Source organism: Heloderma suspectum, chromosome 6 (genome assembly GCF_057233095.1).
Source record: "Heloderma suspectum isolate Gila_16-S chromosome 6, 16-S_ref, whole genome shotgun sequence".
Classification (NCBI taxonomy): Eukaryota; Metazoa; Chordata; class Lepidosauria; order Squamata; family Helodermatidae; genus Heloderma; species Heloderma suspectum.
The window spans coordinates 104,042,798-104,331,155 of record NC_139463.1 but is presented as its reverse complement, the minus strand read 5'-3'; the positions used below and the strand labels follow the sequence as shown (position 1 = coordinate 104,331,155).

At 45.9% G+C, this 288,358-nt stretch overlaps 5 protein-coding genes, 1 long non-coding RNA gene and 1 pseudogene across 8 annotated transcripts; 3 read left to right on the top strand and 4 right to left on the bottom strand.

Moving 5' to 3' along the window:
* Positions 1–11,137: 11,137 nt before the first annotated feature.
* On the bottom strand, positions 11,138–12,826 carry LOC146342237 (uncharacterized; annotated as a pseudogene).
* A 14,939-nt stretch (positions 12,827–27,765) lies between these two features.
* On the bottom strand, positions 27,766–91,854 carry LOC146342236 (uncharacterized). The gene is made up of 16 exons (XM_084807781.1): positions 91,751–91,854; positions 82,490–82,762; positions 79,930–80,202; positions 73,235–73,510; positions 65,104–65,352; positions 62,137–62,178; positions 60,626–60,871; positions 58,309–58,551; positions 52,792–53,019; positions 43,922–44,170; positions 42,671–42,747; positions 40,602–40,663; positions 34,283–34,506; positions 28,960–29,016; positions 28,053–28,334; positions 27,766–27,851 (listed from the first exon to the last, which is right to left on the bottom strand). The coding sequence occupies exons 1-16, from the start codon at positions 91,773–91,775 to the stop codon at positions 27,766–27,768; spliced, it is 2,892 nt and encodes a 963-aa protein (XP_084663907.1). The 5' UTR covers positions 91,776–91,854.
* Positions 91,855–150,635: 58,781 nt separating this feature from the next.
* Positions 150,636–178,574, top strand: LOC146342235 (apoptosis-associated speck-like protein containing a CARD). Its single transcript, XM_084808482.1, has 5 exons — positions 150,636–150,917; positions 162,067–162,150; positions 170,048–170,290; positions 172,001–172,208; positions 178,185–178,574. Exons 1-4 carry the CDS (start codon positions 150,686–150,688, stop codon positions 172,018–172,020), a joined length of 579 nt encoding a protein of 192 aa, XP_084664608.1. The 5' UTR covers positions 150,636–150,685; the 3' UTR covers positions 172,021–172,208; positions 178,185–178,574.
* A 3,043-nt stretch (positions 178,575–181,617) lies between these two features.
* On the bottom strand, positions 181,618–212,189 carry LOC146342233 (uncharacterized). The gene is made up of 5 exons (XR_014783929.1): positions 211,734–212,189; positions 194,339–194,460; positions 187,857–188,020; positions 185,893–186,165; positions 181,618–183,429 (listed from the first exon to the last, which is right to left on the bottom strand). It is a non-coding gene; the product is annotated as an uncharacterized LOC146342233 (long non-coding RNA).
* Positions 192,915–206,414, top strand: TRIM72 (tripartite motif containing 72). The gene is made up of 7 exons (XM_084805970.1): positions 192,915–193,108; positions 198,698–199,115; positions 200,291–200,386; positions 201,306–201,536; positions 202,343–202,365; positions 202,567–202,685; positions 203,910–206,414. Exons 2-7 carry the CDS (start codon positions 198,717–198,719, stop codon positions 204,479–204,481), a joined length of 1,440 nt encoding a protein of 479 aa, XP_084662096.1. The 5' UTR covers positions 192,915–193,108; positions 198,698–198,716; the 3' UTR covers positions 204,482–206,414.
* A 5,248-nt stretch (positions 212,190–217,437) lies between the features above and the next one.
* LOC146342232 (integrin alpha-M-like) lies at positions 217,438–279,558 on the top strand. Of its 3 annotated transcripts, none has more exons than XM_084805968.1 (30): positions 217,438–217,644; positions 232,030–232,144; positions 232,279–232,391; positions 235,370–235,434; positions 238,183–238,297; positions 240,663–240,793; positions 244,672–244,817; positions 245,705–245,858; positions 248,427–248,577; positions 252,490–252,563; positions 253,143–253,272; positions 254,155–254,297; positions 256,037–256,180; positions 258,391–258,597; positions 258,727–258,857; positions 259,675–259,832; positions 260,614–260,774; positions 260,905–261,036; positions 270,035–270,108; positions 271,413–271,554; positions 271,661–271,774; positions 273,000–273,079; positions 273,628–273,711; positions 276,158–276,236; positions 276,841–276,948; positions 277,478–277,564; positions 277,734–277,847; positions 278,254–278,346; positions 278,576–278,686; positions 279,000–279,558. In XM_084805968.1, exons 1-30 carry the CDS (start codon positions 217,605–217,607, stop codon positions 279,120–279,122), a joined length of 3,519 nt encoding a protein of 1,172 aa, XP_084662094.1. In that variant the 5' UTR covers positions 217,438–217,604; the 3' UTR covers positions 279,123–279,558. The 3 variants fall into 3 exon arrangements, 2 of the variants coding, with proteins under 2 accessions (XP_084662094.1, XP_084662093.1); XR_014783928.1 differs by having other exon boundaries at positions 217,505–217,644; positions 277,478–277,547; XM_084805967.1 differs by lacking the exon at positions 256,037–256,180 and having other exon boundaries at positions 217,514–217,644.
* A 1,003-nt stretch (positions 279,559–280,561) lies between these two features.
* On the bottom strand, positions 280,562–283,006 carry COX6A2 (cytochrome c oxidase subunit 6A2). Its single transcript, XM_084805969.1, has 3 exons — positions 282,800–283,006; positions 281,651–281,793; positions 280,562–280,812 (listed from the first exon to the last, which is right to left on the bottom strand). Exons 1-3 carry the CDS (start codon positions 282,882–282,884, stop codon positions 280,717–280,719), a joined length of 324 nt encoding a protein of 107 aa, XP_084662095.1. The 5' UTR covers positions 282,885–283,006; the 3' UTR covers positions 280,562–280,716.
* Positions 283,007–288,358: the final 5,352 nt, after the last annotated feature.

Genomic DNA, 288,358 nt, shown 5'->3' with positions numbered 1-288,358 from the left:
CTGTGGAGCCCGCAAGAATCATAGTCCAACAGTCACAATGTAGTTGAGAGGTGCATGCAAAATGCACCTGACTAACAGAAGCTTCCAGGTGCCTCTTTCTTTGGGAACATTAATCTGCTTTTGCTTTTATTTATTGAAATGAAAGCAATTTTACCCTGCCTGTTAGCCAAAACGGCATCCAGAGTGGCCTAAAAGATAAAGAGAATGACAGTACATGTCCAGAGGCTTATAATCTCATAGACATGACACACAAAGAAAAAGTGAGGAGGAAAAAATCAAGGTCTCGTCTGGCCCCAGCTCCATTACTCAGGCACTATGCAGGAGAAGATGCAGACAATAATTGCTAGAAAAAGTGCCTGAAGTATGATCTTACAAAAATGGAATTCCCAGGTGTTGTATCTAGAAATTTGACTAGATTTGTGTTTGCAGCACTATTACACTTTGGGTTGTTGTTGCTATACACAATAAAAACTTACTTATACATGAGTAGACATGTATAAGATCGCACTGTCAATCACTTTTCCTGGCATTAAGTAGAAAACATCTTCACTAACAAAATTCAACTATTCCTCTCCATCCTTGCTTTCCCAGAACTATGCACCACTCCATCTCTCCCTGCCTATCACTTGCTTTGGAAAAGATATTCTCTGCCATACTCCTATAAAAGGTGTAGAAGCAGCACAGCACAGCCAGCCCAGGCCGGCCCTATCATATGGCAGAGTGTGGGGAACACCGTACGCAGCAGATGCTGAAGGATGAGGAGCAATGCTGGTGAAAGCTGGAGGACAGAGGGGTGTGTGCAGCACGGCCTGCCCTGCAGTCCTCCTGGGAAAAGAGATCCATTCCCACTCCATCTGACTAGCTTGTTTCTCTTCTTTGACCACGTATGCCTGTGACTCACCTGACCAAGAGAAAACAGCAGGCTGTATGGACAGACCCCACCCAGCTACACATCTGTGAATCCCAGCTGAGTGTTCGGGGTTTCAAGAATTAAGTGATATGGGCTGTGGTCCCTGAAACACCCCTCAAGCCAAACAGTACAAAGTGGTACCACAAAATATACATTTATTGCTCAAGCAGTTTAAAAGAATAACAAAAAATTGAAATGATAAAACAATCAAAACACAACACTACATACAACACAGTTAGAATGATTAGAAGCATCATAAAATCGTGGCTACCACATTTTGTAGTAAAAATAAAGTACTAATCTCTCTACCAACAAAGCACTCATCATTACAATCTTGTAGCTACCTGTCTCGAAGGGATCTTTGGCAGAGGTAATCATGTTCAGTTGGCGTCTCATTCTTCCAGGATCTCTCTGGTCAATCAGATCAAACTCTTGCTTTTTATAACCCCTAATGACCTCATCTGAGGTTTTGGACATGGTCATCCCACTACTACTATTTCAACTATCTCATCTGAATAGGACTGCCTCCTAATTTAGATAGTGAGCAGAGGCAGAGTCCCTGGAAGTCTTCAGCTGACCAGCCAAGGCAGTATCCTGAGTCCATATCTGGAGGCCGCAGACAAGCTGGAGCAAAGGAGTGAAAATGTATAATTACATATGAGTAGGAATGAAAGACCAAAACTAACACAATGTAAACCATACTAGCTACGATATCCATAGAGGGGCCTTATTTTTACTTTTCCCTCAAACTGAAGCTGTATTACAATAGGTTCTCTTTGCTCATTTGTTTTTCAGGACAGGTGGGGGTAGGGAGTGGGGGTCAGTGTGCCCAGTCTACTCTTTGGCCTGCCTGGCAAAGGTAGAGTCTTGCAGAGAGGGAGAAGAGCTCCATAGATGTTATCTACTCAGCAAAGGATTGGGGAAGATTGCGAGCTTATACAGACTCCCATCAGCAGTTATGTAAGCACAGGATGAGTCCAGCCCCATAATACTCACATTTGGTTCTTCCTCCTCACAAGTAGACCCTTCACAGCACCATGACATCCTTGATGCTCTGTAGCACCAAAACAGCAAGAAAAAAAAACACCCGTTCAGATTTCCAATAGGACTAGTTATTCCTCCCCATGTGTATTCTCTACCTTCTGGGTATCCCCTGAAGACAAGGCATCACTGGCAGTTATTAAAGTCAGGTCTCAGCCAAGACATAACCAAGAAGGGGACACTCCTCAGGCACGTGTGAACAAAGCTGTAACCGGAGCCATACAAATCAAGGGGAGACTTCGCTGGCACGTGTTAAAAGCAGGTTGAGCTGAGGCATCCTCGTGAATAGGAAGCTTGCCAGGCATGAGAAAATGCAAGGAATAAGGTAAGCCACCCCGAGAAAGGCAAGACTTCCCAGGCGTGTATGAATCCCACCTAAGCTTCCCAATGAAGAGGCTGCTACCAGTGTAGTAGCAATGTAGAGGATCAGACTAAGTAGCCTCATGCCTCATGTTCTTGCTGAGCTCTTGCTCTCTGAAATATATGTTTGTAAGCTGACGAGACACAGGAATTTCTTATCTTGTCAACAAGGCTAAGGTCAGCATAGAGTTGTATATCACGTTCTCTGCTAATCATGGCTACCCTATAACCCATTTCTTGTGTTATAAACAATTGTGCTAGGAGAGGAAATGTTGAGGACTGCAACCCCACACGGGAGGGAGAGGAGGAGCCATTTCCTATGTGTCACAATATCTATAAAAACAATCTGCTGATGTAAATCGGGGCTTTTGGCTCTTGGGAAGTGATTCCAGCCATAAAGCCTGCGCATTAATAAAGAAAAACTCTTTTTCCTTCACTCCGTGGTCTCTCTGACTCTGATTTCTGCAACACCAGGAATGTATGAATCCCAGCTCAAAGCTGAGCCTTCCCCATTAAGAAGCAGCCAGCAAGGAATGTTTGAATCCCAGCACTCACCTCAGCCTTCCCCATAAAGGGCCAGCCAGTGAGAAATGCTCACAGAAGTTCGCAACGTTGTTCAGGAGGCGGCAACAAAAAACGTCCCAAAGAAAAAGAAAACCAAGAAGGCAAGATGGCTGTCTGCTGAGGCACTGGAAGCAGCCCAAGAAAGAGGGTAAGCAAAAGGCAACAGTGATAGGGGGAGATATGCCCAATTAAATGCAAAATTCCAGAGGTTAGCCAGAAGAGATCAGGAATTATTTTTAAACAAGCAATGCGCGGAAGCGGAAGAAGATAATAGAATAGGAAGGACAAGAGACCTCTTCCAGAAAATTAGAAACACTGGAGGTAAATTCCAGGCAAAAATGGGTATGATCAAAGACAAAGATGGCAAGGACCTAACAGAAGCAGAAGAGATCAAGAAAAGGTGGCAAGAATATACGGAAGATCTGCATAGGAAGGATAACAACATCGGGGATAGATTTGACGGTGTGGTCAGTGAGCTAGAGCCAGACATCCTGAAGAGTGAGGTTGAATGGGCCTTAAGAAGCATTGCTAATAAGGCAGCAGATGACGGTATCCCAGCTGAACTGTTTAAAATCTTGCAAGATGATGCTGTCAAGTGATGCATGCCATATGCCAGCAAATTTGGAAAACACAAGAATGGCCAACAGATTGGAAAAGATCACCTTATATCCCCATACCAAAAAAGGGAAGCACCAAAGAATGTTCAAACTATCGAACTGTGGCACTTATTTCACATGCCAGTAAGGTAATGCTCAAGATCTTGCAAGGTAGACCCCAGCAATTCATGGAACGAGAATTGCCAGATGTACAAGCTGGGTTTAGAAAAGGCAGAGGAACTAGAGACCAAATTGCCAATATCCTCTGGATAATGGAGAAAGCCAGGGAGTTTCAGAAAAACATGTATTTCTGTTTTATTGACTTTTCTAAAGCCTTTGACTGTGTGGATCATAACAAATTGTGGCAAGTTCTTGGTGGTATGGGGATACCAAGTCATCTTGTCTGCCTCCTGAGGAATCTGTATACTGACCAAGTAGCAACGGTAAGAACAGACCATGGATCAACAGACTGGTTTAAGATTGGGAAAAGAGTATGGCAGGGTTGTATACTCTCACCCTACCTATTCAACCTGTATGCAGAACACATCATGCGACGTGCTGGACTTGATGAAGCCAAGGCTGGAGTTAAAATCGCTGGAAGAAACATTAACAATCTCCGATATGCAGATAATACCACTTTGACAGCTGAAAGCGAGGAGGAGCTGAGGAACCTTATGACGAAGGTGAAAGAAGAAAGTGCAAAAGCTGGGTTGCAGTTAAACCTCAAAAAAACTAAGATTATGGCAACCAGCTTGATTGATAACTGACAAATAGAGGGAGAAAACGTGGAGGCAGTGACAGACTTTGTCTTTCTAGGCGCAAAGATTACTGCAGATGCTGACTGCAGCCAGGAAATCAGAAGATGTTTACTTCTTGGGAGGACAGCAATGACAAATCTTGATATAATAGTGAAGAGTGGAGACATCACACTGACAACAAAGGTCTGCGTAGTTAAAGCAATGGTATTCCCCGTAGTAACCTATGGCTGGGAGAGCTGGACCATAAGGAAGGCTGAGCGAAGGAAGATAGATGCTTTTAAACTGTGGTGCTGGAGGAAAATTCTAAGAGTGCCTTGAACTGCAAGAAGATCAAACCAGTCCATACTCCAGGAAATAAAGCCAGACTGCTCACTTGAGGGAAGAATATTAAAGGCAAAACTGAAGTACTTTGGCCACATCATGAGAAGACAGGATACCCTGGAGAAGATGCTGCTGCTAGGGAAAGTGGAAGGCAAAAGGAAGAGGGTCCGACCAAGGGCAAGATGGATGGATTATATTCTGGAGGTGACGGACTCGACCTTGGGGGAGCTGGGGGTGGCGGCGGCCAACAGGAAGCTCTGGCGTGGGCTGGTCCATGAAGTCACGAAGAGTCGGAAGCGACTGAACGAATAAACAACAAAGTGAGAAATGCGTGAATCCCAGCCCTTGTGTTAGCCTTCCCCATAATGAGGTGGCCCGCAAAGAATGTGTGAATCCCAGCCCTCACATCAGCCTTCCCCATAAATAGTGGGCCAGCGAAGAATGTGTGAATCCTAGCCTACATCTCAGTCTTCCCCATAAAGAGGTGGCCAGTGAGGAATGCGTGAATTCCTGCCCTCACCACAGCCATCCCTATGAAAGGGACTCTTGCCAGGCAAGAGTCTTAACAGCAAAGTTTCCAGACATCTCTTCAAAAGAAACCACATTTCACTTTTTGTTCAAGCTGTCCAGGAGGAAGCAAGCACAGGCAGAATCCACGGAGGGCTTTGGCTGCCCAGCCAAGACAGTATCTGGAGTCCATATCCCAAGGCCACAGATAAGCTGCAGCAAAGGAGTGAACATGTAGAACTAACTATATATGAAAAGGAATAAAACACCAAAACTAATACCATGTCAACCTTACTAGCTGCGTTATGCAGAGAGGCACCTTACTTTTCAGACCTCCCTCAGATTAAAGCTGAAGCTCAGTTGGGTTTGTTTGCTCATTTGTTTTTCAGGACGCCCGGGGGTGGATGGAGTGGGGGGCAAAGGAAGTGCCCAGTCTACTCTTTGACCTTCCTGGCCACGGTAGTGTCTTGCGGAGGGGGAGAAGGGCTCCCCAGCAATGGTTTGCGAGCTTATGTAGACTCCCATCAGTGGTTATGAAGGCACAGGATGAGTCAGGCAGCTTAATACTCACAGTTGGTTCTTCCTCCTCACTAGACCTTCCCAGCCTTGACCCCAATGACTCCTTGCAGCACTGTGACTTCTTTGGTGATCCATTAATGCCGAAAGAAGAAAAAAAACACAGTCAGAGTTGCAATGGGACTGGTTATTCCTCCCCATGCGTACACCTCAGCCTTTCCCATAAAGAAGCGGCCAGCGAGGAATGTGTGAATCCCACCCCTCAGGTCAGGCTTCCACATGAAGAGGTGGCCAGAGAGCAACATGTGAATAATAGACTACACATCAGCCTTCCCCATAAAGAGGTAGCCAGAAAAGAATGTGTGAATCCCAGCCCTCCTGTCAGCCTTCTCCAAAAAGAGGGGGCCAGCAAGAAATGTGTGAATCGTAGCCTACACGTCAGCCTTCTCCATAAAGAGGTGGCCAGCGAGGAATCGAAGCTTGGGGCTTGGCGGTGTCAGTGCAGCGGCGGCGGAAGGTGTGGCGGCGGGGGCGGGGGTGGAGGCGGGGGCAGGGTCGGCTGGTCTCCTGGCTGGGCGCAGCGTACGCAAATGGCAGCGGCTACGGCGGCTGCCATTTGCGTTCGCTATTTTTAGCCGTTCTAGCCTACGTAAATATTTACGTAGGCTAGAACAGCAAAAAATAGCAAATGCAAATGGCGGCAGCCGTAGCCGCCGCCATTTGCATACGCTTTTTTTTTTTTTACTTTGCCATGATAGGCTACGTAAATATTTACATAGCCTATCACAGTTAAGTACAGGGACACAAACGGCGGCGGCTATGGCCGCTGCCATTTGCATCCCTGCTGCCCAGTGGCCAGATGTCCGGCTGTGGGCGGAGCCGGCCGGCAGCTCCACGGAATCCCCACGGAGCAGAGCCGGCCGGGCAGGATTCCAGGGGGAAGGACGGAGCGCCTCCCCCCTGTCGAGGACTCCGAAGGGAGGGATGGAGCACCTCCCCCTCACCACGAAGTAGATCCGTGAAATGGTAAGTGACTTCCGTACATCCCTAGTGGGGTGGCCCCTGCACGGAAGGTGCTCCAAATCGGGGCCATGACATGCAGCTACCCTGTGATACCCACCATGGACTGTGACAGCTAGGTGGGCCAGCCCCCGCCCTGATATTTACTTCCGTGTGTTCCATTCTTAGGCTCTCACTGTGCAGGCCGCTGGGTGACCCTCGACGGCAGGGAGATCCCACTGCTGCCGCTTGAAATCCTGACCAGTACAGTTCTCAGAAAGATCTATTGCATCTGGCCCCCCTTCTTTCCACCATCCGCGTCAACAGAGGATTGTGTCCGCTAACAAGGGAAGAGGGGTGTCCTGGAGGCGTGCAGAGATAGTGGACTTGCTGGACATTTGGGGGGAGCAGAAGATCCAGGAGCAGCTTCATAGCAGCCACAGGAACCTCAGCTTCTTCGAAGAGATCTCCAGGCAGATGACTGAGCGGGGCCACAGTCATAGCGCCATTGAGTGCAGGGGGAAGACAAAGTCCATGTGCCAGGAGTACAGGAGGGTGGTTAACCATAACTCCAGGTCAGGGAACAATGCGGCCACCTGCCCGTATTACGGGAGCTCCACAGCATTCTCCAGGGGGATGCCACCATTTGCCCCAAGCGCGTGGTTGGAAGCCTGCAGATTGGTCATGGCACCGCGCATGCGGAGACCCCGGAGATGGACCCCCTGGAAGGGGAAACATTGGAGACGCCAGAGGAATCGCAGGAGGAGGAGGATCGCCTTCCCTTTGAGGTGCATGACGTGGGTAGGTGCTATTGCCCGGGTCGGTGTCTGGGAGTGGTGTCCGTGGAGCATTGGCTGTCCTCCGGGGGCATGGCCACATACTTCGCTCCGCATGGTCCCGGTGTAGCCCCACGCATGTAGTCCTGCCACCTACAACCTCAGGCTGCCCCATCGTCCAACCAGGCCCGGGCCCACCCGCATACTTGACATTACTCCCTGGTTGCGGGTTGGGGAGATGTCGGGGGGCATGTGTGGAGCAGTCCGGGAATGAGAATGACGGGGGTCTCAGGTTCCTTAAAAAAGGACATGCCCAAGGACACAGCAGCCAACCGGAGGCTAGGGATGTACGAAAGTCACTTACCTTTTGACGAAATGTGATTCGAGGTGGGGGGGAGGCGCCCCATCCCTCCCGCTGCAAATCCTGGCCGGCCGGGTCTGCAAATGGCGGCGGCCGTAGCCGCCGCCATTTGCATCCCTGCACTCAGCCATGATAGGCTACATAAATGTTTACGTAGCCTATCACGGCTGAGTAAAAAACAAACAAACCACGTGTACGCAAATGGTGGCGCCCATGGGCGCCGCCATTCGCGTACGCGCGGTTTTTTGTGGTTTTTTTGTTTACTCAGCCGTGATAGGCTACGTAAACATTTATGTAGCCTATCATGGTATTTTTTAAAAATCTAGCCGTGATAGGCTACGTACATCTTTACGTAGCCTATCACATGTTTTTTTTTACTGGAAATGGTGGCGGCGGCAGCCGGTCGGAAGACCGGCCGCTGCAGCCGCTACAGCTGCTGCTGCCGAACCACCGCCAGAGCCGCCGCCACCAGGGAGATTTGCCCAAGGTAAGTCCTGTCCCGGGGGGGCGGGGGGGGTGGCAGACCGTTTCGCCACCGATTTCAGGGGGTCGAATGCGCTGGCATTCGGCCTACCCAAGATTCGTGGCGAAATTCTCTGATATCCCTACCGGAGACACACTTTTCACAGGTCTTCTCAGCCAGGAGCAGATTGGAGAAGGACCCTCCCAGGAAGAGTTCTCCGGGCAACCTGGGTGGAGCGGTGAGTTGGGGGGCGCAACAAAGCCTTTCCGTGCACCAGCTGGTCAGTGTGGGGGGATGGGGGGTGTCCACGCTCCGCTTCCCTAGCGCCTCGAGCGGTTCCCGCAGAATTATCAGTGACCCCCCACACTATGGCAAATGGTGCTAAGTCAAAGCACCTTGCCGCGTGCTGTGCCTAGCCAGCTCGGCTACCTTGTTTTAATGACGGGTTGCTATGGTGTCCCCATCTAGGTGGCTCGAAGCCCCACCTCGAAGCCACACCACGCCCGGGGGGGAAATTCCTGGGCGGATCTTGGTTGAGAGGCGGCCGGCGTGGGTTTCAAGAAAGTGGGTTTTCCTTTTGCTTGGCTGAGATCCGCCTCGCTTTTCCAGGTGCGGGACAGAGTGCACGTGCTCAACGGGGAAGCGGGAGCGCTACAGATGAGCTTGAGGACACAGGTAGGCAAGGAGAGTAGCGTACTCCCATGCATTGGGTCCCCATGAGGGTGATCTGAGAGCATGCGTGCAACATGTGCGCTGCCTGGACCCTCAGACTGGCCATCCAGGGCAATTCCCCCCCTGAACAACAAGCCCATTCTCCCACTGGGCTGAGCCCTGGCCAAGGTCTACCGCTGGTGGTCACAAATCAGCGTCGGCCAGCCCTCCACATCCAGACTTCCCCGACACGCCCGCGGGGACAACGCTGGGGCCTGACTGCGGTGTCCCCTCCCCACCATGTAGGGAGGGAAGCTCGCAGTTGCCATGGTATTGTTAAGGATCTACACCTGCCCTGGGTCCTAAGCATGGGTATTATTCCACCCCGGTCTCCGCCCAGAAATTACAGCGCAGCAACGCCTGCCACACCTCCCACATACCCGGGCTTCACCTGGGGTGGTGATGGCCATTAGTGGGGGACAACCGTTGGTCCCGGCGATGGCCGTTTCATACGCAGGTCCTGTGCACGGCTATTGCTCTATGCCAGCCACCAGAGGCTGTACCGCACTGCATGCTTAAACCCTCTCAACTCTCTCTAACAGAGCATCTAGTAATGAACAGGCAGGCCACATTATCCCCCACTACGCGCCTGTCACAAATAAGAAATAGAAGGAGCCGTAGAGTGGCCAATGACATCGCTGAACGCATCATGCGTCACACCACTAAGGAGAATGACCGTGTCCTCGCAGTCATGGAAGGAGATGCGGTGGTGTTTATGGAGTATGTAAGAAGATCCGCTCTGGATGAGGAGGCTGCGAACAGGGATAGGAGGGCACTCATCGCCTCCGTAGATGCCCATGCGGACATTCTCCGGGCAATGCTTGAAAAGATGCCTGATCAGCGCTCAGGGCAGGAAGTTTCGTCCCCGGGGGAGGAGGGGGCGTGGTGTAGGCATACCCCGGAACATCAGGGGCCAGCCCCACGATTGCACACTCGGGAACACCACGACTCCCAAGAACGTGATAGAAGCCAATGAGGCCAGGGTTGGACACCGCGGGGACCCCCTCCCAGGGTCAAGAGGAGGTTCCTTCCCCCTGGACATCCACACTGAGGCATGTTGAGGATGCTTGGATGAGGTCTGCGCGGTTGCACAAGCGCCCCAGGCAATTCTCACCATGAGGGACTCCCCGTGAAAGTGCCCTGCTTCCCCCCTCTGTTCTGGGCACTCCTCAAGTTCCACACGTGAACGCCACAGCTGGTGAGCTGTGGTACTGTCACCAAACGATGTTTGCCCCATGCTATGTTTTGCCCCCATGTTGTTATTATGTTCTCTTTGCAGTTCAGGGGGATGCTGTGACAGAACCTGTCTGGAGCTGGCTAGAGTTGCTTCCTAGATGGCAGGAAAGGCTGTGCGCCAGAAAGAGGCCCCAGCAAGACTTGAGCGCCCAAAGAGAAGTCCCCCGCAGTGCTGCACAGGACCACGCTCAAGTATCTCCCCTGTGTGTTCCCTGTCATCCCAGTAGTAAAGTTCTTTAGAAACAAAGCTAGTCTCTCCCACAAATTGTGTTACGTTATGAGAGCAGTGTGGCACCACAAAGGTGGGCTTATGTTAAAAATGTATTGAAGTGCTTTTGTTATTTATAAGTGCTATTTACAGAACAGTGCCCACCCCACCCCCCGGTGCAATAGACCCCAGCTTAACGCTTCCCCCCCCCGAGCCTCCTCCCGACAAGTCTTCTTCTTTTCCTGAGCCTCCCACTCAAGGCGTGACAGCCGCTTCTCCATCTTTCCCACTGAAAAAAAGGGAAAGATTCTGATCAGAGCCCCCACGAAAAACAGCCTGCGTGTTTCCCAAACACGGAAGCCACCAGCCTTAGATACTCACTGGTCTTCTTCATGGAGCCCTCCAGGCGGATGACGGCTCCAAGGACAGTGGCGGTTGTCCCCCCCTGCCCCGAAGACGCTCTGCTGGGACCTGCGACAGCAGCCCCCGCCGAGCCTTGGGCGGGCTGCCCCAATGTCCCAACGTGGCCACACCTGCACTAATGGAAGGGGGAGTGGTGTCAGCGCGACTCCAGTGATGGGACACCCGTGGAGGGGGTGATACCACGCCGGTGGGCCGCTCTAGGAGTAATTTGGCGTGTAAGTGGAATGGGGTTCTGGCACTGAGGTGAAATCTGGCAATGAGGTGAGGAGTGCTGTGCCCCTGTCCAGAGGGGCCCTTGAGAGGGGCAATTCCGGGTATTGTCCTCACGTGCCCTGGCCACGCCCCATCGCCCACCCACCGCTTTCCCGGGCGGCCCAGGGCAAAGCATCACCCCCCAGTGGGGACAGCGCAGTTGGGGGTCCCATTTGGGCTGTTGCATATTGGGGTGTGCTGCAAGTTCAGCGTGGGAAAGGGGGCACCACTGTGGCAAATGTGGGCAAGGGGGGGCCTACCAACACCAGGCCCGGCCAGAGTTGCCAGTGGGGCATAACTCCAGGCATCATTGCCCTGCTTGGGCCCCTCACCAGCCCTCCCCTTGGGAGGGCCACCTCCCGCCCCTTCCCAGACACCAACATGCAACACACTCCACAGGCACAGAACCCAAGACACAGTGGTGGAGACACCCCATGGCTGACCTGCACTGCGCCTATCGGTGGGGCTTGGCTGCCTGGTGCGCACCCACAGCACATGCATCTTCCTGTAGTGGGGAGGCTGCGCCGCAGGGGCAGGTGTCCTCGAATGCTGCTCCAGGGCCTCGAAGAAGTGGGCCTTCAAGGCCTTGAACTTAGTGCGGGCCTGCAGGGCAGACTGAAGGAACCCCGCCTGCGAGAGCCCCCTCGCTACTGCCCTGTAGACCGCCTCGTTCCCCCTGATGGAGCTCCGCATCACCATCTCCGCAAGGCGGCTCTGGAGCAGCATCTGGAGCATCAGCTCCACCTCCCTCTCCTGCCAATATGCGAGCCGCCTAGGTGCCATTTCTCTGGCAGGAGAATGACAGTGGGAGAATGACACTGTTGACGAATCTCCGAATCTACAGTTCTTTGAAGAAGCTGTTCAAGAAGTGGGGGTGTGGCCGCTGTCTCTTGCGCGTGTGAAGAAGAGAGGGGCGGGAGCCAATTACGGTTGTTTGAACACTTTTAATCAGAGATGAAAAGGCATGAACAAAAACGGGGAAGCAATCAGGGGTGAACTAAAAACAAGGCAGACATAGAATCAACAACCCAACCCACCACCACCACACGACCAGCCCCAACGGGCTTCCCAGAACATGTCCCCTCAACACAACCCCCCCCCCCCGTTCTCCCACATGAAGTAGCACAGCACCCTACGGACCTTGTTCCCCTGCTCATTATGCACCTGGTCATCATTCACATAGGGAAGCCCCAGGGTGTCCAACACAACACAGTTACTGTCCCCAGATGCCTCTGTCAAAGCGGCCCCATTAGCCTCGCAGATGTTGTGGAGAATGACACAGGCAGAAATCACCAATGGGACGTTTTCCTCCACTACCTCCAGTCGTCCCACAAGACATCTCCACCTTTTCTTCAGCCTGCTGAAAGCGCGCTCCACCACGTTTCTAGCTCTGCTGAGGCACTGGTTGAAGTGAGCCTCCTCTAGTGAGAGGTGTGCCCCGAAAGGCTTCATCAGCCAATGTCGCACGGGGTAAGCTCCGTCGGCCAGGATCAGCGGTGGGATAAGCACACCGCCCGCTCTCCACATTGGGTTCCCAGGCACAAAGTTCCCTGCATCCATCGCTTCGCACAGCGCGGCGTTCCGAAAGATGTAGGTGTCGTGGTTTCAGCCACTCCACCCGATCTCGACATTAATGAATCGTTCCACGTCATCTGTCGTGCCTTGCAGAAGCATTGAGTAGTAGTGCTTCCAACTGATAAACTCGCTGCCCTGTCTAACCGGGGATACGATCGAGATATGCGTCCCGTCGCAAGCCGCGAACGCCCCAGGAAAGCCAAGGGCAGAGAAGCCGAGCATCGCCTGGAGAGAGAGGAGAGACCACATTTGGTGGGAGGCAGCCAAAGCATGACTGGCCGTTGCCAAGCAACAGATGCAACCCGCTTGTGCCCCCATCTCCCCACACACTTGCCCGAACAATCCCCGTCAAGCACAAAGTACACAGCACCCACCGCGAGGGTTGTGTGACGTGCTCACGACACACACACACACACACGTCCAGGAGGACGGCGATCACCATGAACGGGGGAGTACCTCTCAAAAACCGCACAGACAAGATCCTACCCCTCGACGTGAACCTCACCTATACCGTGCTGCAGTGAGCACAGCTTCGATTCTTCGAAGATGCAAACCCAACCCCAAAACCAATGCATTAGTTGGGTCTTCGATTCTTCAAAGATTCAAAGAATCGAAGATGTTCCCTCCCCCCCCAAAGCCGTGCCCCCCCCAACCACCCCCGAGCCACACTTACCACATCCATGTTGCCAAGGGTCACCGTTCTCTGCAGTAGAGTATGCTCCAGAGCAAGGCACACCTCCACAAAGATTCCCGTGACCGTGGATTTCCCCACCCTGAACTGCTCCACCGCACTCTTGTACAAGGCATGATTGGCGAGCTTCCAAATGGCGATGGCCATCCTCTTCTCCACAGGGATTGCTCTGCGCAGTTGTGTCGAGCATTTGGCCAAGAGCAGGGCCACCTTGCCCACCACCTGAAAGAAGGTGCGACGAGGCATCCTGAAGTGCTCGATCCAGCGCTTGTCATTCCGCACCTGCAGAACAAGCCTCTCCCACCAGTCCTGGCTGCTCAGGCACACCCAATACCTCCGCAAAACCCAAGGCATGGGGAGAAGAGCCACGTTGTGCACCACGGTCAACGTGTTTCGAAGCATCCTCAAACACAAGTTCTGACGGCGATGGAGATACCAACGCAGTACCCAGAGACGAGATCTCCACCGCTGGGACAACTGCCTCTCCAGAGCGATCAGTGCCTGTAGAGTACATATCAGGGCATTTGCAGAGAGAAACAGCATCCTGTAGAACATTGCCAGTTTTGAACCCATGGCTCCAGCCGGGATTCGGACACCAAAGAAGATAGAATGTGTCCAGAAAGAGCTAACATTGGATCAATGGGGCGAGGTGACGCAGGCACGGTGAGGTTTCCAGCGAACGGCTGAGGAAGGACACAGGGGAGAGGAGGGGAGTTGATGGGAGGGTGGGCGGTTTATCGGCGGAGGTGGGAGGAGTTGCCGCTCCTCCAATCAGGGCAGCCCTGCTTGGGAGCTGAGGAACTGCGAGGCGCCGGTGCATGAACAAAGCTCCCATGTTCAAGAAGGGAGTGGAGTGGAGTGGAGAAAATGGGTGAGCGAGGATAATCACGTAAAAATGCGAGAGCGTTTAACCCGACGGGACACCGAATTCAGTGTGGTGGCGGGCGCAATGTAGATCGGCCCTACTACTCTGTGTAGGCTTCTACAGTAAATGTCACAGAATGGGATGCTAAGCAACAAAAGAGCACAGGTGTGTTGTAGCTGTGTGTGCTATGCGCACCAGTTATAACCACAAACATCTGTGCAGCTTCCCCCACCCCCCCTAGAAAAATCCCAGCCGATGCCTGTATGTGGTAGAAACTTGCAGGCAACTTTGCTCACTTCATTTTTTCCTGCAAAACTCTAGAGAGCAGGTTAGGGTTAAAATGGCATGTTTCCCATAAAACAATATGATAAAGCTGTATTGAATAGCAACCCCTAGAGGAGGGCACCATTTTCTTGCCTTTGACTTTCAAGTGTGAACACTTCTGGACCCAGAAAAGGAGGGTTGCATAGGGACAAGCAAATTCATACACATTTTCTTCCCAGTTTCTGGGCATACAGTAGATGGCTGGTACTGGTTCTATGAGAATGCCAGTTTATTGAAGAGTTTTGCCTCTGTCACTCCATTCTTTCAAGCACTCCTTCAAAGCATGCTACAACAATCCTTTAATTGTCAATACGAATGACTTAGTGTGAGTTTAAGAATGCATATTAAATACACCAGAAACTCCTGCTGAGACCTTCTAGTTGCAACATGCTGAGAAATCCTACACTATGGTTGTAAGCCTATGCACAAACATCTGACAGTTAGGCTGCAATCCTATATATACTATTAAGTGTTTGGGTCAGTCTATATTACCTCCAGAGATCCCTTACCATTCAGTGCTGCCAATTACAAAGAGACTGAGGATTTCCCCCAATGCAGTCTTTTGGGCAAGTTACCCCAAAGGTTATCTTGAACTGGTAACCTTTGTTCTACAAGGCCTGAGGGGGTGGGAGGAAATGGATCTGACAGAAGGAGAGCAGCTTTTGTCTTGCAGAAGAAGATAGCAGGGCAGCGGAGAGGAAGCAGGGATTGCTTGGAGTTGTGGTGTCGCAGGCCTTCATCCTGAGCACAGTGTAAATAAACCTTTATAAAAGAAACATCACATGTCTCCAGCGCCCTCCTTCCAGACAGCTTCGGCTACTGGGCAGTATAGAAATAAATGGTGCAAACTGATTCTGTTATGTGGCGTGCCTGGGACAAGGAGGCTGTAGGCACAGCAAAAACTACTCCTTAATAATGTATTTAGGGCCAAACTAGATGTTCCTTTAATAGTGGGTTGGTATCTCAGGGATGGAACCCCCGCCCAGCCCTCACACCTTTTTCTTTTACGAAAAAAGCAGCCATAGGGAAACCTGTGGGAAAGAGGGTTTAACCCTTCTCCCCCCAGGGGGTTCCCTTCTGAAAACTCCCCCACCCCGCCCCCAGCTGATGCTTGCCCTCATCAGAATTATCTTGCAGTGCAATTGCTTCCTACTTTGATGCGATCAGTATCCAGGAAATGGTTGCGAGTGTGTGTTTGGCAGGGCTACAGGGAGAGAAGAACCACACAATATTTTGTGAGAGAGTAGCCTTTATATGGGATTTATTTTCAGCCATTATATAAGTACAACAAGCAGCCTTGTGGCACAGTAACTACCAGATTTATTGTGGCATAAGCTTTCATGGAAGTGTTATCATCTGTTGGCAACTACACACACACACACACACACGTACGTATAAAGAAGAAAAGCAATTCTAACTAGAGGAACCCCAAAGCCAGGAAAAGCACTCCCCTGCCGTACTTCCCTGTGCTCCACGGCTTTAAGATGTTTTCTCCATGCTGACTCACTTCTGGTATCGGAGCTGAGCTGAGGGGAAACGTCTTGCAGCAGCAGAGCAGTAAAACAAATGTTGCTTCCATCACATTTATACCCCTTTTAATGTTTCAGCTTTACACTGAGCTTGACGCTGAGCTGGCAAGTGCATGTTTAATAAACGTGCTCAGGTCTGTTTTGTCCTTTTTGTGTATCTTAGCATGCTTCCATGGAGTGAACAAGGAAATGTCCTTGATCGATAAACCTGACCACCATTTGGCTATTTAGGACAGTAATGGGGAGGTTTGGTTTTTCCCTGTTTTGATGGATTGGCCCATTGTTCTCTCCCACTGGCTTCGTAAGTAAATCTAAGGTAAAATTAAACATTTGGATATACTCACTGGATGCTAAGATATGGAAAGCATCCAACAAAGAGGATTTTGTAGACATCTGTCTACAAAACAGGTGGACATCACTGTCACAACCAGCAGCCACTCCAGGAGGCTGAGTGGAGGGGGAGAGCAGGGCCATTTCACCAGCTCTGCTGAAAGAATTATTTTTCCCCTCTTCCCTCCCCATTCCGTTTTCCCTTGTGTGTCGTGTCTTATTAGATTCATGTGCTCAGTTTATGGATTTTTGTTCTCAGTTCTAAATATTGTCTTCTTTTAAAATTTCATTAGTATCATACAGAATATAATACCTGTGAATGTTGTTTTGGTTCTTTTTGCATTCTGTATCGTTTCTATAGGGTTCTTTGATGCCGTATAAATATTTTATATTTTCTACATTTTATTGAAAAACTCACCAAGCTAAATCTGTCCCCTTCCTCTTTCTCTCCCCCATTTAAAATCTGCCATGAAATTGCTGGGTAACATTATCTGAAGATGTCCCCTCCCAAGGCTTTTCTTCAGAGTTCTGCTTCTCTAAAGGCGTAATCCTGTGCACATTTAGACAGGAAATAGTCCTACAACTCCCAGCATTCCATAGCCAGCGTTGCTAGCTCTTTCTTCTTGTTCATATACCCTTGATTTGCCCCCTTTCTTCAGGTATCCTGCTGCTGGGCTCTTTGCCCCTGAAACCTCCCACCTCTCAGAAGGGGGCGGGGGGCAGAAGCGTAAGAAAGATTTTGAACATGCAACAGTGGGAGCGATCCTTTTGCGGTTAAGGCCTCCCCCAACCCCAGCAGTCTGGATCTGTGTGTGTGTGTGTGTGTGAGAGAGAGAGAGAGAGAGAGAAAGAGAAAGAGAGAGAGAGAGAGAGGTGGGAGAGTGTGTGTGTTTGTGTGTGCATGCAAATGTGTGTGACCCTTGGCTCCCCACCCAACACCACATGCAGCCCTCAAGGCAGTACAAGTTGCCCACCTCTGCTTTAGACGGTCAGATTTGGGGGGGCGGGAAGGAGTAGAGGCTTATATAATTCTGATTTTTTTAAAAAAATTATTTACAAACGTACAGGTTGAGTAGAAATAATATGGATGCAGCAGAAAACATAAGGAAGGTAAAAGAAGTGCAGACCCCTCGATCTGAGAATTTATTTATTTAAATTTATAACCCGCCTATATACTTAAGCTCCAAAATGCCAAGAAATTATAGCTGTAAAGGGCCGTATCCTTAATGGACAGATTATTTAGGCAATATGCATATGACATGGTATCCTATGCTGTGGTTAGTTCCAGCTTCACCACTACCTTGGAGGTGGATGGCTGTCAGTAGCAGACTGATGGACCCAAGTCCCAGATTTGTCTGTTCACTGGAATAGACATGTGGAGTCCATGCAGCTGAAGCTATCATGCGACTGAAGCCACCATTCCATGTTACAAGTACCCAAGCGGCAACCAACATCACCCACATAAAATTAGGGCTGTGCACTGCTTTGGAGCTGAATCCAAATCCTGAAGCGAATCGGAATGCTTCGGGGGCACTTCTTTGAGCTCCGAAGTGGGTCAGAATAGCTCCAAGGTGGTCTGAAGCGAAGCGGGTCATCCTTGAAGCACCTTGGTGTGCCTCAGAGATTCGGACCTATTCTGAAGCTATTCTGAAGCCCAGACAGCCTGTCTCTAAAATCTATCAACTTGCGAAAGATCAGGGAGGGGGGCGAGGAGATGGAGGGAAATGGTGAGCCTTGGCGAATGGCAACTCTAGTTGCCAGATTAGGCCTGAACTTAACCCAGCAGTCTCCAGCCAGTGACGGGGGTGGGTGGGGTGGGGGAGGAAATGCTGTATATAACAGGAGATCTGTCTGCTTTCATTTCACTGTGAGGAAAAGTTGGTTAGAGAAAGTTGGCTAGCTAGATCTGTGTGTTGTGTTGTTCTACTGAAGCCACACTTGCCGTTCTTCTTCCTTCCCACCCAGCCCTTCTCAATTCAGTTATTCCTATTCGTCGTCCCTTTCTTTCTTTTCTAGATTCTTTATTTAAAAAACCCAAAAAAGTACTTTCCTTGCCTTCTTCTTTGACTCCCCACCCCACCCCTTCTCAATTCCTGTATTCCTTCCCTTCCTATTTAAACTCTTATCTTTATACATGCGCACGCGCGCGCACACACACACACACACACACCCCTACCCCCACACACACCTTTTCTCTTACACACACACACACACACACACACACCTACCTACACCTTTTCTGTTCTGTTAGGCTTTGTAATGCACTCCCCTCTCCCCCGCCAGCTTGGAGGTAGTTTTTCTTTCTGTATCTCCTTCCCTTTTGCTCTGGTTTGTGTGCTGTGTGTGTGTGCGCAAAGTACTACATACGTGCCCATAAAATATAGTGGGCAAAGCACTACACATTTGGACACTGTGGTGCAAAGCAAGCCCAATATGAGGCATCTAAGGAGTCTTGGCGGGGAAGAGGTGGGCGAGGTGCTGGTGGAACCAGCAGCACCAGTAGCCATGCTGGCTCACCCCCAGTCCAGATAGTACATCCTGGTGTAGGGCAGCAGTGTGTGGAGGCTAGTAAGAGCAGTGCCTGGACGTCACTGTTTGAGGAGGCTGGTGCAGGCAGCAGCAGAAGCCGCAGTCTGGTGAAAAGAGCAGAAAAGGAGAAAAGGTCTCCTTCTTATGTGGTTGAAGAAGGGAGCCCATGGTCCTTTTGCATATTTGCACCTTGCCCATCGCTGCCTGTTCTCTGCCATCCCCTGCCTGCTGGCCTTGTACCATAGCCACCTCTCCTCCTCCTCTGCCATTACTGTTTCCCAGGTAATGCGTATTCCATTCAGCCAAAGAGAGCCGGAGGTCATCCAGTGTGAAGCTGAATAGGAAAATACTAGGGGAGAGGGGTTATTTGCACTTCAAAAAACCTACACCAGTGATTAGGGATAGTGACCTCCCCCTAATCACCTCTTAAACACCTAACTTCTCTGATTATCCCTTTATTACCTTTGGTTTGAGTTTCTGGGAAGAGCACATTTTACCGTGCCTAGCACAAAAACAACTGGGCCAAACTGTCTGAAATTTGGCAGGTTCAGCCACCTGCACTGGGGCTGCCAGGTGCCCAGATTTCATGCACTTCTGTGGAACCAGTGAAAAGTTATAACTCTTTGCTTCGAGAGTTTTTGTTGAAAAAAGCAAATTTCACCTGTGCCTAGCACAAAAACTACTGGGCCAAACTGTCTGAAATTTGGCAGGTTGAATCAACTCCATGGGGGCTGCCAGGTCCCCATATTGCATGAATGTATCATAAAAACTGGAGAAGTCACGGCCATTTCTGTTTTCCAATGCAAGTCAATGGGAAAACGTAAAATCCGAATAATCTGGATATCCGAATCTTGCTTCGGATCAGGTCCTAATCGGTCCAAAGCGAAGTGGGGCCAATTCAGAAGGTCCGAATTGGCATCCAAAATGAATCAGGGGGTCCATGCACAGCCCTACATAAAACGATAGTGTAGTCTAATGACACTAAACATGCACGCCCTCATCCATTTTCAAAAATTCTGGTGGCAGCATCTCCTATCTTTTCTCATGCAGATCTTGCAGAAGAGTATTCTAAGAGTATTCTATGAGAGCTCCAACTGAATTGGAGGGGTGTGGCCTGAGTACTCCCAGCAGCTGACTGGGCGGGAAGCTTCAGTCTGTTTCCCGCCTCCCAGCTGAGCAGAGCAGAGCAGAGCAGAGCAGAGCAAGCTGCTCCAGCTGGTCCAGGGACTACAGAAGCAGGCAAGCTCCCAGAGAGCGAGCGAACAGAGCGAGCGGACAGGGGGAGCAAACAGGAGGTGGCCAGGGGAGTTTGGCAGGGGAGGTCAAGGGGGAGGCCCCTAACATTTTTTTTAATTATTATTATTTTAACTAACTTTTTTCCATTTATTTGTCTTGTAACACACACTTCCACACCAGTGGGACTCTGCTTTTAACCTCTACTGAGTAGAGGAGCAGGCACAGGCTAGTCTAGAACAATCACAAAGCTAGACACAAAAAGGGAAAAGAGGCTATGGAAGGACAAGACTCTCCAGTGGTGGTGACCTGCAAGGTGTGTGCAATGTTTGTTTTCTTGCCGAGAACAACATGGCCTACACCTGCAACAAGTGCAAGTTGATCACGCTGCTGGAAGAAAAAGTAAGTGGACTGGAGCGGCGACTGTCGACCCTCCGGGGAATAAGAGAACACGAAGAGTTCTTGGACAGAATGGGGGAACTACAGCAGCAAAGGAAAGACCAGAAGCTTGAAGAGCAACAGCAAGATGAGGCAGTGGGAAATGCTGAGGTGAAGAAAAATGGAGTAGAGGATACTCCTTGGAAAAGGGTGACCATTAGGAGAAGAAGAACTAGACGCCACTCTGTACCAGTGGAAGCAGTGGAGCTATGGAACCGATTCCAGCTACTTGCGGATGAGACTGGAGGACAGCCTGCAGAGGATGAATCACAGGGGAACCTGCATGAGAGTGAGCAAGAGGCTGAAGGTCAGTCAAACAGAGGCGATGAAAGCCAGGCCTACAAGAAGAAGAAGAGAAGAGTGGTAGTAGTGGGAGACTCCTTGCTGTGTGGGATTGAGACCCAAGTATGTCGCGAAGACCCGTGGACTCGCCAGGTATGTTGTCTCCCAGGAGGACAGATTAGAGATGTGACTGAAAGTTGCCTGCACTCATAAAGCCCACTGACAGGTATCCCTTTCTTCTCATCCATGTGGGAACAAATGATACCGCCAAGCGGAGCTACGAAGAGATCACGTCAGACTTTGAAGCTTTGGGAAGGAAACTCAAGAACTTTGGGGCCCAGATAGTTTTCTCATCCATCCTTCCAGTAGTTAGAAGAGGGATAGAAAGGGAACGAAAAATACTCTGGGTGAATGACTGGCTACGAAGGTGGTGCCGACGAGAGAGATTTGGATTCTGGGACCACGGGCTATACTTCCTGGAAGATGGGCTGTTGGCTAGGGATGGGTTGCACCTCACAAAGGATGGGAAGAATGTGTTTGGCCACAGCATGAAGAACTTCATCAGGAGGGCTTTAAACTGAATCCTACGGGGAAGGGAGATGTAATGTTGGGGGTAACAATGGACGTAGGCGCATGCACTGCAATGGAGAGAACAGCTCTGATAGCGCCCAATAATAGTCTTCAGACACATGTAGGAAGAAAGCCAGACTATGAAGCACATGGCCTTCGATGTCTATATACTAATGCCTAGAGTATGGGAAACAAACAGAACAAACTTGAACTCTTAATACAAGAGGGAAATTATGACCTGATAGGTATAACTGAGACTTGGTGGGATGACTCTCATGACTGGAATACAGCAATTGAAGGATATAACTTGTTCAAAAAGAACAGGAGGAACAGAAAGGGAGGTGGGGTTGCACTGTATGTGAAAAATACATACCTCTGCACAGAAATACAGGAGGAGGAGCTTGGTAGCCCCATCGAGAGCATCTGGGTTGAAATAAATGGAGCAAAGAATAACAGGAACCTGGTGGTTGGAGTCTACTACCGGCCACCCAATCAAGGAGAAGACAAGGATGAAACTTTCGAAAAGCAAATAGCCAATGTTTTAAGGAAGCATGATGTAGCAGTAATGGGGGACTTCAATTTCCCCAATATTTGTTGGGAGACAAATTCTGCAAAACATGGCCCCTCCAGGAAATTCCTGACTTGTGTGGCAGATAACTTCCTCCTACAGAAAGTAGAGGAAGGAACTAGAGGATCGGCTATCCTTGACTTGATCCTAACCAACAGAGATGACTTAGTGGATAAAGTAGCAGTTACAGGAACTCTGGGGGAAAGCAACCATGTTGTACTTGAGTTCTTGGTTCTAAGGGAAGCAAAAGCCGAGTGTAGTCAAACGCGTACCCTGGATTTTAGGAAAGCTGGTTTTAATAAACTCAGAACAATGATCAGTAAGGTGCCATGGCAAGCGACGCTAACGAGAAAAGGAGTCCAAGATGGGTGGGAGCTTTTAAAAAAGGAAATTCTCAAGGCACAATCACAAACAATTCCAACAAGAAGAAAAGCTGGAAGACAACAGAAGAAGCCAATGTGGCTTCACAAAAAGCTTAGGGATGACCTGAAAACACAAAAGGACACATATAGGAAGTGGAAAGAAGGCCAAGTAACAAAGCAAGAGTACAGGCAGATAGCACAGAATTGCAGGGATGGTGTCAGGAAGGCTAAAGCTGAGAATGAGATGAGGTTAGCGAGGGATGCTAAAAACAACAAAAAGGCTTTCTTCAGCTATGTGCATAGTAAAAGGCAGAGGAAAGAAATGGTGGTTCAGCTATTAAATAAGGATGGCAAAACGATAACAGATGACAAAGAAAAGGCAGAGGTGCTCAATTCTTACTTTGGCTCAGTCTTCTCCCAAAAGAGGGTCTATGACCCCCCTGGCAAAGGCGAAGTACAGGCTGAAGGGGCAGGATTACAGCTTGAGATCGATAGGCATATGGTCAAGGAACACCTAATTACTTTGAATGAGTTCAAATCTGCAGGGCCAGATGAACTGCATCCTAGAGTAATAAAGGAACTGGCAGAAGAACTCTCAGAACTGCTGTCTATTCTCTTTGAGAAATCATGGAGGACGGGGGAAGTGCCAGATGACTGGAGGAGGGCTAACGTTGTCCCTATCTTCAAAAAGGGTAAAAAAAGGAGGAACCTGGGAACTACAGACCAGTCAGTCTGACATCAATCTCTGGGAAAATTCTGGAGCCGATGATAAAGGAATCCATCTGGAAGCACCTGGACGACAATGCTGTGATTACTCGAAGCCAACATGGATTTGTCAAAAACAAGTCCTGCCAGACAAATCTGATCTCATTTTTTGATCAAGTAACCTCCCTTGTAGACCGTGGGAATGCTGTAGACATCATATACCTCGACTTCAGCAAAGCTTTCAACAAAGTGCGCCATGATATCCTGATGAGCAAACTAGCTCAAAGTGGGCTAGATGAAACAACGATCCGGTGGATCCACAGTTGGCTACAGAATTGGACTCAAAGAGTGCTTATCAATGGGACCTTCTCAAACTGGGGAGAGGTAATGAGTGGGGTACCGCAGGGCTCAGTCCTGGGCCCAGTGCTCTTCAACATTTTTATTAATGACTTGGAGGAGGAGGTACAGGGAATACTGATCAAATTTGCAGATGACACAAAATTGGGCGGGATAGCTAATACTTTGGAAGACAGAAACAAAATTCAAAGTGATCTGGATAGACTGGAGTGCTGGGCAGAAAACAACAGAATGACATTTAATAGGGATAAATGCCAAGTTCTGCACCTAGGAAAAAGAAACCAAATGCACAGTTACAAGATGGGGGATACGTGGCTCAACCACACTACAAGCGAGAAGGATCTTGGAATTGTTGTCGATCACAAGCTGAATATGAGCCAACAATGTGATGTGGCTGCAAAAAAAGCCAATGCTCTTTTGGGCTGCATTCATAGACGCATCGCTTCCAAATCCCGGAAAGTACTAGTTCCCCTCTACTCAGCACTGGTTAGGCCTCATCTGGAGTACTGTGTCCAGTTCTGGGCACCACACTTTAAGAAGGATGCAGACAAACTGGAGAGGGTTCAGAGGAGGGCAACAAAGATGATCAGGGGACTGGAAACAAAGCCCTATGAAGAGAGACTGAAAGAACTGGGCATGTTTAGCCTGGAGAAGAGAAGACTGAGGGGAGATATGATAGCACTCTTCAAGTACTTGAAAGGTTGTCACAGAGAAGAAGGCCAGGATCTCTTCTTGATCATCCCAGAGGGCAGGACACGGAATAATGGGCTCAAGTTACAGGAAGCCAGATTCCGGCTGAACATCAGGAAAAACTTCCTGACTGTAAGAGCAATATGACAATGGAACCATTGTCATTGGATACGACAATACGACAATGGAACCACTGACATTGTTACCTGGGGAGGTGGTGGGCTCTCCCACACTGGAGGCCTTCAATATGAGGCTGGACAGCCATCTGTCAGGGATGCTCTGACTTGGATTCCTGCATTGAGCAGGGGGTTGGACTCGATGGCCTTGTAGGCTCCTTCCAACCCTACTATTCTATGATTCTATAAGCTACATGGTTCAATGGAAGGTGGCAAAAGAGGGCAGATGTAGCATTCCTGCCCTCTCCTAGTGAGAATTCCCCTTCTCTAAGGCCTTTCTCGCCCCCAACAGGAACCATCTTCTCTCACACACATCGGGTTTTGCTGCCACCAGGACATTTAAGGCTTAAGTCCAACCCTTTACTCAGCCCTCTATCTGCGAGGGCATATAGCTTTTACTTATAACCTTGGACTGTTCCTTTTATACCTTCCCCTTACATAGCTAAAAGCAGAAGACATAGGATTTATAAACAAAGAAAGCATTATTGATTACAGTAATAAGTTGCTGAATAATAAACAAGTAACTCTTAATGGCTTTATCAGTATATGTTCTCTCATAAACCGTTCTCTCTTGATCACAGTCTCAGTTTCTTCGCAAATCCCCACAGACCTCTCTCTCTGTTCGCAAACCTAAAATCCTCACCCTATCTCAAATCATATCCCTGCCTCTATCCTGTCTGACTCACACAGCCCAGCACACAGTTTATATAGCACACACACTTCAGCCCCCTTCACTCCTTCAGCCAGTCATCACACATGCAAATCGACCATTCTTCCTGTCACTCATCCCCCTCTCACCCCAGAGATACCCACCATAGAACACTGAGATATAGCAGGAATACATAACCATAACCATAGACTTATAACAGGAATACATGACTATATTTACAGATTCCATATATGCAGACGTGTAATGTCACAGCATACATATCCTTTAGATTACTCTTCACAGTGTTTAGTTTCAAATGCAAAATTGGTAATCTGAGGTATCCAAAATATAGTTTCCAGAAATTTGAGGTATTGTTCAAAAATCACAAGCTATTGGGTGTCCTTTTATCATTCCAGTTTTTAATACCCATGCTCTAAATTCTGTCTTTTCACTAATTCTATTAAACATTATTTACTATATGTACATCTACCCAGGCGTCCAGAATTCATCCATTCCCCTCACTATTGTCACTTCTCCCGGGATACTTAGGAGTTTGTTTTGCCATGTTTGAAGATCTGTGCAGAACTCATGGGTGTAGCTTAAGTGTCCCAACGGGGTCTTCAGCCCGTTCCATTCCCCACAAACTACATTCTTGTTGTAGTTGTTCCACAGCCACCCTACTCACAATCAACAGAATAATATTACAGCCAATCATTTTTAGTATTTAGGGATGTGAATCAATACATAAACAAATAAGATAAGGCAGATAAGAGCAGCAAAACACCAGTTGTTGTCTCCAAGTCCCAATTTCAAGCATTCCTGGTCATTCTGTTATTGCTCACCATCTGTAACAAAAACAAACACTATTACTATTATTTTCCTATAATAGCTTCTACAGTTACCCTTAAGCATGGATTACATTGCTGCTTTTTTATATACATATCATGAGGCTTTCACTTCTTCTGGTCTGTGTAAACAGGATGATTTTCCCATTACTCTGGTCATTGATACTTAGATTGTTTTAACTGATGTAGATACAGATCTTGCACCATTTTTATAGCTCACTGAGAAGGATGCTAGGAGAAAGCACTGAGAATACTTCCATTTGTGCAGGCCCATTGATCTGAATAACCACAATATATCCATGGTTTCCAAGTCATGGTAGAGTGCCTTTGGCTATGCCCTTCCTTAATGTCCTTTTTTGTAGTCCACCTTATCCCTATACAAGCATCCTCGGGGGGAAAAAACTCTTTTAGATCCTGAAACATATTACTAGAATAAGTAGCTTGTTCCCAAACCATAATGGAAGACCATATTTGAGGTCTATGATCAAATTTGCATTGTTGATCAGAGTCAATAATCCTGACGCTATGGGGAACCTGGCTCCTCCTTTGCTCTCATCCCTTATGTTTTTATTAAACATTACACAACAGAAAAAGAAACAAAATATTCCATGGGATATCTAAAATAATAAATAGATATAATGCAGAGATTAAATATGTCTTATCCTTCCTAATTAGGATCTTGTTTTTTATATATATAAAACTTTGTTTTAAGAATCCTCCCTTCCATTTTGCCAAGGCACCCCAAGATTTCTGATGCACCTGAACCCAGAAAAGACAGCTCTCTTCCACCAAGTCCCACCCCCATGATAAGACAGTAGGTGGGGGGGGGGATCTTCACAACAAAAGAATGAGAAGCATGTTGGAGTATTATCAGATTTTCACAGAATCAGCTTTTGTCTGTCAGGGACACATGAAGCAAGAAAACCTGAGTGTACCATACCTTTAAAATCCAGTTTTCATGGGTCACACAGTGCTTAAAAGGAACATACTTCTGGGTGGGGGGAGTAGAACTGAACATCATCAAACTGGTAGGAGCTGCTCAACCAATGAGAGAGGCTTGTTTCTCGCCCCTGTCCAGGCTCCCCCTGCTACCACATTATGATGAATGGCGAGTAACTAATTCACAGTTACATTCCAGCAAACTGTCACAGAGTTAGAGCTCCCCCCCCCCATTTCCCCAATGTGCACACTTTTTCATGAAGAAGCCAAAATCCCGGATTCTCCAGTGCAGCACCTGAAGGCTCCCCCTGAGAGCAGCCCCCCAGTTTTACCCCATTCCAGCAAACTCTGGCAGAGTTAAAGCTTCCACCACCCCACTTTCTCCTCCTCTGGGCACTTTCTCCCTGCTTGCAATGAAAGGGTTCTCCACTCCCATGATCTCAATACCTTGGCAGATCGCTTCTGTGATAAAGCCCTAATGTACATTTGTTTAATGTCAAAGGAAAGAGTATAAGCTCACTGTTCCCTCACTTTTCCAAAAAGAAGCCAAAATCTCAGATTATCCAGGGCAGAACACCCCACCACCCCAATTTCACCCCATTCCAGCAAACTGTCACAGAGTTGTAGCTTCCAATCCATTTTTACTGCAAGCATCAGGGAAGCAAAGCAAGGCAAAGAGAAGCAGGGAAGCGAAGCAATGCGCAAGGATCAGACAAGCCCAGAAGTAAAGTAAACATCAAAAATGTGAAGTAACGCAAACATCAGAGAAGCAGCTAAGTAATGCAAGGATCAGACAAGTGCCCAGAGAAGCAAAGTAATGCAGCATTGGAGAGGCGAATTAACACAACATCAGGCAAACATCAGAGCAGCTCATAATGACAGCTCTCAGTGGGGAAAGGGAGACTAGTTATTCCCACTGGCGAAAAAGACATACAGCGTGATTCTTAAGGCTTGACAGAGCACAACAGCACTTTGATGAGTCAGAAAGGCAGGCTTGTTACTGTAGTTTCTCTAATTACTCTCCCTGGGGATAGTAGTGCCAATGGGGAAAATGAGTGAATGGTGGGGAGGGGCAGCCCCCACCCCTTGACTACGTCACTGCCAGGTCACAGCCACGTCACAAAGGCATGCCCAGGAGTTACTACAGAAGAACATGGCACACTGTAGCGCAACCGCATGGGAGACACTTTCACTGAAAAAAACAGAGTAAAAGGACTTTCAGATAATGCAGCTTCTCAAGACGGAAGCTGCTGGTTGGCAGCACACTGGCCACAATGTCATGTGCCGCAAACGACCTCAAAATCCTCCTAATCCACAGGACATGCCCTGTGAAGACAGCCCCCAGTGTATCCTGCCTGTCCCTCTCCAAGTGCTGGTTCTCCCCTTTTCTTACCGATTGCAGTGGTAGCACGGCGGAGATCGTTTGCCTGTTGATTGAGATTGATGGCTTTCAGCACCCCAATGGTCACCTCCACAGCGTAGTCCTTACTGTAGTAGCTGATCAGCTGTTCACTGAGGCCTAATGCGCTTTTGTCCTCCAGCAGCCCTTTAGGGATATTTTTGAAGCCCTCCTTCATGGGGAACTCGTTGAGCTTGCCCTTGAACTTCTTCAATTCGTCCTTTGCCAAGTTCTCCAAGGTGCGCAACAGGCAGTCACCGATGGTCTCTTGCTCAGCTAGAAGGTGGCAGGAGGGAAAGGCATGTCTTGAGATCAGCTTGAAATGATCCTAGATACCTCCCCACTAGCTTCTGCATTGTTATAAGGTTACACAGCACAAGGGCTCTATATGATAACTCTCTGCAGTATTCTTTTCAAACAAGATTACGGAACAGAAAATATTTTATTTTTGGATTTGTGGAATATTGTCATCAGTCAAGCTGCTCAACAGCACAACAACAAGATGTAGGGGCACCATAGATCTGACTGTGGCTTTAATGAATTGTCATAGCTTTGCGTAATATCCTGTACTTGAAGGTCAACACGGCACAGAATACACTGTGGTTCCTGGTTGTGGTGTGTCAGTGTGAGTGAGTGAATCGCACCTATTTACAGTCATACTGAAAATGAGGTATCAACTGTTCCCATAGTGAGAAGGGCCATTCAGGAAAGCGCCAAGAAATTTTTACTCGTAGAGTCTGTAATTTTGTTAAGCCTGCTTAGAACATCCATATCTTCCGTTGTTAATTTGCTGGGGCTCTGAATAACACTGATTTCCAGTTAACGACATTTAGAAAATACTCAAATGGATTGTATTATCCCCACTCTATATTCTAAAGGCCCAGGGATGCCTTTACAGTACCTTTTCCTTCTTCTCTGCGAGAACCTGTTAGGCCCTCTTCTTGAAACTCTACTTCTTCTAGGATGGAAAGAGAAAAAAAATGAATTGAGCCTTTTATTCCAGGATGCCTCTATTTGTGCTGGTGTTTCTCCCTTTCAGGGAAGACCAGTTCTGCACCTCTGTTGCCAGAAAATGGTAGACATACCTCCAATTGATGCTAGCTTGACACTACCTCATTTAGGCACCATGGAGGGAGAGCCCTGTGTTTCAGACTACATGCAGTTTACTCCTAAGGAGCACCTGTATCTTTTGAAGTTTTAAGAATGTAACCACAACAACTGATCTTAAAATGCAAGGCTTTATTTGCAAATTGACCTCCTTGAATATATCTAAGAGAAAGTGCTTGAACCTTGCATGAATCTTGCCTCCCCCAAACCTTCAGCCCCTTCTGGGAGGACAAATCCAGAAGGTGGCGCTGGGGGGCTTCTGTTCCACCCAGTAGCCTTTGACTTTGGGGCACCTCAGGTTCCCATCCTGTCCCCCATGCTTTTTAACATATACATGAAATTGCTGCAAGCGGTCATCTGGAAGTTTGGGCTGAGGTGTTATAACTATGCATACGACACACAGCTCTACCTCTTGTTTTCCTCCACTCATTCCAGAGAGGCAGTGGAAACCCTGAACAGGTGTTTAGAGGCAATTCTGGGATAGATGAGGGCAAACAAATTGAAACTTAATCCAGATAAAATGGAAGTACTTTTGGTTAGGTTATGCACAAGAATTGTTTTCATTTCATTTTTGGTCAGGATTTACCCAGTTTGCACCTTCCAGACCAAACAGACTCAAGACACAATCTGTGGTCAAAGTCTGTACATTTCTGAGCTTGCTATGTGATTCAAGAACCCCCAAAATGCATTCAACAGCATATGTACGTTTGAAAAATGCACATGAAAAATGCATTCCTTTGAAAAATGCACACAAGCATGCTTCAGTCAATGGGAGAAGAATGCATACATTTCAAAGATGTGCACACTGATGCATACATCTGGAAAAATATGCATGAAAATATGCATGAATTTTCATGTGAAAAGAAAAAATCAAGGTCACACTCTGATATGGACACAAGACGAAACAAGCTTCGAGGTGGCATTTGGAGGACTTAGATGAACTCAAGCTTTGCTTGTACATACATCCCTCCTTTACTTTTGGTTGGAAAGGCTGTGTATCTGGACAGAGGTTTGCAACAAGTTTTAGATGGGATTCCACTTCCCTTCAAGAGTTGGGTACAGCCCGGCCCTAGGCATGTTGCCGCCTCAAGTGAGCCGCCACCGCCGCCCTGCTTCTTCTTTCTGGTGGCGGCAGCTGTGCTCCCCAAACTGCTGCCTGCCCACCCACTCCTTCTGGCATGCATACACCTAGCTGCTAGTCCTGCCCAGCAGCTGCTTCCACTTTGTGCCGCAGCTGCATGGTCCCTGGGAGAGGCTGGGAATTCTCAGCTGACCTCTCCCAGGCACCGCATGGCTTGGGCACAAGCTGGGAGCATCAGCTTGGCAGGCAGGTGGGCAGGTGGGCAGGTGGGCAGATGTGAGCAGCCAGCTGGCAGGACCAAGAAGTAGCGGGACCAAGAAGCGGCAGGACCAAGAAGTGGCAGGACCTTTGGAGGAGGAGGCTGCTTTATGGTAGGGCCGGCTCTGGTCAGGTATACAGTCTGGGGGTTTCACCTAGTGCTGTCTATGGAGGTGCAGGTGGCCTTCGAGGCCAAGAGTGCCTTTTACCAGCTTATGGTGGTTCATCAGCTGCAATCTATCTGAGAAAGTAGACCTGGCTTCAGTTACATACAGCCTAGTTACATCCAGACTAGACTACTGCAAAGCCCTCTACATACAGATGCCTTTAAGAGCATTTTGACATTTCAGGTTGGTAAAGAACACAGCCATCAGGGGGCTTGTGGGGCCCAGGCATTCCGATTATATTACTCTAATTCTGTGCTAGTAGCATTGGCTGCGTATTCATTTCCAGGCTCAATCTAAAGTACCTGTTTTTACCACTAAAGTCTTAAACGAATTGGGACCAAGTTATCTGAAGCACTGTCGGCACCCATGTGAACCCCTGTTCTCTGGCCCACTATTAAGAACCATCAGATCGATGGGTAACAGAGAAAGGGCCTTTTCAGTTATGACCCCACGTCTTCAGAATGTTCTTCCCCTGTGAAATAAGTATGGCTCTTTCACTGATGGTTTTAAGTGGACCCTCTTTTCTGTGTCACTCAACTTTTTATTGAACTCTGTTAATTTTATGTTGGCGTGACATTTTAGCTGCTGCTTTTTTTATTTGCTTTTGGTGGTACTGACCTATTTTAATTATCCTGTTTATCTGACATATTGTTTTACTTATTTGTTTGTTTTATAAGCAAATATACATTAAATAAAGATATAGGCAAGCCCTAAAGGCCACTTCATTGTGCCTTACAAGGAGATAATCTCCGTGTATGGATACGCCTATCAACTGAAATGTGCATAGTGCTTTTAATGCTGGATTTGGGCAGTTTTTACCATGATTTTTACCAGTGCACCAGTCAGAAACCATCAGGGCTTGAACCAGGAACCCTTGGCTCTTTGAGCAGTTGCCCTGTTGAGTGACCCAGCAAAGCAGCCGTTTGGAGTGTCTTCCTGGTAGTGAAGTGTTTTCAGGCTCCAGACTGAGCTGGCTCTTCCCATCTAGGCTGGCCATTGGGCATCCCAAACAGGAAGGGCTATAAAAGACTTCCTGTTCAAGCTGGGACTTTGCCCTTTGTCTTTCTGGCTCAGGTGTACTTTGCCATGGTTTTCCACTCTGACTGCCTGGTACAGCTCCTGCCTCCCCTCTGACCACTGCTAATGATTCAGCCTAGTCAGCACCTCAGGCTGGAGTGTCCCTTTCTTTGCTACTATAATGGTCTGGAAAGTAGCACAGCCTGCTGTCTTGTAAAGGAAAGATGTGCTTGCTGAGCAAAGCTTTATCCCCAAACTTGCAAACAGCCTCTCCCCTGGTGGTCTATGGTGAGTAAGACTCACACTCATGTGAGCAGGCAGGAAAACAATGTGACATGGATGAGAGTTGATTTCTCAGTTGTCCCCTACTTTCAAATAGTCAACATGCAACAAATCGTTAACGTATGGATGAATAAGCAAGTAGGCTAGTAAAAAAAAAAAACTGTGCTAACTTTAGTGATTTTATTTATAAGGCTTGACTGAAAGGTGGTATAGAAATACTTTTAATAAATACATATATTACTTCTACCCATAAAAAATACACCATCCCACAAAACACATACCTGGTTCCAGCCAGGTTTCCCAGACAGGACGATTTTCCTTATTTTTCAGGAAGAGTTCCACACTCTCTTTTTCCCGGAGGTAAATCTCTGTAAATGACTGCAGCTGTGTGGGGCTCTTATACAAAAACATGAGTTCCTGATGAAGAGGTAGGATACCATGTTACAGAGTATGAATCTGAACCAATGGAGCACAAAGGAACAATACAAGTAACTGTCCATCTGGAGGTCATCCTTGGAGAGCACACTGGAGAGTTTTCCTTTTTCAACAAACCATGTGCAGGGTATACTGAGGCTGAGTATACACTGTGCATAAAAAACAATTGGGCAAAGATACCCTAAAGAATAGCTGAATTCTGCAACCTAAACTAATTAACCTCTACAAACGCAAAGGTATTTCTTCCTGTTTACACCAGGCATGGAGAACCTTTCAGGACCCAGGGGCCCAAGTCCACGTACCCCGCTGGACCAATCTGGCAGATGACTTCAGGGTGTGGGGCCCCATCCCCAAAGCCCCATCCCTCCACTGATGTCACCAAGCCCTGCCCTGCCCCACACCCATTTTACCTTTCTCTGTGCAAAGTTAGGCATGGGGCTCTGTGTCTCTTGCTGCATGGGAAAAGGGGCTCAGCCAGTGGTTGGAGGAGTGGCTCCACCAAACGCCAGCCAAGTTGTGCACCAAGTTCACATCCCAAATGGGATGGTGTGCAAAGGAACTCAGCCAGTTCTTGGCAGAGCTGCTCCTCCAAGCACTGCCCAAATTGAGTGCCTGCTTCATGCACTGTGCACCATCCCAGTTCAAATGGTGAGTGATGTGCAAAGGAACTCAGCTAGCGTTTGGCAGAACCATGCCTCCAAGCGCCAATTGAGTTACACCTGGGAATCCCCAATTTAATTGCAAGCAAGCTCCCAACAGTGGGTTTGTAAGAGCAGAAAAGTAAGGGGAGAGAGAAAAACAAGGAGCAGACTGTGGAAGGAAAGGTGGCAGTCTCCCCGTCTAGTTTAAAAGGCTGGTGCATTCACACTAGAGTCCCTATTCATCTGCCAAGGGAGCGAGTCCTAAGGCCACCTAGTAGCAGGAAGCCTACTGAGCTCAGAGGGAAGAGGCAGGCCTGTATTAAGTAGGGTTGTGGACCGCTTCGGATCCGGATCTGAATTCTGAACTGAAGCAGGATGATTGTTCAGTATAACAAATGAAGCTGAATAGCGGCAGATTCAGGACAGTCAAAATAAAAGTACTATTTGCATTTCAAAAAAAACCCTACACCAGAGATTAGAGATAGTGACCTCCTAATGGTAACCTTAAACACCTTCTGATTAGGATCTCTAATCCCTTGACAATTTTTACCTTTTGTTCTAGTCTATGAGAAAAGGAAACTTTATGCATTGCTAGCACAAAAGCCACTGGACCTAATTCTCTGAATTTGGCAGGTTCACTCATCTCTATAGGAGCTGCCAGGTCCCCAAATTCCATTCACCTATGTGGAAGCACAACAAAATTATAGCTCTTTGCTTTGACAGATTTTCTTTAAAAAACCAAATTTTACCTGTGACTAGCACAAAAGCCACTGGACCTAACTGTCTGAAATGTGGCAGGTTCAGTCACCTCCATGGGGGCTACCAGGTCTCCAAATGTCATGTATTTATCATACAAACTAAAAAGTTATGGCCGTTTCTCTTTTCTAGTGCAAGTCAATGGGAAAATGTTAAAGAAATTGGCAAGTAGAACCGCTCAAAAGATCCAAGGCACAGCTTTAAGATCCTGGGCCCATGCCCAGGTGGGTGCTTATGACAATGCCCATGGCCCCTACAAAATGACTGCTGGAAGGAAGAGTGGTCTGGAGAAGACAGGCAGAGGGAGAAGCAAGAGGGAAAGGTGAACCGAGAGAGTTGTTGGGCAAAGAACAGGGGAGCATGTGGCCATTCACTGTGGAGTTGAGAAACCTAAACTCTTCAAGAGGATATTATTGAGAACATTAGGATCCCACCTTATGGCCTATTCCCCACCACCACCACCCCCGGCAACTGCCTTACCTTTGAGGCATAGAAAATGGGGGAGGTGAACAGCTGCGACCTCTTCTGCTGGATCTGCCTGAACATCAAACAGTGGACCAGCCACCAGCCATTTCTGCATCTCAGCCTTGCTCAGGTGCTGATCCCAGGAGCCATATTTATATTTCAAAGTCACTGCTCCCCTCACATCAAACTTGAGTTCTGTTACAGAGCAAATGTAGGTGCCTGCCTCCGGGCAATGGACTCTGCAAGCCATAGAGAAAGAAAAGGGAGGAAATGCCACCATTACTATCTCTGAACGTCAAATTCTGATCTTCACTAATATGAAATAATAATAAGTGGCTTTCTGCAGATTAAATGTGCTCGTAGTAATCAAAACCTAATTAGGCCAGACGAAGTTTCTTTAATGGTACCTGAGTAATGTGTATTTGGCTGAGTTGAGGAGAGATGTGTTAATACTATCTAGCCATCCACTGCCCACAGAAACAACGGCTCACCACTCACCGGGAACATCTAAATGGACCTCGGCAGCAGTAATCAGCCATATGAAGATGAGCTGCAACTTGGATACTCCCTACAGTCCATTATAACATAATCAGGGGAAGGCCAGAGTAAACAAGTAGGTTTTCAGGGTCTTCCTAAAAGCCTGCAATGATACAGCCCGATGGAGCCCCGATGGCAACCCATTCCAGAGGTGTGGGGCCACTGTGGAGAAGGTCCTCTCTCATGTACTTGCCAACCTAACTGCTCTTAAAGGGAGGCAAGTGAGGAAGGCCTTTGTTGCTGTTCTGAAAGTGTGGGCAGCCTGGCAAGGGTGAAAGTGGTCTTCAAATACTTTGGTCCCAAACCTGTTAAGGCTTTAAGTTGGGCTTGGAAATGCACTAGGAACCAGTGCAGCTGGCATAGTATAGGCATTATATGATCTGATCACCTCACCCCCACCAGCACTCGGGAGGCTGCATTCTGCACCATCTGAAGTTTTTGGACCATCTTCAAAAGCAGCCTCATGTACAGCACATGACAGTAGCCCAGCCTGGACGTCACTACTGCGTGGATAACTGAGGCAAGGGAAAATGCACTCCTGGATGCCGCAGATTAGAATAGGTAAGATCAGGGTATGGAGACACACAGTGTGTGAGATCTTGATCTCATGCTTGTGACCATCTTTTATTATTGCAGCCATCGAAGGGAGGGAGGGGTGTTGAGTAGGAGAAATCCACCACGGATTCAAATGAGTTCAGATTTCTGTGGATCCAACCTGCAGATTCCCCAGTGGACTGATGTTTTCTGAGTCAGGCAGATTCTGAGGACTTGCAGACCAGTTTTTCATTTGGGGGAGGGGGATTTGCGTGAAGAGTGTGATTAGGAGGTTGTACAGTGCTATATAATGCCATATGGCCTTAGAGGTGGGTCGGTAAGTTGTCTGTAAATTATTTTTATGCCATTAGGTTTTCTCCATCGGCCAGATGTTCATTTGTGGCAAATGCCTGACTGTGGATTAATAGTGTAATATACAGAGTTGGGGCGTACTGCCGGGTTGTTGTGGAAGAATGTTAAGGATGTGTCGGGGAGCAGTTAGTGCAGAGGGAACTGGGGTGCTATTTCATCTCAGTGACCACAGTCAGGTGGAGGTATCGCTTTATGGGGAAGAGGTTTCATAGTCAAAGTTGGGGAGCCTGGTGCTTGTGTGAGCATCCCCTCTCTGGCCCTTCCGCCCTAGTCTCTACCTCCTGGTTGTTCTTCCACTGAGCCCTCCAGTTTCATAGTGCTGCTGTTTAATGCTAGGTTGGCTCACAATAAGGCCTCTCTCACCCATGATTTGATTGTGGATGAGGGAGATGGCCTGCCATGTGTTACTGAGAGTTGGGTGAGCGAATAAGGAGGGGAGGATCCAACTCAACTCTGTTCACCCGGATGCTCAGTGCAGCACCACACAGGCTGGAAGATCAGGGTGGGGAATATAGCTGTGGTCCTAGGGCTTCCATCTCCCTCACCAGGAGGTCTTGAGAATGGTGTTGGAGAACCCTAGGACTGTGGTCCTAAGGGACTTCAAAACTTTCATGCCAAGGCTCCCTCTTGGGAGTCCAATTTAGGACTTCATGGGCTCCATGGCAACCACAGGATTGGCCCAATGCACAGAGCAGGACATAGCCTCAAATTAGTCTTTGCCCCAAGAAGAAAGATGGTGGTCTGGAAGTAGTGGAGTGTTAGTAACCCCACTGTCATGGTCAGACCACCCCCTGGTGAAGTTTGGACTTATGGCTTTAGTTTTCCCTTGCAAGGGGACTAATGGAATCTGATGGATTCCTGAATACTTTGGGGATTTTCTGGTGGATAGAACTGGCGATCTTGCTGAGGCCCTGAACTCGCTTTCGAATGGCAAGATGAAATGGGCCATCGATATGATCGCTCTGTAATGTCCTCACCAGCTCCATGGAGCCCATTCAACTTCCTGGTACTCCAGGCAGCCGAGGATGAGGAACAGGCTGGTTGATGGCTAGAGCGCAGGTGGTAAAGTTGGGCAGTGAAGTTGACCAAACAAGAGCAAGAACAGACAATCATTCATATTATATTCTCTGATAGTGAGGGCCATGGAAAGGGCAGCCAGTTAAGGGGTCAGGAAATCTCTTCTTTTGTTTTGGGCTTTGTAAACAAGTTCTAAAACCTTAAACATGACCCAAGAGCACATAGGCAGTCAGTGCAGTTCCTTCAGCAAAGGTCTTTATCTCCTGTTTGCTCAAGACTGTCCAGTCATTTGTCCCCTACCTGAAGAACTTCATAGCTGATCGCCTCTTTGAGAAGAGATGGGTGACTATGAGACCCAAATCTCAAGTGAACAAGAAGGAGGTGCAAAAGGGATCTCAGCTGTAATGCTTTCCACAAACAAATCAGGGAAAGATGCACTCAAGGCTGAGGCCCTGACCAAATCAGTTAAAGAAACAATTAACACAGACACTTGATATGAAAGAAAGGTGGAGGCTACATTTGTAGAAAGTCTTCCAAAGATAGTTGAAGACTTTGAAGATACCTTTCCCTGGGCTGATGGCTGTTCCTGAAGATGAATGATCAGGGCTCATTGAAACTCCTCATCCGAGTGGCAACCAAAAAAAAAACCATGTCCTTTTAAAAACGAGTCTTATAGAATCATAGAATAGTAGGGTTGGAAGGGGCCTATAAGACCGTTGAGTCCAACCCCCTGCTCAATGCAGGAATCCAAGTCAAAGCATCCCTGACAGATGGCTGACCAGCTTCATTTTGAATGCCTCCAGTGTGGGAGAGCCCACTACCTCCCTAGGTAATTGGTTCCATTGTTGTACTGCTCTAACAGTCAGGAAGTTTTTCCTGATGTTCAGTCGGAATCTGGCTTCCTGTAAGTTGAGCCCATTATTCTATGTCCTGCACTCTGGGATGATGGGGAGGAGATCCTTCCTCTCTGTGACAGCCTTTCAAGTACTTGAAGAGCGCTATCATATCTCCCCTCAGTCTTCTCTTCTCAAGGCTAAATATGCCCAGTTTTTTCAGTCTCTCTTCATAGGGCGTTGTTTCCAGTCTCCTGATCATCTTTGTTGCCCTCCTCTGAACCCTCTCCAGCTTGTCTGCATCTTTCTTAAAGTGTGGTGCCAGAACTGGACACAGTACTCCAGATGAGGCCTAACCAGTGCTGAGGAGAGGGGAACTAGTACTTCACGGGATTTGGAAGCTATACTTCTATTAATGCAGCCCCAAATAGTATTTGCCTTTTTTGTAGCCACATCACACCATTGGCTCATATTCAGCTTGTGATCTACAACAATTCCAAGATCCTTCTCAATTGTAGTATTTTTGAGCCAAGTATTCCCCATCTTGTATCTGTGTATTTGGTTTCTTTTTCCTAGGTGCAGAACTTCGCATTTATCCCTATTAAATGTCGTTCTGTTGTCTTCTGCCCAGCTCTCCAGCCTATCAAGATCACTTTGAATTTTGTTTCTGTCTTCCAAGGTATTAACTATCCCGCCCAATTTTGTGTCATCTGCAAATCCGATCAGCATTCCCTGCACCTCCTCCTCCAAGTCATTAATAAAAATGTTGAAGAGCACTGGGCCCAGGACTGAGCCCTGCGGTACCCCACTCATTACCTCTCCCCAGTTTGAGAAGATCCCATTGATAAGCACTCTTTCAGTATGATTCTGTAGCCATCTGTGGATCCACCTGATCATTGTTTCATCTAGCCCACGATGAGCTAGTTTGCTCATCAGGATATCATGGGGCACTTTGTCGAAAGCTTTGCTGAAGTCAAGGTATATTATATCCACAGCATTCCCACGGTTCACAAGGGAGGTTACCTGATCAAAAAATCAGATCAGATTCATCTGGCAGGATTTGTTCTTGACAAATCCATGTTGGCTTCGAGTAATCACTGCATTGTTTTCAAGGTGCTTACAGATGGATTGCTTTATCATCTGCTCCAGAATTTTCCCAGGGATTGATGTCAGATCGACTGGTCTGTAGTTCCCAGGTTCCTCCTTTTTGCCCTTTTTGAAGATAGGGACAGCATTAGCTCTCCTCCAGTCATCTGTCATTTCACCTGTCCTCCATGATTTCTCAAAGATAATAGACAGTGAGAGCTCTTCTGCCAGTTCCTTTATTACTCTAGGATGCAGCTCATCTGAGCCTGGAGATTTGAACTCATTCAAAGTAATTAGGTGTTCCTTGACCATATGCCTATCAATCTCAAGCTGCAATCCTGCCCCTACAGCCTGAGAATTTCCTTTTTTAAAAACTCCCAACCATGTTGGACTCCTTTTCTCGTTAGAGTTGCTTGCCATGGGACTTTACTTATCATTGTTCTGAGTTTATTAAAATTGGCTTTCCTAAAATCCAGGGTATGCATTTGGCTACACTCAGGTTTTGCTTCCTTTAGAACCAAGAACTCAAGTATAACATGGTCGCTTTCCCCCAGAGTTCCTGTAACTGCTACTTGATCCACTAAGTCATCTCTGTTGGTTAGGATCAAGTCAAGGATCGCCAAACCTCTAGTTCTTTCCTCTACTTTCTGTAGGACAAAATTATCAGCAACACAAGTCAGGAATCTCTTGGAGGGGCCATGTTTTGCAGAATTTGTCTCCCAACAAATATCGGGGAAATTGAAGTCCCCCATTACTACTACATCATGCTTCCTTGAAACCTTGGCAATTTGCTTTTCAAAAGTTTCATCCTCGTCCTCTCCTTGATTGGGTGGCCGGTAGTAGACTCCAACCACCATGTTCCTTTTATTCTTTGCTCCATTTATTTTAACCCAGATGCTCTCGATGGGTCTTAAGATGGACCAGTGCAATGGAAGGGCACAGACTGAAACAGCCAGGCTAACATTAACGCAGGGAAAGAGTCAGAACCTCAGTATTCTGTCCCTCTGTGGGAGCTCTGTCCTCCTGCGAGGGTGAGTGCGATGCTGGACTTAGCCTTCTGGGGGGAGATCGGCTGAAACTTGGGCAGCAGAACCCTGAAGAACTAACTGCCCAAGTGTGCTGTGCTGAGAGTGGATAGATTCTGCTCATCAAACCATGGCAAGAACAGTTTGAGAAAACTGACACAATTTGCTGCACAAAACCCTGAGTTTTTATGCAGTTTAAACAAAAGATTTGAGGTCACGCTTGCATGGCCGAACCACAATGGATGCAGAGAAACTCCTAAATGTTGGGAATGGCAGCTCCTGCCTATAAACAAAAAACTGAAGTATGATACTTACTCAAGGCATTCCAGTTACAAAAGGAAATACTATGCATGGGTACTGCATCCAGTGGATGGTTTCATGGTGTGAAACCTCCTTTCTGCCTATTCAGTTTCTTCACTGACACCCCAAGGGTACCTCCTGGCTATTGTGTGGGAGAAACTTCAGAACTTGGTATTTGCATATATTATTAATTTCACATCCTGCCTTGCTCGAGGCTTCTGAATTTCATGTGGTTCCAGTGTTAGGATAATGTCAAGTCTCTCCCTTCCTTACCTGACCAAGGGCTGATTACTTGTCTCCCTTGCCCATTATCTGGCTCTACTGAAATTAACTACAGCACTACTTCTATAGGCCTCAAGCCCATGACTGCCAGTGTGGGGAAGGGGGTGCAAGGCCTTCACTCCACCCAAGCTCTCTGCTAAGAGGGGCACCAGAAGCAGAAATATCTGAGCAGCGGACAAATGCATTTTATAATTTATACAGCACTGAGAAAGCCCTTAACACATGAGCAGTATGAAATGGGCCTGAAGCCAATGTAATTGGAAGAGGACAGATGGGAGTTCAGGTTCACCGTGATTATGCTTTGGAGATCAAAGATGACAGAATGGCCTGCTGCTCCATGACCCTCACCTGTATATCTTCAGCTTCCCATTCGCATCTAGAACAAGATCTGGTTGCACCTCTGGACAACCCTAGAAAACAAGATTGCATCAAGGTTGAAGCTTATACAGTTAGGTTTTGTGATCTGGGACCTCTGCAGGTTTGAGGCAGAGTGGAATTCAATAATATTTCCACCACCCATGAATATAACACCTGCTGAACTCCACACCTGCCATCAGAGATCCCTCCAGTTGGAGTTTGTAGCTACTGCTATAACAAAGGGGATAAAACCGAGGGATGAGAATGGAATGGTATAGGGGAGGGAGAGGGGGAGAACGAAGCACTGATAGGCTAATCTTCATTGCTTGAAAGTACAGGATTATCTCTCCAAAGGTAAGGAGTAACTCCCTAAGAACCCTGGTTCTGAGTTTCCATCTCACTTCTGATTGTAAATGTAATGAACAAAAATGAAATAATTGGCCCCATAGATGCCACTCCCCTTTTATAGAGGAGGTAGGGATGGCAGAGAAATCTGCCACGGACTCCAATGAGGCTGGATTCTTTAGAATCCGACCCCCTGGAGTCTGTGGAAGAACGGACTACTCCCCCCCGCCACCCCACGAAGCCTGGTCAGGATGGACCCTTCCTGGCACCGGCCGGTCTGGGTCCGTCCTCTTCGTTCCGCAGCCGGCTGCTGCTGGGCTGCGGCCGCAAATGGCATCCGGCGTAGTGGATGCCATTTGTGTCCCTGCCCTTTGCCGTGATTTACGTAAATATTTACGTAGCCAATCACAAAAAGAGCAGGGACACAAATGGCATCCCCTACACCGAACGCCATTTGTGGCTGCAGCCCGGTAGCGGACAGAAGTCTGGCTGCGAGCAGCCCCAGCCAGCAGCTCCGCAGACTCACCGCAGAGCGGAACCAGCCAGGCAGGATTCCAAGGGGAGGGACGGATTGCCTCCCCCCCCAGCGGACCCTGGAGGGGAACGGTAAGTGGGGTTCGTACACCCCTAAGAGGAGGTTAAAAAAACAAGGATATTTTGCTACAACTAGGGATGTACGAAACCCCCTTACCTGACATCCTCAGGGGTCCGCAGCGGGGGGAGGCAATCTGTCCCTCCCCCCTGGAATCCTTGCCACCCGGCTCCGCGGCAAGTCTGTGGAGCCGCCGCCCAGCTCTGAAGTGCCAGCAATATGGCTGCCATTGCCGTATCGCTGGCTGGGCGGATTGATCACAGCTGCAAATGGCTTCTGGGACGCCATTTGCAGCCATAAAGGCCTTAGTTTAAGGTAAATCCAGCCATTTACAGCTGCATTTACCTTAAACTAAGGCCTTTACAGCTGCAAATGGCGTTCCGGATGCCATTTGCGGCCGCAGTCAATTCACCCAGCCAGCAATACGGCAGTGGTGGCTGTATCGCTGGCACTCCAGAGCTGGCCAGCAGGGAGGATCCGGCCGGTGAGGATTTCTCCAGGAGGCGGAGGTAAGTCTTCCAATCCTCCACGGACTCCAGGGGTCCATGGAGGATTTCTCCCCCATCCCTAGCTACAACCTCTTCCTGATTTAATATATTGCACTCTTGGGTCGGTAAGATGTAAAAATGGAGTGGGAGACATGATCTAGGTGTGCTTCCTCTCCATTAAGCACAGACTTGTTCTTACAACGAGTAGAACTGAACATTTCCCAATTTGCTTGTCCCATCAGTGTAGACGACCTCTACATGAGCCTCCTGTTTCAGGTGAGATTCCAAATGGGGTGGGTGGTATTTGGACACTTTCTCCAGTTTGTGGATGTTCAAGAACATAAGAACAAGGATTGGTAGAAAATAGAGAATCTCCATGTCAGAGGTTCCACTGGGGTGGGAGGCTGCTTTCCTTGGATCTAAAATAGGGTGGTAAGCAGTTTCACCACAGTAGGGTTAATCAATCTTGGGTTAATTAATCTTTACATCTGGGATACGCACTGAAGCATTTCTTGATTTTGCCGCTTATTTGGGTTTCTTTAGCCAGGCTCTACTTTCTGCATAGCAAGCCAATATGTGCCAAAACTGTATCCCAGGAGGTGCCCCACCCTCTGCCCAGGAACAGAGGCCCTTACCTTCTCTGTCTCACACAGGTAGCATTTCTCCTCTGCAAGGGGGTGAGGGATCAAGCCCTGTTTTCTGCTTTTCCTTCCTGCTTCACAAAGAGAAATAAGGTAAGAGCGACATTTTCCTCTTCATAGTCAAACAGTGAATGAATTATCCCTCAGAAAGCCTGACTGCTGAGTCTTAGGTAGATCTTCCCAGGATGCACCAGCCTCCACATACTTTTCCTTAAGGGGGGGGGGAGAGATACTTGTCTAGCCATCAGTGATGTGACAGTCACATGATTACGGTAAGAACAGGCGTTTGATAGCAATGATGGTGCTAGCAAGAAGGTCAGATCACATGTATCTAGCAATACTCAATTGTGGTCTGAGTGCAAGCTTTCTTGCCACGGAACTATGACCTGGAGAGAATACAGCTGTTCCTCCAAATTAAAGAGTTCCACATTTAAAAAAGCAAACATCTGCACTTCATCTGAAGGCTAACCAATGGGAACCCTAGGGCTAAGCAACATATGGCTGCCATCGCTCAGTACGTAGAACTAGGACACGTGCAGACATCACAGCACATAATTGTTGATGTGGTGGGGAACACAGAGCATCAAACTGTCAGAACATGGGTACCACTAAATATCACAGAGGGAGAGTGGAGAGATGGATGCTACCCTGTATTAGTCCTACATAGAGTAAACCCACTGAAATTAATGGGGCTTAAATTACTTGTGACTAACTTAAGTCTCATTCATTTCAGTGGGTCTACTGTGGGTAGGAGTAACATTGGATATTACCCAATGCTGCTATTTTTGTTCATCACAAAATTAGAGTCATCTCAGAAGCAGCCGTATACCGGAAGCAGCCGTGTACTGAGTCAAACCATTGGTCCATCTCGCCTAGCATTGTCGTCACTGATTGGCAGCAGCTCTCCAAGGTTTCAGGCAGGATTCCTTCCTAGCCCTGCCTGGAAATGCCAGGGACTGAACCTGGGAACTTCTGCCTGCAAAGCAGCTGCTCTACCACTGAGCTATAGTCCCTCCCCTGTCATGAATACTTAGGGGTTTGCTCTTTCATGTGGCCTGGTGAATCAAGATGACTTTTTCTGTATGACACTGAGACTTTGGCATTCTGTTCATAATGGAGGTCGCTCTAAGCAGCTGAGCAAGCAAAGTAGAATCCTAAACCCACACTTTATGAGGTTATTGTGTAAGTGAGCCAATAATTCAAGTACTTCAAAAATAGCTATGAGTTGAGGTCCACTGATTTTACCCTCAAGCTCCTTGATCAGGTCTTCATTTGTATCTCTTAGCACATGGTAGAGATGGTCCTTCCAGTCTCTCTTCCAGCCAGGCACCACCTTGTAGAGGGCCTCCATTTTTTCCTTGTCTGTGGCTTTCCGCAAGATACGACGACGCAAATGGTTGCAGATTGTAAAGTGGAGCTGTAATTCCACAACCATGTTTGCCCCAGTGACTTTTTCAATCAATTCTTCCTTGTGCCTCTCAACGAAATGACCCTCTGAGAAAAGAGAGAAAAGGAAGGGCCAAACTAAATTTTGAGTGTCTCTACACAAGGCTCATGATTGCTCACCCACGGAAGTTCACAGGTCCTTTTCACAACATCATCAACCTCCAGTGCCTCTCCTACCATTTTCAAGTGGGAATCTGCCATTTTATAATACTGAAAATGCTGTAATAAATCAAAATCGCACAATAAAACAGCACCATCTGTTGTCATTATAAATGAAACATATGGGAAGGAAAGAGGCAAAAACAAGGGTGGGGGAGCACGTGTATTGTGCCAAAATGCTGTGGGAGTTTTGCTAATGTGGAGAAGCCCTTTCTGTTAATCACGCATTGTGTAGCTATACATGATAGTTTTGTTTACTCTTGTGTAAACACACCTGGGCTTGATTTGGATCAGGACCACAGTGTTCGGGGGGGGGGGGACATCCGCCCAACCCATTTCCTCTCTGAAATTCCATTCCCCTGCATCAGAGTTAAGAACAGAAGAAGAGCCCTGCTGGATCAGACCAAGGTCCATATAGTCCAGCATTCTGTTCACACAGTGGCCAACCAGCTGCCCACAGGAAACCCATAAGCAGAACATGAGTGCAACAACACCTTCCTGCCCATGTTCCCCAGCAACTGGTATACATAGACATGCTGCCTCTGATAATGGAAGTAGCATATTGCAGTCAGGATGAGTAGCCATTGATAGCTTTATCCTCCATAAATTTGTCCAATCCCCTCTTAAAGCCATCCAAATTGGTGGCCATCACTACATCTCATGATGCGGGGGGGGGGGGGGCAGAATTTCAAGGGGAATGGGTGAGGAGAAGGTTTTTTTAAAAAAACTTTGCTGGAGCACCATGGTCCTGATCTGAATTGGGACTGAGTATGGTTATGCAACAGTAAGCAAAGCTATCATGCATAGGTACACTACGCATGATGAACAGAATGTTTAGTTTAGCCCAGAGATGTGAGGACCAAAAAAAGGAGACCTTCTGAGAAAAGAGAGTTGTGATTTAATGCTCTCACAAGAACGGAGATGGTTTCTTGTGAAGCATAGCAAGCATAGTTCTGGGAAGGATTTCAAGGCAAGTCATATCTTTCAGACATCCCCAATGTGTAGGGCAGCCCAACTTCTTCTTTGATCCTTTCTGCCTTCCTGGTGAACACAGGTTAGCACCCAGGGCCGGGCTCAGTGTCTAGGAGTTATTCTTCCTTTATTTTTAGTTCTGGCTCAAGCCCCCACTCAGGAAACCTGGGACTCCAATTTGGATGTCTGAGTATCAACCTTCCCTCAACACACACTCCAGAGATGTGCACAAGTAATGGCATTTATTCAAGTCAACAGTCAATCAACAAGAGATTAGCCACATAAGCAAAAATATATTGTAGTCCAACACATCCCACTTTCTCCCAACATCTAGATATGCCAATGGAAGTCTGTGTCCAGGGATGCGGCCAATGAGTAGGGATCCTCTAAGCTCAGGATTTGAGAGCTTTGCAACGTCTTGCACCATGCCAGCAGAGGAACTTACGCTGCAGCTCCAAGCCAATGGGGATTGCTAAACCAATCTCCACAGTACTAGTGAAGCCTTAAGCCTCCCAACCTAGCAGTGATTTCAGCCAAGGAGGAAGAGCCCGCCTGTTTGTACTTTCCAGCCAATAATGATTCAGCTGAGGACCACTACAGCAAAGTTTAGCGATTCCCTATTTTCGGTATTCAGTATGGGAATAGTTTAGCTCTTCAGTCTTCTCTTCACAAACAGGAAACAGTTTCCAGCCTGATAGTAGTTCAGCTCCACTCAGCTCTTTACTTCACACAAAGAAAAACTGCAGTTCCCAATATCTACACCTCTTCCTGACCAGGCATGCGACCCCTGCTCTCCAAGGGCCAGCGAGCCAGCACCCAGTCAGCACCCCTGCTGTGGGTGGGTGGCTGACAAGAAGGCACAAGTATCCCCACATCCTTTTTGTTCCCTAGCTCATTTCAACAGTTACAGCAAAACATGAACCACTCCATCCAGCATGCAAGTGAGCTCCTTCATGGCTTGGCACGCTGGGCTCGGCTGGTTGGTTTTCTCTGCACCATCTGCTTCCACCACCCGGCGGAATCTGTTCTCTTCTCCACAGCTTTACACCCAGATGTGTTAGACATCCCAGTATCTCACCCCAGAGAGATTGTTTAATTCATTGGGCTTCCAATGATAGTGATGCTGACACTGCTGCAACCCCTTTTTTGTTTAAGTTTTTTTTAAGTCTAGGAAAAGGGTCAGATGGAGGAAGAAAAGGACATGGGGAGAAGAGAAAGATGTAGGAGATGATAGAAAAAGCCAGGTTAGAGAGAGGACACACACACACACACACACACACACACACACATATATATATATATATATATATATATATATATATTAAATGGAAGTGGGTCCTAGGTTTGCGGTTTGCGTTTGAAAGCATTCTGTGTCCTAAGACTCAATAAGTGAAGGTGGGTGGTCTGGAGAAGTACAGTCAGGGCCAGAAATATTGGAACAAGGATAACTGTTTTGGCACTTGGCCTCTGTACACCACCACATTGAAGTTGAAAGGAAACACACCCAGATGGGAGCGAAGTCAGGACTTTCAGCTGTAATTCAAGGGGTTTGATAAAAGCCATTCAGGAAGGACAGCCCGTGGCATAAACACACCCCCATCGTTGGTGGCTCATAAGTAATGGAATGAATGGCTGACAAGCAAGCTGCATGGCCAGGTGTGGCCTGTTTCCTGGGTACCCCATGACCAATCAAGCAGATAAAAGTCCTGGAGGTGGTTCTAAGTGTTACATTTGCATTTGGTAGCTGTTCACTGGAACTCCCAACATGAGGTCCAAAGAGGTGTCCATGCGAGTGAAGGAGGCCATCATTAGACTGAGGAAAAAACATAAACCCATCAGAGAGATAGCAAAAATATTGGGAGTGGCCAACACAACAGTTTGGAACATCCTGAAAAAGAAGGAATTAACTGGCAAGCTCAGCAACAGCAAAAGGCCTGGAAGACCACGGAAGACAACTAAAGTAGATGACCGCAGAATTCTGCTCATGGTGAAGAGGAAACCTTTCACAACATCTAGCCAGGTCAAGAACGCTCTTGAGGAGGTAGGCATGTGATTGTCAACATCTACAGTCAAGAGACGGCTTTATGAATGTAAATACAGAGGCTTCACAACAAGGTGCAAACCACTGGTAACGCTCAAGAACAGACAGGCCAGATTAGCCTTTGCCAGCAAACACCTAAAAAAGCTTGCCCAGTTCTGGAATAAGATTCTTTGGACTGATGAAACCAAGATTAACTTGTACCCAAACGATGGGAAGAGAAATGTATGGAGAAGGAAAGGAACAGCTCATGATCCAAAGCATACCACATCATCTGTCAAACTTAGTGGAGGCAGTGTTATGGCATGGGCATGTATGGCTGCCAATGGAACCAGGTCACTGGTGTTTATTGATGACCTGACTGCTGATAAAAGCAACAGGATGAATTCTGAAGGGCTATACTTTCTGCTCAGATTCAGCCGAATGCTGCCAAACTGATAGGACGCCGCTTCATATTGCAGATGGATAATGATCCAAAACATACAGCAAAAGCCACCCAAGAGTTTCTGAAGGCAAAGAAGTGGGATGTTCTTCAATGGCCAAGTTAGTCACCTGATCTCCGCCCAATAGAGCATGCTTTTCACTTCCTGAAGACAAGTCTGAAGGCAGAAAGATCCACAAACAAGCAGCAGCTGAAGGCAGCTGCCTGCCATAAAGGCCTGGCAAAGCATCTCAAGGGAGGAAACTCAGCATTTGGTCATGTCCATGGGTTCCAGACCTCAGGCAGTCATTGCCTGCAAAGGATTTTCATCCAGATATTAAAGGCGATCCTTAAGTTTGAAATGATGTTGGTTTGTTCCATTACTTATGAGCCACCAACAATGGGTGTGTGTGTATGGCACTGGTTGTCCTTCCTGAATGGCTAGCGTCCCATTTCTGTCACACCCCTTGAATTACAGGTGAAAGTCCTGACTTCGCTCCCATCTGGGTGTGTTTCCTTTCAACTTCAATGTGGTGGTGTACAGAGGCCAACTGCCAAAACAGTTATCCTTGTTCCAAAACTTCTGGCTCTGACTGTACATGCTGCATGAGATGCAGCTGGTTTCCCCAGCTACTGAAATGCAGCTGGCACTTGCCATGTGATGGCCTCAACTCATGTACAGGGTTCTACTAGCCAGTATGATCAGGGCTCGGTGCGTCGGTCCCCATGGCAAATGTATCATCTAGCTCAGCTCCATGGAAGCAAGTCCATGCCTCCAGTTCCACTGGGCCTTATTCACAGGAAAGTGGGCAAAGGATTGCAACTTTAATTGGCTAAAAGGTGTTCCTGATTTAAAAAGCTGCAGGCAGAAGGCATATTTTAAAAACAGGAATTCCCCTTTCTTTCTCACATAATGAGGAAATGCCTATTTATTTATTTACTTATTTATTTATTTATTTATTTATTTATTTAGTAGCTTTATTAGCCGCGCACCTGGCCAGCTACCCGGCCACTCTAGGTGGCATACAATACAAATAACAACACAAAATACAACAAATTTACATAATCAACTGAACAAAACAACATTGCTCTAAAAAACCCTAACCCACTCCAAATGCTTGCCTGAACAGCCAGGTTTTCAAAGTCTGGTGGAAGCTCATCAAAGAGGGGGCATGGCAGAGGTCACTAGGGAGGGAAATTCCACAGAGTGGGGGCCACCACAGAAAAGGCCCTCTCCCTAGTCCTCACCAGCCTAGCTGTCCTGGCTGATGGGACAGACAGAAGGCCTTCTGAGGCCAATCTCCTTGAGCAGTGTCCCTGGTGTTGTTGGAGGCGCTCCTTAAGATAGACTGGGCCAGAACCATATAGGGTTTTGAAAGTCAATGCCAACACCCTGAATTAGGCCCGGAAAACAACTGGTAACCAGTGCAACTCCTTCAGCACTGGAGTGATCTTTAATCAGGCGGGCCGCCACGTTCTGCACCAGCTGCAACTTCTGAACCATCTTCAAGGATAACCCCACATAGAGCACATTATAGTAGTCTAGGCGAGAGGAGACCAGGGCATGAACTACTGATGGGAGCAGATGGCTGGGAAGGAAGGGGCACAGCTGCTGTATCAGATGGAGCTGATACAGCGCTGTCCGGCTCACAGCTGACACCTGAGCCTCCATGGACAGCTGGGAGTCCAAAATGACCCCCAGACTGCAGACCTGGTCCTTCACGGGCAGCCGCACCCCACTGAACACCAGGTCAACATCTCCCAACCTCCCCTTGTCTCCCACCAAAAGTACTTTGGTTTTGTCGAAGTACTGGCCGCCCCTTGTTCACTAACTGTATCCACAGCGCACGGAGTAGCATTCCTGATCCGGTCAGTTTTATCTGCAAAGTACTTTGCAAACTCATCACAGGAGACCTTAGAATGTTCCATTGGTTCCGGAACAACTGGACCAACCAGGTTCCAAACCACTTGGAACAGCCTCCTAGGACAGCACTCTGTGGACGTGATAGAGGCAGCATAAAAATTCTTTTTTGCTGCTCTTATCGCCATGCAGATGTGGTAGGCTGAAGCTACAGCTCTAACCCATGTCCAATTGTCTTTGGAGTGAGATTTCTGCCACTGGCGCTCTAGCCGTCTCACCTCCTGCTTCAGAGCTCACAACCATAGGGTATACCATGGTTCTGAATCAGTCTGTTCAGGGGGAGAGGGCGTTTCGGAGCCACCCAGTCTAATGCCCCGGTGATTGCAGCATTCCAGCCATCCACCAGGGTCTTGACTAAGCGGCCATTTGCGTGCTCCAAAGAATCTGCAAGCGCAGTCAGGAATCCATTTGGAGGATGATGCCAGGGGAGGACCATCTTAATGGGGGGAAGGTCGGTTCTCCAGGAACCAACCTCAGAGCACAGGCTCCAAGGTTGGTTCCCGGAAAACCAGATATCCTATGGCCGTCTAGCCATTGACTAGCAGGCATACAAAAAGTGCTACAACTGGCTGAGGAATGCTCAGAGTTGTAGGATTTTTTTCTATCTAAACATGCATAGGATTGTGCCCTTACCTGATTAACTTTTAAGCTAGACAATATCTATCATGATGCTTCTAGCTTCTAGTAATTGAGGGATGGCAAGAGAAAATTGGAAAAGTCGGCCCTCAAGGACACAGAGAGACAGAGATTTCCTTCCGCTGGCCAGGGCATTTAACCCCCAGGTTTGCCTGCTTGACTAGAAGTAGCATATCCCAAGAGGTTGGCTGGTGGCAGTGCAATGTCCCAGAATCGGATTCAGACGTGGTTTCCCTACTCGATTCCTCTTGTAAATAACTCATGACCCTCCAGTCTGAGTCGAGGGATCTCCTGTTGGCTGCCAGTGGTAGCAGCCAGGCTGGGCACTCCACAGACAGACTGGCACCCTGCCAACCAGGGAGTACTGCTGGTACAACCCTGGAGTACTGTTGGTGAGTCACTTTTTCTTCTCCCTAAAGTGAAGCAGCTGCTGCATTTTAAACAGAAAAAAAGAAGTGGCAGCTGCCTCTGGGCCAGGCACTCCAAGGCCACCGGCATCTAGCTAGGCCCACTGCAGCTGGAACCCTAGACCAGGCAACACTGAGCATCTCTACACCAGCCCAAAATCCCACATTTAAAATGGGGCTTTCTGCTTCTGTTTTAAATGCAGGACCACAACGGACTTCCTTTACACGTGCTTCCTTCCCCACCCCCACTTTCCCCCTCCTTTTCGCCCTTATCTGAGTCTTCCATATGTTTCATAATACAGCCACTAGATGGCGCTGTGGTCCAGCTCCTCTTATTGTGGCTTTTCCTTTTTCATGAGGGAAGTCAAGCAGAACTCAAATGCTCATTATCTCCAAACTTTTAAAAAATGGAATAAAGTTCATTTAGTGTGGGAGGTGCCCTGGAGGTTGACGACATCATCTAAAGGACCCGCAAACTTCCATGAGTAACCAATCTCAATAGCAGGATAAAAGCTCCATGTGAAGAAGCCCATCCACATACAGTCTGAGACCTTACAGGGTTTCCCCCAAGTCTTGCCTGGCCAAGGCTCATGAGAGATAGCAAAAGTCTCGCAAAAGACAGGCACGGATTTGTTGAAGCTTCATGACATGTTGTGCAGCATCTCTGTGCCAGCTGCGTTAAGTAGTGGCTGAAGGTGGCATGGAGCACTGCAGTGGCAGAGGCAGGATCCTGCATTCTATCTCAGATGGCAAGATGGCTTAAGGCAGAACTGGGTCTCAAGATTAGCCCTTGCTCCATCACACTGTTTATGTTGCATTCTAAGATAGAACTACTAAGGGCTGATCTACATTGCGCCCGCCATCGCAACAAATTTGGTGTCCTGTCGGGTTAAATGCTCTCGCATTAAAACGTGATTATCCACACTCAGCCATTTTCCCTGTTGCAGTGCTTCATCGAATGTGCAAGCTCAGTTCACACTCGAGCGCTGTGCTGTTTTCCTGCTCTTAAAGATGGCAGCTCTCCTTGGAGGATCAGAAACTCTTCCTGTTTCTGCTGATTCCACGCCCACCGCGCGGCAGTGGCATGGGAGAGGCTTGTCATTTTCCGCATGTTTTCCTGGCCTTGGGGGAAACAACCAGCTTGTCCCTTGCTGCTGCCGCTGTAGCAGGTGGGGATGGAGGGAAGAAGGAGGCACCTATCCTCCCCCCTCACCTGCTGGAGGCCAGGGCGAGTGGCTGGGGGGTGTCTGCCAATGCTCTTTTCCCCATGCCAGCCCTTGACAGCTGGCATGAGGAAGAGAGGCAGTGGTGGCAGCACCCAGTGCTCCCATTTGGGGGAGGCTGCTGGCATCTTCGAAGATTGGAAGCTTCACATCAGCCCGGTCAGTAGTTGGATAGGCGACCGCCTGGGAATCAGGCTTCCTGCATTGAGCAGGGGGTTTTTCTATCCCTTCAAATGAAACTAAGTTTTACCCCCTTTGGCTTTCTTTTTTAATTAAGGCGTTATCTTCAAAGAATCGTGGCTTCTCCATGATTTTTTTTTTCTAATTCAGGCATGATCTTTGAAGATTCGAAGATTCGAGATGTGAAGCTCATCCAACTACTGACTGGGGCCGACCCTGCTTAGCTTCTGAGATCAGACAAATGCACACACATCCAGCCCTTTGCTTGTTGCTGAGGAAACATTGAGTGCTGAGGAAGCTATGCGATCAGTAGCCGGAAAACGACATGGGGCCATTGAGAGCTGTGATTGGACAGGAGGGAAATACAAACATTGCCATATATGGACAGGCAGGGGAGGGGACTATGACCAGATACAGTAGCGAAGGCAGAAAATCAGAGCACATTAAGGGGAAATACTGGGATATCAGGGTACAGAAAGCAGGAGCACAGAAGTAGGAAATTCTGGTTTCAATTTGAGGTGGGTACTGCGTAGTGTGAAAGACAGGCGGTGAAACCTCCTCATTGGAAGCAAAAAAACCCCTTAAGTGTAGATCGGCCCTTAAAGTGCAACCAGGCAGAAAAATCAGGCCTGCATCCTTTGGTTTAGCTGGGAGTTCTCAAGTCAAAGCTCTAAATCAAGGTCCAGTTATTTTTCTGATGCCATCAACTCACCCTCAAGTTCTGCAATAAGGGATCCATTCGTTTTCTTCAGGATGCCGTAGAGAAGATCCTTCTGCTTCCTGTCCCACTTTGGCACCACAGTGAACAACTGTTTCATTTTCTGCTGGTCTGAGCCCTCCATTATCTGGGAATGCTCAACTTGAAGGCGTTGTAAGACATTGTCAACCCTGGAGACTCGATGAATCAGTTCCTCCTGGTGCTTTTCAATAAAATGCTCCTCTGACAAGAAACACATTACAACCTCAGTAAATGTATTCTGAGAGCATTTCTACACCAACCTAAAATCCCGCAACTTTACCAGTGCTCTCTGCTTCCATTTTAAATGCAGGTTCAAGACAGGCTCCCTTTACACACGCTTCCCTTCACCCCCCTTTTCCCCTTATTTGTGTGTTCTATATGTTTTATTATACAGTCACTAGATGGCATTGTGGACTAGCTCCTCTTCTTGCATGACTTCCTCTTTTCAGGAGGAAACTCAACACGCTATAATTTGATAGCTCATTGTTTCCAATCTTTTAAAAAATGTGACAAAGGTCATTTAATGTGGGAGATGCCCTGGAGGTTGATGACGTCATGTAAAGGACCCACAAGCTGGGGGTGTGTAACCAATCTCAATAGCAGGATAAAAACTCTGTGTGGAGAAGCCCTTAAGCTTCAGAATTCATGGGATTTTGGTATATACCTGTCTGGTTTTTAGTCTAACACAACCTACCCCACCCTTCCTCCAGCCAGTTCCTGTGAGCACACAGTTTACCCACTCCATCAGGGCTGGCTCTGCCATGCAGCAGAGTGAAGCAGACTGCTTCAGGCAGCACTACAAGGAATTTGTAGTGCATGTACTAGAGGTTGGGCCTGAAGGGCAGTCTGGGGATTCTGCTCATGTACCACCCACCCCGCTGCATGACTGTCTCCCTGGCCAAGGTGCTTGAGGTGGTCTCTGATGTGTATGTACAGTCCCCTAACTTACTGGTGTTGGGGGACTTCAATGTACATTCAGAGGCTGTCCTCACGGGGGCACCTCAGGACTTCATGGAGACCATGGCTTCCTGGGAGCTGTACCCTATTCCAACTGGGCCCACCCATGTAGCCGGTCATGCGCTAGACCTTGTGTTTGTTACTGGAGAAGCGGGGAGTGATCTGGAAGTCAGGGTATATCCACCACCCCCTTGTCATGGTCAGATCACTATCTGGTGACATTGGATGTCTCGGTTCCACGACCCCTCCGCAGGGGTGGATGATCCATTAAAATGGTCCACCCCAAGCGTCTTATGGATCCGAATGGAATACACTTGGGGATTCTCTGGAGCATGCGAACAGCCACTCGGTCGAGACCCTGGCGGGTGGGTGGAATGCTGCAATCACTGGGGCGTTAGATCAGGTGGCTCTGAAACGCCCTGTCCCCCTGAACAGGGTTCAAACTGCACCATGGTTCAATCCATGGTTACAAGCTCTGAAACAGGAGGTGAGACGGCTAGAGCACCGATGGCGGAAGTTTTGCTCCAAAGACGATCAGACACGAGCTAGAGCTGTATCTTCAGCCTAATCACATGGCGGTGAAGGTAGTAAAAAAAGAATATTATGCTGCCTCTATCGTGTCCGCAAAGTGCTGTCCCACCAGGAGGCTGTTCCAAGTGGTCTGGAGCCTGGTCAGTCCAGTTGCTCCGGAACTGCTGCAGCATTCGAAGGCCTCCTGTGAGGTCTTGGCAAGGCACTTTGCAGATAAAATTGATCGGATCAGGAGTGTTATTCCGTGTGCCATGGATAGAGTTAGCAAGCAAGAGGCAGCCTGTGGCAAACTGGTTTTGTGGGATCGGTTCCAGCTTCTTCCTTCTGATGAAGTGGACAAGGTGCTTTCATCTGTAAAGCCCATCACCTGCTTACTTGATCCCTGCCCATCTTGGCTCATTATGAGCTTCAGAGAGAGGCTGGGTGAGGGGATCAGGGTGGTGGTGAACGCCTCCCTTGAGGAGGGAGTGATGCCATCAGCCCTCAAGGAGGCAGGGATAAGACCGCTCATAAAAAAAGCCTTCCTTGGATCCCCATGTCTTGAACGACTTTCGCCCAGTTTCGAATCTGCCATTTTTGGGCAAGGTAATTGAGCGGGCGGTGGCGATGCAGTTGAAGGTACACTTGGAAGAAGCCGATTATTTAGATCCATTTCAATTGGGCTTCAGGCCTGGGTATGGGACAGAAATGGCCTTGATTGCCTTGGTGGATGACATGAGGTGGGCTTTGGATAGGGGTGAATGCTCCTTCCTTGTTCTCCTTGACCTCTCAGCGGCTTTTGATACCTTTGACCATGGTATCCTCCTGGACCACCTGGAGGGGCTGGGCATTGGAGACACCATATTACGGTGGGTCCAGTCCTTCCTCTCCAGCAGGTACCAGAGGGTAGCACTGGGAGAGGAGGTTTCGGACCTGTGGCCGCTCACTTGTGGGGTGCCACAGGGTTCCATCCTCTCCCCGATGCTATTTAACATTTATGTGAAGCTGCTGGGAGCTATCATCAGGAGGTTTGGGGTGCAGTGTCATCAATATGCGGATGACACACAGCTCTACCTCTCGTTCAAATCTTCACCAAGGTCGGCCGTAGAATCCCTGTCCAAATGTCTGGAGACGGTGAGTGGCTGGATGGGGAGGAATAAGCTGAACCTGCACCCTGACAAGACCGAGGTACTTTTGGTGGGAGACAAGAGGAGGTTGGGGGATGATGACCTGGGGTTGAATGGGGTATGGCTACCCTTGAAAGACCAAGTCCACAGCCTGGGGATCATTTTAGACTCTCAACTGTCCATGGAGGCTCAGGTGTCAGCTGTGAGCCAGACAGCACTGTACCAACTCCATCTGATACGGCGGCTGCACCTCTACCTTCCCGACCATCTGCTCCCATCAGTAATGCATGCCCTGGTCTCCTCTCGTTTTGACTACTGTAATACACTCTACGTGGGGTTACCCTTGAAGATGGTTCAGAAGCTGCAGCTGGTGCAGAACGCAGCGGCTCACCTGATTAAAGGCAGCCACCGGTGTGACCACATCACTCCAGTGCTGAAGGAGTTGCACTGGCTACCAGTTGTTTTCTGGGCCAAATTCAAGGTGTTGGTTTTGACCTTTAAAACCCTATGCAGTTCTGGACTCAAGGAGAGCCTCCAACAACACCAGACAGGCTGCTCAACAAGATCAGCCTCGGATGGCCTTCTCTCTGTCCTATCAGCTAGGACAGCTAGGCTGGTGAGGACGAGGGAGGGGGCTTTCTCTGTGGTGGCCCCCACTCTGTGGAACTCCCTCCCTAGGGAACTCCGCCATGCCCCCTCCTGGGCTTCTGTGACACAGAAGCGTACTTCTGCCACGCATTAAAAATGTGGTTGTTCAGGCAGGCATTTGGGGTGGGTTAGGGTATTTTTAGAAATACAATGTTTTAATGTGGAATTTTATTGTTTTAAACTGTTGTATTATTGTACATTGCCTAGAGTGGCCGGGTGACCGGCCAGATGGGCGATCAAGGAAATAAATAAATAAATAAATAAATAAATAAATAAATAAATAAGGAATTGATTCAGGCAGCAAAATATCCTGGGACAGCACTGGCCCAAGATACTTTACTTTCATAGCACAGAAACAGCCTTGGTCGCCCTGTATGATGACCTCTGTTGGGAGAATGACAGTGGGAGTGTGACCTTGTTAATTCTTCTTGATCTCTCAGCGGCTTTTGATACCATCAGCCATGGTATCCTTCTGGGAAGATTGTCTGCACTGGGAGTGGGAGGCCCTGAATTGCAGTAGTCTCACTTCTACTTAGATGGTCAGCTCCAGAAGGTGGTGCTTGGGGAACATTACTTGGCCCCGTGGATTCTCCAATATGGGGTTCCACAGGGGTCCATTTTGCCCCACATGCTGTTCAACATCTATATGAAACCACTGAATGCAGTCATCCAGACTTTTGGAGTGTGTTGTCATCAGTATGCTGTTGACATGCAGCTGTATTTCTCCTTTTCATCTTCTTCAGGTGAGGCTGTGGATGTGCTAAATAAATTCCTGGCTGCGATAATGGACTAGATGAGGGCTAATAAACTGAAGTTCAATCCAGACAAGACTGAGATGCTGTTGGTGGGTGGTTCTGTTGACTGGATGGGGCTCAACCTGTTCTGGATGGGGTTGCACTCCCCCTGAAGGAGCAAGTCCATAGCTTGGGGGTCCTCCTGGACCCATCCTTGTCACTTGAAGCACAGTTGGCCTCAGTGGTATGCAGTGCCTTCTACCAACTTTGGTTGGTGGCCCAGCTATGCCCATATCTGGACATATCTATCTCTCTTCCCAGGCATTTGGCAGCACATGATGAGCCTTAATCAATCCTGGATGTGTCTTTAGTTATGACTGACTGTTCAAAGTTGTTTTTAGTTATATGTTTGTATATTTTGTCTGTGTGCTTTTATGTAAATGGCTTTTAAACTTTGTATAACATATTTTAATGTTTTAACTTCTGTAAACTGCCCAGAGAGCTTCGGCTATGGGGTGGTATAGAAATATAATAAATAAAATAACAACAACAACAACAACAGTAGTAGCAGCAGCAGCAGCAATCCTCTAAAAGATCCCTGCTCAACCAGGAAGTTCACTGGGCAACCATAGACCAGTCCTGTTGGGACTTCAACCCATGTCTCCTTATTCCAAACACAACACTCTAACCACTTCACCATACTGACTCACTGTTGATATACCCCTTCTGTTATGTGAGTCCTACCAGGAAAAGAGGAAGCTCAGTGACAACAACGTAATATCCAGTCCATGTGCAAACCAGGGAGCAGGAAAAGTTGAGCACTAGCATTTGCCATTTTGTTACCAAGTAGGAGTAGAAAAATGCTCTTCTATGATGGAGTTTTACCACATATGTGTACAGCCTCCAAAGAGTTACAAAATAATAGCAACAAGCATATTGGAAAATCACAAAATACTGCATAGCTAGGGGAGACGTATGTAGGGATTTTGTTGCTCATCCTTAGTGACTACACAGTTTCTCAGTAGAGGCCCTGGCCTTCATCTTCAGTGACATCTCTGCAAAAATCACAACAGGAATGATTGCTCTTTTCTCCCAGGGGCAACAGGAATGGTTGTTTTGTTCTCCCAGGGGCAAAATATTGCAATCAATACTGGATCAATGTGATAACTTCAAAACAAAGGCACAGCCTTGGGGGCAAATGTGTGGAGTATGTGCAAAAAGACAAAGAACGAAATCTGCCTTGAGTGCTATAGCAGATACGCAGGACACCAGTTTTCATATGAAGAAAATAAATAATGTGCATTTACTGCAAAATAAACTATGCATAAGGGCAGTGTGCTTGCAAAGGCATCTTATTTACCATTCCTGGGATGTGAGCAGACAAAGTCTTATTTTCTATAACATCTAATTAAACAGCAATGGGGACTGTATTTAATTCAGGAAATGCCCCTTAGACTTTTGTGTTAAGAAAAGCTCACAAAAGTCTCAACATTTCTCGTTGCTTTTAGATTTACCTTCAATCATTTCAATGACATGCCTATTGGTTTGTGCTAACACTCGGTACAAATGGTCTTTCTGCGGCGTTTTCCAGTCCTGCTCTATTTGGAACAGCTCTTCCATTTTCATCTTTTCTGTGGCACAATTAAGGAGAGTCTCATATTGCTTCTTATCCAGTGCGAAATCACGAAGCTCATTCAGGGGAACCTCTGTCACTCTTTCGATTAGCTCCTTCTTATGCCTGTCCACAAAATGCCCCTCTGGGTTAAGAGATACATGGAAAACACATTCACAGGCTTTTGTATACGCAAGGTTTCTGTTTTTTGGTATACTTAAACTTTGTTTTTTTATTTGAAAGATTTACATACTGCCCATTAGCAAAGCTTTCTGATAAAACAAGATAAAATAAAGTACTAAAATGCCAAAGCTAGCAGCACAATCATGATAAACAGTAATATTAAAAAGCCTGGGAGAATAAAAATGTCTTTGCCTGACACTGAAACAATAACAATGTCCCAGGGAGGGAATCCCACAAACGGGGCACCACCCCTTACAAGGCACTCTCTAATCACCACCCACCTTACCTCGCTTGTAACTAATCGCAGTTTCTGAATTGTCTACCAAAGCAGCCCCACACACAGCACATTACAGTCACAAATCCCAGGTGTTATCAGAGCACAGGTAACTGTGGCTGGGCTATCTCTGTCCAGGAGAGGCCACAAGTGGCACTCCGACGAAAGCTGAGGAAAGCAGCCTGTCCCCCACTGCAGTGTGGATACACACACCACTATACGCTTTGAATCCTTCTCTTCCCTTCTTGAAATTGGTAGAAAAATCAATTAGTATCGATGTGTGATTTATGGCAGAGAGATGTCATGATATCCGATCAAGAAATAAAAGAGAACACAAGGACAGAAAGATATGCAGTATTTCAGGTTCTTTCAAATAAGAAATATACTGTAGACTTTAATTCAAAAGTATGGAACTGTGCAGGAAAAAACAGAAGCTGAGGCTTTATTAACACCTTTCCATACAAGAGGCCTCATGTAAACTTCTGTTAAAAAGAAATGACTAGATTTCGTTTTCAGTTGAAATGGGAAAGCAATTTGTAGCAGTCCATTTTGGAAGGGGCTTTGGGAAAGTGTGAATACAAATATGATCTGGATGATCATGGAAGTATCATAGAAAAGTAGGGGTGGAAGGGGCCTATAAGGCCATTGAGTCCAACAAGAAAATTATGTTGCCATTCCAGTAGCATCACTCTCACTCCAATAAGACTTACACTCCTATAATCTTGATTCTGACCAATGTGGGAGAAGTCAGAGGGTGGGAGTTTATATTTTCACTGTGTCCTAGCAATATCCAGTTATTGTGAATCTCTAGATAAAATAAAAAAATGACTAGGTACAAGATTCTGTATTGTCTCCAAAATGTTCTACTGTGATATTTTAGGGACTGTTCTAAAGGGACATTTAGAGTCAGTCACATGTTTAATATCAGAATGTCTATAACTGTAGGATCAACATCAACAACTGCTCCATCTCTCTTAGAATGGGACAGATGGATCTGGATTACTGCCTTACTGATTAAATTGACTTGCTATGAAGAGAGAAACAGATTACACTGTCAGCTGAACTTAGTTCCCATTGAAATCAAACGGGGTAAAATCATGACTAACTTGTCCCATTGATTTCAGCGGGACATACTTTCAACTAACTTAGTCTGGATCCAACATGATAGCTATATCTATCACTCTGCATAAGGATATGGCAATCTAAGTACCTTAACTGGCTGAATAAGATGTGAATTAATATTTGGATTCAACTATCTACCCTGATTTTCCTGATGTTACTTTTCCATTGAGTCGTCACAGTCAAGGGGGAGATGCCTGCATCCACCGACTTAAGCATGACAACTATTCTATAAACGCATGCAGCAGATTATTATTTATATGCTACATTTTTATCTTGCAATTCTTTAAGAAGTACATCCTTCTCCTCACCTCACCCATTTCATTGTCACAACAACCCTATCAGGTAGGTTGGGGTGAGAACTTGTGACTGGCCCAGCATCACTCAGTGACCTTCATGGCCAATCGGGTTCAAACCCCCAATCTGCCTCCTAATTAATACACTGTTCCATGTGCTCCCTGTTTGTTAGCTGATGTAGAGGTTCCATGAAACATCCCTTGTCCAGCCCTAACTCCAGAGTGGCAGGACTGAGATGAAGTGATGCCAACACTGATCCAGTGCTTGTCTCCCTTCTGGATGGGCTGAGGATGCAACTGCCTAGCACTGAAGCCACACCTTAAACGGTCCACTTCATCATATTTACCTTCAAGCTGAACAAAAAGCCACTTGTTTGTTTCCTTTAGGATTCGATGCATTGTGTCCTTTTGTTCCGTCTTCCAGCTTGGTACCAGCTGATACAGTTTCTGCATTTTGTGCTGACTGGTCCCTTTGATTTCAGAAATTTGTTCAACTGTTATGAGGTGATGCATTTCCAGAGAGCCCAATATAACATCCAGTCCAATGACACGTCGAGTAAGCTCCTCCTGGTGCTTCTCAATAAAATGTTCCTCTGAGAAGAAATGGTAACGAGACAACCACTAGGTCATACCGCAAAGCCCCAAGATAGAAAAGACCACCAGGACATTTTTCTAAGCTTTATCATGTCACCAAATCCCATGCTTCCATTTCTGCAAATCAGGGCTGATCAAGGATGGGAACCCAGGTCGTGCCAGCCACAGTCCAACCCTTTGCCAGCTCACTATTCTATTACTGTCATCCGCTCCTAATAAACTGGGTGTTACGCTGTGTACAGCTGCATTTTGGGGAGGCTGTGCATGTGCGTGTGTGTTATATATCGTGGATCAATACAACTGCCTATATTTTTGCACTCTCCTTGTGGGCAAAGCTATGAGGGCTCTCACGATGAGCTCCTGCACTCCAAAATATACTGCTGCTTATAATGAGAAAATAAACAATAATTGCAGACATGCAATGGGAGTGTGATTAAAATGAATTAGAACTGCCTGGCACTGGAGAATAGGAAAGACAGCCAAGCATTAACCCGCCACTCTTAGCAACAACTAGCTTCCGGATTCTTTGTGGGATTCAGATTGGCTCCTTTACACATGTTTTTTTTCCCAGGGGTGTGTGTGTCTTTCTCTGCCTTTCTATATATTTCATAGAACAACCACTAGGTGGTGCTGTGGTATGGTGGAATTGCGCAAATACACAAGGTTTCATGTGGCCATTCAGAGATATACCAGACTTTCTTTGTTAGGGGAAAAAAAACAGTGAAAATGGTTGCAAAGCATGGGAGAGGCCCTGGACGATGACGATGTCATGTAAAGGACTCGCAAACTACCATAACTGAAGAAGCGCAAGCCTACAGTAAAAGCCTCATGTAGAAAGGCTCTAGAACTAAGCCAACATGGCTGCCCCAAGTCACCACCTGCATTCACACTTATTGTCAGGGGGTGGAGAAACAAACTGGTTTTTCCGTGGGGAGAGGGTGTCATACTGGCAGCTGTACCTCAAAGAAAAATCTTCTAACAAAAATGTAAGATGTTGCTGCCTGTGAGAGTGGCACATTTAGATGGGGGAGCCACAGCTATAGTAAGCATGCAAGCATGTCCATGCCTAGACAAAGCATAGGCCTGTTTTCTTCCCTCTTCAACTGCAAAATGGGTGAACAGAAGTGCTTTCTGTGCAGAAGATCCATCTCGTATGAAGTAGCTCAAAAGAGACTTCAGAGCCTCCTGAATATTCTGTGATACTCTGTGAACTAATATGTTCAGTTCCTCAGGGCAGCCAAAGGGCACTTTATTGACCACTCACCATGACTAGGAGAGGTCTCAAGGTTTCCCAGTCCACTTGCACCTGCAGGAAATAGAGTGGAGATTCAGAGAGGGCATAGCTTGGATACTGAAATGGAACACATGATTCTACTCTTGAATTCTCCGTAGGGTATTGTCTTAGATTTTTCCCATCTACACCATACAAAAGTGCTGGTATCCAGCTGCAGACAAACCTGGAATCCAAGATCTATGTAATCCAGAAGTTTAGAAAGGCTGTGTTCATTTCTTTTGCACATGCACACAGACATCCTTCCCTAAAATGTCTCCCTTGTTGTGCTGAAAATAATCTTTTCCTAAATACAGTATTTCTTTGGCAGGATTATCATTTTTCTTTCTAGTACATTTTTCAAACTGCATTTTTTATCATGAGAAACATGACATCTCTCCCACCACCATTTAACACCTTCATAGCAATTTTATGATGTGGATTGCAATTGTGCAGGGCTGTGTTTCCACCAGCGATTTACTCCAACCTGGCTGCGCGGTGAGATCTCTGTGTTTCCATGACGTTGTGGCCATTTAGCACCAGCCCCAGATATTATTGCTGAAAAAACACTTCTCCTGAGACTGCTTATAGCCCAACTTTTCCAGCTTACTGCAACTCCATTACTGACCTGTTTCCACAATTGCACTGGGTCCAGTATCATAGTCTCACCCATGGGGCATATAGTCCAGCCTTTGTGGGTGTGTCGCTCTGACCTCAGTGTCGCAACCCTTTCCCTCCCTGTTTTCCAGAAGTTTCATTGCCATTTTGGAACAGGATGCCGAGGGACCAACTTTTAAAACATCACTGATAATAAGCACTAGAACACAGCCAATGACCCCAGTCAAGGGATGTTTTCTCCTGTTGTGCAGAATGAGGCTTGCCCTCTCAATGACCACAGAAATAACAGAGAAGCCCCTCAATTGACACAGCACGTATCAAAGCCTTAAATGCAATTAAGCACAATCTCGAGGCTTCGGTCCACTGCCTTAGACGCAACTCCTTCACAGCTTCCATATAGAGATCCTGTGCGTTAAAATGGGGGCTGGTTTCAGTCTCTTTCCCATAACGAACCCATTAGTGTCTCCTCAGAAGTAACTCCCATTGTGGTGAATGAGGCTTACTTTTGAATGCCTACATCAGACAGAGATTCCCCCTCAATTGAAATGGCACACTTTTAAGCCCAATTTCTTAAATGCCATTAAGTGCAATCTTGAGGCTTTGGTCCATTGCCTTAGGACGTAACTCCTTCACAGCTTCCATATAGAGATCCTGTGCATTAAAATGGGGGCTGGTTTCGCTCTCTTTCCCAGAACACACCCATTACTGTCTCCTCAGAAGTAACTCCCGTTGTGGTCAATGAGGTCCTCTGGGTTAAAATGGGGGTGAGTTTCCCTCTTTGTCTCCCCCCCTTCCCTAGCACAAGCATATGTATGTCTACTCGGAAGTAGCTCCCATTGTGCTCAATGAGGCTTGCTCCTGAAATGCAGGTGCATCTGGACTTTCAGGGGAAAGGAGAAAGGGGCGGGGGAGAGGAGGAAAGCCTCTCTTCACAGCAAAGCTGATTCCTTTTTTAAAATCCCATACTCCTCCATTAGCTTCTTCTTCCATTGTCCTGGAAACACAGCCGAGGAGGTGGGAACACTGATGAGGTAATTGGACCCAACCCAGACTCCACTCAGACTCCACCCAGCCATCAAGAAAATAATTCGATTACAGCTCAGTGGAAACAGCACACAGCCCCATGCTACAGTGATGATAAGCTGGGACTTTAAGCACTGTGGAAACTGGAAAAGGAGAAGATGCAATTGGGGAAACATCGCAACAAAGTTGCAAACAAAGTAAAGCCGATAGTGTGGAAACATGCCCCAAATCTCATTGGAGCTATTGCACAGTGCCTGTGCCTGCATTCTGGACAAGTGATACAGCTCCTCAGTTTGACAACTTGTTCTCTTCGGAGCAAGTCAGAGGGTCGGCAGCTCCTTCAGAGCAGCTACCCTTCCTCTGTTTAGCTCTGAGGATCCCCTCAGACCACAACAGAGGGCGGGAAGCTCCGGAAAGCCAACTCACCTGCCCTCTGTCTTGCGCTGAGGGTATCCTCAGAATGAAACAGAGGGTGGGTGGCTTCTCCAGAGAGCCCCGCCAGCCGCTCTTATGCTGGGGCATTTTCCGCAGCAGGCGAGCAGGGCCAGCAGAACTCTCCGGAGCACCTGCTGTCAGGGAGCTCTCTCCCAGCAGTGGGGAGGGGGGGAACATGCAGTTAGTTGCTCTTCCTCCTCCACTGCTTGAGGTAGGGGATTCACCTCACCTTATGGGAGGGCCAACCTTGCCCAGAGGGTAAACCATTTCCCATTATAAGTTGCTGACTATTTCAGCATTTATATTTGTGGAAGCTTTCCCAGAAATGGCAGATAACTCCTAGGATACAACAGTCAAGGCTGTTTGATTGTCCATGGAATTTGTCTATGTCTGAAACTGATCTCACAATACTTAAAAAGAAATCATGAAAGAACTAAACAAAGATGCAAAATTCTGGACATTTGTTTTTTCTGAGGGAAACTAAGAATCCTTGGTTCATACCTAACACCACAGCAAAGTGGGAAGGGTCAGACCAAGAAACACGCTCTTGGATGAAATTGGGGCCAAGGGAGAGGAGAGATCAAATTTAAACCTTCAGAAAGTGACTACAGATGAATATTTTACCACACGCTGACATATTACGCATGATTTTTTTAAAAAAATAGCCCCCTACAACTCGGCATTGTTATTATACTGACGACTAAACAATATCGGCTGGGGTCCTGGTAAGGATAATAGTAATAAAATTGTCATCTCTTTCCACTCATATTACCGGGTTACGAAATTATTATATTTGCACTGTGTTAAGTTATCACTTGGTAAATGTTCAGCTGTTTCCACCCGAAAGTGCAGGGATTAGTGTATTTTCTTATGCTACTCATTTACCCTCAAGGGCAGCAATGAGAGGCCCATTTGTTTGAATAAGCTCCTGGTAGAGACGGTCCTTCTTTCTTCTGCTCCAGCTTGGCACCAGCTCAAAAAGGCTCTTCATCTTCCATGTATCTGTCTCCTCAGCCATAATGGTGTGATATTCATCATTCTTCAGGATCCAACCAAGTAACCGAAACAATATCACGTCTATCCCAGAGATTTGTTGGATCAGCTCTTCTTGGTATCGTTCCACAAAATGTTGTTCTGGGAAGAAGAACATTATTAATGCTTCTGATAGCTGTTTTCATGGGATTTGGATTTGTGCCACTGAACCAAGACTTGTAGACCCAGTAGAAATCCCCAGATTAGAGCTTGTGCTTGCCTCAGTTAGCAGTCCTGCTCTAAACGGGAGAGAGTGTAGTGGTTAGAGTGTTGGACTGGGAGTCAGGAGATCCAGGTTCTAGTCCCCACTTGGCCATGGAAGCTCACTGGGTGACTTCGGGCCAGTCACAGACTCTTAGCCCAGCCCACCTCACAGGGTTGTTATTGTGAGGATAAAATGGAGAGGAGGAGGATTACGTATTCCTTGGGGGGAAAGGCAGGATATAAATGCAATAAATCAATCAATAAAACCCCTGATCTTTACTTCAGGGCAACAGGACCATTGCTGACTACCTTGGGATTACCTTTTCCACTTGGAACATAACCAAGTGCTTATTTCTGTTGCTCCCTTTTCTCCCTCTTCTGCTCTCTCTGCCACTCAATCAGTTCCCTTCACTTTAAAAAAATTTTTTAGCATATGCAGATAAATTCTTATAAATAACAATAATAAACTACAACACAAAATACGAGTATTTTCATAATAATGTTTAACAAATGATTGCCACATTGCAATTGGGGGGGGGCAGAAATGTAATACAATAGAATCACTGGTGCCCAAATGCATAAGATATATAGGGTTGGATCCAGTTACATTTAGAGTAGGCCCATTGAAATCAGTGAGATTTGAGTTAGTCATCACTAACTTGTCCCATTGTTTTCAATAGGTCTACATATTATGGGAGTATGGATCCAATCCATAGTGAATAAATGTTTAATAGCTAGCTCCAAACCATCTTTTTATGAATGTATATATTTTAGAATGTGATTTGTCTTGTGTATTGAACAGTGAAAATAAAACATTTTTAAAATGTGGTAATTTTTAACGAGTTCAACTAAGCAAGGTATGGAGTAGAAATTGTGGAAGTTCTTGTTATAACTACTCATTTCCAATCTTCCTTTTTTATGTTTAGATTTTGACGTGCTGATCGTGTAAAAAGTCTTGATTTGGGGAGCTGCCTATTCCATTGTAAGTAGGGCTAATTATATTATAACGGCACAATCCTATCAGCTGCACCCCCGATGATCAGAAGCCCCTGATCACCCAATGCAGGGCAGGAGAAGCAGTGGGGGCAATCTTTGCCGCCACATCCTCCCGCCCTGCATGTTTCACTAGACGGTGCCTCTGCGTTGAGACGGGAGCCGCTGCCTCAAAATAATAAGGTGGCCATCAGTGTAAAAAGATTTGTGTCAGGGCTAAGCCATGGGCAGCAATCTGGACCTGGGAACTTGGACTCTGGACCAAAGAGCGATCAGGATTGGAGGACAAACCAGTAAAAGCATCAACTACAACGCAAAACATACCAGAGCTCATGCAGATCTCGTTACTCAAACAGAGCAGCACTGAGACAGGTAGTTCTCTTAAACTCCTTCCTACCCTAGAGAAGCCAACGGCCAGCCAGAAGCTTCTTCACTGAGAGGCTGTAGTCATGTGCTTCACCCACCACCTGGGCCAGTGGCGCTCAGCAGTTCATGACAATTTCTCATTAATCATAGAGGCAGAGGGCAATGCTGAGGAAGCTAGTTTCTTCCTACATTTATCCCACACAGCTATACTGCTTATACAAGATAGATATTTTGAGGGGGGAAATATTTATCAAAATAAATTCATTGAAAGGAATATTGCTGTACACTTGCCCCATAGGCAGAAAAGTACTGGTATTGTTTATTTTTAACTGCTGCAATAGGCCATATTGACCTAGTAGCAAAGTAATAATAGTTAATATTAAAGATACATATTCACCCTTTTGCACTGCTTCTTCTGTAAATGAGGATTTAACATATCCTTATAAACATTGCTAATTTTAGGTATAGTTAAAATGGTTTGAAAATGCTCAGTAGCTATGAAATGTTGCCTATCGGTCAAAAAAGGACAACAAAAAATGTGGAGTGATGGAATGGCCTGCTTCAGCTGGCAGTAGCTTACAATATCCTGAAGAAAGGCATGGCTGGCTAGCTGGAACCCTGAATAGGAGCAGTCCTGCCAGGAGGTGAGGATACATTGCAATAGTTTGTTTCCAGCCCCATTTGTTCCTTCTAGTAACATACTCAAGTAGCTGAGCACCTATCTTTTTGGAAGCCAAACAGGGCCATACAAAAATAAGGTGATGGTTTCTACATACCAGGAGGCTCCCTAGGTATGCAAAAGTATACAAGTGTGTATATTAACATACATAGTTTAATGGCCTGACAATGACTTGTGTTCTTCCATGATTTACACAATACTGCTGGCTCTTGGAACTATTGTGAGAGGGAAGAAAAAGGCATAAAGAAAACAGAAGTCAGGCAAAGTGTTTAAGGGAACAATCCTATGTCTCCTAGACAGCGTCTGGGGGACATAGGATCGTTCCATTTCCTGGATATGAGGTCAGAGAAATGGCTCGGACCTCATAGTCAGAAAACTGCGCTACCCACCCCCTCCCCCTCGTAGCTGGCGTGGAGAGAACTGTGCTGGCTACCTCTCCTCGCTCAGTAAACAGAGTGTGGAGACAGGGGAAAGGGGTGTTCCTGAGGGTGGGGAGGGGAGGAGACCAGGGAAGCAGGGCTATGATATTTCCTAGCGCCGCCCCAGTCTCCTTCCTTCCCTCTCCCCGAAGCCTCCAATAGATGGGTGAAATTGCCCATCTAGTTAAAATGCAGAGAGGGGGGTCTGAAGTGCCTCCCTCTCTGCACAGGATACTCATAAGCCTCCAAGTTTGGGGTTTATAACTACTGAGGGCACAACCCATAGGACTGTGCCCTAACTCTATCAGTTAAATATATTGTGGAGAGGAGACATGGGATGTTAGTGTAAAGCTGTGGAGAAGAGAACAGACTCCGCCGGGTGGTGGAAGCAGATGGTGCAGAGAAAACCAACCAGCCGAGCCCAGCGTGCCAAGCCATGAAGGAGCTCGCTTGCATGTTGGATGGAGTGGTTCATGTTTTGCTGTAACTGTTGAAATGAGCTAAGGAACAAAAAGGGTGTGGGGCTACTCGTGCCTTCTTGTCAGCCACCCACAGCAGAGGTGCTGACTGGGTGCTGGCTCGCTGGCCCTTGGAGAGCAGGGGCCGCATGCCTGGTCAGGAAGAGGTGTAGAGATTGGGAACTGCAGTTTCTCTTTGTGTAAAGTAAAGAGCTGAGTCACACTGTGAACGTGTGGTTTTAAAAATCCTTTCTTTCCTTTTGGTGGTGCACCTATTGAATGTTTGCTGGGCCACACTTTAAAAACAACAACAACCTGGGATTATGTAACCCCAAACTCTCTCACTTACAGTTATTGACTCTTAATTGTCTGCTGCCTCAGTTTGCCTGTGTGTGAAATGGGTTTCTTGGTCTCCCAGCTCGCTTTAATTTAAATCTTGGAGAAGTGGGCTTGTCTACAAACTCTTTTCTCTGCGTTGTGACATACCCTGGATAAATTGGGGTGCTTTTTTAAGCCATTTTAAAAAACAAACAAAAGCCTGCTATCTGTTGATTCTGTAAACTTTGTATGCTGCAGTTATGTAACCCAAACTTTCTCTCTCTCTCTCTTTCAGGCATTGACTTTAATTGCCTGCTGCCTCAGTTGCCTATGTGTGAAATAGGTTTCTTTTCTCCTGCCCCTGTTGCTTTTAATAAGTGGGCTCTGCCACAAATTGCTTTCTCTGTGTTGTTATTCTGCAGAAATGTCTGGGGGGCGGGGGTGTTGGTGTGATGAACTGTGTAGCAAAAGGCTTGTGTATAGCAAAATAGGTGCCCTTGGGTCTACCTCCAGTGACCCCCTATGACATCACCAGGGCCCACCCCTGTGATATCACCAGGGGCCATCCCTAGGTCTCAGGTTTGGGCCCTGAAATCTCAGGGCCTGGGATGTTCTGGACCTGGCAACCATACTTATCCTTGTTTTACTGGGGGTTTTTTAAGTGTTGTATGTAACAATATGTGAAAAGGTCTGTGGACTAAATAAATACTTTTGGTTGGCTGGACTGTCAATGCATGTCCATGGTCTGGTTTAAGCTCCAGAAACCTCAGATACAGCCTCCAAGAACTAAGCTAATTTCCCCATTAACTGGTTCTTTCCACAGGCTCTGCTTGTGTCCTAATTGATTTGTATGCTGGAGACAAGAGGGTTAAATTGCTTCAAATTGCTTGGAGGTTACTCAAAACCACAATAATAGAAGCTCAGCTAGAATGTACACCACAAGTTAGGAAAGACAGCACCAAGCCCAATAGCATGGTTAATAAGCAGTGTCAAGGAAGCTATTAGAGAAAAGAAAGCATCCTCCAGAAAATGGAAGTCTTGCCCAAATGAGGAGAATAAAGAGAAGAATAAACTTATGCAAAGAAGATGCAAGCAGACAATAAGATATAAGAGAGATGGAGAAAAAAGGTTATTGTTTTAAGAGTCCTCCACTCCATTTTGCCCCTTCATGGATCACTGCCTTGTTGTGGCGAAGGGGCTTACGTAACTCAGTGAAGCCATAAGCTATGCCGTGCAGGGCCACCCAAGACGGACAGGTCATGGCAGAGAGTTCTGACAAAATGTGGTCCACTGGAGAAGGAAATGGCAACCCACTCCAGTATTCTTGCCAAGAAAGCCCCATGGAACGTATCACAAGGCTAAAAGAGATGACACCGGAAGATGAGCCCCTCAGGTCAGAAGGTGTCCAATATACTACTGGGGAAGAGCAGAGGGTATTTCCAAGTAGTGCCAGAAAGAGTGAAGCGGCTGGGCCAAAGCCGAAAGGACACTCAGCTGTGGATGTGTCTGGTGGTGAAAAGAAAATCCGATGCTGTAAACAACAATATTGTTTAGGAACCTGGAATGTCAGATCAATGAATCAAAGTAAGCCGGAGGTGGTCAAACATGAGATGGCAAGACTGAACATCGACATCTTGGGAATCAGCGAACTAAAATGGACAAGCATGGGCGAATTTAATTCAGGTGACCATCATATCTACTACTGTGGGCAAGAATCCCTTAGAAGAAATGGAGTAGCACTCATAGTCAACAAAAGGGTGGGAAAAGCAGTACTGGGGTACAATCTCAAAAACGATAGAATGATCTCAGTACGAATCCAAGGCAAACCATTCAACATCACAGTAATTCAAGTCTATGCCCCAGCCACTGATGCCGAAGAAGCTTAGGTTGATCGGTTCTATGAAGACCTACAACACCTTCTAGAACTAACACCCAAAAAAGATGTCCTCTTCATCATAGGGGATTGGAATGCTAAAGTAGGAAGTCAAGAAATCACCGGGATAACAGGCAGGCATGGCCTTGGTGTACAAAATGAAGCAGGACAAAGGCTAATAGAGTTTTGCCAAGAGAACATGCTGATCATAGCAAACACTCTTTTCCAACAGCACAAGAGGCAACTCTACACGTGGACATCACCAGATGGTCAATATCGAAATCAGATTGATTATGTCCTTTGCAGCCAAAGATGGAGAAGCTCTATACAGTCAGTCAAAACAAGACCTGGAGCTGACTGTGGCTCAGATCATGAGCTTCTTGTTGCAAAATTTCGGCTTAAATTGAAGAACGTAGGGAAAACCACTAAACCATTCAGGTATGACCTAAATCATATCCCTTAGGAATATACAGTGGAGGTGAGGAATAGATTTCAGGGATTAGACCTGATAGACAGAGTGCCTGAGGAACTATGGACGGAGGTCCGTAACATTGTTCAGGAGGCAGCAACAAAATCCGTCCCAAAGAAAAAGAAATGCAAGAAAGCAAAGTGGCTGTCTGATGAGGCTTTACAAGTAGCTGAGGAAAGAAGGGAAGCGAAAAGCAAGGGAGAAAGGGGAAGATATATCCAACTGAATGCAGAGTTCCAGAGAATAGCGAGGAGAGACAAGAAGGCCTTCTTAAATGAACAATGCAAAGAAATCGAGGAAAACAACAGAATGGGAAAGACTAGAGATCTCTTCAAGAAAATCGGAGATCTCAAGGGAACGTTTTGTGCAAAGACGGGCATGATAAAGGACAAAGAAGGCAGGCTTCTAACAGAAGCAGATGAGATTAAGAAGAGGTGGAAAGAATACACAGAAGAACTATACAGGAAAGATCTTAATGTCCCTGATAGCCATGATAGTACAGTCTCTGAACTTGAGCCGGACATCCTAGAGAGTGAAGTCAAGTGGGCCTTAGGAAGCATTAGTAACAACAAAGCTAGCGGAGATGACAGTATTCAAGCTGAGCTATTTAAAATCCTAAAAGATTATGCTGTTAAAGTGCTGCACTCAATATGCCAAGAAATTTGGAACACTCAACAGTGGCCGCAAGACTGGAAAAGGTTAGTTTACATTCCAATCCCAAAGAAGGGCAACGCCAAAGAGTGTTCAAACTACCGCACAATTGCACTCATTTCACATGCCAGCAAGGTGATGCTTAAAATCCTACAAGCTAGGCTTCAGCAGTATGCGAACCGAGAACTACCGGAAGTACAAGCTGGGTTTCGAAGAGGCAGAGGAACTAGAGATCAAATCGCCAACATTCGCTGGATCATGAAGAAAGCAAGAGAATTCCAGAAAAATGTCTATTTCTGCTTCATTGACTACGCTAAAGCCTTTGATTGTGTGGATCACAACAAACTGTGGCAAATTCTTAAAGTGATGGGAGTACCAGACCACCTTACCTGTCTCCTGAGAAACCTGTATGAGGGTCAAGAAGCAACAGTAAGAACCAGACATGGAACAACCAATTGGTTCAAAATTGGGAAAGGAGTACAACAAGGCTGCATATTGTCACTCTGCTTATTTAACTTATATGCAGAGTACATCATGAGAAATGCCGGGTTGCATGAATCAGAGGTCGGAATTAAGATTGCTGGGAGAATTATCAACAACCTCCGATATGCAAACGATACCACCCTAATGGCAGAAAGCGAAGAGGATCTCAAGAGCCTCTTGTTGAGGGTGAAAGTGGAGAGTGCAAAAGCTGGTTTGAAACTCAACATTAAAAAAACGAAGATCATGGCATCTGGCCCCATCACTTCCTGGCATATAGAAGGGGAAGAAATGGAAGCAGTGACAGATTTTATTTTCTTGGGCTCCAAGATCACCGCAGACGGTGACTGTAGCCATGAAATTAAAAGACGCTTGCTCCTTGGGAGGAAAGCTATGGCCAACCTAGACAGCATAGTAAGAAGCATAGACATCACCTTGCCGACAAAGGTCCATCTAATCAAAGCTATGGTTTTCCCAGTAGTAATGTATGGCTGTGAGAGCTGGACTATAAGGAAGGCTGAGCGCCGAAGAATTGATGCTTTCGAACTGTGGTGCTGGAGAAGACTCTTACGAGTGCCCTGGACTGCAAGGAGGTCAAATCAGTCAATCCTAAAGGAAATCAACCCTGAGTGCTCATTGGAAGGACAGATACTGATGCTGAAGCTGAAATATTTTGGCCACCTAATGCGAAGAGAAAACTCTGTGGAAAAGACCCTGATGCTGGGAAAGACTGAAGGCAAAAGGAGAAGGGGACGGCAGAGGATGAGATGGCTAGATAGCATCACTGATGCAATGAATATGGACTTGAGCACGCTCCGGGAGAGAGCGCAGGACAGGAAGGCCTGGTGTGCTATGGTCCATGGGGTCACGAAGAGTCGGACACGACTGAACGACTGAAAAACAACAACTCCATTTTCCCAAGGCACTCCAACATTGTAAGGAAGTTTCTGATGCATCTGAACCCAGTAAAGAAAGCTCTTGTCCACCAAGTCCCACCCCCATGAGATGATCTGGATCAACCCGTGTATCTCTACCACCTCCACCCTCCAAATGTTTGTAATGCCTTTTCCTTACTGATTCTGGTAACAGCACGGAGCTTCTCTGCCTGGTGCTTGAGGCTGATGGCTTCCAGCACCTCAATAGTCACCTCCATAGCATAACCCTGCCAACAGCAGAGAAGCAGGCTGCTGAACTCCTTGACATCTGCTTCCTGCAGCCGCCCTTTGGGGATATTTCTGAAACCCTCCTTGATAAGGGATTCATTGATTTTGTCCTTGAACATCTTGAGTTCATCCTCCCCCAGGTCTGAGAGGGTGTCTACCAGGCAGTCACAGACGGTCTTTCCTGGAGCTGTGAAAGAAAAGAAAAGGCATGGCTTCAGACCATCCAGAAATCATCCTAGCTCTTTCCCTGGCTTCCTTACTGTGATGGATTACAAAGCAGAGGACTATATACAATCACTCCCTGTGGTATTCTTTTCTCGCTCACACAACCATGAACTTAAACAGGCGTGATCTTGATGATTTTACAGCATGTGGGTCTTATAAGACTGGAAGTAGCTTTTCAGAGAGACATTGATGAACACTCAAATTTCTTTCATTATTTATTTTTAACCATTGCAAACATACTAATCTATAAGCATAATGCTATTTAATATTTAATGCTACTTAATTTAATAATACATAGTCACCCTTTCTCCCATTGAACATTGGCATTTTACTGTTAATATTTCTTTGTTACTTAATTCTAGATAATTATTGTATCCCAACATGCCTTTCAGGAATATCTATCTGCCTAGTAGGTCTTTCAGTACGCCTCTTGGCCAGTGTGCTATTAAGATTCCTCTTGATTTTGTTGATCCTATGGCTGCATATATTTTACCTAACCCTGGAATATTTCAGAAGTGATTATTCTCTTTTTTATTATGGTGCGTTTCTTGCCGAAGTGCAGTGTCAGGATTCTCTTTATTAAGCAGATTTTGTATTCATTTACACTTAATGGATGATCCCATTCCTTTACATTCCAAGGTAAAATTTCAGGGATTATATGTTCGGTCTTGCCAGTGCCGTTTTCAGATGGCCTGCGACTACTACCTCTTACAAGGAGGCATTAATCACCTCCCTGGCCCAGCTGGCTATTCCTCCCAGCCAGTTCTAAAAAGCCATGAGGGGCAACGATCCAATATGGAAGAGGTCACACAAACCTCCCCTTCATGGATCACTGCCTTGTTGTGGCGAAGGAGCTTGCGTAACTCAATGAAGCCATAAGCTATGCCGTGAAGGGCCACCCAAGACGGACAGGTCATGGCAGAGAGTTCTGACAAAATGTGGTCCACTGGAGAAGGAAATGGCAACCCACTCCAGTATTCTTGCCAAGAAAACCCCATGGAATGTATCACAAGGCTAAACGAGATGACGCCGGAAGATGAGCCCCTCAGGTCGGAAGGTGTCCAATATGCTACTGGGGAAGAGCAGAGGGTATTTCCAAGTAGCGCCAGAAAGAGTGAAGCGGCTGGGCCAAACCCGAAAGGACACTCAGCTGTGGATGTGTCTGGTGGTGAAAAGAAAATCCGATGCTGTAAACAACAATATTGTTTAGGAACCTGGAATGTCAGATCAATGAATCAAGGTAAGCTGGAGGTGGTCAAACATGAGATGGCAAGATTGAACATCGACATCTTGGGAATCAGCGAACTAAAATGGACAGGCATGGGCGAATTTAATTCAGGTGACCATCATATCTACTATTGTGGGCAAGAATCCCTTAGAAGAAATGGAGTAGCACTCATAGTCAACAAAAGGGTGGGAAAAGCAGTACTGGGGTACAATCTTAAAAATGATAGAATGATCTCAGTACGAATCCAAGGCAAACCATTCAACATCACAGTAATTCAAGTCTATGCCCCAACCACTGAGGCCGAAGAAGCTGAGGTTGATCGGTTCTATGAAGACCTGCAACACCTTCTAGAACTAACACCAAAAAAAGATGTCCTCTTCATCATAGGGGATTGGAATGCTAAAGTAGGAAGTCAAGAAATCACCGGGATAACAGGCAGGCATGGCCGTGGTGTACAAAATGAAGCAGGACAAAAGCTAATAGAGTTTTGCCAAGAGAACACGCTGATCATAGCAAACACTCTTTTCCAACAGCACAAGAGGCGACTCTACACATGGACGTCACCAGATGGTCAATATCGAAATCAGATTGATTATGTCCTTTGCAGCCAAAGATGGAGAAGCTCCATACAGTCAGTAAAAACAAGACCTGGAGCTGACTGTGGCTCAGATCATGAGCTGCTTCTTGCAAAATTTCGGCTTAAATTGAAGAACGTCGGGAAAACCACTAAACCGTTCAGGTATGACCTAAATCATATCCCTGATGAATATACAGTGGAGGTGAGGAATAGATTTCAGGGATTAGACCTGATAGACAGAGTGCCTGAGGAACTATGGACGGAGGTCCGTAACATTGTTCAGGAGGCAGCAACTAAATCCATCCCAAAGAAAAAGAAATGCAAGAAAGCAAAGTGGCTGTCTGATGAGGCTTTACAAGTAGCTCACGAAAGAAGGGAAGCGAAAAGCAAGGGAGAAAGGGGAAGATATACCCAACTGAATGCAGAGTTCCAGAGAATAGCAAGGAGAGACAAGAAGGCCTTCTTAAATGAACAATGCAAAGAAATCGAGGAAAACAACAGAATGGGAAAGACTAGAGATCTCTTCAAGAAAATTGGAGATCTCAAGGGAATGTTTTGTGCAAAGATGGGCATGATAAAGGACAAAGAAGGCAGGGACCTAACAGAAGCAGATGAGATTAAGAAGAGGTGGCAAGAATACACAGAAGAACTATACAGGAAAGATCTGAATGTCCCTGATAGCCATGATAGTGCGGTCACTGAACTTGAGCCGGACATCCTCGAGGGTGAAGTCAAGTGGGCCTTAGGAAGCATTAGTAACAACAAAGTTAGCGGAGATGACAGTATTCCAGCCGAGCTATTTAAAATCCTAAAAGATGATGCTGTTAAAGTGCTGCATTCAATATGCCAACAAATCTGGAACACTCAACAGTGGCCACAAGACTGGAAAAGGTCAGTTTACATTCCAATTCCAAAGAAGGGCAACGCCAAAGAGTGTTCAAACTACCGCACAATTGCGCTCATTTCACATGCCAGCAAGGTGATGCTCAAAATCCTACAAGCTAGGCTTCAGCAGTATGCAAACCGAGAACTACCAGAAGTACAAGCTGGGTTTAGAAGAGGCAGAGGAACTAGAGATCAAATCGCCAACATTCGCTGCATCATGGAGAAAGCAAGAGAATTCCAGAAAAACGTCTATTTCTGCTTCATTGACTACGCTAAAGCCTTTGATTGTGTGGATCACAACAAACTGTGGCAAATTCTGAAAGTGATGGGAGTACCAGACCACCTTACCTGTCTCCTGAGAAACCTGTACAAGGGTCAAGAAGCAACAGTAAGAACCGGACATGGAACAACCGATTGGTTCAAAATTGGGAAAGGAGTACGACAAGGCTGCATATTGTCACCCTGCTTATTTAACTTATATGCAGAGTACATCATGAGAAATGCCGGGTTGGATGAATCAGAGGTCGGAATTAAGATTGCTGGGAGAATTATCAACAACCTCCGATATGCAGACGATACCACCCTAATGGCAGAAAGCGAAGAGGATCTCAAGAGCCTCTTGTTGAGGGTGAAAGAGGAGAGTGCAAAAGCTGGTTTGAAACTCAACATTAAAAAAACGAAGATCATGGCATCTGGCCCCATCACTTCCTGGCATATAGAAGGGGAAGAAATGGAAGCAGTGACAGATTTTACTTTCTTGGGCTCCAAGATCACCGCAGACGGTGACTGTAGCCATGAAATTAAAAGACGCTTGCTCCTTGGGAGGAAAGCTATGGCCAACCTAGACAGCATAGTAAGAAGCAGAGACATCACCTTGCCGACAAAGGTCCGTCTAATCAAAGCTATGGTTTTCCCAGTAGTAATGTATGGCTGTGAGAGCTGGACTATAAGGAAGGCTGAGCGCCGAAGAATTGATGCTTTCGAACTGTGGTGCTGGAGAAGACTCTTACGAGTGCCCTGGACTGCAAGGAGGTCAAATCAGTCCATCCTAAAGGAAATCAACCCTGAGTGCTCATTGGAAGGACAGATACTGAAGCTGAAGCTCCAATATTTTGGCCACCTAATGCGAAGAGAAAACTCCCTGGAAAAGACCCTGATGCTGGGAAAGACTGAAGGCAAAAGGAGAAGGGGACGGCAGAGGATGAGATGGCTAGATAGCATCACGGATGCAATGAATATGAACTTGAGCACGCTCCGGGAGAGAGCGCAGGACAGGAAGGCCTGGCGTGCTATGGTCCATGGGGTCACGAAGAGTCGGACACGACTGAACGACTGAACAACAACAACAACACACAAACCTGCCCAAGCACCTTGTCAACATCCTCAAGTTGTACCAACTGAAACTCATCCAACAAAACTGAACAAGACTGTGCCCTGATTCAGCTGTCATAACAATGGAGTCTAAGGGCTAAACTGGGCACAACATTAAATACGTAACATATAGGTGATCTTAACCTTTTCTTTTCTTTTTTTTTACAGAAGAGTAAGGGTGCAGGGGCAGGGCCCTGATCTGGATTGGGACCATCACATTCAAGTAGTGGAGATTATATATTCCCACCCAGCCACTTCCCCTGCCTAAATTCACATCCCCTCCCTCACGAAGGCTAAAGAAAAAAAAACCTTCACTGGTGCCAATAGAGTTCCCCCCCCCCTTTTAGTCGCTCTAAGGAAGGGATGAATTTATAGGGGGGAATTGGCTGGATGACCCCACTACTCACAAATGGTGGTTCCAATCTGAATCAGACCATGGCACACTTACCTAAAGTAAAATAAATTACTTTAGACACTACACATTTAAAGTAGCATCTAGTTTAGCCCCAAGTCTTGACAGATGCAAGAGATGGTATCTTAGAAATGCCTCGCAAATATATCACAGCAGGCACCTGATAGTTCCATAACTTCCTTAGGGCCAGCAGGTAATAAGCCCCTGACAATCCTAAACAGCTGTGCTGGATTACATAATGTCTGGCTGAAAAGTAATGTTTCTTTGCCACCTTCATTACCATAGGCACACCTCACTGTTTGATTGTATCCTTTGGGAGCTTTCCTCCATCTACACTCAAGTTTCCCATCCTGTTTCAGTGCTCTCAGCTCTGGGGCATACAATGGAGTCATATGAGCTCTACTAGTCCAGAAAGGGTGCTCAGGAGAAATTATGTAAACTGCCCAGGCTATTGATGCATTCCACAGAATGACTAGGGCTTCAACATATTCCCCTTACCTGGAAAGCCCTCCTCCCAATGCCATTACCTCCCTCTCCCCATAGCCATATTAATTGGGTTGATGATGTTCACTTCTCCTAGCAGGACTCCGCCCATTCAACCGCAAAGTAAGGTATATTAAAGTGCAGTTTGACCTGTCAAAAGTGGATTTTAAGGTAGCATTTACTCTGCATTTTTTGCTTTGTGTGCCCCTGATGGACCATGAAAAATTCGCATTAAACATGAAAGTGCTTCACGTTCAGCTGCCATTTAGATCTGGCTCTGGTTTGTTCTCTGCTGCTGTTCTGAGTTGCAGCCTGGAAGGCCTGCCTTGCATTGTCTTTTCACCTTATCCATACAATTCTATTTCAATTTTGTTTTACTTTCTTCCACTCATCCTTCCTCTACAGTTAACTATTTGCTCCTCTGCATTTATTAGTTGCTTGCTGTTCAAATTGTATTTTCAGACAAGTTGAAGATTGATTTGGATCGGATGTGAGTTTAGTTGTCTGGATAGACACACAGCCCAACATTTGTTGAGCCCAGGGCAAGGGACATACACTGCAGTGCTGAATTACAGGTCCAATTTGTTGCTGTGTAATCTGTCGTTGGATTTCTGGCAGCTTCAAAATGCAAAATGACAAAAATGGAATTTAGGGTCAAACTGCTAGTTAAGTTAATGGCACGGCTAGCAGCAATGTCAGGGGGTTTAGAAAACATTTAATCCTAGGGATGTTTGAGGACTTTTCATTGGGACCTTAGCATGCAGGGACAGGAAGATTAATCCATCCCTCCCCAGCCACTGTCCCAGTGTACTTCTGCCCCTACCCCACCCCCCACTGGCACAGTGTAGTTAGACTTAGAAGGCTAACAGCAGCATGGGAGGGACCTCTTCACTGGAGACTGCAGCTGGGGAAGGAGGGTTATACCCCTCACCCCTCCTTGGGCACTGCAGTCCCATTGAAAAATCTCCCTTGTGCCCAGGATTAAATAAATGAATCTCCTGATGTGAAATATGGCTTGACCCTAAGATAGCAGCTCTTGGTCACACAATAAAGGTAACTAAAATGTATGTGAGTGCTAGGTCTTTGCTGTTTTTCTGTATTTTTTTTCTGAAAAGTGAAAACAGTATACAAAATAACATTATGGAAGGGTAAAGAAAAAAAAAGTCATACAGGACAAATTGAATGATAAATAGATAGCCTGAGGAGAAGGTGAAGGAAAGATGGAGAAAAAGGTTATTGTTTTAAGAGTTCTCCCCTCCATTTTGCTAAAGCATCCCAATATGGTAAGAAAGATTTCTGATGCATCTGAATCAAGTAAAGAAAGCTCTCCTCAACTGTCCCACCCACACAATGAGATGATCTGGATCAAAAAGGGAATCCCCCCCTGCCTCCCCTCTCCAAGTGCTGCTACTCCTCTTTCCTTACTGATTCCAGTAATAGTGCGGAGTGTCTCTGCCTGGTACTTGAAATTGATGGCTTCCAGCACTCCAGTGGTCACCTCCACAGCATAATCTGTCTTGTAGTAGTTGAGAAGCCAGCCACTGAGGTCCTTGACATCTGCTTCCTCCAGCAGACATTCAGGGATATTGCTGAAGCCTTCCTTGATGGGGAATTCATTGAGTTTGTTCTTGAATGTCTTGAATTCATCCTCCCCCAATTCCTCCAGGGTGTCTACCAGGCAGCCACGGACACTCTTTACTGGAATTGGGAAAGGAAAAAAAAGCATGAGTTAAGATCAACCTGAAATCGCCCTAGTTGCCTTCCCTGGCCTCTTCATTGTAATGGGTGATATGGCACAGAGACTAACTATGAACATTATACATGGATTCCTTTCTAACTCATAGAACCCTTCATTTAAATAGTTGCAATAATGACAGTTTTGTAGCATATGGGTCTTGTTGTTGTTCAGTCGTTAAGTCGTGACTGACTCTTCATGACCCCAATATCGGCCTTACAGTGTGGCAATAAAATTTCATCATGCTTGGAAGGGCTGCAACAGCTGGTGAATTTCCGGAATCCCACTACATCACAGCTATACCACAGTGCCATCTAGTGGCTGTATAATGAAAGATATAGAACTTGCTGAGAAAAGAAGCCCCCCCCCGCCCCGCAGCCTGTGTCAGCCCATGTAAAGGAGCTGAGCTTAATGCTGCAAAGAATCCAGAACCAGAAGCCCCAGTAAAGCTGCGGGATAAAACCCTAGTGTAGAGAAGCCTTCAGTGATGCAGCTAAGTAATTTTAGACCCTGGACTTAACCATCTTAATAGCTCCACCCCCATTAGATGGCCATGTTGTATTACTTCAGTTGTGAAGCACAGAGTTATTTCTCTTCTTACCCCCACCCCACCCCACTCTGCTTTCCAACTGCTTTTACATACCTGATATGTTAGAGGAAACAACAGAATATGTTTGCCAAACCTGATTAAAAAATAAATATCAATTTGGTTGCCACATATTGCACAAGCTGCAGTGTCAAAGGCAGCTTCAAAGGCAGCTCCACATAGATCACACGGTAGTAATCAAACCTGGACATTACCAGAGCATAGACTACTGAAGCCAAGTTATCCCTGTTCGGATAGGGCCATAACTGGGCTGCCAGCCAAAACTGGGAGAAGCACTCTGCTCTTTCAGGAGGAGTGTATCCCCATCCAGAACACACTAAACAACCCCATCCAGTCAGAAGAACCACTCACTTGGTCTGTGGGCCAAGAGCTGAAAACTGGCATATTGGTACCAAATAAGGTGGCAAAACGTCATTATGTTTTTTTGAAAGGTATATTCTCTAGATTGTATTTTCATGTAATAGCCCATTCTGACTGGTTGCTTAAGCTTTTTATGATGTCATAAAAAAAGACGAAGAAATGATGTCATTTCTACCCAGGCAGCGAAACTCACATCCAATCCACACTTTCATGTAAATCAACTTTCAACTTGATTGAAGAATTTTGCTAGGGTACTGCCTATTTCACTGCCCAGCAATCTCCCTAACAGAGCTGATGGAAGTGGTCTCAGATGTGGTGCTGAGCTCCCCCAGACTGCTGGGGGATATCAACATTCATGCTAAGGACACCTTGTCTGGGGCAGTTCAGGTTTTAATGGCCTCCATGACAACCATGGGTCTGTCCCAATATGTCATCTGCCCAACACATGTAGCAGGCACACTCTACTCTAGACTTCTTTTTTCAGTTGGCCATGGAGATGGTGATTTGAAGGAGGGGGACTTTAAATTGTTCCCTTTGTCTTGGTCAGATCACCTCCTGTGGAGTTTTAGACTTATGGCAATTTCCCCCTCTACAAGGGCGGGAGATCTATTAAGTCCCATAGTTTCTTCTCTCTTCTATAAAGTTATTTTGTAAACTTGTTTTCACTTCACAGAAAAAAATACAGAAAACAACAAAGACCCAGCATTCACATAAACCTCAGTTACCTTTACGGTGTGCTGCTATCTTAGGGTCAACCCATATATCACCTCAGAAGCTCCATTTATTTAATATGGGGAGCAAGGGGGATTTTTCACTGGGACTACAGTGCCTGTGGAGGGGGCGTGTAACCCTTCCTTCCCAGCTGCAATCTTGATTGAACTGGCCCCTCCCATGCTGCCATTAGCCTTCTGGCTACACTGTGACGGTGGTGGTGGGTGGCTGGAGAGTCCATTGGGATAAATTAAACGATTAATAAATATCATGCAAGGATTAAATATGTCTTCCTTTTAATAATTAGGATTTATTTTCCATATTGTTAGTATGAAATGAAATAGAAGAAGAGAAGGGGAAGGAAGGATATGGAGAAAACAGGTTATTGTTTTCAGAGTGCCCCGCCCATTTTGCCAAGGCACCAGAACTTTCTAAAAAAGATTTCTGATGCCTCTGAACCCAATAAAGAAAGCTCTCCTTCACCTAGTCCCACACACATGAAAATGATCTGGATCAACCAGTGTATTCTTTCTGCCTCCCCAGTCTGAGTGCTGGTCATCCCCTTTCCTTACTGATTCCAGTAACAGCACGGAGCTCCTCTGCCTGGTGCTTGTGATCAATGGCTTCCAGCACTGCAGCTGTCACCTCCACCGCATAATCCTCTTTGTAATATCTGAGCAGCTTCTTGCCGAGGTCCTTAACATCCGCTACCTTCAGTTCCTGTTTTGAGATATTGCTGAAGCCCTCCTTGATGGGGAATTTATTGAGTTTGACCTTGAATATCTTGAATGCATCCTCCCCCAAGTCATCCAGGGTGTCTAACAGGCAGCCTTGGACAATATTTCCTGGAGTTGGGAAAGGGGGGAAAAGGCTTGGGTTAGGATCAGCCTGAAATTGTTCCATCCGCCTCCCTTGGCTTCTTCACCCATTCTGCCATTGAACATTGCTGCTTTACTTTTAATGTTACTTTGTTGTTTCATTACATATAATTTTTGCTATTCATTTAATATCTTATGTATCGGAATATTCTGGAAGAGAAAATTATATTTGGGTAGCTCGTACATTTTAACACCATGGGTTGTACCAAAAAGAGGCGGGTTTGGACTAGACCATAGTTCAGATTCAGCCTTGTAATTAAGGTCCCAAAGAAACACACACACACACCCTTGAGAACCTCAGGCAGCTGTATCAGGCAGTTGATTTGGGTGTCATGAAATGATAGCAGATTATTCTTTATTGAAATCATTATTTTTGCATTTTCACTGCCGAGAAAGGGGAGAAGAGCTTGTTGGATTCTCTGGCCCGGGGGCAAAAATAACTTAACTGGCTTTGGGTGCTATTCACCTTGAATTGGGGTGGGGGTGGGGTTGCACCATTTACTATTCCACTTAAGAAGACAGCAAAATGTACCAGCCCTGTACCCAAGACTTTCAGCCTCACAGGGGGGAACCAGGGTGCCTATCCCTGATCTATGTCTGTATAGCATATATATTAACTTGACACATGCTGGAGTCTCAATGGAATTAACAGTGTCATGGGTCCATGAGTGCCCTCAAAGTTCATGTAGCCTATTCCCCTTTCCTCAAGACTGGAGCCATCACACATCCACACTCAGAGGTGCAACTAAGTAATCTTAGACCCTGGACTTAATAGTCTTACAGCTCCACCCCTATTAGATGGCCATGTTGTATTACTTCAGTTGTGAACACACACAATTAACTTTTCCCTTCTTACCCCCACCATTCCACAATTATGGGCTTTAAAAATGCTTTTGCATACTTGATATGTTAGTGGGAAAAACAATATCTGTTTGCCAACCCTGATTTTAAAAAGAAATACTCTGAGCACGTGCAGTTTCACACTTTAAAGTCCCCGAAATCATAGCACAATCATGACTACAAGAAAAAAAAAGTATTCTTCTGCTGCCCTGAAGTTGAACACATTTACTTTAGAATGAACACCATTTTGCTGTTAAGATCACACACACACACGCCACAATAATATATTTTTAAAAATGATAAAATCAGCATCTACAGTGAAGGGAGAAAGGGAGGTGCCCTAAGGGCTCCCCCCTAGGACTCCCCCCAGGCAGGGACAAACAGTTGTCTAAGTAGACTGCCACCACCCCTTACGCTCACCTCAGCCTGAGCCAGGGAACTCTCAGACTTTACAGGACACTCTTGAGGATTAGGGAATAGGGTTGTTGATGTGCCTCCTCTATTCCCAATCCTCAAGCCTAAGTTAAATATTAGCAAGTAATCAAGCAGAAAGTTCAGGATTTAGTACTGAGGTTTACCTGGAAGAAAGCACACACAGCTCTAGAGGTAGAGATGGAGTTTATTTACATAGGGGAAAGGATTAAAAGGTATACAAAAATCAGAGAAACATTTGGAACAATGCTCCAGGCAAAAATAATAAAGCAATACCTAAACCTATCCTATACACTACCTAAGTACGGATCGTCCAATAGGACAGGGCCCAATCCAAGATCCAAAAGTTCACAAGCCTGAAAGCAAGTTAGTGCATAAAGACAAAGGCAAATGGGCAGTTGCAAGCCTCCCCCTTTTATGCTCAAACCCCTGACAACTCAAAGAAGATTGCAATGAGCCAATCACAGGGTAACTACAGCAGCATTCTATTTATTTACGTATTTATTTGCAATTTTTATATACCACTCGAAATCAGAAGATTTCAGAGCAGTGAACAACAAAGATAAAAGAATAGAACACCAGGTTAAAACAGTTAAAACATTTTTTAAAAGAAAAATTCCAATAAAATCGAATTTAATAAACCATGGCTGGTCATGCAGGGAAGGCCTCTCAAAATAACAATGTCCTCAGGAGGAGCAGGAAGGAACACAACGTTGGCACATGCCTGACCTCCAAAGGCAGGGAATTTCACAGGAAGGGTCCACCACACTGAAGGCTCTTTTCCTGGTGGATTCCAGCTGGGCCATGGGGCCATGTGGAACCACCAGGAACATGCTGTCTGATGACCTCAGTGACTGAGTGTAAAGCCTCGGGCCTGTAACCTGAGTAACCAACCTCGTGGAATTGCTGGTGGAAACACAGTCTTAGGGTATTCTATAGTTTCTGCATGAAGGTCACAACTGACTGCAGGGAGGTATCTAACTTGCCCTCCCATTCTGCTTTCAACAAAGCCAATGGGCTGAGGATCTCCCATACATAAATTCATTTGGAGAGAAACTAAGGCTTTCTTTGGGGGGGGGGGTCATAATAAGCAAATAACAATTAAGAACAATTGTTTGTTTGTTTGTTTATTACATTTATATCCCACCTTTTTTTCTCCTTAAGGAACATAAGGCAGTGTACATAATCCTCCTCCGCTCCATTTTAGCCACACAACAACCCTGTGAGGTAGGTTGGGCTGAGATTCTGTGACTGGCCCAAAGTCACCCAGTGAGCTTCCATAGCTGAGTGGGGACTAGAACCCGGATCTCCCAACTCCCGGTCCAACACTCTAGCCACTACACCACACTGGCTCACCACAATTAACTGAGTCTTATTCTGGTCTTTAAGGCTAGAGCTATCTCGAGATTACTGGCCCACAGGTGGTTACATCTCTACATGTTACTTCAGCTTGGCCAAATGAAGTTGTCTCACAATTAGAGCACACAAACAAAATGGAGTTCTTGATATCTACCCACTGACTATAAAATGTTTGTTGTTTGGAGGGTTTTTAGAAGGAGGAGGAGGAGAAAGGTGCTGGTGATCAACATTACCCATGGTGACACCAGTCTGGTTAACACCAGTCTTAAAGAAATTGCACTGGCTGCCAATGTGCTTCCGGTCAGCATTCAAGGTGATCAATGTCAAGGTGATGACATTTAAAGCCCTAAGTGGCTTGGGACATCAATATTTGAGGGAGTGCCTCCCCCTATATATGCCTGCCCAAGGATGAGATCTGTTGGAGGAGCCCTGCTCTGCATCCCACCAGTACAAGACATACACTATGGTGGGACATGGGAGAGGGCTTTTTCTGCTGTGGCAACCCGGTTGTGGAATGCCCTCCCCTTGGAGGCCCGATTGGCACAGACACTGGTTTCATTTCAGCACCAAGTTAAAACATGGCTTTTTACCAAAGCCTTTGAGGGCTAATTGGATTCCCTGAGTTTGCACACTGTTTTAACTGTTTTATTGTTTTAGATTTTAAATTGGTATTAGCTAGCTTAATGATTTCATATGTTTTAGCTATTTAAATTATTTATTGTTTTATACTGTCTAAATTGATTTTATCTGTACACCACCCTGAGATCTTAATGATATGGGGTGGGATACAAATGTAATGAATGAATGAATGAATGAATGAATGGTGGGCTAGGCATGCACATGATGATCCAGTTGGTTGCACCATGCCTGTTTGTTGCTGTAAGGCCCTGGGCTTCAGCCCGAAGTTCCAGCCCTACTTGCACCATTGTTACTCCCCAACAACTGATACTCATTCAGAGCCATCTAAATATAGCCATCAAGACTAGTAGCCATGTACAACCATATCCTCCATTTGTCTAATCTTATTTTAAGCTCATCTAAATTGATGTCCATCACCATTCAATCTGCAAGGTCCTTTTTTCTAGTGATTTAATAAACAACACCCACCCACCCCCAATGGTTTACACACACACAAAAGTTAAGGCTATACAGCTTTCTACCAGGCACCAAAAAGCAGGGAAATTGTGAGCTAAGCCTCACATAGCTTAACACCACATGATTCTCCACAAGGAGACAGAAAGAGCAACTGGAATTCTCATTCTCTCAAAGCAGATGTGGACAGGATGGAAAATATGATATGCAGAGGTGACTGTGGGGTTGTGGAAAACTGATGACAAACAGTTAGAGTCACCTACTTCTCTTGCTTTTTTTAGAGCAGCCTGCCCCAAACTGTTCTGTTTGATGGCCTGGTGTGGGGGTTGAATCTACTTGGAAATCGGAGTGTGAGGAGAGTCCTCCTCATGCACCAGTATCCCAGCAGATTTGGGCCCACCACCTCACCTTTCTCAGCAGATTCAGCGCTCCCCCACCAACCCGCCAAACACGTGTTATTTTCTCTTTCTCCTCAGCCACTGATAATGGGAGATAAACTACAGGTTTTTTCTCCCCTCTCAACGTTCCAAATCAGCTGTGATGGGGGGAGGGAGAGAGAGCCTGCTACTGAGTATACCCATGCTTATGATTAATTTCATTGACTTCATTACATGTTAAAAAGCTTATTTTAAAGATTAAATGAAATGGAACGTAGAAAAAAATTGTTTTGCACCAACTCCAATACAAGAAGAGTAGAAAGCCCTCATTGTTTCTGATTAAAATTTTCTGGACTCTTCAGAATGTGTGAGTACAAAATGGTCATAAACATTTTTTTCAAAGTCATTTTTTATGGGGGTGGGGTTGGTCTTTCTCTTAGAACTACTCTTTCTCCCTCAAAATTTCACCAATCCTCCTGACATTTTCAGGGTATTTACAATCAACACTTCTTTCTGGTACCTAAACATTTTGATTTCACAAAGACCATCATTTAACAGGGTGGAATGCTCAATTTACTGTCTCGCCTTAAAATTAATATCACTGTGGTGATGAACTTCTTTCTGAATATAGTGCAGTGCTAAAAGCACCCCTCACCCCTCCCAAATTAATTGTGGTTGCTTCTTCTCTCCAACTGCAGCACGTGAGTTAAGGATATAGGTGAACTGGTTTATATTTTTAATTGATTTATAGTTTCTTTAGGCTGCAATACTGAACACTCTTGCCTTGGATTTATTTTGGAGTAAACCCCATTGCACTCCATGGGTGATGCTTTTGAAAAGAAAGACGAGTTTAGAAAACTTAGGCAGAACAGTTAAGTAAGAGCAGATAAGGAATGTCTTGGCAAAGTGAAGTAAGGCAATCCAGTATAACACTTTAACCATCCTTTGGAGACTTGATGGTCCTTGTTTGGACCTCTGGACAGAAGGGTGAACCTGAAGTTTCTGAAACGCTCTCCAGAATATATAGGAGATGAGTGACTTTCCTATTGACAGAGGTGTAGTCGTGGCGGGTCTCACTGGGTCAAAAACCTGGCACTTTTTCTGGAGCTGGGTCCCAGCCGGGTCCCACTCCCAGCCTACTGCTATGGGGCAGGCAGCTAGAAGAGCCTAAGAGGCTGTAGCGAGCCTTAGAGTGGCCGCTGCTGCTGCTATTGCAGGCTGCAGCAGCAGCTACTCTCTCCCGAAGTGCCAGGCATGAAGAGCAGTGAATTCCCCCCTTCCTTGCTTGGAGAGCCCGCCTAGACAAGGCATCCTCACCCAGCAAAGGGTTAATTTACCCTCTCTTGCAGCCCACCTTCCCTCCCTCTGAGATGGTGTAGCTGCTGGCCGCCAGATTCCTTTGCCAGCATTGCTGTTAATGCTGCACCTGAGATTGCGCCCGCGCCATCATCATCCAGTTTCAGGGAAGGACAAGAGCCCATGGGCCAGGCTAAGTTGCTTGCTGGAGATGCTGATCCTGATCATCCATCCCATGCCCTCAGCAAGCCTTGGCTGTTCATGCAGAGGGTGAGGGCCTAAGGTGCACATTACCAGCAACCCTGATGGCCTTTAAATAAATTTGTTAAGTAAAGCAGCTTTTCTCTTGTTCTCCCTCTACACACACACACACATACACACACATTTCCTCCATATATTTGCTTTGGCTTCCTTGAGAGTAAGCCCCCATACTTCAGAGTAAGCCCCATGACCATGAGGCTTTATTCTATCCATATCACAGGGTCACTATTTTATCTGAGGTAGAAAAAAATTCATTATTGTTGTCCATATTTGATGTATTATTTATTTAATTAATTGTTTGGCTGTATAGTCGACTTCATCCCAAAGGCTCAGGGCTGGTAACAATATGCTAATCAATCTACTTTATCTTTCCCTGTTGCTGATCCCCAAAAGACAGTTTAAATAAAACATTTACATAAAACATAAAACATCCGGAAGATGCGCAGACTTTGGTGTTTACAATATATGTGGTACTTTACAGAGAATCATAAGCAAACTGTCAGGTCTCTGCCCCTCGAAGCTTACAATCAAAATTGAAATTTAATTTGTAATCTAAACTTACAAAGCTGTTTGAAACTTAATTTTTGATTATATAAGCTATTATTATTATTATTATTATTATTATGTTCTCCTTTTTCCTCATACCTTTCAGATATAATGTGCCTTTAGGAAGTAAGGGTGTAAAGATGTGAATGGCCTAGACCCTTGTCCTCCTCTTGAACATATGCTCCATTGTTTTGTACCTCTTTTAAAAAACACACATAAAGCTGATTTACATACCTTTAACTAAGGTTTGTTTATGGTGGGGGGGGGCCTCATTACTGCATCACCCTTAAAACTCCTGATGCTTAAACATGTTCTTGGCAGTTCTCCAAACTATACCCCAATACCAGCAGCCAGAGCCAGCTAGAGCACCATTCTATCCCACAATTCCAGGGCAGGAAAGGAGAATAGAGCTACAGCAATACACCAGCTCCCTCAGTAAGTGTGTTTAGGATTGGTGTCTTTTTTGTGCTTTACTGGGGGTGCGGGGGAGGGGGCTGGAGAAATTTTATAGCAAAGTTTCACATCTTGATGAATATGAAAAAGATGGAGGCAGATGGGTGGTGTAAATGAGAAGCAAGATGATGTCTTGTTCAGCTATTGAATTATTAATATTCACTGTAAGAGTTGGTTTGTGCCAGTTTTTAGGATTTATCACACAGTCCTATGCATGTTTACTCAGAAGTCAGTCCCATTATGTTCAATTGCAAATTGGGCTTTCTCCCAGGTAAGTGTGCCTGGGACTGCAGCTTTAGCTGCCTTCCCAAGATCTCATAAAGTGTCAGATCTAGACTTAGTCATGCTCCAAGTATACTCACTAAAATCATTGGAAAAAATTAATCATGACTTATGCCTAGCTTAAGTTCCTTTGATTTCAGTAAGTCTACTCTATACATGATTAAGTGTGGAGTCAAGTAAAACACCAGAAGAGATGACTGAATATTTTGAGGAACCACTGAACTATGGACTCTGGGCTCATGAAAAAAACCCCTGTGAAGTCAGTGGTTGCAGAGGCCACAGAATGTTGATAGAAACCAAAACAGTGATCAACAATTCAGAGTGCTGTTCTAGGGAGAATATAACAAGATGTGTTACTGGCACTACGAGTGATCAACTGGAACATCTGGCAGCTATCATTGTCTTCTTCTTGCTGAACCTCAAAAAGACATACTCTCATCCTGCATTCAACGCTCAACAGAACTCCAAACAAAGTAAGTGACTGAAAGCTCATTTTTATTGTATAATCTTGCAAGGTTGTATAATGTTAGAAGGGGGTGTGGCTGTGAGGGGGCGTGGCAGTGACTATCATGAAGGGACCCTGCCCTTCTGAATTTGCCACCACACAACTGCTTATTGAACTGACATTTTAAGCATAGGAACATTGACAAAATTGTTTAATCGGTCACATCAGTTAATCTCATAATCAATCTGCGTGTGCTTACTACAAAATAGTTTTAGCTCAAAGATACTCAGCAACATTTGCTATCTGAATACATGCAGGATGTGCACAGTAACATGTTTCTCTGAAAAGAGGCATCACCAGAATCTCCCTCAAAGACAAAATAAGGGGGGAAATAGTAACAGTGATTTCAACAGATGTCAGAAATGGGGATGGAGGGCATTGACATGGTAAGTAGGGACAGTTGGAGGATATGTATCATTCCTTGTACCTCACAATCAAGCCACATGGTCCAGCTAGGGATGGCGGAGAATTTCTCCCTGAATCTCCGGGAAGCCGAATGCCAACGCATTCGGCCCCCCGAAATTGTTGGTGAAATTCTCCGCCACCCCCCCCCCACGGGATGGGACTTACCTTCTGTGAATGTCCCTCCCGGCGGCGGGTCCCGGCGGCGTTTCAGTGGCGTTTTGGCGGGGGCGGGGGCGGCGGCTGGTCTTCCGACCGGCTGCCGCCGCCACCATTACAAAATAAAGTAAAAAACACACACACACACCCGTGATAGGCTACGTAACGATTAACATAGCCTATCACGGCTAGATTTCCAAAGTCAGCCGTGATAGGCTACATTAATCGTTACGTAGCCTATCACGGGTGACTTTGGGGAAAAAAAAAAAGTGCGTACACAAATGGCGGCGCCCATGGGCACCACCATTTGCGTTCCTTATTTGGTCGCGGTAGTCTACGTAAAGATTTACGTAGACTACAGCGAAAATAAGGGCAACGCTATTTGCGTACGTGCTTTTTTTTTTTTTCAAAGTCACCCGTGATAGGCTACATAACGATTTACATAGCCTATCACGGCTGACTTTGGAAATCTAGCCGTGATAGGCTGTGTAAATCGTTATGTAGCCTATCACGGGTGTTTTTTTTTTTTCCCCCCACTTTGTATTTCGCGGCCGGGGAGACGGGGCGTTTCTCCCCGGCCTGAATTTCGGCCGGGCGAGGCGGGGCGCCTCCCCCCCTGGCCTGAATTTCGGCCGGGCGAGGCAGGACGCCTCCCCGCCCGGCCTGAACTTCGGGGGGAGAACCGAAGCGCCTCCCCCCCCACCACGAAGCAAGCTGCGGGACCAGGTAAGTGACTTTTGTACATCCCTAGGTCCAGCCCATGCTGTGCAACAGTGAAGACAGCAAACTGCAGAACAGTGCTGGTAGAGCAAACCAAATGTCTCAAGCAAGGAGCCAGCCAGCCAAGGGGCATCCGGCATATGCAGCTGATCTAAGCTAGAAACAAACTCTCATTTGGTTCCAGTTCTGGCAGTGGAGCCCTGCAGCTGCAAAGGAACCAAATCCACTTACTTGGCATCTGACTCTGAATGTCCATTTCACAGTGTACAGGAGCGCTCTGGCTTGTACAGATCCTGAAGAAATCATCGGAGGCTTCTGCTTTAGACTCTTTTCTGACCCCTGAAATGGTAAACCAAAAACAAATAAATCCAGTGTAGAATCAGATGGTTTCTATGATCTCTGAATGATGGGCATGGATGATGGGCAAAGTCTGTGCTACATCCTGTTGAAATTAAGGGTACTTAAACTAGATTCAACTAAATCCTAATCTGTTGCTTGGAACTGAAATGATTGATTGCCTTCAAGGAATTCAGGTATCCTTGGTTTTCTCCCCACCACCACCACCCCATTTTATCTTCACAACAGTATACAGGAGCACTCTGGCTTGTACAGATCCTGAAGAAATCATCAGAGGCTTCTGCTTTAGACTCTTTTCTGACCCCTGAAATGGTAAACCAAAAACAAATAAATCCAGTGTAGAATCAGATGGTTTCTATGATCTCTGAATGATGGGCATGGATGATGGGCAAAGTCTGTGCTACATCCTGTTGAAATTAAGGGTACTTAAACTAGATTCAACTAAATCCTAATCTGTTGCTTGGAACTGAAATGATTGATTGCCTTCAAGGAATTCAGGTATCCTTGGTTTTCTCCCCACCACCACCACCCCATTTTATCTTCACAACAGTATACAGGAGCACTCTGGCTTGTACAGATCCTGAAGAAATCATCGGAGGCTTCTGCTTTAGACTCTTTTCTGACCCCTGAAATGGTAAACCAAAAACAAATAAATCCAGTGTAGAATCAGATGGTTTCTATGATCTCTGAATGATGGGCATGGATGATGGGCAAAGTCTGTGCTACATCCTGTTGAAATTAAGGGTACTTAAACTAGATTCAACTAAATCCTAATCTGTTGCTTGGAACTGAAATGATTGATTGCCTTCAAGGAATTCGGGTATCCTTGGTTTTCTCCCCACCACCACCACCCCATTTTATCTTCACAACATCCCTGTGAAGTAGGTTAGGCTGAGAGAGAGAGTGAGTAGCCCATGTTTACCCACTAAAAACATAATAGCCAAGTGGGGATTTTCCTAGTGCTGGTTCATCACTGTAGTTCCTAACAACACGCTACATCTGCCATTGTGGATTTTCCCTTTCAAAGGCTGGGGAAAGGTTGTGTGAAACAAACCTCTATTCCAGTGTTAGGCAACCTTTTGGAGCCCAAGGATACACTTGTCTTCTTTTTTTCAGGCCCGAGGGTGCATTTGTCACACGGTTATTTGGGCCCAAATATTAATTTTTGTGATTCTGTCTGTTTCTGACTCCCACCCGGTGGGATTGCCCCCCGTCTCCTCCTCCAGATTTCTTCTTTCTCCACTTCTGCTGCCTACCACCATTTCCTCCTCCCCCCTCACCTCTGGACTTCCTCCCCACCCCGCCAGCTGCTTCTGCTCCTCCCACCCACCTGTCCTGTCTGGCACTTCTGCTCCTCCTCTCTAGCCACTCTTACTCTACCCAGCCAGCCAGCTGGCCAGCCACTCACTCTCTCACATGCTCCCATGCCACAGCTCGTGCTGCCTCCTCCTTCCTGGGACGAAACCAGGAAGCAGGAAGACGGCATGAGAAGGGCTTCTGCACTGCCACTTCTGCTGCGGTTTGGGGTAAGGAAGGTGGCGAGGGATGAGGAGGGGTCTTGGCAGGTGCTGTCAGGGGTCTTGGTAGGCACCACCATGGGCACCCCATTGCTGACTCCTGCCCTGTGCATTCAGGTCTGTATAAGGTGTGCCGACATCATGCATTACCTTCTGTGCATAGTGGTTGGGATGCATGTAGAGTGTGTTTCTGGTCTGGTGGTAGGTTCAGGACAGATCAAAGCAAGCTATTTTTTACACAATGGATATCAGAGGACACCATCTTTCCCCCACCTCCTCCAAAAAATAATACCTTTGGTCTGATGCCTCTTGATCTAGCAGCTTTCCTGAGGCATTGTGGGAGAACAAGGGCTGCCAAATTGTAGCTGCACCACCACAAGCCACAGTGGAGGAACCAACGTGTTATAGAAAAAACATGCATGGAAGAGTGACTGCCGTCACCACTTGTCAAGGTGACCCTCCTTCCCACTGATTCTGCAGTGTGGCACCATCATGCTGGCTGACGCTGCAGGTAGGAACTTCTGTGTATGGCAGTGTCATTTTCTAAATTGCACAGGACTTTTCCCCATTAAATGCACTGGGAAAGGCGTTTCTGGGAGGGCATCCTTTGGAAATGCCACAAACAAACAAACATGTAGACAGGCTCACTCTACTTCCCAACCAATCAGGAATGACTCCATCCTTACCTGTGGATGGGTAGGAATGCAGCATTGCCGAGGGTGCCCACAGCTAATCACTTGGCTCTCTTGAGCCAATTAGACATCATGGGGATGTGGCTGTCTGTTGTATGCAATGCCTTTGAGCCACAGAGCCAGACAGCGACAGCATGCTGATCCTGAGGGAGAGACTAGAGAGCAGCAGCTCCATCCTGCCTGTTATTTTCATCACCTCTTGACTGCAATATATCAGCATGTTGCTTCTTATAACGTTGCTTGCTGTTGCATGCCTTAATCTGAACTTGGTTTATTTATTTAAGGGGTGCCTCTTTGTAAAGATCATTTCATTTCCCTCTCTGTGGGTGGGCCTTAGTTAATTATCTCTCACTCCACAATTAAATTGTTTTAAATTCATTTCCTGACTTTGTTGGCGTAAACAAATTTATTCAAAAATGCTTTCCCCCAAATCATTAGTTTTTAAGTTCCTTTCCCCCTCTGTGGCTGTCTAAGGTCAAATTCATGTAGTATAAAACCCTTTTTGTCTGGCTTGGCTGACATTCATGTAGTTTAAAATGCATTTCAGTCTGGCTTAGCCCAAATCAACATGGTTTAAACCTTTTTTTGTCTGGCTTGACATAGCGTCATGTCCCAGGACTTCTTGCAATGCTGTGTATTTCACTTGGAAATAAGTCCCACTTTATTGGGCCTTGCACTCATGTGAGTGTGCATAGAACTGCAGTGTTTCAGGATTTCATATTGTTTTTCTTACAGAACAATCAGGTTTCCTTGTTTTCCAGGGCAACATAGCAGGATCACAATGAACAAAGTTGAAGCAGTGCAATAAACTCCATTCTCCAAGCTGACATTAGCCAACAAGCTACGGGTCAAGGATATGCTCCAGCAGTCTGCAAGCAACAGAGGAAAGGAATATATTCAGCAATTCACCCCAGCTTGGTATGCCAAGAAAGCTTGGGTGTGTGGGAACAGAATTAAAGACATTCTTTTCTGCTTTCCCTGCTTGCTATTTGGGGGTGAGAAAGCATGAGCACAGACAGGTGTCAGGGACTTGAAACATCTCACTGAGAAGACAAAGAATCATGAGGCATCCAAGAGCCACAACAAGAGCTGTGTGCAGAATGGCTATCATGCAACAATTGGCTGAAGGCCACCATGTGCTTGAGGAAGCACAATCAAGAAGTTGAAAACCAGATCCATCCAGTCCAAGATGGTTTGTGTACGCTGTGGAACTTTGGACTGGCAGATCATAGACACAATGAGATGAAGGATTCAGCAATCCAGGAATTTTCAGAGAACTGGTTGTAATGGCCCTAGGCCTGTAACCAAGTCACCTGTAGTTTTAGAGGGGCCTAGAGATCCATAATGCTTGGCTTTGGTTCATGGGCTGCAATTCTCTTGCTAGTGGGCCTCTTGGCTGGTAAGACGAGTCAAAGGTCAATATCACCGCCTCAGCACATTCCATGCTAATGAGCTCTGAATCTTATCAGGGCCTGGGAAGCGCCTGAGAAGTGAGGTTCTGTTTAGGCTCTGTTTACAGGTGGCTGTGCTGGGAAAGTTCTGATTGTTTCCCCTCTGATGTGGAGCTTTCTCTGCTTAGCCTATGCTGGGAAAGTTGCAGATGAACACTAATTAATGCTTGCTGCTGTCATGCTGCCTCACTGCTAACATGTATAATATAAGACCCATTGTACCCCTTGGCTCTGTGTTCAGAGAAGCTGTCTGATCCAACCATTGGGTACACCTGTGTGCTGTAAGTACTCAAAGTCTCCTTGTAAGCAAACCTGGATCTGGCTTATCATTATCTCGGCACCTCCAAACTTTAGCAGCCCACAGCCAGGACATACACTGGTCAATCTTGTGGCATATCTTGATGCAGACATGGAACTTCACTTGCAGAGCACCAGGGTGTTCAGAAGTCTCTTGAAGACGATTCAGAATGTACTGCTGGGCTGCATGTTGATGGTGGTGAAAAATCACAGAAAGCAGGAGTTGAAGAGCCCTCTGTTTGTGGCCACTGAAACAGATGCTTCTACAGACATCTCCACATACTGCCAAACCGTTTTGATTTTCCATTACATCAACAAAGAGGGTTCATCTTCGGAATGCTTCTATGGATTTACAGAGCTGCAAGACTCTTGGGCTGAAACTATCGCTGCAGTCTTGGTTCAGCAGCTGACAGAGTTGCTCCCAGAGGAGAGTGACAAGAAAGTCATTGCTCAGAGCTATGATGGGGCGAGCATGATGCATGGCAAGCATAAAGGAGTGCAGAAGAGGATTGGGATGTATTTCCACATGTCCAGTACATTCACTGCTGCACACATCAATTCAACTTGGTCATGCAAACAGGCAGCATTCCAGATCAAGGAAGTGTGGGTTTTCGTTTCAGACCTTCCTCGTTTCCTGGTGTACTTTGGCCACAGAGCAAAATGGAATGCAGTTCTGGAGGAAGCTGTGAAAGGAAGACTCCCAAAAGCATCTCAAACACACTAGAACTTGAACATACGAATGGGAAAGACAGGTTAGGTACCTGTAGTTCTTTGAGTGGTCAGTGTGCATTCACACATACAGACTCTACACCTGCATGGATCCTCTATCAGGAACTTTCTATAGCTGAGGATTTCTTGGTGGGAAACCTCCCCCACCATCGCTGCACATATGTCCATAGTGGGTTCCCAACTATTCCCTCAGTTCCCTTAAGCCAAAGCTGCCTTGAAACCAAAGGAAACCTCAGTATCAACATCAACACCAAAGTGGGGATGGTGGGTGTGCTGTGTGAATGCACAGATGACCGTTCAAAGAATTGTAGTTACAGGTAAGCAATGTGTCTTTCTTCCTTGTGGTCTCCGTGCATCACACATATGGGTGACTAGCAAGCTGACTTACTGGAGGAGGGGCTGATGTCCTATTGTAGAACAGCAGACAAAACAGCACATCCAAAAGAGCAGCCAGCTCTAACCTAGACATCCAGCCTGTAGTGGCTAAGGAAGGTAGATGGCTTGGGCCATGTAGCTGCTTGGCACAGTTCTGAAAGAGGAAACCCGTTTGTTAAATGCCACTGATGTATCCACAGCTTTAGTGGAATGAGCCTGCGTAGGGTCTGAGACCGAGAGTCCCCCCCAACTCACAGGACAGCATGATGGTGCACACTAGCCACAAGGAGGACCTCTGAGATGACACTGGCAATCCTTGGCACTTGTTCCCATAATATAACAGATATGGCAACTTGCAAAAACTCTGTCCAAGATTTGTAGAAAGCCAGGGCACGTTGGACATCCAAGATATGAAGAGTAGATTTTAGAGGAGTTGAGGGTAAAGGGGGTGGGGAATAAGCCTGTAAAGATGATAATGATAAACCCTTTTTATGAAGGGACAAAACAAATTGCAGAACATGTTGTAAACGGCATCCAGCTGTGTCAAACCCATGAAAGGTTGCAAAGTTGCCAAAAGATGCCCTTTACTGGCATACAGCTTCCTTGTAGCTGGCTAATGGGCAGCACCAAGGATGCGCTGGACCATCTCTGGAATCTGACTTAGTGGAACAGTCACAGAATTCTCCATGCAAACATGTGGAGCATGTTCAGATCTGAAAGGTGGATTCTGCCCTGATCCTGAGTCAACAGGTCCAGAACCAACAGAAGATGGCTGTAGTCTCTGTATGGCAATTGGAGAAGGAGAGCAAACAATGGCTGCCTCAGCCACCAAGGGGTGAGGAATATGCAGTTCACCCTGCCCATTCTGACTTTTCCAAGACTCTGGTGAAAAGGGGAAAGGGGGGGGATGGGTATAAGAGTGGATCCATTGTTGTTGTTGTTCAGTCGTTCAGTCGTGTCCGACTCTTCGTGACCCCATGGACCATAGCACGCCAGGCCTTCCTGTCCTGCGCTCTCTCCCGGAGCGTGCTCAAGTTCATATTCATTGCATCCGTGATGCTATCTAGCCATCTCATCCTCTGCCGTCCCCTTCTCCTTTTGCCTTCAGTCTTTCCCAGCATCAGGGTCTTTTCCAGGGAGTTTTCTCTTCGCATTAGGTGGCCAAAATATTGGAGCTTCAGCTTCAGTATCTGTCCTTCCAATGAGCACTCAGGGTTGATTTCCTTTAGGATGGACTGATTGGACCTCCTTGCAGTCCAGGGGACTCGTAAGAGTCTTCTCCAGCACCACAGTTTCCTCCCAAGGAGCAAGCGTCTTTTAATTTCATGGCTACAGTCACCGTCTGCGGTGATCTTGGAGCCCAAGAAAGTAAAATCTGTCACTGCTTCCATTTCTTCCCCTTCGATATGCCAGGAAGTGATGGGGCCAGATGCCATGATCTTCGTTTTTTTAATGTTGAGTTTCAAACCAGCTTTTGCACTCTCCTCTTTCACCCTCAACAAGAGGCTCTTGAGATCCTCTTCGCTTTCTGCCATTAGGGTGGTATCGTCTGCATATCGGAGGTTGTTGATAATTCTCCCAGCAATCTTAATTCCGACCTCTGATTCATCCAACCCGGCATTTCTCATGATGTACTCTGCATATAAGTTAAATAAGCAGGGTGACAATATGCAGCCTTGTCGTACTCCTTTCCCAATTTTGAACCAATCGGTTGTTCCATGTCTGGTTCTTACTGTTGCTTCTTGACCCGCGTACAGGTTTCTCAGGAGACAGGTAAGGTGGTCTGGTACTCCCATCACTTTAAGAATTTGCCACAGTTTGTTGTGATCCACACAATCAAAGGCTTTAGCGTAGTCAATGAAGCAGAAATAGACATTTTTCTGGAATTCTCTTGCTTTCTCCATGATGCAGCGAATGCTGGCGATTTGATCTCTAGTTCCTCTGCCTCTTCGAAACCCAGCTTGTACTTCCGGTAGTTCTCGGTTCGCATACTGCTGAAGCCTAGCTTGTAGGATTTTGAGCATCACCTTGCTGGCATGTGAAATGAGCGCAATTGTGCGGTAGTTTGAACACTCTTTGGCGTTGCCCTTCTTTGGAATTGGAATGTAAACTGACCTTTTCCAGTCTTGCGGCCACTGTTGAGTGTTCCAGATTTGCTGGCATATTGAATGCAGCACTTTAACAGCATCATCTTTTAGGATTTTAAATAGCTCGGCTGGAATACTGTCATCTCCGCTAGCTTTGTTGTTACTAATGCTTCCTAAGGCCCACTTGACTTCACTCTCGAGGATGTCCGGCTCAAGTTCAGTGACTGCACTATCATGGCTATCAGGGACATTCAGATCTTTCCTGTATAGTTCTTCTGTGTATTCTTGCCACCTCTTCTTAATCTCATCTGCTTCTGTTAGGTCCCTGCCTTCTTTGTCCTTTATCATGCCCGTCTTTGCACAAAACGTTCCCTTGAGATCTCCGATTTTCTTGAAGAGATCTCTAGTCTTTCCCATTCTGTTGTTTTCCTCGATTTCTTTGCATTGTTCATTTAAGAAGGCCTTCTTGTCTCTCCTTGCTATTCTCTGGAACTCTGCATTCAGTTGGGTATATCTTCCCCTTTCTCCCTTGCTTTTCGCTTCCCTTCTTTCGTGAGCTACTTGTAAAGCCTCATCAGACAGCCACTTTGCTTTCTTGCATTTCTTTTTCTTTGGGATGGATTTCGTTGCTGCCTCCTGAACAATGTTACGGACCTCCGTCCATAGTTCCTCAGGCACTCTGTCTATCAGGTCTAATCCCTGAAATCTATTCCTCACCTCCACTGTATATTCATCAGGGATATGATTTAGGTCATACCTGAACGGTTTAGTGGTTTTCCCGACGTTCTTCAATTTAAGCCGAAATTTTGCAAGAAGCAGCTCATGATCTGAGCCACAGTCAGCTCCAGGTCTTGTTTTGACTGACTGTATGGAGCTTCTCCATCTTTGGCTGCAAAGGACATAATCAATCTGATTTCGATATTGACCATCTGGTGACGTCCATGTGTAGAGTCGCCTCTTGTGCTGTTGGAAAAGAGTGTTTGCTATGATCAGCATGTTCTCTTGGCAAAACTCTATTAGCTTTTGTCCTGCTTCATTTTGTACACCAAGGCCATGCCTGCCTGTTATCCCGGTGATTTCTTGACTTCCTACTTTAGCATTCCAATCCCCTATGATGAAGATGACATCTTTTTTTGGTGTTAGTTCTAGAAGGTGTTGTAGGTCTTCATAGAACCGATCAACCTCAGCTTCTTCGGCCTCAGTGGTTGGGGCATAGACTTGAATTACTGTGATGTTGAATGGTTTGCCTTGGATTCGTACTGAGATCATTCTATCATTTTTAAGATTGTACCCCAGTACTGCTTTTCCCACCCTTTTGTTGACTATGAGTGCTACTCCATTTCTTCTAAGGGATTCTTGCCCACAATAGTAGATATGATGGTCACCTGAATTAAATTCGCCCACGCCTGTCCATTTGAGTTCGCTGATTCCCAAGATGTCGATGTTCAATCTTGCCATCTCATGTTTGACCACCTCCAGCTTACCTTGATTCATTGATCTGACATTCCAGGTTCCTAAACAATATTGTTCTTTACAGCATCGGATTTTCTTTTCACCACCAGACACATCCACAGCTGAGTGTCCTTTCGGCTTTGGCCCAGCCGCTTCACTCTTTCTGGCGCTACTTGGAGATACCCTCTGCTCTTCCCCAGTAGCATATTGTATAAAAACAGATCCCCTAATGACCCTGAGTCCACTGTCACCCTGCTGCAGAAGGATCAGTGGTTGCTGTTCCATGCCCAAGTGAACAGATCTATGTCCGGGGTGCCCCATCTGAAAAAGTTCAGACACCTCCCACTGTGCCACTGTTCACTCATGAGACACTGATTAAATCTGACTAAGACTGTCAGTGAGGCACTTCACCCCTGCCACGTGGCTGGCTACCAGTCCAATATGACAAGGAATGCACCATTGAAAAATGTGGCGCATAAGTTCGAGAAGGGAAAGAGACTGCATTCCACCTTGCTTGTTCAGATAGTAAACAGTAATGGTGGTGTCACATACTATCTGAACCAAGTGTCCCTGAAGTTCTGTCTTGAATGCCTTTGGGCCTTTTATGACAGCCAAGAGTTCCATGAAGTTGATGTGGAGGGTCCAACTGTAAGTCCACTTGTGCACCCCACCCTATTGTTGTTGTTCAGTCATTAAGTCATGTCCGACTCTTCGTGACCCCATGGACCATAGCACGCCAGGCCTTCCTGTCCTCCGCTCTCTCCTGGAGTGTGCTCAAGTTCATATTCATTGCATCGGTGATGCTATCTAGCCATCTCATCCTCTGCCATCCCCTTCTCCTTTTGCCTTTCTTTCTCAGCATCAGGGTCTTTTCCAGGGAGTTTTCTCTTTGCATTAGGTGGCCAAAATTTTTGAGCTTCACCTTCAGTATCTGCCCTTCCAATGAGCAGTCAGGGTTGATTTCCTTTAGGATGGACTGATTTGACCTCCTTGCAGTCCAGGGGACTCGTAATAGTCTTCTCCAGCACCACAGTTCGAAAGTATCCATTCTTCAGCACTCAGCCTTCCTTATAGTCCAGCTCTCACAGCCATATGTTGCTACTGGGAAAACCATAGCTTTGATTATACGAATCTTTGTCGGCAAGGTGATGTCTCTGCTTCTTACAATGCTGTCTAAGTTTGCCATAGCTTTCCTCCCAAGGAGCAAGCGTCTTTTAATTTCATGGCTACAGTCACCATCTGCGGTGATCTTGGAGCCCAAGAAAATAAAATCTGTCACTGCTTCCATTTCTTCCCCTTCTATATGCCAGGAAGTGATGGGGCCAGATACCATTAACTTAGTTTTTTTAATATTGAGTTTCAAACCCCACCCTGTACACCCCATCATCTGAGATTGGGATGCCCTTGAGGATTGGAGTTGTCCATCCACCAAACCAGTGATGCGACCACAACCTTGGAGAAGTGGAGGCACATCTTTCTGGTGTCCCAAGACAGGCTGAATGTGTAGCTGAAACAATTTTGCAAAGGCCTCATCTGCAACTGTGCCAGCACCACCACCATAATGGCTGCCATTAAGCCCAGCAATCTTTGTACTCATGTAGCATTGACAAACGTCTGAACATACAACTCTCCTGATGCCCGATCTGGCAGGAGGAAGGCATGACTCACAGTGTAATCCAGTACAGCCCAATGAAATTAATGCTTTTCACCTTTACCTGCCATCCTTCAGCAGATGGCGGCTAAGGGACAGTGCTCTGAGGATTCCCTCTTGTGTAGGTGCCTCTAGGAACCAGTCATCTAGGTAGGACCACACTGACACCCCCTGGACCCAAAGATGAGCCATGACCATGGTTCTGCATTTGGTGAAAACCCTTGGCACCATAGCGAGACTGAAGGGCAATACTCAAAACTGTTATGCCTTGGATTTGATGGCAAATCAAAGGAAGCACCAGTGACTTTCATTGACAGACATGTGGAAATACTTGTCTTTCAGATCAACGCTAACCAATCCCTGTCCGGAGCAGAGAGAGAATAGACGCTAGCATGACCATCTGGAAGCACTTGGGTGTGATGTATGAATTTACCTCTTTGAGGTCCATAATTGGTCAAAGGCCTCCATCCTGTTTCAGAATGGTGAAATAATGGGAATAGAACCCATCTAGAAGTAGAGGCTTTGGGACCCATTCTATTCTCCCTTTGTGAGAAGGGTATCCACTTCTAATAGTAACATGTTTAAAGGAGCGATAGCTTTGGCTGTGTTTCCACCAGTGATTTACTCCAACCTGGCTCCATGATGAGGTCTCTGTGTTTCCATGATATCATGGTCATTCAGCCCTAGCGCCGTATTTTATCGCTGAAAAACAGCTTCTTCTGAGACTGCTTATAGTCCAACTTTTCCAGCTTACCACGGCTCTGTTACTGACCTGTTTCCACAATTGCACTGGGTCCGGTATCATAGTCCTGCCCATTGGGCATGTAGCCCGGCCTTTGTGGGTGTGTCATTCTGACCTCAGTGACCCAACCCTTTCCCTCTCTGTTTTCCGGAAGTTTCATTGCCATTTTGGAGCAGGATGCTGAGGGAGCAACTTTTAAAACATCACTGAAAATCAGCACTAGAACCCAGCCCATGACCCCAGTCAAGGGGTGTTTTCTCCCATTGTGCAGAATGAGGCTTGCCATCTCAATGACCACAGAAATGACAGAGAAGCCCCTCATTTGACACAGCACATATGAAAGCCCTCAATTGTTGAAATGTGGTTAAGCACCATCCATTTCCTTAGGTCGTAACTCATTCACAGCTTCCATATAGAGATCCTGTGCATTAAAATGGGGGGCTAGTTTCAGTCTCTTTCCCACAACAAACCCATTAGTGTCTTCTCAGAAGTAACTCCCATTGTGGTGGCTGAGGCTGAGATTTCCCCCTCAATTGAAATGGCACACATTAAAGCCCAATTGCAGTCTCCAATTGCCTTAGGACGAAGGTACTTAGCAGCTTCCTTATAGCTATCCTGCAGGTTACAGTGGGGGCTGGATTCCATCTTTGTGTGTACTACTCTCTTTCCCACAACAAACCCATTATTGTCTCCTCAGAAGTAACTCCCCTTGTGGTCAGTGAGGTCCTCTGGGTTAAAATGGGGGTGAGTTTCCCTCTTTGTGTTCTCCCCCACCCTTTCGCAGCACAAGCATATGTGTGTCTACCCAGAAGAAACTCCCATTGTGTTCAATGAGGCTTGATCCTGAAATGCAGGTGCATCTGGACTTTCAGGGAAAAGGAAAAGGGGGGGAGGGGGAAAGCCTCTCTTCACAGCAAAACTGATTCCTTTTGTAAAAATCCCGTACTCTTCCATTAGCTTCTCCTTCCGTTGTCCTGGAAACATGGCCAAGGAGGCAATGAAGCTGTGCGAAGGAGAGGGGGAGATGATCCTGGAGGGAGCAGTCAGGCAGAGATGAAAAGATGCTCACATAAGCACCCATTTTAGGGGCAAGAAAGAAAGTTTAAAGAGGTATGGGATGCTCCAGACACAGCGCTTTGATTTTTTGCCCCTTTGTTAATGCACAATTGTGCTTTAAATCCCTGTTTCAGGGGCAACAGGGAAGGTTATTATTATTATTATTATTTATTAAATTTATTAATCGCCCATCTGGCTGGTCACCCAGCCACTCTGGGCGATGTACAACACACCATAAAACAATTTAAAACAATAAAATTCTACCATAATTTTTTTTTTTAAATACCCTAACCCACCCCAAATGCCTGCCTGAACAACCACATTTTTAATGCACGACGGAAGCTCATTAAAGAGGGGGCATGACGGAGTTCCCTAGGGAGGGAGTTCCACAGAGTGGGGGCCACCACAGAAAAGGCCCTCTCCCTCGTCCCCACCAGTCTAGCTGTCCTGGCTGATGGGACAGAGAGAAGGCCATCCGAGGCTGATCTTGTTAAGCGGCCTGTCTGGTGTTGCTGGAGGCGCTCCTTAAGATAGGCTGGGCCGGAACCATATAGGGTTTTAAAGGTCAAAACCAACACCTTGAATTTGGCCTGGAAAACAACTGGTAACCAGTGCAACTCCTTCAGCACTGGAGTGATGTGATCTCGCCGGCAGCTGCCTTTAATCAGGCGAGCCGCTGCGTTCTGTACCAGCTGCAGTTTCCGAACCGTCTTCAAGGGTAACCCCACGTAGAGCGCATTACAGTAGTCTAAACGAGAGGAGACCAGGGCATGTACTACCGATGGGAGCAGATGGTCGAGAAGGAAGGGGCGCAGCCGCCATATCAGATGGAGTTGATACAGTGCTGTCCAGCTCACAGCTGACACCTGAGCCTCCATGGACAGCTGGGAGTCCAAAATGACCCCCAGGCTGCGGATCTGGTCTTTCAAGGGTAGCCGTACCCCATTCAACACCAGGTCAACATCCCCCAGCCTCCTCTTGTCTCCCACCAAAAGTATCTCGGTCTTGTCGGGGTTTAGCTTCAGCTTATTCCTCCCCATCCAGCCACTCACCGTCTCCAGACATTTGGACAGGGATTCTATGGCCAACCTTGGTGAAGATTTAAACGAGAGGTAGAGCTGCGTGTCATCCGCATATTGATGACACTGCACCCCAAACCTCCTGATGATAGCCCCCAGCGGCTTCACGTAGATGTTAAATAGCATTGGGGAGAGGATGGAACCCTGTGGCACCCCACAAGTAAGTGGCCACAGGTCCGAAACCTCCTCTCCCAGTGCTACCCTCTGGTACCTGCCGGACAGGAAGGACCGGAACCACGGCAATACAGTGTCTCCAATGCCCAACCCCTCCAGGTGGTCCAGGAGGATACCGTGGTCAATGGTATCAAAAGCTGCTGAGAGGTCGAGGAGAACAAGGAAGGAGCATTCACCCCTATCCAGAGCCCTCCTCATATCATCCACCAAGGCGACCAAGGCCGTTTCTGTCCCATGCCCAGGCCTGAAGCCCGACTGAAATGGGTCTAGATAATCAGTTTCTTCCAAGTGTGCCTTCAACTGCACCGCCACCACCCGCTCAATCATCTTGCCCAAAAATGGCAGATTTGAGACTGGGCGAAAGTTGTTCAGAACTTGAGGATCCAAGGAGGGCTTCTTTAAGAGCGGTCTTATCACTGCCTCCTTGAGGGCTGATGGCATCACTCCCTCCTCAAGGGAGGCGTTCACCACCGCCTTGATCCCCTCACCCAGTCTCTCTCTGCAGCTCATAATGAGCCAAGATGGGCAAGGATTAAGTAAGCAGGTGGTTGGCCTTACAGATGAAAGCACCTTGTCCACTTCATCAGGAGGAAGAAGCTGGAACCGATCCCACAAAACCGGTTTGCCACAGGCCGCCTCTTGCTCACTAACTGTATCCACAGTGTGCAGAGTAACACACCTAATCTGATCAATTTTATCTGCAAAGTGCCTTGCCAAAGCCTCACAGGAGGCCTTAGAATGCTCCAGTGGTTCCGGAGCCACAGGACCGACCAGGCTCCGGACCACTTGGAACAGCCTCCTGGGACAGCACTCTGCACACGCGATGGAGGCAGCATAATATTCCTTTTTTGCTGCCTTCACCGCCATGTGATAGGCTGAAGATACAGCTCTAGCCTGTGTCTGATCGTCTTTGGAGCGAGACTTCCGCCACCGGCGCTCTAGCCGTTTCACCTCCTGTTTCAGAGCTCGTAACCGTGGATTGAACCATGGTGCAGTCCGAGCCCTGTTCAGGGGGAGAGGGCGTTTCGGAGCCACCCGATCTAATGCCCCAGTGATTGCGGCATTCCAGCCACCCACCACAGTCTCGACCGAGTGGACGTTGGCATGCCCCAGAGAATCCCCAAGCGCGTTCAGGAATCCATTTGGATCCATAAGACGCCTGGGGCCGACCATTTTAATGGGTCCTCCACCCCTGCGGAGGGGTTATGGAACCGAGAAGTCCAACATCACCAGATAGTGATCTGAACATGACAAGGGGGTGGTGGATATACCCCCGACTTCCAGATCACTCCCCGCTTCTCCAGAAACAAACACAAGGTCTAGTGCATGACCGGTTACATGGGTGGGCCCAGTTAGAATATGGTGCAGCTCCCAGGAGGCCATGGTCTCCATGAAGTCCCAAGGTGCTCCTGTGAGGATGGCCTCCGAATGTACGTTGAAGTCCCCCAAGTCCCCCAAGATGCTCTGACTTGGATTCCTGCATTGAGCAGGGGGTTGGACTCGATGGCCTTGTAGGCCCCTTCCAACCCTACTATTCTATGATTCTATGAACACCAGTAAGTTAGGGGACTGTACACGCACATCAGAGACCACCTCAAACACCTCAGCCAGGGAGTCAGTCGTGCAGCGGGGTGGACGGTACACGAGCAGAATCCCCAGACTGCCCTTCGGGCCCAACCTCCAGTACATGCACTCAGCAACCTTGGTCTCCCGGAGAGGGGGTCTGGTGAAGACCAAGGAAGACCAAGGACTCTCGGTAGATAACAGCCACTCCCCCTCCCCGATCCCCAGCCCTCGGCTGCTGTGCATACGAAAATCCGGCTGGACACATGGCTGCAAGGGTTGGAGCAGCAGCCTCGGCCAGCCAGGTCTCCGTAATACATGCCAGGTCTGCACCCTCATCCAGGATCATGTCATGGATGAGGGAGGTTTTCTGGGTAACAGACCTGGCATTGCAGAGCAGCAAACAAAGGCCAGAAGATGGGGTCACGCCTCCCCCAGCCATCCTTTGGCTCTGGACAGGCCTGGAGCAGGGGACAGATACTACACATCTCTCCCTTGTTCCCCTTACCTGGCATGGCCTGCCCCTAGCGCTCCGCCAGCGCCTGCCGCCCAGCCTCGGTATGTTCTGGCCCCCAACACTCCCCCCACTGCCTCCATCAGGTGGACACATGCCCCCTCGCTCCCGCCTATCAGGCAGGCTACCCACCCCTAAAAACACAACAAAATCCCCCCCAACAAAATAAAACAAACAAACAAAACAATTAAAATCCCCTTAAAAATGCCAGGCAGGAGTCCACAGGGAAGGCCTGGTGGTGGTGGTGGCGGCGGCGGCGGCGGCAGCGGCAGCGGGCCCAGCAGCAGCAAGCACGCCTCTCCCCCGGTGGTGGTGGTGGTGGTGGTGGTGGTGGCGGCTTCTCCTGCAGGCCCTGGCTCTCCCAGGCCACCTCAGCCAGCCAGCTTATGTAGCCCCTCCAGGGAGGGGCAGGTGGAGCAGCACAGCTGGCTCGGTACCTGGGGGCCTGGTCCTGCAGGGACTGGCGGTCTGCCAGGCAGAAGCCCACAGGGAAGGCCTGGTGGTGGTGGCAGCGGCGGCAGCAGCAGCAGGCTCAGCGGTGGCAGCAGCAGGCCCAGCAGCAGGCCCAGCGGCGGCGGCAGCAGGCCCAGCGGCGGCGGCAGCAGCAGGCCCAGCGGCGGCGGCAGCAGCAGGCCCAGCGGCGGCGGCAGCAGCAGGCCCAGCGGCGGCAGCAAGCACGCCTCTTCCCCGGTGGTGGTGGTGGTGGTGGCTTCTCCTGCAGGCCCTGGCTCTCCCAGGCCACCTCAGCCAGCCAGCTTATGTAGCCTCTCCAAGGAGGGGCAGGTGGAGCAGCACAGCTGGCTCGGTACCTGGGGGCCTGGTCCTGCAGGGACTGGCGGTCCGCTAGGCAGAAGTCCACAGGGAAGGCCTGGTGGTGGTGGCAGCGGCGGCAAACACGCGTCTTCCCCAGTGGTAGTGGTGGTGGCTTCTCCTGCAGGCCCTGGTTAAAGTGGGGGATGCTCCAGACACAGTGCTTTGATTTTTCGCTCCTTCTCTAAAGCAAAACAAAAGGGCTGGGAAGGCAAGGAGGAGACTCGCCAGAGCGGGGTGAGGGAGGGGGGAATCGGAAAGAGGAGGAGATGGGAAAATGGATGGGGTTAGCAGACCCAACCCATTCCAAAAAGAGTCCACCCAGCCATCAAGAGAATAACGCGATTAGGGCTCCATGGAAACAGCACAGCCTGCCAGGGTACAACGTTGATAAACCAGATGTTTTAGGACATGGAACCACAGAGAGAGCAGATGCGATTGGGGAAACATTGCAACAAAGTTGGACAAGTAGTGAAGCCGATAGTGTGGAAACACACCCCTTGATGGTGCTGTTTGGAGGGAGGTCAAACTTAATTATGTAATCCTTCTGTACAATAGAGATGAGCCAAGAGTCTGATGTTACCTGCTTCCATGTGGAGAGGAGGAGCAAAGGGCGACAGGGTGACAGAAAGGAGGACAAAACTGAAAAAGTGGGGAGTCAGAGGCAACGTTTACTGTTGCTTCCTATAGTTGGTTCAAAATTGAGTGGACTGCAACTGACATCTGGGGGCTTGTGTTGGAGCTTGACGAAATGTTTGCCCAGCAGGTGAACATGATTGCTTGTAAGATGGTTGACAAAGCCACTTTCTTTGTTGTTAAGATAACTGTTGGCCAATACCCATTTTCTATGCTGTATTCTTGTCCTTCTAGACCATGTCCATAGCCTTATCCACTTTGGCATTAAATAGACCTTTGCCATCGAATGAGAGGTCCCCAATACTGAAGTGAGTTTCTTGTGGAAAACCCACAGATCTAAGCTGTGCATACCTCCTCAGGGCTATGGAGCTAACCATTGTCTTTGCGTTGCAGTCAGCCATGTACCTGGACAGGTTTATTTGCTGGCAAAGAGGGACATCGCTTCACTCTGAAAACCTTGGGCTAATTCGCATTTATCCTCTGATAGATGTTCAGACAGAGATCCTATTTTTTCCCATTGAAAAAGCTGTTATCAGGACATGTTGTTTACTTGCTCAGTCGCTTCCGACTCTTTGTGACTTCATGGACCAGCCCATGCCAGAGCTTCCTGTCGACCGTTGCCACCCCCAGCTCCCCCAAGGTCAAGTCCGTCACCTCCAGAATATCATCCATCCATCTTGCCCATGGTCAGCCCCTCTTCCTTTTGCCTTCCACTTTCCCTAACATATCAGGACATACCGGCTTGATAATTTGCTACTCTCAGTCTCAGTGCCCCAAAGGAGTAAATACAACATCCCATCAAGTCTAACTGTCTGCCTTCTTTATCCATGGGCAGGGCGTGGACGTTCTGTGACCTGCCCTGTAAAACTTCCACAATAACGGAATTTCGTAAAGGGTGCTGGAACAGAAACCCTGCATCCATCTCCAGAACCTTTTATATCTGCTTGAGCCACTTTGGCATGGCCGGTACAGAAGGAGGAGCCTTCAAAGATTGCTTGATGGTTTGCAGAAGTGCTGGAAGCAAAAGAATTGCTACTGTAGTAGAAACCTCTGACTGTACCACATCAATGGCACAAGAGATTGTGCCATATAGAGTGTCTGCTCTGAAAAAAGCCCCATATATTCAGATGGGGATGGAGGATCCTGATTTCCCACAACAGCATCCGGGGATGATATGGATGAAGCCACCGAAGAACAGGATGTAGAGCTCAACTGATCATCCTCCAGTCCTGACTATGGAGACATCCCTTCCTGCTGTTGTTGGGGGTATGATCGCCCAAAGCCCGAAAAGGGCACCACCTCCAGATTGGGAGGATGTGTCAAGGTGCTATGAGTGGGAGCAGGACACAAACTGCTAGGTAGCATGGTGAGCCGTACAAAGGTGGGATGAAATGTTCCATTGGTGGTACCATGGGAACAGCTGTCAATGCTGCACTTGGCACTTGAGTACTGGTACAGTGGGAACCGTCGATGATGAAGGAAATACTGGTGAAGGAACCACAAACCTTTCCAGAGTTGGAGCTGGCCTCAGTATGTAGCTGATGGGGTGCCTCAGTACCGATCCAGCAAGAAACAATCTGGATAGCAGTGGCATGAGCTGTATCTGTCTCCACCACCATCCATGTCACATCTTCAGTGAGGGTAGTCAACACAACAGCAACATCAAGGAGGATCCCAGCAAGATGGAGACTGTGACATTACACATCTATATATAATGAACCTGTGGTTATAAATATGTATTCCTGTTATATCTGTAAATTTATGGTGAGTGTCTGTAGTGTGAGAATGGGGTGAGTAACAGGAGGAATGGTGGATCTGCATATGTGTGATGACTGGCTGAGGGTATGAAAGGGGGTGAAGTGTGTGCTATTAGAAACAGTGTGCTGTGCTTGTGTGAGTCAGACAGGGATATAATTTGATAGGGATAGGATTTGAGATGGTTTAGATTAGAGATAGGGATTTGATAGAGACAGGGAATAGATCGGAGAGAGATTGGGTGAGTTACAGATAACAGTGAAGGTCTGTGGTGTTTGTGAAGCAATTGATTGAGAATGTGATCTGAAGTACTGCGTATGAGAGAACATACATTAATAGAACCCTTAAGAGTTACTTATTTACTATTCAACAACTTATTGCTGTAATTAATAAAGTTGTATTTGTTTATACAAATCCTGTGCCTTCTGCTCTTGGCTACGTAAGGGGAAGGTAATAAAGAAAATAATGCAGGTGAAAATATAAGCAAGTGTGTCCTCACAGCTCGAGGACAGAGTAAAGGGTTGGTCCTGAGCCTTAAAGGTCCTGGTGACAGCGTGACTGTGTGTGAGGGAAGGTGTTTCCTGTTGGAGAAAGGCCTTGGAGAAGAGGAATTCTCCCAGGGAATAGGCAGGAACTCCACAGAGACCAGCTACGAAAAGGGTGAACATGGTTGATACTGGGCTGCTGGTGCCATTTGGAACCCCAAGCCCTGCAGTCTGACTAGAAGCAGCCTGGGGCAGCAGAATTGGGGGACCCCCCCCACAAGATGGGTGGCCATCAAGGTAACTTGTGAAATGTGGAGACATCTGTTGGGAGGGGTGGCACAGCCAAACCAAGTTTGCACAGACCACCGGAATTTGGAATACCTCCAGACAGCCTGCAAGCTGAACCAGCACAAGATTAGGTTATCTGTTTACATCTCTCATTTTAATTTCACCATCACCTACATTCCAAGTATATGCAATCATCAGGCAGATGCCCTGTCCCAGAAACCTGAATACTCTATTGTGAAGGAGGAGGAACCAGTGTCTACAGTCTTATGCCCTGAGAATTGTATGGCCACTCAGTACCCACCCTCCATGTTGGACAAGCTCCATGACCATGAAGAATGCAATCCCTTTGTACAGGCCCATCTGTCTGAGTATCACAACCCAAATGCCTCAGGAATGTCACTCTTCTCATTCCGTGATGGTACTTTGGAATGGTGTATTTGGTGCTATGTCAGCTTCCAGCAAGGGAGACTCTATATCCTACCAGGGTCCTTCAAGGGGGAAGTGTTCCACTAATGGCATGATAGTTGGCTGGCAGGACATTTTGTTCCTAATTATGAGGGATTTCTTGTGGCCTAAGATACATGCTGACCTGGAGCAAGATGTTGCAGTATGTAAAACCTGCCACCAGGCTAAGAATCAACCTGGAAAATGCTTGGACTTTTACTTCCCCTCCAGCCACCTGGAGGCTTTGACCTTGGCTTTGACCTCCAGCCACCTGGTCTTGCTCCTTGCCTGGACTGAACTGGGCTTTAGAGGTTTTCAACTCTGGACCATGCTTTGATTGCAGTCACCCTACCTCATTCACAGAGTTGTCTTGTAACCCGTCTCGATTTTCCCACTACTTATTCCAATTTTTTTTAATAGCAGAGAGTGCTTCCAGATGGATAGCTCCTAGCACTACCAATGAAAATATATTGTGCAGCTATTATCTCTTTCTCTCAACAGATTTTTGGTGGTAAGATGCCCCCTTTGACATCATTTGGCTTGCAGAGGGCTTGGTGGGAAGTCATCTGATTTTGGTTGTCTATCCCTGCCTTCTGATGAGCTGGACCTCCTCGGTCCAAAGACAGAGACCTGGAGTGCTGTCAGACTTAAAAGGGGGCTGAGAACACGCTCAGTGGCTGTGATCTTGTGGAGAGCCCCATTTCTCTTCTCCTCCCCCACCCCACCATTCCATGCTTTACAATTGCTTCTATTACGTTAGAACAAACAAACAAAAACTGTTTGCCAACAATTATCAACTGATTTTAAAAACAGCATGTGCAGGTTTGTATTTGAAACCCACTTAAGTCCTAGCACCATCATGGCTACAAGAATCAAATGGAGTTTGCTTCTCCTGATGCTAAACATATTTACTTTGGGGAAAAAAACTACATTTTCTTGTAGGAAAGGGTAATCTACTTCTAAAGTAAAAATAATAAAATAAGCATCTATAACCATGTAGATGGAGAGCTGTCCATTCCCTGAGTTGTGTGTTTTTTTTAAGGAACAACTTGGGGCATTCTGTGGCATCCCAGCCTCAGTCCCAGGAAGCCATGATGTGCCCATGCTGACCCAGGTGGTGATTTTGGGTCTGTTTGCTACTGCCCCAACACCTGCCACTCTCTGGGTGGCCACTGGGGTGGGGAACTGTGCTACAAGGACCTGGTCTTTGGCCTTTTGGCCCAAAAGTCCAGTCCTAGCTGCACCACTGTCTGCACTGACACATCCCTGAATGGGCTACAAAGGGCGAGGGCAAATGCACCATTCTAGAGAACTTAGGCAGAACAATTAAGTAGGTGTAGATAAGGAATGCCTGAGCAAGTGAAGTAGGACAATCCAATATAACAATGTAACCATCTTCTGGAGACTTGACAGTCCCTGATTGAACCCGGCCTTCCTTCCAGATGGAGGGGTTAACCTGAAGTTTCTGAAATGCCCTCCAGAATATATAGGATAAGAATGACTTGCTTTCTGAACTGACAGTTCAACAAGGACTTTCAACAAATGGTTGAATTTGTTTCATCGCTTAATCTCACAATAAATCTGTGTGTGCTTATTGCAGAATACTTGTATCTCAAAGATACTTAGAAACATTTGCTATCTGAATACATGTGGGGAAGGGATGTAGAGTGTACACTGTGCTGTGGCGCACACTAACACATTTATCTAAAAAGAGGCATCCCGGAACCTCTTCCCCAAGACAAAATAAGAGGCAAAATTGTGGCAGTTGATTTTATCAGATGCCAGAAATGGTGGGTGCGGGTGTCAGGATCTGCTCCACCCGGGAAGCTCTGCAGCTCCATGTGGTGGCCAGACATAGAAGGCAGCCTGATCCACACTGCGGTATTTGCAGGATTAGGCCTTGGCCTGCAGGTGCTCCCAGGTCCTCTAATGCAGACCAGCTGGGAGCCTCAGGAAGCCCTATAAAGAGCTTCCTCATCCCTTCAAGCCTTGAGTCTTTGTGGTGGCAGTATCATGTTTCAGTTGTTCGTTCTTGACCTTTGCCTATCCCTGACAATGTTTTTGCCTCTGGCCCTGCTGCAGACCTGTTGGTAACTGTCCCTTGCCTGTTTGGACTCTGCTTTCGCCTCTGGCTCTGCCATGCCTTGTTTGGGTCTGACCCTTGCCCAGAGAACCTCTGCTCTCCACCCACCTCCATCACTCCTGGTAACAGTGTTCTAGCCAAGGATGCCTGCTACCCCGGGAACTGACAGTGGGTGGAATTGACTTGAAAGTAGGGACAGTTGGAGCATATATATCACTCATACCCCAAAATCAAGCAATATGGTCCATGCCATGTCACAGTGAAGAGAACAAACTGCAGAACATGCTGGTAGAGCAAACGCCTCCAGACTACTTGAGCAAGCCTGCCAGCCAGCCAAGGGGCATCCTACATATGCAACTGATCCAAGCTAGAATCAAATCTTTGTTTGGCTCCAGGCTTGGCAATGGAGCCATCTGCAGACAGGCCTGCAGCTGCAAAGGAACCAATCAAAACCCACTCTTTGAAAGGACTCCTTTCGAACTTGCAATCCATTTAAACTCTGCGCTTCCACTTGTATGGGTTTGGTTGACTCTACAAGATTCTAGAAACTTCCACGTCCCTGTTAACCTATCAAAGAACAATTTTGATTCAGGCTTCTTTGTACACTGTGAAATGGTAAAGCAAAAATAAATTCAGTGTAGAATCAAGTGGTCTCTATGGTCCCTGAATAATGGGCATAATCCAGCAAATACTACATCCCACTGAAATCAGTGGTACTTAAACTAGATTCAATTAAATCCTAATCCACTGCTTGGAACTGAAAGTATTGATTTACTTATTTCATTTGTATCCTGCTTTTCCTTGAAGGAGCTCAGGGTTCCTTGGTTTTCACCCCCGCCCTCCTACCCCATTTTATCTTCACAACATCCCTGTGAAGTAGGCTAGGCTGAGCAAGATTCTTTTGAAATCTTTATTTCTGCCCTGAAAACAGCCCGCTAAACATGACTTGTTGTTGTTGTTCAGTCGTGTCCGACTCTTCGTGACCCCATGGACCATAGCACGCCAGGCCTTCCTGTCCTGCGCTCTCTCCCGGACTACTCAGAAGTAATTTTCATTTACTTCCACTGCACTTACTTAGCACAGCACAGAGTGGAAAGAGGGGTGAGGAAGCCTCTTAAACATGTCTACTCTGAAGTAATTCCCATTGACATCCACAGCACTGTGCTTTTCTGGAGGAGTGGACCTTTGCATACAGTTAATGACTTTTTTTTTTAAGGGAGCTTGTTGATGCTGCGAGACTCCACCCACATATGCCCAAACTGATGTTGTCTCATGCAGTCTGCCACGCAAAAGCAATTCTTTTTTTTCTTTTCTTTTTTGGAATACACTGCTTTAATTGGCTGTGTGTGCCATGGGAGGAGCAGTTTTAAACTGAATTGCGTTGGAAAGCATCTCTGTGTAGATGGGTCCCCAGTAAGATCATATATAGGAAAAGCTCTAGAAGGACAGGGGTGGGGTGGGGTGGGGTGTGTGGGGGGTCTTTGTTATGAAGATCTCCGCTCAGTAAAAGCCAACTCCTTTGATGGCTGATCTGTCCAACAAGATAGCCTCAATCGCTGATGACTCTGGTCTAGCCAGCAAGTCAGAAAATTACCTAGTGACTGGACCCACCTTCCTAAGGAAGGTAAGGTCTTACCCAAAAGCCCACTTTGGTTCGAACCAGCCAGTCTATTCAAGACAAGGGATTAAGGTTTTGTTCACATTTGAAGACAAAGAAGTGAGATAAAGCTATTCAGGTTGCCCAGCAGGGAGCTGGCCAGATGCTCTAGGGGGCACTGTGGATCTATATCAAAAGTAGGAGTTTGTCACATGCAGCTATTCAGTCTTTCTTTCCTTAATAGACCTTTTGAGGTAATAGAAAACAAAAGAAGTAGTGGGAAAACACTTAGAAATGGGAAAACACAACATTATCTGGACCCCCTCCTAAAATTCTGTGAATGAGGCAGGGCAAGTGCACAATAAAAGTTTCATCTGAACCCCCCCCCCCCCCCCGCGCCGAAGATTCATTAAAGGAGAAAATGCCGCATAGCTGCACAATCTCTTCATTGTTCATCTGGAAGCACTCACAGGCCCTATTCACACACGCATGGAGGGATGGGCAGGCAGGGAAATGATGCTGCAGGGAGGGTAATGAAAAACACTACAAGGCAGCCCATCACACAACCATGACCGACAGGCTGCTCCATCTCTGCCCACAGTGTGGGTCCCACATCTAGGGATGGACGGATTACTCACCGTCCGTTCCATGGTTTTTTCTGCTGAGGGGGGGGGGAGGCGATCCATTCCTCCCCCCCCAGAATCCTCCAGAGTGGCTCCACATCTGGAGGATTTCGCAGATCTGCACTCCAGCTCCGTTGTGCTGGTGATAAGTTAAAGGCGGATGCCATTACCGTTTCGCTGGGAGCAATACAGCTGCAGATTACTTAGTGGATGCCACTTGCAGCTGTAAAGTGCTGTTTTTATTTATTTATTTATTTATTGCATTTATACCCCGCCTTTCTCCCTCTTGCAAGGAACTCAAGGCGGCTTACATTATCATCCTCCTCACCGTTGTATCCTCACAACAACAACCCTGTGAGGTAGGTTGGGCTGAGAGTCTGTGACTGGCCCAAAGTCACCCAGTGAGCTTCCATGGCCAAGTGGGGACTAGAACCCGGATCTCCCGGCTCCCAGTCCGTCACTCTCACCACTACACTACACTGGCTCTCTGTTTTTACCTAAATAGAGCCATAAACGGCTGCAATTAGGTAAAAAAACAGTGCTTTACAGCTGCAAGTGGCATCCACTATGACATTTGAGTCTGTGTTCCTCCCAGGAAAACAGTAATGGCGGCCATTATTACAGTATTGCCTGAGCAACAGAGCTGGAGTTCCATTCTGTGGGAAATCCTCGGGAGTCGGAGGTGAATGGTGCCATCCGCTGCGGATTCCAGAGGCCAGATTCCAAAGAATCCAGCCTCATTTGAGTCCACGGCGGAATTCTCTGCCATCCCTACCCACATCCTCCTCCTGCCGCTGCTGCCGGGAATCCCAGCAGCCAGCACGGCATGAAAACACGTGCACTAGCCACTCCATCCGTCACTACACAATAAATACCATAGAAAAATTCCACAGCGGCAAGAACATCACTGGAAGTGGCAGATGCTCTTGCTGGCCGACTCTATTGTTAGCCAATTTTTTCAATGGAGTGGTGGCAGCGAATGACAGGGATCCCTACACACAGCATGTGAACCACCCCCACAGCCCGCTACCCTCACTGCAGAAGGTAGGTAGTGGGTGTGGGTAGTTGACCTATCATGGGGAGGAAAAACTCCCCCCTCACGACACGCTAAACCACCATGGATCACATTTTTCAGCCATCCACAGTGGCTTAGCATGATGTCTGAGTAGGCCCACAATGTCTAGCAGTGCAGTCTCTGCCACAGCAGTTTCATTTTGTTCTAATTGCAGTCTCCTTGTGGAGCTTCTTGGGACAATACCCTCATTCCCTATTTCCTCAGTTACTTACCTAGAAGCTCTGTATCTGTTTTCAGTTTCTCCAAATCATCAGCCAGGCCGCTGCAGGGCACTTTGCGTAGCAATTCCACGAGCACCTCCACAGCTCGACTCCCGTAATGTTGCACCAGGAGATCAGCCAGCTGAGAGGAGCTGTTTGTCTTCTGCACTTCATTCCAGGAGATCTTGGGGATGTTCCTTCTTTTCTCTTCCTCTTCAGAAAAGGTTAATAGGTAGAACTTCAGTGCCTTGAATTTGTGATGATTTATTTGATCCAAAAAAGTTTTGATTGTCAACCTTTCCATTATTTTTCCCCTTCAGTGGCCTCGTTGCTCGCTCCTAGGTTTGAGATTCAAAGGTGTTTTTTTCCTCCGATGCTTTCACTTTCCTAGGATGTTAATGCTGTACAGACTTTAACAGGAAGCCTCTCTCGGGGTTTTGTTTCTTTTTTTACAAACCCACTACCCGGATATTCCCCAGCATGGCTTGCCTTCTTGCCAGGTGAAGGGCATTGCTTCAATGCCACTTAATGAGCTGTCCAAGCAATCTGTTTGTCCAGGCAACAACAGGACAAGTTATGTTGCATCTGTTATACTGCCTGGATTTACTACCAGAGGCTTCTTTTCCATGGGTAGAGTTTGGTAGAAACCTGAAGGTAACTTTGCTCAATTCCATTTTTCCTGTACAGTGCCTTTTAAGGGAACTGGGTAAAATGAGGATCCATGAAATCAAAAAGGGATCCTCAGGATTTCATATTATTTTTAAAGGGGAGACCCCCCAAACCACCATCCAATCACAGAGCATATCTGCCTCCATGGACTGAACCAGAAAAATCATGGATTTGCCACTCATAAGCGCGGCCACAGTGCAAAAACAGGGATCCGAGGCAGGGATCCCTAGGAATCCTCATAATTTTTACAGGGAAAGCCCCTCAAAACACCATATCGCAGAATACATCTATGCCCAGGGAATGAGTGACAAAAAACATAGATTTGGGGCTTCATAGCACCATCATGTTATAAAACCATGGATAAGACGCATGATTCAATATGGATCCTCCGAATTTTTATATTGGGTCCCCCCCCGCCCCCAAGGCACACACTCCCAAGAGTAAAACAGTAAAGCTAGCTAGTCTATCCTACATCTACCAAAGTATGGGCCTCCCAGGATAGCCATCGACCAGCAGCACACCCTAGTACTGTCAGGACAAAAAGAGACACCCACCCCTTCCTTAGCCCTCTCTTTATAGCCCAGGCCTAGCAACTCCAGGCAGATTTGGAACACCCAATCCAAGCCCAGTCCCAGGACACCCCACTCCACCCTCCAAAGAGGTTACATCTTCCCACCAGGCACAGCTGTTACCACTTTCCCAATTAGCCAGAGCAACCCCTGGCCTTGAGCTGCCAGGCTGAGAAACCCATCAACCTCCAGGTGACTGCTGTATACATGACTGTCCCAATGGGCCTCAAAATTCCTACTCTATTAACCCATTCTTGACAAATTTCCTTATGGGTCCTCTGGATTTTAAAATAGTGTCCCCACAAATGCACCATTACATCACAGATCACATCCATGGCAACAGAGTGAAGTACTAAAATTATTGATCCTGTACTTCATGGAGCAAGCATGATCTTAAAACATGAATCCATAACAATCACATTCCCATGCTTCACAGAACCACCATGGCATAAAAACATGGATTTGGGGCATGGCTCCTATGATTTTTTTTTTTTTTTACAGAAGATGCCACCAAAATAACCAGCAAATCACAGATCATATCTGTGTCCATGGATTGCATTATGAAAATCATGGCTCCACTGATTTGTAGTGCTGCCATACCACAAAACATGGATCTGAGGCATGGATACTCATGAGTCCCCTGGATTTTTCATCATCAAATCACAGATCATGTCTGTGTCCAGGGACTGAACCACAGAAATCACTGATCCACAACTTCCTGGTGCAACTATGGTGAAATGTTTTGGTCCAAGTTCTGGATCCTCATGGATGTTCCAGATTTCTACATGGGATTCCCCACCATCAAATCACAGATCACATCTACATCTGTGAAGCTCACCATGAAAATCTTGGATCTTGTGTTTCATGGCCCCTGCATAGCACGAACGCATGGACGTGTGTGATTCACAGTGTCACAAATTAACCACATGATAATTGGTTACATCACTGTCGCAAGATCGTCTTGAAAAAAATCATGGATACACTTCAGTTTGATGTACAGACTTTAATGATTTGTATACACAGACCACAAAAATCTTTTCTAAACCATCTCATTGAAATAAGATATAAAATTTTCAACTCCCACCATTCTCTTCCTTTACTATCTTCTCATTCCTAAAACCTCTACTCAATTACCATTGTCTTCTTTCTATTGCCTAAAGGACCCTCACACTTCACAATCATTTATCTTGCCTGCAGCATGGTATACGTTCTATACTATATGCTATGTGATATGCACATCAATGTCTACCAATACTGGTGGTTGGGAAACAGAGTGTGATTACTTGCCTTCAGGACATGGGATGCATACAAAGGCCTATGCCATAGGGACCAGGATACTGACTTCCTTTTATATTTAGAGGGTTTATTTTAGTGGTAGCAGTTAAAGATTTTATAGCTGAGGCAGGAGGTGAAGTCTCATTATAAATGTTACAAATTGTGGCAGAGAGTTCCATAGACCTGAGCCTCAATGTGTAGAAGTAGTAGTAGTAGTAGTAGTAGTAATGTTCATTACTGTCATAATTGTATGGTTTAATTGACAAACTGCATCCACCTGGGATCCAGCACAAACGTGTCCTAAGTGATACTTTAAAAATGGGCTGTGTATGTACACAGAAGCCCCTTGTCTCCATTTTATTCTCACAACAACCCTGCAAGGTAGGTTAGGCTGAGAGGCAGTGACTGACCCAAAGTCATCCAGTGTGCTTCATGGCCAAGTGGGGACTAGAACCTGGCTCTCCTGAGTCCCAGTCCAACACTCTAACCACTACACCACAATGTTATCTCTCAATCTCCCCCTGCCTCCAAAAGACGTTAAGGTAGAGTAGGAAAGCTGACTCCATCCTGCTTGGGGATCAGGACGTATAGTTCTCTGATCTACGTGTGTGCGTGTGTGTTACTGTGTGTGCGTGTTAATTTTTCTCTCCTCCACCACGCCCATACAAGAGTACCTATAGGCTGCAATCCTATAAGTGTATATAGTATAGTTACCCAGGCCAAGACTAAGTCCCATTGAAGTTCGTAGGCTTGCTTCTGGGTAGACATACATAGGATTGCAATGTAAATAAAGGGTGCAGGCTTATGATATTCCAGCCTTGTATGCACTGCCAAAAGAGGGTGTGGGTGGGATTCAATTCTGCTGTCAACCCCCCCTCCCCCCCCCCCACACACACAGACGCTGGTGGTTTTGCTGGCTGGAGTGGCTTTGCTTACCTAGCCCCTAGCCCCTTCCGACATCCAGTGACACTTGGGGAGAGGGCAATATAGAAAAATATGATGGTACTTGAATTTTTGAAAGACAACTTTGGCTTGATACAAACAGGCTGTTCTGCACACAGCAGTTACACATACGAAAACATGTCTCATTGATATCAAAGGGACATGCCTGCGAGAACTAATTTGGATCAGGATTCTTGCTGGAAGGAATGGGTTAATCCCCTCCCCGTGAACTGTGGAGGGGGTAGTAAAATAACCGTTGTCATTTGCATCCCAAGTAGAGAAACAAAAAATCTTTCCATTTTGACAACTGGTAGTTTTGTTGTTCAGTCGTTAAGTCATGTCTGACTCTCCGTGACCCCGGGCCGATCTACATTGCGCCAGCCATAGAAATGTTTTTTATTAATGTCTTATGAATGTTTACTCTGAAGTAAACCACACTGTGTTTTATGAATGTGCTTTGATCCTAGAAAAGTGTGTGTACAATTGTGCTGTAAGTGTCACTGATTTCAACATAAGAGATGTTGCTTTATTTTCCAATTGAAACTGATCTGACAGCTGCCATTCTCCACCAAAGGAGTTTCAAGCAGACCAGCAGGAAACCACTGAATAGTAACTTATCAAAATATTTGATTTTAACAATTTGTGCATGAATGACAATGATTTCCTGACCTGCACCACCTATTTTTGCATTGTTGAGATGATAGTGTAATTATCCATAAGTACTGCTGTTGTGAATGGTCACTTAATTGAATTAGCACAGCTTATACTATTTACTTTTCATTTTCATGTGACCCAACTGTTTACAATTTTTTGTCTTTCCTCTAAGTTATGCATATAATATATACCTTCCAACTGAGGAAAGCATGTAATGCATCTGATGAAATGAACTCCAGCGCATGTAAGCTTGTTGTTGTAGTTGTTCAGTCGTTAAGTCGTGTCCGACACTTCGTGACCCCATGGACCACAGCATGCCAGGCCCTCCTGTCCTCCGCTCTCCCCCAGAATAAAATACAGAATACAGAATAAAATGCAGTAAATAAATAACTAGGCTTGCATACAATTTCAATTTATATCTCTCACTCAAAAGTGGTTTTGAAAAAGTGGCAGTGTGGAAGCTTCTGTGCTAAAAATTAATGAAAATTTCTGAGTGCATGATATGGCATACTTCTGATTCTGTTGTACAAAGAATCCTGTGTAACTGGGAAGTTTGCACATTTCTTTTTGTTTGAATCTGCAGAAATTGCCCCGAGAACCAGAAAGTCATGGATTCGGGGAGGGGCAACTTTAAGAGTGTGTTGAAACATCAGTGCCTTGCAGCATTTTCCCATCCCCTCAGCCAAGTCCATTCCTTTCCTAAGTATGCCTTGGAATACATGGAATGCTCCTTTCTTCATAGCTGCTGCACACTGGGTTAACATTGTCATCAAACTGTCAGCCATATGCCCAAGATCTCTGGATCCCCATTTTGGTGTCCATTTTTCCACTGTGGACTGATCATTTTGGAGTTCTTCGCAATCCCTCATTTTAACTGCCCTAAATAATTTGGTGTAATCAGCAAGGTTCGCCACCTTGCTGCTTAGTCCTAGTTCCAGATCATTTATTATTATTACTGCTGCTACTACTACTATTATTACATTTGTTATGATTACATTTATATCCTGCCCTTTTTCCTCTTGCAAGTAACCCAAGGCAGCTTCCATGGGCATCCTCCTCCTCCATTTCATCCTCACAACAACTGTGTGAGGTAGGTTAGGCTCAGGGTCAGTGAGTGGCCCAAAGCCACCCAGTGAGCTTCGTGGCCAAGTGGGGACTAGAACCCAGATCTCCCAGGTTCCAGTCCAACTCTCTAACCACTACACCACACTTTCTTTATGAACAAGTTGAAAAGCATTGGTCCCAATACAGATCCCAGCTATCTAAAAGTTCAGTAAGTTTGAAATTATATTTTAAAACTTAAGTAGGAAAACAGTGAATGCCCTTTTAAATTGTTAAACAAATGAAATCATGCCACATGAGAAGTCTTAAGATACTAATGGTTTATAAAGAAAACTAAAGGCAGAAGAACATCATATACAGAACAGCTGGGAGTGCAGACCAGTAAACAGAAGCAGTGGGGTCTGGTCATACTGTGGGGATTGCTTGTTTGCATACACACACACACAGATGACCCAGAAATTCAGTTAGCTGCTGCTGCTGCTTTTTCTCCACAAGGCAGTTATTCCCCTCCTCCTCCTCCTCCTCCACCACCACCACCACACACCCTCAACTTTCCGAGTGTCAGCTTATGAAATCTCATCGAGATTCATTATACCAATAAAAATTTTAAAAATAAGTAAATTGAATTTAAAAAAAGAAATTCCATTCCACCAACTACAATAGAAAAGGAATAGGAAAGCATATATGGTTTTCAGATATACTTTCCAGCTTTTTGGCAAATGATGGACACAAACAGTTGCCAACACGTTTTCAGTGCCAAAACTACGTGACCGAGTATTTATTTTTTCTGTTAACTTCCCTTTCTCCCTCAATCTTTAACCAATCTTCCTGAAATTTTCAGATTATGTAAAATAGACATTTCTGCCTGGGATATGTGATTTTTGGGAAGATTGGTAAAACCCTTTCAATTTTATTAAGTTCAGAATAACCCACCCCCCTTATTTTCATTTAACATGAGGGAATCCTTTTTTGACTGATCACCTTACCTATTGGAGGCACAACTGTGCCTCCAATAATTCAAAGTCAGGAGTTAATTGGTCATCCCTTTTTGAATGCCTTTCTATTAACCAATTCTCATGAAACACACTGCATTGGAAAGTTCTTGACATGCAGATTCCACAAATAACAATGGTTTTCACTATAATTCAAAGTCAGGAATTTATTTATGTCCATAAACTGTTTTGATTTTTCTCAACAAACTATGTTCACAGGAGTAGGGAAAATGGGTGCCTCGCATCAAACTCTAAACCACACCCCTTTTTTTCCAAAAGTGACAGGTGCCCCCTCCTTTGGAGACCAGAAGTCTCACCTTAGCTGGAAGGCCCACCTCCAGAAGTCCTGCCCAGGAGGAGGGATCAGCTGGCCAGGTCATATGACCATCAGGGTAACCTGATGGGGGTCATATGACCCCTCTAGGAACTCATCATGCCACTGTGGACCAATAGAGATTTTTGAGCCCTAGCATATGCAGGGGCAGAAATGACCCCGCTGAAGTCATTTCCAATACCTCCACATATTGGCCCAATGGGGTCATGTGGCCCCTGCAGGAACCCGCTCCATCACAACGGACCAATAGAAAGAGGTTTTAGAGCCATAACATACAATTATAACGACAAATCTGGATTGGCCACTGCAGGGACCCTGGACCACATACTGTCGCATCCCCACATACCAACAGGCCAATAGAAACAGTTTTAGGCCCAGAAACATCCTACTCAATCAGCCAATCAGAAGAGGTGCAGCCAGATTGGATCAAAGCAGCCATTTCACTTGCCCAGACACGTTTTTTGCATAAAGAACATGGAGGCACCGAGCACCCTTGAATATTGAATCTCAGAAAGGCTGTAAGCTGAGTAATGGCTACATACTTTTAAAAAGAACTAGAAAGGGAGAGCCTGCTACAGCTCCTGCAAATGTAAGAAGATGCAGCTGTGGCAGAGAACATACCTGTAGTCATTTTTACAAAGTTTCTTGAAAATTTGAGGAGGCTATCACAGTGTGGGCTGTAAGCAGCCTGTTAAAACAATGTAGACCATCTGCAATAAGCAGTTTAATTAAACTTTAAGAAAGAAAGGAATTTTACATCTATATATAGTCAGGGCCAGAAATATTGGAACAAGGATAACTGTTTTGGCAGTTGGCCTCTGTACACCACCACACTGAAGGTGAAAGGAAACACACCCAGATGGGAGCGAAGTCAGGACTTTCAGCTGTAATTTGAGGGTTTTGACAGAAGTGGGGCACTAACCATTCAGGAAGGACAGCCAGTGGCATACACACCCCCCCATCGTTGGTGGCTCATAAGTAATGGAACGAATGGCTGACAAGCAGCTGCACAGCCAGGTGTGGCCTGTTTCCTGGGTACCCCATGACCAATCAAGCGGATAAAAGGCCTGGAGGTGGTTCTGAGTGTTACATTTGCATTTGGTAGCTGTTCCCTGGAACTCCCAACATGAGGTCCAAAGAGGTGTCCATGCGAGTGAAGGAGGCCATCATTAGGCTGAGGAAACAAACCCATCAGAGACATAGCAAAAACAGTGGGAGTGGCCAACGCAACAGTTTGGAACATCCTGAAAAAGAAGGAATTAACTGGAAAGCTCAGCAGCAGCAAAAGGCCTGGAAGACCACGGAAAACAACTAAAGTGGATGACCGCAAAATGCTGCTCATGGTGAAGAGGAACCCTTTCACAACATCTAGCCAGGCCAAGAACGCTCTTGCGGAGGTAGGCATGTCATTGTCAACATCTACAGTCAAGAGACAGCTTTATGAATGTAAATACAGAGGCTTCACAACAAGGTGCAAACCACGGGTAATGCTCAAGAACAGACAGGCCAGATTAGCCTTTGCCAGCAAACACCTAAAAGAGCCTGGCCAGTTCTGGAATAAGACTCTTTGGACTGACGAAACCAAGATTAACTTGTACCAGAATGATGGGAAGAGAAAAGTATGGAGAAGGAAAGGAACAGCTCATGATCCAAAGCATACTACATCATCTGTCAAACATGGTGGAGGCAGTGTTATGGCATGGGCATGTATGGCTGCCAATGGAACCAGATCACTGGTGTTTATTGGTGACCTGACTGCTGATAAAAGCAGCAGGATGAATTCTGAAGTGTATGGGGCTATACTTTCTGCTCAGATTCAGCCGAATGCTGCCAAACTGATAGGATGCCGCTTCATATTTCAGATGGATAATGACCCAAAACATACGGGAAAAGCTACCCAAGAGTTTCTGAAGGCAAAGGAGTGGGATGTTCTTCAATGGCCAAGTCAGTCACCTGATCTCCTGAAGACAAGACTGAAGGCAGAAAGACCCACAAACAAGCAGCAGCTGAAGGCAGCTGCAGTAAAGGCCTGGCGAAGCATCTCGAGGGAGGACACTCAGCATTGGGTCATGTCCATGGGTTCCAGACTTCAGGCAGTCATTGACTGCCAAGGATTTTCTTCCAGGTATTAAAGGTGATCCTGAAGTTTGAAATGATCATGGTTTGTTCCATTACTTATGAGCCACCAACGATGGGGGGGGGGTATGCCACTGGCTGTACTTCCTGAATGGTTAGTGCCTCATTTTTGTCAAACCCCTTGGATTACAGCTGAAAGTCCTGACTTCGCTCCCATCTAGGTGTGTTTCCTTTCAACTTCAATGTGGTGGTGTACAGAGGCCAACTACCAAAACAGTTATCCTTGTTCCAATATTTCTGGCCGTGACTGTAGATGTGCTGCCACAAAAGTTATAATTGCAATTTTCACAGAGCTGCTAGGGGTCAAGCCTCATGGAGACAGAAAAAGAGGTTTCCTACTGTCAAAAAAGATTTTATATTAAGCTGCCGAGCAGCAACCTTTTTTGTTTTGCAGAACACTTGTTTTTATGTTTAAAACATATTTTAAAACATATTACAAGCTTATCTGTAAGCTGGCCCTTTACCCCCAACCACACTTAAAACCTTGCTAGGCTTTTCCCAAAAAGTATGCTCACCCCTGTAAAGTGACTTTGTATCATTAATCCCCATTTTAAGATGTAGAAGATCAAACAAGGGAGTCCACAGTATATCAGGATCCAACCACTAGGTTCCCCTTTGTTGTTAGAGTTTCATGTTAGCCTTACTTACAGCACCCCTTTCTTTTTTTGCAGAGCACTTGTTTTTATGTTTAAAACATACTACAAGCTTAGAGAACATGGAGCTGCTAAGACTGACTCAGGGACCCGTGGGTTTTTCTTATCCCCTGGCACTCTTGGACATTAAACCCAGAAAGATGGAAATGGCCCAGATGACACCGGCAGGCATAAAAATTACACCAGGGAAGGGAACTGGTGTCACAGCTCCTGATAATATAATAAAAAAGAGTTCTGCTGTAACAGGGAGCTTACCTTGTATTTCCCACAGGACAAGGTTCTGTTCCTGAAACCCCATTCCAGGCTGCCTGGAGTATGGATTGCACTGAACGATGGTCTGATACAAAGTGTGACTGCGGCTGTGATCTAAAAGCTGTGCTCCTAAAGAGGACAGATTCCTGCTGCTGTAAAGCCTGTTGAAGACATGGATGGTGGGGTACTTATGAAAACAGCCTATATATTTTAAATTGTTTTATTGTGTGTTGTTTGGTTTTAGTTTTTGTGAACCGCCCAGAGAGCTTCGGCTATTGGGCGGTATAGAAATGAAATAAATAAATAAACAAACAAACAAACAGCCAAACTGTCTGTAGAGAAAATGGAGCTGGGGGATCCTGACACAGCCTGATCTACTTACCAGTCACCCCTTGAGGCTCTGGAAGAGGAGATGGAAGTCGTGACAGAGAAAGGAGGCACACCATTGTTTTATTTCTAAGATTTGTTCTAATAGTATGCAGAGAATGATTGCTGAGCAGTAGACGCTGATTACTATAAGCTTTTCTTTGGTTTACACAGGAACATGAAATGTGTGATTCTGAGAACTTGAACATTGAGAGCTCATGGGCAGTCAACACTTCCTGCATTTCATGTATTTCCTCAGACCTGAGCATTGAAAGATAATGCTTTCTGTTACAGTGGTTTTTTGCATCAATAAAAAATGGTTTGTTGTAACCCTATGCATCCATTCTTGTGTTAACCTACAAAATGTCAGAGCATGAAGAAATCCTAAAGAAGATTTATTATACCCCTGATGATGGTGGGAGCTTGGGTAGAATGAACCCCTTATTTCAGGAGGACAAGAAGCAGAGCAAAACACTGGTCGGAGGAGAGGTTACCAAGTGACTGTCAGATCAGGATGCTTGCACATTGCATAAATCAGCCAGGATCCATTTTAAAAGAAATAAGTGTCTGAAGTGGATGCACAATGGCAAGCCGGTTTAGTCGACATGAAGCAATTTTCTCAATACAACAATGGTTACAAACACATTTTAACGGTGATAGGCTTTGTCTAAATATGCTTGGGTGGGGGTGGCAAGGGGTGGTGAGAGGGGAACATCTTCAAAACAGAGCAATGGCTGAATGATTGGAGGAAAGCCTCTACAAAATACTGCAGTTTTGCAGTCCACAACCCTCCCGAAACCCCCCTCTAAATTAAAAAGAACAAACTTTTAAAAAAGGATCTCTCAAGCCAACCATTAGCAAGATTACAAACTACTATCAAAAAACAGGAAGAAAAAAAGCAGCAACTCCTTAGCATAGCCTCCGTTTTCTTCATAAGCTAATTTACCAGGCATGCCTGACTGCAGTGGGATTTTCACTACTCGCAGGGAATCAACTGCTTCTTTAATGTTACTTTGGCCCTGATAATGGATCAGTGTCCTCTACTGTGCCTGAGGGCAGCAAGCTAACTTAGGGGACACAGGGCAGGCCACGTGGCACACACAGTTCTGTCCTCCAACTTGTACCGGACGCTTGTGTTACCAGAGATGATTGCTTCACTCTGTCTAATGGTGGGGCCATCCCTGGTTTTAAAAATGCCCTGTCAATGCAAATGCAGCCTACTGTTATTATCCCCTTATTGACATTTGGATAGTGGGGCTGTGGTTGAGAAATTTAGGGACCCATCCATGCTACAGACTTAAACTGGTACTTCAGCCAGTCATTCCTTCTCCCCATACGCACACATCACCCACCTGTACACATCACTACAGGGCTGCTAAACCAATCTGGCAACAGTCAATGAGATTTCTCCCCCACAAAATGAGGGGGAAACAGACATCCCCAACCCAGTATGTCAGGTTTCATCTTCTTCCCTGAAGCCCCAGGAATTGTAGTTCTGAGAGGAGAGGGAATTCTCACACCACCACAGCTTACAACTCCCAGGAGCCTTTGGGGGAAGCCTGAAGTATAGAACGAAGGATTGGAAGACCAAAGAAAACTCCAAGGGAAGAACTGAGAAGACTCAGCCTAGAAAGGAAAAAAAGGCTTTGCCTACCAGAAGAGAGAGCTCAGTCTGTGGACCTCAGAGGGCAGGGAGAACAAAGACTGACTCAGCTGCTGCTGCACCAAGATGATACTGAAGAAAAGGCCACCTAAAACAAGAGGAAACACCTAATGTCTGTGCTGAAGGCTGCAAGAGAAACTGTCAGGTTATCCATTCAGCTCCATGTGTTGGGACAGGAGAATTGCTTGGCCTTGGTGAGGACTGAGGAGCGGTTGTTAAGCTGATTGTCTAGGATGACTTAAACATTCTGTTTGCCTACATTGGCTTGTTCCATTAGTTAACAGCAAAATTTTCTAATCTAATTTCTATTCTGAAAGAAGTCAACAGTGTATTGCTTTTTGGAGCAATCCACACACTTAGGGTTCGAACACCTGTGGGAAAGGGGAAATATAAATAAAGCTGGAAACAATTTATTACACCCATGTAACTTGCAACTGGGGTTGACATCGGAGGTTAAGACCTAAACTTTCCGTACCAATGGAGCAGACTCCGTGCATTTTCTAATTTCCTTATACATATAATGGGGAGAAGGGCTCACCTTTAGCATCTAGGGCCCCTTTTGTATTCTCTCTTTTGGTGCCTATCCTATCCTAGCCAAGTCATTACTTATAGAGGAGTGCCCTCCATTGGCCAGAAGGATGCAGTGCTATCCTGTGCTGTAGCTTCCTTGGCTCCCTTTCCTCCTAGTTCAAAAACCAGTTCTGATTGGGTGACTATGGTATGGAGTTTCCCAAATAATCCAGGGTTTTGTGTGGAGTCCCGTCCGCTTACCTCAGGTTACCTTCACAAATGGACACAAATCTGACAGAAGAAATAGTACGCTATTGACCATTTTAATTTTGATCCTTCTAAAGATCCCTACCCCTTCATGGATCACTGCTGTGGCAAAGGGGCTTGTGTAACTCAGTGAAGCCATAAGCTATGCCGTGCAGGGCCACCCAAGATGGACAGGTCATGGCAGAGAGTTCTGACAAAATGTGGTCCACTGGAGAAGGAAATGGCAACCCACTCCAGGATTCTTGCCAAGAAAACCCCATGGAATGTATCACAAGGCTAAAAGAGATGACGCCGGAAGATGAGCCCCTCAGGTCGGAAGGTGTCCAATATGCTACTGGGGAAGAGCAGAGGGTATTTCCAAGTAGCGCCAGAAAGAGTGAAGCGGCTGGGCCAAAGCCGAAAGGACACTCAGCTGTGGATGTGTCTGGTGGTGAAAAGACAATTCGATGCTGTAAAGAACAATATTGTTTAGGAACCTGGAATGTAAGATCAATGAATCAAGGTAAGCTGGAGGTAGTCAAACATGAGATGGCAAGACTGAACATCGACATCTTGGGAATCAGCGAACTAAAATGGACAAGCATGGGTGAATTTAATTCAGGTGACCATCATATCTACTACTGTGGGCAAGAATCCCTTAGAAGAAATGGAGTAGCACTCATAGTCAACAAAAGGGTGGGAAAAGCAGTACTGGGGTACAATCTCAAAAACGATAAAATGATCTCAGTACGAATCCAAGGCAAACCATTCAACATCACAGTAATTCAAGTCTATGCCCCAACCACTGATGCCGAAGAAGCTGAGGTTGATTGGTTCTATGAAGACCTACAACACCTTCTAGAACTAACACCAAAAAAAGATGTCCTCTTTATCATAGGGGATTGGAATGCTAAAGTAGGAAGTCAAGAAATCACTGGGATAACAGGCAAGCATGGCCTTGGTGTACAAAATGAAGCAGGACAAAGGCTAATAGAGTTTTGCCAAGAGAACACGCTAATCATAGCAAACACGCTTTTCCAACAGCACAAGAGGCAACTCTACACATGGACATCACCAGATGGTCAATATCAAAATCAGATTGATTATGTCCTTTGCAGCCAAAGATGGAGAAGCTCTATACAGTCAGTCAAAACAAGACCTGGAGCTGACTGTGGCTCAGATCATGAGCTTCTTGTTGCAAAATTTCGGCTTAAATTGAAGAACGTAGGGAAAACCACTAAACCGTTCAGGCATGACCTAAATCATATACCTTAGGAATATACCGTGGAGGTGACAAATAGATTTCAGGGATTAAACCTGATAGACAGAGTGCCTGAGGAACTATGGACGGAGGTCCGTAACATTGTTCAGGAGGCAGCAACGAAATCCATCCCAAAGAAAAAGAAATGCAAGAAAGCCAAGTGGCTGTCTGATGAGGCTTTACAAGTAGCTGACGAAAGAAGGGAAACAAAAAGCAAGGGAGAAAGGGGAAGATATATCCCACTGAATGCAGAGTTCCAGAGAATAGCAAGGAGAGACAAGAAGGCCTTCTTAAATGAACAATGCAAAGAAATCGAAGAAAACAACAGAATGGGAAAGACTAGAGATCTCTTCAAGAAAATCGGAGATCTCAAGGGAACGTTTTGTGCAAAGACGGGCATGATAAAGGACAAAGAAGGCAGGGACCTAACAGAAGCAGATGAGATTAAGAACAGGTGGCAAGAATACACAGAAGACAGGAAAGATCTTAATGTCCCTGATAGCTATGATAGTGCGGTCACTGAACTTGAGCTGGACATCCTAGAGAGTGAAGTCAAGTGGGCCTTAGGAAGCATTAGTAACAACAAAGCTAGCGGAGATGACAGCATTCCAGCTGAGCTATTTAAGATCCTAAAAGACGATGCTGTTAAAGTGCTGCATTCAATATGCCAACAAATTTGGAACACTCAACAGTGGCCACAAGACTGGAAAAGGTCAGTTTACATTCCAATTCCAAAGAAGGGCAACGCCAAAGAGTGTGCAAACTACCGTACAATTGCGCTCATTTCACATGCCAGCAAGGTGATGCTCAAAATCCTACAAGCTAGGCTTCAGCAGTATGCGAACCGAGAAATACCGGAAGTACAAGCTGGGTTTCGAAGAGGCAGAGGAACTAGAGATCAAATCACCAACTTTCACTGGATCATGGAGAAAGCAAGAGAATTCCAGAAGAACGTCTATTTCTGCTTCATTGACTACGCTAAAGCCTTTGATTGTGTGGATCACAACAAACTGGCAAATTCTGAAAGAGATGGGGGTACCAGACCACCTTACCTGTCTCCTGAGAAACCTGTACGAGGGTCAAGAAGCAACAGTAAGAACCAGACATGGAACAACCGATTGGTTCAAAATTGGGAAAGGAGTACGACAAGGCTGCATATTGTCGCCCTGCTTATTTAACTTATATGCAGAGTACGTCATGAGAAACGCCAGGTTGGATGAATCACAGGTTGGAATTAAGATTGCCGGGAGAATTATCAACAACCTCCGATACGCAGACGATACCACCCTAATGGCAGAGAGCGAAGAGGATCTAAAGAGCCTCTTGTTGAGGGTGAAAGTGGAAAGTGCAAAAGCTGGTTTGAGACTCAACATTAAAAAAAAACTAAGATCATGACATTTGGCCCCACCACTTCCTGGCATATAAAAGGGGAAGAAATGGAAGCAGTGACAGATGTTATTTTATTGGGCTCCAAGATCACCGCAGATGGTGACTGTAGCCATGAAATTAAAAGACGCTTGCTCCTTCGGAGGAAAGCTATGGCAAACCTAGACAGCATAGTAAGAAGCAGAGACATCACCTTGCCAACAAAGATTCATATAATCAAAGCTATGGTTTTCCCAGTAGTAATGTATGGCTGTGAGAGCTAGACTATAAGGAAGGCTGAGTGCCGAAGAGTTGATGCTTTCAAACTGTGGTGCTGGAGAAGACTCTTATGAGTCCCCTGGACTGCAAGGAGGTCAGATCAGTCCATCCTAAAGGAAATCAGCCCTGAGTGCTCATTGGAAGGACAGATACTGAAGCTGAAGCTCCAATATTTTGGCCACCTAATGTGAAGAGAAAACTCTCTGGAAAAGACCCTGATGCTGGGAAAGACTGAGGGCAAAAGGAGAAGGGGACGGCAGAGGATGAGATGGCTAGATAGCATCACCGATGCAATGAATATGAACTTGAGAACGCTCCGGAAGAGAGCGCAGGACAGGAAGGCCTGGCGTGCTATGGTCCATGGGGTCACGAAGAGTCGTACATGACTGAACAACAACAACAACAACAACAACAACAACAAGCTGCAAATGCAGGACAGCTGAAGCATGGAGGGGATGATCCCCTCGCGCTTCTCCTGTCCTGCATTGGATAGGCAATCGCCTACAAGTTCAGAGGTGGTGGCCTATCCCCATAGGATTGCGCCCTAAATTAAAAATGTAAAAAGCGCTGGTTTGGTGGCAAACTGCTCCATAGCACTCTGTATGCTCAAACAGACAAATTTAGCTTGTTTGCAAGCTAAATTTGTCCATCACAGCTACCACAAATTGCCATTTTTTCTTGTTTTATTTTAGACATGGTTTTTGGATAGTGTCGCAAGGAGCGGGGATGGCTGTGGCCACATGAGACCCGCGAGCCACACGTTGTGTTCTCCTGCCTCACAGGGGCAGATCTCCGGCCTGGATCCTTTCCAAGAATCTGTTGCACTGGACTTGTGCAACCTCTAAAAAAATTACATTCTTAAAGGATCACTAGGGACTTTATAACCTGTTATTTGTTCACTATAAAACAATATAGATTTCCAAAAAGTTTTATTCTTTGGACATTTCCGAAAGGTATGAATATAGTCAGCTCATGATTGATTCCTTGGAGGAAAAGGTGGGAGCCAGTGTGGTGTAGTGGTTGGAGTGTTGGACTGGGACTCGGGAGATCTGGGTTCTAGTCCCCACATGGCCGTGAAGCCCACTGGGTGACTTTGGGCCAGCCACTGGCTCAGCCTAACCTATCTCACAGGGTGATTGTGGGGATAAAAAGGGAGAGGAGGAGGATCAGGTAAGCTGCCTTGGGTTCCTTGAAGGAAAGCCAGGATATAAATGTAACAAATAAATAAAAATAATAAAAAATAAATGTAATAAATAAATAAAGTAGGGGAATAAGCACATCCTTTTTTTTAAAACAACAACAACCACCCAAAACTGTAAAGGCTGCTCTTGCACAAAGCGCCCTATACCGGTTGATCTGGAACCCGGCAGGCTTGATCCCATCAGAAAGGGCAACTATCCCTGCAAATTTCCCAAGAAATAAAAAAAAAGAGGAAGAATGAATTTAGAGGCGTGTAGCAGCTCCAGCAAACACACCCATTTGTCTGACACTGGGCAGGCGTAATCCCCTCTGCAAAAGTTATTCAGTCCTGACAGTCAGAAAAGACTGATAGTCACTTGTTGATTTACAACGAGAGTCAGTGGGAGGCTGTGGGAAATCGCCAGGACTCACTGGCTCCTCAAGCCTCCAGATGGCAGCGGCAACTGGAAGAAACGGGTCAGAACAGCTCACCGGTCCCACTGGCTGGGAGAAACGCCACAGCTGCAGTTTATCAAGCAGGGTGCAACCAAGATGCAACTGAAAATCACAGAATCATAGAATCATAGAATAGTAGGGTTGGAAGGGGCTCACAAGGCCATCGAGTCCAACCCCCTGCTCAATGCAGGAATCCAAGTCAGAGCATCGAAAGGCCGAGCAGAGGCCCGGGCATGGGGTGGAGGGAGAAAAGAGGAAGGAAAAGCCAAGCATGAAGAGTCCGGAGGAGGAGGTTGGACGGAGAGGCAAGTGATAAGGTGACCGCCTAAGAGAGGGAAAGAAGAACGGAGGAGGAGGAGGGGGAAGGGACCTCCAGGAGAAGAGAAACCTCAATTGGAAGGTGGGAGCAACCAGCAGGGATGGGCAGTCACTGTGGAACCAGAGGCACAGGGACTAGCTCAGACCACCTCTGATAGCTGCTTCCCTTGGCCCCAGAGATCCTATGCTGAACTTGTCTTGCCTACACCTGCAGGGCCTTGATGGAGAGCAGGTAAGGACAAGCTTTGGGCTTTAGAGCAGCTGCGGGAGAACACGAGGTAGAAAAAACAGGAAAGATTAAACTTCCCACTCCTTGCTCCCTAGCAGGGGCGTTGCTAGGCTCTTAAAAGATCCGGTGCCCAGGCCCATAACACAAATGAGCATGTCTGAGCGTAAGTGCACCTCTAATATATGTGTGTGCGTGCGTGTGTGTATAGATTACAGATAGACATAAGAAGTGTGCACTAACCCCCCACCCCACCAACTCAGATCCCAGTTCAGCGTTTTGGAACACATCCTGCTTCTGTTCGGGCCAATTTGTAGTCAGTCCACTTCAGCTCCGCACCAAACCTGAGTCAATGTTTGGAAAAAAGAATGTTTATGCTTCCTGTTGAATACCATGGAGAAGTAAATAAACAACTGTAACTTTTTTCTTTTGGTCAGAACTGGATAATTTCAGGCATAGTGGCCCCCTAGAAGGGGATTACACCTGCCTAGTGTCAGAAAAATAGGTGAAGGGTTTATATTTTGATTTTCTTTGAAAGGGAACTGCCAATAAAATTTTAATCCTTGGAAGAATTGGATAAAAATGTCAGGATTATTGCCCCATCAGAGGAGATCATGTCTACCAAATTTCAGAATGATAGCCACAGGGGTTTTTGTGCCTTGATATATTGAGGTCTCCAAAAGAGGACATATTTATCTCCCTATGTTCCTCATGGACCACTGTTCTGAAAATTACAGACCGCCTAGAGGTGTCCCTAAGTAAGAAACCAGCAAAGTTACAGAAGGATAGGTGCAGCAGTTCATGTGGAAAGGGAGTTCTCCAGTTTGGGGGAGGGAGTGATTTGCTTTCCCTTCCCTTCACCCCCCCTCCCCCAAATAGTGTTTGGGTAAATTTGTTTGGAAATGCACAGGTCATTAGAGGTGCCCCCCCCCCCCGGCAAAAAAACAACAACCCTGCAAAATTTCTGAAGGATATACATGCATGCAAATTTAGAGTGAGTAGAATGTATTTACATTTCAGCAATGTTAGCAGCAGGGAAATATGGGTGGGAAGGTGCTATTGCACTCATGTTCTGCTTGTAGGTTTCTCGTGGGCATCTGGTTGGCCACTGTATGAACAGAATGTTGGACTAGATGGACCTTGGTCTGATGCAGCATGGCTCTTCTTATGTTCTTAAATACAGAGTGCCTCTGAGCATATGCAGAATGCTTTTCTTCCACCACTGAGCACTTACATTCTCCCCCTACCAATTCTGTTCCCCTCCATGCAGCCATCCCTCCTTATCCTACCATTCTCCAGCAACTCTTCATAAAAACAGATGTCTTGCTTTGTGCAACTCTCCTCTACCTCCTCCTTGTTATGCACAAGCTATCATTGTATCTTCCTCCCCATAACTTCATTTGTGCCAAGACTTCACCAGGATTCAGCCAACGAGTCTGTTTTCAAAACTAGGGCTAATTTATGGAGAGACTCTGAGCATGTACTAAGTGCCTTCCCCTCACCACTGAAGCTTCAATTCGTGCAAAATGGAAAACACACACACGACAAAACATGCATAGGACTGAGCTGAAAGGGTAGTCAATTCATTAGACTGGAATGGGGTAGGCACTGTATTAAGCCTGCGGTACCATGCTCACGTGGAAGTAAATTGTGAGCTAAGGTGGTGATCAGGAGCCATTTCATGATGGTAAAGCAGACACGTACACACAGAGGCTAAAAAGTTGCCAAAGTTGCTTTTTTCCATGTATAGACGTGTCAGTTAGTTAGCTGCAATACCTCAGGCACCTGCATCCTCTTCCTTGTGTATGTCTGGGTATGACTGGCCGGTCTCTGCCTGGACAGAGTTACTTCCTGTTTCTCTCATGCTGTGCAGCAAATGAAACTGAGCATTCGAAGAAATTGTGACGGGTCGTTTTTGACACTCGCAACTCAGGACTTATTTCTGAGTAAACGGGCAGAACACCAGGGTGCAAACCTCCCTGCAAAAGTAACTTATGCTGGAATCCTATGCACACTTTCCTGAGGGTAAGCCTCATTAAACATAATGGGGCTTCTGAGTAGGCATACATAGGATTGCATAAATTAGCAATATTTATCTCCCCCCCACTTAAAAAAGCAAACCAGAAACTCCTAGTTCTTAAAATTAAAGCTATCTGTTCATAGGAACATAGGAAGCTGCCTTATACTGAGTCAGACCCTGGGTCCATCTAGCCCAGTATTGTCGGCACTGACTGGCAGCAGCGGCTCTCCAGAGTTCCAGGCAGGATTCTTTCCTTGCCCTCCCTGGAGATGCTGGGGATTGAAGCTGGGACCTTCTGCACGCCAAGCAGGTGCTCTGCCACTGAGCTACAGCCCTTCCTATCGCTGGATAATGGCAACTGACAAAAGAGCCTCAGATTTGTTTCTTGCAATTATGTGAACTCACTTTTCTCAAAGACTTGAGTGAGAAGGAGAAAAACCAACCCTCTTGTCTGTTTGTATAAAATCAGATACAGTTCAGGACTTCTTTTGCCCACCGAAGAGAATTCTCTTTAAGAATTCCCCAAGATATTCTCTGGGTGGCATAATGAAGAGAAAGAAAGAAAGAAAGAAAGAAAGAAAGAAAGAACAGGGGAGGGGAGGGGAGGGGAGGGGAGGGGAGGGGAGAAGAAGAAAAGAAGAATGGTGATTGGAAAGGGGGGAGGAGTTGAGAGAATTCCCCAAGCCAAGTGGCTCCTTTCAGAGAGGTGGTACTTCAGAGGAATTTAGGAGGCTGTGGAGGGTTTGTAAGGATTGCACGTACTTAAATGAACTTTATGAGGTGAGGTGGCTGAGGGCTTTTTCTAGCTTTTTTAAAACTGTAGAACCTATTAAAAAGCCTCAGCAGTTCCTTGATCATGGCATCACATTGTCCTAACCCTCCTTTTGAGTCCTACAGCTATTTAGGAGAAATTAAAGTGGAGGGGGAGAAAGAAGTTTGAGGCCTATCGGATCCTTTGCTGTACTGAAGCTACTAAACTTCTGCAGAAGCCAAAGTTTCCAGTCTGGGGCAGTAAAATCAGATGCTGTGTGAAATACCAGTATTTTGAAATACCTGTTCAAAGTATCATTGCAAGCAAGCTCCCAACAGTGGGCGTGTAAGAGCAGAAAAGTAGGGTGAGAGAGAAAAAACAATGACCAGACCATGAAAGGAAAGGTGGCAGTCTCCCCTCTAGTTTAAAAGGCTGGTGCATTCACCCTAGAGTTCCTATTAGTCTGCCAAGGGAGCAAGTCCTAAGGCCTCCTAATAACAGCAAGGCTACTGAGCGCAGAGGGAAGAAGCAGGCTTATATTAAGTAGGCTTATACACTGCTTTGGATCCGGATCTGAAATCTGAACCAAAGCAGGGTGATTTGGACCAAATCGATCCATATCTGAAGTGGGTCTGGATTGGTCTGAAGTGGGTTGGATTGGTCCAGATCACTTCAGTCAATTGACATTTTTAACCTCATGGTTTAGTCTTTGAGAAAACGATGTTTTAGTCTTTGAGAAAAGGAAATATATGCATGGCTGGCACAAAAGCCACTGGACCTAACTGTCTGAACTTGGTTCAATCACCTCCAGGGAGGCTACCAGGTCTCAAAATCTCACTATTTATCACACAAATTAGAAAAAAGCTCTTTCTGTTTTCCAATGCAAGCTGATGGGAAAATGCTAAAAAAAAAAATGGTGATTAGGACAGCTCAAAAGATCTGGGGCACAGCTCAGAAGATCTGGGGGCCCATGCCCAGGTATTCTCATATAACAAGGAAATTCCTCATATAACAGGAAATTCCTGACTTGCGTGGCGGATAACTTCCTCCTACAGAAAGTAGAGGAAGGAACTAGAGGATCGGCTATCCTTGACTTGATCCTAACCAACAGAGATGACTTAGTGGATAAAGTAGCAGTTACAGGAACTCTGGGGGAAAGAGACCATGTTATACTTGAGTTCTTGGTTCTAAGGGAAGCAAAAGCCGAGTGTAGCCAAACACGTATGCTGGATTTTAGGAAAGCTGATTTTAATAAACTCAGAACAATGATCAGTAAGGTCCCATGGCAAGTGACCCTAATGAGAAAAAGAGTCCAAGATGGGTGGGAGCTTTTAAAAAAGGAAATTCTCAAGGCACAATTACAAACAATTGCAACAAGAAGAAAAGGTGGAAGACAACAGAAGAAGCCAATGTGGCTTCACAAAAAGCTTAGAGATGACCTGAAAACAAAAAAGGACACATAGGAAGTGGAAAGAAGGCCAAGCAACAAAGGAAGAGTACAGGCGGGTAGCACAGAATTGCAGGGATGGCGTCAGGAAGGCTAAAGCTGAGAACGAGCTGAGGTTAGCGAGGGATGCTAAAAACAACTAAAAGACTTTCTTCAGCTACATGCATAGTAAAAGACAGAGGAAAGAAATGGTGGTTCAGCTATTAAATAAGGATGGCAAAGTGATAACAGATGACAGAGAAAAGGCAGAGGTGCTCAATTCCTACTTTGGCTCAGTCTTCTCCCAGAAGAGGGTCTATGACCCCCCTGGTAGAGGTGAAGTATAGGCTGAAGGGGCAGGATTGCAGCTTGAGATTGATAGGCATATGGTCAAGGAACACCTAATTACTTTGAATGAGTTCAAATCCCCAGGGCCAGATGAACTGCATCCTATAGTAATAAAGGAACTGGCAGAAGAGCTCTCAGAACCGCTGTCTGAGAACCGTGATTACTCGAAGCCAACATGGATATGTCAAGAACAAATCCTGCCAGATGAATCTGATCTCATTTTTTGATCAAGTAACCTCCCTTGTGGACTGTGGGAATGCTGTAGACATAATATACCTTGATTTCAGCAAAGCTTTCGACAAAGTACCCCATGATATCCTGATGACCAAACTAGCTCAACGTGGGCTAGATGAAACAACGATCCAGTGGATCCACAGTTGGCTACAGAATCGGACTCAAAGAATGCTTATCAATGGGATCTTCTCAAACTGGGGAGAGGTAACGAGTGGGGTACCGCAGGGCTCAGTCCTGGGCCCAGTGCTCTTCCACATTTTTATTAATGACTTGGAGGAGGAGGTGCAGGGAATGCTGATCAAATTTGCAGATGACACAAAATTGGGCAGGATAGCTAATACTTTGGAAGACAGAAACAAAATTCAAGTGATCTGGATAGACTGGAGCGCTGGGCAGAAAACAACAGAATGACATTTAATAGGGATAAATGCCAAGTAGTGCACCTAGGAAAAAGAAACCAAATGCACAGTTACAAGATGGGCGATACATGGTTCAACAATACTACAAGCGAGAAGGATCTTGAATTGTTGTAGATCACAAGCTTCTATGAGCCAACAATGTGATGTGGCTGCAAAAAAGGTAAATGCTACTTTGGGCTGCATTAATAGAAGCACAGCTTCCAGATCCCGGGAAGTACTAGTTCCCCTCTACTCAGCACTGGTTAGGCCTTATCTGGAGTACCGTGTCCAGTTCTGGGCATCACATTTTAAGAAGCATGCAGACAAACTGGAGATGGTTCAGAGGAGGGCAACAAAGATGATCAGGGGACTGGAAACAAAGCCCTATGAGGAGAGACTGAAAGAACTGGGCATGTTTAGCCTTGAGAAGAGAAGACTGAGGGGAGATAGGATAGTGCTCTTCAAGTACTTGAAAGGTTGTCACAGAGAGGAAAGCCAGAATCTCTTCTCGATCATCTCAGAGTGCAGGACACGGAATCATGGGCTCAAGTTACAGGAAGCCAGATTCTGGCTGAACATCAGGAAAAATGTCTGACTGTTAGAGCAAATCGACAATGGAACAAATTACCTAGGGAGGTGGTGGGCTCTCCCACACTGGAGGCAGTTAAGACTAGGCTGGACAGCCATCTGTCAGGGATGCTCTGACTTGGATTCCTGCATTGAGCAGGGGGTTGGACTTGATGGCCTTGTAGGCCCCTTCCAACCCTACTATTCTATGATTCTATGATTCTATGAAGAGCACCCATGTTCCCCAGACAATGGCTATAACCTATTTCTTCCTGTTTCCTCAGCCAGGAGTGAGAAATATAACTCCTTTCCCTGAAAAATAAGTACTTTGTGGGGTTGACTGACTAGTGATGTAACTAGCAGTACTCAATGAACGAAACCTATTGCACTTAACACTTACCTGAGAGCACAGTGTCTTCATGGAGATGATGGAAGATGAGTGCTTCAATGTGACCCTCCCTGGGGAGGCATGGAAAGAGGCAAGAAGTTTTGGATACACACCCAAGTCTAAGCAGGCAGCTTCTGAATACTCCAATCCAAATCTGAATGATTCCAAATCAGCATCCGAATCAAAACCTGTGGTCTGTGCAGTTTACCAATTAATTTCTTATTAGTCGATAAAAAATATTTCTTCTACTTGAGTTAAGTCACAAACGGGGCCATATGTCTGTGTCAAAGTATTGATTACGTATTCAGTCTGAGGACACTGAAAATAAACAAATCATCTTCATTATGGATTGTTTGGATACTTTACTTGGATTATCCTTTCTTCCTGATCAGCTATACAAACTCATTAACATTAGTTTAATTCACTGTTAATCAGAGTTAAATTCAATATGATTGCTCTAATCTAAGGGAGTTTTACTCTTACCTAAGAATGTGAAGACAAGCACTTTAGGCTGGGGGCTCAACCCACATTTAAACTGGACCCACTTTGCTACTTTGCATCTTACAGCATCTGGGATACATAAATAAGGCCAACCTAGCTGCTCTTTAATTGATAGGGTGTTGTTGTGTTTTTTTTAAAAAAAAATTTAGCACCAAAGTGTAAAGTCCAAGTGGGTGGAAAAGCAGTTTGGGCAGGTGTTTTTAAGTTGGAAAAGAGTAGGAGGGGATAGGGATGTTGGAGAATTCCACCACAGACTCCAGTGAGGCCGGATTAGAATCCGGCCCCCAGAGTCCATGGCGGAACGGCCTCCCCACCCGCCACCTCCTGAAATCCCCCCTGGAGCAGACCTACCTGGCGGCAGATGCAGCGGCGGTGGAGGCGGCAGCGGCGGCAGCTCCGGCTCGTCTCCTGGCTGCTGCCAGGCTGCTGCAGCTGCAAATGGCAGCCGTTGTAGCGGACGTGATTTGCGTGCCTGCATTAGGCCGTGATGAGCTACGTAAATACTCCTGGCTAAATGTGCCCTAGATCGTGTCCTGAATGGATCCAGCAGGAGTCCTGCCTCCTCCAAAGGAGAACCTTCACAGGGCAGGACAGGCTGTGTTCACACTGGTAGAGCAGGACACTTGATAGCTGAAATCTGCTACCCCAGCCTCCAAGAGGCCTTAACAGCACTACAAAGCACCTGTACGAGGCCATCTGGACTCCTGGATAGGAAGCACTCCTCTTGGAGAAGGCAGGGATGCACCGCGGCATTGAATTGCAGGTCCAGCTTGTTCCTCTGTTGTACCGCAATTGGATTCCCTGCAGCTTCAAAACTGCAAAAAATGGCATTTAGGGTCAAAACACTTGTTATGTTGATGGCATGACTAGCAGCCTGGTCAGGGAATTAAAAAAAATAATGCTATGCACATCGGGGGATTTTGAAATTGGGACTGCAGCATGTAGGGAGGGGAGCTTTAACACTTCCCTCCCCGGCCACAATCCCGATGACTCCACCCCCCACTGTATGATGCAGTTAGCTTTAGAAGGTGAGGGGGAGGGGGAGGGGGTGGAATTATGTAATGAAGTAACACGAGGGGGAGAAAAGGAAGGAGAGAGATGGAGAAAGAGGGGTTATTGTTTTAAGAGTCCTCCACCCCATTTTGCAGAGGCACCCCAAGATTGTAAGAAAGGTTTCCGATGCACCTGGACCAAAGAAAGACCCCTCTCGTCCACCCAGTCCCACCTGGACGATGAGATGGCCTGGATCAATCAGTATATCCCCCCTGCCTCCCCCCTCTGAGTGCTGGTTCTCCCCTTTCCTTACTGATTCCAGTGGTAGCATGGAGGAGATCATCTGCCTGTTGATTGAGACGGATGGCTTTCAGCACCCCAACGGTCACCTCCACAGCATAGTCCTTCATGTAGTAGCTGATCAGCAGGTGCCTGGGGCCCAAGGAGGGATGGCGGAGAATTCCGCCACGGACTCCAATGAGTCCATTCTAAAGAATCCGGCCCCTCAGAGTCTGTGGCGGAACGGAACACTTACCTCCACCTCCCCGTGGAATCCTCTTCGGCTGGCTCCTCCGACTCCGGAGCGCTAGCGATACAGCCGCCATGCCGTATCGCTGACTTCAGGGACTGACTGCCATTTGCGTCCGCAGTCAAGCCCCTTCAGCCAGCAATACGGCATGGCAGCCATATCGCTGGCACTTCGGAGCTGGCCGTGGCTCTGTGGAATTGCCGCGGAGTGGAGCCGGCCGAAGAGGATTCGGGGGGAGGAACGGATCGCCTCCCCTCTGCGGGTGGATTCCCCATGGACCAGGTGGTAGGGAATCCACTCATCCCTAGGCCCAAGGCATCTGCCTCCTGCAACTCCCTTATGGGGATGTTTTCACAGTCCTCCTTGACAGGGAACTCATTGAGTTTTTCCTTGAATGTGTTGAATTCATCCCCCCTCAAGTTCCGCAGGGTGTCCAGCAGACAGTCACGGATAGTCTTTCTTGGAACTGGAAAAGGAAAAAAGAGAGAGGCATGCCTGGAGATCAGTTGCCTTCCCTGGTTTCTTCACTGTGATGGGTGACACAGCGCAGGGACTACATAGGACCTTTCTCCCTGGTATTATTTTCTAACACATACAACTATGCACTTAAACTGGTGAGATCTTGAAAGTTTTGCAGCATGTGGGTATTATAGGACTGGAGAGAGATATGTAAAGCTGAAAAGGTATTGATGTCCATGATGTACACACACATTTTTTCATCCCCTAGAAGTTTTCTGATAATGCACTGATGATTATTGTCTACAGTAATACCTGGCCTCCTTGCATCAACAATGTAATGTATCTGATTCATGAACTGATGCAAAACCACAGCTCTGGTAGTGTGGAAAAGAAAAGTTGTAATGTTATTAGTTGAGTTCAGACAATGCAAACACCTACCAATCCTAATTATTAGAGATGAAAATGAGAGGGTTTCACATACTACAAGCAGCAGTCTCTCTTTCAAATTGCCTTCAACTCTCCTTAAAAAACCCCCATAGTCTGTCTCCAGTCCCATTCTGGAGGAATGGTGGGAGGGATGAAGAATTATTATATAAGCTTCTGCCATGCCCAAGGTCTTTACAAGGATCTCCATAGAACCCCCAAAACTGAGCAAAGCTCCATTTACTACCTACTCTCTGGATGTTTCAGGCCTTCAGAGAGGCCTTATCAAAACCCTCATAAATAGAACCCCAATATTTTCTGGAGATCATCTATCTGGTCTACACATTAATCCAAGCTGGCAGTGATGGGCATAGGGTGAAAGACCCCAAACACAAAATTATATTTAGAAGTGAAACTGAATTTAGTATAACAGAAGGCTTTCACAGAGGACTATCCGAACTAACTGCCCTGTGAGCAGGCAAAGAAGACAACAAGGCAAACTGCCATCTTTGCCACCTCTTGAAACAGGCTATTTATAAAGTCTGCATATACTTTTTTTTTTTAGATTTTTAACTCATTAATAAGAAACAACAAAAATGAACTGGAATCTATGCCTCGCATACTTAATTCCTCGCACTGAATATAACAACACGCTCGTTGTTGATATTTCTGCTTCTACTCTTAAGACTCTTCACGCTGTCCTAAATGCAGCTGTAATGCTTCAGGTTTCTGTAACTAGGATGAGGAGGGGCAGGTTGCAATCACCTCAGAGACAGACAAAATTTTAACAGTATTTACTTAACTTTAGAATGTTTGGTAAATTATAATAAGAAAACAATTAACAGGACTACAAACCATATATGAAAAACTCCAACTTTAAGTCACAGTTCACCTTGAAGCACAGTGTTATTGTTGCTGGACCAACAGCAGTTGCTTGTCCCAGTTCTTTTGGGCCCTGTCTACATGAGAGAGTTACTCCAGTGCTACTGCACCTCGCAGAGATTGTGGCACATGACACTGACCCCCTCCCTGCAGCAACCACGCATTTATTATTATTATTATTAAATTTATTAATCGCCCATCTGGCTGGTCACCCAGCCACTCTGGGCGATGTACAACATACCATAAAACAATTTAAAACAATAAAATTCTACCATAATTTTTTTTTTAAAATACCCTAACCCACCCCAAATGCCTGCCTGAACAACCACGTTTTTAATGCACGGCGGAAGCTCATTAAAGAGGGGGCATGGCGGAGTTCCCTAGGGAGGGAGTTCCACAGAGTGGGGCCACCACAGAAAAGGCCCTCTCCCTCGTCCCCACCAGTCTAGCTGTCCTGGCTGATGGGACAGAGAGAAGGCCATCCGAGGCTGATCTTGTTAAGCGGCCTGTCTGGTGTTGCTGGAGGCGCTCCTTAAGATAGGCTGGGCCGGAACCATATAAGGTTTTAAAGGTCAAAACCAACACCTTGAATTTGGCCCGGAAAACAAGTGGTAACCAGTGCAACTCCTTCAGCACTGGGGTGATGTGATCTCGCCGGCGGCTGCCTTTAATCAGGCGAGCCGCCGCATTCTGTACCAGCTGCAGCTTCCGAACCGTCTTCAAGGGTAACCCCACGTAGAGCGCATTACAGTAGTCTAAATGAGAGGAGACCAGGGCATGTACTACCGATGGGAGCAGATGGTCGGGAAGGAAGGGGCGCAGCCGCCGTATCAGATGGAGTTGATACAGCGCTGTCCGGCTCACAGCTGACACCTGAGCCTCCATGGACAGCTGGGAGTCCAAAATGACCCCCAGGCTGCGGACCTGGTCTTTCAAGGGTAGCCGTACCCCATTCAACACCAGGTCAATATCCCCCAGCCTCCTCTTGTCTCCCACCAAAAGTACCTCGGTCTTGTCAGGGTTCAGCTTCAGCTTATTCCTCCCCATCCCCATTTTCACGCTTTGCACTTTTGCAAAGTCGTTTTGTGACGGATTTTCCGTCGTGCCAGCTTCAGTGCAGTTTGGGAGTCTGTGTGACCTCAACTAGCAGTGCTGCCTTCGGCACCGGTGGGGGTGCAGCACAGATAGGAGGAAGGGAAAGTTGGGCTTCTTTTTCCCCAAATGAGCCTTAAAATCAGCATGCTGCTCTAGTTCTTTTGTTCTTTTGAAATCTCCACTTCTGCCCTGAAAGTAGCCCACTAAACATGTCTACTCAGAAGTAATTCCCACTGGCTTCCACTGCACTTACTTAACACAGCATGGAGCAGAGAGAGGGGTGGGGAAGGCTGTCGTTTTAAATTTGTCCTTTTCCAGAGGTGAGGACCCTTGCATAAGTTTAATGACTTTAAAAGGTGATCGCCCTTTCTTTTTCCCCAAAGGAGCCTTCAAAGGTTCCACCCCTTCGCAGCTACAGAGGTGCAGAGCTGTGGGGGGGGGGGACAAAGAAAAGGGTTGCCTCCAGCGAAGGGTGGACCCTTTGGAGAGCAGGGGTGGATTCAGAACCATCTCCCTTCCCATAAGCCAGAGGACAGCTCAGGGCTGTGCTCCCTCAGGCCGTTTGCTTTAAAGTCAGCATGTTGCATTTGCTGACTTTTGAAATCTCCACTTCTGCCCTGAAAACAGCCTGCTAAACATGTCTACTCAGAAGTAATTCTCATTGACTTCCACTGGACTTATTCAGCATGGAGCTGAGAGAGGGTCTACCTTACAGGATTGTTGCAGCACGCTTTGAAGAAGTGCTTGAAAGAACGGAGTGACAGAGGCAAAACCCTTCAATAAATTGGCATTCTCATAGAACCAGTACCAGCCATCTACTGTATGCCCAGAAGTTGGGAAGAAAATGTGTATGAATTTGCAACCCTGTGCAACCCTCCTTTTCTGGGTCCAGAAGTGTTCACACTTGAAAGTCAAAGGCAAGAAAATGGTGCCCTCCTCTACAGGTTGCTATTCAATACAGCTTTATCATTTTGCTTTATGGGAAAAATGCCATTTTAACCCTAACCTGCTCTCTAGAGTTTTTCAGGAAAAAATGAAGTAAGCAAAGTTGCCTACAGGTTTCTACCACATATGGGTGTCCGGTGGAATGTTCCGGGGGGGTGGGGGAAGCTGCACAGATGTTTGTGGTTATAACTGGTGCGCATAGCACACACAGCTACAACACACCTGTGCTCTTTTCTTGCTTAGCATCCCATTCCGTGATATTTACTGTAGAAGCCTACACAGAGTAGTAGAAGATCCAAACAGCACCAATGCAAGAAGAGTGCTATATTCAAGAAGCATCATGAACTCCAACAAAGGTGTATTTGGAGTGAGGCATCAAAAACACACCTAGGAACAAGGGAAAAAGAACCTCAAATACACAACTAAGTACAGCTCCTAAGAGTATCATATCCGTACCCTGTATGGCATCACTGCCGTTAATCGTTAACACTGACAACTTCACATGACTCATCCTAGAATGGTTTCCTTCATCTTGGAAACACTGGTGAACACTCTCTGGAGCAGGCTTCCCCAACCTGGTGCCCACCAGATGTTTTGGACTGCAACCCCAGCATTCCGGACATTGGCCACGCTGGCTGGGGCTGATTGGAACTGAAGTCCCAAAACATCTGAACGGCACTGGGTTCGGGAGGGCAGCTCTAGAGAATAGCAGTGGACTGTGAGAGTGTCTTTAGCAGTGGGAGGGAAATCAATATGCTTGATCAGGTTGTAAGGTTTTAGAGGAGCCTGGACTACTCACTGTACTTTTCACATTCTTAGCTACTTTTTACATCAGCTAACAACGCACCTTTTGCATAGCTTGAATTCCGAACTACAGCAATGTTCTTTTGGAACTGTATATTTTTCCTTGAACTCTTCATTTTGTGTACATTGCACATTTAAAAAAAAATCCGAGAGCATCAGAGAACAGGTCTGCCATTTCTGGTAGATCTGATGCCTGAGGAGCTATAAGGCCTGGGCACCAGGGGTATCCAATGGCAGTCCTAGTAAGACCGATTGAAATAAATGGGTCTACTCTAAGTAGGACTAACGTTGCATACTGTCCCAGGTAGGTAGATATAGCCTCTGAGACATTTGTATATCACCTCTGTTGCTTCTCAGTGGGTAGACCTGGAGTCCAGATAATGTCTTTCCACCCACAGCTGAAACCCTCAGTTCTTTCCACGACTGCCTTCACCCCTGTAATGGCCCTTTGGGCCAAAGGCCATTACAGGGTTGAAAGGCACAGTTAATGGGTATGTGTATGTGTCCCAGCTTGCAGCCCACTGCTAGGATCTGCTCTACAGGCAATGCACCATAGATTCAGGTACCTTCACATAGAGGTTTTGTTATTTCTACAGTACATGAGAAAACACGAACATCTGTGGAACTGTCTCAGCTCCAAAGCCAACACTAAGAGAGAGTTGGAGAGAGGTTTCACATGGGTCTCCTGCAAGAGCTAACAATGGCAGATCCTCTTAATGTTATGTAGATATCACAACAACCTGTTCTAACCCTTAATAAATTGCACTGCTGCTACAATGAATTTCACAGTGCTGTCTCCATTTCCCTAAAACACCAACAATGCTGGACTACACTTCAGAGTTGTCACACACCACTCTAACACCCCCCACCCCTCCGCAAAATGGAAATAACAACCCTGGGCTACTTTGCAGGGCTTGTGTAACCCACACTTTCTCAGCTGCAGCCCTGCTTCCTGCTTCCTCCAGAATACAGCTACCAGTATTCCAGTAACATCCTCCGGTATGTTGTTGTCGTTCAGTCGTTCAGTCGTGTCCGACTCTTCGTGACCCCATGGACCACAGCACGCCAGGCCTTCCTGTCCTGCGCTCTCTCCCGGAGCGTGCTCAAGTCCATATTCATTGCATCCGTGATGCTATCTAGCCACCTCATCCTCTGCCGTCCCCTTCTCCTTTGGCCTTCAGTCTTTCCCAGCATCAGGGTCTTTTCCAGTGAATATGGGTATAATAAGGATTAACTTTATCTGCACATGTTGTCAAGGTAATTTTTAAAATGTTTATAAACTCCATTTTTTTGTTTTAACACGACCAGAGTTAGAAAGATCAGACTCCTGTCTTTGCTGCTACATTTTGTTCTTTGGTAGACACACTACTGCCCAAATCCAGTTCCAGGAAACTCCCAGATTTCTAAATTGTTTTTTTTTTTTTTTATGAAGCTCCAAATACTTCCTAACGGGGAAGACCCCAAAAGGCTTTACACATCCATAATGGTTAACATACCCAGATAGTGGGTGTGTTAATTGTTGCTGTGACTCCATTCATTGGATAAAAACACTAAAAGGTGGGAGCAGGTAAGTTTTTCTCAGAATGAATGGGCAGAATAGCGGCTGCACATGTTGCCTCATATCTTGGGTTCTACAAGGACTAGAGACTTGCTTTTTTTTAATGAAAGCTGGGAACCTGGAGATTATGGCTCTTCTCCAGGGAGTCAATTGTCCCTCCTTGCCTCTTCCTGCAGATGCCCATGAGCATGGTTGAAATTTGGAAAGACTATCCTGATAATGTGACAGTTCCTTTTCCCTTGTTTCTGCCCCAGCCTTTGTGGGTGAAAGCATAGGGTTTTAAACTGCTTTCACCTACCAACATCAACAGCCCAACCCTATGCATGTTTCGGGGGAGGGGGGCTTTAGCCACAAAAAGTCAGTGTACATAAGGAGTGCATCTTCCCCTGTGATTCAGGGATTGTCCTCACAAGCAACACCCCCCCACACACTTCCCAGATGGGTGCAGTTCCTGTGTTTCCCCCCCACCTCAACTCATCTGTGGGCTGGAAAACAACTCATCGGTTCACTTTAAATGAAAATGGACTCAGCCAGGGGCCCATGCCAGGCAGAACAGGATGGAAAGCCAATGATTTGCATCCTCACAGTCAGTGAGGGTGTCTCTCATACTCCTACAAGGCAGGCCCTCCTGCAGGCTGCCAACCAAGGGCCTAAGGCTGTGGGGCTGCCTGGCTGGGCCTACCAGAAAGGCCGCGTCACTGTCCCTTCCAGGGCCATATTCTACCATTTGCACTGCAGCCACTTTATTTATTTATTTTATATCCGGCCTTTTTTCCTCTTTAAGCAACCCAAGGCAGCGTACAGAATTCTCCTCTCCACTTTATCCTCACAACAACCACCCTGTGAGGTAAGCTGGGCTGAGAGTCTGTGAGTGGTCCACAGCCACCCAGTGAGCTTCCATGGCCGAGTGGGGACTAGAACCTGGATCTCCTGACTTCCCAGCCCAACTGTCCAGCCACTACACCACGCTGGCTCTCTTTCAACTGTGCTTGATGGCATCCCACTGACCTCCCCTGCCAGTGTCATGGGGAACTGGAGGGTAGAGCAAGATGGGGCAGGCATGCGCAGCATGATGTGCTGCTCCCGCTCTCAGAATGGCGCTGCTTCGGCGTGGAGGAGCTTGGCCGCGCTGCTGCCTCTGCCACCCCTTTGCCTGACGAGGAGGTGCCCCCCACGGCGGCGCCGGGTAAACTCGAGGGCACCCCCCATCCCGTGTTGAAGTTATTGACCTCCTGCCCTGTCCTGTGCCTTCCCCGTGGGGCTTAAAACTGAAAGGAGACACAGGCTCTGCTGCTGCTTTCAGGCTGACATCAGGACTGGACTCCGGGGGAGGAGGGAGTTGCACCCCTTGCTCCTTTGAGCGGATGCTTCTGCTACCACAACAGCTCTTCCCAAGGACAAGACGCCTCCCGCGTCAGGAAGCGTGGCAGAGGCGGCCTGGACAAAGGGATCGCTGACATGAACTTCATTCGCCCCGAACGTGCTGGGGGACATCCGGCTGCTGGGTTTGCAATAAGGAAACTAACCGCGGAGGGGGGCTTCCTGTCAAGGTCCGTACGGCGTCAACATCCTGGGAAAGTGAAAGCACCGGGGGGAAAAGAGCCCTTGAACCTCACCCTCGGAAGGGGGCAGCAAGGCCGCTGCAGGGGGAGACGCAGAAATGGAAAGGGAGAAAATCAAGGCTTTCTTGCATCCGCTAAAAGGTCATGAATTCAGGAAGCTTCGTCTTTTCTGAGGAGGAACAGAAAAGAAGGAACATCCCCAAGATCTCCGAGAAAGAAGCGCAGAAAGCAAGCAGCTCTTCCCAGCTGGTCGATCTCCTGGTGCAACGTTACGGGAGTCGAGCTGTGGAGGTGCTCGTGGAATTGCTGCTCAAAGGGCCTCGCAGCGACCTGGCTGAGGATCTGGAGAAACTAAAAATAGACACAGAGCCATTAGGTAAGTAACGGAGAAAATCGAGGTTGAGGGAAGTGCGCCCAGAACAGAGGCGAAGACTGCCTCCGCTGCTCCCCCGTTCTGCGCTGGATGCCGTAAGCCCCGGATCGCGCCCTTAAGATGTTGTAGTTCTTCAATGCAGAATTTACAAGGCGCCAATAATGGCGTATTCCACTTTTTCCACAACTGACAATGCAATCTTATACATGTTTACTCAGAAGTAAGCTCCATTCATTTTAATGTGGTTTACTCCCAGGAAAGTGGTATGGGGTTGTACCCTGATTCTTAAATCTCTGCTCCCGGTTTGACAAGCCCTCTAATTAAAATTAGGCCTCCATTGCCCCCTGAGGGAGAGTTCTGGAAACGTACACAGCTGTCAAGGTTGGGACATTGTGCCCGCCCCATCTGAGTGAAGGTACACCTGCTGGCATCCCTAGTCATGGCCGCTACCATGGTGCACCCCCATAACCCCCTGATAGAGGGGTCCCCCCTTCAATTCCCCTAAGGGGGACTGTTACACAGGAGGGGGGAGGGGGAAAGGGGCAGCCCTATAAGTCTGCCCCAAGGCGTAATAATCTCTCCTGGCTTCAAACTGTGCTGAATACAACGCTATATACTGGCTGGGGAAGTCTGCCACCTAGTGTCTGAAGACATTACTGTAGGCTTCAAACACAGAGACACATTTAAATGAATTAAAATGTGTTTTAAAAATGAAATAATTCCAAGGGGCACACCCCTAGGGTGCCCTTAGTATGCATGCCAGGTTTCAGGTGTCTAGGTTTCATGGTTTTGGCGGTATAGCTCTGACAGAAAAACAGATAGACATCCTTTTTTGTTATGATAGTTAATCCACTTATTTCTAAGTTGAACAAACATTACAAGGGGAATGGTGAAGGACCAAACATATGGGCAGTATCAGATTCACAGCAGATTCAAGGCCTTGAGTCTCCAGACCACCTTATTCTCTCTTGGCAACACCACCACCTAGCTCTAGTAAAATGCCATGTGTGTTTCCCTTTCCTCGAAGGGAAAATGTTTCCCTCTCTTGATCTAGGCTGATGTGAGAATTTGTTTATAAACCACATTATATTATCTTATGAGTAAATTGCTAAACATCTGGGTGGAAATCTTTTTTTTACCAGTATCTTCAAATATAAACTTTTTCTGATGCTGCAAAAAGAGAAACTTTAATATATTTGCAGCAGAATTTCAGAAAATGGTGTAGATACACAACCAAAAATACTATTTAACAATGCAGCTATGGCTATTTACTTAGAAGTAAGTCCCACTGTGTTCACCTGGACTTATCCAAGGTAAGTGTGCATAGGATTGGACCTTGAAGTGCAGAATATTACATCTGAAGTAGAAAGCGTGGTGTAAAGCGTATATATCTGAATGAGGAAAAGATCTCTATAAGGAAGTCCTGAATTATGTTTGGCCATTTTGAAGAGGCTCACAATCCCCAGTATCATTACATGTTAAATAAGAGTGTTGAATAAAACACTATGTAATACAGTGGCATTAACTGAGTTAACATGGTCCCAGGGCATAGTCTGAAGGCACATGAGGCAGCCACCTTGCTGAAGCTAAGCAGGTTTGGGTCTGGTTAGCGCTTGGAAGAGAGGCCACCTGGGAACCACATGTAAGCCACCTTGAGTTCCACAATGGAAGAAAGGTGGGATATAAATGTAATAAATAAAATAAACAACTGATTGTGAGGGTAAAATCTATACTATGCCTCAAACAAGGTTGGGCAGAGGGTAGATTGTGATCTACAAGTAGACCTCTGGGTGATTTGCAGTAGATCAGCAAGAGGTTTTCTTGTTTAATTGTTTAACAATAGCAGCCTCCTTCAGCCAATGATATGGGTTCTCCAGGAAATTTTGGACTGGACAATTTTACAAAAGAAGAAAGAAAAAGATCTAGGCAAATTAGGGAAATTTGCATAGGAGTATTTACATCAGAAAAAATTCAGTTTGTATCATAAAAATTTTCTGTTTTCTTAGGAAGTGATCTAATTCAGCATAATTATTTTATTTGTATTAAGAAAACAAAGCTAAAAAAGTACCCCATGTTCATTTTTTGTCCCAGTACACTACAAGTATTTGACCTAGAATAACTGTGGGGGGTTGGAAATTAAAGCACACTGAATGTGATTTAAATGTTATATTATGTAGAAGTATTTACTGGAATACTTGTAAAAATGTAGTCAATTGCATGTACTTCCTTTATGTTGTTTAAATTTAACTGAAAAAAGGTACTGAAAACTGTTGACACGCTGTTTTTCGCAACTCAAGGAACTGTGCGTGTTATGCTGACAACCACTCATTTATTTCAACAGAGGTCAACTCTCTTCCACTAAGGTTATTGGGGTACCTTCACTTTCGCTGTCACTGCTTATCAGTTCAGTTTAACACTGAGATGTATTTGTATTTTGATGATATATATGTATTCTCCCACATACTCGCTAGGGATAATCACCTGAACACCATTAATTACAACATTGAAACTGCCATGCTTGCCTAATATTGTATTTGCAGTTGGCATCCATTTATTGTAACTAGCAAACTTATGAAATAGATTTTTTTCCATGAAAAAATAAAGCACTCGGAAATTTCCACCCCACATCACATTAGGCTGCTGAAATGAAGACTACCTGGAAAGAAAGAGCATTCTGGGCCTGATCCTTCAGGCACATACATTGGCATTCTGACATAGGACACCCCAAATCATTATTGTAGCAAATCTCATGGTAAAAGCTTAATGGTTACATTCTTTGGAAATCATATAGCCCCACAAGCAGCTACAGGTCCAAGGCATAGTTCAAAAAACCATTCAAAGCTCTATCTACACTCGTATCAGAGATCAATTTAGCAACTAAGGTTGGGATCTCTACAGTACAGAATAAAGGCAAGGGTCTAAGAACCATGGCAGGTTCTTAACAATACATAGTTCAAAGTGGCATGGGTCCAAATTGGAGGGGTAGTCCATGTGAAGAGTGCTTCAGGTAACTTAGACAGTGGTAAGTCCAAACAGAGAGGATCTGGGGCAGTAAAGACGAGAATGCTCCTAGCAAAGGCTGCTGACCTGGGCATCTGCTTAAAACTGAACATGTGACTGCAATTGCCCCCCTCCTGAACATCTAACTAACAAGGGATTTTAGCCCATCAATGAGCCCTTTGCCCAAACGGGGCATTTCTATACCTCCCTCTTGAGTTGAGGTATCCACCTGACACTTCTGAAAACCCCTTCCCCTTCTGCTAGTTTCTCATGGACAGGTTGTTCGTATTCTTAACTATAGGCATGACACTCAAGGTCGACACTAGCAGCTGGATGGGAGAGACTTGACTCCCCCCTGCTTTCCTTGGAGAAAGCTGACAGAGAGAAACTCATTTTTATTCTGACACTCCACAGGCTGATTAGGCCCAAACTGGCCCCCATTTTCCCTTGTCGTTACCTGAATAATTGGGAATAGGGATGTCAGAGAATTCCGCACATTTTAAATGGGATCGAATTCTGACAAATCCGGTCTGCGGAATCCTCCTCGGAACGGAGTGGCCCGGTCGACCAGGACTGGAGCTCACGCGGACCCCCCTTTTTTTTTGTCCGCGGAACGGTGGATTTTACGAAAATAATTATGAAAAGAAATCCGTAAATCGGAAATGGAGGAAGAAGAACGCGAACGGCTTTACCCTTTTTACACGGCAATTTCCCTGTGACCTGAGGCTTTCTTTCACTAGGGCTGAGTCTTGAAGTCCATGGAAATCCTCCATCTTTTCTGTTTATTGTCTGTGGAAGTGAGGTCAGGTGAGGTGAGGTCATGTCCGGTGAGGTCAGGTGAGGTGAGATCAGGACAGGTCCGGTGAGGTCAGGTGACTGGATGTTATGTGGGGAATCCCCACGAAGGGCTTTACCCTTTTAATGAAAATAAATAGGCGTTTTCCCTATGACCTGAGGCTTACGGAGACTGACGGCGGGCACACGGAAAGGATTTTTCGGTGGTACTCATGGAATTATTTATGTAAGTTCGGGGAGCCGGAAAAAAACCCGGGAATCCGGGGCATGTGGACGGCGGAACGGGGTGGCCCTTGGCTCTGCGGAATCCTTGCGGAGCGGAACTTCTCCGCGTGGATTCCGGGGGGGAGGAGCAGATTACCTCCCCCCCGCGGATTCCCCACTGGAACGGACGGTGGGGAATCCATACATCCCTAATTGGGAATAGCCAAACTCCTAGGCCCTGGGCTACTTGCTACTGAACTGGGTTCCAAATCCTTCCAGACCACTTCTGAGCAGAGTCTGACTGTAAACTATAGGGCTCACTGCAGTATGGGGCTGGGCCCTGACAAAGAGTGAGAATCCTGCCTGAAATCCTGGAGAGTTGCTGCCGGTTGGTTTTGACCATACCAGGCTAGATGGCACATTTATCTGACTCAGTAAGAGGCAGCTTCTGTGTTCCGAAGTTTCTGAGGCTTTTGGCAAAAAATGAATTAGATCCTGGGAGTCTGCAGGTGTTCCAGCCCTGGCATAAAATGTGGCTCCACTTTTGTAACCTCTCCCTCCTTGTAGGCCGCAAATGTAGGGCAGCATTTCCTCGGAAGTCCTCAGAAAGCAGGAGAAATTCTTCATTTTTTCAGCTCCTCCTTGACAAGCGGTGATGACAGTCACTTTTCTGTGCATATTTTTTTCTATAACAAGTTGGTGGTTCTACCATGGCTTGTGGTGATGGAGCTACAATTGGCATCCCATGTTCTCCCACAATGCCTCTGGAAAGCTGCTACATCATCTCATAGCATCAGTCAGAGACATTGTTTTTTGCAGGGGGAGGGGAGATGGTGGCCTCCAATATTCATTGTAAAAATGGGGGGGGGTCTTTCTATGGTGTGTCCCGAACCTACCACCAAACTAGAAACAGCCCACATACACATGCCATGCAAAGGAGGTAATGCATGATGCCAGTACACCTTATACAGACCTTATGCATAGATTCACACAATGCTTTTCCAGGAGGGAAAGCTACAAGGACAGATGTAGTGTGGTGTTACGCATTACAGTGTTGAAATAAGACTGGGGCTCTCTTCACACCTGGCATTTTATACCACTACAAACAGGTCCTTCTGACTCCAAATCCTTTCCAGGATTTAGACTGGCCCTGTATACAGGCATCTCTCATAGCGTGTCCCTCCGCTCTATACCATTTCATGGTTGGGTGGAGCTGCATGGAACAATCAGGACAGAAGGGGGCTGCTGGCCATGTGCCCCCTCCCCTCCCCTGATCATTGGTTCCTGTAACATGATTGATGGCTCCACCCCATCCCTCCACTCCTCCACAGATGAAGTCAGAAGCCTAGTGACCTGGATAGAGGGCTATGGGAGCTGGTCCCCTCCTTCCTCTGACTTTATGGCAAGAGAGAGTGTCTTCTCGGTGGCTTACCCCGGTTGCTGGCGCTGCTAGTCCTCCTGTGCTAAATATATAAGTGTGTCATGGAATTAAATGCAGTATATTGCTTGCACTGCTGAGTTTGAAGGGTATACTGATTTCTGGGTTCCCAACTATGCAAGTAAGAAATCCTAGGGATGACGGAGAATTTCACCACGAATCTCCGGGAGGCCGAATGCCAACGCATTTGGCCCCCCCGAAATCGGTGGGGAAATTCTCCGACGGCCCCCCGCCCCCCTGGGATGGGACTTACCGTGGCCGAATGTCCCTTGCAGCGGCGGGTCCCGGCGGCGTTTCGGCGGCATTTCGGCAGCCGGTCTTCCGACTGGCTGCCGCTGCCATTTCCAGGCTTGTGTAGGAAAAAAACAAAAACAACGTGATAGGCTACGTAAAGATTTACGTAGCCTATCACGGCTAGATTTTCAAAGTCAGCCGTGATAGGCTACGTAAATCTTTACATAGCCTATCACGGCTGACTTTGGGGGGAAAAAAAAAAGCGCGTATGCAAATGGCGGCGCCCATGGGCGCCGCCATTTGCGTTCCTTATTTGGGCACGGGTAGTCTATGTAAAGATTTATGTAGAATAGTCTATGTAAATCTTTACGTAGACTTGTTGTTGTTCAGTCGTTCAGTCGTGTCCGACTCTTCGTGACCCCATGGACCATAGCACGCCAGGCCTTCCTGTCCTGCGCACTCTCCCGGAGTGTGCTCAGGTTCATATTCATTGCATCAGTGATGCTATCTAGCCATCTCATCCTCTGCCGTCCCCTTCTCCTTTTGCCTTCAGTCTTTCCCAGCATCAGGGTCTTTTCCAGAGAGTTTTCTCTTCGCATTAGGTGGCCAAAATATTTCAGCTTCAGCTTCGGTATCTGTCCTTCCAATGAGCACTCAGGGTTGATTTCCTTTAGGATGGACTGATTTGACCTCCTTGCAGTCCAGGGCACTCGTAAGAGTCTTCTCCAGCACCACAGTTCGAAAGCATCAATTCTTCGGCGCTCAGCCTTCCTTATAGTCCAGCTCTCACAGCCATACATTACTACTGGGAAAACCATAGCTTTGATTAGACGGACCTTTGTTGGCAAGGTGATGTCTCTGCTTCTTACTATGCTGTCTAGGTTTGCCATAGCTTTCCTCCCAAGGAGCAAGCGTCTTTTAATTTCATGGCTACAGTCACCGTCTGTGGTGATCTTGGAGCCCAAGAAAGTAAAATCTGTCACTGCTTCCATTTCTTCCCCTTCTATATGCCAGGAAGTGATAGGGCCAGATGCCATGATCTTAGTTTTTTTAATGTTGAGTTTCAAACCAGCTTTTGCACTCTCCTCTTTCACCCTCAACAAGAGGCTCTTTAGATCCTCTTCGCTTTCTGCCATTAGGGTGGTATCGTCTGCATATCGGAGGTTGTTGATAATTCTCCTGGCAATCTTAATTCCGACCTGTGATTCATCCAACCCGGCATTTCTCATGATGTACTCTGCATATAAGTTAAATAAGCAGGGTGACAATATGCAGCCTTGTCGTACTCCTTTCCCAATTTTGAACCACTCGGTTGTTCCATGTCTGGTTCTTACTGTTGCTTCTTGACCCTCGTACAGGTTTCTCAGGAGACAGGTAAGGTGGTCTGGTACTCCCATTACTTTCAGAATTTGCCACAGTTTGTTGTGATCCACACAATCAAAGGCTTTAGCGTAGTCAATGAAGCAGAAATAGACGTTTTTCTGGAATTCTCTTGCTTTCTCCATGATGCAGCAAACGTTGGCGATTTGATCTCTAGTTCCTCTGCCTCTTCGAAACCCAGCTTGTACTTCCGGTAGTTCTCGGTTCGCATACTGCTGAAGCCTAGCTTGTAGGATTTTGAGCATCACCTTGCTGGCATGTGAAATGAGCGCAATTGTGCGGTAGTTTGCACACTCTTTGGCGTTGCCCTTCTTTGGGATTGGAATGTAAACTGACCTTTTCCAGTCTTGCGGCCATTGTTGAGTGTTCCAAATTTGTTGGCATATTGAATGCAGCACTTTAACAGCATCATCTTTTAGGATTTTAAATAGCTCAGCTGGAATACTGTCATCTCCGCTAGCTTTGTTGTTACTAATGCTTCCTAAGGCCCACTTGACTTCACTCTCGAGGATGTCCGGCTCAAGTTCAGTGACCGCACTATCATGGCTATCAAGTACATTACTATCATGGCTATCAAGGACATTAAGATCTTTCCTGTATAGTTCTTCTGTGTATTCTTTCCACCTCTTCTTAATCTCATCTGCTTCTGTGAGGTCCCTGCCTTCTTTGTCCTTTATCATGCCCATCTTTGCACAAAACGTTCCCTTGAGATCTCCAGTTTTCTTGAAGAGATCTCTAGTCTTTCCCATTCTGTTGTTTTCCTCGATTTCCTTGCATTGTTCATTTAAGAAGGCCTTCTTGTCTCTCCTTGCTATTCTCTGGAACTCTGCATTCAGTTGGATATATCTTTCCCTTTCTCCCTTGCTTTTTGCTTCCCTTCTTTCCTCAGCTACTTGTAAAGCCTCATCAGACAGCCACTTGGCTTTCTTGCATTTCTTTTTCTTTGGGATGGATTTCGTTGCTGCCTCCTGAACAATGTTACGGACCTCCGTCCATAGTTCCTCAGGCACTCTGTCTATCAGGTCTAATCCCTGAAATCTATTTGTCAACTCCACTGTATATTCCTAAGGGATATGATTTAGGTCATACCTGAACGGTTTAGTGGTTTTCCCTACGTTCTTCAATTTCAGCCGAAATTTTGCTAGAAGCAGTTCATGATCTGAGCCACAGTCAGCTCCAGGTCTTGTTTTGACTGACTGTATGGAGCTTCTCCATCTTTGGCTGCAAAGGACATAATCAATCTGATTTTGATATTGACCATCTGGTGATGTCCATGTGTAGAGTCGTCTCTTGTGCTGTTGGAAAAGAGTGTTTGCTATGATCAGCGTGTTCTCTTGGCAAAACTCTATTAGCTTTTGTCCTGCTTCATTTTGTACACCAAGGCCATGCCTGCCTGTTATCCCGGTGATTTCTTGACTTCCTACTTTAGCATTCCAGTCCCCTATGATGAAGAGGACATCTTTTTTTGGTGTTAGTTCTAGAAGGTGTTGGAGGTGTTCATAGAACCAATCAACCTCAGCTTCTTCGGCATCAGTGGTTGGGGCATAGACTTGAATTACTGTGATGTTGAATGATTTGCCTTGGATTCGTACTGAGATCATTCTATCATTTTTAAGATTGTACCCCAGTACTGCTTTTCCTACCCTTTTGTTGACTATGAGTGCTACTCCATTTCTTCTAAGGGATTCTTGGCCACAATAGTAGATATGATGGTCACCTGAATTAAATTCGCCCACGCCTGTCCATTTTAGTTCGCTGTTTCCCAAGATGTCGATGTTCAATCTTGCCATCTCATGTTTGACCACCTCCAGCTTACCTTGATTCATTGATCTAACATTCCAGGTTCCTAAACAATATTGTTCTTTACAGCATCGGATTTTCTTTTCACCACCAGACACATCCACAGCTGAGTGTCCTTTCGGCTTTGGCCCAGCCGCTTCACTCTTTCTGGCACTACTTGGAAATACCCTCTGCTCTTCCCCAGTAGTATATTGGACACGTTCCGACCTGAGGGGCTCATCTTCCGGCGTCATCTCTTTTAGCCTTGTGATACGTTCCATGGGGTTTTCTTGGCAAGAATACTGGAATGGGTTGCCATTTTCTTCTCCAGTGGACCACATTTTGTCAGAACTCTCTGCCATGACCTGTCCGTCTTGGGTGGCCCTGCACGGCATAGCTTATGGCTTCACTGAGTTACACAAGCCCCTTCGCCACAACAGGAACGCAAATAGCGGCGCCCATGGGCGCCGCCATTTGCGTACGCGCTTTTTTCCCCCCAAAGTCAGCCGTGATAGGCTACCTAAAGATTTATGTAGCCTATCACGGCTGACTTTGAAAATCTAGCCGTGATAGGCTACATAAATCTTTACATAGCCTATCACGGGGTTTGTTTGTTTTTTACACTTTTTTTTTTCTTTCGCGGCCGGGGAGACAAGGTGCTTCCCCCCGGCCAGAACTTCGGCGGGGAGGGATGGGGCGCCACCCCCCTGGCCTGAATTGCGGCGGGGAGGGGCGGGGCACCTCCCCACCCGCCAAGAATTTTCAGGGGGAGAAACGAAGCGCCTCCCCCCCACCCCGAAAAAAGCTGCGGGACGAGGTAAGGGACTTTCGTCCATCCCTAAGAAATCCACAAATGGACTTGTATACAGTCAATGCACCAAGCCATCCCTAGCAGCCCCCCCACCCCCAGGCAACCGCTTCATGCGGGACACCTTCATTAGACCCGGCTTCGTTCCCCCCTGTGCTGTTTTTGCTCTTCCCCTTTATTCTGGCTTCCCAACGATCCTGCAAGGTGGGCTAGGAGAACAGATAGTAGATGGCTAGGTGGGAGGGAATACTATGAAAAACCACTTCAGCATTACTGCCTTATCTAGAACAACTCCACACACACAAAAGAAACCATTAAAAATGATCATTCCAAGCTCTGCATGATGAATTTATTCAGGGGAGGAGAAAAGGCACTTTTAATACCCATTGAACTCCTAACTGTCAAGCCTTTTTCCTGCGTGGCTGAGAATGGAGACTCCCCATCTACCCTGGGAGGAAAAAAGCCGATCAAACTGGTGAGCAAAAAGAAGAAGAAGCAGTCAGCGAAGTCAATGGGAGGGGGAGGTTCCAAGTAAATGCATTGAAGAGGATGGGAGACCTTAAGAGTGCTACTCTAAGTAAACTTACAATGCACTCCTATGCATGCCTACTCAGAAGCAAGCCACACAGATTTCAATGGCACTTACTCCCAGGAAAGGAAAGCCTTACAGCCAATGAGTTTACTCAGAAGTAAGCACTGCTGTGTTCGGGAGGCTCTTGGAGAAGCATTTGGGATGGTTAACCTTGTTATAGTTCAAGTGCCCGTAGTGAAATGGGAGAAAGGCGGAAACCCCCACCTCCCACCAATTTGTTGTCATGACAGTGTTATTCAACATGGCCCAGCAACACCCCCTAGCACATGCCAACACCAAGTGGGACAAAGTGCTAAAGGGGAAATACACGGGGGAATGGCGATTTCAATCGCAAGCACAGGAAATGCTGGGTTTTCCCTGTTCTCGGATAACACGGGAAGAGGGAGGGGAACTTGTGAGATAGCAGCAGGAGAGCAGTGGTGTCATTTAAAGCTCCCGTGAAAACCAGTGATTAAAGAAGAGCAATCCTGCTTAAAAAACAAGGTGTGAAGAGAGCCTGGAAAGACCCAGGTTAAAATCAACATTTGGCTATTAAGTTTTCAGTGGGTAATCTTGGGCCACTCACTCTCTGGGCCACTTCACATGACTTGGCCAGCTCATCATGGGTTATTTAACCGGTGATGAGCTGTGCTGCATGTGACCACCATTTTGATTGTGCAACCCCGATTGGGCCAATTGGGGGTTGTGCCATGTTATCCAAACCTGGTCATTGTGGGTTATTTGAGAGTTAAGCAACCCTTGCTTAACCCCTACTGCAAATCATGGGTTAAGTGAGGGTTTGAATAACCCATCTTGAATAACCATCTTGAATAACCCATCTACAGGATGTAGCTTTCCTGGATTATGCCCATCTTTTGTGCCTATCTTTCAGGGACCAATTGATTCTGCACAGGATTTATTTATTTTTGCTTTACCATTTCAGCACACAGACAGAATCTTAGAACAAGATCAATCCTTCATTTGCCCATGCCCTACGGGGAAACACGAGTTAGGCATACAAGCTCAGGTGAGTAGGTTTAGTTCCTTTGCAGCTGCAGGCCCGTCTGCAGATGGCTCTGATGCCAGGACTGGAGCCACAGGAGGGTTTGATTCTAGTTTAGCTAAGTTGCATATGCTGACTGCCCTTTGGCTGGCTGGCTTGAGTCATCTGGAGGTATTTGCTCTACCAGCACAAACTGTTGTATAGTTTTCTCTCTTCACTGTGGCATAGCATAGACTAGACCATGTGGCTTGATCTTGGGGTACAAGTAGAGATGTAAAATTTCCAGAAATTTTGAGGCCATGGACAAAACCTGGACCTTTTCTGTCTTTTTTGGGAAAAAACAGAAATTTTGGGAGAAATTGAAAAATGAGCAATACTTATTTTTTTAGTGCTCTTTACAGATCTAAAGTCACTTTGTTGCTGTAAGACAGCCTTTCCCAACCTGGTGCCCTCCAGAGATTTTGGACTTCGGCTCCCATTGGCCTCAGGCACCATGGCTAGTGGTCAGGAATGCTGGGCACTGTAGCCTGGAGGGCACCAGGTTGGAGAGGGCTGCTTTAGGAACATAAAACAGCCTTTCTGTTCCTAGAGTTACTTTTATGTGTAACTTAGTTTGCTCATAAAATATCATTATATTTTTAAATGTTTAAAAGTAAACTCAGTTAGCGCGCAATCCTATGGGGATAGGCGGCTGCCTCCAAACTCAGAGGCGACTGCCTATCCAGTGCAGAGTGGGCAGAGTGTGGAGGGGATCTTCTCCGCTGTGCTCCAGCCACCCTGCATTTACAGCTAGATGGCCGATTTCTCCAATGGCTCCAAGCTTGGTTCCCAGAAACCAAAAAATCCTGTGGTCATCAAGCTGCTGTCTAGCAGCCATAGGATTGCACCTTTAGTAAATTTGTAATTAATGTCTAAATAGATTAGAACTACATTAAATGACTGCTACAGCATCAGAAACACAAGATTCTATAGAACAAAACCCAAACTGTCGTGATTGAATGCACAATGGTGACTCTACCGATATGCTGGGAAACCGAGCATAAATGTCTTATCAGTAAAATATACTTTAAATCAATAATTTTAATAAGAAACGAAAGAAATAACTGTGCTGGGAATCATACATAGAGGATTAACAAAAACATTTTTCCTCATGGCTTCATTATTTCCAGACATTTTACATCTCTAGTCTTTCTATAAAAGTGTTCTTCTGACATCATTTTTCAAAATCGTTTTGGGGGGAGTAAAGGCTGGGTAGCAACATATGAATACTTTGTTTTAAATTCTAAAAGAAAATATTTCATAATTAAAAGCTGTTCCATTTTTCCAATTTCTTGGAAAAAAACAAAAATGGTCCTTGGGGAAAAAATGGAAAGAAACCATTTTCCCCCTGATTTTTCTAGTTTTTTTCTGGGCCTTCACATCTCTAGGTACAAAGAGTGATAGTGTGCATGTATCCTGTCCCTACTTATTAAGTCAATCTTCCCGCACAGGAATTAATCTACCTGAAAAAGGTTTGTAATGAAGTCCCTGATACTCTCCAGATAAAAAAATGCCGTTGATATATTTCTACCACACAGCGGCAGAAGAATAAGAATTATCAGAACTAAACATGTGTCCATTCTCAAAATCTTCATTGTACAAATTTGCTATCTCTGGAGCCAGTGAGCATCTCATGGCAACACCCTTCTTCTACCAATAAAACCAGTTATTATATGAGAAATGTTTTTTACACGCTGATATTTCTGCCAAGGCCACAATGCAATGAGCCAGAGGATTCCTATCACTACATCAATTTGATACATTATCTATAGTGGACAAAGCCTGATCTTGTGGAATACTTGTATACAGGAACTTAACTTCTTAACATCCAGAGTTACCAATATGTTATGTTTTATTTTATTTATTTATTTCATTTCATTTCATTTCTATACCGCCCAATAGCCGAAGCTCTCTGGGCGGTTCACAAAAATTAAAACCAAACAACACACAATAAAACAATTTAAAATATATAGAACATTAAAACCACAATATAACAATACAACCACAATAAAGCCTAGCAGCAGTGCAGGAGTTTAAAATACAGATTTAAAACAGCAAAGATAAACATTTAGAAAGCTAAAATGCTAAAATGCCTGGGAAAATAAAAAGGTCTTCTCCTGGCGCCAAAAGGAATACAATGTATGTGCCAGGCGAACCTCACTAGGGAGCTCATTCCAGAGCCAGGGTGCCACAACAGAAAAAGCCCTCCTCCTAGTAGCCACCTGCCTCACTTCCTTTGGCAGGGGCTCACGGAGAAGGGCCGCTGATGATGATCTTAAGGTCCGGGCAGGCACATATGGGAGGAGGTGATCCTTCAGGTAACCCGGCTGCAAGCCGTTAAGGGCTTTGAATGTTAACACCAGCACTTTGAATCGGGCCCGGAAATGGACTGGCAGCCAGTGCAGCTGGAAAAGTACTGGCGTAATATGAGCTCGCAGGCCAGTCCCTGTTAACAATCTTGCTGCCCTATTTTGGACCAGCTGAAGTTTCTGGACCGTTTTCAAAGGCAGTAATTGCAGTAATCCAGACGAGAAGTTATCAGAGCATGGATAACTGTAGCTAGGCTATCTCTGTCCAGATAAGGGCATAGTTGGTATACCAGCCTAAGCTGATAAAAAGTGCTCTGTGCCACTGAGTTCACCTGTACCTCAAGTGACAGTTCTGGATCCAAGAGCACCCCCAAACTATGAACCTGATCCTTTAGGGGGAGTGCAACCCCCTCCAGAACAGGTTGAATATCACCTAGCCGGGCAGACGAACCACCCACTAACAGTACCTCCATCTTGTCTGGATTGAGTTTCAGTTTATTAGCCCTCATCCAGTCCATTACTGTGCCCAGGCACTGATTCAGAACAGTCACTGCCTCACCTGGTTTTGATGAGAAAGAGAGGTAGAGCTGGGTGTCATCCGCATATTGATGGCACCTCAGCCCACACCTCCGGATAACCTCCCCCAGCGGTTTCATGTAGATGTTAAACAGCATGGGGGATAAAATAGAGCCCTGTGGAACCCCATGGCACAATTGCCATGGCACAGAGCAATAATCCCCCAGCACCACCTTCTGGAATCGGCCATCCAAGTAGGAGCGGAACCACTGTAGTACAGTGCCTCCAACTCCTAACCCAGACAACCTATCCAGAAGGATACCATGGTCGATGGTATCGAAAGCCGCTGAGAGGTCCAGGAGAATCAACAGGGTCGCACTCCCCCTGTCCCTCTCCCGGCAGAGGTCATCCCACAGGGCAACCAAGGCAGTTTCCGTTCCAAAACCAGGCCTGAAGCCCGATTGAAATGGATCTAGATAATCCGTTTCATTCAAGAGTGCCTGGAGCTGTCCTGCAACCACCCGCTCAGACACCTTGCCCAGGAAGGGGATGTTGGCCACTGGCCTATAATTATTAACATCCTCTGGGTCCAGGTTAGGCTTTTTCAGGAGTGGTCTAATTACTGCCTCTTTTAAAGCGGCAGGCACCACTCCCTCTCTCAAGGAGGAATTTACAACCTCCTGGACCCAGCCGGACAACCCCTCCTTGTTTGATTTAATAAGCCATGAAGGGCAAGGGTCAAGCACACAAGTGGTCGATCGGACTTGGCCAAGCACCTTGTCCGCATCCTCAGGCCTCAGTAACTGAAACTCATCCAATAAAACTGGACCAGACGGTGCTCTGAACGCCTCTACCAATGGAACTGCATTAATGGTGGTGTCCAATTCATGACGAATCTGAGCGACTTTATCCTCAAAGTGCCGTGCAAACTCGTCACAGCTTGCTACCGAGGGTTCCACCATCTCTCTCCCTGGCCCAGAATGTAACAGGCCGTGAACTGCTCGGAAAAGCTCCGCTGGACGACACTGAGAAGATGCAATGCTGGTGGAAAAGAACTGTCTCTTTGCCACCCTCACCGCCACAGAGTAGGCTCGATAGTGGGCTCTTACCTGTGTTCAGTCAGACTCAGCACGAGTTTTCCTCCACCTGCGTTCTAGCCGTCTCCCCTCTTGCTTCATTGCCCTCAGCTCAGGTGTATACCAAGGAGCTGGCCGGGCTCTGCTCAGAGGGAGAGGGCGCTTGGGCGCGATCGTGTCAACCGCCCGAGTCATCTCTGCATTCCACAGAGCGACCTGGGCTTCGACAGGAGCACCAGCCATACCAGCAGGAAAATCCCCCAGAGCCCTCTGGAATCCATCGGAATCCATTAATCTCCGGGGGCGGACCATTTTAATAGGTCCCCCACCCTTGCAGAGGGGAAAGGCCGCCAGGAGTCTAAACCTCAGCAGGAAGTGATCTGACCATGACAAAGGGACAGATGTTAATTCCTCCACTTTCAGATCACCATCCTCCTGCCCAGTCAAGAAAACCAGGTCAAGCGTGTGTCCTTTTATATGCGTTGGGCCGATGACATGTTGGGACAGCCCCATGGTTGTCATGGCGGCCATGAAGTCCTGAGCCGCCCCGGATACAGCGGCCTCGGCATGGAAGTTGAGATCCCCCAGGACCATCATCCTGGGGGTCCTCAACACCAAGTCCGAGACCACCTCCGTCAGCTCAGGCAGGGAGTCTGATGGGCAGCGGGGTGGGCGGTACACTAACAGAATCCCTAATCTGTCCCGGGTACCCAACACAAGGTACAGACACTCAAGATCTGCACTCGAACGAGCAGGAAGCCTGGAGAGGGAGATTGAATTCCTATAGACCACGGCAACCCCCCCTCCCCTCCCCTCAAGTCGGTGTTGGTGCTGCACCGAGTACCCAGGAGGGCACAGCTGGGAGAGAGTGACCCCGCCCAGTTCCCCCACCCAGGTCTCAGTAATACATGCCAGGTCAGCCCCCTCATCCACAATCAGATCATGGATGAGGGAGATTTTATTTTGGGCTGACCTGGCATTCAGCAGCAGCACCACCAGACCCGAGGGCAGACTGGTAAGGCTGCCAGGAACCATCAGGTTGGGGGAAGAACCAGAAGAGGGGACAGCTGTAAGGTGTCTAGCCCCTCTTCTCCTCAGCTGGCCTGTTAATCCCCCAATGCCGTACCTCCCCCTGCCCGTGACCACAGTTATGGTGGCACCTCCCCCACCCCCTGAGTTGCCCAATAGTCCTCCCAGGCACATATTAAAATGTTAGGATATAAAATGCACAACAGTTTAAAAGAATATAAAAAAGATAAAAGGGAACAGCAGCTAAGAAGGAGCAGATAAAGTCCACGTTTGCCCCTTTCCCCTTGTCTTTAAACCTGCTGCCCTCTGCTGCTGCGATTTGCTGCTGGTATTGTGGCTGCTGGTGTCTCTGGAGAGGCAGGTAGGTAGGACTTCAGATCCTTTGCAACTCCAAGTGCGACACTAAGTGCACACTTAGCGTTGCACTTGGCACGACGCCGAGGCGCTGCCTCTGGCAGCCCCGCCTTAAGTACCTGTGGGCGGGGGCAGGCTCAGGCTCAGGCTCAGGCTCGGGCTCGGGCTCGGGCTCGGGCTCAGGCTCAGGCTCAGGCTCAGGCTCCACCCGGTGCAGCTGCTGGCTGGTCCTCCTTCCCCAGGCTCCTTCCCCTTTTCCTTCCCTGTCATGACAGATTGCAGTTTAGAAATAAAGTTTGTGGAATCTCAATGATAACATATGTGGAATGAAAGGCTTCAAAAAATAATCCACATGTTGGGAAAATAGTTTCAAAACCAAGCTATGAACAACCTGGTGGTGGATGTGTCTCCTTATGAATTTTGAGCAGAATTATGGTATCCTGGGCTTGACATTATGCGAAAACCCATACTTTGAGGAAGAAATATAACCCAGGGACAAGCTTTCTTGTAGAAGATCTCACATTTCCACCATGATCTTAGCAGTGGGATACATAGAACAAGGTTTGTAGCAGGAAGGCTCTGAAAGTTGATGCATTACTTCTGCCTTTTTTGTATACCCAGACCTCTCCTTTTTTTACAGTTATTGTTCTCTGTAGATTGCCTAATGAGGAACTCTTGGTTCTGAAATGTGTTGGGTTTGATTAAAGAGCTTTACATTGGCACCTTTGAGAATACATTTTCTTTTTTCATTGTGTTCAGTTTTGGTGCTTCTCTTCTGGTTTGTGTTTATTTTTAACACTTGCAATCACCATACTAACCTATTAGCATAGTAATGTTTAATATTTAGGATACAAAGTCACCCTTGCTCCCATTGAACATTAACTGTTTTACTCATACTATTTCTTGGTTGTTGCTTTCATTCCAGGATCCAGATAATTTTTGTCATTCATCTAATGTCTTATGTACAAGAACATTCTGGAATAGGAAGTTATATCTGAGTAGGTTGTTCATTTTAACAAGCTACTCAAGAAGAAGCAGGTTTAGGCTGGTCCATGGTTCGGATTCAGCCTTATAATTAAGCCTCCTCCCATGTGTACACACACACACACACACACACACACACACACACGAGAGCCTGAAACAGCTGCCTCAGGCAGTTGATCTGGGGTGTCATGAAAATGTAGCTTGCCCAAGGTGGCTGTTAGATCCCTGACAGTTTTAAGAAGGGGAAAGGATCCAGTAAGGAAGAGGTCACAAAAAAAACTGTCCAAGCACCTTGTCAACATCCTCAAGCTGTACCAACTGAAACTCATCCAACAAAACTATGCACTGGATACCTCACCTGATTAACCTGACATAACAGTGGAGTCCAATTCCCAGAGGATACAAGAGATTTTATCCTGGAAGAGACTCACAAACATGTCACAGCAGGCATCTGATAGTTCCATAGCCTCCTTAGGGTCGGCATACAATAAGCCCCCAACAAGCCTAAACAGCTCCGTTGGATGACATACCAAGGATGCAATGGTATGAGGATGAGAAACCATGTTTTTTTGCCACTTTCGGTGCCTCTGAATAAGATCAAACATGGGCACATGCCACTGTTCAGTTGTATCGGTTGGCTACTTTCCTCCATGAAGCCATCTCCCACCCTGTTTTTATTTTATTTATTTATTATTAAATTTATTAATCGCCCATCTGGCTGGTCACCCAGCCACTCTGGGTGATGTACAACATACAATAAAACAGTTTAAAACAATAAAATTCTACAATAAAAACATTTCCTAAAATACCCTAACCCACCCCAAATGCCTGCCTGAACAACCACGTTTTTAATGCATGACAGAAGCTCATTAAAGAGGGGGCATGACGGAGTCTGTTTCATCTCTCTCAGCTCCAGGTTATACCCTGGGGCCATACAAGCTCTACTAAGCTGGAGAGGGTGCTCAGGAGGAATTGTGTCAGCTGCCCTGGCCATTTCTGCATTCCACAGATTGAGCAGGGCTTCAACAGGAGAGCCAGCCATGCCAGACAGACAGCCACCAGGACTGGGACTGACTGGTGGAAACATATCTTGCCAATACTGTAAAAACCCTCATTGGCTTCCAGTTTATTTCAAGCAGCTTATTTCCAAGTTCACGCTGCTGGAGTTTACCTTTTAAAGTCCTATGTAGCTTAGAATTCAGGTACCTGAAGGAACATCTGTTCCCATGCTGACCTGAACTTGCGTTGAGGACATTTTTGGATATCCTCTTCCAGGGGCTCTCCCGTACCTCAGGCAAGGTTGGTGGTGACTAGAGAGAGAGCCTTCTTAGGGGTGGTGCATCATTTCTGGGATTCCCTCCATGGGACATTAGTATCCTTTTATGCCAGGCAAAGACATTTTTATTCTCCCAGAATTTTAACGCATTTTAATGTTGTTGAGAAGCGTGATTGTGGTGCTAGCTATTGTATTTTATCTTGTTTTACCAGGAAGCTTTGCTAAAGGGCAATATGTACATCTTTTAAATAATATACTGAAGTATACCACAAAAAAAAAGACACACAAACCTTGAGAATATCAAAGCCCGTGAATGTGTTTTTCATGTATCTTCTCAGGGGGACGTTTTGTGGACCGGCATAAGAAGGAGCTGATGGAACGAGTGACCGAGGCCCCCCTGAGTGAGTTTCGTGGTTTTGCACTGGATGAGAAGCAATATGAGACTCTCCTGAATTGTGCCACAGAGAAGATGAAAATGAAAGAGCTGTTCCAGATAGAACAGGAGTGGAAAACACAGCAGAAAAGCCATCTGTACCGAGTCCTGACAGAGACCAATAGCCACGTCATTGAAATGCTGGAAGGTAAACCGAAAAGCAACCTGAAATGTTGAGATTTTAGGGACCTTTACTTAACAAAAAGGTTTGGGGGCATCTTCTGAATTATATACAGTCTCATTGATGTTTATTTAAATGTTATAGAAAATATGACTTCATCATTACTGGGATGTGAGGAGACAAGTCTGATGCCTCGTAAAGCACACTGCCTTATACGTAGTTTATTTTGAAGTAAATGCACATTATTTATTTTCTTCATATGAAAACTTTTGTCCTGTTTTTCTGCTATAGTACTCAGGGCAACATTTGGCTTCTTGTCTTTTGCGCATAGTCCACACATCTGCCCCAAGGTTGTGCCCCTGCTGTGAAGTTATTGTGTTGTTCCAGCATTGAAACTGCAATATTTTGCCCCTGGGAGAATACTGTGTTTCCTCCAGATACAGCATTCATTCCTGTTGTGATTTCTGCATGGGATGTCATTAACTGAGGATGAAGGCCAGGGCCTCTACTGAGAAACTGACTGTGTTGTCATTAAGGATAACCAACAAAATCCATCCATACATCTGCACTATCTATGCATTACTTTGTGATTTTTAAAATCTTTGCTATTGTTTTGTAACTCTTTGGAGGCTGTACAGGTAAGAGTCCATTATGAGAGAGCATTTTTCTAGCCATAGTTGCTTATAAAATAGCAAATGTGAGCAGTGTGAAGCCTCTCCTGCTCTCCCTGCAAGTCGTAATGTCTTCTTCCCTTCTCCTGTGCTGGAGTGCACATCTAATGTTGAATTCTTTTGTTGATGGCAGCATGGCTATTCCCTCCAGCACTTGCACACGGACTGGATATTGTGTTGTCACTGAGCTGCCTGTTTTCCTGACAGGGTCCATGTAATAGAAGGCTCCTGTATCAATATAGGGTCAGTGTAGAGTAGAGGGCAGAGTGTTCTGCTCGGACTAACGAGAAAAGGGTTGAATTCCCAACATGACTGGTCCGTGGTCACCCAATGAGCTTTATGGTTGAGTGGGGATCTTTCAGAGGATTTGCTGTGAAGATAAAATGCAGGGCAGTGCTGTCCCAAGACATTTTGCTGCCTGAAGTGGATCCCAAATCCCTCTGACAGTGGTGAAGTTTTGCTGCACCATTCAGACACCAATTCCTGCCTTCCTCTTCCCTGTTCCCATGGAAGAGGGAAGAGGAATTCCCTCATTCCAGGGCATTCCCATTCCCTGCCTGAAACAGGCTGCTTCATTCTACTGCGTAGCAGAGCCAGCCCTGGTGGAGGGGGGAAAGTGTGTGCCAACCTGAGTTGGCTGGAGGAGGGGTGGGGTTGAAAAGCAATGAGCAACGAACTGATATTTCATTGGCCTGTGGTTCATTCCAGCTGTGTGGACAATTTGGAGTAGTTGTGAGAAGGATATTATTCTTGAGGAAGCCATAGACTATGACCAGTGTGCTTTGCTTCCTCTACCTGCAAGTGTTCACCTATGTTTATTCCCTATAGCTTGTGAGGATTCTCTTTCAACAATTTGTTATAGTATAAAGTTTATACTAGAGGTCAGCTGCTGAGACAAGGAGCAGCTGCAGGAACATGCTGGCTTTGCTTCCAGTAGGATGTGTCAACTTCTGACTAAAGGGCCCACCAAAAAGGGTATACCAAAATCCTGGGAGTTCTACAGCTTAAAAATACAGTTACTGAGGTTGTGGAGTGTTTCTTATCAGAGGAACATTTTATTGAAAAGCACCAGCAGGAATGGATTAATCGAGTCTCCAGGGTTGACGCTACCTTACGACGCCTCCAAGATCAACATTCCCAGATATTGGAGGGCTCTGACCGGCGGAAAATGAAATGGTTGTATACGCTGGTGCCTATGTTTGACAGGAAGCAGAAGGATCGTCTCAACACAGTCCTGAAGAAAACAAACGGACGCCTTATCGCAGAACTTGAGGGTGAGTTGATGGCATCAGAAAATAACTGTTCCTTGAATTAGAACTTTGGCTTGAGAACTCCTGACCAAGCCAAAGGACCCAGACCTGATTTTCCCACCTTGTTGCACCTAGTGTTAACTGTTGCTCAACCTTAGAAAAAAACAAAAACAGTGCAATGGAACCAGGGTCTCATTTTGAGATCCTGTGACATCCCAAGCCACCTCCAGACACTCCTTAATGCAGGTGGCACAGAGAAGTTTCCCCAAGTCTCACAAGGCTTTACCAGAGAGATTTTATGAGAGACCTGTGGCTCTCTCATAAAATCATAGAATAGTAGGGTTGGAAGGGGTCTACAAGACCATCAAGTCCAACGCCCTGCTCAATGCAGGAATCCAAGTCAGAGCATCGCTGACAAATGGCTGTCCAGCCTCATCTTGAATGCCTCCAGTGTGGGAGAGCCCACCACCTCCCCAGGTAATTGGTTCCACTGTCATATTGCTCTAATGGTCAGGACATTTTTCCTGATGTTCAGCCAGAATCTGGCTTCCTGTAACTTGAGCCCATGATTTCGTGTCCTGCACTCTGGGATGATCTAGAAGAGATCCTGGCCTTCCTCTCTGTGACAACCTTTCAAGTACTTGAAGAGCACTATCATATCTCCCCTCAGCCTTCTCTTCTCAAGGCTAAACATGCCCAGTTCCTTCAGTCTTTCCTCATAGGGCTTTGTTTCCAGTCCCCTGATCATCTTCATTGCCCTCCTCTGAACTCGAGTTTGTCTGCATGCTTCTTAAAATGTGATGCCCAGAACTGGACACAGTACTCCAGATGAGGCCTAACCAGTGCTGAGTAGAGGGGAACTAGTACTTCCTGGAATTTGGAAGCTATGCTTCTATTAATGCAGCCCAAAATAGCATTTGCTTTTTTTGCAGCCACATCACATTGTTGGCTCATATTCAGCTTGTGATCGACGACAATTCCAAGATCCTTCTCACTTGTAGTGTTGGTGAGCCACGTATCCCCCATCTTGTAACTGTGCATTTGGTTTCTTTTTCCTAGGTGCAGAACTTGGCATTTATCCCTATTAGATTTCATTCTGTTGTTTTCTGCCCAGCGCTCCAGCCTATCAAGATCACTTTGAATTTTGTTTCTGTCTTCCAGGGTATTAGCTATCCCGCCCAATTTTGTGTCATCTGCAAATCTGATCAGCATTCCCTGCACCTCCTCCTCCAAGTCATTAATAAAAATGTTGAAGAGCACTGGGCCCAGGACTGAGCCTTGCGGTACCCCACTCATTACCTCTCCCCAGTTTGAGAAGATCCCACTGATAATTTTAGATCCCTGTTAGAGCTAGATAAAGGGTATCTGGCTGAGCACATTCACACAATGGAATTAAAATAGTTAAATTATCCTCGCCAAAGGTATATTTCCAAAGAAAGCTCAGTTCCTTTCACTGGGCAACTTTGTAGAATGCCAAGAGGTCCACCCAAGCATATGATGTTGCTCTGAATGTCAGAATAAGGGAGAGCGAAGCATTTGCATAAGTGCCTTCTGTCCAGCGTTTCTCTGCATAAGAGTATCGAGGTTACGTGGTTGCTTGATGTAATTCATATAGAAACAAAATAATATTCTTTCATGTAATTTTTGCCATGCTAAGCATTTGCTGGAAATACCCCCCTTTCCTTTAAACAGGCCATCAAAGATTATGAGAACGTGCACGAATCAATGCTGGTGGACAAGCCCCCTCAGACGGATGAGCCATTATACATTGGGTCTCACTATAATGTATTCAGCCCTGCAGGACTCAAAATAAAACCAAGAGTTAATAGATGCATTATCTCAAAGATGTGTATGCAATACTGAAGGTGTAGTACAACCACCTTCTCTTGACTGCCCCCCTCAGCCCCCAGTCATCCAGATCTTATAGAGAATTGATGCAGAGGTTGTGGGTAGGTGGAATGGTTAGTTAACCCATTTTTTGATAATGATATGACTAGGGCTGTGAGCATTTCATCAACCCACCGTACAAATGAAGGTATGGATTCCCTGTCTGGTATGAGGAGGCATCCATGATGCCTCCTCCCACCACCCAGGACAACATGTGACCAAGATCTTTGCCTCAGTGTCCACTTTGGGAATCCATTCTAGCAAATCCTCCAAGCCCCACAGCCCTCCTCCTCTGGCAAGCCAATCACCCATCAGCCTAATAAGTCCTTCCACCAGCAATTGAGTGGAATTGTGCACAAGTTTCCCCATTCTCAAAGCTTGAAATGTCTTTGCTAAAGTTTAGTTACTGACAATAAGAGCTTTAACCTAAAATATGCTGTTATTTTTGGTCCCACCCCTTTCCATGTGGTGCGGCCCGTCCCTCAAATGCAGCACTCCAGAGCTTTTCTGAAATTGATTTTGGCCCTTGGGCTGAAAGTGGTTTCCCACCTGTGAAGTAGAATTCCAACAATGCCCAGTGTAGTTGTATCCTAGTGAGCAGAATTAATTATGCAAAATTAGGACACATATATATATTTTGAATTTATACATGACCTTGCTGGTCATTCTGCAACCAACAGAAAGTTGCCATGTGACATCCCCAAAACAGGCCTTCTCTGTAGTGGTACTCCCTCCTCCATGCAGTTCAGGAAGTAGAAAATGGGGTAAGTTTTAAATGCCTCCTGAAAATGTTCCTGTTTTTATGCAAGGATCCCTGGCTTGTAATTGATGATCATGACGCTGCCCCATTTGATTGTTTTCTATTGTTTTTAAAGAATTGTTTCTGTTACTTATTTATCTTTCTTTGTTGTAGTTGTAATTGTTTTATTAACTGAATATTTTAATATTATTTATTTATTTGATTTCTATACTGCCCAATAGCCAAAGTTCTCTGGGCAGTTTACAAAAAAATAATGTAAAAACAATTTAAAACACTCAACAATAAAGTCCCAGGACCAGTTAAAACCTGATAAGATGTCAAATTCCTGGGAGTGGAAGAAAGTCTTAACCTGGTGCCAAAATAATGACAATGTTGGTGCCTGGTGGTCCTCCATGGGGAGATTGTTCCACAGTTTGGGGGGCATCACCGAGAAGGCCCTGTCTCTTGTTGCCACCCTCCATACCTCCGTTGGAGAAGGCATCTGATGGAGACAGTGACAATTGTAGTGAATGGGTTGGTTTATACTTACAGGTGCTGCATCAGGTATTTTGGTCCTGAACCACATAAGGTTTCATAGGTCAAAACCAGCACCTTGAATTGGGCTTGGAAACATATAGACATCCAGTGCAAGCTGGCCATAATTGGTGTTACATGTTCAGATCTTCTGGTTTCTGTAATCAATCTGGCTGCCACATTTTGCGCAAGCTGCAGCTTCCAAACTATCTTCAAGGGCAGCCCCACGTGGACTGCATTGCAGTAATGTAAGTTAGAGGTCACCAGATGATAGACTACTGAGGCCAGGGGATCTCTGTCCAGAAAGGGGCATAGCTGGCCCACCAACCAAAGCTGGTACAAGGCATTCCGTGCCACTGAGGCCACTTGAGCCTCCAGTGACAAAGATGACTCTAGGAGAACCCCTAAGCTCTGAACCTCCTCCTTCACTGTGATTTTAACAGTGATTTTAAATGTTACGTAAACACTCCGGGAGAGAGCGCAGGACAGGAAGGCCTGGCATGCTATGGTCCATGGAGTCACGAAGAGTTGGACACGACTGAACAACAACAACAACAAAACCATGTAGAGATTTTTTAATGTCAAGCAGGATAGAAGTTTTATTAAATTACTTCATTAATTACACAATGCAGAATTTAGCTAAATGTTTTCTTAAGCACAGCAAATACACAGCCCTGCATGTGGTTTACGAAAGCCATGAAAACCCAAGTGTGTTGGGGATGGACTTTAGATTAAAGTTACTAGTATTGTTCATTTGCGTTCTGATGGCTGAAAGTTGTCTCTCACCAAGTGTCCTACCCACTTACCTCTTCACTAGGAACTGGAGCTTTCCTACAAGGATCCAAAACAGCTGCAGCCTTTTGTAGAGATCAACCTTGGAAACATAGATGAAGTAAAGCTTAACTTGAAAAAGATAAACAATCCTTGCTCTATTTGGGATATTTTGCTCGAACAAGGTACATACTGGTGACAAGCTTTGTTCTGAGTATGCAGTAATAATAATGGGATGGATCCAGGATTTGCCTTCCATGAGAAGAAGAGCACTGCTTGCAGAAGATTCCCTGCCCAATTTTGGGGGATCCACCTGCCCCTCCCACACTACAGCTCATTCCATTCAGCAGGGTCTCCTGACTCTGGGTACTGTTTTCTGGAGGCTGGAGGCACTACTGTAGGAAGGGAAGACCGCTTCCACCAGTACAGTTGACCCAGCTTAAATCTGGATCCAACCTTGGAATAGGAACTTGATATTTTAAACGTACCATCCAAACAGCACAGAGAAAAAGCAGGGAAAGAAGCTGTTCTTTAAAAGATAACTTGAGCCATGAGACTCTATAGCTAAGGAGAGTTATAGATAAGGGGAGTACATGACCACCATGGATTTTTAATACAGATGACCAACTTGCCAAGTGGTTGATATGGAGAATCCTTTCTGCTTGATAAGACCCCCAGCCTTTACCACCCATGAGAATCTGTAGCAGGAAAAAAAATCACCATGCCTCTATCAATGCAGATGACTAACAAATCTGTGCTGGAAAATGTTTCTACTTCCTGACTTGGTCATATGGGATTGAGCTCCAAGTATATCTGAATGGGAAAACAGTGCATGCATATACTGTTAATGTACAAACCAAAGAAGGAAGATAACACTGTCCTGGTTTTTAAAAGGAACTGGTACATCTTGATTAATGCAAAGCAAATACACATTTATCTGTACATTCTGAACATATAGTCGATTTACTCTGACATGCAAGTTCAACGTTGTGTGCTCTCTACAAAATATTTTCTTGCCTGGTCACCTTGATGTGATTCTTACTTGCCAGAGGTGAGCAGGGAAGTAAGCCTGGCTATAATGCCTTGCTCAGCACTCACCTTCATCCAGATTTATTGCCCTGCTAGTCAGGAGGTAATGCTACCTCCCACACAACCAGCGGAGCAAAGAAGGGAAAGCCCATCCTGGGGTGCACTGGCAAAAGGATCATGGGGAGCCAGTGCTGTGCCTGCCCAGGAAATTCACAGCTTGAGAAATGCCTGCATGAGTATACACTTCACGTAGAGGTGCAAATTCACACACACAGACTATCTTGTTGTAAGGCACGAAGTGGCCTTCAAAGGGATGCCATTTTAGGCATGGGCAGAGACAGGATTCACAGCAAGATTCATGCATCTTTCCTTGGGTTCATTTGCAAATACAGTAATGTATTTTAAGAGCATTTGTTGAAGTTACATTTTTACACCTCCTAATAACCAAAGATTCATGTGTCTCTGAGGAATAATTATCTGGGGTCTGAAACTCTGGGAGGGGTGTGTGGTCTGCCTCTCCAAGGGCATCTCTACACCACCCTAAAATCCTGCATTTAAAATGGGGCTTTCTGCTTCCATTTTAAATGCAGGATCACAACAACTCCCTTTTTCACCCACTTCCTTTCCTCCCCCCCCCTTTCCCCCTCCTTCTCGCCATCTGAGTCTTCCATTATCTTGCGTTGATCTTGCCCCTCTTCTAGCCACTTTTCCTCTTTTCACGGAGGGAACTCAACCACACAACCACGTAATTTGATAGCTTATTATCAGCAATCTATTTAAAAATGGAACAAAGGGCATTTAGTGCAGGAGATGCCCTGGAGGGACACGCCGTCATGTAAAGAGACCCCAAACTTCTGTGAAGGAGCAATCTCAATCGCAGGATAAAAGCTCCATGTGAAGAAAGCTTAAGTTCTTCAGTCAGTGTGAACTGGCAGAATATCTATACTGTTTTCCATAACTAAAGTTTAGAGGTGCAGGGGGAAAATACCACTATATACAGAAAAAGTTGAATTCATTTTCCTTCTCCTTCTGTCCTAGAGGATTTGCCATCGAATTCCCCAGGAACTAAAGAAGAAGAAGTTAAAGGTACTGTCAGGCGACCCTTTCAAGGTGCCCTAGGGATGCTCAAGGATTTAGTTTGGTCTGCATTTTTAAGCAAATTGACCTGATTCATACTCCCCAGACTACTCTGTGTATCAGAATGCAATTATCTTTCCATTTTTGCACTTCTCCAAATGTTGTGATACAGTTCTTAGCTGAAACAAATTATACCAAAATACGTTAAAAAAGTGTTTATTTTAGGTTAAATGCACACAACATATGCATTTCAGGGTTAAATTCATACGACATATTTAAGATAAAATGTCTACAAAAATGCATATTTTAGGACAGAATGCATTAAAAATGTATATTTTGCGATAAACTATGTTAAAAAAGTGTGAATTTTCATGTGAATTTTCATTTTAAAACAAAATTGACAGATTTGATGCAGAAACAGGTAGAACACATTTGATGCAGAAACAATGAACACATGCAAAACTGACATTGGCCAGAAATAGACTGATGGGTCGGTCGATCCCTACCTTGTCCACACCTGCCTGGCTATACAGTGGAGATAAATACCAGAGCCTTTCCTTCTCTCATTTAATCAAATGCTTTCGCCTATACCCTTCCATGCCAAATAGCAGCTTGGGTAGGATTGTCGTCTGGATCATGGTGTGGGAGGAAAGGGTTAATCCTTCCCATGTCCCATGATCCTAAACTCCCCCTCCTCCCCTCCCTAGTTTCATCAGGCTGAATTAGAAGACAGACACCTGTAGAATGAAGGTCTGATCAAGAGCATATAGAGAGAAAATAGGAGCAAAACCACAGAGACTTTGGAGAATGATGCCTGCCTCTAAGGCCTTGGAAAGTGGGCTGTGTACAGCGGGAAGGGTATGGAATGGAGTGTGGAGACTGGTAATGCCAGTTTTAAAAGGAGAAGGTGAGAGGTGGCAAAGAAGAGGGGGAGGCAGCAAGGGAGTGAAGGAGGAGACCTGCGAAGGAAATTCAGGGAAAACAGCAGCATGGTGAAGAAGAGAAGAAAGAGCTAAAGCAACCTGCAGCTAGAAGAAGAATGCTCCTCCTTAGCAGAGACTGGCAGTAAAAGACTTAAAGGCCTATCTACATGGAGACGCTTTCCAATGTGATTGTTAGAAACCGCGTTTTCATAAAATCAGGTTTGCTCCTCCTGTGTCACACGCAACCAGTTAGAGCAGTGTGTGCTACAACAACAAGCACTGCTTTTGCATGGCAGACTGCATGAGAAACAGCCTTGGCTTGGCTTGGACATATGTTGGTGGAGTTTCACGGCATCAACAAGCTTCCTCTTTAAAAGAAACTCAGCTCTGTGCTGAGTAAGTGCAGTGGAAGTCAGTGGGAATTACTTCTGAGTAGGCATGTTTAGCAGGCTGTTTTCAGGGCAGTAGTGGAGATTTCAAAAGAACAGAAGTCATCCCAAAGCAACCTGCTGACTTGAAAGCTCATTTGGGGAAAAACAAAGCACGTTGCACTCCCGAAAAGGGGAGATTCAAAACAATAGGCTTCCCCACCGTGTCAATACGAATTACTTAGTGTGTCTTGAGGAATGCATATTAAATACACCAGAAACTCCTGCTGAGACCTTCTAGTTGCAACATGCTGAGAAATCCTACATTATGGTTGTAATCCTATGCACACACATCTGACCTTTAGGCTGCAATCCTATATATACTGTTATGTATTTGGGTCAGTCTATATTACCTCCAGAGATACCTCACCATTCAGTGCTGCTGAGTACAAAGAGACTGAGGATTTCCCCCAATGCAGTCTTTTGGGCAAGTTACCCAAAAGTTATCTTGAACTGGTAACCTTTGTTCTACAAGACCTGAGAGGGTGGGAGGAAATGGATCTGGGGGAAGGGTGAATCTAAGACAGAAGGAGGGCAGCTTTTGTCTTGCAGAAGAAGATAGCTGGGCAGCAGAGAGAAAGCAGGGATTGCTTGGAGTTGTGGTGTCGTCAGGCCTTCATCCTGAGCACAGTGTAAATAAACCTTTATAAAAGAAACACCACACGTCTCCAGTGCCCTCCTTGCAGAGAGCTTCAGCTATTGGGCGGTATAGAAATGAAATAAATAAAAGAATAAAATTCCAGCACACTGAATTCTTCCTAAGCACTGAAGCCCCTGCAAGTTCTCCCCTCTCAGGAATGGGGTGCAGTAGCATAACAATACTATAGGATATATATATATATAGGATTGCAGTGGAAGTCCCATTTTACTCTTGGGAACTAAGATATAAGCATGCTTTAAGACTGCACTTCAAAGGAAGTCGGAACATCTGTAGAAAGGAAAAGGATTTTTACCACATTTGTCCCGAGGCTATGCCATGAATTGTTGGAAGAACTTTGGGTATCTCATATACCCTCATTAGAATTATCTTGCATTGCAATTACTTCCTGCTTTGATGCGATCAGTATCCAGGAAATTGTGTGTGTGTGTGTGTGTGTGTGTGGCAGGGCTACAGTAAGGGGAAGGGGGAGAAAAGAACCGCACAATATTTTGTGAGAATAGTCCCAACCAGCAGCTGTTCCAGCAGAGGGAGAGCAGGGCCATTTCACCAGCCTTGCTGAAAGAATTATTTTTCCCCTTTTCCCTCCCCTTTCCTTTTTCCTTGTGTGTTGTGTCTTTTTAGATTCATGTCCCTAATGTATAGATTTATGTTCTCAATTCTAAATACTTTTTTCTTTTAAAATTTCACTAGTATCATATGGAATATAATTCCTGTGAATGTTGTTTTGGTTCTTTTTGCATTCTGTATCATTTCTGTAGGGTTCTTTGATGCCTTATAAATATTTTATATTTTCTACATTTTATTGAAAAATCCCCCAAGCTAAGTCTGTCCCCTTCCTCTTTCTCTCCCCCATTTAAAATCTACCGTGCAATTGCTGGGTAAGTTTATCTGGAGATGTCCCCTTGGATCCCTCCCAAGCCTTTTCTTCAGAGTTCTGCCTCTCTAAAGGCATAATCCTGTGCACATTTAGACAGGAAATAGTCCTACAACTCCCAGCATTCCCTAGCTAGCATTGCTAACTCTTTCTTCTTGTTCATATACCCTTGATTTGCCCCCTTTCTTCAGGTGTCCTGCCACTGGGCTCTTTGTCCCTGAAACCTCTCAGAAGGCAGGGGTGGGGGCAGAAGCGTAAGAAATATTTTGAACATGTAACAGGTGGAGCGATCCTTTTGAGGTTAAAGTCTCCCCCAACCCCAGCAATCTGGATCTGTGTGTGTGTGGGGGGGGAGTGTGTGTGCGGGGGAGTGTGTGTTTGTGCATGCAAATGTGTGTGACCCCTGGATCCCCACCCAATGCCACACGCAGCCCTCAGGGCAGTACAAGTTGCCCACCTCTGCTTTAAAGAGTCAGATTCTTTTGGGGAGAAAGGAGTAGAGGCTTATATAATTCTGATAAAAATATTTTTATTTACAAATGTACAGGTTGAGGAGAAATAATATGGATGCAGCAGGAAACATAAGCAACACTATTCCCAAGGTTGAAGGGCAGACCCCTCGATCTGAGAATTTATTGATTTATTGATTTGTTGATTTATTCAATTTATAACCCGCCTATATATGAATAATCTAGGTGACATACAAAGTTAAAAACAATTTAACAAAAAAATCCAACAATAAAAACAACACAGCGTAAAAACAGTATACAAGAGCCAACAAAAGGAACAAGAGTTCTAAAAGGGGAAGGCTGACGGAATAATAGAGCCTTTAATTCCTGCTTAAAAACCTTCAAGGAGGTCATGTGCATCAACTGGCAGGTCATTCCACAACGGAGGGGCGGCAGAGGAGAAGGCCCTCTTGCGTGAGGCTGCCAGTCTCCCATTAGGCAGCTGCAGCAGAGAGCCCTCAGAGGACCTCAGGTGGTGGACTGGGGATGTAGGGGAGAAGGCGCTCAGAATTTCCTCTGAGAATCTCAGAGGAAACCCTGTTGCTTAGCTCCAATCTCGGTGAAAATGACCACATGCTCAAGCTTTTGTTCATCTGAGGGAGAGGTAAGAGAGGTAAGGACAATATAACCCACCCACCCCCATCTGTGCATCACTGAAGGGGAACCACATGTAGAATGGGACTGCGGGACTGCAGCTCTGCCCCCCACGATGCTACTGGCATGACTCATGGTGTCCACACATTAGGCATGGACGTCTACAAAGGAAAGCCTACACATGTAGCTTTCCCTGCATTCCAGAGCCTTGGTCTTGCAGGGTTCCAGAACACAGGGAAACTCTGTGTGCACAGACTACCTGGCAGACATTCAGGCCTAATGCATGGATATTGGGTGCTGAACAACTCAGGTGGGGCCAGAGGTGCATAGCCATTCTACATGTGATTCCTTTTTATGTGATTCATGCATGAAGGGGCACTATGGGCTGTGCTCAAACTGATGCCTGCTGTCATTGATGTATAAATCTTCTCCAAAAGAGGATCATCTGGAGGTGGATTTTTCACTCCCTAGAAAGGTATTGCTGTTTCTTCTTCATTGCTTCATCTCCTCTTGGGATCTTTGATGAGGAGCTTGTCCTTGATTTTCAGTTCTTCATAAAGTTGGTCCTTGCAAATGCAGTTCCAGCTTTACAGGAACAGGTACAGATCCCACATTTTTCCCTTACCAGTTGTATAGGAGGGACAGAAAAGGGGATACTGGAGGTGGTGTCATTCTGTACATCAAAAGGGCATAGTATTAAACTAGAAACTTTAAAAGGTCTCCTCCACTCCCTATGTACAGAAACACCCCCTTTCCCTCCACTGCAGCAAGGGTGAGGGCCTCAGATTCCAGGCTTGGAGGTCATCCAGCCTCAGATCCAGAAATCCAAAAAAATCCTATTGGTCCCCCAGATGCTGTACAGACCATAGGATTGCTCCCTGGAGTACTCGCCTTTATTTTGATGTTTTTCTGCTCCAGTGGCAATGTTTGCAGTTCAATATCAAAAGAGGAACCACTGAGGAGACATTTTGATTATTTTGTCATGAGTTAGCACTATCCAAAGCTAGCAGTATCCAAAGAATTTCCACATACATGCTTTCAGAAATCCTTACAACAACCCTGTAGGGTAGCCTTTAACATGAAAATGCCATGCTTTCCCATACAGCAATATGATGCAGCTGTTTTGGACAGCAGACTGTAGAGGAGACACCATTTTCTTGACTTTGACTTTCAAGTGTGTCTCTTTATTGTGGATGCTCCTGTACCTAGAAAAGGAAGGCTGCAGAGAGAAGAGCAAATTCATACACATTTTCTTCTCAACTTCTGGGCATACAGTATATGGGTAGTACTGCTTCTATGAGAATCCTCTTTTTCACAATTTACTGAGGAGTTCTGCTTCAAAGGCTCCATTCTTTCAAGTACTCCTTCAAAGCGTGCTACAACAATTCTGTAAGGTAGGCCAGTGTCTATACAAATAGTTTAGTGTACCTTTAAGAATCCGTATTAAGTACATTACAACCCACTGTTAAGACCTTTCCGTCAGGACCGGCTGAGAACTCCTGTGCTATGATTGCAACACAAACACCTAACTGACAGTAAGGCTGCAATCATTCATACACACAGGATGTTCTGGCCCAAACTCTGCTCTGCTGTAGAGCCACCCATCTGGTGGATGGAGCTGGAACTGCAGCTCCTCAGTCCAGCCAGGACCATATGACTGAAAGAACCTGGCTCATCCTTTAAGGTTTTTGCTCTACGCTGTGTTCTTCAGGATGAGTAACTCATCAGTTAGAGTAACAACACAGACAGCCTCACACCTTGCTTCTGGCCCATCTTCCCTCCTGCCTCTGTCCCTTTTGGTTCTTGTCTACCAACCCAATACCTGACCACCATCCTGTCTTTTCACTATATCTCCACCTATGGACTATGTTTGCGTGATCCAGTGGCTGACCTCTGGTCTGTCCATGACCGTGTCTTCTGCTTCTGGCCCACTTTACCCTCAGCTGCAGTATGACACAGAACTGCGCCCCAAACCTGAGCACCCCACATTGGAGGTTTACTTTCAGTACATAATTTTCTTTCCTCATCCTGTACCCTTTTACCTGGGACTACTGCTATAGGTGGAAGGAGGAGAGTGTTCAGGGATGGGGGAGATGGCAAGCATACAGAGAAAACCCTCTGCCATCATCAATAGCTGAGCTGAGGAAAAGATCACAAAGGGTTTTTCTACATGAGGCATTTAATGCGCTCGTCACACCCTACTCATGGTTGTTTATGGGTTCTTTAGATGACATTGTGTCCTTCCAGTTTTGCTTCTGTGTCTAACCAGCATGTCAGTGAGTTTTTTTAGTGCAGGGAAAATGCAGCATTTAACTGTGAAAGCAAAGACAGTGTGATTTCCTCTTGAATATTTATGCCTTTCTGCTTTACCACAGTGCCACTTAAAGGTTATGTAGCAGAAAAGCAGGAAACAAAAGGCTTCTCGTGGAGTGCTTGGATCTCAATCCTGCAAGGAAAGTAGATTCAGTGAATTAACAGCCTCATGTAGAAAACCTCAAAGAGTGAGTGACTGACCACCATTTCAGTTTCCCAATGTGTACTCATACACAGCTTTCTGGGAAGTGATGGCAAAGTTGAATGGCCAGTGACAGACCCAGACTTATTGTCAGTAATGGAAGGTAGCAGTGGGGTAGCCAGAGAATATTCTTAAGCTGGAGGAGCTGCGCTGAGCTCAGAGGGAACAAAAACGCAGTAAAAAGAGCGTGATTTCTTACTCAGAGAAGTAAGTCCTGAGCTAAGTCATGAGCCACTATTCCTCAAGGGTAGACCAAAAAAAAAAAAAGGTGGAGTTCAAAATCAACCAGGAAGTCCCTTCTGCAGACAAGTCTTCACTCTACGCTTATCCTTATGGTCAAATGTTGATCCTAGCTGTGACTTCATTCATTGGCTAAACACACTGAAAGGTGGTTGTAGGCTTATTTCTCACAAAACAATGGGAAAAAATGGTTGTCTATTTCTCACAAGAAGATTGGAATGTGCCCGAATGTTTTGTCTCATATCTCAGTTTGTACAAGGGCTAGAGAGTTGCTCTTTTTTCATTTTGAAAACTGGGAATCAGAACTAGCTTGTGGGTTCTATAAGATGGTGGGCCAGGCGCTACAGCCCTTTAGTCGTGTCCTTAATCCAGCTAGGAGGAGTTCCACAGGTGGGGAACTGCCACAGAGAAGGCCCTGCCCCATGTTCCCACTAACCTAACCTTTCTTGGTATTGGAACACACAGAGGGACATCCAAAAAATATCTTTAACTATGGGCAGGTTCATAGGCAGTCTTTCTGATAGCCTGGCCCCAAGCCATTTAGGACTTATAGGTAAGAACCAGCACCTTGACTTGTGCCCAGAAACAGACTAGCAGCCACTGCAGTTGATGCAAAACCACTCTAACATAGTCAACAAGGCATGCGTCAGAAAGCAATCTGGCCACTGCACTTTGCACTAGCTGCAGTTTCTGAACACTCTTCAAGGGCAGTCCCACACAGATCATGTTGCAATAATATAAAGAGGATTTGATTAAGACATGGATCATTGTGTCCAAATCTGTCTTCTCCAGGAAGGGGTGCAGCTGGCACATCAGTCAAAGCTGGGCAAAGGTGCTCCCAGTCACAGCAGCTACCTGACCGGCCACCCCAACCAGAACAGGCTCTACCTGATATCCTAGATTAGCTTTTCTACTGACCAACAATACCTCTGTCTTGGCTGGATTGGGCCTTAGCTTATCAACCCCCATCCAATTGATCACTGTAGCCAAGCGACGGTGCAGGATGTTCACAACCTCCTTGGCATCCATTGACAAGGAGAGATACTGCTGGATGTCATCAGCATAGCGGTGAGCTTTTTGGTTTATGAATCAATACATAAACAAATAAGATAAAGCAGATAAGAGCAGCAAAAGCAAAACCACCACTCCTTTCCAAGTCCCAATTTCAAATGTTACCAGTGTGCTGTTATTGCTCACCACCTGTAACAAAAACAAACACTATTATTGTTATTTTTCCATAATAGCTTCTTCAGTTACCCTTAACCACTACACATTACATTGTTGCTTTCTTTATACTTATCATGAGGCTTTCATTTCTCACAGAGCGCGTAAACAAGATGATTTTCCCATTCCTCTGGCCACTGATACTTGGGCGGGGGGGGGGGGGGAGTTGGTGGTCGTGGTCCATATTGGTATCAATGATGTGGGGAAATGTAGTCCTGAGGTCCTGGAAGCCAAATTTAGGATGCTAGGCTGAACTCCAGGACCACCAATGTGGCTTTCTCTGAAATGCTACCTATTCCATGCACAGGGCCAGCTAGACTGGCGAAGCTGAGGCATCTTAATGCATGGATGAGATGGTGGTGCAGGGAACAGGGGTTCAGATTTGTTAGGCACTGGGGAACATTTTGGGCCATCTATAAGTGGGATGGGCTCCACTTGAACCAAAACGGAACCAGACTGCTGGCACTACACGTTAAAAAGGTGGCAGAGCAGCTTTTAAACTAAACCATGGGGGAAAGCCAACATGAGCTAGGAAGTATCTGGTTCAGGTTATATCGTCCCTGGAGGATGAAAATGAAAATGTTTCTGATTGCCCAAATGTAGAAGGGGAGGAAATAAGCCATGAGTATATGATGAAATATGATAGCCAATCAAAGAGGCCTAAGTGCCATAGCAAAAGATGCACATGCCAAAGACATCTGGGGAGGGACACAGAGTATAGGTGTTTCTATGCAAATGCTAGAAGCCTCTGAGCCAAAATGGGAGAACTGGAGTCCCTGGTTTTAAAGGAGAACCTAGATATAGCGGGCATTATGGTAACCTGGTGGAATGGAGGGAAGAAGTGAGATACAGTTATCTCTGGATATAAACTCTACAGGAAGGACAGGGAAGGGCATACTGGGGGAAGCGTTGCTCTGTATGTCAAAGAGGACATACTGCCGAGCAGACTAGAGCACCTAAAAGGAGCAGATTCTTCCACAGAAACACTCTGGGTGATAATACCAGGCTCCAAAATTACTTTAGTACTAGGAACATGCTATCGTCCCTCAGGCCAGAATGCTCAGGGTGATTTTGAGATGGAAAATGAAATCAGGGAGGCCTCAAAATGAGGAAGTGTTATAATAATGGATGACTTCAATTACCCCCACATTGACTGGATAAATGCATGTTCCAGTCATTAGAAAGAGGTTAAATTTCTCGATGCCCTAAATGGCTGTGCCTAGGAGAGTTGGTCATGGAACCGACCAGCGGGGAGGTAACTGTGGACTCCCAAAATCATAGCTGGCAATGTTGGAAAAAATAATAAATGATGGTTAAAAAAATTTCCATTTGGAGAAGTATCATGTAAGCAGCGCTAATATTAAAAAAATCATATAAATATAAGAGCCAAAGTATAGGAAGTCCAGGGCTGTGTTTCCACAACAACGGAAGGGTGAAGCACATTGAGGGATACCGGATTTTTCATGGAATCAGCATGGCTCCATGTGGGGCTCCACGAAGGACTGCACCGCACCATTATATGTCACTGACAGAAACATACTTCCAGGTGGGGTGGGGGGAATGGAAGTGAATGTCATCAGACTGGCAGGGGCTGCTCGACCAGTAAGAAAGGCTTCCCCACCCTCTCCCCCGCCCCTTCCTCCTTTCCCCTGAAAGTCCAGACGCACCTGCATTTCAGGAGCAAGCCTCATTGAGCCCAATGGGAGCTACTTCCAAGTAGACACACGTATGCTTGTGCTGAGAAAGAGGGGCGGGGGAACACAAAGATGGGAAACCAGCCTCCATTTTAACCAGCAGGATCTCTATAAGGAAGGGTCAAAGTAGTTGCTTCCTAAGGCAATAAAGCAAACAAAGGAGAATTGGAGCCTCGAGATTGCACTTTAGCGCACTTAGGGAATTGGGCTTTAAACTGTGCCAAGTTTTGATGTGGGCATTCAGCGGGCAAGCCTCATTGACCACAAGGGGAGTTACTTCTAAGGAGACACTAATGGGTTTGTTGTAGGAAAGAGAGCAGTAAACACAAAGACAGAAACCAGTCCCCATTTTAACTGGCAGGATCTCTATAAAGAAGGATCGAAGTAGTTACTTCCCAAGGCAATAAAGCAAACAAAGGAGCATCAGCGCCTCAAGATTGCACTTTACCTCACTTAGGGAATTGGGCTTTAAACTGTGCCATGTCAATTGAAGGGGATCTCTGTAAGTTCTGAGGGCAAGCCTCATTCAGCACAGTGGGAGTTACTTCTGAGGAGACACTAATTGGTTTGTGCAGGGACGGGAAACACACAGAAAACACCCCTTGACTGGGGTCACAGTGAAAGGCACACCCCTGGGCAGGGCTAGCATACCCGAGGTCAATGCAGGGGTTGGGGCACACGCAACTATACAGAGGAGAACTCAACTTAAGGAAAAGAATTGGACTTTAAGCTGCCTCAAGAAATCCAGTTTTTACCTGATAAGTTCCAGGGTGGCTGCTGGATGGCCACAACATCATGTATCCCTAACAACCTCCACACTCAGCCAGTTCAGAGTAAATCACTTGCGGAAACAGGCCCCAGGACCTGTCCTCACAAAATCAAACATCGGTTCTCACAGGATGCAACATCTGTCCTCAGAAGGACATTGGCGCCAGTCCTCATTGACTTCTCTACTCTGTTTTGCTACAAGCTCAGAAATGTTATTGGGTGAGATATTTTATTACTTTAAAGGCAGTGCTCCTAGAACTAAACTTAAAATGCTTTAAAAGGGTGTTTTGGTTATAACAATGACGTACTGTTTGTATTTGTTCAATGCTCTTATATCAAATGTGAATCATGTAGAAACTGCTTAAGATTTTTAAGTACAAAAAAAGAAAAGAAAAAAGACACACCTGATCTCAGAGTCCTCTATCTAAAAATTCTGTGTGTTAATACCAGGAATTCTATAAACTTATGATTTCCTGGGTGACATTTTGTGCCTGGAATATGGCATGGGATATATTACTTGCTGGTCCATGATTAAGCTGAATACAAAACCCCCATATCAAAATATCCCTAGACAAGGACAAATCTGTCACACATGTGCTAGGGGTTGGTATATTAACCAAACTATTTTCTCTTTTGTAATGTGTGTGCATGTGTGTACATGTTAAGAACAAAATGTTAACCTTTGGACTTTTAATGGCTGTTTGAGCTCATATTACCACTTTAGAAGAAGCCATTCCCCACTTCGTTGAAACACTGTGCATAAATCTGCAGTGTGTGCACTACAACTCTGGTAAAGGTCTCCTTGAGTCCCATATGCATTGTCAAATGTGTATGCATGCAAGTTTGTGGTGGTGTGTGAGTGAGAGCGCACAGCAATAAGGCTGCTGAGTTAAGCAGATCGTTGGTCTGGCCCCTTGTAACAGATTTTATGTTGATCTGGTAAACTGATTTAGTTATGTGATGGCCACTAACTTGGTCCTAATACTTCACCTCCAGTTGGCTCTGGAATCATCCCCCTATGAACACTGCTTGTATGTAACTGGATTTTTGAAGTCTAACAGAACAGTAGGGGGAGGGATGCTATTGCCTCAGTCAGGAAATGACTATTTCTTCTTTTGCATAACAAGTTAGCCACAATGAGCATCTCTACACCAGCCTAAAATCCTGCATTTAAAAAGAGGCTTTATGCTTCCGTTTTAAATGCAGGATCACAACAACTCCCTTTTTCACAAGCTTCCTTTCCCCCCTCCCCTTTCCCCCTCCTTCTCCCTGTATCTGAGTCTTCCATATCTTTCATTGATCTCGCTCCTCTTCTTGCCGCTTTTGCTTTTCCTCTTTTCAAGGAGGGAACTGATGATCTGCAATCGATTTAAAAACAGAACAAAGGGCATTTAGTGCAGGAGATGCCCTGGAGGATCACAACGTCATCTAAAGAGCCTGCAAACTTCCATGAGAGAGCCATCTCGATTCCAGAATAAAAGCTCTGTGTGAAGAAGGCCTAAATGCCTCTGTAGGACTGCTTTATGTGCATTGGCATATACATTCTTCCTGAGGATAACACGTCATGCATCTGATGCATAAAAGCTTATGCCATTAATACATTTGTTATTTCTTAAGGTGTCACAAGACAGTTGTCTTCTGCAACAGACTAAGACAGCTACTCCTCTAGAAGCTGCCAAGTTAAGTGGATCTTTGGTCAGATCTTATTATGTCCATGTAGTAAAGGGCTCTAGTTGGTGGCCACCATCTTGGTCCTAATATTTCACCTCCACTTGGCTCTAGAATCATCCTCTTACAAACATATTTATAACTTGATGTCTAACAGGGTGACAGTGGGGCATGTGTTAGAAAGATGCTGCCTCAGTCAGAAAATGAGTTTTCTTATTTTGCATAGTGAGTTTGCCACTAGGTGCCTCTGTAGGACCATAGTTTGTGCTGGCAAAGCTGAGCAACTAGGCAACAAAGTAGGGCAATGCAGAGGGATAATTACTAAAGGAAAGGAAGGTTGGATCACTCTGTGCTTCAGCTGTTGAGAGGGAAAAGTGGTTTCAAAGCCAAGGCTCGCAATCACTAATCCCCTCTCCAAAGTCCCAGTTGGAACTCAAGCAAGGACTCCCATAACCACTAGACTCCGTTCCCCTTCACAGGAATGAACTCATTCCATTTCCTAGCCCCCCTCATCAAAACTTTATTCCCAATTTCCCTCCTAAATCAGAGGGTAAAACCCCGGAGGACACTACTCACCCAGCATGCTTTAACCCACTAGACCCCATGTCCCTCCCAAAGCTGTTTCCTAGGGGTGTCTCCACGAGCGACTTACTGTGAGGTTGCTGCGTTCAGAGGTCGTTCAGGGCACATGACATCATGACCATCCTACAGCCACCCCAGACTTTTGTGCTGAAGAACCTTTTCTTCTGAGAATACTTTTAGTCTGATTGTTTTCCTTCATTCAGCTTGTCTGCGCTTTTATTGTGGTATGCACCAACCCTCCACATTTACTCCAGCATGATAGCCTGCCCAGGGGTGTGTCTTTCACCTGGTCGTGACCTCACTGACCCTGTCAAGGGTGTTTCTCCAGTGTTTTCCCCACCTGTGTTTCCCTGATGTTTCCAACATTTCGCAAGTGGCCGTCAGAGTTCTGAGCTACCTCATGGCATTTACTTCAACTTGCCAACCACTAAACTCTGGTGGCCATCCCTGAAAAATATGCATGTGCTCTGGGCAGCCTCTAAGTTTTTTTTAAAGTAAAGGATTAAAGTGAAATGGCACTTTACTGGGCCAGATCACAGTTCCAGAGGTAGTTACTGCAGAATCTGCAGTTGCGCATTTAAAAGCTATCCCTATTGCACAATAGAAATAGGGGAATTGCCCTATATCCTCTATCCCATTATCTCACTATAGCACTATTGCGCATTTGTCCAGCAGTACATATACCTCCTATCCCACTATCTCACTATAGCACTATCGTGAAATAGCGCATTTGTTCAGGAGTAGCTGCTAGTGCGGTACTGTGGTTTTAGAGGGAAATAAATAAATAAATGGGAGGAATCCAGCATAGGTTGTGGAGGCAGGCGCTAACACACACTGACCAGAGAAAGCAAAAAGAACAGAACAAGGTGGGAGCGGGAGGGAGGGAACAGGCTCTCTAAGTGCTGACATGGATGAGACTCCACCAGGTAGGCACCCAAGCAATTCACTGTAAACTGCCATGTGACCTGATGAGAGCCCCGGGCTAGCTTTGGGACGATCCGGGCTTTCAAGCCCCATGTATCCCCAGATGGGGCAGATTTGACTCCAGTAGAAACTGCAACAAAGTGGGGAGAGAACTAAACCTGTCACCGTGGAGTTCCCGCCCAACCTCTGAAGTAACTTCCCAAATCCGACCTTAAAGGCTAATAAATTAATTCTGGCAAATCTAGTGTCAGTTTGAGGCATACATTTAGGCCTATTTTACACAAACAGCAGATAACATGCAGTGGTTAAGAGTGTGCCACGCTCAAATCTCCACTCAGCCATGAAACTCACTGGATGACCTTGGACCAGTCTCTCTTTCTTTCTCTTTCTGTCTCATTCATATCTAACCTTCTTCAGAGGGTTGTTGTGATGATATGCCACCCTGAGCTCCTTGGAAGAAGTGTGGCACGTAATATGCAATACATAAATTTGTATCTCGCACATATACAACTAACATGTCAGGGAGATGGCTAGTATAGATCTCTTCTTCCTGACATACTAGTTTTCTCTGTGCAGGGATTTTTATTTTATTTTTTGAAATGGACTGACATTCAGTCATGTGAGCCTCCACCTGCAGTCTGAAGGAGTACGTTCAAGGTGCAGGGTTACCGCCTCATATTCTCCTGTGTCATCCAAAAGATCCAGCGTCATCTCCCACCCCATGCACTACACCACTCAGTTTCCTCTGCATATTCCCAAAACCTAAGTAATGCCAGATATAATTATGTGCAGCCTGTGACTCTGTGATATCTTTTGCTGAGAAACTGGACACTTGAGAGTTTCCTTCTCTCCACCCTGGCCCTCAGCTGCTCCAAGCACTCAAGAATTCAAGTAAGGACTGTCCACCCATGGAAATAAGTAGAAGTTATGACTTTCACAAAACATTGCCAAGCATTTGCCCCTCGAGAGCTCTCTATGGCCTGGATAAAAAGCTGCATCAAGGGACCAAGATACTTAAGTGGAATCTTTCATGTGGGTGAGAACTCCTCCCCCACACCAGCCTCCTTCAGAGCCACACACACAAAACTGGATGACAGGCTAGCCTTCCCAGAATTGTGGCATGTTATTGAGCTATATATAGGAAGTCCTGGGGCGGGACCAAGGGTCATTCACTAGGCTTCGGTGCCTGTCCCAGGATGGTCGGTGTCTCCTTGGAGCCTATCTGATCTCTTGCTACTCACTGTCTGAACACTGCTGCCTCCCGTGAACAGTCATCTGATCTAGTAAGGTTTTCTCCCCATCTCGTTTCCTTTTATTTCTTTTTGCTTCTACATTCACACTTTATGCCTTTAACCATGTTGCAGATGCATCCCAAATGTTTTAAGGATCGATTGGACAGAATTTTCAAAAGAGCCTGATGGGTGTTGCAAGCTCTTCAGATGCCTGGGGGAGTGACAGTGGGGGCTCCACCTTGGGAAGAAAGACCAGCATTAAACAGTTCCGCTGGGCAGATGAGACAAAGGCCTGTGCTGAGAAGTGACTGCAGTAGGGCTGTATTTTGTAGCCAGCAAAGACCTGCTGAACATTAGCACCCATTTCTGTATTTATTGCTGTGCCTCCTTTGTAGTACAATTTAGTTATGGCAATAAGTAGATCAAATAGGGGGTGGAATGCTTTAGGTTGCAGTGTATCTAGAGACCCGATAAACTGGTAATTAGTCAGTTGGTTCTAGGATGAAAAGTAGGAGGTGGAGAGTTAATGAGGACTATTTCTCCATCCTGCCCCCTACCCTTAGGTCCTAAGACTTAGGTGGAAATGTATGCTTCTTCCTTTGAGTTGGAGGAACTATGAAGCTGGAGTAACATACCTGGCTTAAAGCTGGATCTGATGCTTTGATTCCTGGAGAATCTAGAAGAAAGGGTTTTGGTGGGCTCCTTGTCTTCCTTAGAAGGCCAAGACAACACACACACTGAAATTGCCAGTAATGGGACATGATAAAGGTTTATAAATTAATTAATTATGTGGGGAGAGAGAAGTGATTATGAGATGTGGTGATGGCCACTTGTTTAGATGTGTGTTTATATAAAGATTAAACAAATAAATTAAGGATAGGTCTATCTATAGCTATTAGCCATGAGAGCTAAAATAGAACCTCCATGTCCAGAGGCAGTATACCACTGAATACCAGGTGCTAGGGACAAGCATTGAGAGATGGGCCACCACCATCATGTCCTGTTCATGAGCTTCCAGAGGCCAGTACCAGAGGCAGAATGCTAGACTTGAGGGACTTTGGTCTGATCTGCCAAGGCCATTTCTTATGTTCTTAATAGCACACCAGGCTAGTTTCCTATCAGACTAATCCAATGTGGCTGTACCAGAGAGTGAGGTTTTGTTGGTTTGGGGTGACCTCATCATATGAAACCTTGAGTTCCATGGCGTTCCTCTTTCAGCATAAAATGGGATCTAAAAGACATTATGATGCTCAACATAATGCGGTTTGAAACCAGGCTTACCTGTTGAATGTGCTGATGGGTTTCCAAATCCTTGGCTTTAGTTTTTCTTTGCTATGTCACAATTTCCTGGAACTTTATAAACTTTTCATGCTCCCATCCTTGAGAGGTCAGCCTAGGTCAGCCTATTAAAATAAAAAATATTTAGTGCTTGTACAAAAGGAAGTTTTAATTTATATACCATGTATTTTTGTGTGTGTGTTAGGGCTGCAGCTTTCAGCAATAAACCAGCTAGATTAATCAATTAAAAACCCTTTAACCAACTAAAATGCATCTCTGATTAATTGGGCAATGCATTGAAATATATTATTATTTATGTTAATATTTATTTAAGGATTTCTATACTGCCCTTCACTGTAGGGAATATGTAAGTACTCCTAAAAGAACTGCAGATTACAAGCACCATCTTGGAAGACACATTCCCCTTTCACTATCACATAGGAGAGAATGCCTCTCTTGAAATGGCCTCTCCTGCTGCAACATATCCATGCACCATATTAAAGATATATATTTTTCTTCAATTGTTTTAGTAATATGCAGATGTATGCAAATTTTACTGCTTATTAATCAATTAAAACTAATTTGATTAATCAACTGGCAGTGCAGCTCTATGTAAATTTATTCAGAAGTATGTTCTGCAGAACCCAACTGCCAAGTAAATGTGCGTAAGATTGCACTCAGTAATTCAAAACTGCAAGGTTAGCTTCAAGAACAGACAGAAAGCTGAAATCTGGTACACGTATAATCTAAGATGCACTGGCTGATAGAAATTTGAGAATATTTGAACATTTTTAAAACTCAAAAGATGAAACCTGTCTTACTAGAGTGGTTAGTGCTCCTTTACTATACAACTGTTAAAAGTGCAAGAGCTCCATCCTTCTTTGTATATGGTTATTCTAGAAACAGAGAAGGAAAGATATATTGCCAAAAAAAAACCAAACCTAAAAGTGGGGCTACAGTTTTAGACTGGGATTGAGAAGCAATGTGGTGCAGTGGTTAGTGTCAGATTAGGACTGGGAACATGCAGTTTCTAATCCCCATTCAGCCATGAAGCTGACTGGGTGATCTTGGGCCACTCCCTACTGCTTAGGTTAACCTACCTCACATGGTTGTTGGGAGTGAAGAACTGTGTATGCTGCCCTGAACTTCGTGTAGGTAGGGCAGGATATGAATAAATAACGGCAGGTCCCAGATCTGAAAACGTTAAACTGCTGATGTAAACTACATTGTCTAGAATGTACAAGGCTGTGCAGTGCAGAGTAGTGCAAAAACCTTTATAGCTAACACTGCAGAGCTCCATAAAAGCAAGTTGTATTGAAACAAAGCCACATACTGCACACACAGAAGAGACAGAAAGAAGTAAGCAGGCATCACTCTCCTAGCTACATATCTGGTTTTCCCTTCTGAACTATTTATAGGGCGTTTGTCACCATGCCCAACACAGAGCCCAGCAGCTGCTTTGTGGGCTTAACATTCCTCTCCTTCTTGCAATAGGTCAAACTGAGCTGGCCCTGAGCGTGACTGCACAGAGGAGGAGGTGAAAGCAAGAAAATCACCTCTCCCAAAGTCTGAGCTGGGCAGATTGGTTCAGGAGGAATTGGGATCCAGAGATTCTACACCCTTATGGGGGCATAGGCTCCATCTGGATCCCTGCAGGAGCACACTGGTTCAGAGGCAGGCCTACCCTATGAGGCCAAATCCTTGTGATGCTGGGGCATCATTAAGATCTGGGTCATGGGGACACAACCTACCCATAAGTTCTCCAGCACAAAGCCCCATTGAAATGAATGGGAGCTCCCATTCATTTCAATGGGACTTTGTGCAAGAGGACTTCCTGCTGGATTGTGTCCCGGCATTAACTAGCAGGGGCATGGAAATGTGTGCCATTTGTATTTTCCACTTTGGGCTCCACGTTCTCTCTAGTTGTCCTGCCCCTGCGTTGGCCAGCTCCAGAAGAAGGGCACCATGAAAACCTCTGAATCTGCAGTTGCCCTGGGACTGCAGAGCAGAAGGGAAGCAGCGCGCTCTGCCATCAGCCGGGGGACCAAGGGCCGCTGAGCAGGTGCACCGCAAGCCTCCCAGGAAGAGCATCATGGCAAGGGGGAGTCCAGCCTAGCACCATCCAGCAACCAAAGGACAAGCAGCTGCAGGGATCTTGCTTCCCCCTCCCTGACTTAACGCCCTGAACACCCACTCAGCTCCAACTACCAGTTGCCCTCAAATTGCAGAAGCAACAGAAAAGGACACTCTGGCCCCATCCATTAGCCTGCAGATTAAGGCCTGCTGGGTTATGGGGGGAGGGGTGAGAGAGAGAGAGAGAGAGAGAGAGAGATCCCATTGTAAACTGTCATGAGGGTCATTTGGTCAAAAGGCAGGATAGAAATCTTCTAAATAAATAAATCCATAAATGGAGCTAGGTTTCTGTTGCTTAGCAGCCCCCCAGAAACAGTTTTCAATGTTTGTTTGTTTGAAATGCTTCTATACCACCCTTGAGTTTTTAAACACTTCATGGTGCAGAAATGGTTATTTCCCAGCATTCAAACTGTTAACTGTAGTTTCTGGAAATCAGCAGTACTTGTACCAGTAAATGCAACTGGTGGCCCATTTTGCTGAGGGGAAGGCAGGCTCCTATTGGACACTGCCAGTGACGTTGCTGCAAGGCATGTCACAAGTCTCTCCCTATCTCTGTTACTACTATTAATAAAATGTTTTTCTGACTTTAAGAAGTCCTTTAGAACCTGCCTTGTGCTCATCATGCTCGCATCTCTGGGGAGGGGGGTACTGTCCATCTGTAAAAAGCAGTTACCTGAGCAACAAAGTTAGCCTTACAGCACGGATAACTTCTGCAATCCTTGCTGTGACTAGCACATATAAAGCACTGAAACCTGAGTGATTACCACTCTAAGAAAACACCTTCAGTTAGGAACAAACAAAACAATTTTTTCTGAGCTTGAGGAGACACAGTTGTGTGTAATGTTTGTGCACACTGCAGACTGCCAGTGATACATACATTGGGGGAGGGGGCTAATTCACCCGTTGCAACCATAATCTGCACATATTCAAAGGACTCTTGCATTCTGTGCATGCACAAAGCTGTTCTACTCTATTGGAACTCAGCCATTTTCCCCTTTTGGGAAAGGCAGCAACTTCTAGTTCATTACTGTGGTGTAGTGGAGTGACTAAGACTGAGCTGCAAATCAGGAAGTCCTTAGTTTGAATCTCACCGGTGCCAACTCACTGGCTGGCCTTAGGCAAGCCACTCTCACTCAGCCTCAGTCCCCCACCTGCAATAAGGAGGCTAATAATAATGGCTTTTACCATACAGAGTTGTTGTAAGAAGTACAACTAGATAAAGCATGTGCAGCACTTTGACCACTTGAAAGTGCCATACAAATGTTAACTACTAGCATTTTTATTGTAGCCCCTCATACCCTTCCAGCAACTCTTTATTGTGGAGGGAACTATGGGACCTGGGTTCAACTGTAGTGGGATGGATTAGGGGAAAGAATGCCAAGGCCCCCAAATAGTGTGGGGTGCCTCCAGCCCCCACAATTCCTGACAGGGGTTAGGGGAACAACCCCTGGGCATCTATATTATATCTTTAGATATAGATATATCCTAGCTGTCCTGGTGGTGGAGCTGCTGCCAAATAAATGTTCCTGTGTGAGGAGGACAGAAGTTCCTTTTTTACTCCCTTCCTGCTTGTAATCGCCTCAGTTTCTCTGTCCTCTCCCCCAATCTTCACCTCTCCTCAGAGTCTCCACAGGACTCTCTCCCATCTCCTCACAGCAAAACCCCTCAGTCCCCTGCAGCTCCTAAAGGTCAACAAGGGCTGTGCTTCAGGCATTCCACAGGGGGCTAAACTGCACAAGGTTGTTGTTGATGATGATGATGATGATTCTGGTGGGTACTTGTCCCAGGTGGCCAGGTGTCCTGCACAGAGGGCAGTCCTCTATTTGAAGGCATCCCTTTTTTGAAGGGCTGTCTAGTCAAAGTCCAGTTTCAAGATACAAACACCGTAAGAGACCATAAAGAAGGGAGAGGAAGGACCTTGAAGTTGCCCATCAACAGTTAGCACCTGGTCAGCAGACTAAGCAGGCACACAGGTTACCGGGTCAGTTTCCCCCACTATGGTGAGATGTACTGTATTTCTATTTAAATTATGGTTATTTCTAAATTTGCATCGATACATATAAATTAGCATATACATTTTTTGTGTCCTCTTTTGTCCCCTTTTATGGCGACGCGTGTCCTCTTCTTTCACGATGTGCAACTGGCCACGCTATTTACAATGTGTCAGTGTAGCAGAGAATGCAGGATATGGGTTCAAAATATAAAGAGCAGCGTTTTTGGTCTCCCCAGCTTTTTGCCCTCAGCCGCCATGTCGAGCTCCAAGCAGCGCCTCATTCAGGGCATGCACCAGGACCTCAGCTGCCCCATCTGCCTCAAGCTGGTCCAGTCTCCTGTGACGACGGAATGCGGGCACACCTTCTGCCAGGATTGCCTGTCCAAAGTGCCCAAGGAAGAGGACGGCAAGGCCACCTCATGCCCCACCTGCCAGGCCCTCACCAAGGTGGAGCAGCTGCGCATCAACCAGCAGATGGAGCACCTCGTAGAGTGTTTCCGGCAGGTCCCCCGTGACCACTGCGAGGAGCACCTTGACCCCCTGAGCGTCTACTGCGAGCAGGACCGGCAAGTCATCTGTGGGGTGTGCGCCTCCCTGGGCAAGCACAAGGGGCACAACATCATCACTGCTGCTGAGGCCCACCAGAGGATGAAGGTAGGTATCAGGACACAAAGGCCTTCAAACCTTGCATCGGAGTTCTCCGTTTCGCCACCCTGTGCCATATCACTCCAATGGGCAAACCTAGTCTCTTTCTCTCTGACTACTGACCAGTCTAGGCAAACGGCTTATCCCGTGGTAAAATTCTTTCCGGGCACAGTAGTACTTCAGACTGCAGTGGAGGCTCACCTATTTGAACATTTCCCAAAGGGAAAAAAATCCCTCCATATAGAAAAACTAACATGTCGGAGAGAAAAGGCTAGGTTACAATCCTGCTCCCAGACATCTAGTTGTCTACATTCAGGGAATTCTTCATAAGAGGAAGCATTAAGTGATGCAACTCCATCTCGACCACCACCTGAAATCTGACCCGGTACAGTCCAGAAACAATTTAAAAGCTATTTATCCATACTAGGTCTAAATGAATATACTCCCTTGTTCTCTCAGCTCATTTGCTGTTGCTGCCTTTTTGCTCCTTCCAAATCCGTCTCCATACCTTCTGGCATGCTGCTTCATATACTTGGAACAGCCTCCCCCTTTATTTAGTAATTAAACCCTTAAGTCCTTCCTACAGAACCACATCTTCAGCAGAGCTTTTCCAGACCATGCGAGAGTCATCATGCTTCCCCTTGGACTCTCGCCTTTTCCATCCTCACTACTCATTTGTGATTTCCTCCTTCAAGTTTCCTCCCACCCCATCCCTGTCTTGCCTGTTTATTGCAGATTGGCAGAGGGAGGTAAGACTGCTAGACAGGAAACACATGGTAGTAAATTCTCACCTGAGGACTGTAGGAAGCTGCCTTACACCCAATCAGATCACTGGTTCTATGTAGCTTGTAATTGTCTATGTTGACTGGCAGCAAATCTCCGTGTGTTCAGACAGCAGTCTTTCCCAACACTACCTGGAGATGTCAAAGACTGAACCTGGGACCTTTTGCTTGCAAAGTATGTGCTTCACCAGCCACTGAGCTAAGGCCTCCATTTTGGGGTATTGATTTATTGGCTTCTCCAAAAATGTGGCATTTACCCACCAAGTCAAGCCTGAGCCCTCAGGATTACGGCACTGGATAAATAGTTGTTTTAAATTAGAAGTGTAGTTACAGTACCCTCTCTCCTCATCTTCTCATTCTGAATTAGACCTATACCCTTTTTTCCTCTTGGTATAATTATAGAAACAACTTCCCCAGCAGCAAGTCCAGCTGCAAGAGGCCCAAGTGCGCAAGGAGAAAACTATTGCCCTGCTAAACCGGCAAATAGCCGATGTGGAGGTGAGTCGTACATAGGTTTTACCCCAGTTTAACTGCCATGATGGTTTCCCTCAAAGAAGCCTGGGAATTGTAGGATGGGGTAAGTGTTGATAATTCTATTGGAGATACTTAACTCCTCCTCATAGGACCACGATTCCCAGGGGGAAGCGGGAATGACTATGAAGCTAGTTTAAATCCGTAGGATAGATATGCCCCAAGAACATATAAGTGTTTTCTGTTTGTTTGTTTTTTAAAAGGCTAGTTATTAATAAAATCCTGAGGAACACCACAGTGAGCTTTTCTACACGAGGCTGTTAATCCACTATATCTACTTTTGGTTTCATCACAGAATTGAGATCCAAATGCTACACGAGGAGAGCTTCCTTTCCTGCTTTTCTGCTACATAACCTATAGGTGGCACTGTGGTGTAGCAGAATAGCACAAATACGCAAGAGAGACAAAAAGGTTTTTTTGCTTTAACAATTAAATACTGCATTTTCCCTACTCTAAAAAAAGCTTGCTGAAATTGTTCTGTAGATACAGAAACAAAACTGGAGGGTCACGACGTTGTTTAAAGAACTCATAAACGACCATGAGTAGGGAATGACAAGCACATGATAAATGCCTCATGTAGAAAAGCCCTGACTGGCAACATTTATTCCAAACCTGTAAATTTGCAAATGAACAGGTGTTAATAAAGAAAGAGAATTAAGTTTTCAGAGCACTCTCCTCCTGAGGAAACTGCCCCATTCCAATATTTGCAAGGAGGAGAGGAAATGGTAGCAAGCCAGCATTTAATATACAGTAGGCTGCACTGCTGGAAAAGCCAAAGAAAGCGGAGGGTCAGGAGAGCTGTTTGGTGGGAAGAAAATGCTAGAGACCAGGGGCAAGAAGCACAGAAGTGATCCCAGGTTCCATTTTTCTGTCTCTCCCTTCTCAGGATACAGTGTCTCGGTTCAAGCATCAAGTGTCTGAGCAGCTGGGTGTAATGCGTGCCTACCTGGGGGCACTGGAGGCTTCTCTGGGCCGGGAGGCTGAGCGTGTGCAGCACCAGGCCACAGACGCCTTGCAAAATGAGCGTAAGACCATGACCCGCTACCTGGACCAACTCAAGCAGATGGAGACCGTGCTGGGGGAGGTGCAAGATGAACCACAGACCGAATTTCTCAGGGTGAGGCATGCCCCATTCTTCCCCATCTTTCTGGTTCTTTCCAGTTTTTGGCTAAGCTAAGGTCTAATAAGAAGGGTACTATTAAGCTCATGTGTTTCATATACAATGTTACATAACACAGTATTTGCCTTTTTGTGTACCAGCACAGACTCATCGTGTTTATGAATCACATTACAGAGTGCTTATGAGTCACTACGTATATACATATGTATGGTATTTCATACCCTTCTAACTGATGTTCAAGGCTGACCAATTTTGGCCACAATATTTATGCAAACTGGCCTTTCTTCTCCTTGTCCACTCTCATTTGATCCAATATCAATACTCTTCTTGAACATTACATCTTGTTCTTTATCATGTTTGCAGCTCCCCACAGTTTTGTACCTTTTGCAGTCTGGAGGAACAAAATCTCTACTCTTTCAAACAAAGCCTTCAATTAAAATGTTGAACAGCAACTAAACATTATCAAATACTGCTTTCTACTCCCCGCAAGCCATCCAAAGGTCCCTGTTTGTTGTCCTAGTCAGTGTCACATTTAGAGCATGAAGCTTGCAGTATTGGAACCAGGGCACAAAGGATTTGTGAGCTACAGAATTCATACTGTTCTAAAACACGCCCATATATTTATTTTCCCCCCTATTCTAGCACCCTCCAAACCCCATTTTAGTGTCTCGCCCCATCCCCTCGCTTTTCTGAAATATATGTGTCCTCAGGTGAATCTCATCCCTCACTTTTCCTGGTTTAATGTTGGGTTGAAGGGACTACCTCCTTTTATTCTGCTCTGACTTCTTTCTCTTTCTCCACAGAAATACTGCCTAGTGGCCAGCCGGTGAGTAATTGTCCCTTTATAAACTCACAGCCAGCATTGCTTCTCTTTAACATCTTCAAAATTTGAATTGTTTTTAAAATAGAAATGTAAAAGATTAAAAGGACAACGATGCTCTCAAATTTATTGGGATGTGGTAAAGGACTCTTCTTTCTTTCCTCTTCTTTCTTTCCCACAATGCCAACCTTCCCTTCCTTGCTGTAGATTGCAGAAGATTCTTGGAGAGTCCCCACCCATTGCTCGCATGGACATCCAGCTCCCCATCATTTCAGATGAGTTCAAGTTCCAGGTGTGGAGGAAGATGTACCGTGCACTGATGCCAGGTAGAAATCTGTTATGGACTGGGAGGGAGGGATGACTCCCTCCCAGTAAGAATTACTGATAGGCTGTCACCAGACAGGATGAACCTCCCAATATATCATAGTCTGTCCTGCTGCTTAGGGAGTTTCTGAGCCCTATTGCCAAGGTCCCCTCACTTCAGCCCAGCCATAGGAAAAAATATAACAAGAAAGGTACTTTGGATTTTCTTGCCCAAAGCCTAGAAACACAAGACTCAACAAAAACCTTGTGAAAATCCTGAAAACAGAAGTGGTAGTTTTCTAACCATGTGATCCTTCGCATGGGGAAGAGTTTAGTGAGAATTTCCTTTTAAAACAACACAGCTAAATGTGCTAATTAAAAAAAAGAGTTTATTTGGAAGGGGGGAGACAAGGTATGACAACAATCACACACCCAGAGAGAAATCCAAATAAAATAAAGTCTATCTAATTTATCCCGTTACATGTTACCTGAATGTTACTTGAATAGAGTCTGGGGTTCCAGAGCATATGAAAAGTTCATTGCAGAGAGGATGGTCTGAGAGAGAGCATCTTGGCCTCCAGCTAGATGTTATATATGGAAGGCTTTCCAGGAGTGAACAAACTCTGTTATGGGAATCTGAGTTTAGTAAAAGCCAGCCCCTTAGCAGAGATCATTGTTCTTTTGTGCAATCATGCAATAGCCCCCATTTCTGCTTTCAGAGGTCTAGCCAGAAAATCAGAAAATTACTTAATGGTTGGACCCACGTTCCTAAGACAGTTTGAATTAGTTAGCCTGTTCTAAAATAAGAGCTTAAGTTTTTGAATGCATATTGGAGAACAAGAAGGTGAGACAAGCCTAGTCAGGCATCCTGGCATGGTGCCAGCTTCCCAGATGCTCTAGGGGCACTGTTGAGCTACATCAGAATATAGAGGTTTCTCACATGATCTCAATGTGTATGATGCTGATCAGGAAAACAATGCAGAGGAAATGGGATGTTTGCAGTGAATAGGACTGGTCAAATCCCCCACCCAATCCAGAAAAGCAATCACTGGTGATTTCACTGTGTAATTGAGATAGCACATTAAAATGGTCATATGCTTCTGAATCAACCCCCAGCGTTTGTTTGTTTTTAAAATAAGTAAGCATGGAAAGTCCATCTATGTATTAAATCCTTGATTTAAAAAAGAAGAAACAGTTTTTCATATTCATCCACAACTCCCTCATATCTTTTCCTTTCTCCTCCCCAGGCTTGGAGAACCTGACCTTTGACCCAGACACTGCACAAGCCAATCTCGTGGTGGCAGAGGACGGCAAGCGGGTGGAGTGTGTGGAACACAAGCAAGCCGTGAGCACGGATGACCCGCAGCGCTTCGACAAGTCCAACTGCCTAGTGACACACCAGAGCTTCTCGCAGGGCGAGCATTACTGGGAGGTGACGGTGAGCGACAAGCCCCGCTGGGCCCTGGGCCTCATCTCGGCCGAAGCCGGGCGCAAGGGCCGCTTGCATGCCACCCCATCCAATGGCTTCTGGCTGGTGGGCTGCAAGGAAGGCAAGACCTACGAGGCCCACGTGGAGCACAAGGAACCACGGCCACTGAAGTTGGAGGCGAAGCCCAACCGTATTGGCATCTACCTCAGCTTTGATGATGGCATCCTAGCCTTCTATGATGCCAGTGATGAAGACAACCTGGCACAGATTTTTGCCTTCCATGAGCGCTTTACAGGCACCGTCTACCCCTTCTTTGATGTCTGCTGGCACGATAAGGGCAAGAACAGCCAGCCTCTGGTCATCTACACTCCAGAGCCAGAAGGGCAGTAATCAGCCCCTGCCTGGGGTGGGGTGGGGTGGGGGTGGGGGGATGATCTTCACAGTACCCATTCACATTTTAGCATATAGACACACCCAGCCACAGCCCGTTTAGAAGCCCCAAAGTGTGCGGAGCGGCTAGCTCCAGGCTGAGCCCATCTCCCCAACAATCACTGGCAATTTTAACTCCACACCCTAGAAGACACCCAAATTGTGTCCACATACAATCTGCTTCAGCAGAAGCATCACTATACTTCTGCTGAAGCATAGTGAAGCCACCTGTCAGGGATGCTCTGACTTGGATTCCTGCATTGAGCAGGGGGTTGGACTTGATGGCCTCTTCCAACCCTACTATTCTAAGATTCTATGATTCTATGATTCTATGTTCAGCATAAACATAGAATCTGGCATCAAGTCTGGAATCCTGCCCATCTTGTTGGTTTAAAAATGAAACTCTTTCTGCCCTCATAGTTTGCAAAGTCAAACTGAGAAATACGTGGGCAGCGGCTCCAGACTCAGAAAGAAAAGGGAAGCCTGGGCATGGCTCCCACAATCTCTCCCACTATACTGGCCATTTGAACTCAAACTCCATGGCCTGCCTTCTGTACATTTCTCTCCATGTTATCATAATCTTCATCAAAAAGAGTCCATTGTTTGAAAGTACAAATCTTCAAAGAACAATAAACTGTGTAGAAATAAGCAAGTCTGTGCAAATTTACCTCTCACACATCTTTTTCCTCCACTGAGCACAGAATTCCATTCTTCATGTTATCAAACTTTGATCTTGTTTGAGACACTTTGCTCTGCATTATTCTTGCCAAGAAAACCCCATGGAACGTATCACAAGGCTAAAAGAGATGATGCTGGAAGATGAGCCCCTCAGGTCGGAAGGTGTCCAATATACTACTGGGGAAGAGCAGAGGGTATTTCCAAGTAGCGCCAGAAAGAGTGAAGCGGCTGGGCCAAAGCCGAAAGGACGCTCAGCTGTGGATGTGTCTGGTGGTGAAAAGAAAATCCGATGCTGTCAAGAACAATATTGTTTAGGAACCTGGAATGTCAGATCAATGAATCAAGGTAAGCTGGAGGTGGTCAAACATGAGATGGCAAGACTGAACATCGACACCTTGGGAATCAGCGAACTAAAATGGACAGGCATGGGCGAATTTAATTCAGGTGACCATCATATCTACTATTGTGGGCAAGAATCCCTTAGAAGAAATGGAGTAGCACTCATAGTCAACAAAAGGGTGGGAAAAGCAGTACTGGGGTACAATCTTAAAAATGATAGAATGATCTCAGTACGAATCCAAGGCAAACAATTCAACATCACAGTAATTCAAGTCTATGCCCCAACCACTGAGGCCAAAGAAGCTGAGGTTGATCGGTTCTATGAAGACCTACAACACCTTCTAGAACTAACACCAAAAAAAGATGTCCTCTTCATCATAGGGGATTGGAATGCTAAAGCAGGAAGTCAAGAAATCACTGGGATAACAGGCAGGCATGGCCTTGATGTACAAAATGAAGCAGGACAAAAGCTAATAGAGTTTTGCCAAGAGAACACGCTGATCATAGCAAACACTCTTTTCCAACAGCGCAAGAGACGACTCTACACATGGACATCACCAGATGGTCAATATCGAAATCAGATTGATTATGTCCTTTGCAGCCAAAGATGGAGAAGCTCTATACAGTCAGTAAAAACAAGACCTGGAGCTGACTGTGGCTCAGAACATGAGCTTCTTGTTGCAAAATTTCGGCTTAAATTGAAGAACGTCGGGAAAACCACTAAACCATTCAGGTATGACCTAAATCATATCCCTGATGAATATACAGTGGAGGTGAGGAATAGATTTCAGGGATTAGACCTGATAGACAGAGTGCCTGAGGAACTATGGACGGAGGTCTGTAACATTGTTCAGGAGGCAGCAACGAAATCCATCCCAAAGAAAAAGAAATGCAAGAAAGCCAAGTGGCTGTCTGATGAGGCTTTACAAGTAGCTGAGGAAAGAAGGGAAGCGAAAAGCAAGGGAGAAAGGGGAAGATATATCCCACTGAATGCAGAGTTCCAGAGAATAGCAAGGAGAGACAAGAAGGCCTTCTTAAATGAACAATGCAAAGAAATCGAGGAAAACAACAGAATGGGAAAGACTAGAGATCTCTTCAAGAAAATCGGAGATCTCAAGGGAACGTTTTGTGCAAAGACGGGCATGATAAAGAACAAAGAAGGCAGGGACCTAACAGATGCAGATGAGATTAAGAAGAGGTGGCAAGAATACACAGAAGAACTATACAGGAAAGATCTTAATGTCCCCGATAGCCATGATAGTGCGGTCACTGAACTTGAGCCGGACATCCTAGAGAGTGAAGTCAAGTGGGCCTTAGGAAGCATTAGTAACAACAAAGCTAGCGGAGATGACAGTCTTCCAGCTGAGCTATTTAAAATCCTAAAAGATGATGCTGTTAAAGTGCTGCATTCAATATGCCAACAAATTTGGCACACTCAACAATGGCCGCAAGACTGGAAAAGGTCAGTTTACATTCCAATCCCAAAGAAGGGCAACGCCAAAGAGTGTTCAAACTACCGCACAATTGCGCTCATTTCACATGCCAGCAAGGTGATGCTCAAAATCCTACAAGCTAGGCTTCAGCAGTATGCGAACCGAGAACTACCGGAAGTACAAGCTGGGTTTCGAAGAGGCAGAGGAACTAGAGATCAAATTGCCAACATTCGCTGCATCATGGAGAAAGCAAGAGAATTCCAGAAAAACGTCTATTTCTGCTTCATTGACTACGCTAAAGCCTTTGATTGTGTGGATCACAACAAACTCTGGCAAATTCTTAAAGTGATGGGAGTATCAGACCACCTTACCTGTCTCCTGAGAAACCTGTACGAGGGTCAAGAAGCAACAGTAAAAACCAGACATGGAACAACCGAGTGGTTCAAAATTGGGAAAGGAGTACGACAAGGCTGCATATTGTCACCCTGCTTATTTAACTTATATGCAGAGTACATCATGAGAAACGCCGGGTTGGATGAATCACAGGTCGGAATTAAGATTGCCGGGAGAAATATCAACAACCTCCAATATGCAGACGATACCACCCTAATGGCAGAAAGCGAAGAGGATCTAAAGAGCCTCTTGTTGAGGGTGAAAGCGGAGAGTGCAAAAGCTGGTTTGAAACTCAACATTAAAAAAACGAAGATCATGGCATCTGGCCCCATCACTTCCTGGCATATAGAAGGGGAAGAAATGGAAACAGTGACAGATTTTACTTTCTTGGGCTCCAAGATCACCGCAGACGGTGACTGTAGCCATGAAATTAAAAGACGCTTGCTCCTTGGGAGGAAAGCTATGGCAAACCTAGACAGCATAGTAAGAAGCAGAGACATCACCTTGCTGACAAAGGTCTGTATAATCAAAGCTATGGTTTTCCCAGTAGTAATGTATGGCTGTGAGAGCTGGACTATAAGGAAGGCTGAGCGCCGAAGAATTGATGCTTTCGAACTGTGGTGCTGGAGAAGACTATTACGAGTGCCCTGGACTGCAAGGAGGTCAAATCAGTCCATCCTAAAGGAAATCAACCCTGAGTACTCATTGGAAGGACAGATGCTGAAGCTGAAATATTTTGGCCACCTAATGCGAAGAGAAAAGTCCCTGGAAAAGACCCTGATGCTGGGAAAGACTGAAGGCAAAAGGAGAAGGGGACAGCAGAGGATGAGATGGCTAGATAGCATCACCGATGCAATGAATATGAACTTGAGCATGCTCCGGGAGGGAGCGCAGGACAGGAAGGCCTGGCAGGACAGGAAGGCCTGGTGTGCTATGGTCCATGGGGTCACGAAGAGAACAACTGAACAACAACAATGAACTATCAAATTACCCCATTGTGTTCCACTTGAGTTCCCTCCCTGAAAAGAGGGAAAGGGGCAAAAAGAGGAGCGATATCAATGAAAGATAATGGAAGACTCAGATACAGGGAGAAGGAGGGGAAAAGGGGAGGGGGGAAAGGAAGTGAATGAAAAAGGGAGTCATTGTGATCCTGCATTTAAAACGGAAGCAGAAAGCCCCGTTTTAAATGCAGGATTTTAGGCTGGTGTGTTGTTGTTGTTCAGTCGTTCAGTCACGTCCGACTCTTCGTGACCCCATGGACCATAGCACGCCAGGCCTTCCTGTCCTGCACTCTCTCCCGGAGCATGCTCAAGTCCATATTCATTGCATCAGTAGAGATGCCCTAAAAGCGTTACTACTAGCCTGCTTGTTTACAGGTATGTTAATTGTTTTGGGCCTAGAATAAAAATTCCCCTTAAAGCTTTCCTGCCTGGTCACCTAAAGGTGATTTTCATTTAGCACAGCTGACCAGGTCAGCAGCTATGGAATATTCCAAGCCAATGGAATATTTCCGCCCTCTGCACTCTCAGGAGGGCCAATGGCTTGTGCCACTCATGACTAATAATGTCAGAACTAGCTTTACACCAGTATTAGAAGGGAATAAAAATGTCTTCCATCCATCCAAAATCTAGACCATTGTTTTCAGGGAGTAGAGGCCAATCTGAATTTGGACTGGCTTTCTGTGCCTCGTGGCTATAATATGAACAAGACAGAAATACTGTACTTTCCCCATCATATTTCTTTTTTGTGGAAGACACAGAGTCCTTGTGGTGTAGAATTCACACGAGTTATATCTCTAGGGGACTTTCAGTGCCTACCATGGAGGAAAAAACAGTGAATGTCCCAACGAAAGGGCCAGTTTTATAAAATCTGCAGAAACAAGTGGTAAAGCTATTCCTGGGTTGTTCCATTTCAGGCTGCAAGTGGGGGTGGAAGTGTACATTTGTACCCTGCTCTTCAGCTGAAAAGTCTCCTACAGTGGCTTCCATAAAGTCAATAAAAACAACACAGTCCCTGCCCACAGGATTACAGTCTAAAAGATGTGACACAAAAAGAAAAAGAGATGAGGAGGGAAGAGGAAAACAAGCAAACTCGGGCACCAGTCTGAATGCTTGCCCATGGGGGGAAAATGCCTTGCACATAGAAAAACAGCACATCATGAAAAAAGCAAGGTTGAGCTGTTCGTCCTGACTTACTTTTCTCTACATAGAGAGTGTTTTTTCCCCCCCAAGGGAGACATTGAAACATTCATTATTCCTACCTTCACCTGCAGTTTGAAGTAGTACGGAATTTGCAACATGATTATATAAATTGGCCCTAAGTGAACCCCAGGAAAAGAACCTACAAACAGCAAAGAGCACTTATCTCACTGCTTTTTGTCTTGTGGCATTGTGTCTATATGCAGACACTGGTGCTTGGCTAACACAGAGCTCCGACCAAAATGTTTCCCACACTCCTGACAGTGGAAGGGCCTTTCCCCAGTGTGGCTGTGCTGGTGTTGCAGGAGGGTGGCGTGGCACCCTAACTGAACCCACACCCACATTCCACACAGACAGAGGGCTGCTTGCTTGAGTGGCTACGGTGATGCATTCAGAGATGTGACGTCCAGGCTTTCCACAATCCTCACCCTGATGGGGCTTTTCTTCAGATTGGGTGGCACGGCAGCGTGCCGCCAAATCACGCAGGCCCAGGAAGGCCTGGCCACAGCAGGAACAGGCCATAGCTATTGCACGGTGAGTCTTCAGGTGGCGGGTGAGATTGGAGTTTTGCCAGAAGCGACGCCCACACCGCATGCACATGTCAGGCTGCTCACTCGCATGGATACCATGGTGTTTGGTGAGGCTGGAGCTGCGCTGAACTCTTTCCCACAGTCCAGGCAGCTGTACAGCTTCTCACCAGCATTAAGCCTCTGGTTCCTACCAAAGGCTGCCCCCTCTTTGAAGGCTTTGCCACACTCTAGGCACTGATAACGCTTCTCCATAGGGTGGATTCTCTGAGGTTTAGCTGTGCTGTCCTCACTACGGATCCTCTGGCATTCAGAGAACATGTTCTCTTTCTGGAGTCCCATATGTTTAGGCAGTGCAGTGCTCTTCCCCAGAGGAACTGCAATGTTCCACAAGGGATAAGTTATCCCCAGTGAGGGTTAAGGGTTGTTCAGAAAGAGCTACATTTTACTTTGCTGGATTTTCTGATGCTCAGCGAGATGGGCCCTCTGACTTTCCCACATTCAAGTCACATGTGAAAGTTGTCTTTTCCATTCTGCAAGGGATTTTTTTTTTTTGCTCCCAGCAGTTTACGCTCTCCCTCACTCCTGTCTTCCATCAGCTGACTGCAGCTTTGGTGTCTTTCTGGGGGTGCCCAGCCCAGCCTTCCTCCTGCACCCTTTTCCTGCTGAGGATCTGCCTCTTCTTTCTCAGTCCTTGTCCCAGCAGCCTCTGGGGCAAAGAGAATGTATTTAGTTACTTGGATTCACAGACAGCCCTATCCCAAGAACTTAGGGTGGGTCCCAGTAATTATTCATAAAACAGGACACCTTCCCCTACATGTTCACACTCACAGATACAACCCTTTGCCCAGGGAGTTTGTAAGAATAACCCTTTTACTGCTGGTCAAATATCACCATGGATTATCATTATCACATTCTTACCTGCCTTTCTTTAACACACAGACCAAAGTGGGCAAGGATGGCCTCTACGTAACCAAATGGTCAACAACTGGCAGCCCCAAAGCCAAAATCTGGCCCTCTTACAGTGACCATGTGTGTATCCCTCCAGTAGTTAACCTTGAGGCAAAAGTATGTACAAAGCAGTCACCGTGCCACTGGCCAGCAGACCGCTTTTATAGGCATGGTTGGACCTCGGCCTGTCTTTCTGGGAATAGGTCTGTCAATGGCTGTTAGCCATGATAGCTAAATAGCACCTCCATGTTCAGGGGCAGTGTGTCTCTGATAATCTCTCTTATCAGTTGCTGGAGGCCAGACAGCAGGGGTGAGCTGTTGCCTTCATGTCCTGTTTGGTGACTTTTAGCAGCATCTGCCTGGCCACTGTGACAAACCACATAGCTCAGTGGTAGAGTTCAGGCTTCGCATGCAGAAGGTCACAGGTTCAGTCCCCAGTATCTCCAGAAAGGGATGGGAAAGAATCCTGCTTCAGACCCTGGAGAGCCGCTGCCAGTCAATGTCAACAACACTGGGCTAGATGGACCAAGGGCGTGACTCAGTACAAGGCAGCTTCCCATGTTCCTGCGATACTGGAACAGAGGCGTCCTTGGTCTGATCCAACAGGGCTCTTAAGTATTCATTTCATAGTGGTGAATACCTGGAAGCCCAACCTAAATAACGCATTCAACATACAAATCACCTTTTTACCTACCATGTTTCAGCAGCAACCAGAAAAAAAGCATTGCAGGAGAGTCATTAGCAGCTTCACTGGGACCCCATCTTTCCCTGTTTCTTCAGGAGACCTGGGTTGTTTCTCACAGCCAGAAGTGCCCCTTGGGTTCTCCCCTTTCTCCCATGCCTGGAAGTGCAGTTCTACTCTTTCCATTCGGAAGGTTCAGAGACAGAAAATCCACAAAACAGAAAAGTTGATGGCTTACTAAACATCCAAAGTTTGGGCTTGATTTTTTTTTAAAGTTTGGGTTTGATTTAAAAAAAAAGAACCAGGGAAAGTCCTGATTTTCTAGGTGGTACATACCAGGGGGCTTGAATCAGGAGCTCTGGCACCAGTGCCCTATATTCCCTACACCAGCTCCCCACCACTCAAGTATAGCTCTTTGCCTCGCCATGTCTTTCTTATTCACTCACTCTCTGCCTCTCTCTTCTCAGTAGCTGCTCATTCTCAGCAGGGGCTTTCTAGCTTTGCCTTGTTTGCTTTGGGGGGGAGCTGGCTGCTCTGATCTGGGCTGCCAGAGGCTGCTTCAGGGGTGGGGAGTCAGGAGATCTACTGTTCATCAGTTTTAAGGTGGCTGAGTGGGGGGAAGAGGAGAATGCAGGCGCAATCAGATAATTCACTGCCAGGGGAGGAGCCCATGAGACATAGAGGACTAACTTCAGTGATGACGGCTACTAAAACATGGTTTCTGTGGGCGGTTTGGAGCTTGTAATGTCAGTCCCATCTAGTGATGTGTGACTGGTGAGTTTGGTTGATTTTGCTCATTTGGAAGTGGCCATTCTGGGCCATTCCATTTTGTTCCGGATGTGTTCCTGGAGGATCAGCGCATTGTCTAAAGCACTGAGCGCATAATAAATGCCTTGTGTAGAAAAGCTCTTTATAAATAAATCCAAATATTACAAAACCCTGTACGTCTCCAGTGAACACACACCCTGTTTGTTTTAAAACATTACATCAGACCTGTTAGCTAATCCCTTTTCTCTCTTTTAAGTTTCAATATGTCCGTGACCTGCTTTCCACCCACCACCCACCACTCCACCAATAACTTTATATCCAAATAATGAATGTTGTTAGATGTAGTTTGAGTTGCAGCTGTTCTTCAGTGTATACATCCACCAGATCTGCTGAAAGATTAAACATTCTATTAAACATTATTAAGGTTTTAAGTTAATGTATCCAACTTAAACTGCTTTATCGGTTTACTGATGCCCCTCTGCTTCAGAAGCCAGCACAAGTCAAGTTGTTGCAAAGAAAACACTCATTGCAGCTCACCAGAGAGCCAGAAAGAAAGATAAGGGAGCAGGAGAAATGGGGCAGTGCTGCAAAACTTACTCAGTGCAAGAAAAGGAGAGGAAGTGGGCAAGCTGTAATAGCTTATCTTCCTGATCTGCCTCCTTGCAACACTGAACTTTTCCATCTTTGACCCTCTCCTGTAGCAGAGTGAAAACTTGCAAAACAAAACACAGAGCCTGTTTCTTCATTAATCATAAGACCGTCTCTCAAATCTTGCACCTTGAATCATATGTTGGAAGGAAAGGTCTTACTGTTTGGGCCACATGGTCTAGGAGTAGAGTTAGGGCGGTTGGCATTTTACCATCATGCCATGTGTACATTGAGTGGGTAGTGAGCACAAAATCCAGCATTCTAAGACATCGCAGTTTTCATTTCACAGCAAGTTCCTAGTCCTTAAGGTGGCAAAGATAGGCTTCGACATCTGTGGGTTATGCCAGTGATATCTCAAAAGCTGGGATGGGTGTAAGACCAATATTTCCAGTGGTCAGAGAGCATCCAGAGCATTTTTTAGAGAACATCTGCAAGATTACAAACACTGGCCTGACCAACAGAAATTAGTTTCTCCTGATTGATAGGAGCAAGGACATTCCTTGACCTTTGGCAATTTTTGTACATTTCCTTGTACTTTGGCCCTGCTAGCTGCAAAGCAGCAGTAAAAATATGTTGACTTGCATTTTATGGATTATGGATAGTCACGGTGCTTGCTGTGGCGCATTGCTTGATGTAGGACTCTGGTTTCACTGTGGAGTTGCTGCTTTGTATGTATTTCTTGATTGACTACCATCAGATCATTTTTGTTTTGTTACTGCTGGTTGTCATGCTTTGTTATCACAAGTGGCTGCAGTAAATAAGTTGAATTAGAGTGAACTGATCAGGGCCAAACAGTGAGGCTGGAAAAAACGTGTAAAGGTCATTCATGTATTTGAAAACACACTCCTGGGAGTTGTGATTGGCCGAGGCTCTAAGTAAACCTCCCCACCCATGCATTCTGATCCCAATGAAATCTCACCACCGCCGCCCCAATATTCAATAAAAGCAACATCTAGCTTGGCCCTGACTTCCAAGTAAAGATGCATAGGATTGCACTATTCGGGCGTAATCCTATCCGGATAGTCACCAGCCTCCAAAATCGGAGGCTGTGACTATCCTATGCAGGGTGGCTGGAGCATGGAGCCTCTCCTCTGTGCTCCAGCTCCTTGTATTTTGGCTAGACGGGCAATTTCACTTGTCTGGCAATGGCTTCAGGGAGTGGGAGGGAAGGAGCCTAGAGACCCGATAGGAAGCTGTGTAAAGCAGCTTTCATGGTCCCCTCCCCTCCCCCACCCCCTTTTCCCCGTCTCCGCACTCCGTTTCCGAGTGCAGAGATGTAGCTGGCACGGAGAGAACCGTGCCAGCTGCGAGCGGGAGGGGAGTGTGGTTTCTGGGCTCCAGAGTCAGAGCCCTAGTTGCGACCTCGGATCCCAGAAACCGAACAATCCTATGTCCCCCCAGACACTGTGTAGGGGGCATAGGATCGCTCTCTTAGTCTCTCAATCATATACATCTCAATTATTTAATTAATCAATTTTATCTCCATAAATTTGCATAGGAGGAAAATTGTTCTAAAGAAAAAAGCATACTTCCTGTTTTTGTTTAGATGAAGTACATGCCATCTGAGAAGAAGCAGCCCCTGTTCTCTCTCTCACACAGACTGTTTATTTGGGGACACCATTTTAGTTTCTCAGAATGCTTTTAACCAGTTAATCCAACCAAACGACTGGTGAAAGATTGCAACCTGAACCTACTGGTACACTATGCCCATCATCTAAAGCCCTCCTCCAGGTGCTTCCTCCGAGGGAGGCTTGGAAGGTGGCAACAAGGGAGAGGGCCTTATCTGTGGTGCCCCCCCCCCCAATTATGGAACCATCTTCCTGATGAGGCCTGCCTGGCATCAACATTGTTATCTTTTCAGTGCCAGGATAAGACCTTCCTTTTCTCTCAGGCATTTGGCAGCATATATTGAGGTTTTAATTAGGTCCTGGATTTTTCCTATTGTTGATTGTTTAAAATTGTTTTGATACGTGTGTCTGTCTATGTGCTGTCTGTTTATATGTTTGTATGTAAAAAAATGTATACTATGTATAATGTATTTTAATGGTTTTTAATCTTTGTAAGCCACCCAGAGAACTTCAGCTATTGGGTGGTATAGAAATGTAATAAATGAAATGAAATGAATGAATGAACCTTAGTATCTACCACACAGGCAAACGTATCCTGTGAACATTACAGAAAAGACTAGAATCATAGAATCATAGAATAGTAGGGTTGGAAGGGGCCTACAAGGCCATCAAGTCCAACCCCCTGCTCAATGCAGGAATCCAAGTCAGAGCATCCCTGACAAATGGCTGTCCAGCCTCGTCTTAAAGGCCTCCAGTGTGGGAGAGCCCACCACCTCCCCAGGTAATTGGTTCCATTGCCGTATTGCTCTGACACTCAGGAAGTTTTTCCTGATGTTCAGCCGGAATCTGGCTTCCTGTAACTTGAGCCCATTATTCCGTGTCCTGCACTCTGGGATGATCAAGAAGAGATCCTGGCCTTCTTCTCTGTGACAACCTTTCAAGTACTTGAAGAGTGCTATCATATCTCCCCTCAGTCTTCTCTTCTCAAGGCTAAACATGCCCAGTTCTTTCAGTCTCTCTTCATAGGGCTTTGTTTCCAGTCCCCTGATCATCTTTGTTGCCCTCCTTTGAACCCTCTCCAGCTTGTCTGCATCCTTCTTAAAGTGTGGTGCCCAGAACTGGACACAGTACTCCAGATGAGGCCTAACCAGTGCTGAGTAGAGGGGAACTAGTACTTCCCGGGATTTGGAAGCGATGCTTCTATTAATGCAGCCCAAAAGAGCATTTGCCTTTTTTGCAGCCACATCACATTGTTGGCTCATATTCAGCTTGTGATCGACGACAATTCCAAGATCCTTCTCGCTCGTAGTGTGGTTGAGCCACGTATCCCCCATCTTGTAACTGTGCATTTGGTTTCTTTTTCCTAGGTGCAGAACTTGGCATTTGTCCCTATTAAATGCCATTCTGTTGTTTTCTGCCCAGCACTCCAGTCTATCCAGATCACTTTGAATTTTGTTTCTGTCTTCCAAAGTATTAGCTATCCCTCCCAATTTTGTGTCATCTGCAAATTTGATCAGCATTCCCTGCACCTCCTCCTCCAAGTCATTAATAAAAATGTTGAAGAGCACTGGGCCCAGGACTGAGCCCTGCGGTACCCCACTCGTTACCTCTCCCCAGCTTGAGAAGGTCCCATTGATAAGCACTCTTTGAGTCCGATTCTGTAGCCAACTGTGGATCCACCGGATCGTTGTTTCATCTAGCCCACTTCGAGCAAGTTTGCTCATCAGGATATCATGGGGCACTTTGTCGAAAGCTTTGCTGAAGTCGAGGTATATGATGTCTACAGCATTCCCACGGTCTACAAGGGAGGTGACTTGATCAAAAAATGAGATCAGATTTGTCTGGCAGGACTTGTTTTTGACAAATTGTTTTTGACTAGGACAACCCACAGTAGAAATTCAAGGACCTGACTTTGCTATTAAGACATGAAGTGGCCTAAAGCTGTAACCTCTCTTAGGAAGTTGCTTTCAAGCAGAGGGCATCTGGTGGTGGTTGGTGAGAGTGCTAGAATATACTGGGGCCACTAGAAGAACACATTTGACTACAGACTTGACTACAGACTTTGTGGACACAATCCTATTCACAGCCTTCCCTAACATGGAGCCCTCCAGATATGTTAGACTAAAACTCCCATCAGGGCTGGGGAAGATGGGATTGGTAGTCCAATGCATCTGGCAGGCACCAGGTTAAGGAAGGCTGGTGTACACACTTATCTGGGAATAAGTCCCCTCAAATGTAATAGGAGTCACTTCTGTGTAGACATGGACAGAATTACACGGTCATTCCCATTTTTCTTTTCCATAACCACTGGTTATGGTAAAAACCTAATTTCTCCAAGAAGCCTTTGGCTCAGCCCCCCAATCCTCATTCCATACTAAAACTAAAACTAGGTATAACTGAACTAAATGCATATTCTTTCCTTGTTTACACTTTCTGCCTGTGGTCTCCTCTGTGTCATATTTTGGATTGTTAGCTCCCCGGGGCAGGGAGCTATCCTCTTATATGCCTTATATTGTCAAGTCCTATACATATTGATGGAATATTATTACTCTTATTAATACCACAGCACATCTTGAATATGCAAAGTGACCATATAATAAAAGAGGAAATGTTTGATGACTATTTGTTTGAGCAGTTTGGGTTGGCGGAATACGAATTTATCTATTTTGGCCTCTCCTGTGGTCAAAATAAACCACATATCTCACACACTGCTTCTGACTCAGCTTCCTCCTTCCCCCCATTTCACATCCCAGTTTGCAAAGAATACAAATGCTTGCTCCACCTGAATCTCTTACATACAGTGACATGGTTGAAACACCCACTTCTTCTGGAAAGTGTGATCCATCTAACCACCAGCCAGCCTCCTCAAAGCTTCTGCACTTCCAACATTCAAGCAAGGATGGACTCTCTGTCACTGCTCATCTATTTCTTTGCCATTGGTAAGTGTTTCCATATTACTTTTTGGAAAAGAAGGAGAGTCTGAACTAGAACCTAGGGTAGTTGATTTGTTTGTAAACAGAAACCCAACCCAATGGAGCAGAGCAACAAGGTTTGGAAGATGGGAGATAGTAAATCTGTCACTCTTGAAAAAGAATATTCACTCAGAATGGATTGTGACTGATATTTTTACTTTAGAATTAGGTCTGCTAACTTTAAGTGGCAGATTAACCAACTGAAGGATGGGCTTGATTAACCAATGTAGGGGTATTTATTATCAGAGAGCAAGTGAGTTTAAGACATACTTTAAAAAATAGGTTTGGTTTCTCTAGTGTGTTACTGTATTACAGAATTTTAAAAAAGAGTAAGGGGAGCATCCCTTCTAGCTGCGTGGTAGATTTTATTTATTAAATTGTGTTTGCATATTTCCTTCGGTATCTAAAAATACCCCTTTAGTGAGGTTTTAGTTATTTGGTTTCTCTGGTGCATTACTGTATTAGGGAATAAAAAAGAAAAGAAATTAAAGCAGGCTTCCTTCCAGCAATCTGATAGATTTCATTTAATAAATTGTAAGTGTTTGCACATGCCCTTTAGTATGTAAAAATACTTTAGTAAGCAAAATTCTAGTTATTTGGTTTCTCTGGTGTGTTACTGTACTATGGAATAAAAACTTTTATTTACTGATTTAGTACATTTCTAATCCACCCAATAATTAATGTTCTCTGGGCAGATTACAACGAGTTAAAAGAAAAGAAACTATTAAAGGGGGCTTCCCTTCTAGCAATCTGGTAGATTTTATTTGTTGAACTGTTTGCACATTTTCTTCAGTATCCAAAAATACCCCTTTAGTGAGGTTTTCGTAATATGCAAGTATATTGACATTCAAATAATGAGCTAAACTGCAGATGGTCACTCAACTAAAAGGTACTGAATAGTTGCCTGACAACCTTAATTATTTGTCATCCTTGTACTTGGCCTCTGGTAGCCAGAGATATATTTGCTCTGTTCACACAACCATATCTGCTGATATGAACATGCGGAGGGGGAAGCAGTATTGTGTCCTCTGCCCCTGACATCAGAAGGTCAGAGCAAAGCCTACGCACATACAAATACATGCACAAATGTATGTGCGTAGACTCTGTATGCATGACTGGGAAGGGAGCCCTACAAAATACAGGGGTCCTGATAATATGAGACCTCTACAGATGTAGACTCTGTTCCAACCTTCCAATGAAACATGGAGGTCAAGCGTAGAGCCAATGGATGCAATCCCATGCCCCTCTCCATGCATGCAGTTGTGTGCTACTGCCTGTGAATATGGAAGTTCCATTTGGCTATTATGACAAAGAGTCATTGACAGATCATGAAACTGTCTTCCATTGTCCATTGGGAGGGCTTTGGTAGATGGGAGGGCCTAGGGAGGAAGCATTGAACACCCCCACTAGGGCACCCACCACTAGCAGTTCTTCCATAGCCTCTTCAATATTAGTTCACTCATACACACAGTACTGCGTTCTTACTGAAAATCTACAGGGTCATTAGACAGCATATTGGTCAATGGATCAATGCTTACTGTGAACTGAACTATATATACAAGTCCGTCGCCCTTGCCCAACTACCAGCCACTGTCTCCAAAGGCATTTGCTCAGTTGTTACCCATTTAGGTTTTGCAGTCCTTCCAGTTCATTTAAAGGCTGTTGTACTTCTTTTGTGGAGATGGTGCCTTCCTCACAATAGCACACACATTGCTACGGTGCCTGTGTCACACATGGTTATACAGTCAGGGCCAGAAATATTGGAACAAGGATAACTGTTTTGGCAGTTGGCCTCTGTACACCACCACGTTGAAGTTGAAAGGAAACACACCCAGATGGGAGCGAAGTCAGGACTTCCAGCTGTAATTCAAGGGGTTTGACAAAAGTGGGGCACTAACCATTCAGGAAGGACAGCCAGTGGCATACACACACCCCCATCGTTGCTGGCTCATATGTAATGGAACAAATGGCTGACAAGCAGCTGCATGGCCAGGTGTGGCCTGTTTCCTGGGTACCCCATGACCAATCAAGCAGATAAAAGGCCTGGAGGTGGTTCTGAGTGTTACATTTGCATTTGGTAACTGTTCACTGGAATTCCCAACATGAGGTCCAAAGCGGTGTCCGTGCGAGTGAAGGAGGCCATCATTAGGCTGAGGAAACAACATAAGGCCATCGAGAGAGATAGCAAAAATATTGGGAGTGGCCAACACAACAGTTTGGAACATCCTGAAAAAGAAGGACTTAACTGGCAAGCTCAGCAACAGCAAAAGGCCTGGAAGACCACGGAAGACAACTAAAGTAGATGACCACAGAACTCTGTTCATGGTGAAGAGGAACCCTTTCACAACATCTAGCCAGGCCAAGAACGCTCTTGTGGAGGTAGGCGTGTCATTGTCAAAATCTACAGTCAAGAGACGGCTTTATGAATGTAAATACAGAGGCTTCACAACAAGGTGCAAACCACGGGTAATGCTCAAGAACAGACAGGCCAGATTAGCCTTTGCCAGCAAACACCTAAAAAAGCCTGCCCAGTTCTGGAATAAGACTCTTTGGACTGATGAAACCAAGATTAACTTGTACCAGAATGATGGGAAGAGAAAAGTATGGAGAAGGAAAGGAACAGCTCATGATCCAAAGCATACCACATCATCTGTCAAACATGGTGGAGGCAGTGTTATGGCATGGGCATGTATGGCTGCCAATGGAACCGGGTCACTGGTGTTTATTGATGACCTGCCTGCTGATAAAAGCAGGAGGATGAATTCTGAAGTGTATAGGGCTATACTTTCTGCTCAGATTCAGCCGAATGCTGCCAAACTGATAGGACGCCGCTTCATATTGCAGATGGATAATGACCCAAAACATACAGCAAAAGCTACCCAAGAGTTTCTGAAGGCAAAGGAGTGGGATGTTCTTCAATGGCCAAATCAGTCACCTGATCTCAACCCAATAGAGCATGCTTCTCACTTACTGAAGACAAGACTGAAGGCAGAAAGATCCACAAACAAGCAGTAGCTGAAGACAGCTGCAGTAAAGTCCAGTCTAAAAGCCCACAGCTACCTTGATGAGTCCTGCTCGATCAGGCCAGCATCCTGCAGCCCACAGTGGCCAGCCAGGTGCCTCTAGGAAGCCCACAAGAAAGGTATGCAGCCAACCCTCCCTCATTGTTGCTTCCCAAGAACTGGTATTCACTGTCAGACTGCCTCTGATCATGGTACAGTGGCCACTTGTACACTGCCCAAAAGAGGAAATGCATCACCTTTAATTCCATCGTCTTTTCTTGCCCACAACCTCCAACCCTCAGACATTTTGGCCAAAAGTGTTTCAGCCTCCATTGTTGTTGTTGTTGTTGTTCAGTCGTTCAGTCGTGTCCGACTCTTCGTGACCCCATGGACCATAGCACGCCAGGCCTTCCTGTCCTGCACTCTCTCCCGGAGCGTGCTCAAGTTCATATTCATTGCATCCGTGATGCTATCTAGCCATCTCATCCTCTGCCGTCCCCTTCTCCTTTTGCCTTCAGTCTTTCCCAGCATCAGGGTCTTTTCCAGGGAGTTTTCTCTTCGCATTAGGTGGCCAAAATATTGGAGCTTCAGCTTCATTATCTGTCCTTCCAATGAGCACTCAGGGTTGATTTCCTTTAGGATGGACTGATTTGACCTCCTTGCAGTCCAGGGCACTCGTAAGAGTCTTCTCCAGCACCACAGTTCGAAAGCATCAATTCTTCGGCGCTCAGCCTTCCTTATAGTCCAGCTCTCACAGCCATACATTACTACTGGGAAAACCATAGCTTTGATTAGACGGACCTTTGTTGGCAAGGTGAGGTCTCTGCTTCTTACTATGCTGTCTAGGTTGGCCATAGCTTTCCTCCCAAGGAGCAAGCGTCTTTTAATTTCATGGCTACAGTCACCATCTGCGGTGATCTTGGAGCCCAAGAAAGTAAAATCTGTCACTGCTTCCATTTCTTCCCCTTCTATATGCCAGGAAGTGATAGGGCCAGATGCCATGATCTTAGTTTTTTTAATGTTGAGTTTCAAACCAGCTTTTGCACTCTCCTCTTTCACCCTCAACAAGAGGCTCTTGAGATCCTCTTCGCTTTCTGCCATTAGGGTGGTATCGTCTGCATATCGGAGATTGTTGATAATTCTCCCGGCAATCTTAATTCCGACCTCTGATTCATCCAACCTGGCATTTCTCATGATGTACTCTGCATATAAGTTAAATAAGCAGGGTGACAATATGCAGCCTTGTCGTACTTCTTTCCCAATTTTGAACCAATCGGTTGTTCCATGTCTGGTTCTTACTGTTGCTTCTTGACCCTCGTACAGGTTTCTCAGGAGACAGGTAAGGTGGTCTGGTACTCCCATCACTTTAAGAATTTGCCACAGTTTGTTGTGATCCACACAATCAAAGGCTTTAGCGTAGTCAATGAAGCAGAAATAGACGTTTTTCTGGAATTCTCTTGCTTTCTCCATGATGCAGCGAATGTTGGCGATTTGATCTCTAGTTCCTCTGCCTCTTCGAAACCCAGCTTGTACTTCCGGTAGTTCTCGGTTCGCATACTGCTGAAGCCTAGCTTGTAGGATTTTGAGCATCACCTTGCTGGCATGTGAAATGAGTGCAATTGTGCGGTAGTTTGCACACTCTTTGGCGTTGCCCTTCTTTGGAATTGGAATGTAAACTGACCTTTTCCAGTCTTGTGGCCACTGTTGAGTGTTCCAGATTTGTTGGCATATTGAATGCAGCACTTTAACAGCATCATCTTTTAGGATTTTAAATAGCTCGGCTGGAATACTGTCATCTCCGCTAGCTTTGTTGTTACTAATGCTTCCTAAGGCCCACTTGACTTCACTCTCTAGGATGTCCGGCTCAAGTTCAGTGACCGCACTATCATGGCTATCAGGGACATTCAGATCTTTCCTGTATAGTTCTTCTGTGTATTCTTGCCACCCCTTCTTAATCTCATCTGCTTCTGTTAGGTCCCTGCCTTCTTTGTCCTTTATCATGCCCGTCTTTGCACAAAACGTTCCCTTGAGATCTCCAGTTTTCTTGAAGAGATCTCTAGTCTTTCCCATTCTGTTGTTTTCCTCGATTTCTTTGCATTGTTCATTTAAGAAGGCCTTCTTGTCTCTCCTTGCTATTCTCTGGAACTCTGCATTCAGTTGGGTATATCTTCCCCTTTCTCCCTTGCTTTTCGCTTCCCTTCTTTCGTGAGCTACTTGTAAAGCCTCATCAGACAGCCACTTGGCTTTCTTGCATTTCTTTTTCTTTGGGACGGATTTCGTTGCTGCCTCCTGAACAATGTTACGGACCTCCATCCATAGTTCCTCAGGCACTCTGTCTATCAGGTCTAATCCCTGAAATCTATTTGTCACCTCCACGGTATATTCCTAAGGTATATGATTTAGGTCATACCTGAACGGTTTAGTGGTTTTCCCGACGTTCTTCAATTTAAGCCGAAATTTTGCAAGAAGCAGCTCATGATCTGAGCCACAGTCAGCTCCAGGTCTTGTTTTTACTGACTGTATGGAGCTTCTCCATCTTTGGCTGCAAAGGACATAATCAATCTGATTTCGATATTGACCATCTGGTGACGTCCATGTGTAGAGTCGCCTCTTGTGCTGTTGGAAAAGAGTGTTTGCTATGATCAGCATGTTCTCTTGGCAAAACTCTATTAGCTTTTGTCCTGCTTCATTTTGTACACCAAGGCCATGCCTGCCTGTTATCCCGGTGATTTCTTGACTTCCTACTTTAGCATTCCAATCCCCGATGATGAAGAGGACATCTTTTTTTGGTGTTAGTTCTAGAAGGTGTTGTAGGTCTTCATAGAACCGATCAACCTCAGCTTCTTCGGCCTCAGTGGTTGGGGCATAGACTTGAATTACTGTGATGTTGAATGGTTTGCCTTGGATTCGTACTGAGATCATTCTATCATTTTTAAGATTGTACCCCAGTACTGCTTTTCCCACCCTTTTGTTGACTATGAGTGCTACTCCATTTCTTCTAAGGGATTCTTGCCCACAATAGTAGATATGATGGTCACCTGAATTAAATTCGCCCATGCCTGTCCATTTGAGTTCGCTGATTCCCAAGATGTCAATGTTCAATCTTGCCATCTCATGTTTGACCACCTCCAGCTTACCTTGATTCATTGATCTGACATTCCAGGTTCCTAAACAATATTGTTCTTTACAGCATCGGATTTTCTTTTCACCGCCAGACACATCCACAGCTGAGTGTCCTTTCGGGTTTGGCCCAGCCGCTTCACTCTTTCTGGCGCTACTTGGAAATACCCTCTGCTCTTCCCCAGTAGCATATTGGACACCTTCCGACCTGAGGGGCTCATCTTCCGGCGTCATATCTTTTAGCCTTGTGATACGTTCCATGGGGCTTTCTTGGCAAGAATACTGGAGTGGGTTGCCATTTCCTTCTGCAGTGGACCACATTTTGTCAGAACTCTCTGCCATGACCTGTCCGTCTTGGGTGGCCCTGCACGGCATAGCTTATGGCTTCACTGAGTTACGCAAGCCCCTTCGCCACAACAAGGCAGTGATCCATGAAGGGGTTCAGCCTCCATGCAACCTAGTAATTTCCTCACCAGTTGCTCTGCCTTGTCATGGTCTAGCCAACCTATGCGTGGATAACCATACAGTTATTTCATGAACAGTTATCTGGATAATTATGGTTTCAGCACCCTACCCCACCCCTTCTTCTTTTTTTTTGCAACAGTGTCACATTGCTGTGTCATGTCCTCTTTTGCGTCCACCCAGTAATATAAATCTCACAGGGTAACACCCTTTTTCCTGATTGGGGCCACCTCTGTGCTTTTTACAGGCTCATGTCAGGCAGAAGTTCAACACCTCAAGTTTTTTCTTCATTGCATCTCCATTGTGCTAGGAAAAGTAACTTCTTCACATGGAGCTTTTATCCTGCTATTGAGATTGGTTACTCACAGAAGTTTGCAGGCCCTTTAGATGATGTCATTAACCTCCAGGGCATCTCCCACACTAAATGGCCTTTGTCCCATTTTTTCAAAGATCGGAAATAATGAACTACCAAATTACAGCGCTTGAGTTGCACTTCAGTTCCCTTGTGAAAACGGAAAAGCCGCAATAAGAGGAGCTGGACCACAGCACCGTCTAGCGGCTATATAATGAAGTGGGGGGAGGGGGGGAGGAAGCACATGTAAAGAGAGTCTGTCTGGGGGGAATCTCCATGGCAACGGGTTTAGTTCACTCCCCACTTTGTTGTGGGTTTTTACTGGAGCTGAATCAGCTCCATCTGGGGACACACAGGGGTCGAAAATCTGGATTATTCCAAAACTAGTCTGGGGCTCTGGGCAGGTCAGATGCAATTTATTGTGAATTGTTTGGGTGGCTGCTTGGTGGAGTCTCGTCCCTGCCATCATTTAGAGAGCCTATTCCCTCACTCTCACCTTGTTCTGCCCCTTCTGCTTTCTCTGGCCAGTGCGCGTGTTAGCGCCCCCACCCGCCCCACCCGCCCCAACCTATGTTCGACCCTCCCTCACCCATTTTTTAAAATCTATGTACCCACCCAAACTGCAATAGCACAATAGCAACAGGACTTAATGTGACCCCTCACATTACCGTATTAGTGGGGACACCCAGTCACTGAAATCGCTTTAGGTAGCCTGCTTTCAGTCTTCAACATCCCTCCCCTTCTGTGCCTGTTCACTCAGAAGTAAGAAATAAATCCCCTTCATGGATCACTGCCTTGTTGTGGCGAAGGGGCTTGCGTAACTCAGTGAAGCCATAAGCTATGCCGTGCAGGGCCACCCAAGACGGACAGGTCATGGCAGAGAGTTCTGACAAAATGTGGTCCACTGGAGAAGGAAATGGCAACCCACTCCAGTATTCTTGCCAAGAAAACCCCATGGAAAGTATCACAAGGCTAAAAGAGATGACGCCGGAAGATGAGCCCCTCAGGTCGGAAGGTGTCCAATATGCTACTGGGGAAGAGCAGAGGGTATCTCCAAGTAGCGCCAGAAAGAGTGAAGCGGCTGGGCCAAACCCGAAAGGACACTCAGCTGTGGATGTGTCTGGCGGTGAAAAGAAAATCCGATGCTGTAAAGAACAATATTGTTTAGGAACCTGGAATGTCAGATCAATGAATCAAGGTAAGCTGGAGGTGGTCAAACATGAGATGGCAAGATTGAACATCGACATCTTGGGAATCAGCGAACTCAAATGGACAGGCATGGGCGAATTTAATTCAGGTGACCATCATATCTACTATTGTGGGCAAGAATCCCTTAGAAGAAATGGAGTAGCACTCATAGTCAACAAAAGGGTGGGAAAAGCAGTATTGGGGTACAATCTTAAAAACGATAGAATGATCTCAGTACGAATCCAAGGCAAACCATTCAACATCACAGTAATTCAAGTCTATGCCCCAACCACTGAGGCCGAAGAAGCTGAGGTTGATCGGTTCTATGAAGACCTACAACACCTTCTAGAACTAACACCAAACAAAGATGTCCTCTTCATCATAGGGGATTGGAATGCTAAAGTAGGAAGTCAAGAAATCACCGGGATAACAGGCAGGCATGGCCTTGGTGTACAAAATGAAGCAGGACCAAAGCTAATAGAGTTTTGCCAAGAGAACATGCTGATCATAGCAAACACTCTTTTCCAACAGCACAAGAGGCGACTCTACACATGGACGTCACCAGATGGTCAATATCGAAATCAGATTGATTATGTCCTTTGCAGCCAAAGATGGAGAAGCTCCATACAGTCAGTAAAAACAAGACCTGGAGCTGACTGTGGCTCAGATCATGAGCTGCTTCTTGCAAAATTTCGGCTTAAATTGAAGAACGTCGGGAAAACCACTAAACCGTTCAGGTATGACCTAAATCATATCCCTGATGAATATACCGTGGAGGTGACAAATAGATTTAAGGGATTAGACCTGATAGACAGAGTGCCTGAGGAACTATGGACGGAGGTCTGTAACATTGTTCAGGAGGCAGCAACGAAATCCATCCCAAAGAAAAAGAAATGCAAGAAAGCCAAGTGGCTGTCTGATGAGGCTTTACAAGTAGCTGAGGAAAGAAGGGAAGCGAAAAGCAAGGGAGAAAGGGGAAGATATATCCCACTGAATGCAGAGTTCCAGAGAATAGCAAGGAGAGACAAGAAGGCCTTCTTAAATGAACAATGCAAAGAAATCGAGGAAAACAACAGAATGGGAAAGACTAGAGATCTCTTCAAGAAAATCGGAGATCTCAAGGGAACGTTTTGTGCAAAGACGGGCATGATAAAGGACAAAGAAGGCAGGGACCTAACAGATGCAGATGAGATTAAGAAGAGGTGGCAAGAATACACAGAAGAACTATACAGGAAAGATCGTAATGTCCCCGATAGCCATGATAGTGCGGTCACTGAACTTGAGCCGGACATCCTAGAGAGTGAAGTCAAGTGGGCCTTAGGAAGCATTAGTAACAACAAAGCTAGCGGAGATGACAGTCTTCCAGCCGAGCTATTTAAAATCCTAAAAGATGATGCTGTTAAAGTGCTGCATTCAATATGCCAACAAATCTGGAACACTCAACAGTGGCCACAAGACTGGAAAAGGTCAGTTTACATTCCAATTCCAAAGAAGGGCAACGCCAAAGAGTGTTCAAACTACCGCACAATTGCGCTCATTTCACATGCCAGCAAGGTGATGCTCAAAATCCTACAAGCTAGGCTTCAGCAGTATGTGAACCGAGAACTACCGGAAGTGCAAGCTGGGTTTCGAAGAGGCAGAGGAACTAGAGATCAAATCGCCAACATTCGCTGCATCATGGAGAAAGCAAGAGAATTCCAGAAAAACGTCTATTTCTGCTTCATTGACTACGCTAAAGTCTTTGATTGTGTGGATCACAACAAACTGTGGCAAATTCTGAAAGTGATGGGAGTACCAGACCACCTTACCTGTCTCCTGAGAAACCTGTACGAGGGTCAAGAAGCAACAGACAGAACCAGACATGGAACAACCGATTGGTTCAAAATTGGGAAAGGAGTACGACAAGGCTGCATATTGTCACCCTGCTTATTTAACTTATATGCAGAGTACATCATGAGAAATGCCGGGTTGGATGAATCAGAGGTTGGAATTAAGATTGCTGGGAGAATTATCAACAACCTCCGATATGCAGACGATACCACCCTAATGGCAGAAAGCGAAGAGGATCTCAAGAGCCTCTTGTTGAGGGTGTAAGAGGAGAGTGCAAAAGCTGGTTTGAAACTCAACATTAAAAAAACTAAGATCATGGCATCTGGCCCCATCACTTCCTGGCATATCGAAGGGGAAGAAATGGAAGCAGTGACAGATTTTACTTTCTTGGGCTCCAAGATCACCGCAGACGGTGACTGTAGCCATGAAATTAAAAGACGCTTGCTCCTTGGGAGGAAAGCTATGGCCAACCTAGACAGCATAGTAAGAAGCAGAGACCTCACCTTGCCAACAAAGGTCCGTCTAATCAAAGCTATGGTTTTCCCAGTAGTAATGTATGGCTGTGAGAGCTGGACTATAAGGAAGGCTGAGCGCCGAAGAATTGATGCTTTCGAACTGTGGTGCTGGAGAAGACTCTTACGAGTCCCCTGGACTGCAAGGAGGTCAAATCAGTCCATCCTAAAGGAAATCAACCCTGAGTGCTCATTGGAGGGACAGATACTGAAGCTGAAGCTCCAATATTTTGGCCACCTAATGCGAAGAGAAAACTCCCTGGAAAAGACCCTGATGCTGGGAAAGACTGAAGGCAAAAGGAGAAGGGGACGGCAGAGGATGAGATGGCTAGATAGCATCACCGATGCAATGAATATGAACTTGAGCACACTCCGGGAGAGAGCGCAGGACAGGAAGGCCTGGCGTGCTATGGTCCATGGGGTCACGAAGAGTCGGACACGACTGAACGACTGAACAACAACAAAGAAATAAATCTCACTCCCCTGCAGTGAAAGAGTTAAAGGCTAACTTTGGTAACTTGCCCTAAAGTGCTCTTTCGCTTCTCCATTGCTCTCACAAATTGCAAAGTTGTGCTTCTTTGATGTTCTGTAATTCCTCTGTTATATGTAAAATCACTTCTCCGCTTGATCCATCTTGCCTTCTCATCGCGAGCAGGGGGAAAGGGGTGTGTGAGTGGAAGCAGTAGGCAAAAGTGCACGCCTGGGGAAAAATCAGGTGGGGAGCAGTAACTGTCCAGCAGATTGCTGGGATGCAGCGAAATTGGGGCGGGGGGAGCTAGAAATGGGGAACATTGCACTCCTATGCTTCTCTACTCAGAAGTAGGCCCCATTGGATTCAGTGGGTTTAGAAGTGCAGCCAACATCTCCCAGGCCATCTCTTGTTGTTGTTCAGTCGTTAAGTCGGGTCATACAGCCTAAAATCCTGCATTTAAAACAAGGCTTTCTGCTTCTATTTTAAACGCAGGATCACAACGACTCCCTTTCTTCCCCCTCCTTCTCCCCATAACTAAGTCTTCCATTAACCTTCATTGATCTCGCCCATCTTCTTGCGGCTTTTACTCTTTTCAGGGAGGAAACTGAAGAGGGACTGAACCGGGTAATTTGACAGCTCATTATGTACGATCTATTATGGGCGTCATGTAAAGAGCCCGCAAACTTCCGTGAAGGAACAATCTCAATCGCAGCATAAAGCTCAGTGTGAAGGAGCCTCCAGAGGAGTTATGAGAAACAAAAAGGGGGATGATTGATGATGATGATAGTAATGAGAAGGAGAATCCCTTCCAGAATGGGCGAGCTGAAATCTGAATTTGAAGCAGATGGCTGGGATGCAGCAAAATTGGGGTATGGGGGAGCTCTGGAGGACTGGGTCCACAAAGAAGTCTTCAAATTCAGATTTCAGCTTGCCCATTCTGGAAGGGATTTTCCTTCTCATTACTATCATCATCAAATGTTCCTCTTTTTGTTTCTCATAACTCCTCTGGGAGATATTATTTATTTATTGTGATTCTCTTCTTTCTGCTTTGTCTCATTCTCAGCTTTATCCTCCATTTTGAACGCAGCTGCTCAATTATTATTATTGTTGTTACGGTTGTTATTATTTTATTTATTATATGTTTAGCCCTCCCAATGAGAAAAACTTCTCATTCTGCCTCCATTGCTGTGCACCATTCATTGGCTTCTGTCTCCTTATTGGATCCAGTTTAAGAAACTCCTTTTTTGTTTTTAAATCTAAGAACATAAGAAGAACCATGCTGGATCAGACCAAGGGTCCATCTAGTCCTGCTTTCTGTTCACACAGTGGCCAACTAGCTGTCAAGAGGAAACTCACAAGCAGGACATGAGTGCAACACCCTCCCATCCATGTTCCCCAGCAACTGGTGTACATAGATCACTGACTCTGGTACTAGAGGTCGCATAGAGGCATCAGGACTAGTAGTCATGGATATCCTTCTCCTCCAAGAATTTGTCTAACCCCCTTTAAAAGAGCCAGTGTGGTGTAGTGGCAAGAGTGTTGGACTGGGAGCTGGGAGATCCGGGTTCTAGTCCCCACTCGGCCTTGGAAGCTCACTGGGTGACTTTGGGCCAGTCACAGACTCTCAGCCCAACCCACCTCACAGGGTTGTTGTTGTGAGGATGAAATGGAGAGGAGGAGGATAATGTAAGCCGCCTTGGGTTCCTTGCAAGAGGAAAAAAGGCGGGATATAAATGCAATAATAAATAAATAATAAATAAATTTAAAAGCCATCCAAATTGGTAGCCATCACTACATCTTGTGGTAGTGAATTCCATAATTTTACTATGTGCTTGTGAAGAAGTGCTTTCTTTGATCTGTCCTGAATCTCCCGCTAATCAGCTTCATAGGATGACCCCCCACTGGGTTGTAGAATTATGAGAGATGGAGAAAAACGTCTCCCTATCCACATCATGCATGATTTTTGTACACCTCTGTCATGTCTCCCCTTACTCGCCTTTTTTCCAAGCTAAACAAGCCCAGCTGTTGTAATCTTCCTTCATGGGGGAGATGCTCCAGCCCTTTGACCATTTTAGTTGCCCTTTTTTGCACTTATTCCAGCTCTACAAATCTCTTCACTCCTTCACTCTGATCTATCTTCCTTCCTTTCTTTATTTTGTATTTGATTCCCCCTCCCCCCCCCAATCCCCACCTTTCCTCTTGGCTAAACTTCTAGTCATTTCTTCTGTTTCATGTTTCCTTCCTTCCTCGTTTTTTGTCTTTAGAATTCACTTTCTCTTCTTAACTGTAAACAGCAGCTGACAGCGTCTCCTGAGCTTTGGACCTTTAGACTGGGTCCATGACACACCAACCCACAGTGGGTTAGTGTGTTGGCCAAACCTGGACCAGTTTTATCTGGGTGGGTTGTTTTTCCCAAATAACCCCGATAACCCATGGTCTGTTGCAGGGGTTGTTTTACCCACAATGGGTTGGCATGTCGTCCGCACCCAGACATGCCAACCCATTGTGGGGAAAGGGCATTGGAGAGCGAGCCGCTTGGCAAGAGTGGCAGAAACCCAGGCGCTCTTCCCGAGGACAGCCTTGACTGCTTTCTGGCTTTCTGGGATTGCAGCCAAGCTGCTTCCAGTGCCTCTTTCCCCTTGCCGGCAGCAGCCACTCCAAAGTGCCCAAATAGCATTTCAGAGGGGCTGCTGCGGCTCTCCCAGTTCCCACGAAGCCCTGCCCCCCGTCCCTGCTCCGAATGCAATCCTTGGGGAATGCTGGGAGCTGTAGGACTTCGTTCTGTTTAAACATGCATAGGATTGCACCCTAACACACCGACAGGGGCAGAAGCCGACAAATTAAGGGATATTTAAAGGAGCGGGGTGCCATCTTTGCCTCAGGCAGAAAAATGTCTTCGGCCAGCCCTGGTTTGATGGGGCGAGTATACTGTGATGGACACATGGAACAGTGCACGTCCCACTGCTGCGTGCAAGGATGTGCGAGTCAAGGTTAATGGATGTGAAAGGCTTCTTTTGGCAGCAGTGCTGGTGCCTCTTCCCTGCTGCCTTGTCACGCCCTCTCGCCTGGCAACAGGGTTTGCCTGGCTGCTCTAGGCATTGACGCAAGGGCAGGAACCGCTGCTAACAGATTTCCCAGCCAGGGTCTCAGAGAAAAGAAGGGGGACTCCCCCACTCCCACCTGCTGTTTGTCTCCTGGCAGCAACAGATCACACCTAGCACCCCAGAATTCAAGATCCCTCCCTGGAGGTGTCTCATGCCCCTCAGCCGTGGGTGCCCTGACCCACAGTTTGATAGCCCTGAATTTAGCTGCTGGATTTGGCCCAGCAGCTGCCAAACTTGTCAGACCTCTTTGGGGTCACTTCCCTCTTCCTGTACAAGAAGTCTGAACAAACTGTTTGTTTATTCCCTGCAGTGCTGACACCATGCCATGGATTCAGTGTGGATACAGAACATCCCATCACCTTCCAGAAAACGGCAAAGGGCTTTGGGCAGAGCGTAGTGCAGTTCGGAAGCGGAGCTAATGCAGGGTACGCAAATGCAGTCATTGCAGATCCACGGAGAGCCTCTTGTCTCTTGTCATCCTGTCCCCATATACCATCCCGACCAGGAGTGACACAGTGTGACCCCTGATTTCTCTGCACGTGTTCTCTCACTCCTACAGGGTGTTTGTTGGTGCCCCATTCCAGGAGTGGGACGTGAACAAAACGGGAAAACTCTACAAATGCCAGCATATGCCAAGCAAGTCAGGCAGCTGCCTGGAGGTCCCATTGCAAAGTAAGTGCTTGACTGGGTGGAGTTTGCTTTCCTATGGAGTTGCAACAGAGGAAAGGCGTTGGGAGCCAGGACTTGTGGTTTTTCCTCTGAAGCACACTCCCAAGGCTGCGTGTTTTCTGTGAGTCTGCAACTGCACTGCGCATTGTGCAAGAGCGGATGTTAGTACAAAGAATATCAGAAGAGCCAGGCTAAACCAAAGTTCTATATCTAGTCCAGCATTCACTTCACCAGATGCCTATGGGAAGCCCACAACAGGACAGGAACGCAATAGTGCCCTTAATCTCATGTTTCCCAGCGACCGGGATACGGAAGAAGGAGAGAAGCATACTTCCCTTCCAGCTGCTCTCCAGTCCCAGAGAAATGAACTGCAAAACAGGGGGGAGGGAGTTCACAAAACTGTTTGGTGTTGTTTTCTATACGAAGGAGCAATACTTACTGCTTTTTTATACAAACAACTTTATTAATTAACAAGTAAAGAGTTCAGTTACTGCCCTGCATGGAGCTCTCTCCCTCTCTGGAGCTGGCCACCCCTTGTCTTCTAACTAAGTCTAAACCACTTCTTTGTTAACATTACTAGATACAGAACAAATCTTAAAGAGACAGTGAACTGTTCCCATCCATTGCTCCTCATATTGTTGTTGTTGTTGTTCAGTCGTTCAGTCGTGTCCGACTCTTCGTGACCCCATGGACCATAGCACGCCAGGCCCTCCTGTCCTGCACTCTCTCCCGGAGCGTGCCCAAGTTCATATTCATTGCATCGGTGATGCTATCTAGCCTTCTCATCCTCTGCCGTCCCCTTCTCCTTTTGCCTTCAGTCTTTCCCAGCATCAGGGTCTTTTCCAGTGACTTTTCGCATTAGGTGGCCAAAATATTTCAGCTTCAGCTTCAGGATCTGTCCTTCCAATGAGCACTCAGGGTTGATTTCCTTTAGGATGGACTGATTTGACCTCCTTGCAGTCCAGGGCACTCGTAAGAGTCTTCTCCAGCACCACAGTTCGAAAGCATCAATTCTTCAGCACTCAGCCTTCCTTATAGTCCAGCTCTCACAGCCATACATTACTACTGGGAAAACCATAGCTTTGATTAGACGGACCTTTGTCGGCAAGGTGCTGTCTCTGCTTCTTACTATGCTGTCTAGGTTTGCCATAGCTTTCCTCCCAAGGAGCAAGCGTCTTTTAATTTCATGGCTACAGTCACTGTCTGTGGTGATCTTGGAGCCAAGAAAGTAAAATCTGTCACTGCTTCCATTTCTTCCCCTTCTATATGCCAGGAAGTGATAGGGCCAGATGCCATGATCTTCGTTTTTTTAATGTTGAGTTTCAAACCAGCTTTTGTACTCTCCACTTTCACCCTCAATAAGAGGCTCTTTAGATCCTCTTCACTTTCTGCCATTAGGGTGTTATCATCTGCGTATCTGAGGCTGTTGATAATTCTCCCAGCAATCTTAATTCCGACCTCTGATTCATCCAACCCGGCATTTCTCATGATGTACTCTGCATATAAGTTAAATAAGCAGGGTGACAATATGCAGCCTTGTCATACTCCTTTCCCAATTTTGAACCACTCGGTTGTTCCATGACTGGTTCTTACTGTTGCTTCTTGACCCTCGTACAGGTTTCTCAGGAGACAGGTAAGGTGGTCTGGTACTCCCATCACTTTAAGAATTTGCCACAGTTTGTTGTGATCCACACAATCAAAGGCTTTAGCATAGCCAATGAAGCAGAAATAGACGTTTTTCTGGAATTCTCTTGCTTTCTCCATGATGCAGCGAATGTTGGCGATTTGATCTCTAGTTCCTCTGCCTCTTCGAAACCCCGCTTGTACTTCCGGTAGTTCTCGGTTCGCATACTGCTGAAGCCTAGCTTGTAGGATTTTGAGCATCACCTTGCTGGCATGTGAAATGAGCGCAATTGTGCGGTAGTTTGAACACTCTTTGGCGTTGCCCTTCTTTGGAATTGGAATGTAAACTGACCTTTTCCAGTCTTGCGGCCATTGTTGAGTGTTCCAGATTTGTTGGCATATTGAATGCAGCACTTTAACAGCATCATCTTTTAGGATTTTAAATATTACTGGGTCACTTTTACAAATGTTTGGTCGAATCACTGTTTCTCTAGAGACTTAACATAAAGAAACCCAATTATCTTCCATTAAATGACTTAGTTCACACATCAGTCCTGTCATCTTGGCTTCTAAGCTCCAGCTACACCCACCCTCACTGCAATAGGGGGATAATAGTAATTATGACCTAATTTATTGGGGGGAGGGAGATAAACTGTAATTGTAATGCCCCTAGTCTAGCTTTCCCCAACTCCCAGCATCCCCCAGCCAGCTGGGAGTAGTAGTCCAACACATCTGGAAGGCACCAGGTTGGGGAAGGCTACTCTAGCCCTTTCCGAATGTTGGTGAGCTTTTGATTGACATGTGCATTCCAAAGTAATTTGAATCCATCAGTTAGAATTCAAGGGAGGGGGCCAATTTTCAGGAGTGAGCAGCAGTTCAAGGCTGTGAGGGACAAGACGTTAGAGCAGAGGGAGAGAGATAATTATTTATAGGCTCAGGATGTATAGCTAGCTATTATTATGTTACCGAGACTGTTGGTTAATAAGATAATCTCTGTTGCCGCTTTATATATTTAAATATGTTGACAAGTTCTTTGATGACAATTTCCTCTGCGGAAGTTTCTGCTTAAACCTCCACTCTGCCAGGGCACGACATAAAGTTTCCTGAAATAATGTATGTGAAGCCCTTTGAAGACTAACAGCCCAAACCTCTGTGTTTTTACTCAGAAGTAAGTCCCACTATATTTAATTGGGCTCCTTCCCAAGTAGTTAGTTAAACATGTATTTGTTTAAAATCAAGGGTCAGCACAAAATCATAAAAATAAGTATGTGTAGGACTGCAGCCTAAAGCACAGTATAAATGTTCTATTACTAATAAGCAGCAAGTATCGCCTTAGTGCATATTTCTTCTTCTTTCAGTACCTGATGATGCAGTGAACATGTCTCTCAGTTTGTCTCTCTCTGCCAGTGACTCCCGGTTGCTGGTAAGCAGCATTGCAGACAAGTGGCCTTTCTTTTTTAAAGGATTAATGTATAAAGATTACTTTGGCTTTATTCTGTTTTAAACTTAAGGTTTTTATGTTATATTTTACTAAGTTATTATATTTAATGGATTTAAGTTTTGTTTTGTGACCTGCTTAGAGAGCTTTGGTTATTGGATGGTATAAAAAGGAAACAAACAAATATATATTCTCAAACTGGGGAGAGGCAACGAGTGGGGTACCGCAGGGCTCAGTCCTGGGCCCTGTGCTCTTCCACATTTTTATTAATGACTTGGAGGAGGAGGTGCAGGGCATGCTGATCAAACTTGCAGATGACACAAAATTGGGTGGGATAGCTAATACTTTGGAAGACAGAAAGAGAATTCAAAGTGATCTTGATAGACCGGAGCGCTGGGCAGAAAACAACAGGATGACATTTAATAGGGATAAATGCCAAGTTCTGCACCTAGGAAAAAGAAACCAAATGCACAGTTACAAGATGGGCGATACGTGGCTCAACAACACTACAAGCGAGAAGGATCTTGGAATTGTTGTCGATCACAAGCTGAATATGAGCCAACCATGTAATGTAGCTGCAAAAAAGGCAAATGCTCTTTTGGGCTGCATTAATAGAAGCATAGCTTCCAAATCCCGGGAAGTACTAGTTCCCCTCTACTCAGCACTGGTTAGGCCTCATCTGGAGTACTGTGTCCAGTTCTGGGCACAGCACTTTAAGAAGGATGCAGACAAGCTGGAGAGGGTTCAGAGGAGGGCAACAAAGATGATCAGGGGACTGGAAACAACGCCCTATGAAGAGAGACTGAAAGAACTGGGCATGTTTAGCCTTGAGAAGAGAAGACTGACGGGAGACATGATAGAGCTCTTCAAGTACTTGAAAGGCTGTCACAGAGAGGAAGGCCAAGATCTCTTCTCAATCATTCCAGAGTCAGGACACAGAATAATGGGCTCAAGTTACAGGAAGCCAGATTCCAGCTAAACATCAGGAAAAACTTCCTGACTGTTAGAGCAATACGACAATGGAACCAATTCCCTAGGGAGATGGTGGGCTCTCCCACACTGGAGGCGTTCAAGACGAGGCTGGACAGCCATCTGTCAGGGATGCTCTGACTTGGATTCCTTCATTGAGCAGGGGGCTGGACTCGATGGCCTTGTAGGCCCCTTCCAACCCTAGTATTCTATGATTCTATGATTCTATATAATAAAAAGATGCTGCACAGCCGTACTTGTAGATAATATATCATGGAATCATAAAGTGAGAGCCAAGGAACCCTGTCAGTTATTCCAACCCTACATCCCTGGCTGAGGCATATAACCTTTCCTTAAGAAGCTGTCAGAAAAGTATCAGGCAAGGCCCTATTGTCGCTAGGGCAACCTGATGATGTCTGGGAAGGAAGATGGCTCCAGGATGAAAAATCTTGGGCTATGGGGGTTTCCAGACAAAGTTTTTATTATCGCAATCACCCTGCCTCATTCATGGAATGTTATGGGGGGGTCCAGACGATATTGTATTCCTCTCATAACCCTCTTGCGTTTTACAACAACTTCTTTTGTCCTTTTCCTTACCGCACAAAATCTGTTAAGGACAAAAATATGGAATTGCTGCACAATGCCTTCTGATGGCTAGTGCTAGGAGCATTCAGTCTGAAAGCACCCATAGTGGCTGTGATAATGAGCAAAAGAACCAGTGTGAGAGAAAGGCACCCTTTCCAAAAACAATATCCAAATTGTTTCCAAACACAGAACAGAAAATGTTCCCAAGTGCCAGAAAAAACTTCAGTAAGCCCAACACATTTCAGAAAGATATTTCCTTCCTCACAGGCTGCGAATACAAATTCATTTTAACATTTTAAAAATATGCTAAGAATTCAAAAAAATATATACAAAGTGGCAACATTTAATTTTAACAATGCATCAAAAGTTCCTATAATTCTTACATCCAGCTGTTAGTATATGAAAAGAACTCACCCAAATGTTAATACTAGTGGGAATGCCTTTATCTTAACATTTGCGTGAGTTCTTTTCATATATTAACAAGAACATGCAAAAATAAGAATGTATATTTAATTTTTCATGGTATGGTTTATAATTGATAGGAACTTTAGAAACAGTTGTTAAAATTAATGGTTGCAACTTTGTATATATTTTTACAGTTTTTAGCATATTTTAAAGATGTTAATAATGTTTTACAATGGAATTTTATTTGCAGCCCCTGAGGAACGAAATGTCTTTCTGAAACGCATCAGGCTCATTAGAGCTTTTTCTGGCACTTGAGAATTTTGTCTCCTTTCTTTGTGATAATGAGCACACTGCATCTGCAACACAACTGGGGTTGAAAATTCCTGTTGCAGGTTCTGCTGCCTGCCCTATGATATGACCCCCTCAAGCAGACCTTTTCCCGCCATGCCTTGCTGTCTTTTCCTGTCTCACTAAGGTTGCACAGCTTCCTCCTTAGAGCACAAAACCAGAGCTTACTTTCAACCAGGGCTCAACACCCAGAACCTCATCTAATCTCAAGGTTTAATTTAGGAATATATAAAGTCATGGTTACAAAGACAGTGTATTTGGGCATGTGCAGCATGCTTTTTTAAAAAGCTGAATAATATATCTGAAGACTAGTGTACAAGACTTTCAAATCAAGTAGGTGTGTGGTTTCTGCACTTGTTTGAACCTCAACGTCTTTGTAAAAAACAGCAACTGTCCACTGTTAACCACACCCCTTTGGTTCAACAGGTGTGTGGTCCCACGGTGCATCAGACCTGTGGGGAAAACATATACCTCAAGGGCTACTGCTTTCTGCTGGACCAGAATCTGAGGCTGATCAAACGCTTTCCTGAGAGTCTGCCAGGTAGGATCTACAAGGAAGGAATGAGCAAACAAGAAGTCAGAAATCACCTCTTGGATGACAGGATAGGGACAAGGGACACTGAGGTCAAGGAACTCTCTGGCTTAATTTTCTAGAGCAGGGGTGGGGAACCTTCTTTGGCCTGAAGGTGCATGTCCAGGCAAGCACTTTGAGGGCCACATGCAAGCAGTAGGCAGGGCCACAGCCTAAAGTTGGCAGAGCCACCGCCACTCCTGGCAGACGGCCCCGACATGTTTTGCCTGGACATATCATTTATACATACACACACACACACACACACAGGCAGAGCTGTTTCCCATTGTTAGTGTTGCAGCAACGAAGGGAGCAGCAGCTCCTGCGGAAGCTGGCTTCACAAATCCCTCACCCTTCCCGTCAGGAAGGGTGAGGGACATGCAGGCCTTCTTCTGGGAGGGAGCTTCTGAAAGACAGGAGGGCTACAGCAGGGGCCTCACAGTCAGGTGGGGAGGCTTTGCAGGCCCAATACGATTTGTAGGCTGAATCCAGCTTGTGGTCTGGTGATTCCTCGCACCCCTGTACTGAAGGATGGGTGAGGAGACAAGAGATGTGGGTCAGGATATAGAAGTCTATTCTCTGTCTTGTTTGGGGAGGAAAGTTATCAAGTTATCAATTGCACTTAGCAATATGAATATGTGAATGTGTGCCGCCTACTTTCTGACAGTACTTTTATGCTTTTAACTGTTAGAAAATCAGTTGGAGACGTTTTTTCCAACCATGGGTAGGGAGAGTGCAGTGATGGGAAGCATCTCCTATTGAATTCCTGCCTGTCTCTCAGCTTTCAAAAGCATAGGAGCCCTCCTTGGTAAAAAAAAAAAAAAAAAGAAGAAGAAGTGGCAATCCTAAAATGTGAGGGTGTCTCCTTTCAGAACCTTTTAGAAATGCAACCATTGAATGTCCCACCATCAGCCACCATCACCGCACTTACAGGCCCTACACATGATGCAAACTTTGTAAAATGGAAGAATTTCAGTACACTAGTTCTGATCACTAAGGGCCAAATGCTAGGAGATCCATGATCAAATTTAGTGTGTGTGTGTGTGTGTGTGTGTGTGTTTTAAGATAAAAGCAACCATGGAGGGAGGGGAGTTGAATCAGATTGGCTGTGTCACTGGGAAAAGGGGTGTTAAGGCTTTCCCCACCTAAGTGCCCCTTCCCCATACTGCTATTTACTATTTGGAGAAGCACACACAGGCAAATAGTAGCCTGGGAAAATTAAAGTGGAGAATTGGAGCAGGGAGAAAAGAATAACCCACCTCCCTTCTTCTCCACCCACCCAACATGGGAATTGTTTTTACTACTTCTTTTTTTTTAAGGGGGAGGTATCATCATGGATCTCCTGATAGTTTGGATCTAAAGTGAATTAGAATCCCTATACTTCGAATTGCCAGCTGACCAGAAAAGTGGCCTGGACTACTGCACCTATAACTGCAGCTTATGCGGCATAAATAAGCCGAGAGGTATAAGCATTAAAAGGAGTCTGTAGATCAAGCTGCTATTAAAGGGAGAGGGCCTTTTCAGTGGTGGCCCCCAAATTATGGAAAGATCTCCCTGACGAAGCCTGCCTGGCACCATTTTGGCACCCAGTTAAGACCTTTCTCTTCTCCCAGGCATTCGGCAGTATATGATAAGTGTTTAATCAATCCTGGAATATCTTATGGTTATGGTTGTTTGTTTTTGAGATGGTTTGTTTGAAGTTGTTTTAGATACTTGTTTCTTTTGTGTATATTGTCTGTTCATGTGTTTTTTATGTAAATGGTTTTTAATCTCTGTATATTGTATTTTTAATGTTTTTAGTCTTTGTAAACTGCCCAGAGCTCTGGCTATTGGGCGGTATAGAAATGTAACAAATAATAATTATATTAATATTATTATTATTAAAAATAATAATAAAGGCACAGCTACCGTGGCTGGTTGAAAAGTTGGCAGCTTCTAGCTGCTGAATGGGAAGCAGTAGATCCCCCCCCCAACACACACACACTCACTTATGGCACAAATCCACCAGACCTCGTAAGCAAGCCCTATTGAACCTCCTAGTGTATTCTGTTTTATATCCCAATGCTTCTAAAAGAAGTATGCAAAGGATTCTTGCAGCTTTACGGCACAGTCATAACCATGTCTACTTGGAAATAAAGCCTATTGATTTCAATGAGTTGGTAAAAGTATTGGCCACCCTATTCCCACCCCCTACTTATAAACATGCATTGAAAAGTTGAGAATTTAAAAAAAAAATTCTGATTGTATAGTGAGATAACATGATGTTACATTATCTCCTTGATTATGTGCCCTCTAAGTTCTTTTCCCCCTTTTCAACTGGTGTTTCATCCCCTAGATTGTCCAAAACAACTCACTGACGTAGTTCTTCTGATAGACGGTTCAACGAGCATCGCACCCTATGAGTTCTCGCAGATGAAGACATTTATATCTGAGGTCATGAAGCGTTTCCAAAATACCAACACGCAGGTAACATTGGGGTGATGAGTGAAAGTTTTGGTTCTGTATCTTGTAACACACTGATGATACAGTTTTTTATTTTACCAGAAAAAATGGTGCTCCCATTTGTGTGCATATTAGTGCTCCTTATGCAATATTTTCCCATCATCCACTACAGTTGATTTTCTTCCTATTAATTCCCCACACTGCTTATCTGTTTTATATTGTACCCTCTAACCTCCCATGACTTGTGTCTCCATGGAAAAGACAGAGCTGGTGGCATGAATCATGGTAAGATGTGTTGAGAGATGTACACAAGTGCTCAACCACTCTCCCAAAAGGGAGCAAAAGAAACACTCATTTTTTGATGCTCACATGCACCTGAGCGAATAAAACAAGTGGATTTGTTAAACAATTAAAATGGCAGCAAAACTAGTAGAGGAACTCTTTCCAAACAGGTCATGGTGGAGGGGACAGAGTTGTAGAACAGGGCATGACAGAATGGCAGACAGACATTCTGTGCTTCTATGCTGCAACTAACAACATCACAGACCAAAAATGGAGTTTCAGTCGTTCCAGTTCAAAGCTCATAAAACTGCACTACAATTGCAAAGGGAGAATCAAAACTAAGCAACCACCATTTTAAAAACTGTGAGGACTCCTAAAAAAATAAACAGGAATGTTGCCAGCTATAGAAATGGTTCCAGATAAATGTCATTTGGATTCTCAGGAAGAAATGAGTGACTGAATGTTGCCACTACCAGGGGAAAGGCTAGTTTTGGAAGCACCCAAATTGTGTCAGCGCATTTCATCTGTACCTCCTGTCATCCACAAGGCAATATGATTCCCTATTGCATGCCATAAATAGCCCTTCTCTTGCTTATCTACATGATCATTTATCCTGGGCCTCTTGGATCTCTTTCAATTAACTTCTGTCTCTGATTCACTATTTAAATGTGTTGCAACCTCAACCCATTCTTTTTCTCCAAAACAACATGGCATTACTTGGAAATATGGGCTGTCCATATGTTCACACATTCCAGTTCCTATCTTGCCACCACTATAAGCTCAAAGTGGGCAACAACATAAAACCAAGTGAGAATGGAAAGCATCAAGGCTATATCAAATAAACAATTAATTCTCTGTTCACAACCTTCCTCCAAAATTAGCAATTGTAGGACAGAATACAGTTCATGAGATAAGGTTCTATCCAGTTCTGCCCGTTTCCTGAATTGTTGTTGTTCAGTCGTTCAGTCATGTCCGACTCTTCGTGACCCCATGGACCACAGCACGCCAGGCCTTCCTGTCTTCCGCTCTCTCCCGGAGCGTGCTCAAGTCCATATTCATTGCATCAGTGATGCTATCTAGCCATCTCATCCTCTGCTGTCCCCTTCTCCTGAACACATATCATCAACATGAGAAATCATGCCATATCAACGCCTGCGAATTCTAAGGACTACCGCGGTAGCCAAATGACTGATCCTGTAGCACTGGAAAGCAATGGACCCTCCACACGTTCAGACTTTGACCGGTGACCTTCTAGATCTCCCAATCAAGACGAGATGCTAGCACTAAATTCAATAGCATTTGGTCAAAGTTTGTGGAGCTGTCTGAAACTTACATTCCTGTACCCATGCATAAGACTCGCCTCACCTTCCACTCCCTTCTCCTTTTCTCTTGCTCTCTTCACACCTGGCATTTTATCCCTAACCGGTCCTTTTGATTCCTGATCCTTTCCAGGATTTAGACTGGCCCTGTATACAGGCATCATAGAATAGTATAGAATCATAGAATAGTAGGGTTGGAAGGGGCCTACAAGACCATCGAGTCCAATCTTTCATAGCGCTTCCCTCTGCTCTGTACCTTTTCATGGCTGGGCGGAGCTGCATGGAAAAATCAGGACAGAAGGTGGCTGCTGACCCCTGGCCCCCTCCCCTGCCCTGATCATTGGTTCCTGTAACATGATTGATGGCTCCACCCGTCCCTCCGCTCCTTCGCAGCAGGAGGGAAGTTGGAAGCCAGGGGCGTTGCTAGGTTCTTAAAAGATCTGGGGCACAGGCCCATAACACACATTTGCTTCTGTCTCTCTCTCTCCAAGTCTAAGTGCACTTCTAATATATATATGCGTGTGTGTGTGGTGTGTGCATATGGTGCGCTTGCGTGAGTGTATAGATTACATACATACATAAGAAGTGTGCACTGACCTCCCACACCACTTCAACTCAGACCCCGATTCAGCATTTTGGAAAGCATCCTGCTTCTGCTCCGGCCAATTTGTAGTCGGACCATTTCAGCTCAGCACCAAACCTAAGTCAAGGTTTGGAAAAAATGAGTCTGTATGCTTCTTGTCGAATACCATTGGAAATTTTTTAAAAAACAACCCCTATAATTTTTTCTCTTGGTCAGAACTGGATGATCATTTCAGGCATAGTAGTCCCCTAAAAGGGGATTACACCTGCCCAATGTCAGAAAAATAGGTGCAGGGTTTATATTTTGATTTTCTGTTAAAGGGAACTGCCAATAACATTTTTATTCCTTGGAAGAATTGGATAAACATTTCAGGATTCATGGCCCCATCAGAGGAGAGCATGTCTCTAAATTTCAGAATGCTAGCTACAAGGGTTTTTGTGCAAGGGTGGCCTTGACATTTTGACATCTCCAAAAGAGGACATACTTCTCTCCTTATTTTCCTTGTGGACCATTGCTCTAAAAATTACAGACAGCCTAAGTAAGAAACCAGCAAAGTTTCAGAAGAATAGGTGCAGCAGTTCATGTGAAAGGGGAGTTCTCCAATTTGGGGGAGGGAGTGATTTGCTTTCCCTTCCCCCCTTCCCCAATAGTTTTTTGGGTAAATTTGTATGAAAATGCACAGGTCATTAGAAGTGTCTCCCAGGCAAAAACCTGCAAAGTTTCTGAAGGATATAAATGCATTCTAATTTAGAATTACTATAATTTCTTTACAAGGGAGAAAGGGGGAGATTGGAAGCAATAGCTCTGCAGCGGATTGCTGGAATGCAGCAAAATTGGGGGTGGGGTAGGATACTTTTAGGGGGAGCCTTCAGATACTCCACTCGAGAATCAAGGATTTTGCCTTTTTCAGAGAAATCTGCATACATGGGGAAAAAATTAGTTGCTCTCCATTCATAATAATGTAGTAGCAGGGGTGGGAGCCTGGACAGAGGTGGGAAACAAGCCTCCCTCATTGGTTGAGCAGCCCCTGCCAGTTTGATGACATTCAGTTCTACTCCACCCAGATGTATGTTCCTTTCAGGCACTGTGTGACCCATAAAAATTGGATTTTAAAGGTATGGTACACTTAGCTTATCTTGCTTTCTGTGTCCCTGATGGACCAAAGCCAATTCCATGAAAATCTGGATAATACTCCAATGTGCTTCTCATTCCGTTGTTGTGAAGATCGCCCCAGGTTGTATTATGCAATTCAGCCAAAGAAAAACATAAATTGGATCTGGGTAGAGGCTTCACATTCTGAGAATATCAGCATTTCATTGTTTAAGCAAGTTTCTAGCCCCTAGGCTTAAAAATAGGTGGACAAGTCCTGCTGAAATCTGAAAAGCCAAATGGGGGTCTTATGAGGATTTCCAGAGGCCCATTGGGCTAGTCTTTAGTGGCTTGAATAGCTTTTTGGACCTCCTCATATCAACAACTTAATATATTAATGCAAACTGAGGCAACTTTGCTTAATTTGCATAATTTCTAGTGGCAGCAAGTTCAGCTTTTCTTACCACAAAATGTGGATTCCAAAACTTGGCTTTGTGGTGTTTTTATTCAGCCAAGAGTTTAAACAGCTCCCCAGAAGGAGAAAAATGAGTTTATTTTCCTCAGTTTCCCCCTAGCTATGCCTAACAATTCTCTCTCTCTCTCTCTCTCTCTCTTTTTTCTCATTTTAGTTTGCCTTGTCCCAGTACTCAAACTTCTATACTGAACACTTTGACTTCCTTGAGTTCCAGAGCACCCCAGATCCTGATGCGCTACTTAGACCAGTTCGGCAGCGGGGTGGGGCAACTCACACAGCTACATATATCCAGAAAGCAATGTAAGTAATTCCCTTTTTGTTCATCTGGTTCAACATGAGATCCTGGTTGCTTCCACACTAACCATTTAGTCTGGAATGACCATCTTTAATTCACACACCTTTTAAAGAGAACCCAGATAACGTAACTTACAAATCATTGCATTCCATAGTTCTTTGTATTGTCCTGTCTTTTTTCAGGTCTGACTTGTGATGTTTCCCCCATGCCATGCCACACCATCCTACCCTGCTGCCCCATCCCACCCAAATGCAGTTGCAGCACCATCCTGTCCAGAACTATTGAAGCTTTTCAGGGCTACTGTGCCATTACTTAGAAGCTTCCTTCTTGGGGTTCCTCCTTTAGTTATTTCCTGAATACTTCCATAAAGTACAGATTGGCAGTATTTGGGTCTGACTCATATATAAACCCAGGAAATCTAGAATTCCTTAATGGGGACAGAATTTCACAGAGTAAAAGTAAAGTTAGTATAGTACCAAATTGCATGGTATGTTTTTGCATCGATGACTTTCCTCACTGTGTCTGTAAGTGTGAGGCTCAGAACCCAAATAATTTTAAAGCAATACGCAGGGTTTTCCTTAGCCTTGGGAGGATGCTTAAAAAGTAAGCTAGATCCTATACTGAGATATTTGCATGTCTACTAGTACCTGGCACAGGTTTGGAACCTGTGGTGCAGGGAAGTGTTTTATTATTTGTATTTATTCATTTCAGTTATATCCTGGTTTTTTCATAATTTATTGGCATTTAATACTTATTTGCTTTGCTGTTTATTTTTCCAAATTTGATTTGTGTGTCACGCCTTTAGAATTTGTTTTTTGTGTTATACTTTTAGAGTTTGGAAGGAAGGAAAGAAACTATTAAGATTATTATTTCTCCTTCACATTTTTTGCAGACGTGAGCACTTTGTCCCAGAAAAAGGATCCCGCAGTAATGCCGCAAAGATTCTCATTGTGATAACAGATGGAGAGAAATATAGAGATCCTCTGGAGTACACTGATGTGATCCCAGAGGCTGAGCAAGCTGGCATCATTCGCTTCGCCATTGGGGTAAGTTAGCCAAGAATTCTCAAAATATTAGAAGGAAATCAGAGCAGGGCTTAAGTTAAAACATAAAGAAATTGTTGCCAGGTTGAAATAGGGTAGCCAACTTTTCCCAGGGCCATTTTACAGCAACTTGACCTGCAGATATTAGTAAGTAACAACAATTATCTGCATTCTGTGAAAGCTTCAGCAGTTCAAGCAGCCCCTAAAGGCTCAAGAGCAGTCTGGGCTGTTTGTTCTCATCAGTTGGCAACTCTAAGCTGAAACAGCACGACAAAGTAAATACAGGGAAATGTATTCTCTTTCTCCCAACTCTTCCAACAAAACTCCTTTCTTCAATATGCCTAGGATGCTGCCATTGATTGACTGATTGATTTGATTTGATTTGATTTGTACCCGCTTTTCTACCAAGAAAAATGGCACTCAGGGCGAGTTACAATCATAAATAAAACTTGATTAAAATAATGAAACAGTGCATTAAAATATACTAAAACAGAGCAACAACAGAATAAAAACATTGTTCAACCCAACAGACCCACTTACATGCCAAAGACCTTCTTGAATAAAGCAGTTTTTGCCCGCTGGTGGAAGGACAGTAGAGAAGGAGCAAACCTAGCCTCTCTTGGCAGGGAGCTCCACATCCTGGGAGTGTTACAAAAACCCCTTTTGGGGTTCAAGTGGGCTTAGAGGGAAGCAGTGGAATGGAATGGGAGTGAAACTTTGGTTCACAACCAGGCCTGTCTTTTCTTGAGGGCAGAAAGTTCTGCTGCCTGGAACCTGAGATGCAAGCAATCATGCTGACAAAGCTGTGGTCAAGTTGTGGAACAATAGACCACAATGAGAGGTTGCAGTGTTTATTACTCCTCACAGCTAGCAGCTCCATGAGTCTGCAGTGTTTCCATATACCCTGATAAGGCTTAAAATAACATCAGCTGCCTAAAACTATGAAAAAATACTGTTTTTGGAGGTTTCTGCCCACCCAGTACGTCTTTCCCCAACCCAGAACCAAATTTCTGGTTATCAGTTGAAAAGAAGGGAAAAGGCCAATCAAAAGGCAAGAAACTGTAGGGGAGTCAGGGGATCAAAAAGCAACTGAACCCTAGGAGAAATACTTTTGGCTTTCAGATCTTTCTGTTGTTTGTTCTGTTTTGCATAGCTCTTGCTTTTGCCAACACATTTTTGCTAGTTTGGGGCCACAGTTTGCATGTTTGCCTTCTTTTTGAAAGACCAAAGAATTTCTTACTTTGATCATGTCTCTTTTTCAGTTTTTAACTAGCTTTTGGGGGCTAGATGCCTAGCTCCTGAGCAGCTTGACTCAGTTTCCCCCCTGTCTAATTTTGCTCACTGGTGAGGCTTGGACTTCACCACACTTTTCATTTTAAGACATTTTCTTCAATTTCCACCTGGATTAATTTTCCTATCTGGACTCTGCTGAGTCCTAAACCTTGGATTCTGGGAGATGTGTCTTTGAACTTTCCCCTGGGTCTACAAAAGCCTGTTCTTCAGATCTTTGCTTGGTATAAGTAGCTATAGCTTCTTCTTACCCCGCCCCCCTCCACTCTTTTCTCTAAAGGTTTAGACTATACTGCTATGTATAGTTGAAAGCTTCAGACATTGCATTAACTAGTTTGGACTGGTGGAGGTTTAAGTGGAGCTAGGTAACAATTTAAACTGCTGCTAGTCGGCCTGCTATAACGTTTATATGTCATATGCTCTAATACAGTTTTCCTAATAATCTTTTCTAATAGGCCTTAGCAAGAGCATAGTGTAGTCTTCACATGTAACCTGTGTTGTGTGGTTCATGAATACAAATGTATTTTCTTTCTAGTCATTGCATGTTCCACATTTTACTTCTGTATGTGATGTTCTTTTGCATTTACTTTTCTTTATAAGCCATTCATATCTTAACACTTCTTGTTAAGAATTTATGTTTTCATTTGTTTAACAAGTTGAAAGAGTATTCACAGTTTTCCTGCTTAAGTTCTAAAATATATTTTCAAACATGTTGAACTTTAAAATAGTCTAAAATCTGCTCTAGTTACACTCTCTCGCCCACTGAGTCAAAGTCAGAACCTAAGTTTCTAGGGGCAGCCACAGAGAAGGCGTCACTACTAAAAGTGCCTCTGAAGGCAGCAGTATTGAAAGATGGACCTCTCCTGAAGATCTTAAGACCCGGGCAGGCTCATATGGGAGAAGGTAGTATTTCTCATAGGATGGTTTGTTCTAGACGCCAGGAAGAGAGAGGAGGAGGAGAAAGGGGTGGAGGAGGGAGGTGGAGAAGGATGAGAGAGAGAGAGAGAGCGAGAGAGAGAGAGCCTTCCTCCATAAGTGCCACCACAGCCAAGCAAGTGGGTAGGAGTGAGAGGAAGAAGCTCTTCTTTAGCTCCGATTACAACCCAAGCTAGAGAAGAACTATGGAAGAAATAGGCTCAGTTTAAATTGAGGCACACATTAGTAGCATGCCCAATTCATATTCTAAACAGGATAATTATGGATGTTGTCAGCATTACTATCTAGAATACATTTCATTCTCTGCTTTGCCCCCTCTCTTTCCCTCCCTGGCACACTCCAAAGGTGGGAACAGCATTCAGTGAAGGCTCCGCCCATCGAGAGCTCATCAGTATTGCCTCTGCACCGGCCTCAGACCATGTCTTCCCAGTGGACAACTTTGATGCCCTCAAGGACATCCAGAACAGTCTTCAGGATAAAATTTTTGCCATTGAAGGTACCAAATCCAGCAGATGGACCTGGGGACCTGGGAATAATGCTAAGATCTGTGGTTCTGACAGGCAGTTGTAAGACTGGACCTCATCTAGTCCATGTTTTATGGATTATCACCTTAGTCAAAATGTGAAGGAGGCAGTTTACATGTACATGAAGATTGCTAGGCTCTGGATCCCAAGATTACAGCTGCATGAAAGCTGTTCCATGTAGTATTATCGCCTATTCTATATGAACAGTGATCAGGGGGTATGGGGAGGAGAGGAGAAATGTGTATCTATCTGATCTGAATTATACCTGTCTACTGATATCTCCATCCTGCCATTTCCTTCTGTGGAAAACATTGGGTTGAATCCAGATGTAGTCATACTTGGTATAAAAACATACTGAAATCATTAGAACTTAGTCATTTCTAAATTAAGTCCCATTGACTTAAAAGCATAAATCTAAATCCTACCCATTATGCTGATACTGAAAATCTGTATGTTTTCTCAACTTTTGAGAATTATTAGTAACCTTTAGCTTCCTCAGATAACTATGATTCTCAGGATTCTTTTGGACTAGAATGCCATAATAATACACAAGGCAGGATTTATACTAGTGTGAAACATTATCCAAAGACCACCTTCTTTCCAAATTTATCCAGTTTGTTTTCCATTGAGAGCAGGAAATTATCAGCAGCTGGAAATGCAAGTGAATTGGGAGGTTTAAGAACAGAAATGCACATCCCAATGACAGCAATAGACAGCATTGGAACGTGCATCCAATTTACACCTGCAGCTCCTCAAACTAAGGTTATTTTAGACGCATTTCCATGTACAGCCAATAGGGGCTGTTCTCACAACATGCTAACCCATACTCAATGGTTGAGTGTGGGTTGTTATTGAACCATGGGTTGTTTGTTGAACCAAGGGGTAGTATATTGTCTGAACCCAGAACACTGTCTGCAGGGTGGCTTGTTAACCATTCAGTGTGGCTTATTTTTCTCAAACAAGCCAACTCGAGAACCCAAGGTTTGTTGTTGGATTGTTCAGGGTGGTTAACAAGCCACACTGCATGGTGAACAAGCCACCCTGAGGAAAATGTCCTGGTTTCAGACAACACCCTACCCCTTGGTTCAACAAACAACCCAGGGTTCAACAACAACCTACACTCAACCATTGAGTATGGGTTAGCATGTTGTGAGAACAGCCCCTATTGGAGACCTGTATGTACCAGTGAGGAGAGGGAGTTTCTTAACTGTGGCAGAAGCCTACCTGGAAATCATAGTTCCTGACCCTATGTCAGGGACTTGTTGCCAAGCCCAACATTTTAAGCGCCAATGGCTTGTGGGCACCTATAATTTTGTATCCCCCCTCCTGTATTTTCTCCCCTTCTATATTCTGTCATAGAGTGAGAGAGGAGGGGAAGTAAGGTTAAGTTATTATTGTTACATATTTCCCACTTTTCCGAGCATTGAGAGGTTCCAGGGGTAAGATTTACCCAGGTTTGCTTTCCTTTCCCTTGGAAGGAGCAAAATATCATTGGAGATGTATGGTGTTTCTGTAATATTTGGTGTTGTGTTTTTTTACAAATACACAAGTTGAGCATACATAGGTGGAGACAGACAGCATAGCATTCCTACAAGCAGAAAATCATCTGCCCCACATCAGACTTCCAGGGAGAGATACCAGCACCCCTAAAGGTGCCCTGCAGAGCTCAAAGTTAGCTTTTTTGTCACTCTCTGGGTGCCTTCAAATGAGGCTTTTGTTGCATCATCGCCTTGTCTCATTCACAGAATTTTGCTGAGATCCAGACAATGAATCCAGGGCCACCTCACCCACAATGTCTCGCTCTGGGACCTCCCCTCAGACTGAAGCATTTGGGACTGGCCGGCTCTCCAGGGAGCCTGCCCACTTGCTTGCTCCATCTCTTGCACTTTGGAGGAGTCCTCAGAGTGAGCGATGGGGCGCAGGGACAGGAGCAACGGCAATGGGAGGTGGGAGCAGTGTACGGCCTCCCACCTTCCGCTGATTGATGTTTCTTAATGGTTTAAGATCAGTTCTCATTCCAGAGAACACCTGGAATGTGGGAGCCATTTTGGAAAGGTGATTCATTCCTTCTCCCTGCCCACCAACAACTAAGGGTAGATCTTGAGCCGTGTTTGTAAACCACCCCAGCCACCTGCCCTCACTGGATTTGGACGTCATAACAACCTGCACCCAGCGAGGGTAATTATGCTAATTAGGCAGCTTGCAACTGGCACATGCGGGGAGGAAAAATCAGCCACCATGGGGAGACATGTATGCCACCTTGAATTCCCTGATGGAAAAGCAGAATAAAAAATATAACAAACACTATAATAAATCAGAGCTCAGCCATATTTCCCCTCCTATCTTCTCCCACAGGGAGAGCAGATCTGAGCACCTATCTTGACATTTACTAGCAGGCAGCCCAGCTTTTTTATCCCTATGCTAGACTTCACCCATCCTACTCCAGCTATTCTGCCTGGTAGAGGAAAACCAGGTTTCAGCGTTTGTCCTGAAGTTTCAGGGATCTAGGGGCCATCTAAATGGAAATGCTTTGCAACCCCATTCTGTTTTAAGCCGCGTTTTCAGGGAGTCAGATTTGCTCCTTCCATGGTACCTGCAGGCAGTTACATCGGGATATCCCCCCCTCCCAAAAAAATGCTTTGGCGTGGCAGACAGGGGGAGCCTCAGGGCATCAACAAGCTACCCCCCCCCCAAAATAGCATAGGCTTTCCCCCTCCTCTCTCAGCTCCACTCTTAAGTGCAGTGAGGGAGAGGAGTGTGTGTGTACACGTGCACCTGCACGCACCTTCCTCTCTCCAGCACCTGAGCAGCTTGCTCAGCAGGAACAGCCCGGCCAAGCCCTTCCCTGGAAGAAGGAGGAGGAGGGGGATTCAGCAGCCCCCCAGCCCAGCCCAGCCCAGCCCTGCCCTTTTCTTTTTATTCCCCCTGCACCTCACCTCCACACCTCTGCACTTCTGTAGCTGTGAAGAGATGGAACCTCAGTGGAAGTCAGTGGGAATTATTTTCGATTTGACATGTTTACACTGTTCTCAGAGAAGTGGAGACTTCAAAAGAACAGAAGTCATCCCAAAGTGCGTGCTCATTTGTGGGAAAACAGTGCACCCTTTAAACTCATTAACTCTGTAATGATGCTTCGCGCTTCTGGATAGGCGCAGATTCAGAGCAATAGCCTTCCCCACCCCTCTTGCCCTGTGTTGAGTAAGTACAGTGCAGGTCAATTAGAATTACTTCTGAGTAGACATGTTTAGCCCCACAGCTGCAAATGAGTGAGGCAAGGGGACAAAACAAAAGCAAAGGGGCATCCCATAGCAGTTGTGTGAGACCAGTTGTGTGAGACCCTAGGCACACCCATCATACTGAGCTGAATTTGTTTCAGGGAATCAGGGCACACTCTGCATGAACTGCACTGAAGTCGCAACAAGAAGAAAATCTGGGGCAAAATGCTATTATGAAAATGCGGATTTTCAGGCAGGAAACCACGCTGTTGCTGCAAAGTGGTGGGTGCATCATGCGTTCTTAACAAGGCTGAGATGCAGCAGCCCCAGAGTAAATCACTCCTGTAGATGGGCCCTTAGCCTTGTTCTCAGGGTCACCTGGAGAAGCAGCAAAATCTTAAGGTGAGGGGGCAGAATCAAGGGGACAAACATTTTCTGCTTGGCTTGAAAGTTTGCCATTTGCTCTGCCATCTCTACCTCTCCATGGCCATCAGGCTCCACCCAGAGGTACCAGGCCCAGGTGAGCTCTTCTTCTGACCAGCCAGCTGCAGTTCACTGCCCCAGATCAGGCCCTATGAAGCTCCGCTTTTGTCCCATTAGGTTCCCAGGTTCCGGTCCCAGCATTTCAGCCCTATTTACCTCTATCTTTTCTCCACCTTTCCCCTGGAGGTACAAAATCCAAAAGCAGCAGCTCCTTCCAGTTAGAGATGTCCCAAGAGGGATTTAGCGCCTTGCTGAGCCAGGTAAGTCACTTCAGTCCCCAGGCTCCCTCTTTTGTGGGTTGATGTATCTCAGTTCTGTAAAGCCAAGCTAGATTTGGAGAGGTGGGGGCCAATCTGATGAAGTTAATTAAGTTTTGGGTTAAATGGGACAAGACTCCAGATTCAAATGCACACTTGATATGGAGATAGTCAGTGGCCTCCGGAAATCACTGGGAGACTGGGCTGTTGCTATGCAGCTGGGCCATGTGCGGCTCCAGTGTGTGTGAAGGGCTAGCTAAAAGGGATGTTTGTAGAGTTAAGTCCCCCTGGAGGCCTGGCCTGGAGGCTTTCATACAGAGGAGAGCTTGGCACAAGATTTGGTCAGTTCAATTCAGTATTGGAATGGCTTCTGAAGGCCTGATTTGTCCAGACACGGTCAGGGCAAATGGAGTTATAGAGCAGGCTCCTTGGAGAATAAGTATTTTCTAAAATATCCTAGTGTCACAGGAAGGGGAGCGGGCTACAACTCTACTTTGGGGGATTATTTTCCCTCTTGGTTAACATAATCTCTCCTTTGCTGGTTTGGTTCTATGACATCTTCCACCCCTTGTGATGGTTTAGGGTAGTTCCATCTTGGGGGCAGTAGGAGCCTATGACTGGTCTGGAGGGATTTTCCAGTATGTAGACCTCGGTGGTTCAGACTTCATCAATGTATCCAGCTCAACAAAGGATATGAACGATGCTTATCTTGGTAAGAATCAAAATCAAATTCTTGTTCTCTCGTGTGCTCTTGGGCCCTTTTTGTAGGAACTGTTTGTCCAATTGGTGGGGATTTTGGAGCAGCCTTTAACACAATATGCCTCATTTGAAGGAGGGAGTACTGGAGACTTCTGATGTGGGGTGTCTGATTATTTACAAATATATAGGTTGAACGGGTGTTAACAGGAACGTAGGAGCAAGCCCACAGGTTGTGCTGTCTTCCTGGTAACATGGGTCTTGTCCAGGACTGACCCTGCCATGCAGCAGAACAAAGCAACCTGCTTCAGGGGGCACCATGAGGAGGGAATACAGGAAGGCAGCAACTGGTGCCTGAATAGTGCAGCAAAACTTTTTAAAGTGTTGGCTGCAGCCGTGGGGAGGGTATGGGGTATTTTGGCTCTGCTTCATGCAGCAAAATGTTTTAGGCTGGCACTGGTGTTTTGTTCCAACAACCAAACTGCTTTCTTACATACCCTCTGCCAGACCAAACTGACTTTAATCTCTAACATGACAGGTTGTTTGTGAAATGTACTGGAAAACCAACTGGTGAATTGTGTACATTGTTCCCAATCAAAACCACTCTGTACCAAAGCTTAAAGGGGCCATTTCTCCACTTTGCTTAGCAGCATGAATCCCAATCCCTCCATAATTCCATGTGCAAAAAAGAACAGTCTTGGGGCATTTTGTACTGCCTTAGAACTTCGCTTATGACACGTGGTAGCTCATGTTGTACAAGTAGGTTTTCTGTTGCCCCAGGCACATCCCAAAAGCAGCTGCAACTCACTGCTGGTTGAAGATCCCATTTTTAAAACTTTAAACAGAAGTAGCTAGGCATTATCCTCTCACCTGTCTGCCTTTGTGTCCTCCCTGCCAGGTTACTCAGTGCAGGCTGTTCGAAAGGGCAACTCGATAAGATACGTGGTGGGGGCCCCTCGTTACCAGCATGCCGGCAGGGTCGTTTTGTTCAGCTACGAAAATGGGGAGTGGAATCAGAAATCAGAGCTGTCTTCAAAGCCGGTAAAAAGACTTCAGGATAAGCTGCAGACTGTGGGCATCTCTACACCAGCCTAAAATCCTACATTTAAAATGGGGCTTTCTGCTTCCCTTTTAAATGCAGGATCACAATAACTCCCTTTTTCACTTGCTCCCCTTCCCCCTTCCCCTTCCCCGTATCTGAATCTTCCATTATCTTTCATTGATCTGGCTGCTCTTCTTGCTGCTTTAACTCTTTTGAGGAGGAAACTGAAGCTGGAACACAATTCTGCAATTTATTTAAAAACAGAACAAAGGGCATTTAGTGCAGGAGATGATTGCTGCATCATGTGAAGAGCCTGCAAACTTCTGTGAAGGATCAATCTCAATCGCAGGATAAAAGCTGTGTGTGAAGGAGCCCACAATTACTGCTGGGGTCCACAGCACCATGCTTGGAGGCACTGATGTGCCCATGGCTACTTCACTTGGCACCCACCAAAGTGAACGAACCCTCCCAATTTTTTTAACTTAAAAAATTGGTTTTCTTCCTGGGAGCCGGGATTGCTTCAAAGAGAAGTGAGGGTCTCCAGCTGTTGCTATTTTTATTTCCCATGAATACCTCTGAGCCTCACATGGACCCAGAGACATTCTGAAGGAGTAAAGATGGTGAGTGCTGGAAGATGGTGCTTTGCTTTGAAGCACCCTTAGTCACCTGAAAGAGAAAAAGAAAGAAAAAGGGACCCATTGCTGCTGCAGGGTAAGCTGGGGGTGGGGGGTGGGGCAGCAGGGGGCTGAGGGAAGCCGGGGTGGGGGGATTAGGAAGGCACTAGGGAGTTAGGTGGGTGCTTTGGATTTGTGTCTATGTATTATATGTGTGTTCTCTGTGGAGTGGGTGGTTTTTGTGCGTGTGCTCAACCTACTTGTTTTTTTGCCTCACCACTTCGTATTTCTGTGAAATAGGCATTTTGTTGGAGCAGAAATCTAGATTCAGGGTGGTTTTGTGTTCTGGGACTCAGACCCTTCATACAGAGTTTCGTGGGCTAGTTTCTTGTCTCCTAGCCTCACCATTTTGCCTTCTGTGAAATGGGTGTTTTGTGACTGGCCGTGTTCACACTAGCAGCCATTTTATGTTGGTGCCTGCAACACTTTGTCAATATTCAAAATATGCCCACTGGCCCAAAAAGATTGGGCGGCCCTGTATTAGCTTATATGTAGGTATGTTTTCTTAGCTTTTGCCAAGTAGAATTGGCTGCATAGTCAACAAACCAGAAAAAAATTCTTCTCCCATTGAAACTGCATCATTCAGTTCTATCAAAATATTTTATATTCCATTTTAAAGGTTTATAGGCACCACAACAAAATTATTTTTTTAACTCTTTGCAGAGTTTGTAAAAGAAACTGAACATCTGTTCAGACACAACTCGCTACATTTTAAAACCAGTTTAGTGTCATGGCTCCCAAACAGGGAATTCTGGGCACTAGTCCTGTGAAACCTCTAGCATGCTCTTAAAATTTCAGTTCCCAACGTACTTTGAGAGGAAGCCATAACAGCTAAACCCGTCTCAAACTAGTTTAAATATGTAAATCAGCAGTGGCACCACATTTGCCTGTAGTGTAGATTTTCAGCTTAATATGGACCTTCTTCTGTTTCAGTCCCAAGTGATGCATAGATAGTTGGGGGACCCCAGTGGATGGGGACAGGGAAGGGAGGAGAGGAGGTAGGGAAATTGGCCTAGGAGAGGGAGATCAAGCAAGGGAGATTTTTTAACAATGAAAACTTCAAGTCCCCCCAGATTGGCTCGTACTTCGGGGCTGCGCTTTGCTCCGTGGACCTTGACAGAGACTCTGACACAGACCTGGTGCTCATTGGTGCGCCCATGTACTATGACAGCGTGGCAGGAGGGAGGGTCCACATCTGCCACAGGCAGGTAGGTGAAGGAGAATGCTGAACTGGTCTGGGTGGCACAACGCAGCACCAAGGGCGGCTACATGGGGCAGAATCCAATGTAAGGGGGATGGGAGGTGCTTTTTTCATCAAGGGCTCCAAAGCATCTTGCTGAACAGAAGCAGCAGCCCATCTTGTTAACCACCCTGCATATGCCAGTTGCATGCCGACTGATTGGCATAATTACCCTCACCAGGTTCAACTTCTTGGGTCATCCATACCTGGTGAGGGAGACTTGTTGGGGTGGTTAACCAGCCACCCAGAGCTATTGTTGTGTGGGTGGTTTGTCAGTCACCCCAGTAAACCACCCTAGCCGGGTTTGGACGACACAAGAACCACAGCGGCGGGGGCTTGGATTGGCAACCTGGCGCCCATGGATGCCGCAACCCACCATGGCTAACAAGCCACCGTGGACTGCGGTGATCACGGGAACCAAGTTAGCGAAGGGCGGCAGCGTGAAAGTCAGAAGACGCCAGTTATATTAAACACACCAGCCCACTGCTGAAGTAGCTTGTTTCCTCTGGCTGTGTTTCCACCAGCAATTTACTCCAGCCTGGCTGTGCGGTGCGGTCTCTGGGTTTCCATGATGTCATGGCCATTCAGCACCAGCCCTGCATTTTATCGCGGAAAAACCGCTTCTTCTGAGACTGGTTTTAGCCTGCCTTTCCTGCTTGCTTTGGCTCCATTACTGAGCTGTTTCCACAACCACACTGGGTTTGGTATCATAGTCCTGCCCCTGGGGTGTGTTGCCCGGCCCTTGTGGGTGTGTCGCTCACCTGCCCCTGTCCTCACCGGAAGCTGCTGCATGTGAAGGAGAGGGGGAGATGATACTGGAGGGAGCAGCCAGGCAGAGATGAAGAGATGCACACATAAGCACCCCTGACATGCAAGTGCAGTGTCCGCCCACCCTGGGTATCCCTATGAAGATCCCAGTCCAGGTGGTGGCAGGGAAATCTGGAGAGCCGCAAAGAGGCATTAAGGCGGCTTCACTGGAGACAAGAGACAGAGAGTCATTGAGACATCCACTGGGTCTGTCCGTCATTTCCTCCATGTGTATTTCCCCTTTAGCCCTTTGTCCCACTTGTGTGGGCACGTGCTGGGGGTGTTACTTCTGAGTAAACTCATTGGCTGTACGGCTTTCCTTTCCTGGGAGTAAGTGCCACTGAAATCTGTGTGGCTTGCTTCTGAGTGGGAGTACATCCCCTTCAATACATTTACTTGGGGTCTCCCTTCTCAGCCATGCAGGAGAAAGGCTTGACAGTTAGGATTTTGATGGATATTAAAAGTGCCTTCGATTGGAAAGCCGGCCAGCCACTATTTCATCTTCTAGCCCACCTTGCAGGGTCGTTGAGAAGCCAGAATAAGGGGGACAACAACAACGCTGCAGGGTGGAGAGAAAGCCAGCCACTATTTCATCTTCTAGCCCACCTTGCAGGGTCGTTGGGAAGCCAGAATAAGGGGGACAACAACAACGCTGCAGGGTGGAGAGAAAGCCAGCCACTATTTCATCTTCTAGCCCACCTTGCAGGGTCGTTGGGAAGCCAGAATAAGGGGGACAACAACAACGCTGCAGGGTGGAGAGAAAGCCAGCCACTATTTCATCTTCTAGCCCACCTTGCAGGGTCGTTGGGAAGCCAGAATAAGGGGGACAACAACAACGCTGCAGGGTGGAGAGAAAGCCAGCCACTATCTCTTCTCCTAGCCCACCTTGCAGGGTTATTGGGAAGCTGGAATAAGGGGGAAGAGCAACAACAGCGGGGTGGGGGGAGGCAGCCACTAACTGGAGCGGAGCACAAGGGGGCGAGGGAGGGGGAATCGGCAAGAGGAGGAGGCGGGAAGACTGGTGAGGTAATCAGACCCAACCCAGATGCCACCCAGACGCCACCCAGCCATCAAGAAAATAATTTGATTAGAGCTCAGTGGAAACAGCACTGAGCCCCAGGCTACAGCGATGATAAGCTGGGTCTTTGAGGACTGTGGAAACAGGAAAAGGAGAAGTTGCGATTGGGGAAACATCGCAACAAAGTGGCAGACAAAGTGAAGCCGATAGTGTGGAAACACCCCCGCTGAGTCTGACCCTCTTCCGGCACCAGGGGGCGCCACAGAACAAACAGTGCCTGGGATTCAGGAGGAAACACTTTCGCCCAAGTTCTTATTTCAGCCACTCAAGTGTTCCCTTTCCTCATTTGGCAGGGGGACTCGTTTCTCTGCACCAAGGAGTTGCAGGGAGAGGCCAAATACCCCTTGGGCCACTTTGGAGCCAGCATAGCGGAAATAGGCGAAATAACCGGAGACCGATGGATGGATGTGGCAGTTGGGGCTCCGATGGAGGATGAGAATCGAGGAACCGTGTACATATTCCGGGGAAACAGCAGATCCATCAGCCAAGTATACAGCCAGGTGAGCCTGCAGCTTGCCTGCCCCCTTCACCCTGCAGCCAGGGGCACAGGCAGCTGTCGCATCTCTATGCAGCCTTGTTCTCACTGGTGGCGCAACCTCCCCTCCTTACTCCCTGTCTCCTGTCCACAGCGCATCCAAGGCTCTCTGCTTCCCAATAGGCTTCATTACTTTGGCCAGGCTATTGGTGCTGGGTTGGACCTTACAAGAGACGGACTCCCAGATGTAGCCGTGGGGGCTGAGGGGCAAGTGCTGCTACTGAGGTGAGGAGCCTGGGGTCTGGCGTTGGCCACTTTTAAAAAAACCTCTGTCCTTGTGCACACTCCTTCCCTGGAGTGCTACAGCAGGGAGTCCTCCATCTCTAACGGAGATGTAAAAATAGATTTATAAAGTAAAGTAACACTTTTAAATGGATCCATAAAACCGCCTGGCCATGGGGAGGAGAAGCAGTTGTGTCAGTCACAAGCAGGAATGGTAAGCATTCTCAGGACTGGCCCAAAAAGTTTGGGTACCTGAGGTGGAAAATAAACATGGAATTCCTCTACTGCCCCCCATCACACACGGATTAGCACAATTCATTTCATCGGGAACCTCTTCAGTGCACGCTCCCATTAATGTCAAACAGGCTTGCAGAAGGGATTTTCCCAGTGGGTCAGGTCTCTGCTGCCCTACAGCTGCTGCCTAAGGGAGCTGCCCCGTGTTGCCTAGTGGGCTACATGACTCTTTGAGGTACCTGTGACCTTTGCACAGCTTTGTCTCACTCAGCAGGCAAGGGAAGAAATTGCATTTCCCCTGTAATTTAAGGGGAGGGAAAATGCAATATTCCAGCAACAGAAATGTTTCCTTGCATGTATGTATGTGTGTGTCCCATACAGCCCAACAAATGTGTGAGCTGCACATGTGACAACTGTTTGAAAGATCTTTCCTTAAACACCTTGTAAAATATAACTCATGATTATATGGTCCAGATGGCACTTTCTCACATTCCTAGGTGGGTCCAAGCTCTCAAGAGTGGCTACAAAATGGCTCAGTGTCTCCCTCCTGCCCACCCCAATTCAGTCCCTGCTCTGTCTGCCACAGGTCTCGCCCTGTGCTCCAAATGGAGCGCAAAATTACCTTCACCCCATCTGTGATCCCCATCTCTGCCTTTGAGTGTCAGGACCAGGAGGTGCTGAACAGGGAGGTCAGCAAGGCTACTGTTTGCTTCACCATGAAGTCGGACCCTCGGTTTACACCAGGTAGGCCCGCCGATCTTGGAGGGGATATGTCTGGCTTAAGTGCTGGCAGCCAATGCACACAGGATGCCAAGGGCAGCCCCCTTCCCCCACCAGAAGCATCGTGACAATAGATGAGCTGGCATGACCCACAGTGTAATTACACATGCGTGCCACATTCCTGTGGCTTTTCACACTTTGTTCCTAGGGTCCTTTGCATGGTTCAGGCACTTATCAGGGATTCCTTGATTATGAGTTCAGCAATGGTGAACAGCTTCCCATCAAGATAGTTTGCTTACCACTACTAATCTTCCCAAGCAACGTACACCGGAAGGGAGTACTGGGCACATTCTAGAGTGGATGTTTGGTTTCTGTGAGGCAATGGCAAGGCCCGAAAGGTCGGTACAGCACCTCTCATATACTGAGTATTTCACCCTACTAGAACGTGCAGTGGTCCTCCATAGATAAACTGATATGGAACCATTTCTCTGGAGTAAGAATGTTTGAAAACCACTGCCATATTTTGATGTGAGCCCCTCGTTAAGTCCAGCACCCCTTGGGAGCCCAGGAGAAAGGTCATAAGGAAGAAGGTGGTCCCCAGATCAGGCCTAGGCAATGTTGTGGGCTTCCTAGATGTAGTGTCCTGTTAACAATGCAAACATATTATCCTGCTAAAGCTGTGAGCATCAGAAATTCACCAGGATTTTCTGCTTAAAGGACCTTTGTGGAGAAGCTGCACAAGACATCACAACTCCACTCAGAATCCCAATATCTCTGTGTTTTGTTGTCAATTCCTCTCCCTCAGGGAACAGCATTTTGAGCACCATTCGGTACACCTTGGCTTTGGATCCTGGTCGAATGAAGAGTCGAGCTGCTTTTGTTGGTGGTTCGGGCTCCTCCACCATCACCGAAGAGATAAAAGTGGACTTGAGGATGAAGTGCAAGGACTATCGTATACAGTTGCCAGTGAGTTCAGAGCTGCAGCGTGGGTATAAAAGCAGAGTCAATACAGGCATCTTCTTATGTGAGATAGATGTTGTCATGAAATCAAGCAGTTCCTCTCTCATTGTTATTTTCTGCTTCCCCATGACAAAAGGCTTGTGTAGAAGACAGCCTCATGCCCATAAATCTCCGGTTGAATTATACCCTGATAGGAGATCCCATTCCTGGTGCTGAGAACATGCAAGCTATCCTAAGTGAAGATGAGTCCCGTCACTCTACAGCATTGGTAAGTCTGTGCACTGTGTGTTTCCTGGGTTTCATAGAATCATAGAATAGTAGGGTTGGAAGGGGCCTATAAGACCATCAAGTCCAACTCCCTGCTCAATGCAGGAATCCAAGTGGATCCATTAGTCTCCAGGGGTGGACCACCCTTGCAGAGGGGAAAAGCTGCCGCAACTCTAAACCTCAGCAGGCAATGACAGTGACCATGACAATTGCCATGGTAAGCTGGAATACACATATGCAATGCCTGTAGTAGTTGGGTAGAGAGAACAACACGCAGTGATCAGGGAGTGACTCCTCAATGCCCAAGCTAGCTCTCGACACCGAACTCATACATGCAGAATTAGTTAACTTGATTGTAATAACTTATCTCCATTACAGAGCTCAACTTTTCTTGGCACAACATTTGGACTTAAGAAAACAGGAACACATTATATAATACCAGGCACTAGGTATACTTTAATACAGGAATACCAAATGAAGACTAATACAGGAATACCAAATGAACTCTACAGTTCTGTATCCTACCATTTTGACACGCATCATAAGCCATACTAACATAACATACTAAACTAACATAGCTCCTGATTTTAATTTTGAAAGGAAAACACCTGTTGGAAATCACCCCCAAAATGGCTGCAGACATCCTCTTTGTAATGCCTGAATGATCCTAGGAAAGTAAGAGAGATGTAAATTAAGGTGATTTGGGGGATTTTGCAAGATACACATCTAACACTTTTGCCTAATTTCCATTAAATAATGCCATTTTCTGAGCACCTTCCTTACAGACGTTCTCAAAAACGTTAAGCAAGAAAACATAATTTTTCAAGGAGCCATAAGCCAATGACCAATATCCCTCCTTTTTATGCAGAATATATATGGAGAATTTAAGTCAACTATGTACTTCTGGACACACTGATAAATGCCCACATCCAGCCAAAGTTGAAGAGCTATTCCAGCACTTGCATGTACTTTTGCCAGCTGAGCAAAGCCTTAGCTAAAAACGTTTAAGCTTTAGGTGTATTTCTTCAAGTGAACCATACCATTATTGAAAACAAATTGGCATGCATCATGGGAGATTTCAGTGCTTGCGATAGTGTGGACATCAGCATTCTGGCCAACTCCACGAGTAATTCTCCCACCCAGAGAACAAGTACCAAGCATGTTAAGCCAGAGCTCAAAACACACACTTGAAGCACACCAAAATAGAAGTAGCTTGCCTGAAATGGGAAACACGGTATGATGGCCTCCATTAAATCAGGTGGGCATACCAAGTTACTGCAAATGCACTTTACTTACTGCAGATGCACTTTACATTGCAGACTTTACACAGATGTAGACCTACAACACAGTCCTCTCATGACGTTGTTGTGTTCTGTCACATGCATAATGTCCCCAATTTTCAGGCGCTTACCACTTACTGTTTTTTTTCTGGAAACAAAACGCATCTGGGGCATAAAATATCCTCAGAATCCATTGATTTTGCAATCCATTGTGGTGTCTTTACGTCTCCCAGACCAAGCAACTTCCTGGGATATAAAATTGTCCCCAGGCTTTTTCCAAAGAAAACTGGTCTAGGGAAGCAGGCTTAAATACTCTGGGTGTCAGTAGGCTGGCACAAGCCATGGGATTTCATTGGAGAAAATTTACCTCACCAGAGACAGATTTGCATTTGGGTGTTTTTGTAACCCCATAGGTCCAAAGTCATTAGGTTTTCATAATTATAAAGTTTTCTTGACTATTTGACATTTTTCTAATATTTTGAGCTTAAACATACTTCTTTTGACACCAAAGACATATTTATGATCATGGAGCACTTTACCGCCCCGATATACATTGGAAAATGGCTCGGGGTAATAAAATGTCCCCAAAATACATTTGTGTGTATTTTTTATGAATGTTGGATGATTAATTTGGTCATCTGTAAAACATGGCTTCGGCCAGTAACCCTGCATGGTACAAGTTACAATGACAGCAAAGCATGTAACAATTAAGGAATTATAGGCACATAAAGCAAGTGCCATTTTAAAACAAATTAGTCAGTGATTATCTATTTCCAGATAAACTATTTGAGTTCACTATCTGCTATTAGCAATATGTTTTTTCCAGCCCTGCCAACTCTGCTGTAATAAAACACCCTTTCAACCTCTAATGCCAAAGACAATGCAATTTAAAATTTCTCTCTGTCTCACACACACACACACACACACACACACAGACGTGTGCTACAAGTCCATAGTGAATATTTACTTTTGCAACTTATAAATGCACTGAGAGGGGTGAGGTATTTTTGATTATCCAAATAACTGCTGTCAAGGCAAGGAATATGAGATTCAAGGTAACACTGAATCAAAGCATAACAGTCTTACATTATGTAATTCATGAAGCAAAATCTTACCAAGTAGTATCATAAAACAAAAAATTAAAAATACACCCACCACGAACAACTTTGACCAGGTTTGCACATAGCACTAACCCATGGTTTATTTAACCTATGGGTTGTTGAATTCTGGGTTGCCATCATGTGCGAATCCAGTCACACTAACAAACCAGGGTTTGTAACCATGAACAACCCAGAAAGAGAACCCATAGTTTGTTATTGAGTTGTGAACCTTGGATTGTTTAAATCATGGGTTGCAATGTCTCCTGTTCTATACGACTATAAACCTGCAGACAAGATCTGAGAAAAATATATTTGGTTATTAAATTCTGTCACAGTATTACCAAGTGTTTAAGCAATATAAAAATTGAAATGGGCAATCATGTCAGAATCCTCAAGGAAAAGCAGTGGGTTTTTTCCCAAAAGGTAGGTACCAAGGACCTTTTAAGTCAACAAAGAAATAGTCAGCATTTGGCAGGCTGCACCAAACACTCCAGTCATGTCTGCAGTGAATTAAAATTATGCACCACTGGTGCTGTGAAATGCCATTGTTATTCCTCTATCATGTTACAGTTCATCCAGCAACAATCACTGGCACACAGCTTAAGCGTGGGTGGGCTGCAACTCCTTATTTATTGTGTGTGTGAGTGAGTGTGAGAGACAGAGGGGCAAACAATGGAAGAGAATGAGAGAACTGAAGAAACTCATTTTCAGGCGCAGGGGAATCCCAAGCACCTGGCCACCTCAGTTCTTACAAATCTGATGCTGGTGTTTTAAGGATTTCATATATTTAGCCAAAGGTCTACAAGGCTGGCTGCTAAACATGATAGGATTTTCATAATAGGCTAGGTAAGTATTTACATAGCCTATCACGAAAGGAGCAGGGACGCAAATGGTGTAATGGGCGCCATTTGTGTCCCTGCTCTTTGCCGTGATAGGCTACGTAAATACTTACGTAGCCTATCACAGCCTAAGGTAGGGACACAAATGGCGGCCAGCGTAGCGGCCGCCATTTGAGTCTGCAGCGCGGCAGTAGCAGAGTGGAGCCAGCTGGGAGCTTTGCTGCAGAGTGGAGCCAGCCGGGGAGGATTCCAGGGGGGAGGGATGGATCACCTCCCCCCCCCCAGTGGATGCCCTGACCGGAACCAGGTAAGGCATTCGTACATCCCTGCAGCGCACACCACTGGAAGGTACTGAAGCTCACCCCACACAACCTGCTCAGGCTCTCCCTTCAGCGTTGCTGACAAACATTCAATCCCATCTTTGCTGCCTTTGGAGCTAGAGATTTTTTGGAAGCATGAATAAAGCCAGGACGCTAAGGGTGCTGAATTCTGCACCCGAAATGAATTTCTGCATTTGTGCAGTACAAGCATAAAGCACAAACAGCCCTGTGCATAAAGCACTGTCAGTGTTCAAGGCCACCCCTAAGCCAGGGATGGGCAACCTGTGTCTCTCCAGAAGTTTTGGTCTACACCAATGCCAATGATGAGGGAAGATGGGAGTTGTAGTCCAAAACATCTGGAGGGCCACCAGTTGCCCACCCCTGCCCTAAGCAAAGGAGGCATTGTGAAGGCTCAAGCTTGCTTGGAAGTCGTTCCTTATTACCTGGAAGCCCCACCCCGTAATCCCAGGCATGTGGAAATGGGCTTCAATTATTCAGCAGCGAGGGACATGCATTCCTCATACGCTCACAGGCATTCTTCATTACCACTTGACACATTCCAGAATGGAGACTTGACAGTGACAACAGGGCCTGGGGCTGAACCCTTCAGAGTCTTATCAACCAACATTCCCACACCACCTTTTCCAAGTCTGAAGTGCTTTGTAGTTCTTTGTTGTTGTTGTTCAGTCATTCAGTCGTGTCTGACTCTTCGTGACCCCATGGACCATAGCACGCCAGGCCTTCCTGTCCTGCGCTCTCTCCTGGAGTGTGCTCAAGTTCATATTCATTGCATCGGTGATGCTATCTAGCCATCTCATCCTCTGCCGTCCCCTTCTCCTTTTGCCTTCAGTCTTTCCCACCATCAGGGTCTTTTCCAGAGAGTTTTCTCTTCGCATTAGGTGGCCAAAATATTTCAGCTTCAGCTTCAGTATCTGTCCTTCCAATGAGCAGTCAGGGTTGATTTCCTTTAGGATGGACTGATTTGACCTCCTTGCAGTCCAGGGCACTCGTAAGAGTCTTCTCCAGCACCACAGTTCGAAAGCATCGATTCTTCAGCGCTCAGCCTTCCATATAGTCCAGCTCTCACAGCCATACATTACTACTGGGAAAACCATAGCTTTGATTAGACGGACCTTTGTCGGCAAGGTGATGTCTCTGCTTCTTACTAAGCTGTCTAGGTTGGCCATAGCTTTCCTCCCAAGGAGCAAGCGTCTTTTAATTTCATGGCTACAGTCACCGTCTGCAGTGATCTTGGAGCCCAAGAAAGTAAAATCTGTCACTGCTTCCATTTCTTCCCCTTCTATATGCCAGGACGTGATGGGGCCAGATGCCATGATCTTAGTTTTTTTAATGTTGAGTTTCAAAACAGCTTTTGCACTCTCCTCTTTCACCCTCAATAAGAGGCTCTTGAGATCCTCTTCGCTTTCTGCCATTAAGGTGGTATCATCTGCATATCGGAGGTTGTTGATAATTCTCCCAGCAATCTTAATTCCGACCTGTGATTCATCCAACCCGGCGTTTCTCATGATGTACTCTGCATAATAAGCAGGGTGACAATATGCAGCCTTGTTGTACTCCTTTCCCAATTTTGAACCACTTGGTTGTTCCATGCCTGGTTCTTACTGTTGCTTCTTGACCCTCGTACAAGTTTCTCAGGAGACAGGTAAGGTGGTCTGGTATTCCCATCTCTTTCAGAATTTGCCACAGTTTGTTGTGATCCACACAATCAAAGGCTTTAGCGTAGTCAATGAAGCAGAAATAGACGTTTTTCTGGAATTCTCTTGCTTTCTCCATGATGCAGCGAATGTTGGCGATTTGATCTCTAGTTCCTCTGCCTCTTCGAAACCCAGCTTGTACTTCCGGTAGTTCTCGGTTCGCATACTGCTGAAGCCTAGCTTGTAGGATTTTGAGCATCACCTTGCTGGCATGTGAAATGAGTGCAATTGTGCAGTAGTTTGAACACTCTTTGGCGTTGCCCTTCTTTGGGATTGGAATGTAAACTGACCTTTTCCAGTCTTGCGGCCATTGTTGAGTGTTCCAAATTTGTTGGCATATTGAATGCAGCACTTTAACAGCATCATCTTTTAGGATTTTAAATAGCTCAGCTGGATACTGCCATCTCCGCTAGCTTTGTTGTTACTAATGCTTCCTAAGGCCCACTTGACTTCACTCTTGAGGATGTCCGGCTCAAGTTCCGTGACCGCACTATCATGGCTATCAGGGACATTCAGATCTTTCCTGTATAGTTCCTTTGTGTATTCTTTCCACCTCTTCTTAATCTCATCTGCTTCTGTTAGGTCCCTGCCTTCTTTGTCCTTTATCATGCCCGTCTTTGCACAAAACGTTCCCTTGAGATCTCCAATTTTCTTAAAGAGATCTCTAGTCTTTCCCATTCTGTTGTTTTCCTCGATTTCTTTGCATTGCTCATTTAAGAAGGCCTTCTTGTCTCTTCTTGCTATTCTCTGGAACTCTGCATTCAGTTGGATATATCTTCCTCTTTCTCCCTTGCTTTTCGCTTCCCTTCTTTCGTGAGCTACTTGTAAAGCCTCATCAGACAGCCACTTGGCTTTCTTGCATTTCTTTTTCTTTGGGACGGATTTCGTTGCTGCCTCCTGAACAATGTTATGGACCTCCGTCCATAGTTCTTCAGGCACTCTGTCTATCAGGTCTAATCCCTTAAATCTATTCCTCGCCTCCACTGTATATTCATAAGGGATATGATTTAGGTCACTGCATTTAATTAGACAGCTACCCTATGAAAAGGTGATCAGCTGGACTTGCACAGTAGCATTCAATGCATTTCGTGACTGAATGTGGATACAATAATCGCTAGTGGTTTACTCATACCAGCCCACTGACCCCATTTCTGCATATGACAGTGGGCTAGACGGCAGTTCCCATGAAGAACAAAGACAGCACCCTAAAATGCCTCCCCACTGCTAAGAGCTTATCATAAGTGACAACTTCACCAAAGGGGCTAAAGTGGAAGGCTAAAACACAACACATTCCATAGCACCATGCTTTAAAGGGCAAATCAATGCAAAGTGGTATGCCTGGAGAAATATTGTATACTGTATTATTTCTGGTTCTCACTTTCCTTCCCACAAAAGCTGAATGCACATTATAACATTTTAAAAGTGAAAGGCATAATAACTCTCACAACCCTAAATATATCCCAGTAAAACCAACATTCCAGATAATCCGCCATTCCCAAATACCGTGTAAAGCCTATTCATCCAATGCCAACCCAGAACAAAGCCAGCGGTTTCAGAACATACCCTGCTGTAACCATTGCTTTCTTCCTGAGCTAGATTTGATTCTTTATGTTCCTTGTTTAAAAGCATCCAACTGGGCTTTGAGCGGAAGGTGTGGTCCCTACAGACTTCCTCTTACGGAAAGTACAGGAAAACAGTTCCTACACTCTGAATGAAGTGATGTGTGGACTCACCAGGGAGAAACACTATGTGCACCCCATCACTTCACTGCAAACTAGGCACTCTTCTCAGTGAAGCAAGCAGAGAGCACTGTCTAACTACAGAGTGCGCCGTCATCCGCATTTGTCATCCGCTACTAGCCGCGTGCTTCAGCTCCTGCAGTTTTACACTACAATGGAAGCCTACTTACAGGGCAGAGCATACAAAGCTTAAGAAATTTAGTAGCTACCCTTATCACTACATTTAATTCAAGAACTATCCAGAAATGCATATGACATGACTACCTAATGCACAACAGTTTCTTACACCTTCCCCTGGTGATCAGACACTTATTGACAACGATAGAGCATTAATGTAGACATGGCCAAGAATTATGCCTCCAAATCATGGCTAGTAAGCAAAACCGATAGATTTCTAGGCAGTGATGTGGGGTGAAGAATTCTCCAGTGCTTAATTTTTCCCATGGAAAATTTTAAATGTCCTAAGTTCATTAGTAACAATCAATGGATGCCAACTGCAAATACAATACAAGTCAAGCTTGGCAGTTTAAAGTTGCAGATGAGTGGCTGTCAGTGTACCATGCACAGTTCTCTGAATTGCTAAAATGTATTAGTGTCTCAACAGTTCTCAGCACCTTTAATTTTTTCCTAAATGTAAGACATACTATTGTCTTCTACATAATATAACATTTAACTCACGTTACGTGTGCTTTAATTCCCCCCCTTTCAAATATTTCATGTAGTAATTGTAGTGTATTGGGACAAAAATTAACGGGGTAGGTTTTTTAAGCTTTGTTGTTTACCAAGTGAAAGTAAAATAAACATGCTAAATTAGATCTCTCTCCGGGGCATCAGAACATTTTCTGATGCAAATTCACCTAATCCAAATTCACCTAATTTGCATAGGAAAGTTTCCCAATTCCAAATTTTCCAGAAATTCCACATCATTATTTCTAGTTGAGCTCTTAGGCCTGCATGCCACTGTCCCTTCCCCAAACTCAGAAAATCTAATTATTTATAAACATTTTATGCAATGTTTTCATATATATGCAACAAACTGGATATTCACTGAAAGCTGAGACATCATGTTATCATGTAGTAAAATGAATTTGAGGAAGCTTTCACACAAAGCTGCTTCCAAACAATCAGCAACACAATCATTATCTGTGACTGTACAGCCATTTAAGGATTCCTTAACACAGCCTACTAAAATGGTCATTCTGGTTGGGAGATAATGGAAATTGCACCCAATACCTCTGGAAGGCACCAGGTTGGGGAAGGCACCCTAAGAACTAAAATCTGATGTTGCAGTACTGTACAGGTTCAAGTTTTTCTCCAAGTATCCTAAAAACCAAAATCTTCAAATCCCAATTTGAAATACTAGAAATCTATGGCACCTTTCACATTGCTGGTGCCTGTCTGGCAGAATATCAGTATATGGAACTGTCAGAGAGCCGGGGCTTAATTTACAGGGAAATGGTCTCTGACAATTTCACTTTCTTAATACTTCTCATTTTTAACCCCGTCACTCAAAAATTGGCTTGCTTGAAGCTCTCCCTCAGCAATGTGAAGGACCCTCATATGGAAAGGCCATTGGATGCAGATTATGATTATAAAATACCAGCTATGCAATTGACTCAATTTGATGAATAGTTAACAAAAAGTCAACTATTACGTGTAATTGGCTGCCAGTATGGCGCAGTGGATACTGTTGTACCAAAAAGATCCGAGTTCAAAATTTCCACTCATCCTTGAAACTCATTGGGTGACTTTGACCCAATCACAATCTCTCAAGATTATCTACCTGACACAGTTGTTGTGAAAATAAAATAAGGAGGAAAGTCTGCATGCCAACCCAAGCTCCCTTGAGAAATGTGAAAAATGAATACGTACATTTTGGTATCAAAATCTACAGAGAAACTGAAGAAAATATTTGATTCATTAAAAGCTCTGATATAATTTCAGAATTCTCACCTGCCCCCTAAGGCTGACATTCTCTCTGCACCCGTCCCCTCATCTCTTTTCAGCTGCCGTTTGAAAAGAATTGTGGCAAAGATGGAGTCTGTAAAGATGAATTAAAAATCTCCTTCAATTTCTCAGGGTAAGCTGTTATTTTCTTCATCCTATCCCCTTAGCCCAGTGAAATTTGCCCAGGCTTGCTTACCCTCAGATTGGCAAAGTTCTGGTGAATTCTTGGTGCTCGTGGCTTCAGCATTTACAACACTGCAGGGCAGAATGCTTGTGGCATTACCAGGACACCACACTAGGATGTTCACAGCAGAGTCCAGACCTGGGGTCAGCAACGTAATGCCTGAAGGCATCAGTGTGCCCATGGGCAGCTCCAGTGGTGCTGCTGATGTACCCAGCCCTCCAATTTTTAAACAATTTTTTAAAAAAAGTTACTGATGGCTAGTATCCCTTCAAAGAGAAGTGAGTGCCTCCAGCTGCTGCCATCTGTATTTCCCATGAATCCCTCTGAGCACCTTGTGGGGCCAGAGACATACTTAAAAAGTAAAGGGGATGGATGGAAGCCAGTGCTTCACTTTAAAGCACTCTTGCCTACCTGAAAGAGAAAAAGAAAGAAAAAGAACCCCTGTCTCTGCTGCCTGGTAAGTTGGGTATGGGGTGGGCGGGGTGGGTGGGGGTTACAGCAGCCAGTGCAGGGGTTGGCTAGAAAGGGCAGTGTGGGGTTCTGGGAAGCCTAGGGGGCTTGGGCGGTGGGGGCCAACACGGACTGGGGGGAGCCAGCATGGGCACTGGGATGGCAGAAGAGAGCAAAGGGATGCCGTGTGTGTGTGTCTGTGTGTGTCTGTGTTTTGTTTACTTGTCAAATTACTTGTCTTTTAGCCTCACCAGTTCACATTTCTATGAAATTATTGTTTTGTTGGAGCAGAACATTGTGGATTCAGAGTGGTTTTGTGTTCTGGGGCACAGACCCCTCGAATTCAGTTTCTTTTGCTGGTGTCTTGTCTCTTACCATTTTGCTTCTGTGAAATAGGTGTTCTGTGACCGCCTCCCACCACCACCACCACCACATCACACACACCCCACCACACCAGCCAATTTGTGAACAGACATGCTATTCGTAGTATTACATGACAATATTTCAGCTGAGGCCACCAAGCTGAAAAGGTGCCAGCTCTTTGCTAATAGCCTTTGTTCAAGGCTTAGTTTGAGCCAAGGTATAGAACATCCTTGATTCCCGGGCTCATCCTGGAATACATGAAGCAGCAATAAAGAAAGTTGAACATGTGTAGACTGCTTTCTCCTCCTCACGGAGGGCCTCTGTATATCTGGGCTGGATCTCCATAGTCTCCAGGTCAGAGGGAATGGCTTCCAGGCAGAACTGAGCCCCAAGAATTATTTTTGGAGGTATATGAAAGGCCCTCTCCCCCTTTTCTTCAGCCTGCACACCCTGGTAGTGGGCCTGACCCCTGAGCTGAATGCCACGGTCTTCATCCGGAATGATGGAGAGGATTCCTACCGCACCACCCTGAGCTTCTTATACCCTTCAGCACTGTCCTACCGCAAGTTCACAGTACTGCAGGTATGAGAGGCACAGGGGAACTAGAGGTGTCAGGGAGCAAGGAGTGGGAGGTGCCCCAAGAGGGGGTCATTAATCAGTTGCACAATTTGGTTCCCCCACTGCTCAGTCCAGCAGGAAGTATGTGGTCATTAAATGTGCCTCCGTCCCTGCCCCAGAGGAAAACCCTGTGAGGATCACCATCTGTGACATCAATCACCCCATCTTCCGGAGCAGGGCTGAGGTAAAGTCCTTCTACTAACTTGGCTGGGGGTGGCTTGGCCATCATATTACACATCCTCAGTTTAAAGGGGTAGACAACTCCCCCCATCCAAACATGTTCCTATGATGCCGACAAGGTCTGTCCATTGCGTGCAGTCTGTCACCAAACCAAGAGGTTTTGGTTTGTTTACAGACTCAAGAAGGAGCCAGGGCCACCCAACACACGTTGCTGCCTGGAGCAGAGCATCAATGGCACCCACCCTGTGTGCCAGGGCCCGCACTCTTAAAAGTCGCGTTGCATCAGTCAGACATCAAATCCTGCCATCTTGTATCCCCTTCAGTTCCACCTCCTGATGTAGCCTGCCCTTCAAGGGATTCAGTGGTTGTTGTGCTGAGACAGTTCCTGTCTAACATTGACAAGGAATTCCAGGGCATTAACAGCCTCATGTCCTGGGTGACTGCAGATCTCTTGCGGGAAATAGTAAGCTCCACCCATGGGTGATGATAACACTACTTTGCCAGTCATCCCTACACTGTGTAAGGCACAGTGAGTAAATCATGAGAGAACTGCTAGTGTGTGTCATGGGAATAAGTAGAACCCAATGCCCCAACCCACAGAGGGAGCTGCCACTGCATCTCTGCATGAGTTAGTGCTCTAGCCTTCTCTCCTTTCAGTCAGCCATCTTCAGGAGTTAGTAATTCCATCACATCTGCATAGTGTGTGATTATCTCATTCCTGACGCAGAGAAGCAGCAGAGTTAGCTGCCTTCAGAAGAGGCTGTCAGTTGCTTCTCTGCATGTATCACTGTTCTGTCCCTACTTGCTTCCTTTCAATCGGCAGGCAAAGCAGTGACTTGTGGAAACACAGGATGGCTTCCTCTTAGGGTGAGGAAGTGGGCCTATTCCATTAGAACTCTGGAAAACATTAGCTTCCACAATCCTAGGATGAAGGACAGCAAGGTCAGTGAGCCTTGAACTCTTGGTCTTTCCAGGGGCTTTAGGGACTTGCTTCTGACTTGCAGGAGAGGCTGTTGTTCAGTGCTGGGAATCGTAGTTCTCTGAGGAGGCTAGAGATCTGACAGAGAAGCCCCAGCTCCCTCCAAAGTCTATGGTTGCCAAGGTTCTCTGGGAGAAGCCCAGAGTGACAATTATCACTGGAGTTTAAAACTGGGTTAAATTTGAAGTGTAAATCTACCTTAGCCTTCTGCTGCCCTCTCACACATGTATTGCATCTTCTTCTGTTTCAGGTTATCTTCATTACCACCTTTTCCATCTCCCAGGAAGCAGATCTGGGGGATATGGTACAGATCAATGCCACAGCCGGCAGGTAAGGCATACTGTGCCTGACGTGGGGGTGTTCCTACATGACATCTTAAACTAGTTTCAGATCAGAAGCCATAATGACTAAGCCAATTTCATACTAGTTTGCAGTGAAATCCTATAGAAGTCTACTCAGAAGCAAGTCCCATTGAATACAGTGGGGCTTACTGTCAGGTGATATAGAATTGCAACCGGAAATGTATACGGTAGGTTCCAGACTTACTCATATTACAGCAGACAAGCTGAAATCAGTGGGACTTAAGCTAGTCATGAGTTCAAGGCTCATGACTAACTTAAGGGCCATTGATTTCTGTGGGTCTGCTCTATGTATGACCAAGTCTGGAAGCAAACTATTGTGTAGATGTGCCTTGGGATCCAGAGAAGTGCAGCTTCCCTGTGGTGAGGTTCTCACGCTTTAATGACAGATGATGAAATGTACTGTATAGCAGGGCATTGGTGTGGGACAACAGTATGCTTAGCAGTGCATGGTGGGACAGTGGCATATGTGATATATTTTCTGATGCACTTCACTCAGGCTATTTCTCCTTTTTCCAGTGAAAACAATGGCCCCATCACACAGGACATGGTTCACCAAGCAAAGCTGCCCGTTAAATATGCGGTATATGTTTTCGTCAACGTGTACGTGACTGCAAGTATTCTGGGGCCAAAGCATCCCCCTGCCTGGCCCTCTTTCCCCTTCCTATTCACTGTCAGAGGACTTGTCTACATACTCAACAGGTTGTTCTCTTTAGACTGTTGCCTAGCATAGTTTTCCTGAGGTAATTCCTCTGTATGAAGAAGGAATTCTAGCTACCCACCTTTGCTGATTATTTGGGGCCTATGTTTCATGGTGGATCTATAAATTTCACCCACTAAATGCATCACTGAGAAAGAAGTTCTTAGTCTTCCAGAATTATTAACTTTCTGCTCACTTCAGCCTCCCTCTGTTTCACCTCTGCAGACTGTAAACAATTAGGATGAAGAAAGTTCATGGCTTTTTACCACAGAAAAATGGCTTAGGGTGCAATCCCTTGCAGGTTAGGCAGAAAAAAGTCCTATAACTCCCAGCATTCCCCAGCCAGCCATGCTAAGGATTGCACCTATAGTTAGTATACCAACCCCCTAACATATGGATTAGTATACTAATTGTAAAATAACACAGAGATAGAGAACAAAATGAATTTTTCACCCAAGGTGTCATGTTAATGTTAATGAAAATACCAACCACAGTTACACGTGTATGGAGGGCCAGCACAGCTGAGTTCCTCTGTAACAGAGACCCCACCCAGCTCCACACCCTTCTTCACTGCAATTGGTTTTTTTATTGCGCTCTGGCTCCTTCTGTCTGCTTAAGAGGCTGGATGTTTTCTGCCCTTTCTTCCCTCCTTTACTGAACATAGTTAAGGGGAAAATGGAGCCCACTAGTTGTTTTGATTAATCCAGTTCTTATTAATCCCTTAACAAGTTGTTAAAATTGATCTAATATATTTAGGGAGCAATTCTATGGCCGCTAGTCAGTGGCTAGACAGCCATAGGATATCTGGTTTTCTGGGAACCGACCTCAGAGCCCATGCTCCAAGGTCGGTTCCCGGAGAACCAGCCTTCCCCCACTTCTGCGCTGCCTCACAGGCAGTGCTGAAAAGCCCTGTGCTCCACACTCACAAGAGTGAGCAGCCAAAATGGGGTGTTCCCGGAGGGTGTTCTGGGGTGGGGAGAGCAGAAATGCTGGTATGACACATGCAATGTGTTGTGCGGCAGCCTCCTCCCCACTCAGCCATTCAGCGGCAGTTGTTGTTGTTCAGTCGTGTCTGACTCTTTGTGACCCCATGGACCATAGCACGCCAGGTCTTCCTGTCCTCCGCTCTCTCCCGGAGTGTGCTCAAGTCCATATTCATTGCATCAGTGATGCTATCTAGCCATCTCACCCTCTGCCGTCCCCTTCTCCTTTTGCCTTCAGTCTTTCCCAGCATCAGGGTCTTTTCCAGAGAGTTTTCTCTTTGCATTAGGTGGCCAAAATTTTCGCATTAGGTGGCCAAAATCTTCTGCGGCTAGACAGCCACAATCGGCTGTGTAGCCAAAAATGCAGGGCAGGAGAAGCGCAGAGGGAACAATCCCCTCCATGCTTCTCCTGCCCTGTGTTGGATAGGCCTCCAAGTTCAGAGGCAGCCACCTATTTGCACAGGATTGCACCCTTACTTGCTTCTCTATTTATCTGTTTGCAAATTGGTTTCTATCCTAATCTTCCTCGACAAATTCATTCTGCATATGTAAATAGGATTTTTCTCATTTACTTCTGTTTAATGAATTATTGGGGACTACTTCTAGTTTAATGAATTTCAATCTTTTGGCCTTTTGCCACTTCTGATTTATTTGACCCCAGAGTAACTGGCCAAAAGTTTGTGTTTTTGGCTGTTGCCCTACAGAGCAGTCCTATAGTGTAGTCCTAAGCATGTCTAAGGGGACCGCGGTGGCTCAGTGGTTAAGACGCTAAACTGCAGACTGGAAGGTTGGCAGGTCAGCAGTTCGAGACCCGAGTGCTGCGTGACGGAGTGAGCTCCCGTCTTCAGTCCCAGCTCCTGCCAACCTAGCAGTTCGAAAGCAAGAACTTGCAAGTAGATAAATAGGTACCACCTCGGCGAGAAAGGTAACAGCGTTCCATGCACCTCGGTGTTCAATCATGCCGGCCACATGACCACAGAAGCGTCTTCGGACAGCGCTGGCTCTTCGGCTTAGAAACGGGGATGAGCACCTCACCCTAGAGTCGGACACGACTGGTTGGGGACACCTTTACCTTTACCTTTTAAGCATGTGTATTATAGCACAGTCCTATACGTGTCTGCTCAGATGTAAGTCCTATTGAATTCAGTGGATATAGGACTGCAGCCTTATTCAGTTGTCTTGGTTCTGGCAGAATACATGTGTCTCAGGGCACATACTAAAATGAATGACATGGCCACAGGAAAAGTACTGGATCCTTTTGAATTACCATAAGAATGTATTGAATTACCAAATGACCACTGGGATGCATTAAAGTAAACCTAGAGTGACTGGTTGATTACACAGACCCTCACCTTTTTTCTTTCAGTATTGATGAGTCAACCAAGTATGTCAATTTTTCTGCTGGCCAGGAAGATAGAAATGAGCTTGTGGAACATCAATATGAGGTGAGGGGGATGTGGAGCACTTGGGATTAAGGACATGGAACAGGTAAGCAGTGTGTATGTATCAAGCTGTAGGGCAGGGGTGCAGAACCTGAGACCGGGGTCCCAATCCAGTCCTCCGGGTTTCCCTAGATAGTCATGCCCCTTCTCCTGGCCCTCCCCTTTCCCCTGACTTCCCATCGTTTGCTGTTTTCCTGGCTTTTATGCAGTTTCCCCCCATTTTAAAAGGCTGAAATGCCTCTCCTAATGCCTAGTTACTGACAGCAAGAGCTTTAAGCCTTTATGCTGGTATTTGGGGTACTGCCCCTTTTGCTTTCAGCCCTGCCCATCACTGAAATGCAGACCCCAAAGAGCTTCTCTGAAATGGAATTTGGCCCTCAGGCTGAAAGACGTTCAACACCCCTGCTGTAAGCGGTTCAGGACTTTGCGTCAAATTGCGTGAGAGCAGGGCACATCTGCACAGCACCTGCACTTCTGGCGTGGTGGTATAGTACACAATTGGAAGCAGGGAAAATCATGTCACTTAGTTAGAGCTAAGAGTGGACCAACTGAGTGCTAGGAATGCTGAGCTTCTGTTCACACTTACACAGGATCTCTGCTTGTTCAGGTGAAGAACACATATCAGCGAAAAGTTCCTGTCTCAGTGAAGTTTCGGTTTCCTGTGCAACTGAACGGCATATTGGTTTGGAATGCATCTCTGGACATGCCCTCCGAGGTATACCCTGCTGAGGCCACGTAGATGTGATTAGAATGTTCAGAAGCCTCCCCTCTATGGGCTGGGGTCAAGGAGCAGATGATGGCTATCATGGTCTGCTTATGAGTTTTCCAGGAGCATCAGGCTGGCCACTGCTAGAGACAGACTGCGGACCAGCTGGCCCTTTGGTGTGATCCAGCAAGGCAATTCTTCCATTCTTGCCAATCTTCTGGATCCATGCTCACAATAACTAAATAAGGTTTAGAATTACACTCTACCCATAGGCATGAGAGATGCCAGGCTTTTACTGCTCTTTAGCCTGCCATTCAGTCTCAGTATAGTTGAACTGTGTTAATTGACCTGTGTTATCTTCTGCATATAGCCTGAGCCTCAAACCAACAGGCTTGCTTAGCTTTCCTTGGTGGAAAGATATGAATTACCTAGGGAGAGCTCCCATGATCTTTTCCTCAAGCCTAAAGTACTGGATTGCTGAGGAATTAGGCCCCACATAACCCTATATGAATGTCTGATTCTCTCTCCCTTTCCCCAGCTGATCCACCTGGCATCTTGTGTCCCTGAAAAAGAGACTCCAGGGTCCAAGGATTTTGTGAAGCAACTAAGTAAGCATTCTGTTCTGGTGAGTATACTCCACTGTAAAGTCAACAGCCTCATTTTAAAAGCAGCTAGACTGGATGGTTCTTGGTGAATGGTGACCTAGTAGGATGGCCTTCTAGGTCAAAGGGTATCCATACTCAGCCTCAGCACTCCAATGACCTGACCCAATATATCCTTCCACCTTCTTCCAGGACTGCTCTGTGGCTGCCTGTAAAACAATCCATTGTGACATCCCATCTCTGGAGCTGCAGAAACCACTGACATTCAGGATCAAGGGGGACATCAGCTTCAAGTGGGTCTCCCAGGTATGGAAGCCCCTGCTGGGGTTTTGTTAGATCAGGGGTGGGAAGGACACAAACCTTTCCTTTGGAAGATATTAACAGACTTCTGTGCTCTGTCCCAGAATCAGTTGCATCATGAGCCAGGACTACCATGTGAATTGGGGGAACTGTAGTTCTGTGATGAAGATTGTAACATAGAATTCTAAGCACCTTCACCAAATTATGGTTTGCAGAATTATTTGGGGAGACTGCTGGTTAGATTGGTATAAAACTGAGACGTTGCTAGTGTAAATATGCCAACAGTCAGCTGCATCCCCGTGTCTACAAAGCCATTTTTGCATAAATATCATTGGCTCCCTATGGATCCCTCCCTGGTGAAACCTTTCAGGCAACCAATTCTCCCACCTCTGAGCTTATGTCTGTCTTCCAGACCCAGCAGAAGGCGGTGACCCTGGTGAGCTCAGCACAGATTTTCTACAATGATAACAAATATTCCCAAAAAGAGGGCTTTGTACAGAGCCAGGTAAAAAACAAAACAAAGTATCACCCATTGGCTGTGCCTGGGAGCCACGACGTCTGGCTCCCCTGGAAGAGGAATGTGGTCTAGGGTTGAAAGGAGCTGGGAGGGAGTTGTGATGCCTGGCTGCCTTTTGTAGCTCTGAACAAGGAGTGGGTTCTACTGAATTAAAGCTGGTGAATGAGGTCAGGGTTTCTGAATTCTCTCTCATGATTCGGTCCCTCCTACTCTATAGGCGAAGACTGTGGTGGAATACTTGGAGGCCTACAACTACCTGCCCATCATTATCGGTAGCAGTGTGGGGGGGCTCATCCTCCTTGCTCTGATGGCTGCTGCTCTGTACAAGGTGAGGATTGAGAGAGATGCCTGCCAAGGGAACTTTAGGGGACTCAAGGTGCCTTCTGCTCATGCGACAGCATGCAGAGTTGTAGTTTTTCCCCCCAAGTCAAACAAGTTGGGGCCCATCAGAAGAGAGTCAACCAGGGCAGAGGGAAAAAGTCACCACCCTAAAGTAGGAATGCCCAGTGTGTGCCCTTAGTCTGAACTTGATTCTTTGTCTACTCTTGGGTGTGCTTTCAGAACTAGCCTTTTCTCTATCTTGTACCTATTACCTCACACTGAATGGTCTTCATCTGACTTTTCTATCCCTTTCTTTCCAGCTTGGCTTCTTCAAACGAGAGTACAAACAGATGATGAATGAGGGAGAAGCTGGAGGCAATGAGGGGGCTGCGTCTCTCCAAGGCAGCAACATCGACACTAGTCCAGCTGCTACTCAAGGATAACCAACCCCATGTTCCATGCCTTCTCTAGGATCTCTTCTGGCATGCCCACAACACTCAAATGGCCCACTGCACTGAACAAGAGGACTGCTGCTTCAGGCTACATTTTCCTTATATGCAAAGAGTTCTGATGGTAGGAAATGACCTGCTACTAAACACACAAGTTCACATGTGTGATAACTGCACACATCCCAAGAAACTGCACCCGAATGAGACTTCCCAGTGTGTGTACACATGTGGGATTGTCACAGGTGATAACTTACATACAACTAGCAGATCATTTCTTACACAGAAGTGCTTTCTTCCCAGGAAAATACACCTACCATGGCTTTGATAATGCGGAATCTTGGATTCTAATCTCTGTAGCCTTGGGAGGGTGAACAGCAATCATATGTTGAAGAAATGTTAGTGTGAGAAAAATATCTTTGTATCATATTCAGCACCAGAGTTCTTCGTCTTTTTGCGTGTAGCAAAATGAAGAGCAGAGGCAGTGTCTAGTGCCATCTTAGCTACTAGAGGGGAGATTGAACCAAGCTTCAGTGGTCAAGGAATGAGGCATGAGTGTCTTGCATATTTCCTTCTCTCTTCTCCGTGGCAATTATTATTGGGTCCCTGCCCCTATAGGTCAGCAATCACAGTCTCCACCCTCCAGTTCTTGCAGCTTTTGTGGGGAAAAAAAGAAAGAAATGGTTTTCAAATACGTAGAGCTTGGAAGCAAAAATAAGTCAATATCAGCAAATAGCTTAATTTCCATAAATTGATCCTGGCTATAGGATTCCAGTTCTCAGGCAGGACATTTGGTGGGAGTCTGTTACCTGTGCATTTGTTCCAGCAGTGGAGGCAGGCTGACCAGATCGTTGCATCTTGGGTTTAGTACGTGTATGCAAACTTTTAAGTTCAAACTGAAGTTTCATTTTTTTACATAATTATGTGGTGCACTTATGTTAAAACATGGGGACTTAGGAACTGTAAATATGGGAAGTATGACAGTACAAACAACACCATCAGAAATCTGACAGGGAAGATTGTTGTTGTTCAGTCGTTCAGTCGTGTCCGACTCTTCGTGATAGTAATAGTAATAACCAATTATTACTGAAAAAAACCTAATGATACCTGAGGAGCAAGCTAAGTTGCCCTGCCATTAGCTAGAAGGTAGAGCAAAAGACTGAGGGGCTAAATGTCCTTCTCAAGGCAGGATATATATCCATTTTTTAGGCCTGCCTTCTCATGGAGGAGAAGAGTTAACTCATTCATGTGACTCCACCGTCTGCTGACCAAGGAAGGACTGCCAGAAGAAATTCCTTGTAGAGGTTTTGTACACCCCTAGGCTGAGCCCAGAAGTCTTGGCTATATTCTGTACTATAATCCACTAGTCCTCAATTGTCTCCACATTGCTCTTATCACACTGAAAACCTGACAGAAGTATGACACTTTTGAAAAAATTCCCCAACCCACTTCCAGTACAATACAGTCTTAAATACCAAGAAGACGCTCCAGCAATTGAAACGTCTTTTTATTGTGCTTATGTAAGGAAGTAAAGTAATACTGAAACCTGTTCCTCTCCCCGCATAGCAGAGAGAGAGATAATAGAAGTGGTTCAGTGGTGTCCGCCTCCATCTTCATAACCTGTGGGCAGTGGGTTCGTATGAGGGTTATGGAAAAAGCTGTGATTTCCATCACCCCAGGGGAAAGGCTGGAGAAGAGAGAAAGAATGCTATTGAGAGAGCAATGCTGCCACAGATATATCCATCTTATACCTCTTCTCCAGATCTTGGTGCATTCGCTCAACATGCTAACCCATGATGGGTGACAAGCTATGCACTGTTGGTTGACAGACAATCTGTGCACCACCCACAGTGCATATTTTCCCTCCTCCTTCCCCCTCGGTCCTCCAGCCAGCTGTGCCTGGCATCCCAGGGTACTTGGTGGCAGAACCCAATGGCAACTTCCCTGCCCCACTCTGATTGTGGTCAGAGGCCTTTGGGGGCGGGGTGCCCCTTTCTCCAATGGCACTTTGGAGGTGTTGCTACTGTCCCTCCCAGGTTGCTGCTAAGCCCCTCTGGCTCTGCTCTGACTTGTTTACCTTTATTTTTTAAATGTTATATCCTTTGCCAACCACAATTGCTTTCAAGGTGGTTTAAATACAATAATATCTTCTTCTTCCTTTTTTTTAAGAAAACAACATAACAGAGCAAGATGTAAAACAACAGACAATTTAAACCCTGACATAGACTCAAACTTGGCCGATGTTTTAAAGGACCTGGAAAAATCAAAGGGTCTTTATCTGGTGACCAAAAGCCATTAAAGTAGGTGCACCAGGTGAACCCCCAGCAAACAGCCTTTCAGAGACGGGGCATCACTACCAAGAGAAGGGTCTCTCTAGTCACCACCCAGCTACATTCAGAGGCTGGAGCACATGGAGAAGGGCCAGAAATGTGCGTGGAAGCAGGAATGCCTTCAGGTATCCAGGTCCAAAGCTGTAGATCAGGACGACAAGCCTCCTTGACCAGACCCCCCTGCTATATTCTTACCTTTGTTCGGATGCGCAGATGGTGAAATGGGATAAATTCGGGTGGATCGTGGGGGTGGTTTTTCTGTTGCAGCCACACATTCAGCATGCAGACGGCCACTCCAGGAAGTGCCACCACAAAGGACAGGATCTTCCATGTCCGGCCTGCATTGCAGATAGGAAAGACAGGCTAATCCACAGCAGATGACACTAGGGGGGCATCCACTTTCTTTGGACAGCAGCTTGCCTCCTAGTATTATCCTGAGCCATTGGCACCTTTGACTCTCAAAAGGGCAGCTCTTACTACCAAGCACCTACCCTATGTAGGCACAGTCCCCTCTAACTGCCAAAGGTCATTCTCAAGGTCGGTTTTGTGTTGTCCTTTTTTCTGGGGAAATACATCAAACACCAGAACACTCAGTAGGATCCAGGTTCTGCCTTCCGTGGAGGGAAGGGCTCTGTTCACAGGTGCCTCCACCTGATTTTTGGGAATCCCCCCCCCCACCTCACTCTCCTCCATTCAGCAGGGTCCCTGACATAGCATTTCAGGGGGCTGGAGGGGCCAGAGAAGTCTTTCACCAGCCGAATTGCACACACCTAAATCTGCATCCAAACCATTGGCATCATTCCAAGAACACAAACCCAGAGAGAAAGCAATGAGTACTACACTCCAGATTGGGGCAGGAGGGGGGGGCGGAATGGCACTCAAGAAGCTAGATAATGGGAGGTGCTGGAACTTTAAAATGTATTTATCTTCATAGGACAGGCCCTCCTCCACACCCGATAGAGACCCCATCAAAGAAGATACATAAATACATACATTTGGCAACATCCCAGCAATAAATTAAATGTCGTTGGATTATTAAAATTGAGTTTTAAAGAAATGAAAGAACCTTTAAACTTAAAAAAAAATGGCAGGAGAGTTATGAGCAGGAAAACATCATAACCAAATATATTATTGAGGATAATGTATGACCTCCAAGTTAAAATAAAGGTCTTTGAATGTATTTTTAAAAGTGCATACTTTGCCCTGAGCCATTAAGATAAACGCAGAAAAGAACTAGACATATATTAAAAATGAAGTAAGAACAGTAGTCCAACCTAGGTATTAAAAAAAGGAATTCAGGAACAATGTATTGTACCGGCCCTGTTCATTACTGAAATCACTTACCACCTGACCCATGCTGCCCACCAGCAGCTGTTGCTAGATTTCTGCCCCGGGCCACCAGTTGAGTGGCCCTCCACCAGGGAATCATGTTGAAAGCCAAGGATGCTGAGTAACCCTGCCAGACAGTGTCTACAATGGAGGCCTTGTCTCCTTCACGTTGGACTGGTTGGTCTCTGTCTTTGCTCTTCTGTGTCAAGGGCCTTCATGTATATCCCCTCCACCCCACCCTCCCCAGACCTGACAGTTATGCCCATCTGACTCTGCTTGGCCAATGAACCTGACAGATAAACATAACCCAGCTTGGACGTTCTCCAAGAAGGCCGTCACCCAATACATGTCAAAGGACCATGGTCTCACCAAGGTTGGCTTGAAGCCCAGGAAACAACCATCCTCCCCATTCCTCCCCTCCCTTGGATTCCTGGGATCTATTTATAGCTAGTCTCAAACCAAGCTCAGAAAACCCAGTCCCCTAAGGGGATCTAGCAGGGAATACCGTGGAGGATACATTACTGAGGTAAGAATGAGGCTCTTTGAACATGTTGCAAGTAAAGTCTGATATAGTAAAGTCTGTGCTGAAATTTCACTGGAGTCTTATATCTGTATGAAATGTGGTGTTTGAGAGAGACCATTTTGGCAGAAATCTTACACACTTTCCAAAATTTCAACACTTCTACCTAAGCTGGTTTGGTACAGGTTTCTTCAATTTTGTGCCTCCATGTTCCTCTCACATTTATTTTTCATTCTCTTTTCTCTCAGTTGTCTATCAGATCCTAGACCTTCCCCTTTCTTATACTATTAGAACCGAGAGTTCTTGTATTGCTAGCTGCAAGCTTGCACATCAGTAAACAGCATAGAGTGTGCTGTGGTTAGCAATCACAGTTGGTGCATATGATATGACATCATGGTGCAGCATACAGGGACAACATTCCATAATGACAACTCTCACCCACAACCCACCCAGTTCCAAATAGTCTCTTCCCATAGCTCACACCCCACCCTATCCCATCCAAATTCCGATGTTATTTTAGGGGTGGGGGGGCGGCGCAAAGCTGATCATGGAGAGACAATTGATGTGAATTTAAAGCCCTTTAATTTTTCCACAAGAAAACCATAATCTAATTCATGCATGACATTTTTAGCTGATCAGCCCTTTGCATCAAGCTTGACTTAAAAAAACAAAACGAAAACCTAAGCTGCAAAGTGACTGATGATGTCTGGTTTACAAAAGACCAGTTGTCCTCTGCCCTGAATTTGCACTCAAAAAAATAATCAAGTTTGGAAACCAACTACTGCTCCTGCTGGTCAAATCTGTTCACATTTATGACCTCTTGGTAACTTCCATCTATGCAAATTAAACTGTTAAGACAGGGCAAGAAGGTTCTGAGATCTAGTTCTGCTACAGTCAGAGGAAGTGCAGGAGTCAAGCAGATGCGTGAGCAGTTCCCATTTATAACATGCTTGCCTATTAAGTTATTACCTTCCTATCCTAGCAAGGTACCAAAGGGAGCAAAAACTTTATTTCTCTTAAACACATTTTGAACAGATGTTTTTATAAACCAACAGGATCTATGTAAAGATACAAATAAAATTCCTCTACCATGTAACCCTCTTAAAGCCTTCCATGGGTAATAGTTGAAATATTATGAGCAGATTCAACAATTGAAGACCAAAACAGAACAGAAAAAGATTAGAGAACAGAGCCCCATGATCCCTGGTTTATTGGGAGTCTAAACCACAACACTTATGCCAGCCTTCCCCAACCTGGTCCCTCCAGATGTGTTGGACTACAACTCCCAGCATCTCCCAGCCTCACACAGAAGCCATCACCACCTTAGCAATGATTGTCCTTACATGTAATAATTTCACTTTTAACAAACAACATTATCTCCAAGTAGAAGGCACAGCAGTGGGCACACACATGGCTCCATTGTCTGTCAGTATATTTATGGGTAAGTGGAACAAACCATCCTCACTAAACCCAAACACAAACCACCTGTATGGTGCAGATACACTGATGACATATTTGCCATATAGACCAACAAGAAAGAAAGCTTGGAGCTATATTTAAGGACTACGTCAACCCTGTTCATCCAGCCGTCGAATTCACCTGCAGTAGGACCACGGGGATGACACACATCCCTTTTCTAGACGTTCTTCTAACCATCAGAGAGGACAACATCGTTATGGATCTTTATAATAAGCCAACATGTCTACTTGGACGGGCCTTCCTGCCATCCTAAACATATAAAATATGATCTCATCTGTAGCAGCCATATCGGGGGTCAGACTAAGTAGCCTCATGCAGTCTCATGCTTCATGTTCTTGCTGAGCTCTTTCTCCCTTAAATATATTGTTGTAAGCTGACGAGACACAGGAATTCCTTATCTTGTCAAAGGTCATACAGTTGTATATCTTGTTCTCTGCTGTTCTCTTCTGTTCTCTCCTTATCATGGCTACCCTATAACCCAGTTCTTGTATTATAAACAATAGTGCTAGGAGAAGAAATGTTGAGGACTGCAACCCCACGTGGGAGGGAGAGGAGGAGCCGTTTCATATGTGTCACAATGTCTATAAAACCAATGTGCTAATCTAAATCGGGGCTTCTGGCTCTTTGGAAATGATTCCAGCCTTAGGCCCGCGCGTTAAATAAAGAATCTCTTTTTCCTTCACTCCGTGGTCTCTCTGACTCTGGGTTCTGCAACACATCTACAGTCTGGCACTTAGATTAAACACGAAAGCAACGTGAATGTTAACTCCAACAAAGAACACAGGAACATAAACAGCACCTTCTCGGTCAGAGGAGGGTGGAATCAACAGGAATGGGTTACTCCTCTCCTCCATGAGGGCCGTGAGAGAAGAAACCCCCTCAGTCTTTTACTCTGCCTCGTAGAGAACGGCAGGTGCCTAGCTTTCTCCTCAGCTACTGCTGTGGAGGGTGAGGGAGGGAGAGCGCGCAAACAGAACCTACTTTCCATAACTCTCTACCCCTATTCTGTCCTCGATTAGACAGGGAGGGGAAGGACCCGCTTGTTGAAATTGCCCCTTGGGACCCACCTGGGCATCCCTGGGCAGAGGTGAGGAGGCATAGGGCAGCCGCTCCCTTGAGGTTCCCCAAGCTCCAGGCGCATCCATGGGAATCTGATACAACAGCTCTCTACCTCGCTGAGGTAAACTCCGGCGGCCATTTTAGAAGCAGGCCTACCAGAGCACAGCACTTTTTCTCCTCCTGTGCTGTCCTTCCCAGGGACTCGCCAGTAGCCAAGCCACTCCCAGAGACCAGAGGCCCAGCAGTGCCCTTCCAGGGGAACTGCTGGGGCAGCTAGATCAATGGTGGGTGTCCCCTATGGAGGACACCCAGTGGCGGCAACATAAAAGGCGCCATGGCAGCAGGAGGAGGATGCACAACCCCCTCTTGTGCATCCCATGGGTCATCATGTTCACCTCTCCCACATTGGTTTCAGGGGGAAGAACCGGGTACCACCGTGGGGGGTGGGGGTGGCGGGAAGCACAAGAAATCCGAGAAGGAGAAGCTGAGCAGCCAGTCAGCCCCAGGGCATAGCCTGAAGGCATATGAGGGAGTCACTTTGCTGAAGCTAAGCAGGTCTGGGTCTGGTCAATGCTTGGAGGAGAGACCACCTCAGGATCCTGTGCAGCCACCTCACATTCCACCATGATGGAAAAGGGTTGAATATACATGTAATAAAATAAATAAGAGCTGCTTTGATTTCTTCCAAATGGTCAGGGAGAGTCGCCAGACCTGGACTCTATTTACAAGATTCTCCCTCCTCCCAGAAGTCCAAAGTCGGCTGGAGAGCAGAGGGAAATGGAGTTTATCCCTGCAGTGCGCAGCCCACAGAACAGCGGCCCCTTCCTGATAATGGTTTGGAGGGGGGCAGCGTGTGAGAATCTGTCTCAGAGATGGCCTCTATCTTGGTGAGCATTCCCAGGGAGGGTTGCACATTTGGGGGGCGGGGGGGAATTGTCAGAGGGAGATCTTCCTACCTCTACTCCTACACAGCAAAGATTGTTTTTAAACAGGACATTTTCCCCGTTATTCTGGCCAATAAAGCTGTCGAGGTTTTAAACCTGCAGCATCTGCTTATTCAAACAAAGGCAAACACTGCTGAAAATCAGCCACAAGAATATGCTGAGGTTTTTCCAGGAGAAAACCCCCTCAGAGCCTACAGTCCCCTTCCCATGGGTTTTCTCCAAAATGCTAGCCACAGAGTGGAAGGACCCCATCAAAAAAGGGGCTTCCCTGGCAATGCACAAGAAGCTCTATTCACTTGGTCCAGACATCATGGAGTCACTGAAGGTCCCAACTATGGATGAACTGGTGGCGGCCCTCACCTCCACATTGGATTTCCATAAGGAAGGGGAAAACCCTAATGGATCGTGGTGACCAAAAAAATGACATGGCCCTTTGGCAGCTGCATGAGGCCACAGTGTTGGTAATCAGAGAGGTTATGAAAAATTCAGTCTTATGGGCCCTCCTCTCAGAAGTCCCCACTGGGTCCAGACACCTCAGGGAAGGCCTAAATAAACTAACTAGAGCTGCTGAGTTATGGCAGAGTCTTCTATGGACTGCTTCCAGTTTGCAGCCAGAGCTATGTCCTTGGGTGTTGTGGTTCGGTGTGGGTTATGGCTGAAACACTGGGAGGTGAAGCCAATCAAAGCAAACTTAGCCACCATTCTGGGGTGGGGGGGGGACAATTGTTTGGGGAAGCCCTCTTTCCCATGCTTGTAGAAACCAACAACAAGAAGAAGGTCCTTCCAGCGGCCCATAAAAAGAGGGGACCGAAGGGAATAAGAAGCTCGTACGTTCCTCAACTTAAAAATACGTATTCTTCTTTTCAGTCCAACAGGCCTTCCCAATCCCAATGGTTGAGCTACCATGAGCAGTCCAAACCATATGCCAAGCCAAACGAAGAACAGGGAAAGCAGCCCTCGGAGTGATGCTACCCCACCTCAGATGGGGGGCACTTGCAGGATTTTTGGCACAAATGGAGTTTAATTTGTTTGGACAGATGGGTTCTCAAGACTGTATACCTGGGATATGCTCTTGAATTCCAAACTGTTCCCAATGTTCATTTTCTATCCTCTCCAGTCTCCGAGAATCGAGGTTAGCACAGCCACAGAACATCTACTTGACATAGGGGATGTGAAGCAAGTGCCTTTTCCATAATTTTTACAGTGTCCAAACTGAACGGGGCCTGGAGAGCTATTCTGGACCTCATGTTCCTCAAAGATTTCATCAGGAAGTTCAGGATGGAGACGTTGAGATCAACAACAGAGGCAATTCTTCCAGGGGATCTGCTGGCCTCAATAGATCTCATGGAAGCTTGTCTCCATATCCTGATCAGGGAATCACACCAGCGCTTCGTATGCTTTATGTATGGCCCAGATCAAATCCAGTTCATGGCACTCCCTTTTGATCTGTCCTTGGCATTCCAGGTGTTCACCAAGGTCTTAGTGGACCTGGTAAGTCACCTCCACACCCAGAGGGTCCACATATACACTTCCTTGGATGATTTAATCATCAGAGCACTGATTGTGTAGCAG

What these genes read in the sequence shown, in the direction of transcription:
- LOC146342236 (XM_084807781.1), bottom strand. Translation starts at nt 91,775, where the DNA reads ATGGACATTCAGAGTCAGATGCCAA. An exon ending in CATTCAGAGTCAGATGCCAA is followed by an intron (nt 82,763 to 91,750) that starts GTAAGTGGATTT and finishes TCCCAACTCCAG; the next exon opens with GAAATATTGTCCAAGGCTGC. An exon ending in TGAGACCTCTCCTAGTCATG is followed by an intron (nt 60,872 to 62,136) that starts GTGAGTGGTCAA and finishes ATTTCTTCTCAG; the next exon opens with AGGAACATTTTATTGAGAAG.
- LOC146342235 (XM_084808482.1), top strand. Translation starts at nt 150,686, where the DNA reads ATGAATTCAGGAAGCTTCGTCTTTTCTGAGGAGGAACAGAAAAGAAGG. An exon ending in AATAGACACAGAGCCATTAG is followed by an intron (nt 150,918 to 162,066) that starts GTAAGTAACGGA and finishes TTACCATTTCAG; the next exon opens with CACACAGACAGAATCTTAGA. An exon ending in AGTTAGGCATACAAGCTCAG is followed by an intron (nt 162,151 to 170,047) that starts GTGAGTAGGTTT and finishes GTATCTTCTCAG; the next exon opens with GGGGACGTTTTGTGGACCGG.
- TRIM72 (XM_084805970.1), top strand. Translation starts at nt 198,717, where the DNA reads ATGTCGAGCTCCAAGCAGCGCCTCATTCAGGGCATGCACCAGGACCTC. An exon ending in AGGCCCACCAGAGGATGAAG is followed by an intron (nt 199,116 to 200,290) that starts GTAGGTATCAGG and finishes GTATAATTATAG; the next exon opens with AAACAACTTCCCCAGCAGCA. An exon ending in CACAGACCGAATTTCTCAGG is followed by an intron (nt 201,537 to 202,342) that starts GTGAGGCATGCC and finishes CTTTCTCCACAG; the next exon opens with AAATACTGCCTAGTGGCCAG.
- LOC146342232 (XM_084805968.1), top strand. Translation starts at nt 217,605, where the DNA reads ATGGACTCTCTGTCACTGCTCATCTATTTCTTTGCCATTG. An exon ending in TCCAAAATACCAACACGCAG is followed by an intron (nt 240,794 to 244,671) that starts GTAACATTGGGG and finishes TTCTCATTTTAG; the next exon opens with TTTGCCTTGTCCCAGTACTC. An exon ending in ACATATATCCAGAAAGCAAT is followed by an intron (nt 244,818 to 245,704) that starts GTAAGTAATTCC and finishes CATTTTTTGCAG; the next exon opens with ACGTGAGCACTTTGTCCCAG.
- COX6A2 (XM_084805969.1), bottom strand. Translation starts at nt 282,884, where the DNA reads ATGATTCCCTGGTGGAGGGCCACTCAACTGGTGGCCCGGGGCAGAAAT. An exon ending in TGGGCAGCATGGGTCAGGTG is followed by an intron (nt 281,794 to 282,799) that starts GTAAGTGATTTC and finishes TCTGCAATGCAG; the next exon opens with GCCGGACATGGAAGATCCTG. An exon ending in ATCTGCGCATCCGAACAAAG is followed by an intron (nt 280,813 to 281,650) that starts GTAAGAATATAG and finishes TCTCTTCTCCAG; the next exon opens with CCTTTCCCCTGGGGTGATGG.